This window comes from Lagopus leucura, unplaced genomic scaffold (assembly GCF_019238085.1).
Source record: "Lagopus leucura isolate 7727_CA_CO unplaced genomic scaffold, USGS_WTPT01 Super-Scaffold_100002, whole genome shotgun sequence".
Classification (NCBI taxonomy): Eukaryota; Metazoa; Chordata; class Aves; order Galliformes; family Phasianidae; genus Lagopus; species Lagopus leucura.
The window spans coordinates 33,701,639-33,931,450 of record NW_024962263.1 but is presented as its reverse complement, the minus strand read 5'-3'; the positions used below and the strand labels follow the sequence as shown (position 1 = coordinate 33,931,450).

Here is a 229,812-nt window from a genome sequence, read left to right as displayed (position 1 = left end):
TGCTTGAGGTTTATAACTCAGCAGTTACTATTTAAAGAGAATTCAAATCGGGAAGGGTTGCAAGGAAGGCCTCTTTTATGTTAGCTGTATCGGATTAGCAGGTACATCTCCCAGTGTCTGTGAAAGGCACAGCCATATGCTAAATTTGGGAAGTCAACATAAAGTTTTATGTTAGCAGTCAGAAAGTGTGGTGCACGCTAAGTCACCTATATTATACAAAATTCCCAGTGCTGTAAACAGTTACTTCAAATCTGTAAATTACTCACTGTTTTCTTTGTGGATTTTGGAAATATGTTACTTTTATTTGTTGTTTAAGTCATTGTTTCATCAAAACTACCTAGATGACTAAAGCAATGCTCTGAAAGGTGCCACTTAAATCTATTCATAGCAGAGAAACACTGGAGTAAAGACATAGTCATCTTTTAGACATTCCAAAGACAAGCTCTTTTCTTATTTTTACCTTGTTCTTTTGAATTTTATTTATATGTTACATATATATATAGATATATATGTGTGCTTGTGTGTATATATATATATATATATATATGTATATTTAAAGTTATATGAGCCTCTGTGTGGCTGATCAGTATATTTTGTAAATACTAATCCTGGTTGCAGGAAGTTCATCTTTTCGGTTTGCTGCAAGTACTCCTAGATCAGTAGTGGTTTCACTGTACTATAATACAGAGCTGAATTTTAATTTACATTCTGAAAGATGATTGCTCTCAGATCCAAAAAGCTCTCTTTTGTAAATATTGTCTATACTTTGTCTATGATACCAACTAGTTATTTCAGATTGCTGAAGCAAGAAATTACTGTTTTTTCAATAGGGCATCTCTTGATTCTTTTGTTAACTCTTTTGGCATATGTATATAAGTAATATAGTTGTTGACATGAAAATAACACTTTTGTTATGTGGAATATTTAATTCAAAAACATGTTAAATAATATTACTCTTTTCCTAAACCTGTTTTGTGTATTTTTTTTATTCCATCCTGAATTCTGGGAAACTAAAAGCAGTTTAACAGAAGCACGCCTTTGTTTTATTTAAAGAGCGTATGTGACGGTCTGCCAGCAGTGCCTTCCTTTCCAGACAGCAATAGTGTTTCAGCTATACAAGAAAGATATCTTTTACAGTTGCTTTCTGAAGGCATGCTGACCTCCTTGCATAGCATGCTTTTTATACATAATTGCATAGAATTAGGAGCTGTGTAATCCTGAATCAGTTCGGATGGGCTGTATGGTATATGGCGTGTATAAAACCATTTTGCTCCACTTTCAGAGAATAGCTTGTAAATGCACAGCAGAGTTGATTGGAGCTGGTTTGTTGCATGGGTGATGACAGAAGATGATTTACAGCTGGTCGCAGTTCCATACTTCCTAATGACAGTGTGATTGCTGACTGCGGGGGGGTATTCATCCTGCTCTGGCTGTGATTGCTTTGCCAGCAAGTAACAAATGCTGGTGACTGACACTAAGAGAGCATGTACTAAAAGCAGACTATGTCATGTATAAAGGGGTGCAGTTTTAAAGTGGTCACTTCTCAAAGTGTTTTGGCTTGATTAGGGGCAGTGAGTGTGTGTTCCAAATCCTGGAAGTGACAAACAGACAGCATGAGCTGTGTAATCCCCTGACACTTTTCTTCAGTGCAGTCTGCTTCTCCTTTAGTGTTTGCACTCCTGTCAGTTAGAGTAAACAGACTTTCTAAAACCTGTTTTGTAACATGTTATTTTATTTGCTTCCCTCCCCACCACCCCACCTCTTTGTTGGTGAACTTCAGGAATCCATTCTCAAGTATCTTCATACAGAGATTTTTCATTGTTGAGGCTACTCAGTGAGATTGAATTGGAAGTGTTCCAAGCAGACCTTCAGTATGGAAGCAGACACTAGAACAAACACATTACTAATGCTTTAGAAAACATTGAGTTAGATGCATCCTGTTTAGGAAGCAGAACTCTTATCCAAGGACTCTGTTGAAGAATCAGATTGTGTTGTGCATAAGGGAACAAGGCATAGGAGTGCCTCAGTTCTTTCTGGGTTGTTGCAGTAGTAGATTTGTGCTTCCCCAAGGATTCCGTTTGGTTTTATGTCCCTGCCTTCAGTACAAGAAATAATAAACATCTAGTGCTGGTTCTCTGTTCTCTTTTTTTTTTTTTTTTTTAAACAAGTCATAGAGCCATTTATTGTGCTGTTTGGTTTTGTTTTCATCAAAACTGCTGAAAAATTAAGACTAGATTTCAGTCTGTCTTAGTCTTTCCCTCAAGACTTATGTTGGAAAAATATTGTATTAAATTACCGTACCTTTTCTCCTATACGAAGTAAAATTTCAAGTAGCCATTTCCAGCCTTGGGAAAGGTTAGTGAGGGAAAAGAAGTGTGATGAAGTGGAGGAAGCAGCTTTAGATAATTTTTTACCTTAAATGTTCTTTTCTACTTGTGTAGAGTTCTTTAAAAATCAAGTGGAGTATTACCTACTGGGATTGAGGAAGATACTGTTTGCTATGCTTATTTACAAAGACAGAAATTCATAGGTTGTTTTTTTTTTTTTACTTGCAATGTCCCCCTGGCTGTCCCATGAATTCTGTCATAACGTGGCCCACAAGGCTGATGCTCAGGCACCACCAATGTCACAGGAAGCCTATGAACGTGCAACTGAGGCATTTTCCAGTATCTTCAGCACTGAATAAATAGCAGGAGGAAAAAAGGAGCTTTTTTTTTTTTTGTACACAGCCTACATTACAAAAGACAAAACCGGTTCAAGTTTCATTACATATCGATTACTTTATTTTGATAAATTTTAAAAGCTTTGTTCCTATAAGAACAATATGTCTTCAAATTAAATCCACTATTACGTTGCTGAGTATAAATCTGAATGAAGCTACAATAGAAAAATACACATAGCAAACAACACAGGTAACAGAAGATGTAATACGTGTATATAATTTTGGTGGGTTTGTTTTCCTTAGTCTCTATTTTCTATTCTCCATCTTCCCTTGCTTTGTATTAATGGACACTGAATATAAACCTACAATAGATTTAGATGTGAATTAACATACGTGTGTATAGGTAACTTCTACTGGACACATAGATGCAGTTTCAACTTGGGAAGCATTAACCTCAGTCTACAACGCAGGCTAAAACTAAAAAAGGAAGTAATTAATCAGATGTTTAGAGAAGAGCTTGAAGGAATGGTGAGTTTAAGTAATAAAACAGTGCAATTCAGAAGAGCCTTGTATTTCTCTACGTGTGGCTGGAAATACCATTGCCACACATTCATTTTAGTTATCTGTGAAAAATTAATATCTAAATCTAACTCTGTTATAACTCATTTCTATGAGGCAACTACAGTACAACAGTTAAATGTTCACAGTAGTTTACTATGAGTTTGCTTTGGTGCGCTGCCCTTAACAGGCATTCAGATGTTACTCAGTCAGAAGAAGAGCCAACCAAATACAACACTGCTGCAATACCAAGAGCGAGGTTTGAAGTTCTCTCATGAGATGTGCAGGACTATCTGAGACACCAGTACTGAAGGGCTTTCTTTCAGAAATTAGACTTATTCATGTTTATATGTAATTACTTTACTGCAAAGTTTATGCTGTTGCAGCAGTTTATGTGGAGCAACAGTGACGTCCAGTGGTCACATGTGTGATCTGATGTTTTGTTGCTGGGAATATCCCTTGTTTCTTTGCATTAGTCTAACTCAAATTTGAAATCCTCTTTCTCTCCCTCATCTACTCTTAATTCTAATGGTTTGGATGCGGTGAGCAATTTGTGGTGCGGAAAGCGTTTCCTTATTGCCATTGCTCTGCATCGTATTGATTCTATTACATCTGCCCCCTCCCACATTTCACATACCTTGAACTCGCAATGTTTGGTGAACCTTTCCGTGACTGCCTAATCCTGTTATGAAAATAAATTATTCTGTGAGTGAGAGAAGGAAGATTAAAACAGAAACCAAAATCCCAAATAAATAAATTAAAAAAAAAAGGATTTGGATAAACAGTCCTTACAACTTCTGCACATGATGGGTTTTGTGTTTGTTTTTACAGCAGTGTTTCAAATGCTCATTAATGGCAGTGCTCAGTATCCAAGACATTAACTCTTTATTTGTGATTCTGACCTTCACTAAAATGAAACCATAAGGCTGGAGCTCAGATTAGGAGCCTGGGAGAAATAATGAAGTCCAGCATACAGTTAGGGCACCCTGAAGGAGAATGAGTAAAGTCAGACATCTTGTTACTCTATGTAAAACAGGGAGAACAGCTAGTAAATCTACTTTGTGTGTTCCTTTCATTCAACTGTTGGTCAGGGATTGCCAATAGAAGTTTGTATTATCTACTGCATGCAGAACCTAATTGGCACTAAATAATGGACTGCATCTAACTAGGTAATTCTTGCAGTTGTTATTAATTTTAAGGCAGTTAGATTATGAAGCGGAGTGCGTGAATGATCCTTGAATGGCATTGTAGAGCTTCAGCGCCTCGCAACTGGTGAGCCAGACCGCGATCCAGGCCGGGAGCCAGAGCCTCCCTGGGGAAGGAGGAATGGAGTTAATTAACAACAAGGTACTGTGTGTGTGGGGCTACGTGTTGAAAAATATCAGTCTAATACAAAACCTTACATATCTAAATGAAAATGACTCTGGTATATTGCAAAGTCTTATTTGAATTTTTGTATGAACCAATTGCTTCTCATATACTTTCACATAGGATTCATTTATTCTCATTAAATTTCTCATATGTAGCTAGGCAGGTGTTGGTTGTACATGCATGTTCTTATTCAGGTCTTCCTTATGAAAGCGATGTGTTTGTACATCCAAAAAAAAAAAAAAAAGAAAGAAAGTAGCTCTTGATTATATTTGTAACAATTCATACATTTGAGAAAAGCCCTACGGCTTTTTTAGCAAAGGAGATCAAAGCTGAAGGCTTGGAATTCCTTTTTTTTTATTATTTATTTGAGATTTGGCTAATTTCTTTTCCCATAAAACACACTTTTCATGTGTCTTTTTCCTTTTTCCTTACACAGAAGGTTAAAAAAGGTTGGCCTATGTTCTTCTGTGATGCTCTGGAGTTGCACCAGGCAGAGACTTGCATGGTGAGAAACTTTCTTTTGGAGATTTACACAGGTGAGAGCCAGGCTCAACTCTGAGGGGTTGTTTTGATTCTTAAAGCAAGCAATGGATTGGAGCCCTTCTGAAATACTTGAACTGCGAATGATTTATAAGTGGGCATTTCAGGATAATTGAAGTATTTCACTTCTATTTCTAAAGATTCTATTTATAAAACTGAATTTTCAGTTGCCTTTTTTTATAAAAAACAAACCAAAGAAACCATTTACCTGAAGCCTAATCTCTTGTCAAATGGTTTACCTATTTGTGAGGTGATTTTATAAGGCAATTTCTTTGCGAATGCCTACTTCCTTCAAAGGTTTATGGAAACATGGCAGCTCCTGGAGAGGTTGAGCTGCACTCAGCTTTTCTCTGGGCTCGACTGTTTGCACTTACAGTAAGTTCAATTGTACTTTACCAGTTTAAAGATTTTGGAAAGAGTGCCCTGGCCCTCGTGATAGGATCCCTTGTGTCCCTTGTGAGCAGATTTGTGCTCATAGAATTTTCCACTTCCGTATCCCGGCTTGTGTCCTTCACCACCCTGCAAAGAAAGAGTTTGGTGTATGTTTCAAATCAGCATTGACGTTAAGTGCATATTCATATGGTAATCTTTCGTTGTCATCGCTGAAAAATAGAGAATCTTAGAGGAGACACAATAAAATGATTTTTTAAGTAATAAGCTGGAGTGAAGGCAAGCATTAGGAGGTTTTTTCAGTGTGCTGATACCTGAGGGAAACAATCTGTAAAAGAAGAATTAATAATCAAAAGCGGATGCTGAGAGCATTAACCTGCATGACAAAACTTAAACAAAAAATAAATTCAATTTACAAGTTCTGAGGTGATCATGCATGAAGTAAGTTGGTGTTCTGTTGGCAGTGAAAGAAATGTGTAACAGCTTGAAGGCTGTAGTATTTTTTTTTAGCTTAAAATGTACATGTTCTCGTTACAGAACCAAACCTGCAGCAGAGAAGTAGGATTTAATTAGCTGTGATAACTAGAGGAGGAACTTTTCTAACTTGGGCTGATCTCTTCACAGTGGAAGAGATGGCAAGGAAAGGTGAGACCAAATACTTGAATTAGTGGCAGTGTTAGTTCTATAGGGCTTACTGGGGACACATCCCCACCTGGACACCACCTGCCCTCTTGTCCTTCCCATGAAAAGAAACCTGCAGCAGTGAGTCTCCCATGTTTAAAGGATGACAGCTTTGTCATGCAGTGGATTTTGTTCCCTTCATGCTGAAGCAAAAGAAATGTTTGTTGCGAGGCTGTCAGTGTGCTGAATAAGAGTGAGCGACACGATTACCATCTTAAAGTGCTGTGGGAGGAGGGAGGAAAGAAGAACAAGAAAAGCAAAATAGCTAAACCGAGACAAAACAAAATTATCATGTTGCTGCAGCAGCTTGAGGCAGTGGAGCAAGATATGCTTTGGCCTGGTAAATAATATGGCTGTTTCTGAAAGCACATTCATCACCTACCCAGCTAAATCTGGTGAGGGACAGTCCTCTTCCCTGCACATGAAAGAAACAGAAACAATGGCACAATGGTCACTACAAAACATTGGATCAGAAGGTGTTGAGAATGCAGTGAAAAACAATGTCAAATTGGCCAGATAATGAAGCATCAGTCATTCCATAAAATGAAAAAGGCAAAGTTCTCAGTCAGAATCACAAGAGCCTCCATCACTAGCCGTGTTCATCAGTCATGGGCTGTGGGAGTTGTGTCAGCTTATCAGTGTGAAAACAGTTCCTGGAGCTTGGCTGACAGCTGTACCTATTGTTAGTATTACTATGTGAAGCACCCACAACAAAATTTAGATATAAAGACCCCAACATTTGGCTTCAATTTAGATGTCATGCAGCAAATCAGGAAATGCATGAGGAGAGAAAAATCCTATTCCCAAAGGCAATTCTTGATTTCTATTCAGCATGATCAAAGAAAATAAATGGACTGGTAGTTGAAATGGTATAAATGAGCCCCAAAGACTTTTGGGCACTGTCTGAGCCCTGGCCAGCTCTTACCTTCGCTTGCATTGGAGGAGGAGTACGAGGTGAGACCTAAAAAACAACAGAAAAGTTATAAAGCCAAAGGAACAATAAATGGTGATAATCATTAAGCAGATTCAGAGAATAATAAAATGGTTTGAGTTGAAAGGAACATTCAGAGGTCACTTAGTCCAACTCCCCTGCAATCAGCAGGAGCACCCACAAGCTCCATCAGTTGCTCAGAGCCCTGTCCAGCCTGACCTTTAGTGTCTTCAGGAAACTTTGAATGTCACCAGGAGTTATTAGGCCTTGTGTATTAGTTGTTAATTTTGTTTTTATTGCCGTGTGAACATTTTTTAATTTCTTTTTAAGCAAATACACTGGTTGAAAAGACAGCAGCACAAACCTTGTAAATGGTGAAGCTGCATAATTACGACAACTGCTCTTGAAATGTGACTGATTCCAGGTAAAATTACACTGAATTGCATGGTTAGCTCAAAGGTGTAGAAGAATTTGTTAGTAAAGGGTAATGACTGTGGGGTATTTTATTTGATTATAGGTGGATCTGAAGGAGAGTTATAGTGCATAATGAGAAGTGGAACTTACAATGTTCTTGAAGAAGTGGACTACAGGGTTGTCATCACCAGGCCGGCCGTGCTGAGACCTCTGGGGGATGGAGCCTACATGGCTAGCCCTGGCTGCATGTATATCCTGCAACAACAGCAGAGTCTGGTCAGCAGGGAGAAAGGAGACCAGCAGCTGTTGGGAAAAGCTCACTCTGTGGGAGGGGAAGGAGAGGGGAGTGCCTTGGAAATTTGTAGGGATTGAGTCAGAAAGTTATCAGTGCTGCAAAAGGAACAATTTTTTGATAGAGTGGCAAAGATGCTATTGTGTCAAACGCATACATATGTTGTGCATGTATGTTTGTATAATGGTGTGTGTGTTTGTAACAGCATTACAGCCCAGCATGGAACTAAATCTGGGGCAATTCTGATTAGCAGAAACTTTACAATTTTGCTTCCTTTGAAGTTGGACCATAGGATGCACTTTTAGAGAGAAAACCTGAGAAAACTTAAGCTGGATCATCTTCCATGGGAGAGCAGGAATGGATTGTATCTGATTTTCTCCATTGTCATAGACTGCATAGCACCAATGAATTGCAAGAGCAACTGTGTTTTGGAGTGAAGTAATGAAAGGAGACTGACAATGTTTCTGTTTTCAATGGTGTTCCTGTTGCAGTACAGAAAAGTGCACTTACTGAGGACAAAAGCACACAGATAAAGACATTGTGAAGAGTGAATACTGAGAGCACGAGGCAGTTGTTGCAGTAAAAATAATGTCAAAAACAATTGTGTAGCTATCTCAATGGATGCAGCAGGACTAAGTTTAAAAAAAGAATCTGTACCTATGAGTGACCCAAATAGAAACGTCTGTCCATCATTGCCAATGTCAAGGTACAGTGCTTCTCTCCCAGCTGTGTGCAACAGGGAAGGCAGGAGAGAATGGAAATAACAGTGGCATCTCTGAAAGTACCACATGGGTGATACAGATTTCATTGGCTTCTAAACAGAAATAGAAAGAGTAGTGAGATAAAATAGTGAGAGAACATAAGCTCCTCCAAACAGAATGAACGTTTGACTCTGGAACAGTATGAGCAGTTACTTAGAATACACTTTACTTTTGTTGCATAGAAGAACATGGCTCAGCTTGCTACAGAAGGACTTGATTGTGTTGTTGCAGTGGGACTCCTGGCTCATGAGCAGTGTTGCAATGAGGAGGAGAGCCTGTAAGGCACCAACAAGTGCTCAGAACAAGTTACCTTTGCCATGTTGTCTTTTAAGTCTATGTTTAAGGAGAACATCGATATATGTTTATCATAAACACTCTGATCTGTGTTCTTTTACACTTTTTCAGCAGTGTTGCAGATCACAATGTCTTAACAGCCAGTTGCTATCAATCTTACGTGAAGCCCAATGGAATACACGAGCAGATGTATCTTGCCATCAGGCACAAAAAGGTGGGAATAATTCTGTTCTACAATGTAGTGGAGTCTGAGTTTCTCGATTTTAGCATTCTGGCCCATCATGAGGCATTAATAATTTAGCTCATTGAAAAATGTCACTGTGTGGTGACTACAAAATTTCTCAGATCAGTGGTGCCACGTTTTGGAATAGTCTTTGCTTGGGTCCCCTTTGTAGTGAATCAGCAGTAGCAAATCTGAACCTGTTTTTAAGAATAAGGATGGTCTGTAAGAATTTATGACAGTGTTTCCCACTGTTACAAATCATGGGCTTTTCTTTCATGTGATCAGAAGTTTTATGTGTGGACAGAATCTTCCAGTATTCTAAGTCTAAATTACATGTTTCCCTTTTGTGTATAAGCTGTTGGATTCTCTCTTCCACCTGTAGCGTGTCCTTTCAATTTTTGTAGCCCTAAAGGGGAGAAGGAAAAGCTCAGTGGTTTTTATTTTACTGAGATTGCATACATGCGTGATCTACAAAAGACATTTCCCTCAGAAGAGCAATAACTAATAGCTATAGGTGTTAAAAATTTAAATTTGAGTGTGTTCAGGTAATTGCAGTGTTTTCCTGACTATCAGCTTTTAGAATGTTGCCAGTGGAAAGTAAACTTGGCTATAGATTATGAAACACACTTGCAAAGGATAGTCCTGAATTTAGTGTCATAGAATCCTTAGAGTTGGAAGGGACCTCTGAAGGTCATCTAGTCCAACTCCCCTGTAATGAAACAGGGACATCACAGCTAGATCAAGTTGCCCAAGGCCTGATCCAGTTTTGCCTTGAAAGTCTCCAAGGATGGGGCATCAACTGCAACTCTAGGCAATGTGTTCCAGTGCCTCACCACCCTCTGCAAAAGACTTTTTTCCTTATATGCAACCTAAATCTACTCTCCCTGAGCTTGAAACTATTTCCCCTTGTTCTATCACTACAGACCCTGCTAAAGAGTCTGTCTCCTTTCCTAGAAAAAGATTTAGGCCTCTTGGGTTCTGTTTACAAACACTGAAGCAGAGGTTCTTTTGCACCAGTGCAACTTCTGGGGCAGCAGGATGGTTTGTAGTAAACAGCAATTGGCAGAAATTGGCAGTTGGAACAGAGAGGAATGCTCATCTTTCCAGCACTCTCTGTTAACTTTGTGCTTGACAGCTAAGCCAGCTTGGGTATACATGTGCCAAGAAAAAAAAAGCCACAGGGGAAAGATCCCTCAATCTGAATAATGTTAATAGGCAATTTTGGCCAATGCAGGGTATTTGCTTAGGCTGTGTGTGGGAGATCTGAGGACAAAGACATAGTTTGCAAATCCATTGTGAAATTAAGTTTAAGGATTATTAATGTGAATATGAACGTGTGTATGTCTGTCAAATATCCCAGGTTATTCTGTATTTGGGGCTGATTTGATATGGGAGGCTTTGTGGCTCTTGCTTGTAGTATACTGGGAAGTTGTGTTATTTCCCTGTGCCAATGTGTTATGTGAGCTGGCCACTAAGACACTACAGAAACTTTCAGTATAGTGCAAAGAAAAGCAGCAGGTATTTTAACAGTAGCTGCATGTGGGCATTTCATTCCCTGTGTCATTCCACTGTATTGAAAACCTTGACAGAGCTGTTAGGTGTGTGCTGATTGCCATCTCTCTCACGCTGTCACAAGAATCTACGTGCAGTTCAAGCATGTGTTCCACTTGCACTTCTGTAAGAGTATTACATCTCTGATTGTGGTGAATATCCCTGAATAAATGCTCACTTTTCTGACACAGTAGGCCTGGCCAATTTTCCTGATGTTCTGTGGCACTTTGTAATTGCTAAGTGGTGTTAATGCCCGCACTCTGACCCTGCAGGAGGTGAGAGGGAGAGGCGTTGGGTTGTTTGGTAAATGGAGTAGAGGCCTTTTGCTTCAAACATTTGGATGCTGAGTTTGTTAATCCTGTTTTGTGATATATTCGTCTAACTTGAGAACAGTGAGATTTAGGAGGTAGATTCACTTTCATTTAAAGCAAGTGCAATTAAGTACTCTAAGTGTCCCACTTGATTTTGCCTTCAGATATGATGGTGAGTGTAAAAGTGTGGCTGAGCAGTAGCAGCATTTAGTGACATTGAGATCCTGTGAAGTGCGTCTCTGCTTTTGCTTGGTGTAAGCAATGAGTCTTGCAGCTCTTACTTATTAAGGGAGACTTTGCAGTATGTATTACAAGCTCCAAAGCCTCTTGTTCCCTGTAAGATCACTTATAAATAGAGGCTGCATATACATTTAAAGACAAACTTAGAGCTTCTAATTTCCAAGCAGTAGATGATATGTATTAGTGACAACAACAACGTTGAGGTGTTTTAGCTCAGGAGTACCAAATTTACAGCTTTTCAGATTCCTATTGATATCATTAATATGTAACCTTGCTGCCTGAAAAAATCAAGATGCATATGAAACTGGAAAATAGCTGATTTAAAATCAAACCTTGTATGCATTTTTGACATGTGTAAGAGTGAAAAGCAATTCTTCATGGGTTCAGTGGGTTTCATGGTTTTCAGTGGGTTATCTTCACAGAAGTCACTGTGCATGGATCATAAAAAAATCTGTGCTTTTAAAAAAGATAGAGAGATAAGAAGTACATTCAGATTGCCATATAAAACCGAACTGTTCCACTGTGGGAAATAATGCTTAACCCCATTAAGAAATTTGCAGCAGTGGTGGTAGAAAAAAAATGTCCTTTAAACATTAGGTGTTTCAAAGCAGACTTCCAAGTGGAAATAGAGAGATGTGTCCTTTCAATGGCTGTATACACCATTATACTATATGTAGTTTGAGCAGAGCAATCATGGGAAGAATGACAATTTGTTTCATAATTCAGGGGTATTTTGTATGTAGTGTTTGCCTCAGAGCTTGCCTCACAGGTGTCTCTTCGAGGCTGTCCATGATTTACTGACCTGTTGCAATAAAAGAGGGAAAAGCTGACACATTCTCCCCATGCTGGACCAAAGGAGATCCTATAAGTGATTTATAAGTATTTATCTAACTCAGTGAACTTTTCTAATCACTTCAAAAAGGATGAGCCATGTAGCTTTGTCATGGTACTGTAAATTTCTCACAGACATTAAGACAGAACCAAAACGAGTTGCCCAAAGAAACAGAGCAGATTGGTAGGAGGAAAGATAGAGAGTCTTGGAGATTGTGGCTTTCAGCCCTGTGTGGAATTACAGAGTTATTAAAGTTGGAAAAGACCTCTAAGATCATCTAGCCCAACTGTTCAACTACCACCACTATTGCCCACTTACCACATCCCTCAGTGCTACGTCCACGTGGTTCCTGAGCACCTCCATGGACAGTGACCCCCACCACTTCCCTGGGCAGCCTGTGCCACTGCCGCACCGCTCTTTATGAGAAGTTTTTCCTAATACCCAACCTGAGCCTCTCGTGGCGCAACTTGAACTCAGCATTGCACTCTTTTGCCTTGAAATAGGTGGTGAACAGAAAGAGGAGGAACCAAAGCAAAGATGGGGACAAAACATGCTGGAGGAAAGAACAGAGATGATTGAAAAGAAACCCAAAGATATGGACAGCCTGAAGAAGGAGGCAATGTAATACAGTCCATCAGGAGAGGTAAGTGAGCATCGATGATCCAGAACCATACTTCTTCAAAACCCTTTTACTCCTTAATTCCTTGATTATGGTTCACAAATTAGTAGGTGACAGTAAAAAATTATAGGGGACGGATGAAGAATCTTGGCAGTGCTTCAGGATAATGACCTGTTTTATAGCAGTTTTGAGTGAGAGAACGGTGCTGTCATACTTCTGGGCTTTTCCTCACGTTTATTTTTTTCCAATTTACTTTTCTGCAGCATTTATCTGCTTAGCATTAGTCATTGTATTCAAATGTTTTTCATGATGAGGAGGCTCTTCATCTACTCAGGTATAGACTCTGCTGCATCTTCAGTATTGTTGTCTGCTGCTTTTATCAAGGTGGTGTCATTCAGGCATTGTGAATGGAGTCTTGTGGAAACTACCTCTATAGAAACCCAGCATAAGTTTTCTTTGAGAAGAGTCGTTCCACAGAAGAGGTTGTGGACAGGGATTCTCAGGGTAGTTTCCAGGTAGCTTCTGCCACCAACAAACCTCCCAGCCATAAGGACTTAGATGTGCATTGCCACAACATGAATGGCATCACAGATGAGATGTTTATCACTATTGCTGACAGCCTACATGTTTGGGCAAGGTTACATCAAAAGAATGTAACGCTGTGGTTACAGATATTAGCAAGAAAGCAGAAATGAGAAATGTGAAAACATTAAGGAGGCCCAATGCCTAATATTTGCATGTAATCAAGAAGCAAATGCAATAAAAGATGATAATTTTTTGGAAAACTAAACTACGTAAATACCAAGTGTATGCTATCATCATACAACTGCTGACCAGAAAAACAGTAATGTAGAAGGTTACAGCCCTGAGCTGAGGTAAAAGTGGTGCTGGTTTCATTTCATGAGACACTTCCTCCCTCTAATTGCTAACACCAGCAGAATGCCAACCCCTCAAACCTTACACTGCTTTATCAGTGCTCTTATTTAAAGGCATTGGCCATGTTCTGTTTCTTTTTTGCCTATAATAGGTTAAAAAAAAAAAAAAAAAAGACATGCTAAACTCATATGCAGATTGTTTACATGTATTATTGCTGATGGTAGCTTAAGTTAGGAGAAAAATACAATGGCAAAGAGAGAAAACTATTGCAAAATAATTACACGTGGCATATTTAACAGCATATTTCTTTGAAACAAATACTCTCAGAGGTAAAAATGCCAATGATGTAGTTGCTATAAAATGAGGAGGGAGAAAAAGTGGCCTCCCATCCCTGAGGGTTTGTTAATTGTATGAAATGTCAAAAATGAAAAAGTAAGTAAGTGTATTACAAATGAAAGACCGGTGAGATCCAATAAGAGTATCTTAATAAGAGTAATTAAAAGTGAAGGACTTTGTGTTGCTCGCATGACACCTGGTCACTTTATTGTGCGATGGGTAACCACACAGCTACCTTGACAACATCTCAGGAGCTCCATCAGGTATTTTATATCAGTACATGAAATGAAAGCCACCAACTGTTGCTAATAACATGTGTTGACGGTGGTACAAAATAAGGTCAGCAAAACAGACTATTAACTTTTTTCTCAGTTTTCTATTAGGGAGCGTTTACTTAGTTGCAATCTGAAAATAGCTATGAAGTTCAAAACATCACTGCTTTGGGCATCCCAGGATGGCAAAAGTGCTAAGGATAACAGCTCATGGTTTGTGAAGAATTGAGCTTATATGATAGAAGAAAAACAATGAAATAGATTAAAATATAAAGTGATTGATTTACAAATAATATGGCTCGACTGCAGCAAAAGAAGTAGACATAGTGAGAGAGATGTTATATCGGGTAGCACAAAGCATTATGCTAAACTTTGAACATGTTCACTGGACCTGTGTGTGAGCTGTGGTTCCCTTCCTGCCTTTGTCACTTGTTTAAGCCCAGATAAGGCATGGTTGGGTTTCTAGAGAGCACCATTATCTCCTTTTTAAACAGAGTATTACATGAGCTGATGGGTACAAGTCTCCAGAAACAAGGCAACAGAAACTGAGGTGGAACATACTGTTATAAATGTTGTAAAAAGGGGAAGACTTCTGCTGTAGAATGACCAGAAACAGTGATTTTTATAATGCTTTGGTTGATTTACTGGTATTTGAGTGGATAAAATATTCTAAAAGCTAATTCTAAAAGTGCATAGGTTTTTCCTGCCCATCCAATGGTGATTTCCCCTTCAAATTCTCCTTGAAATCTTTGGCTGCTGCTTTGTCCCATTTCTGACTGCACTTTGTCCCATTCCTGTATTCAGGACATGATACAAAACCAAGACTTTACCAAGAATTACTGCTCACTCTTCTAAGTATCTCATCTGAGCTAATTTGATTTCCATATTCACAGGAATGATGGTTTCAAGATGCAAGAGATAATTGGCTCCAGCGCATGAAATCATGTGTTAAATGTTAAGCACGTATAACAGATATGGGTTATGTGTGTTAAATGAAGATGTTAAACCGTATCTTGTGCAATGTTGGCTTCCGAGCCTTCCACTTGTCAGGTGATATGCAGCACTTACCTGTTAATAATTGCTTCTTTTGTGCAGGTTACTTGTTTTTTTTTAAGCAGACAAATCTAAAGTGCTCAGAAGCCTTACAGACTGAATGAACATCGGTGAAACTGGAAATTCTGACACTAATTCACTGTTAGGTGCTGCATCACCCCTTGCTGTGTGCTGTGAAAATGAGAAGCTGGATTCAGTTCACCCCATGTAGATGTACTGCCTTGGTTTTTGAAAACCTATCATCTCCATCTAAAAGGTAAGCTCTATTCCTTTGTCACATACGCTTCCCACAAATTTAATTACTTTTAATTACTTTGTCTGCCCTCTTGCACTATGAAGTGGTTTGTTGTGTTTCTGTTAATATATTATAAGTATTTAAAAGAAATTAAATCATTAGTACGCCAGTTTTGTCATGTAAACAGTTTAATGAGTATATAAACAAAGCACATAGAAAGCAAAAGATTAAAACCAAATTGTTACAGTCAATCACCACAAGCTATATCCAAAATATTTACACACACGTTGCTTGCACGGCAGGTTTACAAAGCCAGAATCTGGTGAGCAATGCCACTCCCTGAAAATCAAGACTTGCAAGTAAAAGATCACAGTATTGACAGGCAAACTAGCACTGCTGTAACTACTTTTCTCACAGTGCCATACGATACATCAAAGCTTGCGCAAAAGATTAGATTGAGTTCAACGTGCGAAGAGAAAAAGATCAATGGGTGCTCTGACAATCATGTAGGCCTGTGTCATTCTTTGAGACCTTATGCATGTGCATCTTTATCTGCAACATTTTCTTCAGCTCCCCATTACAATCATCCCCACTTCTGCTCACTCTGAGGAGCACAGGAGCTCAGCTACCTCCTAGCCCTAGGGTAGGAAGTCTGTGTCCACCTTCCATACCCTTTGCACCCAAACACACAGAGTGGGTAGGAAATGCAGGTGCAAAGCTTCATACAGGCCACGGTTCACAAGGTTACACAGAAAACTGAAGCAAAATATAGAAGATGACTCAATCCGTTTTTCTCTCACCAAGCCTCTCATTCACTGCCATTCGCCATTTTTTGCTCCATTGCATTTTGTCACAAATTAAGTTTAAAGTTTAGTATGTTAATACATAATGTTAAATTGGGACCAAAGTTTTTGTTTCACAGTCCAACCCTAGCAGAACAACAACAAAAAAATCATAAAGAAAAGAATTACAAAAGCATAACCAACTGATTTAGTCACAGGTGTTCCCATAAAGGAACAAAAGAGCATTCAGCACATACTGAAGCTGAATACACGTTAAAACCTAAGAGACAAGAGAGGTTTGAACTGTAACATAAAGTTGCCCATACACTTCACAGATGTTTAGATAAATATTCCATAAAGATTAGAACGAACATAGTTTATTGTTACACTGCTGTGTTGTGTGCTTCTGGAAATGTCTGCACTGCAGGTTCGTTCTGTCACTTTGTTAACATCTTCTATAATACGACTAAAATTATGCTGTGAGTAACAGTAGCTGTGCTCGGAATATTCTACCTTAATCAAGTTCTGTAAGTTTGAATTCAAGCTGTGCTTTTGATTGAGGATTCTTATCAAAATCTCGATGGGGCTGGGGTGGAGAAAACAATGGCAAATGCACTGCTGCCCTGTAGAGGAGAAAGTATTTCTGTACATTCCAGTACTTCTGTTTTTATTTACTCCCCTGGGATGCCTACAGGCTCTTAATTTAACTTCAGAATTCCATGATAAGGGAGAAATCTGCTCCAAGGGAGAAAAGGAGGCCACACAACAGTTGCTTCTTTGTTCCTACCCCACCTTCCCTTACACAATAGTGAATATTATTCATTTATGTGCTTTCCAGCTATGGCTGAAAGATGAAAATGCCTCCACAAAGAATTTATACTGTGTTTTGCTTGAATGTCAGTCCTAAATTTGTACAAAGAGCGAGTATTGTCTTTGCATTCCAGTGCTTGTTGGTGTGGGCAGTTGAGATGCATGCTCCCACTGGGCACAGCTCGCTTGAGAAAAGATGGGCACAAGGAAGGCAGATGAAGAACTGTTTTTAAAAGGCTTTAAAACTTGACTGCAAGCAAATAAACCATACAGTCCCAGGAACTTCTCTACTTTAAGGTGCTTTTTGGGATAGTATCTTATTTAGCAAAGCCCTGTTTCCTTATCAGAGTTTGGAAAACTGCCAGAAGACATCATTCTTGTTCAGCTCTTCCTTGAACACCTCTGGGGTATATCACTACTCTGACACTCTACAAAATTCAACAAATTGCAGCTACTTAGGTTTTAAGTACAAATAAGATTATTTAGCCATCTCGATGTCCTCTGTGTACATACATATAAATAAATGACACCACAAGCCTTCCTTGATACAAGAAACCAAAAGGCATTGATTCAAAGCCTAAATAAATAATAGTTAAAAAAAAAAAAAAACAAAAATTGTTTGTGGCACTTGTTCAACATCTTCAGCACTGAAACTCTCCTATGGACTAGATTCCCAAGATATGTTTTCATGCATCAATATTATCATTGTGATAAATGGGAATAGAGACGCTTTGGCACTGAAGTCAGTGCTGATGTGACTGGCTTTTGCCAAGATGACAAAGCCTCTCTGTGCTTCCAGCTGAAATATGTAAGCCAGGACTCCAACATTAAATGTAGTCTTTTCTTTCTTAAAGAAATTACTTCTACCGAGCAAAAAAGTGTTAACCATCCATAATTCTGGACTGGTTGTGCAGACATTAAGTGCCTCAAATTAACTTAACTGAATGGTAACAGAGATAAGACAGATGGCACTCTGTTCCCTCACATGATGGATTATGTAGGGATCTGCAGAGAAGCATAGCAATCAAAGTTTACACAAAAGGGTACAATACACAACTCTGTACAACTTGCAGCGATGGTTTAGTCATCGCTACTAAAAAGTGGGGTGGTTGGTTTGTTTTATTGCTAAGCAAGGGTGTACACACACCTCTGTATAGCCTAAGTTTTTGGTAATGTTTTCTTGGCATTAAGAGCATTTAATATCTGATTTGTCATTGAGTAATGCAGTATATGGATAAAAGAGCAAGAGTTGAGCTAGCCAGTGAGATTGCAGAACACAGCATTGTCAGGAACAATTTGTGATATTTGCAGTTTAGAAAAGTGAGAATTTATCGCAGCAACCACTTGTTGAATGTTCTAGTGACAGTCAGATTCATCTACTAAAGATGGAGATGTTCATATTTGTCGTAAGCATTATTGTCATAAGCATGACTGACCCCAGTTTGTAACTATGAGAAACAAGAAGACCAGAATACCCAGCTTGCTTAGTCCTAGTGCCCAAGTTGAGAAGCTTGCTGTAGCTGTGATACCGACATTGTAGAGCATTTTTCATCCAGTGGTCTAACACAGTGCACCAACTCTTTAGGGAAGTGCAAGTACAAGCTGTGCTTCCAAGTCCAGAGCTGAGCAGTGCACTGACAGCCTGCAGGTGTCCCATGATCATTAAAGCACCATGCCCTAATGTAATGGCATCATGATACAACTGGTCTGGGAAAGCTGCATGTAATGACCCGTCCCAGCAAGCACCATGGGGAAGCAGATAGCACAGGTTCTCTAAGGTTACTGAAAAATTTGTGGCTAGCTGGCAAGTAGGAGCATTGCTGTTTGTAACATATACAATTTGAGCAACAGTATTAAACAATACATTTAGCTAAAATGAGGGTTCTGGGAACAGTTTAAATGTTTTTGTAGTGTGTAAATTACACAAACACAAGAGTGCTTATTTTCATTGTACCCACTGCTATGTAATTGATAAAATGAGTTTTGGCTCTCCAGGAACAGTGAACAACATACAGTATCTATCATACTTATCAAAGAATGCCAATGAATCCTAGGAGAGAAAACAGTACAATATCCTTTCATCTATACCTTGATTTTCAAGTCAGAATGCAAAAATGATTTTGTTACACAATTTCTGATATTAAGATGTTAAGTGCTTAAAATATAAGTCTTAACTGGACTTTCTTTGCACAACTGTCAGCCTGTCCCCTCAGCAATGCTATCAACTGACCTTAAAATATGCTCTTATGCAAGCAGGCTGAAAATCTGGCCACCGTTCTTTTTCCACCATACCTTTCCAAGTCTGTCCCACAGTTACTGCCCAACCACCTAGCCATCATCTTGCATTTAGTGCTTTCATCCAGCTCAGTTTTGCAAATACTAAAAACAACACAAAAGCAGGCTCATGTCTCTCTCTAAACAGCACAGCATACAAATGCACATAACGCACCGTATAAAATGCTCATAGAAATTCCACTTGATAATGTTTCTAAAGCCAACTGGATTTCTAATACTCCTTGTCACAACCCAGAAATAGCTCCTTGTGTTTCTCAGATCTATGGATTTTTTTTTGTTATTTTCAGATCAAAGCCAAGCATTAAGTTACGCAACTGCAAGTGCTGTCTTGCTGGCTAAGTCAACTCTTGCATTATCGTTGTTACACCTTCTTTTCAGTCCCACCCTTCCTCTTTAATTGTACTTTTTTTTTTCTGTGGCTGTGCAGTTCTTTATTCCTCAGAGCTCACCTTGCCGAAGCCCCGCCGGGGAACGTGTCTGTCACCTCCAAAGAATCTGCCCAGCGAGTCAAGTAGACCCGAGTCTCTGTGCCTTGGAGATCCATGTCGAGCATGGTCTGTAGTGCTTGCCGATGCCATTTTTGATCCGTGCCGGAAAGAGGAGCGTTTTTGTGAAGCCATCAAATCCGAATTCTCTGAAGCTGCTGCACTGTCCTCTTGGATGGTCTGTAGCTCGTCTGACTCTGAGGGCCGATCTTTGAAGGTGTTGTCTTCTCTCCCTGGGGCATCTCGGGAAAAGAGGCGGATCAAGTGGGGGCGACCGGCCGTGTCAGCTGGGTGGGACTGGGGCCAGGCATTCTTCGGGTCCGCTGTGCCTTTGGAGTCTGTCACCGCTGGGCTCTTCGTGGAGGTCCCATTGTTCTGGTTCACATCTGCCTCTCCTGCAAACAACAAGGATGAGATATGAATACAGGCCTGTGAAAAACAGCCTGGGAACAATGCTGCTTTCTTTCCACTGCCTTGAGTTGGCCATTTAATACAAAACCCGTAATATGTGCAGTTGCAATGCAACTATGTTCCCTAGCAGCCTGCAAGAACATTAAGCTATCTTGGAACTGAAACTGCAGTGATGTCCTCACACAAAATGTGCAGTAGCTCTAGGTGCTTTTTTGTTGGCTTTTTTTTTTTTTTTTTTTAATTGCAAGTATTTGTAAATAGATTAATAACTTGTTAGAAGCATAACTGAAATGAACTAATTTTGTTTATGTGGGAGGCTTAGAGACCCTGAGGCTTTCAGCTATAATGTCTGGACAGTCAGATTTCCAGTACTTTCCATTGAAGACTGGAACTCTAAAGTATGCTTTTTGTATCCTAAACAGGGGAAAGTAGCAGGACTGAGCATTTCCCAGTGCATGTTGCCCCTCTGCGCTATCAGAGCTTCTCCACCTGATGGTTCTGTCCCCACTTTGAATTTCTCACTTTGACTCCTTTAACAATGGAGCAATTCCATTAAATTCATGAACAAAAGCAAAATGTGATGTGAGAGATTTCTTCTTAAATTATCATCTCTTCAAACAAGTAAAGAATACTCAACTGCAAACTCTGCTTTGCCTCTCAGGACGCTTTTTCTTCATATGATGCCTTGGCTATCTGATGCTGAAGGCCATGAGCAAAGCTGTCCTGATTGCACTTACTGTTTATGAGAAGTGATAAAAAGGATCATCATAACCCACTGAGCATTTGTCCAAGAGAGGCTCCAAGACAAATCTCCTTGATGTCAGTTAACATTTGCTGCCTTCTCTACAGCTGGGTTCTAATGCATGCATTGAATTATCTGCAAAAAAAATCAGTTACAGAAGACACAGCCCTTCACACATGCTCTATGTTGACAGAAAACTGAATTTTTTGTTTGCTTGTCTTCCTCTGTTGTAGACTAAAAAATGTAGATGCATACTGCATCTAACGTGCCTTCACAGGAATACAAAACCAAACCAAATCTATTGGTAGATTACTGCTTGAGAAGCAGCCTCAGAGCAAACACTTGTCACAAACACACCCCATGTCACAAATACCAAGTTTTTTTGGAGTTAACGAAACTTTAAATTTCAGAGAGAAGCTCTAGCTAGTCGTGTTTTACTTTTATGGTCTTCTCATTACCTCATTAAATCTCCCTTTGCTTTGGCCTTTGCTGCCATGCAAGGGACAGAATCTGGCAAATACTGTTACGTTTCTTAAGTAGCCAGAGCTTCAGTACTTCAGAGCAATTTTGGACTTGATGTAGTCATTTCATACCACTTTTCCCACCCACAAGGCACTGAAGAAACCTCTTCTCAGGCTGAGAAGAATTCTGAAATAAATTTAAGGGTAACAACACAAGACAGAAATTATGATGTCTACAACAATATACCTAGTACTTACCAGGTGACAATTTGTTGTTATCAGTTAGTCTGCTGCAGTTTTGCACAGCTTCTCATATGAAAATATTTTGTGCAATTTTTATGTGCACCTTTGAAAACTACCCAGACTGTGTTAGGGAAACTTAGACTTTCCTTTGATTAAAACACTTGGAAGTATTTCTCAGGAATATGCTTGTTTAACTACTGCTAATTTTAACTTCAGACCTCATCAGTGGAGAAGAGGAAGATATTTGCTGGCAACTTTGTGATTTTAGTTTTCCTGAGAAGATGTTTTTGGATTTCTTACCAGTAACTAAAACTCAACCATTTTTCCCTAATCAAATGAAAGATAAAGTAGCACCACCAATATGTGACACTTGCTGAAACTGCAAGACATTTTAAATAGCAACCATAACCCTGGAATCTATACCATAATACAAATGCATTCAAGGACAGAAGAAGAAAAATAAACAATAGAGCTATTGTATTTAATTAAATGCATTAACAAGACACCAGAGCATCTGCATACTAATATTTTTTACAACAGTTGTGCTTTGTGTCACTGAATACGTGTATTGGTAAGCAACAAAGAAGGGCATTTGTGCCATAAAAGTTGCTTCTGTGAGCTGTGAAGTATAAATCTTTCTGTATGTTCTATTTCAGTAATGAAAGCATACATTTAAGTAAGTTTTTTTCTAGATTTTGTTCACGTTTAAGTGTTCTTTAAGGTGTAAAAATACATAAATAAAAATATTTGAGCTAACTAAGTGAAGTCTTGAAGTACATTTTGAGAGAGCAACCATCTTTAGGAGACCCAGAAATAATGGCACATGCAAACATTTGCTTATAGGTTCTGTTTGTTTCTCCCTGCAATATGAAGTTCTGCTTTGACAAGGCTGTATAAGACTTAAAACAAGCTAGAATAGCCTTACTGCGACACATCATTTCTACAAGAGAAAGCTGTCAGAGAAGAAAAGGGTTTCATGCATTATTAAAAAAAAAAAAAAAAAAAAAAAAAAAAAAAAAAAAAAAAAAAGTCTTGCAAAATAGGTTAATTTTAAGAGTAAACATAGCACAATGCATTGCCATAGGCATAACTGGAAGACTATTAAATTGTACATTGTTGGTCTGAGTGGACAACCCATCTGTTTCCAAAATGAAGCAATATAGATTAACCAAAAAAAATCCAAACAGTCTGTTAATGAAATAAAATGAATGGAAACTCCAAGGGTGCTTTCAGTGAACCAACATTAAAACTAACCTTCATTGTCTTTAATAGGTGTCAGGACACACCTTGCTATGCTCAAAACCACCATGCCTTAAAGCTCAACTTGGCAACAGTGATTTATCCCATCTCTTGACAATCAAAATAACATCCCTAAATAAGCCTCAGCCCTGTTTGAACAATTGCTTCTGTCAGAACCTGTTTTATACAAAGTGCAGATCACTAACTAGCTAGCAATAGGACTAGAGGGAACAGCCTCAACTTGTGCCAGGGGAGGTTCAGGTTTCTTCTCAGAAAGAGTGGTGAGGCAGTGGAACAGGCTGCCCAGGGAGCTGGTGGAGTGTCACCTTCCCTGGAGGTGTTCATGGAAAGGGTAGATGTAGTATTTAGGGACATGGGTTAGTCAGCAATGTTGGTAGTAGGTAGATGGTTGGACTAAATGATCCTAGTTCCTAGTGGTCTTTTCCAACCTTAATGGTTCTACAATTCGACAAAAGAAAACCAGGCCAATTTAACATTTAATTTCCTTGGAAACAGAATTTAACTACATGGTGCTCAGCAGTCTCAAGTATCAAAGGCAAGTGTGGCAAACACTGTTGAACCAGTTAAATGTGGCTGAAGAAAGGAGTTATCTGGTCAAATTACTTGAAGCTGCAAAGCTTGATTTCTCTTCAGTTTCTATGCTGAGACACTGCAGACAAAAAATGGCTCCCAGCCTAACTTTAAGGATCTGTGCAGAAGGCAGTATGCCATGAGACATTTTACTTCAAGAGCTAATTACTGGGTTTGTCTGATGCTTGTCAAATTGTTGAAAGTCAATTTTGAACAAATATTTGTCTGGAATAGATTGCACACACTACACTAGTTTGAAAAACAGTTGGTCATAGCTCTGAACAAAACCAGAACAGATCTACTGCTGCATTATGTCTTTATACAGATAGTTTCTCCATTTGCTACACTAGCAAAACCAATATAGAGAAATACCAGTGTGTATCATAACATAAATTCTCAGGAGTTCAACTATCGTGGTTAGCTAAGAGACTACTTCCACTACAGGCCACTCTCCTCCTCCCCTCCTTACTTAAACTTATAACTTCTGGGGGAAACACTCCAACCAGAGATAAATGTTCTCTGTATCTTCAATACAATTTCACAGCATAAGATGAATATTTGTCTACATAGGAAACACAACTTTCCCTATCAGCTTGTCAAACTGTAAACCAAACCTCCAGAAAAACGAGAAAACATCTACTAAGCACGACACTTTTGACTCTTCCCTCACTGCATACACTAGACATTACAGAGCACTCCTACCAGACAAGAATAAAAGGTGTTTCCATTCTACTGGTTGGCAAAGTGCACCTCTACCTACCTCACTCATACACAGCAGTTGAATAATGGTATCATGGGGCACAGTTTCACACACACACACACACACACACACACACACACACACACACACAAAAACCAACCAACCAAAAACAAACCACCAAACACAAAAAACAAAAACAATACCCTATTATTCAATATAGAGTAAGAAACGAAAAAGAAGAAACACCCAACACCCGGCCCAATACAGATTTTTAACTAGCTATGTTACCAGCAGTGTTGTATTTACATCTATTGAACAAGATTAAGTAAAAGAGAAAGATTAATTCTGTACTACATCTTGGGATAATAAAGATCATTGGCTAAGCATGTAGAAAAGGATTTTCCTGTTGTTAGTAGAGCATGACAGAGTTTTAGAACTGACACTTAGATTGCATTCCTGTGGCCAGACAAATGAAACTTTCACTTATAATTTCACAAGGTGAGGAGCCTGACAAACATTGCCTTCCACAAACCTCTGGTGACTTACAGAACAGCAGCTCCCAGTCAACCTACACAGGTAGCATTATGCTATCTTGGATCTACTGCCAGACTAAAAACTGATAGATCAAATGCACTGATGGTTAGATTATTGCTAATATCTTGGCATAGCTGCTCCCTGACTGAAGAAACACCTCGTTCTTCCAAGCCCTCCCTGGCCCTTTCCCACTGAAGCAGGGCTCTCACAGAGTAGAATCTGCCCTTGCAGCACAGCTTGCATGAAAACACATAAAGTTTTTGCTGAGGAGAAGGGCAGTGTCAGCTCATATCCAATCATGGAAATACTTGTCTTCACAAACTTAGCAAGAGAAGTGTCTACATCATTTATCCTCACATTTTGAAGGAAATAAGTATTGCACTGCATCAGGTGGAATAGGAAGGGTGGAGGTTATACCCTCTTTTTGTGGGTTTCTTTGTATGAAATGGGAGAAAAATTCAGCTTGCTTAAGAGAGTAACATTCAGCAGTTCTTCCAGTTGCTAATGACTACAATATGAAAAAGTAAGTACAATTCCTCTCACTTCATTTCTGATGCTAAATTGAAACGCGTGACAATTCAGAAGTGGCCGTTTTACCTGGTAAGAGAACAGAAGACTGGTTACATGCACACAACTCTTTGTAAGTAAGTAGTATTGCCCAATTGTGTCAGTTCCTTTAAAAATACAGGACTGACTAGGGGAGAAGACAAAAGCCTCCAATATCCTGTAAAAACAGGCTGTCTGTATGCAGTTGGATACATATTTTGCTGCTCCTGGTCCACTAATACTAATTTCCAATTTGACATTTTGCTGCTTGGGGCACAACAAAGGACTTTCAGATTTTGAGTGCTGGGCCCCATCACTGCAGTGTTCATGCAAGCAGCAGCAGTTTGCAAGGGTTCCACGGAATCTGCTTAAAATAAAGACACTTACATGGCAGCAACCATTCCAAGACCACGCTTATATGGAGGCGTACTATAAAATCACAGGCAACACAAGTAGTAAATTGTGTTGTTTAACAGCAAGGATCACTTGCCTTACCTGCTTTCCTAAGTTTGCCTCCTTCACTTCAGGGGCCCAAAGCTATAAATTTAGATGATGAACACGGAGTAGAGGAGATCTCTGTAGTAAGCAGCTGAAACTGGTGCTGTGTTGTATTGCTGCTGTGGTACCCCATTTGTAGGGTAATTTTTTTCACTGATTTTTTTCAACTTACGAGGAAAAACCAAGATAGAACAAATGACCAGATGAAAACACGTAAGAATGTGTCATTCATCTGGAATGGTGACACTAATAACAATGCCTAATTCTTGCCTTGTGATTAAGCAAACAGTACATAATTTCTGCAGCCCTTGCCGACAATTTTATGGTTTAAGAGAACTGGTTCTATACAACAAATAAAAATACACCATGCATCCATTATAGCTCAGGTTCAGCATTATGGATCCACTGAAGGCAAGTAAGTCCTACAGCATCTCTGTGTAAAAACTAGCAATGCTGTGTCAGAGATTTTGGATATGCCATCATAAGGGGCCCACTTGTGGAAAAATCTTGTCTATCATCAGGCTTTTCCCTAACGGACACGTAACTCCTAGCATCTGCATGTCAGAGATGAGAAAACACTTGTAGTCTGTGCAGCAATAACCCAGCGTTGTAGTCAGTGCCCAGAGTCTGGCTATTAATAGGAAGCACATGTGGTTGCTGTGGGCAGAAATGTGTTGATACCCCACTGCGAGAGGCTGCTCTAGGAGCCAGGTTTTAGACTTGATGGAGAAAAAACAATATCATACTATCCTCAAACTTGTACACCCGGTATTGCTTATACCTTCAAGTATCCTCTTACTATGGAAATTTAGCACTTCATCACACAGATGCTCAATTAAAGCAGCAAAATGAGTTGTGGCAGCAGCTGAAATAGCTTTGTTCATTATGGACATGTCAAAGAAAACAGATCATAGAAAGACAGCACACAATGTTTTTCAAATGGTGCTAGCAGTAGTTGCATAGCAACTATGTCTTCTTCCATTACTGATGATGCTGAAGCTTAAAATCAGAAATATAATAGGTCTTTCTTCTCAAAATTACTCTAAGAGTCACGCACTACCTTCAGATTCAACATACAAGAAGTTAGCAGGGGGCAGGGAGGAAATTGTTATCTGTGGTTGCACTGAGTTTCATTTCCTCCTCTTCCCCTGTTCTAGTTGTTTTGTATATTACAGGATATATATTTCTGCAAAGCAGTGATGCATCATTGTATGAAATTACCAGTTACTCCCAACTTCTGAGCTCTTGCAGAAAGATTTTCATGTACTGCCTTTACATTCAGTGCAGTTAGATGAAGAAAGCTAATGGCGTTGGAGCACATGTAACAAAAAGAAAACTATTCTGGACCTTGTCATCTGCTTCCTGGCTGCATGAAGGTGAGGTATGCTTATGAGCATGCTGAAATGAACAAATTTCACAAGAAAAAAAAAATAAAGCATTCCAAAAAGTTAAAAATATACCCCATGGGAAAGTGGTTTTTTGATCAAGATTGCGATTAACACCCGAGAGCCCTGATCTCTGCCTGTTTCCACCCTGCTAGTTCTCTCTGCCCCTGGCTCACAACGAGGAGTCGGAGCGAAGCCCACACGGTGGCCTACCATTGTAGAGGAATGCAGCAGTGTAGGCCTGGCTTGCAGCCGCTCACTTTTGTTTTCCAGCAACTCTGGCATTGCCTCCATTTGCTGAGGATTACAAAGGAGAGTACAGAAAACAAAAAAGCCTGTGGTTGCAACCAGTGGGACTTGCTATGGCAGAAATTTGGAATCTATGAGAAGCATGTGGCAGCTCTCCATACAACCCGCAGAAGGTTTATTTTTAAAAGAAGAAAAAACAAAACGAAACTTAAAAGAATTTTATCCACCCACCAGTTTCAAAGAGAAATGTCCCTTTGTTATTACTAGAACATACAGGTTTGGTTTAAGGATCATCATCCACTGTGAAAAGAGCTGGAGCATCATTTGTAAGAAACCATTTTGTGTACTCAAAGGAAAAATGAAATCACCTGTCTGATCCATCAGCATGTTATCATAGAATGGTTTGGGTTGGACAGGACCTTTGAGATCATCTAGTCCCAGCCGCCTGCCATATCCTCACAATTTGTACAACTGACCAATATTAAATGAAGGATTGCTTGATTATTTGTTAGTCACCTTGAGTATGAATAAAATTATGCTGCAAAACCTGTACATATAACTCCTTCAAAAGTGAGAGCCCAGCACAATGACTAGCACTTCAATCAGATTGCACAACAACTCATGCTATGGTTTGTATTTTCCACATTGGCCATGTTTTTTTTTTTTTTTTTTTTTTTTTTTTTCTGAGAAATAACCTGTTCCTGTTAGTACAACTGAATAAACAGTATTAGAGTTCTTTCATAATACGACAGTGAACTCAGGGCAGTGACTGAGCCAGCTCGTTCAAAGGCTCAGAGCATGGTAAGCGGCATGCAAAACCAGCTGTACAATATATGCAGTTAAAAGTCATCATGCAGCTGCTTCAAAACAGCACAACAGCACTTGGTTATTCAAAACTCTACTGGATTATCGTTGTGGTTTTTTGTTTGTTTTAAATCAGGGTTATGTGTATGTGAGACAAATTATATTTATGAAGTATACCGTGCAGAATAAAGTACACTTGTAACTAGGTTAACCAAGTATGGTTTAAGAAACATGCTTTGATCATGACCACAGGAAAATCACCTACAGCATAAGCCTATAAAGCCTTCTTCAAATGAACTGCTTTTCAGTTCCAAGAAGTAGAACTGGTTATGGGTACTCAGTTTTTCACACAATGCCAAGTACTTGGTTACTGCGAATTACCTGCAGGATACTGCAATTAATATGCTTTAAATTTCCACACGTACTCCAGGTGTGCAATGCTGTATCACTGCATTCCTCTCTTTTCACTATTAATTTGTTCTGAATTGAAGCTTCCACTAAGAAGTCCACTTGAACTCAGACTCACTATCATTGTAGAATTTGCAGTGAGGGGAGTTACTTTCAGAAGAAAATTTTTAGAAGGTACAGTACAGGGCCATAAAAGACATTCAAATTACTATTTGCTAGTCAGTACACTATTTGCTAATATTTCTAAAAATATTTTAAATAACAGGATACAGATAAGTCTGCAGACCATTTAACATTCTCTCCACTTGAGTTGATTAAAAAAAATACTCAACACCTTCTAAAACCCAAAAAGGGTCCAGAGAGATATTTAAAAGTTATGTGAACTGCAGTTCTCAATGGTCAGAACAATTGCACAGCTGTCAGACACTGTATTAATCCAGCATTATCTTCACTTTGGAATTAATTTTCCCCTGTAGTATAAGGACTGAGGAGTAAAAAGACAGCGGGAGTTTTTTTTCAGCTGTGTAATCACCAGCATTGTACCAGCTATGTCCAATGCATGAATCTCTGGGAGGCAGAGGCCCAGAAGACCCATGTCCTCCCACTCTGCCTGTGACAGGAAAAGAAGCTCAAACCTTCATGGGGACAAAATCCACATAACCAGCCGATTCCACATAGTGCAAGACATAAGTATATCTGTATCTTCTGAGGAAACAGAACCAGGTCACGAGCCGCATCTCCAGTTCAAGATAGTTGGGCTTCATGATCTTGAAAGTCTTTTCCAACCTAGATGATTCTGTAAGATGCTGACAGGGACATACAATCCACTTCCAACATGGAAACACCGCACAGCAGTTATCTGGAACTCCAGCTCTGCCTTTGCTATGGACAGTAAGAAAAGCTCCTTGCATGGCTAGGATACTGAAAGCAGTGCTGGGAACTACAGCAGCCTTTGGTACGCTTACTCTAGACCCAAAACAGTAATCATAAACTCATCTTTGGTAATGTTATCTCAAGGGCCTGTCCACAGGGAATGTCCCAGGCCAATGGCCAAGGGCTTTGGCCAGTCCAGTGCTCATAGCATACAGGACCAGTCACCAACAGAGCAGCCTGATTGCTTTTGTTCCTCTCAGCAAGTGAACTCATGGCCCACATGGCACTGAGCAGACAGAACTCCTCCCCCTGTGGCATCTCAGTTTACCTTCTGGATGAGAACTGACGGCCTGAGTTATCAGCTGGTGGAGGGGGCTTTGAAGGTGGTCAGGGAGATGGCAGAGCTGGTATCAGGCTCAAAGCAAACTCTGGAAACAAGTTTCTGCATAAGACAGGACCATTATGCCTTGTGAGTGGTTGTTTCTCTGGCCAAGCTACCTTTACATTTTCATTCCACCTCAGACTTCCCAAAAAGACTTTCACTACAAATCAAAGGGTTCCTCCATCTCTAACCTCAATGAAAATGTGCTTCTCTCCCTTTCCCGACCTTTCTCACCTCCTGGCCTTTCACTGACTTGTTAGCTGAGAAGCAACCATCCTTGGCAGGGTAACTGGAATAAATCCCTTCAAACACCCTTGTCCTTAAAACTCTCTTTTGCAACAGCAAACATCTCTTCAGCCTTTGGTCCTGGGAAAAAGTGAGCCATGTCTCCAGCTCTGGATAATCAGTTAGTGTAAAATTCAACACAGCTGCTTCCCCATCCCTAATCCCCCACACCCCTGTGCACAACTGCAGTCCTGCTATCTCTAATTTCTCTGCCCAGCTCTTTCAGCAAGGAAACACCACTCTTCTTCACAGCCTGCTGCTCTCCTTCTCTACCTTGTCCCCCACAGGTGTCTATCTGATGATTACAGGTGAACACAAGATGGAAAAAGCAGTAGCTGGGGAGCTATCAAAGTGCAAGCCATTATACCATATTGCATGCAGTGAAGACTAAGAAAAGAAAATATCCAATTTTTATTGGTAACATCTTTCAAGTATCTTATATATTCCCTGGGGAACAAGCCAATGGCTTCTTAAGTTAACAAGACAGTTTGGCATCTGCAGGACTCAAAATGGAAACAAAGATCAAATAAAAAAATAAGCATCTCCAATATTCCACTCACTTCTAACCATTAAATACTTCAGAAGGGATATAAATGAAACATGAAAAAGTTCTCCATCACATATTTAGTCAGCCATCTTCTGCTTTTTTCATGAGAGCTTTATAGATTTTGACTGCACCATTATTCCCACAAATGCAATAAACTATGGAGTCATACCAGGCCAAACTCTTTGAATAAATATTTGAAACATTTTGTCATCAGCATAGTCAAATCTCAGCTACTGCTAAAAAGGGAAAAAAAGTCATTCTGCTTAGAAGATCAGCAGCTAACTGCTCATTTAAAAAAAATACAGTAAGTGCTTAGCCAATATATCATTTTAACATTTCAGATTTGGGGTTTTGGCTGCTTGGCATTTCCTCCGTACAGCTTATTTAAGTTTTTACTCATGTTATGAAGATTCTAGAGGTTCACTATTGAAACTATCACTTTAAACTAAAGAAAATAGGCCCAAATGCCAGGTTACTCAGAGGACAAGTTTGCCATGCCATATCTGAAGTTGCATGCCAAAATTCCCCACACTAAAGCACATTAGTGATGATGCTCCTGAGGCATAGGATCTCAAGGCTGTGTGAGGCTGCTCTCACAGTTTGAAAAGTTCCCTCGTTGCAGGGAACTCAGCTCCTGGGGACTCTGCATCCTGCTGCAAAGGGAGGGAACAGATTTTTGCCACCATACTCTGCCTTGCTTTTCAAAACAGCTTTATATGGAGGCTGCATAATGGACAACATCAGTGCAGATCTAGGAATTGCTGCAGGATAAATATGTAAAGGCTATGAAAATATTCTAAGACAATCCATACAAGAGAAAAGAAGCACTTTGGATCATAACAGTGACAAATTATTCAGAGCCTTCCCAGCATTTTTAATTTACTATAAAAATTTAAGATTTCCTAGTAACACAATTTGGTGTCCAATGAAATATTTTTCAGAAGCAAATTCATGTACCTGAAGAATTGATATCTGATCTGATTAAAATGTCTACCTGTCAGTCAAAAAGACTCCAGAAGGAAATCTTATCCTTGGAATTTATCTTGGGTTTACAGCAGGCTATATCTTCTTCATAACACCCTCAAGTGCAGTCCTAAAGCTAGAATAAAGAATACTTGAAACCAAGAATGAAGTTTCAACAAGATCCAAGTAGGATATTTGAAAGAAAGATATCAGAAAGGAAGAGATGAGTATTTGTTTTGATGACTAACAGGTTAAAGAGAAGGATGAGCTCAAACATTTATAGACAGATATAAATCACAGAACAGCTTAGGTTGGAAGGGCCCTCAAAGCCCACCCAGCCCCACCCTGTGCCATGGGCAGGGCTGCCCCCACCAGCTCAGCTGCCCAAGGCCCCATCCAACCTGGCCTTGAGTGCCTCCAGGGATGGGACACCACAGCTTCTCTGTGTGCCTCACCACACTCTGAGCAAAGAACTGCACCCTTGCCATACTGCTGGAGGCATTAGTAGTCTTCTTCTGGGTCAAATTCACTAATTTCACCAGCAAATTTACCTCTGAAACCTCTGCAGGCTGCAAAACCTACCTGCTCAATAGCAGTCAGAAATGTCAATAGCTAATACAGGAAGAAAATACATACTTTAAAAACAAATAGAAAAGTCAAAAGCTTAAAATGTTACCTCTCCTGATCTGCACTGTTAAACATTTAAAAACTATGTACATTTTAGATACAAGCATTTATTATGAAGTCTTCAAATTCAAAAGGGTCCCCACTTAGAAAATGAATACTGCATAGGTTTTGGCATTTTCTCAAATCTAGAATACTGGCATTTATCTACATTATCTAAGAACTGGCAGTGTTGCTTCACAACACATTTCACAAATGTCTTTCCAGTCATATTCCTTCACTCTGCTAAGGGGACACTTCTGGATTGCCTTCTGACTGGAGCTCTTACCCAACCTGAAGCATTACTAGCTTGCAACCACAGATTGAGCCTTTCAGGAAACTTCATCCATTCTGTACTGAAAAAAGAAACAACTCACTTCTCATCCATCCCAAAGGATGCAAAGGATGCAAAGAATGCAAGCGGCTGTGCTATTAGTGATCATACAGTGATGCTTTCACCACATCCTCATTTCATTTTGCAACAAACCTTTCCTTCTAAGAAAAACATATTTCTATACTAGCTAGCAGAGGGGACAAAATTAGAGGTTTACATGGTAGGCTGGCACCATCTGTGCAGCATGAAATCTCCAGTTTCCAAAAGGTATATTTACAGGGTGCTTTCTAGGCTGAGAGCAAATGTGCCCTGCCTACATCTCAGTTCAAAGTTATCTTGTTCACCATGTACTCTAGGCCAACTGGAGGCTGCGCAGCTTTGCAAAGGCTTGAGGCACAAGTAGCTCCACCTGAAGAGATCCTGGCAAAGAACTAAAGCTTAGCAGGGTGCTAACCTGGTATTCCCCTGCTGGCAAAGAAAGAATGTAGTCAAGCTCCAGTCCCGTTACACACATAAAGTAGTCAGGAGCATAGCACATGCACCTACTGCAGGTTTCTTTTTATGTGGATCAATTTTCAGCGCATCACATGAGCAGTTACTAACTGTACTGTACTAACTGTACTAACTATATTATTTTCCTGGAAAATAGAAGGAAAACCAGGAGATGATCTTAGCACAGAAGCGGTCAGCTTTCATTACTTTTAAACCCTTAAGAGCAGCTTGGCACTTGTCCTTCATTAAAATTATTTGTAAATTTGATGCACGGCTAAAGTTTGCACCGTGAAGTCTATCATTAAGAAGATATTTTTATGACATGCTTTTTATATGCACATTCTGAAAACAAAAATTAAACTTTTCTAATCCTCTCAACTTCCCATTAATTCTGCTTATTTCAAGGTCTGGATGGTAAACACTTTTTAAAGATGTTTTCTGCTGTCGGCTCTGTCAATTAATCTCCTCCAAATTCCTGCATCTCTAGACATTTCCAATTTTTCTTGTTTTGTTTTGTGTTGCTTCATCTTTGACAGAAGCATTTTTTAGGGTCTTAGTCCTATCTTTCTGTACCCCAGATGGCATATTATAGCAACAAATGCCCAGAGGTGCACTGTGGTTTATATGTACATACTGTAACAAATTGAGGCATATTTAATACGGAGAAAAGCAGCAATAGCAGTAAAAAGAAATGATGGCAGCTTCAATTACCATTCCCATCAGTGCAGCCAGAAGCATCTATCACATGAAAACAAAATTTGTCATGGAATCACTGAATATATTCACAGAGAAACAGTTTGCTTATATTAATACCACCTTAAAAGAAAGAAATTAAGTCCCCGGGAAAAAAGAAAAAAAAAAAAAAAAAAAAAAAAAGTCTACAACCCCAAAAAAATAACCCACAACTGAACTTCAGGAACTTCAGATTCTTAGCTGACATGGGCCCCAAAAGTATATCCATCAACCCTGTGGCACTGTTAGAATACCAGCTTCAATAAAAAACACCTAACTGTACACAACTCATCTCTTATCCAAAGAAATGCACCTGGTGTTCAGCTGGATTTTAGCTAAGAGCCTTTAGATACAGTGTGTTCTCAGTCAGACAAAGAAATTCCAGGAAATGATTAGGAAATCCCACAGTTGAAGTAAAAAGTCCAGTAAATCTGGAGATACAATAGAAGTTTATTTCTGCCCCTAAGCTAGCCATCTGGTGGAACAGCATTTTAGATTTCTTCTTTAATATTTTAACATCTAACTTCAGCTATCTGGGGGGTCTTCAGAGACTCCATCCTAATCCATCATTAGAAACTTCATTATTTGCTTTTAAATACATTAATATTAAACATATTATCTAGGCAGGGAGGCTGCATGAGACATATTTTCTATACAGTAACAAATCCCTAACAAAAAAATTATAAATAACAGAGGCTTTTTTTTTATTAATTAAAAACAAAAAACAAAACTGAAAACAAGCACTTTTTTCCCTGCTGAACACTCGTGAGCTGTACCATAGTCCTAAATGTGACTCAATGCTATACGAAGAACAATGGTGACAAACTGTATAAAACCGCAGCAGTGATCGATGGTACTTTGCACAATATCTGCTTTTCAGTAGCAGCATTCTAAGAGTGAAAAACTGCTTGCACAGTACTGAGCCTTGTACCAGTTCGTGGGAGTTACTGCTATTAAAGAAAAAAAAAAAAAAGGAAAAAAAAAAAAAAAAGAATGCACAAACTTTCTACACGCTCAAATAGCAAGATAAAGGCACTTCTTGTGTCCTGAATGAAGCACTCCACTAAAAGCAGTATCAATTCTGAGGACTAAAAAGGATGGTGTGAGAAAGCCACGCGTCTAAAATATTGAAACAGGCAAGAAACGTTATGAACACATTTTTCCAAGTGTAAATTTGGATTGATGATCAAAAAAGATGATAACAAGCCCTTCGGGAATAACTTACAGAGCTATTCACTTGGTCCCACCAGGAGGAAGATAACAGGGCAGTGTATATACACAAAAAAACACATCCCTTGTTACCTTAAAAGCAGATGCAAGCATCCTCCCCTCTTGCTCTGCTCATGCCCCAGGCCAGCACAGGTCATGGCACAGACCTCAGCGCAGTGCTGATGCTGGCTGGGGGCTTGGTGCTGCACTGACTGGGTGTTCACAGCCACCAGCTGACCTGTGCCTGCCTGCAAACCACTGAGCAGTCAGTACTTCCAAGCAATAGCCTGTTTGCACCCATGGGACAGTAGACACGAGTGCCTGTCTGCAAGTCATCATGCTTTTCTGAAACTCAAAGACAAAAACTCTGCCTCAATTTTCTCAGCAGGAAGTTTTTGTTTTTCTGCCTCATATGAAACTGTGCAGACAACTCATGAATGATATAAAATGATCCACAGACAGAAAATAGCTGTGTTTTCTCTGAAAATAAAAGGTCATCTATTTTCCAGGTAAAAGTGGGTACATTTCGGTACTGCATCCTATCTCTGTGTGTCCTTTGGAAATATATAAATAACGCAAACTCTTTATAAAACCCCTGCAATTTGGTTCAATTTTCAGTTTTAGGATGCAATCAACTGTAGTGAATTACAGAATTACAGAATGTTTTGGGTTGGAAAGGCTCTCAAAGCCCACCCAGCCCCCCATGCCATGGGCAGGGCTGCCCCCCACCAGCTCAGCTGCCCAGGACCCCATCCAACCTGGCCTTGAGCACCTCCAGGGATGGGGCACCACAGCTTCTCTGGGCAGCCTGTGCACCACAGCAGGCTCTGCAACCCTATTCCCCCACACATGGGGGAATCTGCCAGTACTTGAGGTCAGCTCTGCTATGGGGTGACTGTCACCTGGGCTCAAACTGCTGGGAAATAGCTCAGAACTCTGCAGGGCTGCCTGGCCTCATGTCACAGTTTTGTGACACCCCCAGTTGCACTACAGCAACATCTGTGCCTCACATCTCACGAAGTTGAGACCTGCCTGGTGCCCAGCCTTGACATCAACCTTGGTCCTGCTCTGCTTGTAGGGGCACTGCTGGGCTGCCCTGCTGCTACCCTGCATCCCATTACCCGCCTTGGGCAGGCCACTCTTGCTGCTCTCTCACAGTCTGGAAGCAAGAAATGCGAATACAGTGGTTTTGAAGTCCTCTTTTATTACCTTTGGCTAAGGAAAGAAAACTAATTGGTATCCAATCTGATAAACGCAAGAATAAAAGATTTTCAAACTGCAATTTTGATTTACGCAGAATTGCTTTCAGTAGATGAGTTACTTAAACACATAAATAAAATGAGACCCTTAGCAGAAGGGTTGAACCCTACAGATATTCCCTCCAGCAGCAGCAATGAATCCCACTAGAAACAGTACTACTTGAGAAAGGAAAGCAATCACATAGCAATTAAAAACCAAGACATTTTTTCATTCAAAATGAAAGCAGTTCAGAATCATGGCAAAAACTTGCAATTGCAAAAGCCCAGAGTTCTGACTCCTTGCCTTTCAGAAAGTGTAATTGAGAGGCACTTAATGAAACAAATTCCCTCCACCCTACCCACATCTCTTCTTGACAACTCTTTTTAAGAACAGGCCCATCAAGCAACAAAGAAATCAGAAGAGACCAAATATTTGGAACAGAAGAACATCCACTCCATTTCTGAATTTAAAATTTTCTATTCTGACAAGCAAAATATTTTCTCTGCTCCTAAAAGGAATAAAATTAATGCCTCTATTCTTTGCAGGAGGCTGACACAAGTTGGTTGAAATCAGTAATTGCCAGACTATCCTGCACTTGTACTGATGGTACAAACAGTGTGTTGTGCTGCATATAGAAAATGAGAAGATGCAGGATAACGTGACTTGTATGTTATCTTGGCATTTATTCCAATATAAACTTAATTTGTGATTTGCTACAGTTTGACAAGATGATTACAATTTGATGTCACGCTGGTTACATGTTTTTCTCTTCGGTGACAGGTTTGCCACACTTCATAAAAGACTTCAAACATTCTGAACGCAATAAAAGTGAACTGGAAAAGAAGCCAACATCTCACTATGCACTGGTTGTGCTGTCCTTTGAAGCAGTAAGGGGCAGACTGAGTGCTAAACATCACCTCCACTATCATCAGCCAGAAGGAAGACTGCTTAACCCTTAGCCACTGTTGAGCTTGTGCTGCAGTATAGATCTGCTAGTTTACTTGAAGACTATTCTCAACATACCCAAGCCATTACAGTCTACTTATTCTAGTGGTGGGATCTTAGACATCACCCCCATTCACAGGCTCTGTAAAAGGACTAGAGAGATATATAAATACTACCACAAATCTCAACTATCCTATGAAGAACAAAAAAGGCACATCTATACAGCACTGACAGTATGGACTGATAGACAACTGAGACATTGTGCACAACAGAACTACTCAATTTTGCACCTAGGAACCTTGTCACCACTAGTGTGCATACACACGTACACAGATCCAGTGTAGTTAGTAATTGCTACCCTACCTCCTGCCTGGATAAAGGCAATTTCCTTAGCAGACAAACTCTAAGCAAATGCATAACTGTTAGCTAAAGGTAAGGGATGGATGGGCTCCAGTACAGCATGGCCCTGATCAGTAAATATGCCAGGTTACCTTCTGCCAATGAAGCTTTTCTAACAGTAACAAAGCATGAGTATTAATAACTCAGGAATACCAGCAGCAGAGGGTTTAGCTAGCTAGCTCCAATATGTCTTGAATGGTAGCCAGAGAACAATTTAAAAAACAGTGTTAAAGAGTCAATGATAGGAAAAAAGGAAATTTTTTGAAGAGTCTGCCTTTTCACATTTTATAACACCATCTGAAAAAGAGCAAGAAGCTCTGCTTTTGAAAAAATGAATACCATTGCACTTGAATGCTGACTGGAGAGATGCCAGTGATGCCAGTGATACCAGAGAAACAGTTACAGCAATGTTTTTCCCTCCTCTACAGACAGACTGTTTGCATTACATGATCTGTGAAGTCTTAAAAACAACAACAAAAAAAATGAAGTGAATCTTTTCTACCTCTGACCAAGCATACAATGTGCCTAGGATGATGTGCTTCACCCACCTGACAGGAGCCACTCAGTACCATGCTTCAGAATGGATTAGATTCATGCCTGGGAATCATCCGTAGTACTTTCCAAGCTTTGCCTTTGATGCATCTACCACACAAACTGTTAACTGCTCAAGGATAGTCACTGTTGCAAATCTCCAAAAAATTAGGAACAGCCTTATCCAGATCCCCAGTGATTTCACTATGGTAAAACAGTGTTTCCTGTTTGCTTATATTTGATGGAGTCAGATTATATAGCTGTGCTGATATGGCATGGAGCAGGAGACAAGCTCTTAAGTTGTGCCACCAGCCTAAACATTAGGGTTTGTGTGACATAGAAACAGGGACATGCATGCTGAAGTGGAGAAAGAAGGGGCTGCATGCACATGAACGTAAGGAGAAGGCAGCCAGCAGACTCAAGAAAAATGTCCTTGGGATCTTGTAGACTAGAGGGATCCTTTGCATCTGGTTATTCCTTCACTTCAACATAAGAGAAAAATGCTTCTTTGTTTTTAGTGGTGCATATATAAAATAAATCACTCACTGAGACAGAATTTTCAAGTGCAGAAATAAATCTTTAGATTCCAGTTATGTGCTTCATCAGCCAACTTTCCTAACCCACTTCAGATGGGAACACTCTGGCATTGTGTCTGTCAGGAACAAGCAGCCAAGCAGGACTGAGCCAAGTACTCAGAGCTTTCCACCCATGGTCACAGACAGTGCAAGAAACACATGTTGTGAATTCCAGACCAAGCTCCAGCTGCAGAAGGAGGCGATGACCCATTTACCTACCATCAGAAATGCACCTTCCACAGCTTCACCATTCTTTTGCTTCCCCTCTCTTCCAGCCCCATGCCTCTTCTTTCAGCATGCAGTACAATACATTCAATTTAAAAGTAGATGGCCTCCAAAAATGGAATTAAGCATTTTTCTAAAAATTGTGTGGTTATTGCCTTAAAATACCTCTCTGTTTGGAGAGGACTTGTGCTAACAAGTCAGCTAGCAAACTTTCAGCTTTGTCACTAGTATCCCACATTGTTTTGGCAGCAAAGTCTAATGGCAATTAAAAGCAAACAAGCCAAATGTCTAATCACCCCACCCTGAAAATAGGCTCTTTGAAATGGATTGTGTAAAGGAGCTGGCAGTAAAGCAACAGCTGTTGAGTTCTGCCATCATCTACCCTAGCTAACTTAACCAGTCCTTCTAATGAGACTACAAAAAAAAAACAGTAGTAGCAGAGCTGCAAATCAGCACTTAGCCAAGGGAAACTGGATGTTACAGACAGCTGCTGCTAGGAGTACAGGTGCTTTTAGCCACTTGGCTTGGCTGTCCCTGGCATTGTTCACACAAAACACCACGCAGCTAGAGGCACTATTATAGTCATACTGAAAATGTTAGTGCTGTCAGTATTTCACCTTTCAGGCTGAACAGTCATTTTGAACTCCAGTCCATCCAAAAAAAAGTCCTGTACTAACTCTCAAATGCCTCAATTATTCTCTGAGTTCTGAGGCTATTGGCACGGTACTCATTACCAACACCTGCAGGATCCAGATTTTTGTAGTCCTTCCCTTCCACTTACAATTTTGTTCTTTCAGACTGAGCTGTGAATGCGGAACTGCTTTCAGTTATTTCTGTAGAGCTCATCTCCCTGCTAGCATTCTTCTTTGTTTACAACACATATGGTTTAGGGCTTTTTTTTTCCAGATCCTTCAAGAACATTAAAAAAAAATATTCATTTGACTATTTCAGAAAATCCACCCACAACATGGAAATTGCTTGCTTAACAATTTTGAATTTTTTTTTTTAATTTTATTTTGTACCAGTTTCGTATTTGAACAGACAGGGTAGTATACTGTCATTTTATCATGCATTTTCATCTGTGCTATTTAGATTTCAAATCTGAAGCAAGATAATAGCACACAAGGCTCAAAAATACTTTAAGAAAAAGGAAAAGAGGTCAGCAGCAGACTAGGCCACTTGTTTGTGCACTAAAGAAGTCTTGTTGAAGAATGCTAAGAAGACTGGCTGAGCTAACTGTCCTCCATGAGAATAAAATCAGCACAGATTTCTCCCTTGGGATAACGGTTATAGAGCATTTTGTTGCCACCTAAAGACTCATTATTTGAGGTGTTCTCTAACAGGAGAAAATAACATTGAGACAAGACAAACACGTGCAGCTTTACTCAGCAAGGAGCATAAAGGCACAGCTTGTGACAGGCTTTGCAGCATGCGATTGCTAAACCCAGCAACAGTGGTGCAAAACGTTCTTCACTGTCACTAAAATGTTCCCAAGTTAAGAACTGATAATTCAGTGTCTAAGACACCTCTGCATAGGCCTGCAAGATGAACAAATAGAGCTGATGGGGAAACAAACAAACAACCTATGAGAACAGAAGACAATGTATAAAGAATATCAAATCAAACATCAAATTGATATGCACCCATTTCCAGACTCTGCACTCCAACAATGCAAAATCTAACAAACTCATTTCCTTGTAGCAAATGGCTCACAGCCAATCATCAATCTCTTTTATTACTAAACTATGCAAGACGCTGCTTTAATAAAACCTAGACTTCTATTTTCATCGGAATGAAAATAAAACAACATGGGGAAGTCACAGCAATTTCTTTTCCAAGAAGAAACGTTTAAATTCTGTACAGTGGAACCAAGCAAGTTCTTGTTAAATCAACCACCTCATTAGGGTGCAGGCTACAAACATCTCCATCTACACAGAGCTCGATTTCAGACCAAAGAATCTGCAGACATACATACATCAGCCTGATTTGGCTGGATTAATTAGCACAGCAGGGTTCTGAATCAGAGCAGGACATAACACTGGTCACACACAGATAACAGCTGAGAGTGGATTTTTCTGGACTAGTAAGAACACAAGGACTGAAGAAAAACGATACTTTTTAAAGTACTAACAGAGTAAAAGATTTTCTCAAATTAGCAACAACAAGACCACCCAATGAGGACAAGATTCAGATATCTTTTAAAACTGAAATTCATTCTCTTTCCTAAAATGTGAACACAACCCTAAAGCGTGGATAAATAGCATGAACATGAAAGTAAAGAGAGACGCTTTCTGTTCTGAAGATGGTAAGCTGGAAACAACAATCTAATGAGCAGGGAGAAATGAAAAGAAAAAAAAGTAATTAACAAACACGAGGGATATCCAAATTCACTTGTAGGCCACTCTTAATCCAGTTCACCTCTCTTTTCTCCCCACCACCCAGCACTCACTGCCAAGAGCCAAAGAATGGTCTATTACATGCTTAGGAGACAGATGGCAAGCCAGCACTGCTTTATTTTTCAGCTTTTCAGGCATGGCATGTATTGCTAAAACCATTTAATAAAAGTTCTGCGGGTAATCATAAAACCTAAATACCTAATTATCTATGAGTAGCTATAGTGGCTCAGTCACAACAGGTTAAGAAGATCTGTGCGCTGTGATGTACAAGAGGTTTGTGGTTTCTGAAACACACTTCAGAATGCAAATACTGAAGCAAATATAGCAAAATATCTTATGCCCCCACTGGCATAGTTTTACTGAAACAACTCTGATTCCCAAGCAATTACAAATAAGAGCACTCTGTCTGACAAGCAGATTAAAGGCACCAGATTAGATTTCAATTTCACTTGAGATTTGGATTTCTTTTATTTGTAGTAAAGCAATATTTGAAATAGTGGGAGGTATGACCAACTTGTAGCAGAACTTACCAACACTTGTACTTAGCATTTATTTTTAAAATTGGAAAGAAGATATGCATTCTCATTCTGTACATCCTAGGCTCAAAATCTGGTGAACAGCTCATAGATTTCACCGGCTTCTATCAGAAAACAATACAATCTGTTGGGATTTCTTTACAGAATATTTTAAAGAGTGCTTCATTCTAGAATAAATCTCAAGTTTTGAGCAGAATTTGTTCTCTCAGCAAAATGTCACAGCAGCACTGAGCAGTGCTGTTAGCCCAAGTCACCTCAACAAAAATTCAAGCGCAGACCATTTGCTGGCATATGGCTTGCAGGATCTCAGAGACAGGATATATCCTATCAGCTTGTTCTCAGTAAAGAAGGGCTTTTGCCTTTTTAAAAATGTTGGAGAAGTGTCTGAGAGCATAAGAAGCACACCATTAGTAGTACAGATTGTTTACACCTGGAGGTTTAAACTCCTGAATGTAAGGCAGGCAGGAAAAAAAATTGATTGGAAGGAACAAGCAGCAGGCAGGTAATGCATTTGTAAAAAAAAAATCTATCTTAACATGTAAAAAATTTTGAACATGTATGCTGCAGCCTATTCCACTAATACTAGGGATACGAGAGCAGACGAGGTTGTATTCCCTGACTGCCAAACTAATTGGATTTGAGATCAGAACAGGAAGGTAATATATAAACTCTGACTTTTCTCCTCTGAAAGAAATTATGGCAACCAGCAATCCCATTGTGCTTTGTTGCTGCATAATTGTTAAAGAAATGCTTTCCAGTGCCCTGTGAGAGGGGGTACTATCTCAAAAGCTCAAAGGGATTGTTCATTTGATCACTAAGCATAGTGTTATTCTAAACACTCATGCACTCAGAGAATGCCTCTATTCTCATGTTCCCCTTGGAGTTGAGATCATCTGAGATATGCCAGCTATCAAACATAAAGGCTGAGGTAGAACTGCTGGCAGAACGGCTTAAGGAAAGGCTCCTCGTAGACCTGGAATCCATACTCTGCATTTTCTGATGACAGATGTGTTCACAGACCAGTGGGCTATCTTAGAAGGCGTATGTGCACAAGTGAGTTCATCGTTATGTATTTCATGTTTGACAGTCTGTTCTTCAAGTCAGGTCTAGTGATGGATTGTAATGCTTTCTGAATTGTTTCATTAAAAATATTGCTATTCACCAGTAATTTCAAAAAGTGTTTGCCACTTATTTATACATACACTACTGAAAAAAAAACAACCAACTGATACCTCTGATTTGCGTCACTTCAACACAAGTAGCATATAGGAAAGAACTCTAATCAGTACTACCATGTACTAAAGTCGACACAGAACTGGCAGTTTATAGTTTATATCCAAGAGAGACAAAGATATTCTCCAAGCATTTTCACTGTGTACATTTTTACCATCTGAATTACACAAAACAGATACAACAATAAATTAAATAGGTGTATCTGCAGTGAGTGAAATGGACATAAACACAGCTTGACAAATTCCACCTAACAGCCCGAGTTCTCCTTTCTTTTTTTCCTTCTTCATCTGTGGAAAACAAGGCTTTCTAACATCATGCTTAATTTTCCTGCAAAAAATATTACCTTTACAATAAATGCACAATTGTAATTTCAGTAAGATCTGAAGGGCTCTGAAAAACTAGATGCAAATACACTACAATTTTCAGAAAGACATGACCTCATGAAAACTTCTGCAGCCAATCATTTTTGGGATATTTCACTCACATGAAAAAGTCCTTATTTATCTTATTTTATAGTTATATTTATTTACTTTATTTATTTATAAATACTTAAGTATTTACCTTGCAGTTGTAAATCCTAACTACGTCAGTATAAGCAAACTAATATGGATGGTGGAGAAAATGTTTCGTTTTTATAGTCCCCTGTGTCAAGCAGTTTATATTCAGTCTGTACAAACGACAACATGAACCTTCTCCTACACTTCATTCCTGATAAAGGAATTATGATATGCTTAAAAACAAGGGGAACTGATTATAAAAACCAGATATCTGTATATGTCAGCACTGATTTATTACAAAGAAGATAGTCAGTCATGATGATTAGTCAAAGCAGTGTGGAATTTTTAACAACGTGCTAATTTAAATGTACTCATGTTTTAAAGAGGGGACAAGCTCTGCATGCTTTCCTTAATTTCTTTTTCTTGGAATCTCAAAAATAACTTGCAAGAACATTCAGAAGTCACATAATAGGCACCTAGACTTCACGCAGAGCCAAAAAGAGCACTTTCACAAGGGATGCAAGAACATTTATTAGGAAGGAACGTATTTTTACTGCAGGAGACATTTGTAGTGAACACATATGTTAAAAAAAAAAAAAAAAAAAAAGAAAACCACATGGGTGGGAAAAATGAAACTAGTAAGGTATTTTTCAACCCTTATAATTATTTGCAATTGAAAGAATAATTACAAATCAATTTTAAAAGATTGTTGATTAGATGAACAGGAAAAAGAAATAATTTAAATGTTTGCCTTTAGGGAAAAATAACTGGCACAACTGTATTGGCACAGGGGTAACAGGGCAGCTGTAAATATGTCCAGGCAGGAATAGCATGTACAGAGGGTGCTATTCGAGCACCTCTGTAATTAGAGTAATTATGCTGCTGGGATTCTGCTACTGAGTTTTCCCAAGCAGCCTTTACCCTGAAGCTGCAACTCCCCTGCAAAACCTGCAGCAATTTGATTCTCGTACTGCAGTTTGTGAGCAGCAGTCTCCTTAGTGAAAAGTAGTTTGACTGGCAGTGGAAGAAGTCACTCTGTGAAACAGAAGTCAGCTGTGATAGCTGCAGAGTGCCTTCCTCATATTCTACCCCATCTGTTTATTGGCTGACAGGAAAAACAAGGTCCTACTCCTCAGCTAGGTGCTTCTGCAGCACTTGGAATAACCAAAATAGTGCTAGAGTGAGTCTGCAGTTGGACATGATGCTTCAGCAATAGAGGAGACAATTGCATACGAAAGGAAGGAAATGGCAAAATCCCAAGCATGCATACAAAAGCCTCACCTCCTCAACATCTTATTTTCCAAAAATCCTGTTTATGAGTTCTGTTCAATTATTCTATGTTATTTTAATTTATGAGTTCAGATTCAACCACTGAATCAGTCAGACTGATTCAATTTACCTCCTGAAACCAGGCCACTACATACAAACTACTACAATCTGGTGAGCAGTGATTTTGAAATTGAAGCTATATTTGCTGTTCCTCTGCTTAGTTTCATCACTCGTCGTTCCTTTATAGGCTGTGCAGTTCACGACAATGCTGGCCAGCCCTGGATCCTTCACAGAAGGGGCAGAGTAATTTAGTGGAGGAACAAGAGCTGAAGTTTCATTTTCTGATGGTTCTTGGGTGAGGGAGTTTTCACCCTGAATACCAAAAGAAATTCGCTTTCAGATCTTGGAATTTTGAAACAGATAAGAAAAGTTATTTCAAGAAATTTTGCCAAATATGCTAAAATACAAGTAAATTTTCAGAACATATATGTAGGGCTCTATAAGGAGACAAGGTGTCATATAGCAAGCCTGATTTCAGTCTGAAGTTTTCCACACTTCTATTTCCTATTCTGAAACTGATTTCTTTGCTGACAATTGCTCAAGGAATATGACCCCAGACCAATACAATCTGGAAACTAAACAAGAGAGTCTTGTGGTCATTTTAAACATGAGCAATTTCTATACAAGATTTACCACAATCAAATCAAATGGAAATCAAAGACAGTGAAAGGTAACAGAATAATGCTATTAATGTCCCACTTGTGCCATAACCTCACCTTTCAAAAATGAAATAATGGAATAGATCTGATGAACAGTCGACACTAAAGACAATATTACCTCGTACCTAGCCCAAATGGACTCAGCAAATAACGAGTCCACTTACAACAATAAACAGAGCAGCAATTGAAACTTAATCTTTAGGAGTTCACCAACACGTTTCTCTACCTAATAGACTGCAGCTTCCCTAATCCACCCAGTGCCAGAGCTACGCTACAGCATGGACCTAAGATCATAGTCTTCTCTGTTAAAACCTCAAACATCAGTGCAGAACTGCTGAAATCAACAGAGACATTGTGCTGAAAAAAAGGAGCTCTTGCAAGTCAAAAAAAAAAACGTCAAAGCAAGTTAAGAGTCACCGTGTTCTGATACTTGCTCAGGGAATCCCACTTAAAGAACAGAAAAGGTTTTCAAATATGAAGTATCTATTTCAGAAACATCAGCACTTTCATCTCCTCTCGCTTCAGTGAAAAGAAGTCTGTTGGCAGTAATGTCACTGTGGTGACTCAGTCAGGTGTCCAACACCTAACACTCTTTTTTCCAGAGGCATTCAATCACTTTTCCCACAGTCAAAGGTTAAGTAGAAAATCTGATAACGGTATTTCAGAACAGAAATCAGAACTCTCATGAATTCCTTTCATTTTCAGCCAATCAACAACCTGATGTAGCTGTAGTGTTCACTGCAAGGGGATTGGACTAGATGACCTTCAGAGGACCCTTCCAACTCTAAGGATTCTGTGATTCTATGAATTTCTGCAGAAGTCACCTCAGATGAGAAGAGATTTAGAAGTACTTTTGCAACAGTGGCCCTACATGTGTTTGTTTAGTCTCTAAAACATCAATTTCTGCTGCAATCTTCCATTACAGAATTACCATGGCTTTCCATGATCAATATCACACACATCAGTAAATCTAAATGCTGCAGCAAGGGGAAAAAAAAAAAAAAATGGAAAAAAAAAAAAAAGAAAACAAAACCCAAACTACTGTAGATGGCAGCTACTAAACCACTCAGACTAATTTAAAGTTCCTGTTGGATGGAGATGCTGCTTTCTAACTGGCAGAAAAAATGTTCCTTCTAATTAAGTAGGAATATTAGAAGGTCAACAGAAAGCCAAGTTTTTATTGGCTTTTTATAGGGGAGGCTTTAGAGAGTGAGCCTGCTATGAACAGCTCTGGAAATAAAGGGCAGCATTATCATGGCTGTTCTCTGCTTGTGAGCAACTGCAGTCTTGTCACCACCAGGATGTTTCTGTGCAAGTACCAGGGTGTGCACACCAGTGTACACTGGTCCTTTTCACTTCTATTTCCCTCACCAAAAACAGACACTCAGATGTGACTTTCTGCTGTGTAGTTCCCTGTCAGTGCTTTCCCTCTCCACTTTCCATACCACCATCAGATTCATTTTCAGACCTGTGGACATAGTTAGAAGTGTCATACATTAGTCTGAAGCATTATGTAGATTAACTCAGCACAGAACTAAAATTATGTTGTCAGGGTCACGAGAGCACAACTTGCAGGGAGTGTTTATAATCTGCTGTTTTATTCTCTGGCACAGTCCTTTCCTGGTGGGCTTACTGCTGCTCAGCTCCCTGTATAATGCTTTCACATCTTGGTTCATTACAAACCAAGTTTGATACTTGTGAGAACTCAGCTCTACTTAAAGCGAAGCTAAAGGAAAGAAGATCTGTGTAGAAAAGCAGGGTCTGTTGTGGAACATGGGGAAATGGTTTCAAACTAAAGAGTGAAAATTTAGATTGGATATGAGGAAGAAGTTGTTTGTTTGTTTGTTTACAACAAGTGGCATAAATATAAATATATACATATTTATATAAATATAAATATATATATATAAAACTTTCTCTTAAAAAAAAAACATCAATCTCGATGTTTCTAGGCTATATATTATATTTTATATATATATTTATATATATTATATCTATATATCCTCAAAATAAGTGGTAGACAAATTCACTCTGGTTTTATTCTAGCCATGACATCAAAAATGAGTCACAGTGTAATTAAACTTTAATGCCAACATCTGTTTCAGCTAAGGAGACAGTGGAGCAGTTGGCCCACGGAGGGTTCTATGGCTTATTATTCTATGGTTTATTTCACTCAAATCAAGATTCAGCTCAGCAAACTGGAAATGGGACAACAGCAACATTCTAACTACTTTCCCCAAAACAATGATCTTTCAGAAGCACTTGTAATTCATTTGCAGCTCAAATCCTGCCTTATCCAAACTGATTGCTACATAAGGACCAGTGATGGAAAACACTAAGGATTCTGCTGCTTCTGTGCAAACAGAAAACTTCCTTAGGCTACAGCCTGCTATCAGGACAAAGGCAGCAAAATGCACTTGGAAAGGAATAACTTGTGTTTATGGTTAGCTAATTAGCAGAAGGCCACAATCACCACAGAGCACCATGTGACACTGGGCAACCCTTCTCCATCCTAACTTTTACAATCAGCCACAATGTGTGCTGGGGATAACAATAGGATGTTGAACGCCTATTGTGCTTCCACCCATCGCTCAGACAGACTCACTCTTACTGAATAAACAAGGGGAAAAAATTCAGCAGATCCTGCTCACTGTATAGCAACCATTAAAATCATGAATAAGTCATTTACTGTGCAGTTATTGTGTTGATAAACTACAGTGAGCGCACACCATTGGGTCAGCACTGCTGAAAGTGCAGCAGGCATCACTTGTCTCCAGTCCCTGCCTATGATAACAAATACAGTAAAAAAATCAGTCTCCATAACAGAGAGAAAAACCCCAGGCCTCTTATAGACATGCAGATTGGGTGTGGTAAAGATCAGAAAAAAAAAACATTGGGATCACATTTGTTAAACAGCCCTATAGCTTGTGCACTAATTGCATGTAAACATCAGAGCCATATTAGAGGCAATCTCGCATGTCTATGTGCTACCACAGAGCAGTGTGGTAATTGTGCTTGCATATTAATTAGTTAGAAACCCAGGAGCTACCACTGCTGTTTGATGCACCAAATGGTTGGAAGAAATAAAACTTGAATATTATTATTAAAAAAATCCATAAAGATGACTGATCACCTAATGAGCCATAACTAACTACAGATATAGCATCAAAATGCAAATCTCTATACTTTAAAAAAAGCTTTAAATCCTAAAATAACAACAAAAAGGTCAACCACCTTCTGGATCCGAAATCCTCTGGGTCTTTTTCCACCTCAACAGTTCTCTAATGCATATGATACAGGACGAGGTTCCCTATACACAGCTAGTAAGAAGTGATCTTGATATACAAGATCTTGCAAGAACGGAATTTCAACCCTTTCCCAAAATAAAAGCTTTAGGTGAGATAAAAACAAACATACAAACAAGAAAAAAACAAACAACCAAACCAAAGGAAAGGATACAAGTAGTGTTCATCAGGCACTTACCACTGCACAGAAAAAGTGACAAGCTATTTTTTGTTAAAATGTAAGTCTCATTTTTTCCAGCTCGGGAAATTATTCCAGTCTTTCTGATGCCAGTTTGATAAAGAAATGCTCTCCAGAAGCAAGCAGGCCAAGACTTGCAAGAAATTGGGAACAGAAAAAAGATGGTGAAGGGAAGTAGAAATATGTGGACAGCTGGTACAACAGTATCATTGCTTAAGCCTTATTATGAAAAACTATGAAAGACTAAATTCACCCATTTGCCTCTCATGCCAGAGGGAATAATTGCACAATGGTTAAAACATACATTTTAGGACAATCTGCTGTCTCACAGGATTGAGTTTTTCATGTCAGCTTGCCATTATTTTGCATTAAAGTCATAGTCTGCATCCTACAATCAATGATGGTTACGACGAGAGAAACTCTCTTGTAAGAAGGTCACTGAACAACAATAACACACAGCTTTTAGCAGGTTCCTATCACTGTCACATCACCTCCTGAGAGAGGGTTTGTGTAGCCAGGAGCTGCTAAATTCTTTCAAGCTCCTCCTTTTGCATTCTGCCCCTTCTCCTTTTAAATGAGATTCTAAAAGCAAAAATGAATGCTAGAAGCAAACATGAAATCCATACAGGTTTTGCACATAAGTATATACATGCCCACCTCCTTATATTCTTATATTCTGTACAGCCACTTGTAAGAGATGAACACTGCCTATTGTTTTCAGGGAATATGCTTTATTTATTGTCATTACATCCCAAACAGAATGGGAAAATGAGAAAGAGAAAGAAAATCCAACCCCAAACCAGAACTTTGTCTTCAATGTCAGCATCCAAAAAAAACCCCAAACTGTTCCAGACGTGGTCATGGTGGGACAGCAGCAGCTGTGGCAACACTTGTACCACATTAAGGCCAACAGCAGCAATGCCTACATCTGTCAAAATATTACAGATGGCAACCCAGTGGAGACAGAAGTTCTTCAACCTGCAAAGGGTTATACAAATACCAACAGGATTTCAATGCGTAGGACACATAAGCGGGTGTCAGCATAAGTAATGAATCAGGGTCAGGCAGGGTTGCTGCGGAATTGTGCTGACTGCACAGTTTTGAGGTATTTCCCTTAGCTCTGCATAGAAAAGTGACCTTGGGACCTAACCCAGAGCTGCAGCTAAAAATGGCAGAACAGACGATGCTCTGCTCGGTGTTGTTTTGCCAAATTCACAGCAAAGTGATCTCCTGATCCATTTCTTTAAATGCACAGGGCTCTACCCAGCCATTTCTTTTCTCTCTGCTATACTGAGTCATTCATGATCCTTTTCTGACTACATACTGGTTGCAACAGCAACAATGTTGACTACGTGCAAGTTTAACAGAAGTTTGGAGCAGCGCAACACTATAGATCGAGAGCACAGATGAATATTCAGTGTAGAACAGACAACAGAAGGGTGTGGGGTGTCACAAGCAAATCCTTTCAATGCACAAACAAAACTAACTCCCGTTAATTCAGAATTTGATATTTGCACATACGATTACCATACAGACTCAATTCCCTTTCTCTTCCATATCCTACACTTAGTCTCCATTTCTTCATTCTGTTTGTGTTAAAAGTTCATCACCTCTGAGAATTAGTTCTCTGAAACACAGCACATTTCTGACGCTCTTCTTTTTTTTTTTAGTAAAACATCTGGTACAATGAGTCTCCATTGTTGCTGAGGACGTTTCAGCTATGTCCCAGTATAACAAAGTAATATCAAAAGGAAAACAAAGAAAAAACTCAAAGCAAACAAAAAATACCTTCCAAAATAATAATCCCTGAGTCCAGCTCATGAAGAAGAACAAAACAAAGATGTTCATGTTCATTCCCAAAAGGCCCTTCCACAGTAGTGGATCGATCTTTACTTGTATTTACAGAGAGCACTACTGGGTCTAGGAGATGTGAAAGAGATATCCACACTCTGTTCTTTATTACCACAGCATTTTCAGTCAATAACACTGTGTTTCCTGACAAAACAGTACTCAAACAATAAGCACTGCAGAAACCATACTTGCTCTAGAAGCAAATACTTCCTTGACAAAAACTCCATATAACAACCTTTAGGAACTGCACATACTGCTGTCTGTAGTACAAAGGTTCCCTTCTGACAGATCATATTTTCTGCTGGCCCAAGACAATACTAACCCAAGAAAGGGAAAAAAAATAGAATGGAGTAAGGTTGCTGCCCCCAGGTGGCTAAGAGCAGAAGGGCAGCCACGAGGACCTCAGGGGTCCTGTATGCTTCTGAACCCCTTGAGATCATGCACAGAATAGAAAATCACAGTGAGAAAGAAGTACAACAGCAATCAAGGCACAAGCATCCCCTTTTCTTAAAGGGACTGCTTCAGACAGAAATGAAATTAATTGATTCCTCCTTTCCTGTAGGAGGTGGCACTGTCCTGGTAAAAGCCACAGATAGTGGCTTTTTGTCCAAAATAAATAAAGCAAGAACAGAAGACAGTGATCCGGGGGGGGGGAGGGGAAGGAATGCTGTGCTGCAGTCTGTCAAAAAGACTGGAGGCTATTTACAATTCCTAGGAAAAGCACTTCTAGGCAAAGAGCTGAAGCTAATTAATAATAAATAAATTAACCTGCTACTGGTGCACACTCATTATAATTAACACCACCAGAGAGAAAGAAAGAAGAAATGAAGGAAGGCTTGAAATGCACCAGGACAGAAGGAGAAACAGGAGAGCAGGGGACAATAAAACAACGAACACCTCACCGAGGGAAAGCTGTCTGAAGCTTATAATCATTTACCCTGTACAAGATGGATCTGAACTCTTAAAAAAAATTGTCCAGAACTGCAGGGTAAGGCAGTTACATACAACAGTGCCATTCTCAGATGCATGAAACTTATATCTGCACACATTTTCTCCCCGACTCTCAGAGAGCCTCACACTAAAGTGAGTGCCTTTGCACCTCCAGCCTACTTTGAATTCTTCACTTAACCAGTTTACAGACTGTTTGGTCCATTTTGCCTCTTCCTTAACAGCTTTCATCTAATTTAGAAAGCAAACCAACTGGACTTCTATTTGTAAAGTGGTAGAAGGATTGACAAAAGATGATGACTCTGTTTTGGATTTGCAAAGAAATTTTCCTCCTTGTGATGCCAAACTAGCCAGCAAGGGTTGAATGCTGGTTTATCTCAGATAAGCAGTTCAGCTTACAGATTTGGAACATGGAAATGTTTAGCAATTTGTTAGTAAATCATTATCGTTAAAGAACATTTAGGAAGCTGACTGCATGTCCACTTTTTTAAATTAGCAAAAGAGTTTATAGTAAGGGTATGTATCACTGTAGAATCATTGTAGAGTGAATTTAAACACAATCTACACACAGGACAGGTCTGTACAATCAAGTACTAGTTTAGTTTGATACAATTTCAGGCCAGCGATCAGTCTAATGTCGGATGCAGAGGCACTGTAAAAGCCTGAGTTTTTGCTGATAGAAAGAAGTAGGCTGATGTCACCCTCTCTACTGTCTCCATTTTCCTCAGAGAAAGAGAGCACTGGAGAGATTCACATTGAGAAAGGGCACAGTTTGGGACAAGCATTATACAGCGCTGTGGGGCCGCATAACCAGTAGAACTGGATCTACTGCAAATGACTGGCAGAGCAGATGTAGAGGAAATGAGATAATACTCTCACCACAAAATTAATGAAGCATAAACCCAGTTCTTACGTCCACTTGTGGATTCTTCAACCACTGGCATTATCTGATCAGTGCTGGAAGCATTCATGCCAGGAATTCAGGCTCATGTGCTAATCACACTGCATTAATTCATGCAGGAAAGCAGATTTTAGCCAAAACCTGCCTAAATGGATATGCGTTGTTTCCACATATAGTAAGAAAGATTTAGTTATTCATGCTCTGCTCCTTCTGTACCTTGAAAGAAGGAAAATATTTCCTTACCGTGTTCATAAATAGTTGAATCATCCAAAATGTTAAGCTAGTCAGCCTTAATAAAATCCATGATTTTTACAGATGTAGTTTGCATGTCAAAACATAATGGAGCTAAATGTTACATTAACTGACAAACCCTTAGCCTTTACAGGAACTTTAGACTACTGCTTTTTTCCTGTGGAGTTCTGTTAGCATAAAATCAATATAAAGTCAGAAAAACAAAAGGTTTGCTCTCACTTTTCCCAATCTTAATGCAGAATAAAGCTACATTTGGCCCCTTCTTATATGGTATGAAAGCTATCAGCAAAACCTATGGGGGGGAAAAAAAAACAACACACATACAGCTAACAAGATGAGGTCATCTAAAATCCGATGACCTCATAGGTCATCAGATAGTCTATCCACTTCTGCCACAAGTGGAACTGTATTGTATCAGTTTACACAGTAACTTATCTAACCTGCTTTTAAAGGCCCGCAGTGATGAATCTCCATCTGCTAAGATGATGAATGCCAATGTCTCGCTATTCGTTTTAGGATTCCCCTACCCAACACAGGACAACTGCCCACAAGTTGAAGAAATCACTGTTTGTTCTACCCATCACGGACAGAGAAAAGTTAACTTTCCCTCTCGCTGCATACCATCCCTAACTTTGTTAAACACTTGCATTTAATCTTTTTTTAGATATATATTTCAGACCTTTGATCCCACCCATTTTCTTCTTGGTCTTTTCCTCAGCCTTTCCACTTCTTTTTGGAACTGTACTGCCCATATCTGGAGGCTATTCACTAACCATCAGTAGTTGACAAGAGTCATTTTTTTTCTGTTTCTCAGAAAAAAAACAAAACAAAACAACAAACCAATACAACAGCATACACACAAAACTAACTGATCAAGTAACATTTTCCAATGGTCTGAATAACTCACCAAATACTTCATTGTCCTCTGAAGACTGTTGTGTTAGTCTTGCTGCTTTCGGACTCTCCTTAGCCGCTTCCTCCACCTTGGTTTCAGCATTCTGTAAAACAAACCACTCCTTCAGATCAGGTCCTCTTTTAAGGTGACTAACCAGAAACATCCTTTGAAATTCTTAATTATGCAGGAATCACATTCTTAAGTGAATACAGAAACATTAACACGAAGCGTTTTTGCCATCTTTATAATTTCATGTGTATGTGTTTTTGCAAAATATTGAGGAAAATCACTCTTAGAAAACAATGGAGGAGGTTGTTGAGTGTTTTAAATGGAACATTCATGTATCTTTTTTTTTTTTTGTCCCTCTACCTTATAGTCATTGTCTCTTAAGCCTCAATAATGAAACAGTAGAGAAAATTCCATGACACAATATCTTCAGTAGTGATTTCCTTGCACTTCAACTTAAACCATCACATTTGATAAGCATGTTGCTCCTCCCATCCATACTTTATTTAGCTGGGATGCTACAAAAGCACTGTCAGAGTACAGCATATAACTTAGATGTGCTTATATGTGTGTGTGGAAGATATATATACTTATATTCAAAACAAAGCTGTGCATCTTTGACACCTTGCTCAGATATTTACCACGTCTGCTTCACCTGTCTATTCACCAAATGCACTGGAGAGAGAATTTAAGTGCACCTCTAATACCAGTGGCAAAATTCTCATTGAAATCAGTTTACCTATGTGCCTACCCATCACTAAAGACCTAGTCTTTGCAAAAATGTTAACAAATAAGATCAAATCCAGTTTCCAAATCCATCTTATTTTAAGTTGGCTGGGAGGAGAGTGGCACAGTGGAAATGGCATTTCTAAACTCTTCAGAACAATTGTATGTAATATGAATTTAGCAAATCCAATTTCTTTTCAAACATTTGATTTGTGGACTTTTAAAGATTTCTGCTTGACATTATTTCAATAAATTTGTCAGAGATAGAAATTTCTGTAAAAACAGCTTCACAATTGTACAGCACTAAGGTCACCCTTCCTACTTTCTCACACACTGAATCTCAGTTAGCAGCAATGAGTACAAAACAGCGATTTACAATTCACCCTCTTATTTTATCCAAACCACCACCCTCTATGTTTGAATAACAGAGTACCAGAGGACATGAGATGTAGGACTATAGAAGACATCTATATTAGAATAAGAGTGAGACCTTAAAAACTACGACAAACTTCAACTTTCCACCTTTCCCTCTCATATTTCACTTTCTTTCTATTGACATTTCCCACTGTTGATGTACTGAACCAAGAACACAGGGCACAAATATTTCTCCTGACAGAGAAAAGGTCAGCCAGATAAAGAGAGGTTCTACTGCGTGGTAGCAGCCATTCCTTTAACCAACTAAATGACCATCTGAAGCACAAGCACTTAATTAGTTCTGAAGCAAATTTGACAATTAGATATCTTTGGACTCAGGTTAATGCTACATAAGTCGTCAGTTTCAGAATTTGATCTGCCAGAATTCAAAGCATTTCATCTCCTAATTAAAAAAGAATGAAAGCTGCAAAAGAAAAAACCTAACTCGTGGAACACTGAGTTTTAAAGTTATATTGCTACTACAGAAAACTCTAAAGACAAAAGAAGCACCTCATGTTTTCAACATGTTTTACTTTGGTACTCTGAAGAAATGCATATGCATGCTTGCAGCAATGCAGCTCATAAACCAGACGGCACTTGAGCGATGAATATGAATTGACTGATGCAATATTAAATATTACTAGGAGTTTAGTATGAGTTGGAGAAGAAAATAAAGCGCATGTGGTATGCCTATGCTTTTGAAACAACAGATACTGCTCTATTCAAGAGCATGCTCATTTATAAGATGTTTTCTGAGGCTTTGAAGAAATTGCCTTTATAAAATTTACAAATTCTGACTTACATTTTGGAACTGCTGCCATATACAGTCCATGAAAAATACTACTTAATGCCTCAGAACTTCAGCACACTTCCAACCTGCATGCAGCATCTTATCTCCCCTCGTTAAAAACTGCACAGAAGAGAGAAGAAAACAGTTCGACTAAGTCTGTCAACCTTCCTACACAAGACAGCAGACAAATTTAGGGCATGAAAACTCAAAGGGATTCTGAAGAAAGACAGCAATCTGTTGGGAAAAAAAAATAATGAACGCAAGACCTAAAAAGCTTATTGGTGGTGTCACAGCAGCAGAAAAGTGTTAGGGAAAAAAAAAAAAACAAAACAGAAAGAAAGGGACAGAATGGAAACTATGCTTCAGAGGAAAAATAATCTGCAGAAGTGTTCTTAAAGTACCAAACTGAACATCCCACACTGAAATCCACTAGTTATGAATCTCACAAAGCTGAGGAGACAGCCAGTTTTAGCATGTGCTCACTTCAGTTTGGTTTAACTGGCGTCTCTCAGGATGACAGCAGCATCCAGTCATAAACCAGCAGTGACTATACAGAAAGAAAACTTGCTCAGAAAACAAGCACTGGAGCCTTCCTCAAAAAAAGTCATGTATTAACCACAGTGTGCAGGCACTGTCTATGCACATGAGATCCATGCCAAGGTCCATGGTGCCCAAACTGCTTTAGAGAACCAGCAGAAGCCACTGAATCACTGAGCCACGTAACAGAGTTAGGTTCTCCATCCTATTTTAGTTGCACTGTAGTAAGCAGCTTAATTACATCATCTTTGTAAGAGATGGAAACCAGCTTTCTACTCTGAAGAAAGCAGAAGAGGATAGCTACTATGGCAGTGAGTCAATTCCAAAGCAAAAAGTCCCTAAAAACTGTGCCATCACTGAAAAGATAAAATTCATACATATAGAGCAAACCAAGTTCGCAGCTCTCCAAGATGAAGAGGACAACTGAAATCCTCATCAGAGCTACTGTTATAGATTGTATAAAGACAGCACTTGTCAGCTCAATTTCAGGAGTATGATACACTAGATGTGATTGGGTAAAGCTGGAGGAAAAGAGTTGCTATTTCGCTTCTTCATGGGAAATGCCTGGGTCATGAACTTGCTACAACAAGTACTCAATAGACAGTGACTACAAATGATTTGTCATACTATGCACTTTCTAGGGAGATGTTAACATCTATTCCTCTAAGCACATGTTTTTAGCATTCTCAGATAAGTCAGAAATACAAGTCCTGGCATATTTTGGGTTGAGCTAAATCACAGTGAAAACTACATGGTAACTCTGGCTCCCTGGATAAGCTGCATTGCTGGTGTTGACAGATGTCAGCTCCCAGATGTCAACAGTAAATTTGCCTCAGAATATAAGTCTAAAATATGACAAGACATGGCAGAATGTTAATCTGTTTGACGTAGCCCCTTAAACAAAATGCTAGCCCTAAAAAAAAAAAAAAAAATGAAGAAAAAAGTCTTTAAAATACTTACTTTGCTTTACTATTTGCACTGAAATTAAAGTGTCATCATTATTGATAAAGCTACTATTTTATAACCAAATATGATACATGAAAAATCACAGCAAAAAATCATTAATGATGCAGATATTCTAAAGAAAATTTCTATTATAAAACAGATATTTAAAAGGCAAGACATACTCACTTGTTTGGTTTTTTTTCTTCCAGTGTGCTAAAAACTTTCAGGTGTCTCAACCGCTCCAAACAATTAACAGAAAAATTCAAAACTTATTCCTTCAGAATGCTTGAGCTGTTCCAGATGGATTCGTTATCTAAAGTTACAAAGTGCTATTGTAGCTTATAAAATAAAGCTCCTTTGTACCAATCATAGTAATTCTATCTAGATCTGACTTTCAGGTAGAGCACTTAATGCACTTTCAGGACAGACTGGTAAAATAAGTTTATTTTATAGAATTACTGGTTATATCTGATTTGGGCCTATAGATCTTTATTTCCTATACCTACATATCTGTATATCTTTATCAGTGATCTGGATGAGGGGATCGAGTTCAGAAAGTTTGCAGACAACACCAAGTTGGGTGGGAGTGTTGATCTGCCAGAGGGTAGAAAGGCACTACAGAGGGATCTGGATAGACTGAATCGATGGGCCAGGTTAAACTGTACGAGTTTCACTAGGGCCAAATGTCGGGTCCCGCATTTTGGCCACAACAACCCAAGGCAACTCTATAGGCTTGGGGAGGAGTGGCCAGGAAGCTGCCTGACAGAAAGGGACCTTTGTGTACTGATGAACAGTCGGCTGAATATGAGCCAGCAGTGTGCCCAGGTGGCCAAGAAAGCCAATGGCATCCTGGCTTGTATCAGCTGTGGTAAGAAGGACTAGGGAAGTCATCCTGCCCCTGTACTCAGCACTGGTGAGGCCTCACCTCAAGTACTGTGTTCAGTTTTGGGCACCTCAGTACAGAAAGGACACTGAGGTGCTGGAGCAGGTCCAAAGAAGGGCAACAAGGCTGCTGAAGGGCTTAGAGGATATGCCCTCCAAGGAGCAACTCTAGGAACTGGGGCTGTTTAGTCTGGGGAAGAGGAGGTTGAGGGAAGACCTTATTTCTCTCTTCAAATACCTGGAAGGTGACAGCAGTGAGAGAGAAGTTGGTTTCTTCTCGGTGGTGACAGGACGAGGGGAAATGGCCTCAAGTTGTGCCAGGGCAAGTGTAGGTTGGATATTAGGAAAAATTTCTTTACAGAAAGGGTTGTTAAGCACTGGAATAGGCTCCCCAGGGAGGTGGTTGAGTCACCATCCCTGATGTGTTTAAAAACTATTTGGATGTGGTGCTTGGGGACATGATTTAGCAGAGGGTTGTTAGTTAGGGTAGTATGGTTGGGTGAGGTTGGTACTTGATGATCTTTAAGGTCTTTGCCAACCTGAGCAATTCCATGATTCAATGATTCTATATTTCAATAAGTTCATAGAAGCTCTCTCTCTCTTCTTCTCTCCAAAGTATCACTACAAAAATTCACTTCAAACTGGAATCCAAGTAAATAGTCCTGAGATCAGACAAACACTTTGCATGTGCTTCACATCAGGGAATTGACAACGATCCCCCAACTCTGCAGCTGCTCTGATATCAGAAGAGAATCTAGAGGACCTATTGGCCCAGTTTCCCACTGTAGCAGACCACTACCTCTTTGTGACTCAGTTTATCTGCTTTCCATCACAGCTGTTGGATCATATTATAGTGAGCAAATGAACACTGCAGTCTCCATGTTACATAAGGTTTAAGAATTTTGATAGGTAAATATAGAAATAACTGGTAGCTATCAAAATATTTGCCACCAACTAATATCATTATCAAAATCACATTTTGGCTATGTATGCATTAGTGCAAGAAGGCCATATTACTATTGTTGTTATTACTATCATTACTTTGTTCCTATCAATGCCTATTTAAAGGATCTTTACTTGAATGGGAAATAACAAATACTGAGTTACAATGAACTGTGCAGTAACAGACCAGGTTAGAAACTACAATAAAGCATATGGCATTCACTGAAGCAGCTTATTTCCTCAAAGAAAACAGGACTCAGAAATGAAGAATTGTACTCTTGAGTGCTTAAGCCAACCTTTAAGCCACCTTGACATTTTTGCATATTAACTAGAAAGGTCTTGCTTCTTTTCCTTTAACCATACAACTGTTACTTAAGGACTTCATCTTGCAAAGGAAAAACATACAGATATGTCAAAACTTCTCATCAGAAGCCAAATAAGTATTCAACAAGAAGGATTAGTGTTATATTCAAAAGAGAACTAAAAAAAATAATAATCCGAAAGTAGAGTTTTATACTATTTATATTAGCGCTCACATTCCCATTCCCGCCTCTTGCAACCAGAGAGTGTGTTAGCTTCATCTCGACGGCAGACATGAAAATAGACTTAAGTTTCCTTTATTTTCAGTACAACACTGACATAAAAAGCTATAACTGCAGAAATAACAAAAAAACAGCACCACAAACTGTGTATGCACAAACAACTGCTTTGGCATCGTATCTATCTGTCCATTCACATCTGTTCTTCATTCATTACTGTCCATAGTAGGTTACCTTTCCTGCACTTTTAGTGGTAAAACGTGATTCCTTCCCTATACTAAATTTACAAAATTATTTTAATATAAACAACTGACACCACCTTAAAAGACAGACAAAAATTTCAAGCAGATGAAAACAGATTTGACTGCCAATAAGCCTCCATTTCAGAAGGATAGAAAAAGCATAAATTGCTGCAGGCAATAATAATCTTAATAATGTAATCTGTAGCCATAGCAGTAAATTGTGCAACTTCAGGCTCAACTGAAGAACTCAGGAAACCATTCCTGATATTTCACTTCTTCAGTGATATTCATCTAATTTCTATAACGTAAGTCTGCCTTCCATTTAATCTTCACATAATGGATGCACATTGGCCAGGTTACAGTACACCCTTAGGACACTGTATATATTGCCTCTTCTCAGCAGACCCAACTGACCTTCTAGAGTTCCAGTGGGGAAGAAAAGCAAATCTTTAAATCATAGCTACAATGTGGCTTCAAATTATGATAACATGATAGAGAGGCATTATCATCATTAGTAAGTCTGACATGCGCAAACATTTTTCTAAATAAAGAATACAGCTGAACTGGGTAGAAGTTGCAGGGCTCCAGTCCCTCTTAACAGGGATAATTTTCTTTGCTACTACGTCATCATGTTCTGCATCCCCAGATTAAGTACTGACACTGGTATTATCATATAAGTCTCATCAGAATGAGTCAGAAAAGTTTCATATTATTTCCTTTTCAAGGACTTCATCAGTACCACACAACTGAACATACTGTGGTCAACCCTGGACAGCAAGAATTCACAGCACGCTGCCTGCCCTCCAAGTAGCCACAGATCTTCTGTATCTGGATTAATAAATGTATTCAAGCACCTTCTTGAAGTCAGTCATTAATTCCTCTTAACTGTAGAGATTCATCATCCATTCCATTAATACAGCAACCTCATACACCTATCTACTGCCATCATGCACAACACAACTATACCAGACAGAAGTTGGACTCACATTATCTCCAGAGCTTAGAGTTCTTGAAAATGTTCCAGGGAACTCTTACATCAGATCCTCCTTCATTCCCCACCAGCCATGAAAATTTCATAATTTTCTCAATCATTTTCAAATAAATAAACTACTTTTTCAAACAGCCAGCTAATCCCAACCATCATCTCCAGTTTTCTAGTAGACCTCATGTTGTCAATTCCGTTTTCATTTCTACAGATTCTTTACATCCCATTTCTGAAATGTAATACTTGAAATATCCTCTATTCAATGACTTCTATATAGCACAATTATTTTTATGTTCCTGCATGTCAAAATATCATCTGAGATGAAAAAGCGACAGAGAGAGATGGATAAAGTCTTCCAAGGACAATTTTCTGTTTCTCTGAAATCTCAGCTTCAGCAATACAGTGCTAGGGCTGCTCTTGTCCCCCACTGGAGAACTTCAAAAGTTTCAAACAGAAAGATCCCATCACTAACCCTCCAGGCAGACAAATGCCTTTTGAAAAAGGGCTTAGATGCCAAATACTTTGAAGGGATGCATCCAGCCTATTTTAAAACTGGATACCAAGGGGTTGCAATAACTACTACTAAGTTTCAACTCAAAGACTCGCTAAATTCCCCATTACCATTTCCATACTGAGTTGCTACGTGATTCCATTTGTGAAGAACATTTGAAAACTGCTTTTGTTCACGGACAAGTTTTCACAAACCAGGTTAATATACAAAACATTTTGCTTTCATAGCAATTGTTTCATTTTGAGAAAAAAGATTCTTTTCCAGAGTTCTTACATTTTCAAACAGACCTAAATCTTTCCAGCACAAAACAGAATACAGCAGATAAAGACAATTTATGGATTCATGGTATGCTGCTAATTTGCCCTTATGGTCCATAATATATTTCTCAGTGCTGAAAAGGGAGGTTCAGACGTATAGGCAGACAATAACTGCTCACATTTCCTGTTTTCAATCAACTGACACAGGATAGCTGCATTTGGAAAGAAGGTGGTAAAATCTTGGAATATCCCAAGTTGGAAGGGACCACAAGCATCATCAAGTCCAACTCCTGGCTGCACTCAGGAATACCCAAAATTCAAACCCTATGCCTGAGAGCGGTCCATCAACTCCATCAGCTCAGTGCAGTGCCCACCGCCCTGTGGTGCAGACCCTTTCCCTGACCCCCAGCTGCCCTCCCCTGACACAGCTCCATGCCATTCCCTGTCGCTGTCACACAGAGCAGAGCTCAGCACTGCCCTCCGCTCCCTGTGAGGAGCTGCAGCTGCCATCAGGCCACCCCTCAGCTCCTCTGCTCTGCGCTGAGCCAACATAGGGACCTCAGCTGCTCCTCATACACATTATCCTCCAAGTCCTACATCATCGTAGTAGCCCTTAGTAGCCTCTCTGCAATAGCAAACAGACTCTTGTATCCTCTGGGGCAGAGGAAGGGGAAAAAGCTACGTCAGTTACAACTCTGTAGGTACTGAGACACTGACAGTACTGGCAATGCTTATAAAGCAGCACAGAATTTGAAAAACAAGTTAAGACAAGACACAAAAATATGTTTCAGATCAATATTTTCAATGCGAAGCAAGAATCCTGTCACGTGTCTTTCACTCTTTGAAACACTCATGCTGAAACCATACACAGGAAACCTGAATGTGAATCATACCCAATGAGGACAAGTACAGACAGAAAAGTGAATTGCTATTTCCCCTCCCAATCTCACCCTTATCAGACAAGGCAAGGTACATCAGCTGTACAATAAGCCCCCTAGTACAGACAATACTAGGCTGTAAAGATCACCATAAGGCTCCAATATTGTTCTTGGAAATATGCTGGCTTTTGATAACCTCCAGAGCACCTGACCCGACCCTAACGTAATTAAAGAGCATATGTTCCTCACTCCAAACCCAAGCATATTTCCTCAAGTGCCACAGTGAATAGTATCTCATGGACACTTAACCTAATGAATCACGGGAGCTGTAACAACCCTTGATGAGCTAAGCCAGAAACAGGAACTTTGGACTCCAAGCACAATAGCAAATCTCTTTCACCAAAGGTGTTTAAGCAGATTTCCAGGGTAGTCTGAAAAACAGTCATCAATACTGATGTTTTCCCAGTCCACTCATCCCCTTTAATCTATGCAGACTTCGTCATTGCCAATTTCATCTCCTTTGAGCATTACTTTTAGCCCGATGTTAAGGAAGCACAAATATTTCACTCCTTTTTTTTTCTTCAATAAAATGATATGGTTTAAGTTAGAAATGCAGTGTTGTGCTACAACCTGAAATCTCTTTGAATTTTTCTTTCACAAACACACTGAACAAGGGCAGTATCGAAACTCAGAGGCCTAGTAATTTTTAAATGCTACCACAAGAGGTCTTTCTGAAGAGCAGTAACAAAGAAAAAGTGCACAAAAACAACTCTATTTCCTCCTGCTAGTGAAACCACCAATATACTTCAACATAAAAATATATATTAAAAAAAAAAAAATACAAATACCCGATACACTAAAAGACAAAAGTCACTTAAGTATCTGAATCCATGCTAAAAGTACAATAGAGATGCAACTAGTGACAGAACAAGGCAGAATACTTAAAGAAAAATTATCTATACTTAAAGAAAAAAACTACGTCCATTGAAAAAGTGCAAACTAAATTCACTAGTCAAGGACAAAGGATTAAAAGTATTTTGTTTTTCCATACAAAATTATCTTTCAGCCCTATACACCAAACTTCTTGTATCATGGGTTTGAGTTTGGCAGCAGTTTTGCAAAACACTTGGCACCGCACAAACTACTTGAGATCCTCAGCCCGGGCTCCATAGTTGAGGTCTACACAAAGGCCTGGCTGTGGCAGGAACTTAAAGGTTTGCCCCTTTTACCCATAGAAAGAGAGAAGCAAGGTAAAGGAGATGGCAGCTCATTGTGCAGAACATGGTGCAGTACAAACCCACTCCAAAGCACTGCTGCAAGGAATTCTTCATAGTAGTCATGTGTGCCTTTCCACAGCAGCACTGAGCAGCAAAGGTACTGAAAATATGTAGCTAAATCAAATTTTCTTCCTCTTTGTTACCTGTAGGGGAAATATATTGCATGGACCTAAAGTACTCAAAAGAACAAAACCTGCCTAGAAATGAAAGTTTCCATGGAGCGTATTTGACATATGCAATGTAGAAGTGTCAGGCCTAAGAAGGGTACAAGACTAATAGAATTAAATCAGTCTGCCACCTTCTCAGTAACAAACCTCTTTTCTGGCCTCCAGCTGTGAAAACCTTCTCACTTTTGCAGTTCTTCAACTGACAGTGGACAGGTATTTTAGATAAAACAAACAAACAAACAAACAAGGCTACACAACTGACATTTTGACTCTGAAACCAGCATTACCATTGTTACGAGAAAATACGTAAGGTTTCACCTGTCAGTGTAAATTTTTAACTCCATGGGCTTCCAAAAGCAAAATGCATGCAACTGCGAGCTACAAAGAGCTGAAGCATAGAAGTGTCAACTAGACACATGCAGAAGAAAACCAGCTCCTGACAACAGTTGAGCTCTGCTCAGCTCCCCCACGCCAGAACAGATTTCAGGCAGGCTACCATTTCACTTGGGAAATTTTATTCTTAATTCATTGCATGCCTGCACTGCATTATTCTTAATGCACTGTATTCTTAAATCATTGTATGGTGTACTAGCACATCAGGGTACAAAATACACATGACAACATATACCTTGAGGTCATCTCTACAAGTAGTTGAAGGTGGACTTTACTGAATAACATGAGTAACCTCTTAGTACTTGGTCTGTGTTAAGAGGGTACCAAAAGGAGCAGACACATTTAAACATTCATAACAGTCACTGTTCTACTTGCAGTGATATATCAGACTAACTCAAATCCACTCTGAGCTTAATATCATAAGCAGAAAAAATGCCTGGAAACAGCTTCCACTAAACACCAATCATGAACCTCTTGAATTTAATTTAATTTTCATTTCCCAAATCTTAGCTCATGAGAAAACTCACAAGCTGCTATGCGATTTTTTTCCTAATGTAATGATGTGGAAGCAAGATCATTCTCACTGCTTTACACCACTTGACAATCCCTAGTCTTACGAAATTTATTTCTAGGCCAAAGTTATTGAATTATTGAAAATTACTCAATAGATTTTATATCTTATTCCAGTTCCAAAATGGCTAGTTACATTTTGTTGTTGTTGATTTTAATTAGGGGTGGGAGAAAAAGACACTTTTGTCTTTTCAAATGACAAAATATTTTAGCCCAGAAAAAACAGCAAAAAGTTTCAGCTCCTTGCTGCCCCATCTACTGCCTTGTCCCATCCCCCATATGCACATTCTCCTTAAGGCCAGGAGAGAAGCTGCCACAAATAAGTCACCAAGTACAGAGCATGAGGCTTTTCTGTGTCCCCATCCATCCTGCTAAAATAGGAAAGGCTGGACTGTATAACTGAATGATGCAAGCTCTTCCTCTCCTCTTATTTGATTTAAATAGCCCTATACATTAAATACAAGATCCTGAAAGAAGCTGACTATTATTTAACAGTGCTCTAACATGGGTCCTCCAAGAAGGGCAAATAAATGCAGACACCAGTTAAAATACATTATTTTCAAATGTCAAGTTTTATGGGAGTTATGTTCACAGAACAATCAAAACACGATTGCTTAATTTCATGTGCAAATAGTTTTTTTCATATATCCATTGTGAAATACAGCTGGCATCACAGTAAGGCTTTGTAGTGGAAGGAAACTGATAAAGGCACAAAATAGACTGCATAACTGTAGCAAACAGTTCAACTCCTACTTAAGAAAACTTACACAAATGCACACAAGTTCTATTCACTTCAAAAGCGTATGGCTTTGTAAGGGTTCCAATAATGAAGCTTAAATCAACACTGGGTTGCAATCAAGCAACGGCAAACTAGGAGGAGGAAAGAAATGGTTTCAGGTAGTCAGTCTGATTTGTCTGTTCTCTTCCCCCTCCAAATTAAATCAGAAAGCTGCAACTCAATTAAAAAAATAAACCAAAATAAAAATTGTTTCATCAATAATGGTTCCTGCAGAGCATTTTTGTTCTTTCATAGCATAAAAGGTTTCTCATTCCTTCAAAAAAACCTAGAAAAAACAGATTCAACTGTATTCCTTTAGCACCATGTTTTAAAATAAAAAATACATTATTTTAAGAAAGAGACTTTGTTCATCAACTATTATCAACTTCAACTTTTGTATGAGACAATTAACAGACAGCAACATAAAGCTTAAACTGAATGCTAAATTTTGATAGTGAAAATCATTTGGCAGGAAGAACTACCTTTTCAGAAAGCTACAGCATCATTCCAGGGATTCAGTCACCCCCAGTTTCATGAAGGGCACAAATCTGGCAGACCTTCCTAGCAGCAGGCCACTGAAAGTCTCAGGTTAACTAAATGTTAAATCATAGCTGTCAGTGATATTTAAATATAACAACTTACTAGAACAGAGGAAAATATACAGTATTTTTTCACGAGTAGTAAAAATCATCCTAGAGCCAATGAACAAGCACTGAGATGTACACTCACCTAATTTTCTGAATGCAATTTAAAAAAAAACAATTTTAGAAAGCTGATTACAATCAATTTACAATTTTTTCTAAGGCATTTTAAGAGAAGAAAAACAAAAAATTTCCTTTTCATATTCCCTGGTTGTCTTATTAATCACAAAATGGAAAATCCAAAGGAAGAATGTTTCAGAAATCAGTTAATCCTATTTGTCTATCATTCTTTGATAAACCATCACAACAGAACTTGATAGACTAAAATAAAATATACAATAAATAAAACAGCACACCTAATTAACACTAAAACACTGTGACAACTCAGGAGAATTTTGTAGAAGTAACCTCAACTAATGCACCCGAACCACTTGAAGAAACTCCACAAGATAGCTCCAAAACAAACAGAAACTTGTGACCACCAGCCACTGCTTTGGTCAAATTCAGCTCTGTAGGAATGGGGGCAGCCTCTTTTATTGTGATGATCATTTCCCTTTCATCACAATGTTCATAAATACTAGGACAACAATGGTTATTATCATTATTCTCAGAGAGGAATGAGCTAGGAAGCTCATTCTTTGGGCGTCCTATATGTACTTTCAGAGCTTTCGAAGAGTTGCCAGGTAGGAACACACAGATCCTTCTTTTCTCGGGAAGCCTGACATAGCACAGAAATTGGTATTTTCTTCTTTAATGGCTTCTTTACGAGCAACTGACCATGAGAATTACAAGTCCTGAGACACCAACAAGAGCAAGTGGCTCTGCGGCACTCATCATTAAAGCCTGTTCATTTTTTCACTAATTGGAATGCCTTCACAGCAAAATTTGTCAACCACCTCAGTATAAACGGCTTACGTCGATTATTCATGTAAAAACCAGTAACTTTTTCATTGATTTTCTGTCTAATTCTGAGATTTTGCTTTCTGAAATCAAAACAAGTGAACAGTGCTTTCCCTCCACGCTCCTAAGCAACACAGGCACCCTCGTAAAAACCACCGTGCAGTTTCAATCGCACCAATATAATTGGAAGAAAAATGGGCCATTGTAATATGTGCTCCAAGCTAACGAGCTGAAATACTGAATTGCACCTCCAATAACTGAACTTTAACATCTCTGAATTCTCAGAGGCGAAACTTGCTAGGGAAAGAAAAACCACAAACAATTGTTTACTGAAAGGTGTCCAGGGAGGTGACATTTTAATTGCTTACTTTCAGGCAACTTTTCAATCAGTTTTTACATGTTTGAAATGATATTTTAATTGCATTGATCCCAGTCTAGCAAACAGCAAGAAAACAAAACAAGAATAACAGAGATTAATGGAAGGGCACACGTCAATTTCATTACTTGCCACACAGTTTGTGCATAAAGGTCCTCTAAAGCAAGAAGCAAGCCACAAGGTAATAGGATGCCTTGATGCCAGCAACAATATCAACACACTTTAATGAGAGCACACTTTAAACTGCACCAGAGCACTTGATCTCACCAGTATTCTAGACATCTTACAGGGTATGTGTGAGAGCCGGAACTCAGCAAGTTCTGGACACTTGGCCACTGAGTAATCTACTGTATCACAGTTCCACTGTCACCTTCAGATACTGGTATCCTCCTCTGGAGCCCATTTACACCCCAACACAGTCCAGACATGCAATTATGAATACTTACATACACAATCTTACTAATGTTTATCCAAATTTCAGTAAAGTCATGTGGCTAGTTCCTTCCACATTTTGGTGATTCGTTATGCAACAGCTGCAGGTAAAATGCTGCATTTTTTCTTTCAGATCAAGAATTCAGCACATTCCTAACTCTCAGTAACAGTTACTTCAACTACTCTTGCTTACTCCAACCAGCCAGTGGTGAAACAAAGCTTGAAGAGCCCAAGGAAATGACTCAGCCAAATATTGCACTTAATGCTTCTTCAGTACCAGGTGACACTTGATTCATCAGCAAATACACACTGCTACTCACCTGGAAACAGGGGAGGTTTGTCTGCAGATTTAATTGCTTCCCTTTATGTACACACACTCACAAAAAAAAGGCATGATCAGAAAGCTTTTTTGAAGACTGTCTTCAAATGTCCAATATGGTAAGATACACGGTCCATAATATAGGCGTTCTGAAAAGCTGTTTCCATACATTTTGACAAGCATGAACATATAATCACTGAATTAGAAATACTCCAACTGTGCTATTCTTCATAAGCATTTTTGTTTTAGTTTGTGTTTTTTAAACACCTTCCCCAAAATAGAGCAATTCACAGAGGCAGTACTGTAGAGTCAAACAAAGACATCAAACCTGAGGAGGACTGGTTAGCAGAAATTTCCATTTGACTGTAAAAATAGAAGTCCATCAATGAACTACCAAGGTACAGAAAGTGGTGACAATGAAAGGCTCATGTTCACATAAGATGGGAGAAATGGTAATACCAGTAATACAGCCACATCTACAAGCAGCCACCTTTTCACTTAGCAAGCCAAAAATCAAACAGCAACCAGATTTTAAGATGATTCAGTTTATCAGAAGTTGATTCCTTAATTTGTTTCTATTAAAAATTCCAAGCACCTTCAGAAGAAAAGTCTCACAGTGGAGTTAGATGGGCACAAAGATATGTCTACTCCATGTGGAAATTCAAGAGCTATATGTCAAAAGAACAAGTTTACTATTTTGTTTGTGCTTTGAGCAAGTATTACATTTGCAGCATTTCTACTAATCAACTGTGCAAGTCACAGGCTCTTTGAGGGAAGTAAGCAGCATTACCAGCAGGCACTACTATTTGCTGCCTGGGTCTGTCTCAAGCTCCAAACAGAAACACTTGTTCTTCTTTCAGCTTCCACCTTTTTTTCTTTAACCAGTGTCTTTCTTGTAACCAGTGTCTATCTCTCCAGCAGGAGTATTTCAAGTAATAAAAGTTCGCCATCCAGCTCAAAGTAAGCTTTATGCCTCTTCTCTCCATTATAAGGATTTGTCTTGGAAAAAAAAAAAAAAAGGACTATATATATGAAAAGCAACTCATCTCCACCTTTTTTGTGTTGCAATTGATCCCTAAGCACAGTACTTTATTGTACTCTAACAGTCCTTTATAGTCATTCTATCCTCAGCAGAACATCTGCATTTACAGTGAAAGGGAAACAATGCACTGGTAAAGCAAAAGGCATACCTAAAATATAGTATTTCAAATGTTTGGCTCTTCTTATTTTTTTTGTTAAAAGCTGATGACAGAACAGTCTGAACAGTAGCTATCTTCCACAGATAAAGAAGGTGAGTACGACAGCCTATTTGGTTATGCCATGTGCACACAGGGTCTGATCTACCAGGCTGTCTCCCACGATGACATTGCATCCTTCACAGAACCAGACATGTCATATGCCCCGCAGCCTCCCACAGTCTGCTGCTTTATTCATACTGTCAAATGGAAGATAAGGTTCAGGTGGGTGGAATGCCAGAGGTAGATAACTGGTTTCACCACTGAGCTCAGAGTTCTGTGATCAAAAACACCAATTCCAACTGGCCAGCAGTCAGTAGCTGCATCTCTCAGGGATCAGTGTTACAGCCAATACCACTTGGTGTCTTTCATAGAGATCCAGATTATAAAAATGGCAAGGCAGTATTTCAGCATACTGAAAGGTAGAACTGCTACTCAGAGAGACATTGACAGGGTACAGAAGCAGACTAGCAAGACTCTCTTGAAGTTCAGTAAATATAAACCCCATTCACCAGTACAGGCTGGGAGCCAGCTGGCCAGAATGTAGCTGTGAAGGCCATGTTTATGTTTTTCACCCATTTAAGTTACATGACTGTAGATGATTGTATTACAGATGCTTGGAACTGAAGAGCAGCTCTCAAAGTACATGGCAAAGTAAGGAACTGTTACCAAGAAAATTTAACCTGTTTTCCTTAACTTGGTAATTTGAAAGAAGGGACCCTTATCAGTCCCCACACAGCGAGAAAGAGAGGGGAATGGAAGAACAGATGTCAACTTAGAGTTATGCTGCAATTTCTTTTTACTTTGTTCTGCTTTTCTACTTCTACAGATTTTAAAGATACTTTGCTTGGAGCCAATATTGTTACCAGAGATGACAGCCTCCCATGGAATAAAGCTCTGCATGGCTAACAAGTTTAAAACCACTTGAACAGTCATGGCTGCTCACAGAGGTACAGAAAAACAGCAGCCTGACTTGAGCAATCAAGAACTTAGGGCTGATTTCTCCCCAGAAGGAAAGGTACGTGGCCTCAAAATCAAAATGGGAAGACTGGACGAGAGATTACAAAAGAGCTGAAATGTTGCACGGTCACAATCGCAGACAAAAAAATGCAAACAGTATGTAAGAATTATAATGCATCAAAAACAACAAGAGTATTATGCCAAGCACAAAAATAAAAAATAAAATAAAAATCAATGTACCCAGCTTCTAAAGCAATGACGTTATGAGGATTTTTGTTTACTTGGTTGTGACTTTTTTTGTTTGGTTGTGGGGTTTTTTTTGGTAAGTCATCCATAGCAAAACAAACAAAGAAACAAACCCAATAAATTACCATGAGAGAATAAATAAAATGTATTTTTCAAAGTCTGCAAGTTACCATACTATTCACACAAGAGTGACAAATGTTATTTACCAAGGACAACATTTTGTCGTATCCCAGCTATAATGCAGTTCTCAGTGATTAGCAAATAACATACTTGGATTCAGCTAAAACGATACCAAAAAAAAAAATCTATGAATTTAGTGACTATACTGATACTTACATTGCTTTATAAAAGGACTGTGGCAGTAGCTATGTACATATATTTACTTTTACATATCTTTTATGTACACTAACAATATGATCTAGACAGTCTGGAGAGTGGGCCCAGGTGAACCTCATGAGGTTCAATAAAGTCAAGTACAAAGTCTTGCATCTGAGTCACAGCAATCTCCACTATCAGCACAAGGTGGGGAATACAAGAATAGAGCGCAGCCCTGCCAAAAAAAGACTTGGGGACACTGGCAGATAGCAAGCTGGACGTGAACCAGCAATGTACCCTCATAGCTCTGAAAGCCAGCTGTATTCTGGGCTGCATCAAAAGAAGTGTGGTCAGCAGGGTGAGGGAAGTGATCCTGCCCTTCTGCTCTGTGCTGATGAGATTTCAGCTGGAGTACTGCATCCTCAGTCCTCAGTACAGGAGAGGTATGGACCTGTTGGAGCACATCCAGAGGAGGACCATAAAAATAATCCAAGGGCTGGAACAGCTCTCCTATGAGGTCGGGCTGAAAGAGCCGAGCTGTTCAGCATGGAGAAGGCAGGCTTTCAGTATCTAAAGGGGGCTATAAAAAGGAAGGGGACAGGCTCTTTAGTGAGGTCTGTTGTAACAAGGCAAGGGAAAATGGTTTCAAACCAAAAGAGGGGAGATTTAGATTTGGACAGAAGGAAGAAGCTTTTACAATAAGGGTAGTGAAGCACTGGCACAGGTTGTCCAGAGAGGTGGTAGATGCCCCCCTGGAAACATCCAAGGTCAGGCTGGACAGGGCTCTGAGCAACTTGATATAGCTGTAGGTGACCCTGTTCACTGCAGGGAAATTAGACTAGATGATCTTTAAAGGTCCCTTACAATTCAAACGATATAATTAATACAAAAATTTCCCTGAAATTAAGTTCTATGTGATACACAAAACATACAGCTAATGTTATCTTTACACTGTAACAATTATGTACACATAAAAGGGAAGTAGTAGCTTTATAATGGAGAAATGAGTTAAAAGCTGTAAAAACTAATGACAGACCAACAAAACATTTTCATCATTATACCAAGACCTCCAGCTCTAGCCTAGTGTAAGTTATACTGGACTTGGTTGAATGCAAAGATTGTTCGCTTTAGTTGGAATTCAATAGATAAGATTCAGCTTATCTACCAGCCTAGACACGTGACTTCTTGAGGTAAAGTTCTTTGAAAATAAATCCAGAGAAAAAAACAAAAGTTCTGATAACACCTGTGCAATATTAGAGGTAAACACAGTTACCACAGCTCAAGGCAAACTTCTCCTTGCATTTTCAACACCCAGACTATGGCTGAGTCACAATAGGCTTTTAGATTGCTTTCTGCTCAACATTTCTACACTTGAAGAAACGTACAAATGCAAAACATACAGATTAAACCTTTATAGCTGTATCTGTGCGCAGATAAAGATACAAACACGCAGGTATATCAATCTGTAAGTATTGTGTTTCATAGAAAGGAGGAAAAAGGGGAAAATTGGGTTTCACTTCTTATTCATAAAACCAGGCTGCAGACAGACTCCAACTACATTGCTGCTGGTTTTTCCAAAGGTTATGCTTGCACATAGCCCACAGCAAATCACATTACATTAATGTGCAAAATCTATGTTAATGCATTATTTGGCTGGCTGTTTCAAGTGCACAGACGTCACGTAGTTAAAAGACTGCATTTCCCTCAGCAACTGTTACTTAGTAACCCCCTGCACATAAATAGAACTTTACATGACTGCATGTGTGTTGGGAAGGCTAAAATTTATGCTTCAATTCTACAGGCGAGCCAGAACCAAAAAAATAATGCAGGGAACTGTAAATCAAACTCTCACTGGCTATGTTCAGTTGCCTCTCCAGGCAGGAAGTTTAAAGGGAGAGAGAAAACCTGTGCATTAGCAGAGATACTTCTGCTGCTATACTCCTTCTGGTATATCATCACAGAATAGGAACAGAGACAATTTCAAAGAAGGTAGATCTCAGACATATTTTTCTGGTATTGCTCATCAACAGTGCAGTGCAAACTTCAGACACAAGCCAAAAAGAGACTATGGAAAGATCATGACTTTCTCCCCTAGAGGTAGTATAGTCTACTAGCTATATAATTTCCGGGTAGGTCTGGTAGTATAAAATCCACAGTCAAAACAAAACACTAATAAATAAATAAATAAATAAATAAATAAAAGAGAAAAAATAAAAAAGAGACAAGAATTCATCAACTCTAAATATAAAGACACCAATAGATCAATAGTTACTTTGTATTAATTTATATATTTGAACCACATGCATTCTACTTGTGAATTGACTGACGAGCATCCAAACTAGCAACACCAGACTTCAGTGTTTTTGGATCAAGAGACAGTCTTTTCAGCAGACCAGATAGACTGCTGGAAATACCTAGGAATCATTTTTATTCAATTCCTCATCACTGCAGTCCACCTCCTTGCCTCTAGCACCCAAAAGTTTCATTCTTCCACAATGTTTCTTTTCTTAAAAATAAAAATTAAAAAAAATTGTCTTGACTTCTAAGTATTTGACTGAGTTACACATATTGCATTTCACAAATATATTCACACGGAGAGGTTACACATATAATTGCAGCGTTACATTCAGTATAAGCATACTGATAAGCAAATACTTGTCACTTACATTTCTGTTAGCAGGCTTATAACCCATTACAAGAAGTCTGGCCCATTCTTTCAACTACAGCATTCAAATAAGCATCTCCTATTCCACCCAAAGAATTAAAAGTCTCAGGATTTTTAATAGATCCTCAAAAGAAATTCTAGAAACACTAGCCAAACAAAGTACTGTCCTCTCTGGAGCTCCTCCTGCAGTTTTCTGCTGTAACAGGTAACTCAATAGATACAAATTCTCATGGCAAAATCGAGAAGAATCAATGCTTCAAAACATGGGTTGCTACTTAGAAATTTTGCTGTTGCAATTGTACCTCAGCACTAATAGATTCACAACAAGCAAGATGCCTTCTATCAAGAAGTATCTTGTCCTGCTAGGCACCAGGCACCTTTTCTTTCAAGAACAACAACAACACCCACAAAAGTATAAAAAATTAAAACTCACCAACCAACTAAACAACAGCAATAAAAAACAAAAATTAACCCCACTGAAGACTGACTATGAGAGCTCCTGCAGATATCATTTTCTTAAAGCGCTGAGACCCAGTTTGGCAGCACACCAGCTGAACTGAGATCTGCACAGGAGACTTGGCCAAGTCTCATTTGGTGATTGGGGCAATTAGCTGGCCATCTGGCTCTCTGCATGGAAGAAAGCAGCTCCACACCTGCTCCATCAGCCTATAGTCTGTAGCCTAATTGATTCAAGCACGCTGATCAGGGCAAAACTAGAACAACTCATCTACTGCTGAGACCACTGCTCAGAAGCTGGGATTGAAGCCAAACCCTGCTCCTGGTGCAGCCATCTCCTTCATGGGCTCCATGTTCAGAACATCTCTAGTTTCAACATACAGCAAGCAGCAAGACTGAATTGTGAAGCGACCAAATACACAAAATTGATTTGAAGTATGTTTTAAGCGCTGTAAGCTTCCAAATTACCACACATCTTTTATTCTCCCACAATCGGGTGACTCAAGAGCTGCAACACTGTTACAAAGTAACTACATTCTACTATCACATCATAAGCTCCCCCTGCACAATCCCAGAACAGAATTTGATGCCTGAAAAACCTCAGCATCCCTCCTCAAAAGCAATGATAGCACTTGTTTCCATGGCTGGTCAAGCACTTGCTGTTGAACGTGACTACCAGGACACCTATACAACCTCTTAGGAGGGTACAAGAGCCCAGAGCTCCCCAAACTCCCAGGGCATCCTCTGGTAGGGACCTTTTAGCCTCCTTTCCCTCAAGCTCCATAAGACTTTCATTTTCAGATATTCTATCTATCTTTGTAAGGCCTATATAACACAGAATAATAGAATGATCATAAAATAATAATAAGTAACAGAAAAAAAATGCCAGAGAAAATAAGGTTTTAACAGACAGCAAAGTGCACTGAAGAAATTCCAGAATGTAGTTATGTTCCCTCTCCTTCCAGGAGGGCTGCAGGAAAGGATAACAAAATGCATTAAGATTAAAAGAAGAGGAAAAAGTGTTAAAGTTTAATTTTAAATAAATATTTCACCTATTTTCTCTAGTTACAAGTACCTTTATTCATAAGAAATTATCTGAAGGAAATATAAAGAATTACATGTTTTGAAATATTGAATTTGCAAGAATCCTAAAGCTAAATGTTACAATTCCATGTTTTCAGTACCTACAAATCAATGTAGCTTCATTTAAGTCACATCTAAATAAAATAGATTACTCTGATTCAGATCTATCTCAACTAAAATACATTAAATACATTTTCTGATTACATATTTGCTTTTGAAAGAAGCTGCAGATTAGCACTATATCATAGGAGAGGACCTCTTCCTACCAGAATATATACTACTGTAGCACAAAGCAAATTATTTCTTTCAGCAGAAACAAACCTGAGTTTTAGTCTTCATTATGCACAGCTTTTGACCTAGAATCTTATCCCATGTGACTGAGCTCCAGAAATAACATCAATCCTCCTAAACATGCTGAGTTTTAGGCATAGCGTTGGACACAAGACAAAGCAACTGTTATTTTATGTAGTGAGTCTCACCTATTGTGAACTCTGAAGCCTTTAACTGAATACTAAAATATACTGATGAATTCTATTATTACCTATGTAAGATACTAAATATATTGCTAAATATTTAACAAGTAGATATCAGTAGCAAATATTGAAACATGTTTTATGAGATATTAACTTTCCTCACTCCTTACAGTCCTTAAAATGAGGTTCTGATTCAGTCCCATATTCATCATCCTTCATCCACCAAGCCTCATAAAAACAAATGGGATTTCAAATGGATAAAAAAGGAAAAAGAAAGCAATTATATAGGCTTTCTCACTATGCACGATAGGGCAAATTTCTTCAGCAGTTGGAAGCTCTGGATCAGCATTAAGAGAAAATGTAGCCTGTAGTTCAGAAGGAAGATCAGAACAGGGAGAAAACTCCCTTGGACTAAGCCTGCTCATCTCATCTCTTCAAGCTATGGCAATGATCATGCTGCCTATATCCCTAAGTGGCTGCAAAGTATATATATTCAAATAGACTCACTGTTTTTTGGCTGGAAGATGACTGTTCAAGTGTATAGGTATTGTTCAAGAAGTGCAAATTTTCTCTTCCATGGTGTTCCCACCTTCCAGTAAGGCTGCCTGTCTGTTGGCTGCTTTTTCCACTGTTTCTGAGTGTGCTACCACACTGTTAATGATTAACTACTATTTGTAATGCGACAGAAAATCAAAACATGGATCTGAATTTAGACTGTGTCAGAGATGGAGATGCTAGCAGGAAATAGCGTGCTAAAAGTAAAGTGGGTGTAAGGAGTAGGCAGATGGAGAAGCTAGAGAGGGAAGAAAGGAGGTGAAAGACTAGGAAAATGTGCTAGACATTTAGTAAGTCAGTTATGACCACAAAACCATAAATCACTCAGATTTCAACATAACAGACTCAGATGGTATCTTCTAACCAAGATGTTGCCAGCATGTTGGGATTTCCATGACTCAAGTGATAACCTCAGCACTACCAGACAGTGAATCCAGTCCTGAAGCTCTTACACAGAATGGTATTAACTTAGGACCCAAAAATCGTGTCATTTTTTTCCTTTCTTCTTTTTTGATAATAAGTATCTTGTTTAAATCTCACTGGTGATTGACTTTCTACAGTTTCTTGCCCTGGGTTCTTTTCCACATATTTTGAGCTGCGTGGAGTTCACAAGTGAGCTAAGTGCTTCTATGCCTCCCTATATTCAGCACTATTTAAACATACTCTGTGATTCTATTTACAGGTGAATTCAGCAACACCAACTTGAATGTCACCCTGTAATACTGTGGGGAAAAAAGAAAAGCTATGTAATTTCCATTACTGTCTTTTCTTGATTGTAACAGATGTTCAGAAGGCCCCCCTAATTATCCAATGTAAATGGTATGTACCTTGTGGCTTTTAGCTCGTGCAAATGTTCATGTTGTTACGGCCACATCCACGGGATGCTGCACTGAAAGATCAGATTGTTTTTCAAGTTACCTTATCTCATTAATCAAGAACGAAGCCATATTACTTAAAGCTTTTTCAATTTCCTCTTGCAAAATACTTTTTCCTCCAGCAAATACTAATAAACTGTTTCTGTCATCTTAGAGCTGAGGACGTAGGAAAGTTATCTAAAACAAACAAAAAAAACATTCCATGAGACCTTTATTCAAAGTGGAAAATAAGCTTTTGAACTGTAACTGCAGACAAGTTATATTTATTTAGTGTATGAGCAATTGCAATTGCATTAGAAATTGCTGTTTCTCATTCATCTTCAGCTTCTGAAGTGAAAAGAGAAGGTATTATTAAAGTGACACTTCGTAATGATCACCTTGTATTTTCTTCCTTCTGATGTCCGTTTCATGTCTGCTAATTTTACATGTAAAGGCACCTTCCCTTAGCAATGCAGAGTTCCTCTTTTCTCATGGCAGAATATTTAGCATCAGATTTTAGCAGCACTTTGGTTTTGACTTTGTACTGATGCATGGTGTAAAACTGTATCTATTGACAAGTTTCACTGACTCAACTTCACAGACAACTACACTATCAGAAATACCAGCTGGTATGAAAAAGAGAAGCCAGACAAAACATGGTTCCAACACACTTCTTTCCAGCTGATGTCCAGGAGCATCAGAGAACAGGAGTTCCATTAGGGGAATAAGATGAGGACAGATTTCAGAACACACTTTTATTGGGGTTTAATACTTCAACAGGCACCAACTTGCTTAACGACTATTTACAGGGTGGATAGTGATAGGAGAAGTGGGAATGGTTTTAAAGTGAGACAGGGGAGGTTTAGGTTAGATATTAGGAGGAAGTTTTTCACTCAGAGGGTGGTGACACACTGGAACAGGTTGCCCAAGGAGGTTGTGGATGCCCCATCCCTGGAGGCATTCCAGGCCAAGCTGGATGTGGCTCTGGGCAGCCTGGTCTGCTGATTGGTGACCCTGCACATAGCAGGGGGGCTGAAACTCGATGATCATTGTGGTGCTTTTCAACCCAGGTCATTCTATGATTCTGTGTGCTGGTCACTGTCCCAGAGATAGGAGATTCTGCTGTGGTTTGGCTCCACAGGTGAAGCTCAGCAACTCTCCTCTAACAGAAGAATGCTCTCTACCTGATGTTACAGACATAACTGTATTTGAAGGTAATATATTACTGCACAGCATATATGTATTTAATATACAATCTTATCATATATAACTACTGGAAATGCTAATTTGTGTCTTTGACCTATCTCACCCAGTTTCAGAAAAGATGATAAAACTTCTTGCCACATGATAGCACAAACCACCTAGCAGCAGAAACGCACTTCAGGCTTTCTCAAGATTATAAACAAGTTCATCTTCATTTTTCTGGTGTGAAGTTGCAAGAGCAATGAACACCACCTTATCAGGCTGCTTTAAAGGCTGACTCTAACCACAGAAGCCAGTTCAACAACCAGGTCAGCTCACAGGGAGGTCACAAAGAACAGGAGGGCATCACACCTCCACCCCTACAGGTCCTTGCTAATTTAAGGGCTGCTATCGTTACACTCATCTGACAAGACATTTACGTAGTTCTGTATCAAAGTTAGCAAGAAACAGACATGAAGGAAACTGTAGGAAAATATACCACAGCAATATGGCATATGACACACAACACTTCCACCTTCTGCTAGTCAGTTCTGTAGGCTGGGTGGGAAAATAAAGCCTAAGATCCTTGCTCCTCCCCAGCCAAAATCACAGTGACAGTACCTCTTCCTTTTACACCCATGCAAGTTCAAACAGCTCCAGACCTAAATCAAGAAACATTAGTGCTTAGCAGTTGTGTACACAACAGAAACACATGCTCACAATGTACTTGATATAATTGTACCTACATATTTACTATTTTACTGTAAGGAAGATCTAGGGAAAATGTTTCAAAGATCACAATTCATTCAAATCCTTCAATACTTTCAATAGGTGCTGCAGCATTGACCAGAGCTTGTTGTTTACTTACATCTGCTATGCCTGTGTGGCATACAGGCTTTTGCTTTTTGCTCCTAAAAACACATGGCTAATGGTGGTGACTATGTTGAAAGACAGTGTTCTGTGGCTGAGAATTTGCTCTATCAAACAGTGTTATTGTACTTTTTGTATGTGTTGTATGGAAATACACAGGAGGCATTAGTTTTGGAGCAACCTACATATTTAAACACATGACTTCAATTTGGACACATAAATTGGTCCTTCTACAGTAGAGCTCCTTGCCTGTTTAAACATTGAATGGGAATTGATACCATACTGAATGATGGTCTTAAGGTTAATGTCTGATGAAAGATGTCATAGCCTGGCATTCCCAGAGGCTTCAAACAGCACCATCCTTTCAATACCTCCGTGATATCATCTTACTGTCTAAAATACACCAGTGCCTGAAGGCCCACTCAAGGTCTCAAAGCACTGCTATTAATACAGAACGACACTGCATCCATCCCAGCAAGCAGTCTAGTTAGTCAGTATGAAGGTTAAGAAATGAAACAGGAGGATAAAGCCTGCACAAAGGAATTTGCTCAAGGCCAAATCTCAGTCAGTGAGAGAATGTGAAGAAAACAGACATCCGTCAAGTTGAATTGGTCTGGTTTAACCCAACTTTATAGAACTGTCCTTCACTCTAAGGAAGGGCACTACCTCTTCTTAGAGCAATATTTCCTTGTACCAGACACTAGTTTGACCAGATTCTGGTGATTCAAGAGAATTCTGCAGCGTGCAACTTGTAAAACTGGTTGGTGAAAATACTAATTTCTCTCACTCTTTCTCTATTCTTCCTTTACCTTCAGAAATATATTGACTTCAGAGGGAGTATTTGAATATACACATCAAATTACAAAGAAGAATATACCACTAGAGCTCGTGTTCTCTTTGTTTTACAGCAGAAGGTAAAACTGAGGGAAAAAAAAATAAATAAATGAGGAAAATAAGAATAGCATAGTCCTATACAGTGTAAAGTATAAAGTGGCTAAATTTTTTTTGTACCTGGAGTAAAAAAACCCAAAGCAAATAATAATAAAAAACAACCCACAAGTATCCTTCGATGCATGGTGTAGGTCTTCAAGCATTCTTAGCAATCCGAGGTAAGGCATCAGAGGAGCTCAGTGTGAAAACCTTTTTGCTTGCTGATTGTACAGCGTCTACGAGGTGAAATATATAACTACTGTACTGAGCCAGCCTGCATCAGAACTTCACCTATCTCTTATCAGGGAGAGACAGAAAGCTTTCTGTCAATGTTATGAGGAGTAAGGCTGCAGAGGGTAGAAAATCTCTCAACCTTAGCAAGGCAAACAGCAGAAAGAGGAAACAGAATCTGTTCTGAATCAGAGTAGAAACAATTTGACTTACAATACTTGCTCATCATAAATGTAACAATTTAGCTTGAATACTTGAGCTGAGTTTGACTTAAATACTGGGAACCAGTTAGTTTATGACAATGATCAAATGAATCACTTCAAAACACAGTACAGAAACAAACTAACTTGGCAGTCTAACTTCGCAACACAGAAAGACTTGGTCACTGTTGACAGATGGCCTTGTAGCTTCAACAAAGAATTAGCTGTAGGCTGAGTGCTATGTCATCACTACATCTGTTTTCAGTTTCAGTCTGTGAAAAAGCAGTATACTGCAGCTAATTTTGCCAGAGTTCCCCAGAGCTTGACACACAGACAGCAATTGGTTTTGGTTCCTTGGTGTTATTTACAGCACATCAAGGACATGAAGCTGGTAGATGATCCAGCATTTCCAGCAATCTAACATGTTCCAGGTGTACACAGTCCTGAGCAATCTATTTACATGGCAGGGCAGCAGCTTTTAGTCCTTCATTACAGGTCATTAGCTTACTTTCCAGCAGTCCATTGTACTATGTGGCACACAGTACAGAGAAACCATGCTCTGTGGTCTTGCTCATTAGGATAGCTGTTATTGACAATGACCAAAAAACTTCTTATCATGGGTCTAAACAATCAGCATTGAAGGTAGAGCCTGTTCTGATGGGTACCAAAAAGGTTCAGATATTTAGGGATGGTCATGTATGTGCTGAACAGAATTTTCTAAGTGAGACAGACAAAATAAGCAGTGGCAGGGAAGCGTTCTAATGCAATACTTAAAGGCAGGTTTGGTCATTAAGAAAGAACACAGGGCTCTTTGTAGTTTAAGTGTACCAAATTAATACGCATCAATTACAACTCAGAACAAAGATCAATGAAATTCTGGTCACTTACTCTTCTAATTCTATATTTAGCTCTCAGAGAATTAAAAGAAATGTAGGGCAGAGATGACAGAACACTATTTTTTGTTTTGTTGTTCCCAGATATATTTCTGTAAATTTAAACCAAATATTATCACTAAGAACAAAGTTGAACAATATCTATATTTACACATTTGGCAATGCACTCAGTAGGCCACAAAGTCTAAAACCATCTGAGGTAGAAGAAATGAGACAAACTGCTGGGTTCATTAAATAGTTTTATGTCTCTTACAAAAACTATTAAAAATCTGTGAAACACAAAACAAAAATCTGACAGAAATGAGGTGAACTATATTGTTGCTTCAGATCAAATATACTAATTTTCAAAGTATTCAATTAATTTCACATTCTTCTCCATGATAAGGATATACTTATTGCCTGGCATTTTTATAATTCAAGTGAATAACAATGCTTTGAAAGGATAATCACAACACGGGAAGCCATTTAGTTGAGTTTTGCAAATTTACCCATTTGAGAACATCAAAGTTTTGTTATAGAAATTTGATGAAATAACTGCTTTCTGATTCTCCATTTTGATTTTGTCATCAAATACCTACATTTGCTGAAACAAAGCTTGATGCCAACTCAAACAAACAACAACACCACATCAAAACCACAGCAATTGCTGTGGCCATTTAATGTACAACCACGAGTTACAGTTCAGTAGCAATGTCTTTAATGTCTCTAAACATTAAATAGCCATCTAGGGAACTGGACAAGCTGCTGAGGAGCCAGTACAGTGTTTGTGCAGCAAATCTGATTTATCACGGGTTCAAATCAGCTGCCTAAGGTGATACTCTTTGGCACTGCATTTTGGGGCATGAAAACTGCTTAAAGTTACAAGTGATTAATTTTACAAAGAGCTTTCATGAGCTGCTGGCCTTCTGCATTGAAGTTCTACTGCTACGAGCAGAGAGAGGCAGATCAGTGTTTCTACTGCGGCCTCCAGTAATTGTCTTCCATGTGACACCACAAGACTGGTGGGAAAACAGTTCTAATTTGCAGCTATGTTGAACAAAGACAAAAGAGAGACTTCAGCTCAGAAGGAAAAATAAAACAAAAAAAAGGTATGGTACATACAGTTATTACTGTTGGTAAGAACTTCACGGACTGAATCAAAATTGATTGGCTATATGGAATACCTAATAGCTGCTTAGCCATATATTTACTGATTTAAAATATGTGGCTTTATCATTTCCTGCAACATTACTGCTGTCTTCCGTGAGTAAAGGGAGATACTGATCAGGCATTATTCATTTTAATTTTTAGGGGGCTGTTTCATTTTTGAAGACTAAAAGGATGAGTGATGGGCAGAAGATATTACCACAGAATTAAGTTTCCCTTCAAAACATTTCTGGTAAATGAATGTTATTTTCATTTCAGAATCAATTTCTGTGCATGGCCTCATAAGGAAAAAGAAGATGTGTAAGATGCATGACCCCAAAGTGGAACAAATGCTTTGATGTATTTTTCTGACCAGATTTTGTACTCAAAGAGCCAATCAGAGGCACACAGAGCGTAATGAGCAATTATGTGCCATGCATTAGGATGTGTACCTGCCACGTCACACCTGCACATTTGGTCAGAAAGAATAAAAATATTTAGTTAAATACATCTGTTAGGTCCATATGACATTGCTGGAGCTGCACAAGTCTATTTTGTAGATGGGAAGTAACAAAAAACATTTGGAAGTAGAACACTACTTGAGAGTCATAGTATTTGTACTGAAACCGAAACTATTTTGTAAAATACTGCATAAATATGAAACAAAAATGTATGTCACCAGTTGTCCTCTCTTCCTGCTGTAATCCCTCCAGTGTCCTTATGTAAAAGATGTCAGGGAACTAGCAACTCTATAAATTCTAGTCTGCATGTATCATTTAGGGATAGCTGCTTATCTGTGCCACGGCAATTATCTGTCCAACACAAAGGGCAACTACTTTACACACAGAGATCGAACCATTATTTTTGGGTGGGAACAGGTGGAGAGAAGTTAGCAATAGCATTTTTTTATGCTTTTTTTTTTTTTTTTTTTTTAAGATATGTTCTGCTCTTGCACAGTGCAGAAACACAAATAAGATATTATCACAAGACAAACAGAATACCACATAACATGTAAAATACAGAGTGCCAACAGAGGCCTAGAAAGCAAATGCTAGCTTTAATGAATATTTTGATGGTCCTCATCATTCTACTGGGGAGATTTTTAAAGCTGTACATACTGAGACTGACAACCTTTTTCCATTAGAATTCCCTTATTTTACATGTTTCTATACAGTTTCCTTCTCATGGATAAAGCAAATGACTCCCAGAATGGAAAGATGTCAACAAGCAAAACATTAATCATCTCATTTGCTCTTCAAAAATTTCTCCAATTTCCTGCTTTTCAGGCTCAATTTATTCATTTCCACCATGATGAGAAGCGCTTTATGGATCTGAAGCACAAAAACATGGCATTCCTCATTAAATCTTCTGCAGCAAAACCCTGGTTTGGCTATATTTCATAGGACCTCTTGAAAAAACATAGTCATTATTTACGATGACAATTACAAAATTGTAATGGTTAAATCTGGAAAATTCATTAAGGTATGAAATATTCATTTCATAGCATAAATCATAACATATTGAAGCCATGGCACAGGTTGCCTAGAGAGGTGGTGGAAGCCTCGTCCCTGGAGACATTCAAGATCAGGCTGGACCAGGGACTGAGCAACCTGATGTAGCTGTAGGTGCCTCTGTTCATTGCGGTGGAGTTAGACTAGGTGACTTTCAAAGGTCCTTTTCAACTCCACTGACTATGATTCTACATTTCTGAGATGGTCTTGCCCCTTTTTTTTTCTGCTCTTACCTTGGCTGACTTGTCAGCGCTATGTTCTCGTTTTCCTACATGGTTCCCCATGACAGATTACCAGAACTTCAAATTCTGAAACAGAATAAAAACAAAACAGAGATTTTAGAATCAATACATTCGTTATGAAATACAAATTCATTTTTCATCTGATCAAACAAAGAAAGAAACAGCTCTCATACAATAAACAGCAATACTAGAAAGCTTTCCCTGCTCTTTAAAGACACAAAGGAGGAAAAACTAAGCATTTGATTCACATATAAGCCAGGACTACTAGCATTTAGGCAGAAGCCCTACTGTTATCAATTAATCTCCAATTGAAAATCTTCATAAGAGATCAGGTAAGTTCTTTAGAATTCACATTTGCCATTACATAAACTGCAGTTGCAAACAACAACAACAAAACCACAAAACCCACCATACTAAACTGCTAACAATTTGCTGTAGAGGTAGAACGGATATGTTCTTTATAGAATGCATTTTCATGGCAAGCACACAAAAAAAGTAACGCCAGCTCCTCTCTGAATTTTCGGGCTCACCACGGTGTATCTCAGCTCTAACAGGGCTTATGCAGGTTAAACCACAACACTCAAATTTCAGCTTTTAGTTTAACACCTGTGGTTACACTACATATTTCTTCCCGTAGAGGCATGTGTTTATTTAGAGTAACTTGCACAGCTGCTTCCTTCAGACAGTTTAAAGCAGTGCAAGGTATCATGTAAAGCCCTTAAACATAAAACTAAATGTATAAGAAGTTTCAAACGAACATTTCTCCCTCAGAATAATGAACTTTCACTCATGAAGTTCAGCTTAATGGTACTAGTCATAATATTTGTTACTCTGCAATAAATAGAATGCCGTGCACTCCTCTGGAGATTGGAAGGCTCTGGGAAGACCTCAGTGTGGTCTTCCAGTACTAAAGAGAGTTTATAAGCAGGAGAGGGACTGACTTTTTACATGATCTGATAGTGACAGGGCAAGGGGGAATGCCTTTAAACTGAAAGAGAGGAGATTTAGGTTGGAAGTCAGGAGAAAGGTTTTCACAGAGAGGGTGGAGAGGTGCTGGAACAGGTTTTCAAGAGAAGCTGTGGATGCCCCATCTCTGGAGGTGTTCAAGACCAAACTGGATCGGGCCCTGGTAAGGCCTCCAAGGTGGGGGAACTGGAACTGGATGAGATCTTTAATATCTCTCCTAACTCAAACCATTCTCTGATTGCAGAATAAACAGAGTACAACAGAGCCCCAGTCCCAGACTGCCAAGGTAGAAAAAGATACCAGGCACTGACGAACCACAATTGGTACCATGGTGTGAACTTAAATCAGATAAATGTTTAAAATAATTTGCTGGCCAGTGAAAAGAATAACATTTCCATGCCACCACAACCTGTGAATGATAAGAAAAGCTTTACTCTCAAGTGTCTGCACAAACAAAGCAAACAAGGTGGAAAAACCAGCAAAGAGACAAAGCATATGAAGTGGCACACAGAAGGCAAACTGTTTGCCAATGCATTCCCAATTCCAGTCTGAATAAATCCATCAGAAAGATGCTAAACATTGCACACGAGAAGGAATTAAATACAAAGCCAATAAATAGGCTTGGAGAGATGGAAATGCAAAACGCTACTCAGACTTCAGGAATAGGAACTGAGAGTACACCTATGTCTGTGCCCAGCATCAGGTTTCTCTACAGGATCTGGTTCAAATTCCTTCTGTAAGGATAAATCTACTTCCCCGCCAAGGAGACAAAAGCCAGTTTGAAAAAACACCTTAAAATTGACAGAATTCTTCACGCTACCTTATAAATGGAGAAATCTGTAATTAATCCTTCAGGGAAAAATGCTCAACAATTTCACTCTGATGTGAATATGAAGCAGAAATGTACAGTGCAAATTGTTCAGTAGATACATGTGTAGGAAACAAAAACATGAATTTTGAGGGGACACAATGCAGATATGCAATGATCAGAGAACAGCATCAGTACCCACAAGCTGGGCAACACTAGAATGATTTACAGTGACAGAAAAACCCAATTTTTCATTTTACACTTGAGCAGAAGTCTAGCTTACTTGATTAAAACCTGAGAATACAGGTCATTTTCACTTCAGAATGCAAGCGCAGGCTGCTGTTAAGACTTAAATAGCAATTATTTGATTCTTGCTGCTCTGAGGAAGCCCCACTGCACAGTTTCTGTGTCTGCTGATCTTTATGCAATGAGTTGAGTCACTGACTTCAATGGGATTACTCACTGTGCAATCCTTGTAGGAACCTGCAGCCAAGTATTCAAAGAATCCGAGGTAAAAGATTTGTATTTTCTTTTAGTCACTTTCATAACATTCAGGTTGCCAGACTACAGAGCTCCGTACATAGCAAAGCAGCAGTTATTAACAAGCATTAACCCATCCACAGCCTTGTTTGCAAGGGAGTCCTTACATGCTTTAGCACTGATAAACTGTCACGGGAACAGTCATGAAGCTCGCAAAACAACGTGAAAACACAACTATTATAGAAATACAGGAATCCTCATTGAATCAAACATGAATCAGACATTACAGTGAGTTTCTAAAATAGGCCTGAGCACGAGATCAAGCTCATGACCACAACAGCATGAGCCCTCCCACCTTCCTGGCGAAACCCATCGAGTTTCATAATTCCAGTGAGATGAAAGATTTGGCACATGACCATAAGTCACAGAGCACAAGGAGACTCCCCCGGTGCAGACTGGAAGCGATCGGAGTGTAGCAGCAGCTCCCCAGGAAGCTGAGGAAAGGCATTGCAAAGTGCCATAGTTCTGCCCAGCCCAGAAACCAGCTGGATGGCCTCTGCTGCCAAAAACCAGCATTGCCCAAATGCAGGAATTAATCCAGATATCCAGGCTGCTTCCAGTAACTCTAGGAAAGAGCCCAGGGATTCCTCCTGAGGAAATCAACTCAACTGCCTTCCCCCATCGAGTCACCTTCCTTGGAAAGCCAGGCTAGCAGGTAACCTGATGGCCAAGCCTTCCTTTCTGCTTTCTTCAGGATAGGAAGCTGTATTCCAGCTACCAACACCAGAAACACCACTGCCTCACAGAAGAAGGAAATCCTCCTTACTATTTGCTAAATGAATATTTGTAGTTTAAAAAAAGAGGGTTCCAATCATCTTTCCGTACACATATAGTGTCCTATAGAGAGGTTTAAATTGTGATTCAGAATTTTCACTGAAAGACAAAACTTTGCTCCTTGAAACTTTCTGAATATATCAAGAAACACACTGGTATCAGATTTTTGCACGTTATGCTGTTTTGACTGCATACAAGCATACATTGACAGGAGCCTGAGAAAAGTCCACTCCTAATCATCACTCTAAAGCTGTCTTTCTCATCATCACTTTTCTATACTCTAAATAAAATCAATATACTTCAGCCCAGGAGCTAGCTTACAGTAACAACTAAAAAGTGATACCAGTTCAGGAGTTACACAGGGGTATAAGTCAATGCTTGTTCAATTCAAGTGCACTCTATTGAATATTAATGGTGATTTAGTTTTGAAACACATATACTACCTAATGTAAATCGCAGGATGCTGAAAATGGATTGTTAAATACTATCTTTGAAGAGTAACTTAGTTATGTAAAATAAGGGTTCAGTCCAACCTCTTCCCACGCACTTAAGTGTGACTCAACAGAACTACACAGAATAGTAGAGGTATGCAAGTACTTACATATTTACAAGTACCAGATCATAATTATTACTTTGCACTACCTTGTCTAGGAATACATATTCACCACAGCCTAATACTGGTGAGTAATGGTGCAGAGCTACACTGCTAGATACGTCTCCCAAGTGCTTACTCACATATGGGAAGAGTCAGCAGGGAATATAAAAATATATCAGGAATTTACTTTAAACTTCTTGCTAAATTAATGAATATTATTTTCTTTTTTTCTACTACATTCAAATCACATTAATCAAAATAAAACAGTTTAATTACCTTGAAAAAATGAGCAAATTCTGTCTCATTTTGGAAGCCCTCTAATGCAGACACTTGGTGATGAACTTACCCAGCAGTGACACACAAAACATTTGTTTTCCAGTGTCAGGCCCATGTTATGCTGCTGACGTACTGCCCAGTACTTCCAAGAAGCTAGTTGGAAATGCTGGAATAGTTTTAACGCTCTCAGTGTGGCATACATCTTTAGAAAGAAGCCCTTCAGCCTTTGTCTCAAAACAGATTGAGGTACTGGGCAAACCTAACCTGCTTCCTCAGTATTCTCTCCCCATGGTAATTTAGGACTCTGATGTATCAAGAAAGAAAACCCTGGCAGTCTCAGGTGAGTGACCTGTAGCTAATTGCATCAGCAGTCACAGCCAGAGATAGATGCAAGCAACCCCATCATAAAAGTAATTCACCTCAGGGGCAAACTGCTTCCTAGAACTTCCTCCCTCTTGAAATTCTAGTGTTAAATTACCTTATGAAGCATAGTGCTTCATATCCCTTTCAAGTGTCATCATTATTTAATTTTTCATTAAACATGAAAGTGCGCAGTCCCTGCTAGTCCAAGCCTTATTTCACTTTTGACTTCCGCCACGGTATGTCTCTGAGGAACCCTTCCTGAAGGAAACGCACATTATTCTACATACATTTATCCATCATGAATGATCAAGCCCAAGATTTTAGTGGCATTCATAATATACAGAGCAGAGAAGTTACCAGTAGTAAGCACCGACTTTACCAAGTGTATTTTAAATTATGTTCATACAGAACCTTGCATAGCAGAATTTTGGCCTTCCGGGCCTATCAAAACATTACAGTCACTTTCATGCTTATTGGTAAACATGTGCTCCTTGGTGAGAATCTTAGACCTAAAACAGCAGCTCTCAAAGAGAAGGGTCGAATTCTGAAACACTGCTGATCTACGAAAGTGCTCCCTCATGCCCACACAGCATCTCAGGAGTTTACGTACACTTCGTATACCATCACAAAATACACCAAAATATTTGAGATGTCTGTACATTTCTTCTTATTATTTTACCTTTTCTGACTGCTTTGATTACAGTTTTCCCTCTATCCTATAAGGACATCATCTTGCCTTTTATTTGTTGCATTTACTTATTTCCTGTAGTTTACACTTCTCACTTTTCTTCCTTTCTTCAGCTAGTGCCAGCCTAGAGAATAGAGAGGATCACATATATGCCTAATATATTCATTCCTTGAGTCTGATCCAAAAAAAGAAATGTTGCCCCACCGTGCAATTAGGACTCTGATGCATCTATTCCTATTTCATTCATTAACACTAAAAATTTCATTTCATTTGTTACGTACTGGCTTTACCAATACATCTTCACTTCTCATCCCTTTGGATAGCTCACTGAAAAACAGAACAATAACAAAGAAAACCCAATATTTTTCCCCATACTGCAGGACCTTTTAGGTCTGCACGGCATACAAAACTGAGGAGCAAGCATCAACTCGTCACAACCCTCTGAAAAGGCTCAGAGGCACGATGGCAGAATCACTGGTGTTTTCTTCCCCAGCACTCATGCACTCAAGGGACAAAATATTTTGACACTGAAGTTTAATAAATAACGAAGGGGAAAAAAAGACAGTAAAATGGAGAGAGTAGAAGAAAGAACGGACACACCATAATCTCGTTCATTCTGTATACAGTACAGACAGCAAGTGCAGTATGCTCTTAAGACAGCATGTTTCACTATCAGAACTTCTGCAGTCCCTTAAAGGTTTACATCCCTCGGGATGTCCCCCTCAAGAGTGTATTTCATCAGCAGGGGACTTAACCTCTTGACCTCAATGAATAACACCTGTCCTAAATGCTGAAGTATTCAAAGAGAGAGAAATTAGTGAGCAAATTAACATAACATAAATGTGGCATTAACCAGGAAAAAAGAAAACAAGGAAAACGGAATTCAGTTTCACACAATAATTGCAGGTCACAACCATGATCTTCCTAGTAACACTGGTGGAAAAGGCAAGGAGCAATCAAGAAGTCATACAACAAGAATTGTTATTTGTTACTTGGAGACTTCCAAGTTTTGAGCTTACAGTACTCTGCAACCAGAGAAGATCTATCACCTGTTTGCACATAAAAATAGAGATACCATGAAAATCAAAACAAGATACATTTGAAGACTCACATTTTTCTGTGTCTTCACTTAGTAAAACAAGTAGTCTTCTCCCAGTGATGAGCAGTATATTTTCTCTTTATAAGCAAGACAGGTCACCGAGGTTCCCCAGCAACACAGCCACTTTGATGATCAGTGTTGCACTAACACACCAGAGACTGATGTCAAAACGCACACCTGCAGCTCTGAATGCTCATGATTCAAAGGCACCATATGCTGGCTCTTATCTTCTCATATTCAAGTGACTGACAGGACAAGAAGATGATTCATCTTCTCCAGACACCGTTAACATTACTGTCAGAAAACAATGAACCACTATATCTTTCTCATTTAAATAACAACAACCCAAAAAAAACCTCTCTCTGCCCCACCTTTCTCTCTGTTCTGACTTCAAATATAATCTCTCCATACTGTAAACATGCCCGACCTAGAGTTGGGTTTCCTGTAAATGCTCCTCTATTACGTTTGGCATAAATATAGACATTACGAAAGACTGACTTTTCACCTTACTCCTAGCTGACTCTCTCTTGGCTCAGCCTACCACTTTAAAGCCGCCTCTCACTCCCCGTAAACATACTGCCAAGGAGGCACAAAACTGAATCTGGTTTTCCAGACATGAAAGAATGCATCCTTAGGCTCCTCAGTATTCATGTGTTAAGTTTCTCTTCTTTTTGCCTTCTCTTTTCCTAGCCTGATTGCCTGAGTGTTCACACATGAAACCATGCTTTGAAAGTAATTTTTTTAAATTTGAAGTAACTTCATGAAAACTTAGCCCCCAGGTTTTTAATTTGTGCTTAAGGCCTATACTAAGATTCAAGGATCTTGTGACAACCTCCCAGTAGGTCACTATTATCCACAGTTCATTAACACAAGCACAAATGAGACAGTCCAGCACAAAGCCATTTGTTCTGCAAACTGCAAATGACTGAAGTGTCAGCAGGTATGTGCAAACTGCCTCTGAATCAATAAGCTAATTCCAAGAGCAAAGTAGCTTACAGGGATACAGAGAAGCAAATTTTTTAACTGTGGCAACTATGGATACTGTGACACTGTTTTGGGATTTTCATAGAACCACAGAATGGTTTGAGATAGAATGGCCCTTCAAAGGTCACCTAGCCCAACTTCCCTGCAATGAACAGGGACACCTTTCAACCCAAATATTTCCATGATCTACAGCTAGATCAGGTTGCTCAGAGCCTGGTCTAACCTGACTTCGATTTTGGATTTTGTCTGTCAATGATACAGTGGCTTGCTTTCTCTTCTGAACTAAGAAAGCAAAAAGACCCTTTGCTGAGGACGACCATATACCTGAGAAATCAACAGATTTGTCTCCTTTCCAAATGGAATTTTATGCTGGGTACTTTGGCCCTTATTCACTTGAGGTCAGAGGCTCAGCAGGTTACAGTCACTCAGCTGTGAGTTGTTGCACCTGGAATTTTAAATTATTTATGATTAACAGCAGCAAGCCTGTCACTGAAATTTGCATGAGAAAGCACTTAGGTCTGTACATTGCCCTGATACCAGTACTGCAGCTGTGTACCTCAACAAATATGCTTTAAAGTGTGTTGTTTTGCATCACACTCAGACACTGCTTCACTTCAATCTTGAATTTCATGTACTAAATGTAGTACTCTCAGCTCTTCTACAGGCTATGTACAAAGAAAATAGAAATAACCATTACTGAATTAGTACTGAAGAGAACAAAAGATCCAGAAAAAAATATAATTCTATTTGAACACAATGTAAAAAAAAAAAAAAACACACAAGACAATTATTTTCCCTTCTTTCATTAAAAAGGTGTGCTAACAGAGTGCTTCATGTTAAAAGGAAGACAAAAATGTGCCAGGCCAAACACCCCTTTCTTCAACTTTTATGATTCTATGATTCAGTTCAGCACTTACATCAAACACATATTTTATTCAGTGTAAAATAAATAAGTAAATCTTGCAACGTGTCAAAGTAACAGAGTAAGAAACTCATGTTTTAATACGATTAACAGCAGTGTATTCATTTTCAAAGATGATTACCAAGATGCACCTCAAATCCTCTACATGATTAAAAGCTAAGTATTCTTAAAAGGTATTCACAGCGCCCATCACAATATCCTTGAATAAGTTTCCCTCGTGAGGTCTGAGGACACAAAGTATTCTATTTTAATTGCTAACTGAATGTTTCTAGAATAATGAAGGAAATGTTTCAATTATAATAACTGTGACAGGGTTCACAGCTGTGAAACCAAGTCTTATGATGCCAGACAGCACCAGAAGACAGACAGAAAGAACATTCCTTCCCTAAAGGTCTGACAACTCAAGGGCACAAAACACATGAGCAGAAGGCAAACCTTTCTGCCATATCACAGATATAGAACACAGAGAAAGACAGCAAGAAAAATGATTTACAGCCTAGCAGACATTAGAAACTTAAATCCAGAGCTGTAATTCAGGAGGCCCTTTTCAGCTACCACATTCTTCTGATTCTGCAATCAGCTACAACCAATGTCTCCTCTCCTGTTTAAAAAGCTCTTTGAGGACTTCAAGTTCTGACAGCCACGATGACATGGTGAAGCAGCATCACAGCATTCTGCACCGAGACCCCATGAGAATACAACAAGGTATTCTGCCACACACAGTCTTATTTCTGTAGACTTCCCCAGCATGCATTATGCTAACCATTAGGCTCAGGCTTATCACAAGGCAGAACAGCAACCACAGTACCATCCCCGGCCTGCCTTTTATAAACGGCTCCAGCGCTAAATAATGAGCTTGTGATTAGCATACTCACACAGGATGTGGGAAACCAGCCATCATTTTAGAAGGTACCAAGGGGAAAGATCAGCCTAGGAGGTGATCATAGGATAACCGTGAGTCACACACGTGATTTGGCAGGGGAAAAAAAAAAAAAAAAGATTTACATTAGTCAAGGGGGGGAAATCCCAATTCAAGGCAGGGAAGAACTGATGTCACCACACAACCCACAAGCACAACTGCAGGTGGATGCAAGGTACAGGGCTGTTCAGCCCCGTGTAGCAGTGTGAACTTTTTACTAGAAGAGATGCCAGGATGATGAAAGCAACGGGAGCTCATTATACAGGGATAAGACAAAACCCATGACACGTCAATCTTAAGAAAAACAAGGTTAAAATACAGCGTTGGAAGAGAAGAAAATATATACTGTCCAGGTATAAATCTAAGATGAATGTCAGAATGTTTCTAAACAGGAAAAGAGCAAGGTTCAGGAAGAACCAAAGGAGAACAGAAAACCTTGCTGCCTTTCAGACAAAAGATAGGAGTGTGATCACTATTTCAGAGACTGCATGAATATCAGGGCCCTGGCACAGCCAGAAAGCAGCCCCAGGATCAGGGAATCCTTCTGCCTGAGGACGTTCATCTCTTGACAGCACACATGGGGCAAGGCAGGGCAGGGGAGGGCCAGGATCAGCTTTTGATTGAATCTGTTCACCTACTGACATCTGACCCTGTGAAAACCTCCAGCAACAGCCATCATAAGCTTGCAACAATAATAAGGGTTCCTCTGCCTTTGTAGAAGACTGAAGAAAGAAGATTGAAGAAAGACTTTCAGAAAACAGATACCAAGGTGCTCCTTTGGATAAATTCCTTCTTTCTTGCCCCGAACAGTAACTCCATCTAACGTGCTCCTTTCAGACCTTAGTTCACCCACAGCACTCTCAAGAAACAACAGCTTTTAACACTTAAAGGGAAGTCAAGAATTCAAGTTACTTTCTTAAGTACAAATCCTACGATACTTGAATCAAGAAGCTCTGTCACTTAATGCTTTCATGAATTATTTATCAGAGAAAACAATGGGTCTTTTATCAAATGTAGTATCTTGCTTAAAACAGCTCTCATTGAAATCTGTAAGAGGTCACTTTGCAAGCAATATTACACCGAGGTTTAGCTGCTTTATAACTTTTTTTTTCTTCTTTAACCGGAAATCTGGCAATTCTAAGTCAGTGCTTATGGTTAATGAGAATGTTGCAGCTGGAGCTTTCCCTCCTGAACAGCTGCTGACTACCTGTGTGCACAGAACCAGTCCCATCTTTATGTCAGCACTGCCCATCTGTGGTCCCAAATACTTAATATGTGATATTCTAAAACTTACAGTAATTCTGGATGGTCAAGCCTGCCATTACTATGTTAATGTTACAGTTGTAACAGTCTTATTTTGGTACATCCAATGAGCTTAATGGATTGCTACGTGGAAATATTTATTAATAAATCCATTCCATGTGTGAGGTTTAAACACCTGTGAAATGCTAACATCAAAAACAAAACATTGCTAAGACAAGAAAGAAAAAACATGTCCCCACTTTTTACTTGAAGCATGCCATATTCACTCAAACAGAAAAAAACTCAAACCACAGCACTGTCCCCCTCCCAAACCACAGGCTTCTTAACATCTGCTAAGTGTGTCTGAAAACATACTCTAACAGCACTGCTTAACATGAAAAACATACAAAGACTGCAAAGTGGAAAGTGATTTCTATCGTAACTGGTTTCTGTTTGTGTGTTTGTTTTTAAACCAAGCTGCACGCAAACATTTCCTCTGTTTGGGCACATCAGAATTCACTTAAATTCACCCCCAAATTCAATTAGTAATGGACATGAGTTTCCCCTCACTTTGCCAACTACATCATATGAATGTCCATAAACATTGTAATGCCACCACACATTAGTTATCTGCTACAGGGGAGGAGTGCTGCAGATAATTTCATGCGCGTTCTCTCAGATGCCACACAGTGAAGAACTACAGGCAGCTAATGATGGAGGCAGCCACTTCACACTAAGTAGGACTGTGATGCATGTGGGCTGGCACAAAAATGGTGTCACACACTCACACTGAGCAGAAGCCTGGGCACACAATCATTTTGGTATCAATTATTATTTTACTCACTTAAGTCCTAACACTCCTGCCATACCAACAGCTTGCTCAGTGTTTGCTCTCCCTCTGGATGCTTGCCCACAGCCAGGATGCACCATTCTGCACAACTGAGACAGCTTCATTATGCTTCTCCTCCCACCACAATTGCCTGATCTTACACTGCAAGCATAGTACTGCAAAAGTCTTATCCTTTACAACAGAGGCTCAACTAAGAGAATGTAACTGTATTTTTTAATTTTATCTAATGATAGCTTACAGGAACTTGAGTGATACTACGCTATTTAAATCTGGGTTTCTGTGTAGAGTTAGACCATTCGATCATAGATCATCCCTGTAAAAATGAGTGTCAATTTCAGTTACAACAAAGATAAAAATCTGTTCAAATACCTTTCAAGCACACAGTTCCCAGTAATAAACAATTAAGAATAAGTCCAGGTTGGATGAGATACTGGACAATCTGGTCTAGTACTTGATCTAGTGGCTGGCAGCCTTATCTGTGGGAGAGGGATTAGAATGTGATGATTCTTGAGGTACCTTCCAATCCAAGCCGTTCTATGATTCTATGAACTGAAGAAATCTTTGAAACATTGAGTATATTAAAATGTCTAAAAGAGTAAATGACAGCCAACTGATTCAACTGACACTACAAGAGAAATTTTTATATAGAGAATGCAATTATACACTGGAATTGAGTCAACATGCTCAAGTGCCTCTCTCAATCAATAAAAGAAATTGCAAGATGATTCAATACCACAAAAAGACACATACAGAATAAGCTATCTGTTATGTATTTAAAAAAACGGTGTGAAAACAAACACTGTCATAAAGCCTTCTTGCATATAGACAGCACATTCAGTGAGATATATGAGATCAGACTTACCATAAAATCATTTGGCTGTTCTCAGCTGAGTGGTCTTTTCTCACACAAGCAAACCCACAGAAGATTACAATGTCATTTTGCACCAGGAATACACTACAAAACCGGCTTTCATGCTTATGTGTGCCAATAGTCTTTGTTGTAATGTATGTGTGATTGTGAAACTACTTAAGTGTTCTCTTGCCAAAGCTCTGGTTATTCTTCCCAGGTTAAAGTAGAGAATCAATTGATTGTGAAACACCTTCAATTATTTGGCCATCTTCAAATGTAATACTGTGCCAAGGTTTTATTTGCATGTTAATCTTTTATTCATTTACTAAACTGGGCAGAAAAAATGTGAACTTACACTTCACAAATAATTAAAGCCTGAAAAACAGATTCCTAAAGCATAAGATCCATAGATACAGAAGTTCCTGAAATCTATTACGCATGTACTACTTACTATTAAATATCTGCCTTTTTTTTTTCCCTCCCATATACACATTTTCAGTTTACAAATGTTAATTGTATAATAAAATAAATTACATAAGATTTTGGAATACATGTAAAATAGAGTTAAAATACTTCAGATTACTTGCAATCTGCCATGACTTTTTTCCAAAGTATTAAAGTCTTACTGAAACTAAGCACTATTAGAAGCATTAAAATTGTGAGCTAATTATACAAGCCATTCTGATGACTTTATTGCTGATAGTATTGTTACTAGAACATTTCTAATAATAAAACATAACTACTGTTACATTCAGTTCAGCTGCTGGCTCTACAGAAAAGTTTCATTAAGCACATTTATAACCTTACTCCCAAGAGGTTTTTGAGATCCTAAACAATAACACAATTAATAAAAATGAATATACAAAACATAGCACTTAACTTCATATAGCATAAAACTAGAGGCAACCATCATTATATGATGAAACTATTTTGATACACGATGGACTACACAAAGTAACCACTGTTCACCAGTGCAAAGGCCAGAACCAGAAGGGTTCACATGGTGCCAATGATAAGATCTGAAGAATACTAAGTTCCCCAATACGTTCTTGTGAACTTCTGAAGTACCACATCATCAGGCTAAATTTGTTCATTTCCTGCTAGATTCAAATGAAGTCTTGCTACATGTGAGATTGGTTTGTGTTTTCCAAAAGCCATTCAACAATGTGTGAGTAGTAAGGGAATATCAAAATGGTGAGTAAAAGAAAAAAAAAGCACCACAGGACTGATGAAGTTTTAAACGCCAATTAGAATGCAAATAAAGACTTCCTCTCGCAGACACATGCATCTATGTTTCCTGTTATTATCAACCTAATGGCAACACTATAGAATTAAACCAGTACAAAAGAGAATCCAAGATAAAGCTTACTGACTATAAGCAGTGCAAACCAATGTAATTATTAAACTTACTGTCACTTCTGCTGCCACCCCCCTTTCTTGCAAATGACATACACAAGCAATAAGAACCACTCTAGCAGCAACATCCTGTTCCTAACAAGTGTGTTTCCTCAAGCCATATGAAGTCCCAATGGATTCATCACCACTTTCCCAAGATTCAGGTGCCCCATCCTGTGACAAGTGACTCAGTACCTACAGCTGGACAACAACTATCCAGAAAAGGAGTGCAGGAAGAGCATTGTGCACAGGTTACCAATTCTGAAGGGTCATTGGGAAAGAAAGCATCACAATCCAGAACACTTTCACTGGTAGTCAGTGTCTCAGGTTCTCCCTGCATTATGTTCAGATCTAAGTCCATCTGAATGCCATCTCTAGGCCTAAGAAGTGGGTGATTGGAAATAGTCAGCACGGATCTAGCAAAATTATATTATGCCTGACCACTATAATTTCTCTCTATGATAAAATCACAGGATTTGTGTATGAGAGGAAAGCAGTGGTGTCACCGAGCTTGCTTTCAGCAAGACTGTCAACACCATCTGTCTCCTCAGCATATTCGTATCTAAGCTGATCTAGGTTGCAGTCTAGATGGACTGACGACTAGGCAATATGAAAAACTCTATCATTAGGCTCAAATAGTAGTCATCAATGGTTCACACTCCACCCATAATCTGGTTACAAGCAGATAGGGTTCCCTGACCCATCTTCAAAATATTTAGCAGCAACCCAGCAGAGGCTAAAGAACACATCCTCAGCAAGTCTGGGGAAAATATGTACTGAGGGGTGCAGCTGATGCACTGAAGGACAGGGCTGCCTTTCAGAATGGCTTAGGCTTGAGCAAGGGGCTGACAAAAACCCCTTGAAAGCACCGGCTGAAAACTGACTTGCTACTGAGCAGCTCTGTTGAAAAGGATGCAGGAATCCTGGAACACAGAAGGTGAGACATGAGTGAGCAGCCCAACTGGCAGCAATGGGGGCTCTGCACCTGGAGTAGGGTGTCTGCTTCCAAAGGCCCTACCTGAAGCATCAGCCAACTGAAGCAAGGTCAGTGAAAGGCCATAAGGACTATGAGGAAAGGCTGAAGACGCAGGGTATCGTTCAGCTTGGAGAAGGTTTTGAAGCACTTAATAGCAACTTTCCAATATCGAGGAGTAGATTATTGAAAAGGTAGAGCCCAAAGATAGAGTCCTCCATAGATGGAGAACAATGTAAGCTATAGCTAGGTAGATACTTGCTATACGTTTATCAGATAAAATGAAAAAAAAAAAAAAAAATCACGTGAGGATGATCAAGCATTGGAGGAGATGGCCCTGAAACACAGTGGAATCTCTGTCCTTGGAGCTTTCCATGCCCAAGCTCAACATGTCGTCAGTAACTTGACTTGATCTTGTATATGTGACCCTGCTTCAGGCAGGAAGGTGGGCCAAGATCACTCGAGGTCTCTTCTAAAATAAATTGTCCTGTGAATCAATGCTGGAATTATGTAAATACGCTATACACAGCATGCACATTTATGCACAACACATCCAAGCAGACAAGAGAAATTTCAAGCATCCACAGTAGATGCATTACAAACAATCCACATACAAGCAGTATAATTCAAAAACCTTCACTGTTCTGAGTTTTATTCACTTACACAGATGACAAAAACTGCCCATGCATGTATTTATTTAACTGGAATAAGTCCTTCAAAACCTCTGTAACGCTTCTTGGTTCACTGCATCAGTAAAACTGAACACAACCCAAAAAAATCACTCAGCAGCTCCGCAGTTATAAAAGGAAAAAAGAAAGCTAAAATCAAAAGCTAATTATAAAGAAGAGACTACAGGTACACTATATGCTTCATGGCGGCTACAAAAGTCCTTTATGGTACAGTGAAAAATGCAGTTAAGAACTCTTAATATGCTGATACTCAGCATGGCACCAGATAACTGCATTAAGGCAAAGAACATACTTTTGTTGTTGCTGTATTTTGTTGTATGCTATTTGTAGGAGGCGTGTATCAGCCTTCCCACTAAAGCTCATTAGTAGGACAAAATATTACTCACAAAGAGATGAAATTTACAAGCTGTTAACAATAAAAGGCCAATTACAAGTAATGAAGAGTATTTCCCAACCCTCTGCACACTTTCCAGGGGTACAGAGAATTATTACTTGTGGCTACAGCCTTTATTTAGAACCCAGTTTCTCACCATACTAAAGAAGGCTGTGGGATTCAGTCGTTAGAATGTTTTTGTTTTTTTTTAAATAAGCATAATATCTCCATATATATAAAGCTTTTTTTTTAACCACTAGATGAGAAGAAAAGAACATTTCACAATCCACTCATCTACTCTAGCAGTCAACCAAGATTTCAGACAAACTTTTCTATATCAACAATCCTGTATTCAGCTGAAAAGCACCTATTAAAATACCTTTTAAAAAACCCAATAACTACAACAACTTTCCCATGTGATCCTATTACAGGCTCTTTTCCATTGGACAAGAAAGATTTTCTGAAGAACAAAACAAAGCCAAATTATTGCTTGCCCTCCAGGCAAACAGTGCTGATTCAGACTATGCTGGTGAAAGCTATGTAAAATCTTATACTTCTTCAGAAACAAGTCAAGGCAAAGTAATAGCAAAGGTAAAAAATGACAAAAAACAAGCCAGGGAGTTAATGTTTTTACAGATTACACACTTTGTCTACCAAGAAGACCCTTGATACACTTAATTTCTACCATCTGGGGAGAGAGTCCAAGAGTAAAAGGCACAACAAGAGCCAAAGTAAATGATAAGTATGTTTCCCTCCAAGTCTGTTCCAACTACTTCAGCAAATATTGCAAGCCAAGAAATAATCACAAATAAAACATTACTCTTTTCTTTTTGCTTTCAGAAAAGTAAAAGGACAGTTCACACCCATGCTGACTTCAGAAATGTGAAGAGGTTCTTCCCATCTTCAATATTACCATTTTTTCTCATTTACAGAGTGTTTCCTGTACCTATCATAATCAAGAAACTGCTTCCACAATAGTTCACCATCTTTTGGTCTGCCTTTCATGCTGTGGACTTAACTTTGATCCCAGAAGCTGATGAGTCTCTTCTTAGGTTGGCTAAGTTTAGGTTATGCAGGGAATTTGTCACAAACTCCATGAGCACTTTCTTGGAGTGGGTGCCATGGAAAGCCACCCAAAATTCTAAATAAACTAGTCAGAAGAAAATGAAAGTGAATCAGAGGTATATGGATGACACTCATCTTTATGTGCAGATTTTGAGGCTGGAGTACAATAGTGGCTGTCGCTGGGATCTACAGAATTGCAGCATTAAAAAATATATATATATACATAAATATATATAAATATATATATATAAATATATATATATATTAAAAATATATATATATATACATATAAAATATATATATATATATATACAGACTGTATGACACTAACCCAAGCTATACAAAGGCTGAGAAATGAATTAGATCGGTCACTTGTAGCAGACAAGAGGCAGGTGATACTGATAGATAGGTAATGAAGAAAATTGGAGGATAAAGATCACCTCCATTACTCAATCAGAAATAACCAATCTAAATTTATACTTCAGCAATGTGCCTGGAGTATCAGGTGCCAATTTGGCCAAGACAATATTTAATAATTTGCATCTGGCTAGGTAAGAGCAATTGCTGTTATAGATGTGAATCTTCCTACGTGGTGACAGAAATCTGAACTTAAATTACTTCAAAATATCATAGGAAGATGAAAATAAAGACCTTACATCAGTACAAGAAATCTTACTAACGGAGAAAAGTATGCACACGAGTACTAAGTAGAAAGCACAGGAGAACTTCAGGCTGAAGTTATTACACTGGAAACTATGATTTTACTGTGATGTGTTTACAAGTAAAACATTTTATGTCCCAAGGTGAACTTACCTCCATGCTGCTTCCTACCGCCACACTGCACATAGGCAACATGTTTCCAGAAAAAGCTGACAGTAAATCTTTAGACAGCAGGAGCAACTACACACTGTCCTCTGAAAGGCCTTTGGATATAAAGCAATGACTTCTAATCTGAAAAAGCCCTAACCTTCATGGTCCAATTTAGAACTGAAGAAGTTGTCTGGTCCCTGTCCACTATGTAGCAGATGTTTTTCAGGGCTTTTTAAATCTTTGGAACGCATATGTTTTCCAGTAAGGGTGCTGATGCAATATACAAGTGCTCAACCTAAGCTAGTCCAATGCAGATAGGCATTATTTTTCATGGTCTTGTCTCTATTCACAAAACTATGATCAAGAAAACAAACTGAAAAATGTAGCCAAGTGCCAAGAACATTTGTATTTTTGACAACGTTCCCTCTCCTTTATTCTTAAAGAAATGCTTCCAGACAGTCAAGGATTAAAAGCAAACATTAAGACCAAGTACAAAGGTTAGAAACAATACATAGGCAGAACTTAAAAGAACATAAGAGCTTTATGTGTGCCTATTAATACTGATCTTTCTCACTGCCAAGACTTTTTTTCAAGTTACTGAATTCCAAAGACAGCTATAACTCGTCCAGCTGCATTGCACTACCTGAATTTTGACTTCTAAAGAACACTAAGAACAAAAACATCTTCATGTTGCACATGTGACCCAAAGATTTCAACACTAAGCAGAAGCTGAAGATAACGCACTAGGTAAAAATATTAAAACATATATATACTACAAGTCCAAGTTAGTTTTAGGAATATCTGTTGCTGTGTATTTGCTTTGTTTTCCTCTCATTTTCAAAACATAATAGTTAGCTGTTAATGTTTCCAATCTGCAGTAGAAAGGATTGAAGTTCAGCATTTCCAGATGTTTACGCTTCCCTGAAATGTTTAAGAAATGACACATTAAGGATTAGAACAATACACTAAGAAATTTTGCAAATGTTGGAGCAAAATTTAAAAGAAAGAGTCCTTCATTCCAATGCACAAAGAAAAATTATTACAGCTGATACATTGATTGGAGACAGTAAAAAACAAAACAGAAAAACCACTATTGCTCCTTCAGTGCAGTCCTAGCATACTTCAGAGAGGGAAAGACTGATTTGAGCAATCTTTTCAGATTTATTACTTTACTTACTTCTCCCTTTTGGAAGACTTCACTAAAATTTAGGGGAAAAAAATCGATAGTGAAATAAAGATACAGAAAACTAACTTCTCTACTGAGTTATTTCAAAATCATTTCAGAACAGAAGAAAGAAAATAGCTGGAAATTTCCACGTTATTTCTTGTTTTTCTCTCACTTGCCCTTTGTGTGGGCTTTCCTGGGACTTGTCCAAGATTTATAGCTATTCCAAGCAGCAGAGCTGGGATCTCACTTCAACTGATGCAAGAAGCCTCAAAAAAAAAAAAAAAAAAAATTTCTGCTTTATTAACCAAAAATTTCTCCCACTATTTTTAAATGAGCATTTCAAGAAGCATAAATTTTTTTCTTTATTTTCTGAATATAAGAAACACGGAATGTTTAAATCCAAATACTATGGTCTGGAACTGTTTAAGTATAAGTTACTTAGAAATGCTTCAGCCACAAATGATTGTTCTCAATAGACTACGAATCTTTTAAAGCAAACAGCAGAAGGTTGTATATTGACTCCTAAAGAAAAGTTAAACTCATTATGATCAACTTTTCACAGGTCAGTCCCTGCGAACCTCTCGAAGAAGATGGGGTGTAGTTAGCAAAAATGAGAGTTACTGCTATTTTCAGGAATTCAAGGGTAAAAAAGAACAGACAAAACAAAACTAAGAAAACAGCTGGGAGAGCAAGAAAACATGAGCACAATTTGTTCTTCAGAAAAGCTAATGAAATTGCTATGCATTATCTATGTAACAGACATGAGAATTGTTCACTCCGCAAAAGCCCACACGTGGGTTCAACAGGGATTATGCTCGGTATTTGAATGGTGATTAGAGGGCTGGACAGAGAAATTGTTTTGCATGTTCTAATGCATGAAAATAACTAGAGAAATAAACAGAGAAAAAAAAAAGAATGATGTGTATGAGACAACTAAGTTAAAAACAAAAACAAAAACAAGCAACTAAAACGGTGTGATGGACCCTTTATTTAAGAGTCATCGAGTACAGAAGATCAGACGCTATCATTGTCTCACCGTGGGAGGGATGTCAGTTAAGTTTCATGCAATCCCTTTCAACCATAGCTAATCCTACAGTGCTTAGTATAATTAAGAACATCTTGTCTAAATTCTTGGGTGGGCGAAACCCCTGGAGAACTAGATTTCTATTCTGCCATTTTAATTTACTGCCTGATAAGGATCCCTATATTGGGCTCACTTAGTCCAAATGAAGCATTCACTTGATCCTTAGGGAAGGAGCAATCTTCCTGTGGAACAATTAGCACAAGACCCAGAACCATGACCAAAGGGTACAGTAATACAGTTATAATGTAAACTCTGCTGAAGCCAGTTACTGCCTCGGGCATCAGGAGCAACTGGATTAGTCTCTCAGAGACTAACTTGATTATTTTACACTCAATATCTAATTAGATTCAAATTAAGCAGTTTATGCAGAAGGCTGGGTGCCCCTGAAAATGGCTATTAATAGAAGTAATAAGCAAATACAGTACCGGATTCCAGAGTTATCTGTCTGAAACTCCAGATATTTGAGCAGTGAAGCACTAGAGCACGTATCCTTTTTCTGATCCTTCTTCCGTTGGTTGTTACTTCTACTTTATACATTTAAATAAATAAATACATAAATAAATTCAGGCTTCTTCAAAAATGAAGGCATTCTGCTGGCTTTTTGTTTTGTTGGGTTTTTTGGGTTTTTATTTTTTTTCTTTATTTTTTTTTTTTTTTGGTAGCACCTAGCAAATCTGGAGCACTGAATCAGCTTTTACACTTGCCATCTTCATCATAGTATTTTAAAGAAAGCAGGGAAACTCCTGTTTCATACAGTGGTATCAGTAGGCTGTATCAAAACTGCATCTAAACATTGTTGACCTACTGCTGCCAGCAGTGTTTAGGTAACATCACCATGGGACTGGGCACCTCACCAGAAAACTGTGCTATCCTTTAATCTGTGATAGACTTTACACTTTAAACCTCTATGCAAGATTGGAGTCTTGGATTGCAAACGTTCTAGACTCCTCCCTTGTCAAACACAGGCTGCCAGTGCCTATGGCAAGGAACACCAGGTTTCACCCACATAAATTCTGAGTATGTTTTGCTGACTATTTAAATTTCTTGTATTCATCAAGATTAACTCAGTTTAGTTTTGGTTAGTAAAAATTTGAATCAAATTGCTCAACTTTCTGATATCTATTTCACATCACTGCCTTCTGGCAGGGAAGAAGTAAACAGAAAATGGGCAGTGTATCATCTGAATACTTACAACTTTTGCTATTTATGCTGCAAGCAAGTACAAGATGGGGGTTTCAGTTTAACCTGTATTCTCTCAACATTTTATAATGAAAGTGTTTCTTTAGTCATAACAATCATTTAGCAGAAAAATTAGAGCCTAAACTATAATGATATGTCCTATTTGATGGAATAAATAACTGAAGTGGCTATTTCAATCTTACGAATAATTTATACGTAATACTGAATAAAAACATCACAAAAAGAACAAACGGGAAATTTGTGCATATGCAGCAATACTGAGACTCAAGCATCAATTTTCCACATTGTGTTTCTCCCAGCAGTGCTCACAGAGCTCAATGGCATTCCCCTAGGCCAAGCTGCTCTTCTGCCTACCACTATTCCATGCATGCTCATTTCTAATCCAGTGCCCCACTAACACTCATCTTCTCCAACTCTCAGAGCTAGAAAGCAGCGAAAGCTGGAAAGCAGCGGAAGTATGCCCTAGTTCTACTATTGATTTGTGAGGTGATCAGTGATAAGCCCTGGTTGCTGCCATGCCTTGAAAGCAGACACTATTCTTCTCTGTATGTTCAGGATATCTTGAGTCTGGTATTGTACTTCTGACAGGTTTGTCTTCCAAGAGGATGGAAGGCCTCAGCTGACCAGAAATCTAGATGTTGTATGAGAACAAGTTAATGAAGAGTAAAGCTCAACGCAAGAACAAGATTGTCAATAAAGTTTTCATGAATGCACAAAATTATGTGACTAAAAACATAAAATCATTTTTAAGTTCCTAAAATTCCTATTATAAAGGTCTGTGGTGGACCAAAGTTTATCACTATGATAATGACCAGACACATTATAAGTACCCACTATCTCACTCATAGTTATTATCATCAGAACTGGGACTTGAAAAGTTTGTGTACCTTTTTTGTTGTTAATGTACAATACAGTTTTAAAATGATGTAAATGCTCAAGTTCTGCTTTTAATTGTCTAGTTAGTATAAACCCAGTAAAGATAACACAACTTTGAATTTATCCTCTGCTCAGTGAGAACAAACTTGAATTCATTGCATTATAATGCACTGTAAGAGCATAACACTACTTTTTATTGTTGTTTACTATAAATACCAAAATTTATCTTAAATGGATAATCTCATAGCCCAGTGTGTGAACATTCTTCAGTAAGTTAACATGCATTAATATAACTCCTATGCACTGGATTTTACTAACCAGAAATTGACTTTCAACTGTCCCATTTGATCTGTAACATTTGTAATACTGCTTACTTCCTCATAGGAATAGGTACTTCCCTATTTTCTTACTAGAAGCTTAAATGGGTTCAAACCTCCCACAGAAAGACAAAGATTTGTCCAATACAAAGGCAACAACTCTTCACCTAAGGGACTTTCAGAGCCACAAGTGCCTGGTCAGAGGTCCCTGTGAGCCTTCCCCTAGCATGGCCTTCCCCTGGCATCTGCTCTTGCCTGCTCCAGAAGGCTGTTGTATATCCTGCTATAGTGTTTTTTTAGTAATTCACAGTGCATATAGGCAGAGCCAATGTAAAAAAATCCATGATGCTCGAGAGCTATGATAGGCTCACACCAGTCATCATCGACTGCTCCAAGTCCATCAAAGTCTATTTCCTGCTCAGCTGCCAGCAGTAATCAACAAATTATTAACACAAACCTTAAGACAGCTCTCCTGCTCTGTTATTATTCACCATGAATGACAGCAAGCACTTTGTCATCCTTCCAGACAACAGTTTAGACACCATCACCTTGCAATTTATGGTTTAAGTCTATCTGCCTGGGAACTAGCGAGGCTCCAGTTGTGTATTAGGAGAGTGTACTAGGAAAGGTTGGATACTAGGAAAAAATTCTTCTCATAAAGAGCCATGAAGCAGTGGCACAGGCTGCCCAGGGAGGCGGGGAGTCACCATCCCTGGAAGTGTTGAAGCACCATGTGGATGTGGCACTGAGGAACGTGGTCAGTGGGCATGGTAGAGGTGGCTGAGGTCTTTTCCAACCTGAATCATTCTACGATTCCACAGACACAGCCTTATACTTCGCAATGTCAGCATTTTAAAAACAACTAAACAACACACAGCAAAAACAAAAAAGTGTTATACACACTCTGTTAGCCCCACCCATTTGAGACCCAGTTCTGGTCCAAATAAGAAGAGGGAAAATATCAGTTCCTCAACAAGAATGCTTCCAGCATTTTCAAATGCTGTAATTTCATCATACCATTTCATCGCTTCCTCGTTCTTTTACAAAAACCAAACGCAGACCGAATGCAGCCCCAGTACTCTGAGGGATCAATATGATGCTCACAAGAAATACTGCCGTGAATAACCTATTCCAAACTACAAAGACAAGCGTTTACATTCCTTCCAGGATAAACCACGGAGCGATTTTCCACCAGTCCCCACGTACATACTAACAGAACAAAACACCCCAAAACCGCAGTCTGGTAACCCAGCAGCCGGCAGCACCACAAACACGCTGATAACACTTACTCTAAACACTGCCAAACCCTACGTAGAAATTGCACGGCCTCAGCACACCAAGGGTACGGCAGCTTAAAAAAAATATACATACATATAACGATCATTTAAAAGACACCGGGCCAGAAGGGCGAGAGACGTGAGCACCGGCCCCACGGCCAGCACCTGCCCAGCTCCTCAACCCGCCGCCGGCGCCTGCCGAGCAGCTCGCCTTTGAGGGGTTAACGTTAAAAAGCAGAAGTTCGCTGTCAAGCTGCAGAACTCCGGGCACGGCCGCGATGTGAAACCGGAAGCCCACGGAGCCGAGCGAGGGCCTCCCACTGCCGGCCGGGACGCGTTCCCCCCTCCCCGGGGTGGTTGTGTAACGCACGGCCCCCGCATGGGGAGCAGCCCCACGCCCGGGGAGCAGCCCCGCGCCGCGCCCGGCGGCCATCCCCGCGTACCTGTCCCGCGGGCGGGCAGCCCGGAGCCACCTGCTGTGCCGGAGCCACCTGCGCTGCGCTACACCCCGGGTGTCCCGCGGCACCGCCCGCCCCTCCTGCACTCAGCCGGGCTCGCGGTGAACAGCAGCAAGTCAAAACGCTGCTCAAACCGCCCCGGGGGAGCCGCTCGGTCCGCTCCCCGCAGCGCACCACCTCCCGCAACTCCCCGCCGGAAGGAAAAGCAATAATAAACCTAAGCGAAGCAGTAAACGGGAACGCACCGGCGTCTCCTTCTGGCTTGAGGCGCTCCGGGGGCTGCGCGCTGCATCCGCTGCGGGCGGGGGCAGATGGGGTGCGGGCGGGCAGCCACTCTCTCCTGGCGGCAGGGGGAAGGCTGGCGGCCGAGAGAAGTGATCCGCGCCGCGCTCCGCAGCGTGCGGCTCCCTTCCGTCCGAAGCGACTCCTCCCGCTCGCTGCTGGCGCTCCGGTGTCGTGCCTGCGGGTCACCGTCTCGCCGCCTCCTTGCCCCGCGCCCTCCCTCCCTTCCCTCGCTCAGCTCTGTTCTCCGGCCGCAGCCCCCGCTACCTGTGCCGGAGGTGCGTCCCGGCGGCTGCAGCGCCGCTCCCTGCCGCGTACGGCAGTCTCCGACCAGGAAGAGGCAGCGGGAGGGGGCACCGCCGTGCCCCGCAGCTCGCTCCGTCGGGAGGAGCCGGGGCGGATGAGCCCCTTCAGCCCCGCGGGGAAGCACGGAGTTGCCCCTAGGGCTCCGACTTTCCCCTGGGGTGTGGGAGTTCCTGTCTCAGGATGCGGGAGGCTAATAGCGGCCGCCTGCCAGCTTGCTGCCCTTTGCGGTGTGACAGCCCTGGGTACCCCTCGCTCACGGCAGTTAGCCTCACGGAGAAAAATCAAAGTCGTGTGCCAGCGAATGTAACTCCGTGCTGTGCCTGGTCGAACAGACCGTTGGCGTAACTTTCTGCCTCACCAGGCCTCACCTCCCAGTAGTAAAACCCGCCTGGCCCGTGGCTTGGTGTCACAGTCAAACTTAGGGCATGTTTATGGGGAGAGGTTTGAAAGCATGAACCCTCAGGGTGCTCGGTATCCTAGAAGAAAGAGAAACTACCCTTTTAATTTCACCTGAATTTGGGAGGGAAGTTCACATCAATGAGTGTCTTGGACAAGTCACGTTTGTTTCCATCCTGTGCAAGTGTTAAATATATATATATATATATACTTCATATTACAGATTACTTCTGCAAAAATAGGAAGTAAATTTATACATAGGGCTTTTTTTGCCATTTAAATTTTTTTTTTTTTTACTTTTATTTTTTTAAACAAGTCTTTGTTGGGGGGGGCTCATTGTGATTTCTCTGTTTATCTATTGCACCTGTCAAGTGCATCATGTTTAAGTCTCAGCAGACGGAGAGTTATTATGTTAACTACCCACTAATTCCTCCATATGCAAATCTTTTTTGGCTTGCTTCTCATCTATGAAGATGGAGGAGGTTTTAGACAATATTTTTGGCCACTTTATAAACTGTAGGCTCTTACAGATGAGCAGTCATTTAGATAAATATTTTCACTGTATGAAGGGAACTTCCTACAAGCAATGCCTCACAGTGAGAAGTTTGCAGTGTGTGCCTTTATTACTGTAAATATGAAGGCTACCAAATTGAATGCTATATTCTTAGAACACTGAAGTACGAGGTTAAAAAAAATAATCATAGGTATAAGGAAGGATTGCAGATGAAAAGTATAGATGGAATATCAGCAGTATGCATGCTCAAAAGTCTGGGAATTCCATATTTAAAGGATGGGCAACACTACTTTGAGTTGCTCTCTTTCCCCACACTCCTTCAGTTGTGAAGAATATCACTTTCTTCTCATGGAAATTTGAGGGGCATGTTAAAGGAGTTGGATAGTTAGGCTTTATGCATAGTTTTAAAGGATAACTGTTCATATTTGTCACATCTTTAAACAGACGTTTATCAACTTTGAAAGGCAATGCTGAATTTCAGTCCCCAAATAAACACCTCTGCCCTTATTATATAAAATCTGAATGTAAAATTAAATCCAAATTCTCATTTGACAGCACTCTAAGACAATAAAGTATAAAGTCATAGCAAAGAGCCTACGCAGTTATGCACATTTACTTTATTGAGGCCTAAAGGTGGGAGGAGGGCTGCAGTTGCAGAGTGTTGTGGGTTGTCGTATCACATGTGGAAAGAAAAAATATTTTTTTGAAAAATCCTTGCCTTTTTACAGCTGTGATATGGCATGCCTGCACCAGCTCTCTTAATACGTTGAACATCACACTACTTTTCAGATTGCAGCTTCCCTTATTTCTCTTGGAATTCGTGGCATGTAGGCAGAAGTATACACACTTATTAAAGTTATACTTCTGCAAGAACACTAGAGTCATTGGGCTGCATTTGTAGCTACAGCTTTAGACATCCTGATTTTTCCCTTATGATTCTGCTACTAATGAGTATCAGCTCCTGAAAAGTTCATGAAGAAAGCATGTGTGTATGCATACTCAGCAGCAGTACTTATACGTCCATGCCCACAAAGTCAGTGCCATTTATTCTGTTTATTTCCTATTGCATGAAGAATAGAAAAATATCACATTTTAAAAAATATTTCCCCACATTATTTCACCTCTGTTCTATGAGGTGCTTGTCCTCTATTGAGAGCTCTACCTGAATAAACGGAAGTGGTAAAGATGGGTGAGACAGGGAAATTAATCTTTTTTGTTAGTGAAATCCCATAGAGATTAGTCTGGTAAAAATTGCTTGAGTCAAGTTTCCTTTACACAAGTGAAGAAGTGGGAATGGAATGAAAGCAGAATTTGCATAACATTTATTTATGTTTTTGTACTTGAATTAGCCATTTATTACTACTAATGAGGAACAATTGACCTGGTTGGCCAACATATTAGACTTCACAGGGAAACTATAGTTCGAGTATGAAAGCCTGATAATGAGTAATGAGATCACTATTGGATAAACTCAAAGAATGATTTAATTAAAATTCTAGAATGTTATTTAATTAAGATGAAGAATGGCTATTCAAAAACTGAAAATAGCAAATGGAAAAATGTTATAAGGAGGAACCAGCTATCAGTGAGACAAAGGTGATTGCCGATGCAAGATTCACCACACCAAGCATTAAGTGTGGAGGAAATACATCTGTATCCAATTATGATCTCAAGTAAAATTTTTCATGAATGAAACGTCAGTGAACTCTGGGTGATAACTTCTTCATTTAAGTCTTATAATTGAATATTAGTTCTGAAGACCTGCAAGGTCGCTGTATTTCATAAATCCACTTTGTATTTGAAACAAAATTTGATACAAAAACAGATTTGAAACAGTTTGAAAATAGTAACACAATGCTAAGAATACTTCTATAAGCTGAACTAGAATGAGTTTTTGCAAGCAAATTTCAGTATAAAAATGTCAGCTCTGTGATGGCCTATTTGAGTAATCTCCAACAGAACACCTATATACAGAAGCAGAGTTCTGTCACTGACTGGGAGCTATGCTTTAGTCATTGTCAAATCCCAAAATTGGTTGCTGAGAATTTCTGTATGGCTGTGGTGGCCATTAAGAGATCTCTACCAAATAGGCAGAAAAAAATTTCAGAATATGTCCTTCTTCAACAAATACCTGTGGAAGGGCCAGTGGAAAAGCCCAAGTTTCTGAAGCTAATCTTGAGAATCAATGAAATGTCCTGCAGTCATAAGTGGATAATCCCTCTTCAGAACTCTTGTCAGAATTCGTAGTATTTACTACTCATGGATAAGGCAGGTGGCCTTCCATATGCACTGGAATGAAAATCTTCCTCCTGATAAATTGTGATTCCCTACTGGATGAAGACAGCAGTGAAATGATGATTTAGTAGATACTGGAAGTCCCTGCAAATAACATGTTGTATTATGCCTGAATGAGGAAAAAAAAGTAATCATTTACAGAAATAGTTATTAACAGATCTATGATATTGCATTGTAGAGCACGAATAACCTAAGAATGAATATACATGAGTTTTTGTTCAGAAATATTTACCTAAATATTTTATCTTCAAATTACAAAGCATTTTTCAAGAAATAAACTTCATTTTTATGACACCAACAATACTCTGTTTTCTGAAAAGAATCAAAAGGCAGCTTTGGAAACACAGGTCTGTGAAGCAGAATATGGTGGACTTTCAAACTCATTTTCTCCATTTTGTAGTTCTTTGTCTTCATCTAATTGTTGCCTCTGATAACCCCATTTTCTGTAAAACTGATCATCTGACAGGATATTTCAAACAGATCTCATATGCTGCTGCAGTCTTGGTCAAACAAAGTCTATTTCTATGATAAAAGCCATATTTACTCTTTTGTTTGATCTAGCACAAACATTCCAGCTATTGGAGAAGTCAATCAGAAATGTTTGATGTGTTCGAGTGCTATTAAGCATGTTACCACATTTCTGTTTTTCACCAGCACTTAATTCATAAAGAAAATATGCCTGATGTGTGCAGTTAATTTGCTAATGAACAGAAAGCAAGCCTGTGTGTAAATTCCTCTTCTCCAAATTAATGTCTGCATTCTCACTAAATACTTGTAAGTGCACACACACACATACATACATCTGTATTATAGATGTGTGTCTTGTTTTTCTGAAACTACATGTACTAAAGGTTTCCATGCACTAGCAGAAAGCTGACTTTTAGAGGTGCATACAGTACTCTATCTCCTTTGAAGTGCTGCTCATTTTCCCTTTCCACTTCTTACACCTTTGCTTCTGTATAGCTTGTTCTTCAGAACAGGAATTTCTCTGTGAGAGCCCATAGAATGCATTTCAGCATACGTATTTCTAAATGGGCAGGCTGATGTGTTCTCTTCCGAGATCCATTCTCACAGATCAAGCAGCAGTGTGCCGAAGTGCTTCTTCATTTCTAATGCAGGTCTGATGGAAGCCATTAAGAGAAATAAGCTTTATTTCTGAAAGCTCAAGCCTCCCGTCCGTCTCACTGAATTGGGAAATGCTGTATGCAAAGATGTCCAATTGGGAGTCCTTTTTCCTTTTCCTCATGACAAAAAAAAAAAAAAAAAAAAAAAAAAAAAAAAGAAGGAAGAATGTGTTTTGCTCAGTTTAAAAAGTGATTTGCAGCTCCCCAGGTGAAAGATTGCCATAAGAGTAATTGGATGTAGAATATAAAAATGCATTTAAAGTAATTACCAGCAATTGCCTGATGCCCACGATGTATTAACTTTTAAAGGATTTTTCAGGTAATCATAAGATTCTGCTATTTGAAATCTGCTAATTAGTTTTTATAAGGAAGACAGAAGATACATTAAAGTATATGGTATATAATGACAGTATACTTTTTCTAGAAACTGTGATTCTGGAACTGAAAATCCACAACAGCTAGTATGTGTGCTGTGTGAGATTTTGAATCACCCAGTTTCTAAATTCAATGCATTTGGAAACTTAAACACAGCATGCAGAGGAAATATATTTATTTCCAGAAAAAATGTCATGTGTGCTTAGATTGGTTTCATGCTAAGTAATACATACTCTGTAAATCTGAAACATGATAGCCATCATTACACTTTCTCCTACTGCTAAAGAGAGAAAAAGCTGTAGTCACTGTGTGGGCAGACATCTACAAAGTGCTGCTTTATTGCTATTCAGAGCATTTCCAATGGGAGGAAGCCAACCAGTCTCAGAAATAAAATGTACTCCAGAATGCCTGAACACAGCTGCTGCTGAATCAGCATAGAAAAAACAGCAAAAACGTCTAATAGTTGAGCTGAGGCCTTCCAGTTTCTACTGTCTCCTCTTCTAGTACAAAAAAAATGACAAGTTGCAGCTGGGCTTCAGTTTCACAAAATGGAAAATCATTCCATTTTCCTGATTTCCTATTGCATCATCTAGAGGGATTTCAAAACAAAAAGCACTTTTCAATATAAATCCATGCAAAATGCATGATTACAGGACACATATCTGCTTGACCTACCTTCTTGTTCCTCACTACATTTTTCTTTTCATACATGGCTACATACTAATTACTCTTATCTCTTCTTTCAGTCTGAGCAGGTTAAGCAGCTAGCACAATGTAAATAAGGAATTCTGTCAACCACATCTGTTAAATAATATATGTTAATGAAGTGCACATAACTTTGTTCTGCTACTGACTTTAGCTGGATTTGGCAGTGTGCAATGTTCCTTCCCTCAAAGTCTATATCTTCAAAGTCAGGGTGAACAAGAAGAGGAAGCCATTTCCACCTGCTTTTAAAAACGAGGATATAACACCCTTGCAGGGTGTTGCATCACCAGCAGGTCCAGAAAACATAGATGTCAGCAGTATCTTTAAAGATGAGACTGACAGTATCACAATTTTTAAGAGTATCACGGTTCATGAGAGGCTGACTCTACCTCAATAAAACGTCCTGTCAAGTAATTGTAGAAAGCAATTAAAGTCTCCCCTGAGCCTCCTCTTCTCCAGAATGAACAATCCTGGCTTTCTCAGCTGCTCCTCATAGGACTTGTTCTCCAATTTTGCTGCCCTTCTCATCAAATCTCTTCCTAACCTTCAAGTAGACTGACCTCTGTATCTTTTACTGTAAAACATACATTTGAGACCTCAAATCAGCTTCGTAACCCTTTCTTCAGCTGTATTTCAACATGTGACATGAGAAGTGGATAACCTTTATTGGACAATGATCCTGCAAGCTGTTAATCTACATAGGCCTCTCTTTACTGAATGCATAATCTTTTTGGTAGTCCAGAATATCCCTACGAGGACAAAGCAGGAGTGATAATGCTTACTGAGGTAAGGAATGCAGCCATGGCACCAGACCACAACTGATGTTACTTACAGAGACAACATAAAGTGGCCCAAATAGCAGCCAAAGGATTAAATACTATATATTGACAAGAAATCTTTTTGTTAAATGTCATACAGAAGTCTAGGAGAGTGTTGTAGTAATGCTAGCTGAAAGAGCTGATTATCATGGTGTAATCTTTCTTGCCTTTTTTTTTTTTTTTTTTTTTTTTTTTTTTTTTTTTTTTCCTGAATAGAAATGATTTTTGAGGGTTTGTTTTCTTAAATCTGGATATCAAAATTAGGGGAAGGCTAAACATCGGAAGAAAAATACTGCGTACAAATACGGTATCTCTGCTCCACTTCTGCTTGTAGATGAAATAAGGATGTTGGTTTTTGTACGGAAATGAAACTTAAGACATTAGGATATTGGCATGCTATACCCTTCCATGTTACAGGCAAGGATTGCCAGTAAAGAGACGGGTAACAACAGTGTTGAGAGGCAGAACTAGCTATTTAAATAATTCATAAAATAGTAGCTGTGTGCTATCTTTGATTAGTGTGATGAAGCATGCAGTGTTCAGCGTTTTGGAAGAATGCCCTTTTTCTCAAACAAAGAAATAGCAAAGTTTACTCCATTGTTGTACAGCTTACACAGCTTTAGAAATACTGAGATCTGCTCATCACCAGGACAGATGATATAAACTGGAAACTTGACGTTTCAAGGGAAAAAACCACTTAGAATGGAAAACAGGGATATTTGTGATTTGTCTGTGCAACACTGAATTTCCAAGAAGAAACATAAAAAATGGGAATCAAACTGATCAAGTTATTTTTGTGATAACTTATTTTAAAGTGGCATCAGCACCTCCCTTAGGGAATGGCCAAATTCAATGAGTCACTGAACTTAAAAATGCTGTGAATATGTTAATAAAATGTAATGTATTTTATAATTCCATAAACATAGTCAAATCTTAAAGTTTCAACTCCAACTTTCTGAATCAATAAAACCCATGGAGGCCAATATTTATAGCTGCAGGTTGTAATTATACAGTGATAAATGTAAATTATTGGAAAAATGAACCTCAGCTGAAAAACTGCCAATGGCAAAAACTACTCGTGTGAAAATACCAGTGTAAGAATTTTTATTTTAGACCACAATTTTCTGCAGTTCAGACTTAGGCCAAGGAAATACTTTCCTGAAAGGAGCACTGTTTGAGCCATCCTTAATGAGTTAGTACTGTATGTACTGACTATTAGTTTGCATAGTATTTCCTTCACGTTTCATAAACCTTTGATTTTCGTTGCATTAAATTTCAGTTTTGATAGAAAAGTGAACTTAGTCCATGGCTATGTTTATCTTCTACAATTTTTTATCAAGTTCATGAAAACCTGAATAAAATCAGAAAGTCTTTTATACATACACAGTATCAAAATTCAGATACATGTAATTAGAAGAGTTAGATAAACAATTTAAAAATAGTTGTTTTAAGGTAAACAAGCAAAAATATATTTTATTCAGTACACTTGGAAATAGCCATGATTTACTGTTCTGTTTTAGACTTTGTTCAGAGTGAATTTTTATGAAGGTATTATTGTAAATTAACATGTATTGGAGCTACCAACTTGTCCAGAACAGGAGAAGATAGTTGTATTTTTTTATTAGTAATGTAGCTGGTGCATAATTTTTACATCAAATGTCAGGATCTCACACTATGAAAAAATGATATTTTCAGAAAGGACATACTACAGAATAAAGAATACTAAAGTGTTCTACTGTAGAAAGACTATTACAGTAAAATATTATTTGCTGGCAGTAGTAACCTATCAATCCAAGTTAAATCAGGTACATATTTAATGCCACAAGACCCTTAAACAGGGTGCCTCTTGGCATTAAAATCTTTGGTTTTATAGGTGACGTACAACCCACCACCTCCAGCAAAGTTTCATGCAATTAAAGTTCTCTGATATCACAATTAAGGAGGGAGTATATTAGGAAACAGGATAGTCTGAAGCCATTTATTTGCTTATTGAATGCATAAAAGTGACACAAATCCTTAGAGAGTAAAGTAGCAATGACACTGTGGGATTATCTGTGCCCTTGATTCTCCCTGTCAGTATCTACAGAGCTATTTCATTATCCCGCTTCAAGTTGCTTTAATACCTTCAATTGCAATAATGCTTACATTTAAAGCAAACTGAAAAATAAAAAAATAAAACAGGCCACAAAAAACACTCAGTCAGCCATGCCCTAAATAATTACACCCACCCAAAGCACGACTATAGTTAAGCTCTTGGTGCACTGAGACAACTGCCAGGCAAACTGATGGACAGTATTTGTGACCTGTCTCTTTATACTCCTTCCCATCTGCTTGTGTCCATCTGCTGTCTTGTCTAACATTTAAAGTCTTTGTAATAGTAACCAGCTTTTACTTTCATGTTGCAAAAAGCATTTAGTACAAAGTTACTTTGGGTTCATCCTGACATTAAGAAACATTATTACAGCTAGTACACTTTTTTTTTTTTTTTTTCTTACTTTCTTTTGACTACATCAGTTTCTCATGCTGTGGGATTGTAGTTCACAAAAATCTTTAAGAATTCTGTGCTTCTACATTTTTAATGAAAATGCCTACCTCCTGCTGGTTTGGCACAAACAAAGGGCTCCAATACAATTTACTTTTCAGACAGATGGAAAAAAAAAAAACAACAAAACAACCAAGCAACATATTTTAACAATGAGCAAACACATTTAGTTCACGGCTGTTGGTTGGTTTCTGTTTTTCCTATAAAAAGGGAGAGAATTTACCTAAATCACTGTTACCAAATCATATGCGTGCCTTTAAAAAAAAAAAAATCAATAAACATAAGCAATAATAGATTCCTAGGATAAGTTTCTGCTGTTGTTCCATTGAAACTAAACTGCAAAAAAAAAATTAAAGGACGCCTTTCAGAATCAGGTCTCTTCTGTTGCTCCTGATGGCTGAACAAGCTGAGCAGCATCTCTTCCACCTCATCTTGTATCTTCCTCTGTATGTGCTGAATGCAGAGCATGGCACCAAAGCATTCTACTTTTTTCATTTGAAAGCATCTTTTTGAGTGGAGGAAAAAGTGCTTCCAGTAGATATTCCACTTGCAAGAAGCTTGCTGAATGTCATCTTGTGCTTAGATTCACTGAAACTGCCCACTCAAAGCAGTATGTGACTATGATCCTGAAGTCAGAACTGGAACCGACGTAATCAGCCCCCTTCTCTTAAGTTAATGAGCAAATCTTCATTGATTTTGATGGGAGCTAAATCAGACCTTAAGCTCTTCAGGGAGAGGAATTGAATTTTCTGTCATGTGCAGCATTCAGTCCGCTGTCAGGGATTTAATTTAGGACAATGGTAGTAGTTATGAACTGGAAATCCTTTTATTAAGAGAATTTTTGCAATAACCTCTGTCAGAAGGCTGCTGTTTAAGTGAAATACTAGCTGAAAATGAAGCATATCAAGCATAAACAAATACTTATAGATACTGCACATGTCTCATTCAGCACTGTTTATTAATTAAGTTTTTCTCCATTAAAAGAATAATACTTTCTAATTTCACAAAACACTACACTGGGAAAAAAAATTATTTTTGTGTGGTCAATCTCTCTCTCTCTCTCTCCCACCATACATTAAGTTTTAGATCAAAAAGAAAATAAGTATTTCTACTCCATCCAATAGTAGTGAGAATTACTGACACAGTGCACCTTTATCTCACGCCTGCACTTGGAAAAAGCTTCCTTTATGGTTGGATCTTGCAACTTCTCACTGTGGTAAGAAGTACTTTTCCCAGAAATGCTCCCATTAAAAACAATGACATTAATTGCAACTTTTTACTATATGAGGCATCAGGATAGATGAAATTGCCTTTGTACATGGATCTGTCTTAGTAAGAGTCTCTTGTAAGTGCATGAACTGTTCAAGAAGTGTTGAACTAATAGGTCTGGGAGAGTGCTGCTGCCTGATTGCCTGATTATAAGACTATTTAATATAGCACTGCCACCTGCCTTTTTCTGCAGAAACTGTTGCAGTCATTCCACTTGAAGGCTGTGAGTTACGTCCTTAGCTTCTAACGCCCAATTCAATGTCCAGCTTCCACTGAGACTGAAAATTAACTTTTCAGCTATAATGGCAGGCTTCAGATTGAACTACTCTGAAAAGAGATAAAAATAGTGTATCTTAGACTTTTCTGGGGCAAGTGATGAAAGATTTTCTTGTCATTTGACGTATTCTGGACTTTTTTTGTTATTAAGAAAAGGTGTAATTTACCTTCTGAAAAGCAGTCTCATCGATGAAAAGGTCCAAATGCCTTCCTTTATTTCTCCTGTCCTTAAAAGAAGAGAAATACACTGTAGTTGAGAAATAAATGTAGATGATTCAGGAGACACAAGAGAAAAAAGGAATGTTTTGGTTTAGAAAAAACTTAATTTTAGAGTTATTTATAGCCTTCAGAAAAATAACTTTTTTTTTCTATTATTCTTTCTAAAAATAGTTTTTCCATTACAGAAACTGACAACATTTTCTAAGCCAGGGTTCTTTTGATGATTCAACTGCAAGGAAAACAATCAAATACCAGGCAGACAGATACTTTATTGCTAGCACTACCTCAATCAATTTCTGCTCCAGAAAAAGACATTTAGAAAGAAAGCAGTATGATGCCCCTCACAGAGTTAATGTGAAACTATTAGCACCTGACATGCCCATCGGCTGTTTTGATGCACAAAACTATTTTTATTGATCATGAAACTGTTTACCCTCCCCCAAATCCACTGTAAAATTTGTTCTTTTTACAGAATAACACAAAAATTTAACAGTAAAGTTGTGTAAATGTTGGCAATGCTTTTTGACTGCAATAAAAAAATGATACAGCAACAATTCTTTTTTTTTTTTTTCCTTATTTCTCCATTTTTATTTTGAGATCTTATGAAAAAGTCTCTGGTTGAGGCTTCCTGTCACAAGTGTTTGGGATAAGTATCTCAAGTTGTCAAGAAAACTGAACAGAAATTCTCATACAATTATTCACTTTTGAGATAATGAACATATCAGATGAGACATCTTTCATGTAATAAAATAGTGGGCTCTTGTCAGAGCCCTGGCACAGAGGCAATTAACAAACCTAGCCATTGATCAAAACTTTCTTCATTAGCGGGAAGGCTCATGCGTATACATTGAATTACACAGCAGCAACAATAAAAAATTCAAATTTGCATTAAGCCACTTACATTGTAAGGAGCTTAATTCTTCCAGGTATTGTGGTTCAAAGTAGGTGACTTATGCTGCTCTCAAAGAAAACCCCAAGGACCGTTTAGAAGACAGCATCATCACAATCCCTGGTATCGATTTTTCTTTCAGCTTCTTTCAGCATTGGTCTGAAAACCAATGTCTTCCTATTCTATGCAGTTTTTCAACATTGCTGGCTTTATTTCAGAGCAAATCTGCTACTTGCACTTTCGAAATACAATGCTGAATTACATCCATCCAGCATGGTTTTGATTTTACTCTTTATAATGCATTTTTCAATATTTGTATTTAACCTGATCGGAAGTCATCATATTATTGTCATTATTAGAACAACTTAGCCTTACACCTCTCCTAATACACTATTATTTTAAGGGTTTTTTGTTTGTTTGTTTGTTCATTTTTAAAAACAACAAAGCTTTGCTATCCTAAGACCATTGGTATGTACAATTGTATGCTTTGGAGTAGGAAGTCAGAGGGCAGTCACCAAAATGCATTATCAATCCAAGCAGGCCGTCAGCCTTCACCAACAATGATATGCAGGTGTATTAGTTATGGTCTTAGTATACAAACTGATATAGAATGTAACCTGTTGTGTATGTACATTCCACACCAAAATATGACAAGCAGTCCCTAAAGAAAGGTAAAAGAAATTTTACTCAAGGAAAGTACTGTCTGCTGGCTAGATATAAACAGGCTGCAACCGCTTGGCTAACAAAGCTGTATATACATATTGAGGGAGGGGAACAGTTCTGATCTTCATTAAGAAGAATAGTCCGAACATACTCCACATAAGACTGGATTAATAGAAGTTTTAAAGGAAAAGGTCTGTCTGAATGTCCTTGAAGGGTTGGAAGAGAGGAGAGCTAACGTGGGTGGGAAGGGGAGGAGGCTGAGTTGTGAGCACACCTGCAGGTGCTCTGTGAAGGCATTTCACTCATAGAAGATGAATGAAGATGTAATCAGCAAGGTTTCAGGTGGAAGCTGCTGAGAAGGAGGAACTTGAGACATGAGGTAAAAACCCAAGCCCTAAACAGTAACTTCTCAAAACAGACATAGTATTATGAAAATAAGGGAGAGGGACTTTTGTATAACCTTAAGTACAGCAGACAAAGTTTTACCTCATTTCTGCATGTATACCATTTTATAAGGATGTGATACTGTGCTGGTTTTGATGTTATGAGTAAATACTTGGACTTGCATTTTACATCAACAATATCATTTACACACTATATGTAAATTTACGTATTATATCGGCAATAATTGAGCTTGAGCATGATTTAATTTAGCTATGGAAAAGCATCACATTGCTTACCTAAGAAAATCTATATACTGGGTTTCTTCAGTAAAATCCTTTCTCCTTAGTACATACATCCATAGTCAGAGGGTAACAGAAAACACAGTGTTTCAGTCATGCAAGTTAGGTGGAGGACTAGTGCCATGGACATCAGGGAACAGTCAGTTAAATTTCAGATTTGCAAGGAAAACATCACATTATTGTTACTCGTTTTCACATCATTGAACTAATGTTTAAAAAAAATAGAACAAAACCACACGCTCCACAAGCTGCTCAATGACTTTGGAGGGAAAACTGAATAGCAGATAAAGCATAAATATTTCACGACCAAGTCTACAGCGTCATCAACCAGTGCAGCAGACCATTTCCAAAAGCTTTGTAATGCATTGTCCTTGCTTCCTCCTGGTATCTTCTCCTTTTTAAGCTGTGGAATGATGCAAATCCCGGAGGCAGGAGACTTTCTGAAGTAAGAGATAAGAAGGTTGCATTTCATTCAAAAAATGGGGAAATCTCTATATTCAGCTGTCATTTAAACTTTATACTTATGTATTTTCTCCATTTGATATTTATCCCATTCAGTATTTATCTATATTCCTGATTCTGTAATATCATCAGAATCCATACTCTGGATCTGTACTTCTGTCCCCCTGGCCTTTACCTCTGTACTTGTTTGGAAGCACAGGCTTTAGTGTATGTCTTTGCTGCTATGAAACAAAAAACAAGAAACTTTTTCCTTCTGTGTTCTCTATCATTTGCTAAAATGAAGTAATCATTAAGTTAATGTTTAGTCTCCAAGATTGTATCGGTTATTATATTTTTAAATTACTGTTGCTTGCAAGAAACTGTCAGAATTATATTTGCCTGTTATAATGGCAGAGTCAAAGACCACAGTAATAACCATCATGCAAGATGAAAAATAGCCTCAGTGAACAAGACAAGATAAGAGACAACTGGAATTTATCTGTGACTGTGGCTAAAGAAAACTCACAACTTACTGAAACTAACTTGTCATACCTATTTTTGAATAAAGTTTGGGCACACATCTGAATTTGCAGTTAAACTCATCCAAACTGTACAAATCAAAGTCCTACACAAAATGTATTTGGGGGCAAAATTAAAACAACGAAACAACCCATGCTCATATCTTCTGTTTTATTTAACTACTGCTTTTTTCAATTCTTCCCTTGAGCTTGCTGATATCATCCCCAGATCTTGAAAAACTGTAGTGTTCTGTGCAGAAATGAACTTACAAATAGAAAAATATAATGAATCAGATGACTCTTTATAATCAAATTTTCCCTGGAACACATGGTCAATGGCAAAGAGAAAGCATCATGCACTACATAATCCTTAACTACTGGCTGAGGGCTCAAATTAGGAGAAAGATATTGTAGCACACAGTGGCTAAGCGGTAATGAAAAACATGCACAAACCTGTGTGGGCAGGGAACATGAGCCACTCTTCAAAAAATACAGAAAAATTAATTCAGACAATTGCAAGATTTCCCATATGCCATTTGAAACTTTTGAAGGAACAAATTCTTAGGTAGAAATCCCTGCACAGCACTTAGCATAAGGTGCATATTGCTGAGTACTTTGTGTGAACAAAGATGATGAAATCCAACAAGGTTCCCAGCTTAATTTTGAGTGCTGTGCAATGGGGGGCAGAGAAAAGACGCATTTCAGAATAAAGCAGTCAAAACCAAGGATCTTTGTTTTAGTACGTGGCTTGCTCATTTATGAAGATGAAGGAGTACAAGTCAGAGAGCTGCCATTAATAATATAATAGCTCAGTTTATTCTTTCCCATTTATGAACTGGAAAATACAGTATAATGCATTTCTGAATGCTTATTATATGAAGAACTCTAGTATCCTAATTGTCATGGTTCTATGTTTTTTTTTGACAACAGTTATTAGAAAATGTTACATGTTTTTTCTTCAATATCTAATACCATTTTTACACGATTGTGAGTGAAAGGTAAAAATAAATGACAGACAAGGTCCGTTACAATTTTGCTTTTTTTTAAGGAAAGAGAAGGGAGGGGAAGGGAGAAGATGGGAGGTAAGAACAGGGGAGGAAAATGGAGAAGAGAGGAAAAAGGAATTTATTTTCACACAACATAAAATGTACACTGTTTACTATCTGGCACAAAATATTTTGTTCTAGTCTTCCAAAGAGATCAACAGGGAAAAAATGAATTGTAGGCTAATAATAATTAGGTGGATTTTTTTTTTTAAATTATTTCTATGGTCAATATACTACTATTACTACATTCAGTGATATACAACTGTGGCAGGTTGATAAGGCTGTATCCAGCCCTTCTGGGTAAGATTTGGGAAAAAATTGGCACTCTGACGTTCTACTTTTGGATGTTTTCCCAACAAGTAGTTCTGAAGTATGTGGTGATTGTATCAGGAGTCAGGATCTGCTCTGGTGACTAATTAATTCCTCTTAGTTTTGAGAAAACTGGTTCATCCTTCACATTTAGGATCATAGTAACAGTAAAATATTGGAAATCCATAAAATTACCTTATTAATTGCATTACAAGCAATACAGAAATGCATGTTATGGAATATGGAAGAGGCAGGGATAAAGAACGCTCAGTCAGGTTACAGTGTCTTTTCTGTTGTAACCTATAATATAGAGCAACTGGTATGCAACCAAACACTGGAAACAGTCATGATTCAGTGGACTGCTATCACCTAGCAGGCTCTTCTGCATAATGGAAAGAGATGGCACCATTCTACTACATGCCTTAATGTCAACACTCTGCAACATTTGCATGGAAGCGTGTAAAGCCATTTCCTCACTAAGGTTATTTATAGTTGAATATCTTCAGCAATTTAAATAGTTTCCTGGTTCATGTTTACACACACAGTATTTTTCTCTTCGTGGGAAAGAAGCTGAAACTATCAATTTGTTTCTAACTGCAATGTCATGGTCCAATGTCATGAGGCACGAGCAGCCCTGGTGGTCCCTGATCATTCCCAGGGTTCTCTCATAGCCCAGACCCTCATATCAGTTCTGGGGAAGCCAGACTCTGCTCCAGCAAGGCCACGAAAGGGCCGGGCTCCAGATTGCCACAGCCAGGCCCTACTACAGGCCCACATCCAGTCCGGGCTTTGACCTTATCTCAGGGAGATGCCCACTGCCTGGGGATGGGGCTATCCCTGTGCCCTGTCTGCAGCTGTGGGATGGACTCTGCCTGCCAGGCCCTGCCCTGGTGGACCCAATGGGGAACCCCCAATGATCTTGACCCCCAAGATGCCTGGATACCAGCAGGGAGGAAATAAATAGACTACTGAAGAACTTTCAGGATAACTTGAGCTGCTATTGCTGAATAGAAGAAAGGGGATGCATTTTCTAAGACTCTTGGTTCAACATAAATACAGAAAATAGGTCAGTTTGAAACCCAGTTTTTCTCATCTGAAATGTATCCACAACAATTTAGACCTCCAGGTTTATTCCTGTCCATTTTTTTTTACACCTTATTTGCTTCAGGTAGGCAGGAATATTGAAGGAGAAGGATGGAGAGAGAAAACACTAACTGTAATGGACAGCAGGTGAAGGAAAGATCCCAAGTGAGGCACTATTGCACAAAATGTTCTGCGCCTCCTGCCTCTAATAAGAAAAGCAAAATCCCTTTTGAATGCATGTAATTAAATGAACAACATCCAGGTACATCAGCTTTCCTTTCCTTAGATAAAATAATATTACTCAGCAGAGGACATTTAATTCTTTCTCTAATGTTTTTTCAGTTAGCCAAGCACACTCCTGGTTCTCATTAATTATATGCCTCTCAGAATAGTTAGTGGTAGTCACAGTCACTCAGAGATGAGCAATATGAGAGCAGAATATTAATAACTGTGGAATATGCAGCTCTTGCCAAAGACCATTTAAATTAATGGATGTAAGAAATGATTTAGTTTCTAATGAGAGTCAATGAATATGAGATTGTGTTTTAGCAACATCTGGACAGTAGTAAAAAACTGTCAATTGTTTCAGAACCTAAGAAGTAACTCTCCAAGGTGAAGAAAAATCCTGTAGGGAAACAATCTTAAATGTAGTTTAATGAATATTTTACAAACAGTTTAAAATTAAAGGTAAAACCAATAAAGCATTCTTGTCTTGAGATTACCAGTCAAAATATGATTAAAGAGAACCAAATATATTCTAGCGAAAATGATAAAGTGAATGTATGAAAAACTATGACTATGCCAGAGGGAGCTTATGAACTAGAGAGGTAATAGAGAGGCAGAAAAGGAAGTATATAAGCAAGCAAACAAAAAGAGGTCAGTGGTATGCACAAGGATTTTCTGTGAGAAAGTTCCACAGTTCAAGAAGTATGCATCCTCATGCACGTGAGTTTTTAATGCTTTAAAGATTAGCAGTAAGGAGGCAAATACTGTAGTACAGCTGTGAAGCCAAGAGCTGCAAAACTTTCTCACTAGCGTACGCATCAAGTTTAGAGGGCCACAAAATAAAGAAAAGAAGACTTTCCTAAACTAAGGCAGTCACTATAAATGGAATATTTCCATTTTTCAGTGTTTTGGTAATCCTATTACAAGAATATAGAATGTAATACCATCTCACTTTCACTTTTGAATTGCACTGATGTCACTGGAGTCATGACAATAATCTACAGTGATGAACATGTCAATATTTCTAAGGATGAGTATCAGCTATTAGTGTGGAACTTAATAGAAATTAAATTTATTCAAATGAGAGTGTGAAAAGTCTTCTAATGGAACGAATTCTGTCGATATCTTGAAGAACACTTGTGTAAGATATTGCAGCAGAAACCAGATCCAGAAATCCTGACTGTCATTTTCTAATATACTAATTAATACATTGTTCTTTCCTTCTGATCCCATAATGAAACCCAGCTTCTCCCACCCGTACAGAAGGAATATATTTATTACGACTTAATGGCTAACAGAAGTTTCAGTCAGTACATTCATTATCCATAATGTCACTCATTCACCCAGAGCAGGAAACTACCAGAAAAGCAGCAAAAAGGAGAAGCCTCTGGGCAGAAGAATCCAGAGAAACATGTCTTTTATCCAACAGCTGATTTAGGCATGATTTATGAAGGCTGATCAGATAAAACATGTCACAGCTAATGCCCTAAAAGACAGTACTGTTTTGCTACAATAATCTTTAACAATGTTTTGTGTCCACACTGCACTTTAGGGTGGCGGTAGGTGCTCTCCCAGCCATCTATATTCCATTAGCAGCTGTAACTTCTGCCTTGCTATGCATTTCTGTTCTCCTACCTCTCTGTGCCACCAACCTAAATAAGCATCTCTGCCATCTAGTGCTAGTGTGCCTTTTCTGGGCTTGGCCTTCCATCCAACACCCACTGAAACCTTTCTCTTAAGGTTTAACTCTTTCTTTTATCAACTCTGAGCCCTTTCTCTTATGATATTTGTTTTTGTATGTGACAAAAGAGATGTCAGCTCTGTGAAACATTAAAATACTTTTTCATTGGTGATAGGTGGACGGTTGGACTGGATGATCTTGTAGATCTTTTCCCTCCTTGGTGATTCTATGATTCTATACTTACTTGCCTGAGATGCAACTGAACTTAATGCTAGTGTTGGTATTGTCCTTCTTTAGTAAAACAAAGAAAACTAGTGTTCTGTACAATTATTACTGAACCCTATTCTTCCTAAATTCTTTTCAATTTTGCACTGATGCACATGTGCTGCCCTTGTCGTGCCATTTTATGGTCAGGGAATCTGACTTCTCCGTGGCAACTCATCACCGCCATGCAGATGGCATGCGTTCAGCTACAAACTGTGCAAAGCATGGAAATCTGCTACACACTGCTAATATATTAGTCTTACAGGACAGTCTAATTACATGTTAGATGATGACCTTTAGCAAATATGACATAAATTTATACAAAGTTAAGTAATTACTTATTAGCTTTAAACAATTTCAAGTAACTGAATATTCATGCAACCCTACAGCTTTTTCCTTTACTCTTTGTGTTGAATGAATCTGCTATTTTTTATGAACTATTACAACACAGAAATGAGGGGCTTTGTCTACAGACTGATGACAAATGTTCACAATGTTGCCAGGTTGTCAATCACAAGCTTCTTAGTTTTGATCTCTGTGTAGCTCACAACAGCTATTGTTGTCACATCTGAAAGGGGAAGTACAGTATTGAAACTGAAAGTAGAAAATAGCTTAGAAACTTGACAAAACTGAATTAAGGAGACACTACTGAATTCTTAGGCTGTGAGAAATTTTGAAAAGAATATTACAAATTTGTGTCAGAATTCAGGTAACAATTCAGCTCTGAGAACAATACTTGCAGTCTTTTCTGAATGCAAGTAGGAAAATGTTGGATCATATTATTACAAGTAGCATTTATAATGCACTTCTGCATGTTTGCTACTGATTTTACCTTAAATATTTATTCTGCATTTGATTTTTATTTCAGGCATGTAATTATTTTTCCAGCAATTCCTGCAATACTTTAGTACTGAATTTGACACAAATTTAGCAAGTTAACAATGAAAGCCATCCTTCTAAGTATGAGTACAGTGTATCTTTTTTTTCCCCACAGTTTTCCTCATAATTCTCTTTTTGTTCTCGTTGGTGAAATTCTTGCACCTTTGAGAACATATTACATAGCAAAAGCCAGAATTCCGAACTTGCAAACCACTTTCTGCAAGTTCATTATATTTTTATTATGGTACCTAAATATATTTTCAGTGGTAACATTCCTAAAATACAGGTAACAACATACGACTGGATGGATATGAAAGCAATGTTAACAGGAAGAAGGAACAGGGAGAAAAATTGAAGGAATGGTGTAACACTACAAAGCTATTACATTTTCCAGTAACATATGTGTATGTTCCTCTGCCTCTTCCTTTAAGAGTATCATTAGGTGATACGAACGAAGGCATTATTTTAAGAATGCCGTGTAAGGAAATGAGAACACTATCTTGATTGTTATTTACTGTGTTACAAGATCTTCAGTATTCCTTGAATACTTAATGCTTCCAAAATCTATTACACAAAGAATGGAGAGGTATTAACTCGGTATCTAATTAAGGAATATAAGGATGAGGGCTATCACTCTCATAACAATGAAATCTTCCATCAGAACCCACGCCTTGTTCAGCAAACAGACTGGACAGCGTTCTAGAAATAGAGAACTATTCACTGTTTTGGCTGGTTTTACCCACTCTTTACTAAAGGGCAGGTAATGCCTATTATGTCTTATTTATCACATCTACGATATGGTGTTCTAAAAGCAGAATTTTTTATCTCCTCATGAATATTTATGCTGCTTGTAAATGCAGCTTGTAAAGGATGTTTCTCAAACTCTTATAGGATACAAAGACAGAAACAAATCTGTAATTATTTTTCACAGCATGAAGCATAAAGCCAGAAGCCAGAAGCCAGAAATTTCAATTAATTTAGATACCCAGTCTGAAATGTCGACATCTCCAGTGTCACATTTTGAATGTAGAAAGGACAGGTCTCTTTGACTTAGCTTGTGCTTGTACAACTGAGAACAGAAGGATTCAATTTAGCCCATAGGGTTTCACAATCTCACTTAGTGAAACTACGCTTCCGTGAACAAATATAGTGTGGTTATATAAACTATCATCCCACGTAACCGGCACACTGTATGCCCACAAGAAAAGCAGTCAAGATTACAAGACTGACAGTGATAACTACAAGATTTTCTCATGGCCAGAGGTAACAATTTCCTGCACAAACAGAGGTTGCTGCTGCTTCTTCTGTCACCCTACCCTACAGAGAAGCACAGTGCTTTCTGCAGCATGGCGTTATTCTGAGAGGACATGACTGAAAACTACTCTCCTAGAATCTTTCTCAGTTTATTTATGAGCATTAGCAAGAAACTTCCATATTGTCCCTATTTCAGTCTCAAACAGCACATCTGGTCTATCTCAAATCTAATAAAAACCTGCTGCAAAAATAAGGAAAGTGAGATCACAATTTGAATGTCATGCATTTCTAAAAATGAGAAAGAACTGTAATAACTCTCGTAGATAGACCTAAAAGGACAAGTGGCAGTGCTTTCTCATTTCCATTTTGGTATTGCAATGACAGTTCTAACTTGCTTGTGTGTTACTGCGGATGAATTTAGAATTACCTTTTTCATTCTTCTAATGGAGATTTTCTAAGCTTGGTGATATGAACCATGCAACTTCATGCATGGTTTTACTGCATCATCAAGTCTGCTGTGCAGCACTTACATTTAAACCTTGACTATCCAGCCTGTTGGCTTGCTTTGGCCGCACTCAATGAAGAGGAATTGTCTTGGGCGGCATATAAAATATATAATATTTTTATATATATAAGTAATAAAATTTATTTTATTTTTTATATTTTAATAAAAACATTTTAAAAAGGAGAGAAACAAAACATAGAGCTAGGAGGATAGCTGACCTTGTATTATGGAAGTAATGTATCAACCTGGTTCAATGGAAGTGGTTGCAATTCTTAGTGAATTCACAGGATGTTTGTCAGAGATTTCTGATGAAATTTGTGCTCCATCCTTGAAAACAATTGTTCACAAATGCGTGTACTGCCAAAAGTGATGACATGAATAAGGTGTGGTTGTGAAACAAAGATTATTTTTCTCTAGTAAGATATGTCTATATAAGTCTGATACAGAGACATAATCAGATTTTTGAGTTAAATATCTGATAGCAACTGTATATATTCCATCTGAAAATGTGCAGGCCATTTATATCAATGGAAAATGGAATCTCAACTAAAGCAAAATATTGATGAGTTTTTTCAGCAGTCTTGGAAGTTATTCTCACATCAAAACAGAAAGCAAGGCTACCTATTTTTCACTATTCACAGAACAGTGTTTAGCCAGTGTATCAAAATGCATACAATTATTTGCATCACTTGAGTCAGCATAGCAAGCACTGCCCTCGTTGTGCCCTGGTTTCAGGCCAGACAGTGTTAATAACACACCGATATTTGGATATTGCTGTGCAATGGGTGCTCAGTGAGGCAGAGACAGTGCCATGGAGGTATGGGGAAGAGGGTGGCCACAGGTTGGGCTGTGTTGAGTCACATGTGGCCCATGGGCAGCAGGTTGGACATGCCTGGTTTAAGCAAAAAGTTCTGCTAAGAAGTCCTTTAAAAGTTTGATTCTGTCCTCATAGCAGTTTGTTTTGATGGGTTTGACATTTACAAAGATCTGAGGTTGTGTCAGAAGGAGCCGTCGACAAGATAAGGAATAAGGTAACCAGAGAGATTCCAGCACCAGATGCAAGAATGTCATCCACTCAGGGATTTTGATAGTGAAGATGCATAAAATTAAGCTCTATTAGGATGCAAGGTGTAGCCATCGCTGTGCAGCTCCGCAAGTTGGGAAAGGACTGCTTCTTACACTGTGACCTGAATTAAATTTAGATTAAAACTTTCAGCCTTGATGTAGAATGAAACTGTGACACCCACTGTAACCACTTTGTCTGTATGTTGATGGACTCTCAGATTTTCGAAATAATTGCATTTGCATTGATGTGTGATTGTGGAAAAAAAAGTCCTTATTCCACAAGGCTGTTTAATACTACTGACATGGGAGATGAGATTACTGTAACTGCAGTCATGCACATCCGGGACGGTGGCTACAAACTGGCTTTTGCGACTCATATGGCAGTTACAGTTTGACCTATATTAATGATGCATTCAGTCTGTAGCACAAAATTTTCAGGATTTTTCATTATAACACAGTATGAAATCAGGCAAATACAATTCACTTTCTCATACAAGTGAAGAAGCAAAGGCCTTTTTTGTTCAGTCTGAATTTTTACTTCTGTCAAAAATCACTGAACAGTTATCTAACGCATGGAGGCCAAATGATGTTACCTCAGAATGGTATGTTCACATTTTATAACAAGCACTGTACTATCTCACATTTATTATCTGCAACTGACATCCTCTGGAATTAGGCAAAAGACCTGTCTACCCATGATTATATTTGAATATACAGAATAAGATTTGTAGAACGAATCTAATCAAGCATCCAGACGTGGTATATTTTATAATTGCATTTCAAATAAATCAAAACGTTCTTCTACCGTTACAACCATAGAAGATAGATGAACTTCATTTTAAATTGGCAGAAATTGAACACATAGAATCATGGAATATCCCAAATTGGATGACATTTTCACTGTTTTTTAAAGATGAGTTTATCTATCTCATGTTTTTATCTTATGTTCTGAAACTTTAGCAGCTACTTCTAACTGGAAAAACATATCCTCACTGATCCATTAGTTTAAAGAGATAACCAAAAGAATGAGGAGATAGCTTTGCTTCCCATATTTGTTACTCACTGAATATAGAAAAAGCTCCATTTGCAAGATGTAAGACAAAAACCTCGGTGTTCTGAAATTCTCTTTGCTTTTAACTGAGGAAAATCTCTTTTTCCCTGGAACTTTGAAAAACAGTGGCTTGAACAGCATTGATTTTAGACACGAGGGAATACTGCATGAGCAGTTGCCATGTTTTATAAGGGTTGAAATCACAGAATCAATCAGGTTGGAAAAGACCTCTAACATCATTTAATCCAAGCACCAGCCCAGTCCCACCATGCCCACTGACCACATCCCTCAGTGCCACATCCACATGGCTCTTGAACACCTCCAGGGACGGTGACTCCACCACCTCCCTGGGCAGCCTGTGCCACTGCCGCACCACTCTTTCTGGGAAGTATTTCCTGTTATCCAACCTGAACCTCCACTGGCCCAGCTTAGGGCCATTTCCTCTTGTCCTATCACTAAAGTACCAGAATGAGCATTTCTTTATACTACACAGGATGGTGGCTGCTGCTGTGCTACCAAGCTTCAGAATATTTGAACTACTTTGAACTAAAACTGGCTTTCATCATGCAGCAGTTTTATTCAAATTCAGTTTTCCTTCAATTTGCTGAAAATGTTCAGCATGCATCCATTTAAATTCCTCCAGTATCAGTCCATGAAAAGGATACAGTTTCAGATAGTTAAGCATATGAAACCTTTAAAACTTCATTAATTGCTTCATTTACTAACTCCTCTTTGTTAACAGAATGCTTTCTGTTAACAGAATGTTTTTTGAACCCTTCAGACTCATTCATACTTTGTTAGGGTCAGTGTTAGCAAAGAGATGTTCTGTTGCCTTCCTTTCTGTACACAGGAAGAATCTCATACTAACATCAAGTTACTAGCTTATTGCAAAGGAAAGGATGCTGAGTTTGAGAGTACAAAATAATATTGCATCTATTGCAGTAGAAAAGTAAACCAAGAGACCAAGAAGTTTTCCATCAACCCAGGGAAAGTAGGCTGATCCACATTTTATTTTATTATTTATTTATTTTGCAAGCAGCTGAAACAAGTGAATTCCACAGTCACAAAAGGCCCTTCGTGCCATGCACCGACTGTACTTGCAGAATGGACCCAGGTAAACTTTTCTGTGGGAAGATGTGATTATTTTTTTTAATATTTAGTTTAAGATTCTCCTATCCATTGCTCATGCTAGTTCCCATAGGAAGTCAGTGAGGTTCAGAAAGCTTTGTAGAAGCCAAAGATCTTCCTTGCATCTCCTGAATAGATATAAATATGATACCATTCTGAAAGGGTGATCAGATTTATTTTTAATTTGGATAGGCAGTATGCATTTTCTTGTTCTCAAAAGTAGCTGAACCATCTGGGCTGAGATTTCTCTCCTCCAAACTTCTGTGCTTGAAACAGAAACTTGAATGAAGAAGTTTAGCTTTAATAACTGCTTATTAGCAAAATCGCATATTATTTGTAAAATCTAGCCTCTTATGATGCCTGATAATTTTGGTAAAAGGTGCTAATACTAGGTCAGAACATAAGCACATTATCTATATGTGACATTGTCTCTCTTTGTGTATCCTAATGGCTAAGAGACAGACAGCTGAGGGAAAGAGTAGGACCAAAAGTGTTAAGTGCCCATGTGTAGAAAGTCAACAGAAGATCAGACCTGGCCTCTGGGAACATTTTTTAATCTTCAGAAAAGATAAGAAATGGTGGATATCTTATATTCACTGCATGTTGGGCTGTTTCAGTCTATCCTTCTTTCTCTTTCATTCTGCAGCTGGTTATTGAGAAGTCAGCTTGCTGAATTCCAGTCTCCCACTGACTGAAGGACACCATATAAGCCAGTTAAAGTCAACCATTATTCTTCTAAGAGTAATGACCACAGTCCACTGAAAACATATATGTCAGAATGCTGGACCTATCACCTTTTCTGGGATTTTGGTAGATGAAAAGCTGGACACGAGCCATCAGTGTGCGTTTGCAGCCCAGAAGGCCAACTGTGTTCTGGGCTGCATTAAAAAAGTGGTGGCCAGAAGGGAGAGGGAGGTGATTGTCCCCCTCTACTCAGCTCTTGTGAGGTCCCATCTGGAGTAGCATGTCTAGGCCTGACTTCCCCTGTATAGGAAGGACACGGAGCTCTTGGAGCGGGTCCAGAGGAGGACCACTAAGATGATCAGAGGGCTGGATCACCTCTCCTGTGGTGAAAGGTTGAGGGAGCTGGGCTTGTTTAGCTTGGAGAAGAGAAGGCTTTAGGGAGACCTGAAGAGTGGTCTTCCAGTATTGGAAGAGAGTGTATAAACAGGAGGAACAACTCTTAATGAGGGTGGATAGTGATAGGAGAAAGGGAATGGTTTTAAAGTGAGACAGGGGAGGTTTAGGTTAGATATTAGGAGGAAGTTTTTCACACAGAGGGTGGTGACACACTGGAACAGGTTGCCCAAGGAGGTTGTGGATGCCCCATCCCTGGAGGCATTCAAGGCCAGGCTGGATGTGGCTCTGGGCAACCTCATCTGGTGGTTGGCAACCCCGCACGTAGAAGGGGGGTGGAAACTCGATGATCATTGTGATCCTTTTCAACCCAGGCCATTCTATGATTCTGTGATTATATGATTCTATCATTCTGCTCTTCTCATTGCTTCTTATAGTTGCTAGACAAGTAGGTGGTGGTGATGAACAAGGGCCATGTGTCTTTATCACTGACAGGCATTACCAACTCTGGAAGAGTAATCTTACGAGCACGTGTCTTGTCTTAGACTATCAGTGTTTTCCCTGCCTGTTTGAAGTTTCCTTCATCATGTGACACAGTCCTAGAGCTTGAGCAACCATCCTTCTATAACATGTGGAGCCAGATAAAAGCCTTTCTCTCTAGTGGTATAGGTTATTTTAAACAAAGCTAAAATAATCCTCTTATACCTTAAATGATTTTAGTAAAACATGACATACGTGAGAACCTGAATAAAATTATGTGGGTTATCTTCATTATACTTTTAATAGAGTTTCCCCTCCAAAGAAATACTTTGTGTTTTATCTTCTGTTCCAGGCAGTAGAGGCACATTAAACAGAGAACATGTTGTTCACTATAATGATGTACTCTGAAAATAGATGTTAGCCTTTGTGCTTATGGAAAGTGTGAATACACTTGGTTTCCTTCAAACGAAGCTCAGTATGATGGAAAACTCTTGGCATCTGTGCTTCCAAATGGTTTAAACTCCAATAGCAACTTTCGGTCATCTTTGCATCATGCTCTCAGACAAATAAAAGACAAATAGAAATACGCTTTAGAAAAAGGTGCCTAAGAGGAAAAAAATAAAGAGTTTGCCATTATAAATGATAACACTTACTGTGCACTTGGCTAGTAAGAGGGGTAAGTGTCTGCACCAATCAGATTTCTAGGGCCCTGCTGTGCTCTGTATCTGAGGAGCTGCAACACCCACTCACCTAAGCAGCAGCTGTGAGAGCAGTGGGCAGACCTTCAATCTCCACTGAAAATTATACACAGTGATCATGCTGGTCACCTTAAAGACATTTTTGGTTGCATTTAATTTAGGCCTTTTTTCACAAAAAGGGAAAAAAAAAAAAAAAAAAAAAAAAAGCAGTATGGGCAAAAACTCCCACAAATAACAACCAAAAAATTACAAATGGAACTTCATTGAATATTTGTTTTGGAAAACTTGAGAAATTATATCAAAACAGATTTAGTTTCATTTTTACATAAACACACAGCATGGTAGAACAACACAACATGATATAATTTTTATGAAGGGGTTTGTAGAAGCAGTTAGTAATATGGTACAGTACGAAGTATTTTAATAAAAGCAGTACATGGTAGGTGTAATGTTAATTTTAAAAATTTAATTCATTAATTTTAATTAAATTATGGAGGTGAAAGTATGTCATGCTTTCTGCAAGAAAAATAGTTTTGGCTTTGTTTCTATCTACAGAGGAATTGAGACCGTAAAAACTTTTCGTGAAATGAAAATTCTGCTTTGACTAATTTTAATACCATTAATCCTTTGAGAAAACAAACAAACAAACAAACAAACAAACAAAGGAAGAAAAAATACGTTAATGAATGGATATATTTGGAGGCTTTATATGAAGGCCAACTAAACTCCACTGTATTCTTTTAACAATATTATCCTTATTTGAATGGAAAAGAAGGTAAGAAAAACGAAGTTTTAAAAATTATTTTATTCTACAAATATGAGCAATCTTGAAAAGTAGAAGAAATTAGGTACAAATGGCTCAGTTTTGAAGTCCCCAGGTGATACATAGCATGTGACTGGCTTATGATTCTGTAGCCACTGCACCATCTGATGCTTTACTTGTAAGAGTACATTTCTACTATTAGTTACTCTTCTTAAAGAAAAAATTATTGTTCTTGAAGATACAGTCCACTTGTGTGTGTGAACACAAAAGACATTTATAATCTGTTTGTATGAAAACAGTTCTATTAGAACATTTTTTAAAAAGCTGTCAGTGAGAAGAATGGTTTCCATTTTATTTTCCTACTGTTCATGACATTTTCTTTAAATGACCCCTAATGTATATTCTTGGACATCCTTATCTCTGAAGCTACTATTTATTTTGCAGTGATACCTATAGGGACACCATGGATAATGTTTTTGTTATAGGCACTTGTACGAGTGCATACATCAAGCTTTGAACAAACCTTCTGGCTGTTTTCAAAATGTTATATTCAATGAACTAAGGAAAAACGAGACAAAGATGTAAAAGTCTGTGGTGACAAATCAAGTCATTGTACACATTCCAAGTTATAAATGAGATTATAATAAGGGTTGTAAATTATATGAGATTATTCCAATTTTGAAAGAGAACAGTGCTTTTCCTTATAAAGTTGTTTCCTCTACTAAAGTTAATTTATTTCCTTGAGTATTTGCAGAAGACAGTATAATCACTGCATGCTTTGCATCGCAAGCACTTTTCAACTGACATATTGTTGCAATCAACTCAAAATTTTAATTGCATATTGTAAAGTTTTCTCAAATAATTTTCTTATTAAAAAATTACAGCCATCAAAGGCAAGCAGCAGCCAATGTTCTCAAAGAAATAGCTGCTGTGTTTAATCTGTTAAACATGCTGGGGGACTTTTTCTTGCTGATGTGATCTGCAGTAGGTGGAACACACCAAGAGAAATGATGAAAAATGTATCAGGGATGTGATTTAGGGATTACTTCACAGTCTTGGATTCAAGATGGAGAATATGGATAAGGGAAAAAAATATTCAGAATCAGGTAAACTGGCATTAAGTAGCAATGAGTCTATGGATAAGTTTCAGTACAAGAACGAGAGACCTTGAGCAATACTTCCACTATTTCTCGTCTCTCTGAAAGTACAATTCATTTGCCCCTGCCTTCAGTGCTTTAAGGACAACAGGTGGAGTGCTGGCTGTGATACTCACACATCCGCAAAAGCAGCCATCAGCAAACTATGAAAGCTTGTGCTGTGCCATCTGTCATCTCTCATGTCTGGTTGTTCAGGAGGTTGCATGATCTATTTTTCCATCGGCACTGTACAGCACAGTCCACCCAACACTCGTACTCATGTAGTTTCAAAGCAAAGAATGGCATTGTCCTTACACATTTTATTTTCATTTTAAAGAAATACAAACAAAATTGTTCCCTGGAAAACATACAACGCTTTACTAAATTTTACAGAATTGATTTGTAGAGTGAATTTCCAGTTTCTACCTCAAATCTTTAAAAGTTTTCTTCCAAGCAACTTGAATGCAATGATTTGCTAAGATGCACAACTTGGTTTTGTCTGTGGCCTCATTAACTCCTCCATAAACTTGCAACTTTTCTATATCATTACTTTCTTATCTTCATTTATATTTATTTCAGCAACCCCTGAAATATGGCTGTTGGTAAAAGAAAGCAAGCAGGAGAGATCTCATCCATCTTTGACAATGACACAACAAACTGTTAACAGCTGAAACACAACTCAGATACTTATCCAGAAAGAAACAGCTATCTTGAGACCTAATTGAATAAAGTTTGAAGAATCTGACATAGAAGATTCTGACATAGATGAGTTGAGATTCAAAAATGTCATAGAAGAAACAGAAGGAGGAAGTACAGCATGGCACTTTCATTACAAAGTCTTTTGGAGTCTCAGGCAGTATCTTCAGATATACAAGGAACCTATTTATCCATCAGTCAGGCTCATAACTGTTCCTATTGACCTTCAGTGAGACACTTGAGACAGATCTATTTCAAGAGAAAATAAAGCAGGCATAGGACACTGGGCATTTTGGGATGTAAACTACAGTTAACCCCCAAAATGGATCAAATTGCAGAACAATACATCTATAACAAGATACATCCAAAATTAATGGCTGAAGAGTAAACAGAAATGGAGGTGGTTTGGGGACATTTCGTGATAAACGTTCATAAAATTTGAAAAATTTAGGTTTTGCAATGCTGATAAATTATTTTTGTCAGGAAGTATGCGAAAATCATACTATGTATGCTTAACTGCCTCATTTGTTTCAAAGGCTTAAAGCATGAAAAGTTCAAAAGTAGGACTATCATATGAGTTTCTAAACCTGACAATTGCAGTTGTTGGAATTAAACTCCTTTTGAATAGTTCTGCCAAATGAAGACTATCAGTAATGAACTATTTCCCTGAACTCTTGAAGACAAGCTACTTCAAAGTCAGGAAGGACACTGCTACTTTCATTTAGGACATTCAATTCTCATCCTTTGAAAGAGAGAATCACTACCACCTCTGATAGGATTTTCCCATTTCTCTACTCCCTGCTAGGAATACCTCTGCTGTTCCCAAAGCAGCTTTTAGAAAGATTCACCTGGAAAATCAATAATAGATTCACCTCTGTCTCTAGAAGCCAGGCTATGTCTGCCTAGGAAGAGACACCATTTTTACTCTACTTTTTAGCATAGTTCTCCTTTGCACTTAGAATCATAGAATCGTTAAGGCTGGAAAGGGCCACTAAGACCATTTAGTCCAACCACTGACCCATAACCATACTACTAAACTGTGTCCCTCAGTGCCACATCCACTCATTCCTTGAACATCTCCAAGGGTCATGACTCCACCATCTCCCTGGGCAGCCTTTGCCACGTCCTCACCGCTCTTTCTGAAACTTTTTTCCTAATTTCCAATCAGAACCTCCCATTGTGCAGCTTACGGCTATTACCTCTTGTCCCATCACTAGTTATCTGGGAGATAATTTCTCTCCAAGTATGATGAATGTTTGCATTGTCAGTTAACAAAAGGCCCCAAATCTAATTTTATGGGAAAGAATTTATGCTAATTTCAAAAATAGGCTCTTTTTTTTACTGTCCCAAAACCCAGAGAGACTAAATACTGCATTGGCAAACACAGAAAAATATCTTTGTTCCACTCCTGTGTATAACAATAGAAGTTCACTGGGAACTGGTAGGATATTAGGCCAGATACTTCTCAGAATAAGTTGAGTCAGTATATTTTATCATGTAAAACATATAAAACATGTTTTTCAGTTAGAATAGAGGATGAGAGTTGTTCCAGAGACCTTTCTAAACTGAATAACGCAAAAGCTCTTCCTAACACCGTGGAGTTTTAGAGTGCATGGATAATTAATAAAGAAGAAATTCACTAGCAATACTTTTTTTGTGCAGGTAATTATAAAGATTGTGATCTTATCTCCTATGAATAACTTACACAAAACTCCTTCAAAAATATTGCACTTTTTTTTTAATGCGGTCAAGGACATTCAATGAGGTAAATTAAAAAAATGCCCTTATCATGTCTCTTTTTCAGAAGAATTCTAAAAAACTGTGATAAGAAGAGACATCAGCTGTATATTTTTTAACTCTTATCATTCTAGACAAAATAAATATATAAGAGATCCACAAAGAAATTCCATAGAATGAATCACTGTATGCAGTATCAAAACTCAAAAAATGTAGGCAAAAATGGTCATTTATAGTACGTTTTATCACCCCGATTAGAAAACATTTAATATAATGAGCGCATCTTTAATAGCAATAACTTAACAGGTAATTAAAGTGGTGGTCTTTCTGCCACACTTTGTCTTTTCCACTGGGAGTTTGGGAGTGGAGGTCAGAATGAGGGCTCACAGTGATCTATTTAAATACAGCAGACTGAACACTGTAGCTGGACCCTATAATTCTACTTCCCCAGGGAGGTGGTAGAATCACCATCCCAGGAGATGTTCAAGAGCTATATGGATGTGACACAAAGGGACATGACTAGTGGGCATGGTGGGGTTGGGTTGACAGTTGTACTCGAAGCCCTTAGTGGTCTTTTCCAACCCTATTCTATGACTGTGATTCTATAAGCTCTCTCCACAACCCACCTCAAAAATAGTAAAAAAAAACAGCAAAAAAACAACCCATAACCTTTGCATAAGTTATTAGTTGAGTTTAAATAACAAAGACAAATCTTTCGGCAGAACAAACAAATTGCCTTGAGCACATGCTGTCTGGGGAGGAAGCTGAGAACACTTCCTGCTGCTGCAGCTTCTCTAAGGAATTGACTCCCTAGTAGCTCACATTTATGAAACTGCCATAAAAGACTAGCTGGGTTAGAATGCGTGTTGTACTTGAATTTCAAATAAGTAATTCCTCTTTTTCAGTCTGAGGGGAATATGTTGATTTTAAGATCAACCTTGTTTGAGGAAAGAAGGCTGCCTACTAAGCAGTACAAGAGATCAGCATAAGCATATTAATAATGCAATTATTGTAAGTCAATAAACAAGACAAAAGTAAAAAAGTGAGTAAAATAATTGTAAAGATGAGAACAAGATGAAATTTGGTATTTCACAGCGATAACTGCCACAGGCGCTCTTCATATTCATTAAAAATGCTGTCAAAAAAAAAAACAAAAACAAAACTGTAGTTTTGTTAGTAGTTTGTTTGGTAATTTAGTTATGGAAAGAGAAAGCCATGTGGTGAGGAAGAATGTTGTGAAAATTTCAACCTCAGTCCAACTTTGCTCTCAGGTAGGTGAAAGAGCACTGAAAGCTGCTGAAAGGTAGCAGGAAGGCCAGTGACTTCTGCAGATTGCTACTGAACCATCTCAGCCCTCAGGCAGCGATCACTCAGGGTCAGCTCTTACCACACTAAATACGGTGTCAGGCATACACAGGGCAATGTTTACACACATTAAAATGTTCTGATGAAATAAAATTCAAAATGCTTAATAATACTTAATTGTTTTCATTCTACTGCCAGCAATTGTAAAGAAGGGAGACTTTACAACGTTTCAACAGCTTTCAACTCTGCAAGGTTAAGGCTGAGACAGATGGAAGCAGTCCTTTAATTTTACTTTCTGCTTGAAGAAATCTCAGGAGAACTTCTCTTTAAAAAATAAGTAGCTTCAATAAATTATAAATCTTGCTTTCCTGTGTTTTATACTTCATCCTTTTTATTTTTTAATCTCGAAAAAGTAAAATTATGCATCATATTCAACAGGTACACATTGTATAGCTAAGCTAAGCTATGCAGCAAATCTTGAGAATAAAATTGCTAGAACTGTTAAAAAAGGAGAGATATGAAGTTATCCAGGTTAAAACAGCACTTGAAGTTATAGCAGAGGCTATATCTGCACTACAAATGCAAGTTTGTACTTCTGACAATAAGATGAAAACTATCCAAAGTTTCTCTTTCCAAGGAAGTACCAGCAAGTTATAGAACCAAAGAACTACAGAATCATAGAATCACCAAGTTCAGAAAAGATCTGCAAGATCATCCAGTCCAACTGCCCACCTATTACCAGTATTTCCCACTAAACCATGTCCCTCAGTACAGTATCTAAACCTTTCTTGAACACCTCCAGAGTCAGTGACTCCACCACCTCCCTGGTCAGCCCATTCCAGTGCCTGATTACTCTTGGAGAAGAAGTATTTCCTAATGTCCAACCTGAATCTCCCTTGGCATAACTCAAGGCTATTCCCTCTTGTCCTATTGCTACTTACATGGGAGAAGAGGCTGACCCCCACCTCACCACGATATCCCTTCAGATGCAGTCTCACCAGGGCTGAGTACAAAGGAATGATCACCTCCCTGCTCCTGATGACAATGCTATTTCTGATACAAGACAGGATCAGGGAGGGAGCATCTACAAGCTAACTGGGCAACCTGTTTCAATGTCTTACCATCCTCAGAGTAAAGAATTTCTTCCTGATATCTAGTCTAAATCTACCCTCCTCAAGTTTAAATCTATTTCCCCTTGTCTTGTTGCTACATGCCCTTATAAAAAGTCCCTCCCTAGCTTTCCTGTAGGCCCCTTCAGTTACTGGAAGGCTGTTATAAGGTCTCTTTGGTGCCTTCTCTTCTCCAGGCTGAAGTTCTCCACCTCTCTTTGCCTGTCCACCCAGGGGAGGTGCTCCAGCCCTCTGATCATCTTTGTGGCCCTCCTATGGACCTGCTCCAACAACTCTATGTCCTTCTTGTGTTGGGGTCTCAGAACTGAACGCAGTACTCCAGGTGGGGTTTCACAGGAGCAGAGTAGAGGTGTAGAATCATCTCCCTCGACCTGCTCATCATATTTCTCTTGATGCAATCTGAGGTATATGTGGCTAGCCTGCACAATTTACAGAGTCAGATGCAAATCCAAAGAAAAAGCAAAACAGGGAAGACCATTTAGGTAAATTTGTATTTTTTTCCTATAGAAAAATATTTATTAGATTTATTGAATTTGTCAGAAAAACTCAGAATTAAAAATGAAATTTAATCATAAAGCTTGGTCTTAAGTTTTCAACATTTTTGAAACTTTGGAACAAGATTCACACTCTCTTTAGTGGGTAGTCATTTTATCACCAGCAGAACATTCATCCTGAGGTCAAACACACAGAAAACAGATGAAGGCCTTAGAATCATAGAATCATGGAATCATTAAGTTTGGAAAAGACCACAAAGATCATAGTTCAACCATCAGCCCACTCCCCCACGCCCACTGACCATGTCCCTCAGTGCCACATCCACATGACTCCTGAACACCTCCATGGACAGTGACCCCACCGCCTCCCTGGGCAGCCTGGGAGCTCTTTATGAGAAAAAATTCTCATTATGAGAAGAAATTCTAGCATCGATGGAGTCCTCCATGTGAGACCTACCTCCACTTTCTAATTTAAAAAAGCTTCCTCATGGGCACTCTGTCAGAAACAAATTATTTTATTTGCTTATTTCTGACAGGAATCCAGCTGACATAAGCAGTTTTCAATGCTAAGAGTAAGGGTTGTTTCTTCTGCACTTTCACATCAGTAGTACAGAGACATTTTTTGCCACTTCAGCTGTGCCACACACAAGCCAGATTCTTTACAGAATATACATGAAGACTGCTGCTAACATGTTGACATCTATGGGAAAAAAAAAAAAAAAAAGTTAACATGGAGTTTGAGAAGCTTGTTTTGTGTGCTTAAACTGAAAGTGATTGACTAACAGCTTTTGTAATATGTTCTGGAGCAAAAAGTTTGTAACATATCATTGAAGCAGAAAGCAAAATTACACTGCAGCTGACTGTCACGTGGATTTGAACAAGCCCAAATTTTTTGGCTTCAGATGGTGAAATATTGGCTCTTCTGTGGGCTCGGCATAGTATAGCACTTTTAACAGAACTGCACAGGATCTGAAGACAGAACTGTCTCTTCTTACCAGAAAGATTCCTGACTCCCGCACAATTGCACATCACCCAGAATGAACTTTCCCCCAGCCATTCCTGATCTATCTTTGCAAAGAGCTGCTCTGAGAAGGGCAACCCAGGTCACACACGGCTCTTCAAAGGGATATGGCCCAGTGTAGCCACAGTGGATAAAGAGAACATCAGTATATGCACTTCAAACCTAGGAGATTGTAGCTGAATGAAATCCAGTATCCATTAGAAAAGAATAATTCTTGGGCGGAATGAAAATGAAAGTATTTTGTATAAACCAAAAGTTTTTTATTGGTTAAAATGTCAGATTCCTCGGGATGGCATAGAGACAAAAGGATACATAAAATAGATTTAAAAAAAAAAAAAAAGAAAAAAGGCTAAGTACAAATTTTCTGGGAGGAAGTTTTACCTGGTTTAGAAATGCTCCAACAACTTTAGAAATTTTGTAAAATATCTTTCATATGTTTTATTATAGTTTTAGTACGACTGAATGAAAATCTGAAAAGACAAATATTATAGTATAAATATTGGCAGCAGATAACAGTTCTTGTAGTTATAACAATGAATCATTATTTCATTTTGTTATTTGGTAGTTACCCTCCAGAAATAAATTCAGCTGGCAAATCATTAAAATGGCTCATATCAAAGATGACTGTGTTAATTTTCAGACATCACATTGCATGAGATGAGGAAAGTAAACTGTAATCTCCTGATATAACACACTGTCATTACAACTTGCATATGATCTTTCTCATAGATGAATGTTTAATTTATTTTAACTATGTTTTAACTTCTCAATATGGTTCGTACCATCATTTGCTGTAGTCTACTTTCCACTGGTATTCAGTAGAATGACCACCTAAACTCATCTCTTAATTGAATGAGAAGGAATGGCCTCAATTTGCATCAGGGGAGATTCAGGTTGGACGTTAGGAAAAATTTCTTCTTCAGAAGTGTAGTCAGGCTTTAGAATGGGCTGCCCAGGGAGACAGTTGAGTCACTGACCCTGGAGGTGTTCAAGAAATATTTATATGCACTAAGGTTTCTATGATTCTATCTCTGCTACACAGGAAGCTTAAGATTCCCATGTGCAGATACATATTTTAGGTTGTTCCAAGCATTAAAAAAATTCCCACCCCATTAAAATTTTAAAAGTGTGTATATTGACCTCATAAGTGCAGATCTTGGTCAGAATTTTCTTTTAATCTTTTTCTGCCAAGTCGAGCAAGACAGCAAATGGTTTTAAGCAGCTTAACCAGTCACCATATTTTTAAGGGCTTATTTACATAAAATGAATTGAATGAGTGACAATACATAGCTTTGGATATATAAACGTATTTATCAGAATGTCCTCATTAGTATAAATTACTGGGAAGCTCTTTTAAATATGTCTTGAAAATACTTGCTTTTCTAACCCATTTTACCTGTTAGAATTTTTGCAGTGAGCAACGATGTGATGTGCAAAGAATGGGATCTTTTGCTGCTGATTATGCTTTTCTCTAGATTCAAAACAAATCCATCATGTGTCAGTATTCAATTTAATAAATGAAAGCCAACTTGATATCAGAAATTTTGATAATAATATGAAATAAAACTTGTAAATACCAGACTGTATGCCTCAACTTATCAAATTCTGGTTTAGTGAGTCTTATTCCTAAAAGTAAAGCCATAAAAATGCAAAGTTGCTTGATCAATTAATAGGAAAATTACATAGATGATATCTAACTACATGAGTAGCTGACTAAAATTTGTACTCAGAGATTGAATTCTGGGTGCGAGTCTTGGCAATGCAGACATACCTCTGTAGTTGTTGATGCCTCCAATTTCTTTTTGAAAGTTTATTTTCACATGCATTGGTGGTTGTTTTTTTTGTTTGTTTGTTTGTTTGTTTGCTTGTTTTGTTTCGTTTTTTTACTGTCCAGAGTCTTAAATGTATTAATGTTTTTCTGTGATTGTGATTAATGTGATCTGAAACATTTCAATTTCCTGGACTGCAGCATAAACATGTTGTCTGCCCTTACTCACACACAGAGGTCTTCATTCCCAAGATGCTAGCAAGAAGATTAACTACATAAAACCTGACGTTTCAAAGTTTAGGTAGGGAACCAAAAACAGATTTTGTGCATCGTTTTAGATTCTTTAAGTGTTCTCTAAAGGCCTTTGCTGTTGCTGTTGTTTTCAGGCAACATTTGCTAAGGACCAGGGCTTTGGAGAAAGGAAATGAGTAAAATGGATATTTTTGAAGAAGCCATACTTCAATAATAATGATGAAATTGCTGATGCTCCTTGATAATGAAAGAGGAACATACGTTATCTTTCTGCAGTGATTGCCTGCAATGCATTTGACCTGGAGGTATTTTCCAGACCTGAATTACTCTAGATAACTGACAAATAAATTAATTTGAATCACTTTCATTTCTTTGTTTCTCGGCATCTTTACAGCAGGTGTATTATGCATCTGAAGAAGGAAAGTATTCGGCATTTTAAAAAGAAGATTCATAGCTGCTGCTAATTATTAATTTTCTATCAAGAGCAAAGCTTATTGTAAGCTATTATGCGTTTACAGTAAGTAGTATTTGGGCTTATTGCTACATCCCTATTTTATGCAATTAATAAAGTTTGATATGAACAGTCCTGACTTTTAATAACTCATTAAGTGATTCTAGCAATGCAAGAAGCTCAACTTCATTATTTCCCACTGAGATATATTTCTTTAATACAGAATCTTAAGCGGGGAATCTTTCAGCAGGGATGATTAATAGGCTTACTCAGGCAAGCACCGCTCAAATCTGTTTTTCTTATGAATTTTCTACTAAACAACACTAAATCTCTAAGATTAGCCTTATGGAAATGCTTTTGTTCTGGAAGACAAGAATGAGAGAAGATAACTAATTATTTTTCACATGCCAAACGATAGCATCAGCAGCTGAATAAAATGCAAGTTATAAACTATTGGTGCAAATGCTTCTTTGTTTTTCAAATTTTGTTTTATTATTCTTCATTACTGTCAGTGAATGAGATACAGGGGCAGATCCTGACTGTCACACACATAACCTCAAGCAGACCCATTCAGGAAGGACACACAGGCTAATGACTTCATACTTGTTCTCAGAAACAAAAACTGCTGTAAGTATTCTACTTGGTATAAAATCTGTTTAACCTAAGGCAACAAACTGACGTTCAAACTAAACAAATCACTTCCCCTGTGCATCAGACTAACTACTGCTCTATGATTTTTATCCCACCTTCGGGCAAGAGCTGGATGGTAGCTGTGTTGTGGTGCCACTTAGTATAGCACAAGGGGAACCTGTCTGTCAAACCCAACAAGTTCATCTACCAATCAACAGATCAGCAACCTTAAATTAAATCTATAATGTAGCCATGCTCTAAGTGAACCCCTGGGTTTCCCTGCAGAAAGCTTTAATTTATTTGATTTCTATAACCTTCACTACTGCCTTTGGTAAGAACTTAGGCAAGAATTACTGTGAATAAATCTCCAGTGCCTAATTTATGCAGGCTTATATCCGTAGCAGGTTTGGGATTGTAGATATAAGGCGAGTAACCTTACCCAAAGGTATTTGGATAAATGACATTGATCTGCCACAGCAATTTTTCTTTGGTCACAATTCTTTAACAAGCTTCCTATTTCAATGAAACTCACTGGAGGGCTCTTCCAACTGTTTAGCTCCTAGTTGTTATTCACTAGGCTACATAGATCACATACCAGACTTTAAAATAAATACGGACCTTGTTGTGCAGATATTTTGAGAGTATGATCTGTATTGACCTGTATTTGATCTGTATTGATAATTCTGCTCAAGCTAATGAGTTCACTGTCTAGCACACTGAAATTTTTTTTTTTTTTTTTTTTTTTTTTTTTTTTGTGAAAGAGAAATGTAACAAGATATCTCAAAGCAAAATAGAGTTCGGCACTATGTCCAGTATGGAAAGAAGGCAATGCCTAGAGCTTCAAAAATACATTTAACTGTAGGAGAAAGCATTCAGTGATTGCCATTGCATTTATGTGAAGAATGTCAGACCTTCTCTATACTGACAAACAGTAGTTAATCAAGCAGTGATATTTTATGCTTCAAATATTTTTGCACCGGCCTGAACCTTAGGTTGAATATCAGGTGGAAATTCTTTACAAAAAGAGTGGTGTGGCACTGGAACAGGCTGCCCAGAGAGGTTGTGGATGCCCCATCTGTTTAGGTGTTCAAGGCCAGGTTGGATGGGGACCTGGGCAGCCTGGTCTAGTGTTAAATGTGGAGGTTAGCAGCCCTGCCTGTGACAGAGGGGTTGGAGCTTTGTGATCCTTGAGGTCCCATCCAACCTGGGCCATTCTATGATTCTGTGGTATAGAATCACAGACACAGCATGGCTGAGGTGAGCCACCTGGGCTCATCAAGTCCCAACCCAGCGCCAGCAGGGTGCCCAGGCCCATGGCCAGGTGCATTCTGGAGAACTCTGAGGAGGAGACTCCACAGCCCCTGGGCACCCTGTACCAGTGCTTGGTCATCCACACAGCACAGAACTTCTGCCTGGCGTCTAGGCAGAACCTCCTCTCTTCCAGTTTGTGCTCATTGCCTCTAATCCTGGCACTGGGCACCACTCAAAAGAGACTGATTTCATCTCTACTCTCTCCCTTCAGGTATTTGTAGACTTTGATGAGATCCCCTAAGCCTCTTTTTCTCCAAGCTGAACAGTCCCAACTCCCTGACTTTCCCCACAGGAGAGGTGCTCCAATTTGCTGATCATCTCACTAGCACTTCTCTGGACTCCTTCCAGTACGTCCACGTCTCTCTTGCACTGGGGTCAGCAGAACTGGATACAGTGCTCCAGCTGCAGCCTCAGTAATTTTGAGCAGAGAGGAAGGATCACCTCTTCTGGCCTGCTGGAGATACTTTACCTAATGTGACCAAGAATTCTGTCAGCCTTCTCAGTGGCAAGGGCACATTGCTTATTATTATTTGTTTGTTATTTATACAGGTGAAACAAAGCCATACAGAGACAGATATTTTCAAGAATATTATCCTAAAAATAGTGATTTCTGAGGAAATTACGTCTCATTACAAAAGGTAATCAGCATGTCCTGAGTTTGATCATAAAGAATGGCAGTATTAGAATCAGTCACTACAAACATATACCAGTTTAACCAGCCCTACAAACTATCATCCTTGTCTAGCATAATTTTGATTTTATTTGCAGAAAATATGGAAACCGTTACAAACCAAATGGCAACAGTTTGACATTTGATTTTTCTTTCCAAGCACCTTGATGGAAAATACTCCCTTTGACTTCAGTGCTGCAGAATCAAATAAATTTTCTCTTTTTGCTGTACTGAGGATTTACTTATTTAGGTATTATCTCCTGTATAGATCTTAGAAAACATGTTCAAGGCAATTGCTAAATTGAAGGTTGCTCCATTAAATGTAATTCTGCTTGTTTTCCATGACACTGGATTTGGGATGCAATTTCTTTCCTTACTGGTGTATTCTAGATAAATTATGGTCTGTAGGTTAAATTTAAATGAAATTCATTTTACTGACATTTCATGTCCATGATGGAGGATTGTTTTTACCAGACTGCCTGATTGAAGGAATTTGTACTGCAGCAAATATCTCAACTGACCCTGAAGTTTCCCTGTGTTGAAAGACAGTGAGTGCACAATTGCAGTCAATGAGATATCCTATGATCCCTCCCGTTTCTTGTCATATTTCTATATTCTGTTTTTTTTATTATTATTCTTACTACCACTTTTTTTTTCTGACAGGCTGTAATGTCAAATGCAGTGCAGACAACTAATGCTCACTTCTGTAAGAACTGAACTCAGCCTTATCTTCATCTGTGATGCGGGCCATAACGCTTTTGCTATTCCAATCATGAAAGGCAACAAGTGCTGTTTTATAAATCTTCCTGAGTGGGCAATAGCTCCGCTTCCTGAGGTTTGACTGTTGTTAGTGATAAGAGTACTGATTGAAGAGATTTTTTTTTTTTTTTAATAGCAATACCATGCTATTTATGCTATTTTAGATGGACAAATAAGGAGAAATGAAAATTAAAACATTTTGCATGGTTATTCAGCTTTATACCTGTGAATACTATATCAAAATATCTTCCAAGGATTTGATGGTGCTAACACTGGAGCACACGATTAGCTATCCTATCAGTTCTACTGAAATCAGTGAGATATCCCACCATGTTCCTATCTACAGAAGCTATGTAACTTTCTACATGTCCTGGCATTTGCTGCATGCATTTGCATGCAACTGAATATTCTCATTTCCTTTAAGTGTGTGAAGTAATTAGATACTGTTTGATCACAGACACTTGTCAAAACGGTAGGAATTTAACAATTGGAAGATACTGCCTTTTTAGAACAAATGAAAGCCAGAAGAGTTTTTAGAATTGATCAAAAGAGGGAATTGCTTAGAACGATCAAACAGCTGCATGTTTGAATGATACTGCAATTTCAGATTGGAGCACAGGGTTACTATTCCTGTTATTAATCAGCTCCTTTTCACTTCGTAGGAATTGAAGAGGGAACTATTCTTTTACCTGTTGTTTTGGAGAGGAAAAATAACACAACAATACAAGCAGGGAACTGAAGCACAGTTCATTTCACCTGTTGCCATTGGGTCTAGAAGAAAAAATATTTACTGTTTTCTACAAGCGGCATTTGTTTGTCTCTGAGGTGAGCAGTTTATCTGAGCATCTGAAGAACTCCCTGGAACTTTACTAAAGGCAAGGGAGAAAAACACAGATTCTGATCAGTTTCTCAGCATTGCACAAAAAACAACAAAACAAAACAAAACAAAAAAACTGCTATGGAAAGAATTGAGTTTATGTCTCTTAGAATAAGTCTTTCAGCCTTAAGCCTTTTCCCAGGCATAGCAGTTTTCTTCTATGATTTACAAATACAACTCATCAAAGCTGAAAAACCCACCCTGCCCTTTTTGACTTAAGTAGTCAAAAGAAAAAAAGAAAAAAAAAAAAAAAAATCTCACCATATGACATATGAGACAAACAAAGAGAACTCTTATATTTTCCCTTATTTCTTACCAACAGTGCAGGAACTCTAATCATAGAGAAACTTTTGTTCTCTTCTGTTCTCATGAATTTTGTCACATTGTGGAGCAATTTGTTAATCAGAGAGACCGTACCATAGCACAAGGAACATAAGGTTTCACAAACAGAAGCTCTATTTCTGTTCTGGAGTATTGAAGGCTTGGTTCAGTGCATTACTGTTCATTCCATACATACCACCACTCAGAGAAACCGCTGGAGGGAAACTATTGCACACAGAATGGAATATTGTACCTTTACTGTGCTGTGTAGACAAGGTATAAACATTCAATCTGATGTTGGGAACTGAAGATGTGGTATTGAATAAAAATCAATTTCTAGCTCTGAGAGAAATTGTTCTGATAAATCACACTCATATTCCTTGTACCATGCAATCATTATGAATTTTATGAAGTCCGTCTACAGAGTGGAAGTCAAAATGTCGACATATACACTCATAAATCACTGAAGCTTTTTCTGGGATATTTTCACTGGCTTAGCTACAACTGCAACTAAAGTAGTACTTCACCTGATGTTAAGTAGGATTATATTCAAATTCCTATAGTAATTATCTTAAATACCAGTTTTATACAATGATCTAACATGCAATTAAAAGATTATGTTATGCTACATTGACTGCTATCCTAAGTGATTGAAACAAACATATTTTTGTACAAATTCATAGCAACATAGAATGCATCATAGAATGCCTTGGGTTGAAAAGGACCACAATGATCATCGAGTTTCAACCCCCCTGCTGTTTGTAGGGTCACCAACCACCAGACCAGGCTGCCCAGAGCCACATCCATCCTGGCCTTGAATGCCTCCAGGGATGGGGCATCCATAGCCTCCTTGGGCAACCTGTTCCAGTGTGTCACCACCTTCTGTGTGAAAAACTTCCTCCTAATATCTAACCTAAATCTCCTCTGTCTCAGTTTAAAGCCATTTTCCCTTCTCCTATCGCTATCCACCCTCATAAACAGCCATTCCCCCTCCTGTTTATATGCTCCCTTCAAGTACTGGAACACCACAATGAGGTCTCCGCAGATCCTTCCCTTCTCCAAGCTAAACAAGCCCAGTTACCTCACCTTTCCCCACAGGAGAGGTGCTCCAGCCCTCTGATCATCTTAGTGGTCCTCCTCTGGACCCGTTCCAAGAGCTTCATGTCCTTCCTGTACTGGGGACTCCAGGCCTGGATGCAGTACTACAGATAAATTCTGTAATTACTGTCAATACAGTAAGAAGGTGGAAGAATTCTCATTTGTCTTATACGTGTATTTGAAGTAGACATCTATAAGCTATAAGACTTTCAATAATGAACTTTCCTATCATTGTATTTTCATCAGTTCATAAAGCACAAAGTAACTTATTTTAGCCAAGATTTTCAGAAGACAGATTTATTCATTTATTCTAATATGTATTTGGTTTTTCATAATCATATCATGTTGTTTATTCATTGTCTGTCTATCTACAGTGACCCCTAGATCGTTTTCCTACAGCACTGTTTCCTCACCTGTTACTCCTCACCTGCATTGGCTCAGATACCATTCTACCACAAAGTGATATTGGTGTTCAGCTTATTTCAGATCTTTTTGTATTTCAAGCCTACTCTTCAATGTAATGATAACAAAGCTGTCTGCAAATTTACCAACAGCACTATTTATTCTGCAATTTAGATAACTTCTGAAATTATTAAAAAGGACATTACTAAAGTAAAACTTTTGGCTGCTATTCCATTATGTACATTACTTGATTCTGACATTGAACATTTGGTAAACCAGGAAACTGTATCTAGGATGTTTTCAACACCATATGTAATAATTTCATTAATATAGCTATGCTACCTTAGTTTTACTAGTTATGATTCTACTATAAGAGGGGTATTACTAGAATCAAACGAAGAGAGCACTTGTGAGTTTTCAGAATGAAGTCCTTTAATTTGCTCTCTATACTAAATTAAAGATAGCCCTTATGAGTTATCGGTTTTTAAAAGGAAGCTACTGTTTATACAATGCATCATCAATTAAAGAAAAGTCTGTGTTTGTGGTTTAAATAAAAGAAGGTGCATCATTTAATATTCATTGCCATCTTGCAGAATTTCACTCAGGACACTGGTCAGACATTCAGATTTCATTACAAAAGATGGAAACATCAGCTGGTGCAGAAAATTCTTAAGCTTCTTGTACAGGAAAATCATAGAATCATAGAGTAACAGGATGGCTTGTGTTGGAAGGGACTTCAAAGCCTACCCAGCCCAATCCCGTGCCATGGGCAGGGCTGCCCCCACCAGCTCAGCTGCCCAGGGTCCCATCCAACCTGGCCTTGAGTGTGGGATGGGGCACCACAGCTTCTCTGGGCAGCCTGTTTTAATGCCTCATCACCTTCTGAGTAAAAAATTTCTTTCTAATATCTAGCCTAAATCTCCCCTCTTTTAGTTTAAAGCCATTCCCCTTCATTCTATAACTATCTACCCATATAAAATTCAGTCCCAAAAGAAAGATTCGTTTTCATTTTTTTCTTTTTTCTTATTTTTTTTCTTTTTTTTCTTTTTCTTTTCTTTTTTCTTTTCAAGAAAAAAAACAAGCCCATTTTTTTCTCCTCAGTTTTTGTTTTTTTCCCTATACAGGTTCACCTGGCTCCCTCTGGTGGTTACCTAAGAAAAATATATCTTAGCTTAGGGCCACGTCTTCCCCAAACCCACAAATTACATACTGTGAATTCATTAGGAATTTTTTCCTTAATAATAATTAAGACAAGATAAATTCATCAGAGTATGAGGCTGTGTGTAGCCTGCCATTCTTTCATCTAGACCATAATCCTTTATTTCCTGGACTAAAACATTCTAAAAATCCACTTTTTTGTTGTTGTTTTGTTTCCTTTATATCAAATCCTTTTGGGATTTGGAAAATGAGAACTAAAAAATACAATTAACCAGTAGGTTAATATCCCTAATATCTTTCTTAATGATCCAAATTGAACAACTAAAGCTATAATTTCAGCCAAGTAACTTTTAATATCTGCAAGTATCCAGGCAAAATTCTCTTGTACACTGGGAGTGCCAGACTTTCTCTCAGCTGCTGGTAAATGCTGTTTACCTGGAGAGTGGATGTCTGGGGTACTGCAAACGAGAATGAGAGAATCTGGAGCTGGATTTTACAAAGGTTTTTGAAAATCTTTCCTTGAATGACATCGTGAAAATTCACTTCCAAAGACACAAGAAAAAAAGCAAAACTGCATTTTGATTTTCAGATGACAGTATTATTTAGTTTTCTATTGGTCACGCTTTTCACTGAATCAGAATATGAAAAAATACGTAGAGTTTTCCAGAGGTCAGACACAGATGATGGATCACATACTTTACAAAGTCTACTCTGTCTGCATCACCTTTACAGATGAACAGAAATAAAACTAAAAATTTGGGGACAAGGTCAAGCTTCTGACTCTGTTGCAGAAGACTATACGTAACATCTGATTCAGGTAGAACACAAATCTACCTGAAATCTTTCTGATTTAGAGATGATTATAAATACAAAAGCAAGTAAATAAACAACAAAAAGCAACCTATTATTTCTATGATTAAGTCACTGAGTGCAGTAATGACTTAATTTGGCACTGGTTGATACAAGTTGGTCTATATTAATTATATTAATATAATCTTATATCACCTGGTGTAGGGAACCTGCTTTGGCAGGGGGGTTGGGCTCGATGATCTCTGGAGGTCCCTTCCAACCCCTACAATTCTGTGATTCTGTGATTAAGATGTTCATATTTTCAAAAATTCAATTAACAGAGAGAAATCTGAATTTAATAATTTCCTTTCAATTAAAAAAAAAGAAAGAAAGAAAAAAAAAAAGGAACAAAACCTCAAGCATTTATATTTTTCCTTCAGAATTCTTACAAGGAAATTAGTAATACAGGAGTATTACAGGATCTTTATCCTAAGATAGTAGGATAAATCTCTTTGAGTCATACATTTTTCCATAGTGCTGCAAAGAACTTCTTATGATTGCAAATTTCTTACGCTTAGAAGAGATGACAAATAATAGGACATAGAAGTAATTTTGTGAAGCCATGTCCTTGAAGTATTTTAACTTCCTAAGCAACAATTTGGATAAGCTCTGCTGAGGATTTCAGCAACAGTAGAGATTTTTTTGTTGTTTATTTTTTCCTGTGTTGAAAAAAGTCAAAAGAGTTAATGCTGTCTCCAGAAATCAGTAGCAAAAGAATATCCTTTCTGTCTCCAAAAGAGCATATTTCATGAATAAAATCATACTTTTGCTATGGAAATAGTTTAACAAGCATCAATGTGTTGTCATACGGATTGAAGGAACTATAGCTACACTATGCAAATTTTGCATATTTTTCTTTTGAATGTCTTCAGTACGAATGCACAAAAAAAAAAAAGAAAAAAGAAAAATGAGATAGAAGTCAGTGACAATTGTTCTTGCTGCTTTGTTTCTGTATCCATACATTTCCTTCTCAGTGTTTAGATTTTTCTTTTAGAAAAGTCTTACCATAACAAAACTGAAAATCTTGCATTTTAACTACTACTATTCAATCACTATTATTTAATTGCTACTTAAGTCTAAAATGAATACATAAACAAAGACTTTTGTTAGTTGCTTAGTTGCTTTCATAAATGAATTCTTACAAAATTTATGAATCAGGTACAAAATTGGTATCTCATCTGAGCCAAATTATATTAGTAGCAGATTTCAATCTTAGAAACTAACAGTCAAATCTTGCTGTACATATAAAGGGGTTCACAAAGTTACATAAATTATACAATCTATAGACCTGATAGTGTGATCTGTTAAAGCATACCTGGACATGGCTTACCTCATGGGACAGCATTGGAATAATTTTCTTCAGGAAAATCTGAGATAAGAGCGACTCAAAAGATTTTCAGATTTTCATGAAATTGCACTACTGCTGTTAATAAAATTCTTTCAAAGCACTGGACTTTCAAAATATTGTACAATTTATCCATTATGGAGAAAGATGCATTAGATTGGTTTAACAGACATATATACTCTGTAATAGGAAAAGAGTGGAACTTTGTTTCTCACACCAACTCCTGCATCCTTCTTTGCTGTATACGCTCAACCAGCGCTAAGCTTGAAACTGCCCTGGTTGTGTGCTGATTTTCATAGGTGATGGGTGAATCTCCACAGTGAAATACGTAAAAAATAATGGAAGGGGAAAGGCCACAGCTTCCCTTGTTCCATGCTGGGGCCAGTGACACAGGAGTGAGAGGAGCAGTGGGACACGTACATAAAGTACCCACACTTTTCCCTTGTACCTACTTTCAAAGCTTCTTTAGGATAGCTTATACTATCCTCTGAATTTCATAAAAATGATCTGTTCTTATCAAAGTGCCTTGCTGCTATAAAGGTGTTGCAGTTTCCAGAAAGACAAGCACAGGCTGCCTTTGTGCTTTGGATCTGTCTCCTTTCCTCAAATCTCTCTTTCAGGTGAACACCTCTGCCTCTGAACTCTAAGATGAACTGTCTTCAGATACTCAAAAGTGCATGCAAAAGGAAGGAGAAAAAACTATTTCCCATGTTCACATAGCAGAACAGAGTACATGAATTGCAGCACTGGAAATGTGAGACGATAGCAAATAGCTGTCTGACTGTAAATAATGGCTGAGTACTAAAACAGTTTCTGCAGAGGTGGTAGGGTTTCCATCAATGGGGCTTCTAAGTGTAAATAGACAGGTACTTGTCTGAAGTACTGAGATTAGTGATACGTAACTTGGATCTCCTTTATCTTATTTCTCTGTTCCCTCTGCACGGCAGGAATTCTTCCAGCAGAACTCTCTTTCACAGTGCTCTTCTCAGTGAGCTTTGTGAGATGAAGGAAAGGAAGGCCAGAGGGAATGGTTTCAAGTTACGGCAGGGGAGATTCAGGCTGGACATTAGGAAGTATTACTTTTCAGAAAGGGTGGTCAGGCACTGGAATGGACTGCCCAGGGAGGTGGTGGAGTCACCGAGCCTGGGGGTGTTCAAGGAAAGGCTGGATGTTGTGTTGAGGGACATGGTTTAGTGGGAGCTATTGGGAATAGGTGAACGGTTGGACTGGATGATCTTTTAGGTCTTTTCCAACCTTGGTGATTCTATGATTCTATGATTCTAAGGCAACCTTTGCAAGATTTACAGAGAACTTCAACTAAACTATGAGTAATAACATCTCTATCTCAGAACAATGAAAAACAGAATCTGTCTAATAATATGAACAAATTCCCATCCCAGAACAAATTAAAATACCGTACAGCTGTGCCTGAATCAATAAGCACCAACTCGAATAGTTACTATAATCAATAAAGAAGAAAAGTCTGGCTCAAACAAAATCAAGTGTAAGATGCCTCCATCTACTGTAATAAAAAGTCTCGTTAATTACCTGAAAATAAAAACAGTTTCTCTTCCATCAGAACAATGATGAGAACTGGAAAAAGGAATTGCAAAAATTTGCCGACAGCAGCCTGACACCTGGCTTCTGTGAGCCAAACTAAAGCTAAGTTCTAAGGCAACCTTGTGTTTTTCTATGTTTACCTTTTCACAGTGGTCTCTGTATTTCAATGCCTTTTTCTTAAATTCTGAAATAGACGAAGTCATAAATGCAGTGGGGTGATAAGCAGCATAAAATCCTCTGAAAGAAAACAACCTTCTAGATATCCCTAAGACTTCACAACTGAAATTAGTTTTAATTAACTAGAATCATAGAATCACAGAATCGGCAAGATTATAAAAGACCTCTAAGATCATCCAGTCCAACCGTCAGCCCACCCCCACCCCACTGACCACGTCCCTCAGTGCCACATCCACACAATTCCTCAACACCTCCAGGGACGGCAATCCCATCACTCCATGGGCAGCCTGTGCCACTGCCTCACTGCTATTTCAGAGAAGCTTTCCTAATATCCAACGTGAACCTTCTGTGGTAAACTTAAGGCCATTTTCTCTCATTCTACTGCTGTTACCCAGGAGAAGAGGCTGATCCCCACTTCATGACAATCTCCTTTCAGGTCTTCATAGAGAGCAATACAGTCTCCCCCCACCCTTCTCTTCTCCAAACTGAACAATCACATTTTTCTCAGCTGCTCCCCATAAGACTTGTGTTCCAGACCTTTCACAACTTCACTGCCCTTCTCTGGACACGCTCTAGGACCCCAATGTCTTTCTTGTAGCGAGGAGCCCAAAACTGAACACAGCACTGAAGTGCAGACTCACCAGTGCTGAGTACAGAGGGATGATCACTTCCCTGCTCCTGCTGGCTGCACTATTTTTCATACAAGCTAGGATGTCAACGCCATTGGCATTGTCTTATAAAGCATTCAGAATCTGTTTGTGATAGTAATTTTAATGGAGACCATTAAAAAGCCTTAAGGCTTTCTGTTCCTGCCTCACTGTTCATATGATCACAGTCTGCTGTAAAAGAAACAGTGAAGACTAGCAGATTTTGGCTACAAAAAAGCCTGCTCTTCCCTGCTGCACCTGCACAAGACCCTTCCATAGCCAGAGAAGAATAGTTGCACCATTTTATGGAAACCATAATGCTCTGCTTATATAGGTATCCATATAACAAGTTTTCAATATCCCAAGAACAATCAGAATCACACAGTTTACATATTTGGTGACGCTGTGTCTGCATGATGCCTATTATTTTTCTTGCAGACTTGTACTTGCAGCTACCTCCAGGCTCTTCAGCAATGCTAGCAAATTGGATTTTGCTTCTCTTGAGCATAAGCCAGGGGTGATGGCAAGGCCAGGCTGCAGCTGACACCAGAGCTCTTTCTGAGGCTCACCCTCTCTCTCTCAGTTAATGTACTTCTACGTGCCAGTTTTCTCTCTTTGCCCAAAGCGCAGATGTGCTGTCCAAGATCCCCTGGGGTCCTGCTCTTTTTACTAGCATCTTTGCCCTGAACTGACCCTGTGCAAAGCAGCCTGCAGTCCTTTGGTTGCTCTACCAGCAGAACACTGCTGCTGCTGCAGCAGCCTTACTTTCCAAGTGATTTCTTTCCACTACTATCTCCTTAAATATAGTTAGCTTCGGTGTTTTCCATACGACTGAAGTATCTTTTCTAACCTGTATTTCCTACATGAGGACATGAAGTTGATTTTGCAGAACTTAGCATTGTTTATTCTTCCTCTGTTACTTCAAACCTGTCAGGTGTCCATCTTAAGCAGCTGCTTGAAGGGTCCACTGAAATGACTCTTGTATATGCTCTGCCCATGGCCAGGGTGCCTGCTGCACTCCTCCAAGTCTGCAGTACTTGCTCTGTTGTGCTCTGTTACAAGTGCTCATCAAAGTACACTGTTACTTCAAGAGAAACTAGGTATTGATCCTCTCTGTTTTAGATGAAACACAGTTGTGTATTTACACCCAACCAAGTCACTTTGGCACTTGGGCTTCCTATATTAGGAAGCATCCCATGGAGCAATTGTCACAAATCAAGCAAAATGAAGCAAGGAACTGTCTTCATCAGCTACAAAAAGAGAGCATGTGGCTGGAATATGCTGCTTAGTACTCATCATTTTTACAGAAAAACAAACAAACAAACAAACAAACAAAAAAAAACCACTGGATAAATATTTAATTTTTAAATAGAATATTTCGAATACTTATTTTAAAACTAAAGGGTTTTAGAAATTATCATTTCAAAGTTAATTCCCTGATTTTGAATGTCTATACTCTAAAGGCTCTTTGAGAACAATTTAAGAACTAGAAGAGAGAACCAGGAGAAAACAATTCAGCACAAATTCTGTGATAGAACAGCAATATCTCAGATGAATAGGGACAGATGTTTGCTACCTTCTAAATGTCAGGAGCAATAAACTTCAGTTTATTACTGACACATCTCCACTACGGAAATTCAAATGTACTGACATCTGTGACCTCAGGGTTACATTGTTCCCAAGAATACATAGAGAAGGCAAGTTAATGCCAGTAAGTACTTGAATTTTCTGTATAACTGGTGAGTCAAAGGTGACTTTTGAATCATGAACTTTTAGCTCAGCTTTGGAATGATATTTAAAGTTCATTTCTGCTGAATTTCTACTCCAGGAACTGTAGTAAACAGAAGTAATGGGGTACGATTGGGGTGATTACTGTTTCTGAGTTTGTTTCAGAATTTGAAAAAAAAAAAGTCAGTCTTGAAAATCAGCCTTTTTTCAGCTTTGTGTTCTATAAACAAATCATGGAGCAGAGTACAGTAGAGTGGAATGCAAACAATATCGACACTGCTGTGCAGTTTAGAGGCTTGAAGCTTAACTCCAGCTCAACTCCAGGCAAATTTAAAAAAAAAAAAAAATAATTATATGGAAGTGAATAGATTTTACTGAAACACATTTTCTGACAAAAGGTTGTATGCTCTATTATTTACATCGTATTCTATGATACACAATATAAAAACAGAAAATTGTGTATCAGTAAGAATAATCAGCTTCCCATTTTTGCACCTCACTTACTCATTGTGTCCTAAAATGGACAAGCTGGAATGTAACTAAAACCCAGCAGGAAATGTGTGTTAACTACTTATTCTTTCTATGCTAACTAAACATTTAAGAGGTGCTAGCTAAATATTCATTCTCAAATATAAATGGACTTTAGTGACATTACTGTGATTATATGTTCTATGTATGTAGTTTTCGTAGTGATGTAGACTATAGCAGTAATGAATGTTTTAAATCCGTTTGTTGGATTGTTAAATCATGAGTTCTCTTTTCTGGCATAAAAATTTACCAATGTAATTCAAATATTTTTATTATCAGAGCCATATGAAAAACCACGTTTCCAAACCAATCACTAAAGTGAGTGAAAGGAAGACATTTTTGTGATGTTTCCTATCAGTATTACCTTCCTGATTATACATTAAGGAGTAAACATGTAAGCCTGGACTTCAAGAGGTACTTAAGTTCCCGTCCCCCTTATAGATTCCTTGCATTATTTTTACTACTAATTACTATGAAAAACTGGGGAGCTGACAAAGAATACCGAAGATGCTGTCCACAGGCATGAGAAAATTGCATTTAATTTCCTGTTATCTACCCAAAGCATCAAGCTTTGCTCTTTCTGAAGTTCATAAGCTAGTCTATTTTTTACAAAATGAGATCTTTTTGTGTTCAGGATTAGATTCAATAAAACTAGAATCAAGGAAATGCATGAATGACATGCTTAAGAGATCTCCATTGTAAAGAGATGGGAATTATTTTCCTGTAGTGTGATGTACGTTTTGTACCAATTTTTTCTTCTCCCACTTGCCCAAATAGTTTTTAAATTTGATTATAAAATTATTTGTACTGGCTTCATAAGAACTTTCCCTTTAGAACTTTCTGTTCTTTTGGCTGTTTACTCCATCTAGATAATAACGATGGATTGAAATGTCAACACCTGCTTGTTTCCATCAGTTTTAACAGGAGTCATGGGTTCTGTCAACACGTGAACTTTACTGATATAAAAGCCTATGAGTCTATCAACTTCTTTCCTATGAAAGAAAAGCTACAACATGGTTGTGCTCTCTGTTGTTTGGCTTGCTGTTTTTTTCTTTTTCCTCATGTTCAGCTGAGGCCTTATAATACTGTGTATGTTTCTATATGTGTTATACAGGCATAAAAGTAAAGCAGAGCTCGAGCTGCAAAAATGACAATAAAACATCTCAGGAAACTAGTAGAGCCAACACTCCAGTCCAGCCCACTAATGCAATTTTCAGGTTGCTTTCTTTTAAAACTGATTTTATTTCTGTATCCATTTTCCCTGCTCATTTGTCCAACACCACAATCTGATATACTTTGGTCATCATTCAGACAATACCATTCAAAGGAAAATATTTCCTGAGAAATAGAAGAAAGCCTGAGCAATGAGGACTAATAACACATTTCAGATGGAGAGTTACAATTAATGCAATATTAGCACTGGCTTCAGCAAGGCTAAGGTTTCACTCCTGATATCCTAGAAAAGGTTGATGTCTGGCAACACGACATGATTAAACCGAGGGAATGGCATGGAGCTGTGTCAGGGAAGGGGAAGCTGGGGCTGCACCAGATGGTGGTGGGCATGGAACAGGCTGCCCAGGGCTGGGCACAGCCCCAAGTTGCTGGAGTTCAAAGAGAGTTTGGACACTGCTCTCAGGCATACGGTTTGAATTTTGTTTGATTCACATGGAGCCAGAAGATGGACTCCATGACACTTGTAGATGTCTTCCAACTCAGGATATTCTGTGATTCAAAAGCAAAACATCAGCTTCTTGTATCTCAAATAACGGAATTTATAGCAATAAACATAGATGTCAGTAACCCTAAAGGAATTTGTGTATGCTTCAATCTTTTTATCACATACTTGGAGTATTTCTGAAAAGTCCACTGTATCTGGTATATTCTAAAAATGTTTAACACCTGTTCTCAAATCCCTTACAGAAGTACACAGTAGTAGGACCAAGCAGTAACTGAACATGTCAATATAGTGGTAAGGTATGCACACTATAAACAAAACAACAACAAAAAACAACAACAAAGGAACCCTCAAATCTCTTAGGAATCTCCAGTGGTTTATTTTTAGTTATCTGTAACTTCGAAACTGAGTCATGATGAATACAGGAAGCAGTTCAATCTAAATCCATTGAAATCCATAGAAACTGAATTGTGCTCTCCCATAATGTTATGCTTTGGACATAATGCACCAGATGATAAGTAGGATTAATTCCCATCTAGATCTGCAGAAGTCAATGGCTCTACAGTCAGCTGATGCACAGCTAACAAAAGGTTGTCTTAATACAAGCAGCAAAAGGAAAGGTGAGGAAAAAAAAAAAAAAACAACCAACACATTAAATTGTGGAACACAGAGAAGCAAACAAAAGCTTGTGTCCTAAGGAAACACATCTGAACAACTAGTTCTCTTTGTCCCCACTGCTCCCTGAGTGAAAGGTGCTGCAAATTGGCACTGAGCTCTCAAGTACATAGGACATGGAAAAGAGCTATCTGAAGAAACACATGGCTCTCCCAGCCCTTACCTCCACACGGGTGGAGGGGATTTGCAACAATTCGCAGTTTCATCCCTTGAGAAGAGAGACGAAGCAATGCTATCATCAGATGTAGCGCACAGATAGAAAACGTTTCAAGAACTCTCCAGCAATCCTGCTTTATTGGCAAGGCACACGTGTGTGAGAGTATTTACGTGAACTCATACACACAGCCTGCAGGAGGCTCTGAGTTCTGTCCAGCTCTGAGAAGAACCACTGTTTAGACGCTCTAATTTTGGTCCTTGGAAGAGCTCCCTGCTGCTGCCCGACTGAGCTCATCGCTGACTAACAGGGCACAGAGCAGAGCAACGGGGAGCTTTGGGAACGCGTTCTTCATGATTGGTACGTGAAAGGTGGTCTTTTATTTGCTTGTATGAAGTAACAGCGCCTGCCACTTTTTGCCCTGCGAGCTACAGCCCATGACGGAACATTTAATAGCGAGGGAGGTGAAAACAGAGAGACCGGGCTCTGAGTAATCCGTCCGAGCTTCCACTGCCCTTCACTTGTTCGAGTTCGATGCAGCGCTCCCACAGTCCTGCCAGCCGCCGCTCCAGCCGGCACAAGAGGCAGAAAGAAGTTCTCCCAGGTGGTTGCCCTGCGAAGCCGATTACCGGTTAAATCGGGAAAAAAAGAAACCCTTCTGCTCCCCTCTTTCCCGATCTGCCGGCGCAACGGGAGCCGGAGTGAGCCTGACGGAGGCGGAGCGGAGCGGAGCGGAGGGAGCGCGCAGCTTGCCCGGGGCTGCCGAGCCTCCTCCACACCCGGCTGCTCACGTTGGGTGGCTGCGGTGCCTTCCTCCTCCTCCTCTTTCTCCTCCTCCTCTTCCACCCCTCTAACCATCCACCCTGCCCGGCGCTGGCAGGGGCGGCCACCACCTATCGCGGGGCTTTGCCTCCGCCTTCCACCCGCGGAAACTTTGCTTGGCGTCAACGGGAGAGGATGGAGCCAGGGGAGCCCCTCAACCGGTCCCAGGAGGGGGCAGAGGTGCCCCGCGGGGAGTTCAACGCTTCCGGGCTCCCTGACGCTGAGGGGAAGCCCCTCTTTGGCATCGGCATCGAGAACTTCATCACCCTGATCGTCTTCGGCTTGATCTTCACCCTGGGGGTGCTGGGCAACTCGCTGGTGATTACGGTGCTGGCTCGCAGCAAGCCAGGCAAGCGTCGCAGCACCACCAACATCTTCATCCTCAACCTGAGTATCGCCGACCTGGCCTACCTGCTCTTCTGCATCCCCTTCCAATCCACGGTCTATGTGCTGCCTACCTGGGTGCTGGGCGCCTTCATCTGCAAGTTCATCCATTACTTCTTCACCGTCTCCATGTTGGTGAGCATCTTCACACTCTCGGCCATGTCTGTGGACCGCTATGTGGCCATCGTGCACTCGCGGCGCTCCTCCACCCTGCGCGTCCCCCGCAATGCGCTGCTGGGCGTTGGGCTCATCTGGGCTCTCTCCTTTGCCATGGCCTCACCAGTGGCTCATCACCAGCACCTCTTCCACCGCAACGGCAGCGACCAGACCTTCTGCTGGGAGCACTGGCCCAATCCACGCCACAAGAAGGTGTACGTGGTCTGCACGTTTGTCTTCGGTTATCTGCTCCCCCTGCTGCTCATCTCTTTCTGCTATGCCAAGGTGGGGCAGGGCAGGTGCTGGGGAAGGGAATGTAAAAAGCGATGGTGACTGTGGTGGTGGGTGTCTGTGAGCTGGATTTGGACATGTCCAGTACACAGATAGACACGGCATTGTTAGGAACCAGCAGCGTTAGGAGGTGAGGGGGCAAGAGTGAGTTTGTGGGGATGGGTTTTATAGTGGAGGGATGGCTGGGGACGTGTGTGTGTGGTGCAGACAGGTCAAGTGTTGCATGGAGTTGCTGGGGGTGTTGTGTGTTCTTCATACACTTACAGGTCCCCTCTCCTTACAAAGTGTCAGGAAGCCCCAGAGCTCTGCTGCTTCCTTTGTGACCACAACTCTCTCATTTCCTTGCAGTGCTGTATGAGGAGTTTAACTCGAATGAAGTGCAACCAAGCAACAAGTTGTTCAGGCTTCCAACAAAGCAGTGTAGCAAGAGTGTTGAAAACAAAACAGCAAAACCCTACAAATTTGTTCTGATCCAATTAACATGTTAGGAGCAAAAGGAATATGGTGTTGCCTGGTCATTGTGAACCTCACCCTGCTCTGCAGAGGGACATTTACCTCAGAATTCAGAAAGATCAGATGCTAGGAGGCAACAAGTGAGAACCTGGGTAGGAAACAGAAATTAGTACTGTTGTCTGAATGGGTGTACTTAAGGGCTTTCTGCTCAGGCAAACAGTCACGTTTTTCTGCAGATGTTAATTGCAGCCTTTGATGTAGTATCAAGAGGAACCAGAGCACAGGCTGTGACCCACTGAGCTGCACAGAAATCCTTCCAGTCTGTGTCAGCAACCTCCAGTCGCAGGATTTTTCCTTAGGCAGTAATTTGGGTTCAAGAGGATAGGACAGCCCTTGCAGATAGGGACTGCTTAGATGTCACGAAGTCACATCTTTAATTAGCACATTAAATAGGTATAGTTAACATGTTTATACACAATTTTATGCTCAGTTGTATGTATTATGTATATAATGTTAGTTTAATTGTGGAAATTCTGGTTGGAACAGCATCCAACTCTATTAAACTTTGAGTTATGCAAAACTCAAAGGATGATGTTTTTAAACTATTGCTGGTAGTGAAACAAGTCCAGCCTCACAAATGGAGAAAAAAAAAGTTTTTCTATGTAAACTGCATTCCGGTTTCCCTGGGTAAATACACTGGCACCTCTTCTATGTGGTGAATGTAACAGCTGTGAGAGGAAAGAAACTTACTGTAGCCTTGTATTGTTAGAGTTTTAAGAACATAGTGAATATTACAGGTAGAATTTCAGCTGTTATGAATTCTTTCTTATATTTGTAAAAGCCAAACTATTCTCAATTTCAGCTTAATTACTGGCCTTAAATATATAATTTTTATATATATATAAATATATAAATAAATATGACAGAAAACTGAAAGCAAGTCTTGAAAACTTATGACAGATCTGCATAGTATACAATAAAGGGCATTTTTAAGACTGCAAGTGTAATAAACGGAACATGCTATATTGCAAAGCCCTCATATTATAGTAGATACCTCAATGTAAATATGAATATCTGTATTTAGAAAACAACAACCCTGTGTGAAGTACATGCCCAGAACAAGTCAATGAAAGCAAATCCACTCCAAGTTACAGCTAAAATCTCATGCTCACATTGCTGCCAGGCTTGAGCCTCAGCCCAAGCAGAGGCTTGTTTTGAACCTGTATGTACAACCCTGCATGCTGCAGAGTTAAGCTGAAGAATGAATTCCAGGAGACATGTTGTATTCCCACTGGTGTCAATAAAGCTGAAAAATGTCATGGCTCATAGAAAGCTATTGGAGATGGTTGAGCCCTGCAGCACAAAGGCTTGTTCCTGCCCTCATTAAGAGCCATGAGCACATCTCTGACTGCAATTCTGCGACATATGGGTTACAGTGAGGGAGAAATTAAGAACAATAGAAGTTGAAAATTAGAGCTGAAGTTTTGTCACAGCCACTGCTACTCTCCTGAGTCTCCACTGAAGTGGGTCGCAATAGGCTCTTATTGATGTCCCTAAAATGGTGTAATGTACAACAGATATTTTGGCTTCTCAATGCATGCAGGGTTAAAAGAGAACTGCTCTGTAATAGCATCAGAAGTATTACAAAGATAAACACATTAGTTTCTTATGGACTTTGCTGGTTTTCATGAACTGTGGATCAGCTAAATAACACAATTTTCTGATGCAGTAAATTGAGATGAAGGAGACACATTTCTCTATTTGAATATACTGTCTTTTCCAGGCTCCTTTAAGGCATTTCTGTTGTTTCCTTTTAAAGCAAATGGCAATTGAACTTTCAGTTTTGAAAGTCTCATTTTTTAGATGCTCTAACAGGGGACTGAGTTCTTTCCCTTTCTCTGTTGCTCTTAAATTATGTTAGGAGAGATTCATTTTCATGGGGTTCTGTCCCCAGTGGACAGCAATATTGTTACGAACCACAGATAGTGCTGAAATAATGGCATATGCCATAGAACTAGAACTGGAAATCTCAAATAATCTGCTCTTAAGACAGAGCTCATGCTCTGCTGTGTGCTTTGAGCTCTCCGTTTCCTCTTTCCCACAGATAACTTTGGGTCAGTTTTAACTAAATATGGCATAGGAGTAAAAACATGAGAAGTCGTGATATTTCCTTAGTTTTGTGAAAACAGGAGCCAGTGTAGAAGACAAAGAGTCTCAGTCTTCTCTGTTCTTTAAAGAGTCAGAGTGCACCCAGCTGCTGAACACCAGAAATACCACATGGGAAAGAGGTTTTGTGAAGTGCCTGCTCACAGAGGAGGTCATCTTCTTGAGAACTTGTGGTCAAGAAATCACAAATCCTCAGAAAGTCAGCCTTCGTTGGCCCCGGAGAGCCTTCAGAGCTGCTCTTTAAAGGAGCTCACAACTTCAGGCAGAGCAGTGATCATGATATGGTTGTTAGTTGAGTTACAGCACTGCACGTAGACAGTCTGTATTCTTACCTTTATAGTTTATCATATTTTACTTGCTGTATTTTTTTTGTTCCTTCAAGTACGGGTTTCATAAATTGATACATTTACATACTAATATGTTATTAAGGGGCAAGGTAATACATGCACATTGGGCTTCTACCAGTTCGTACTTGTCCAGGCAGCGGAGTGTGACAATGGGTTTTGGGTACCCCTGCTGTTGAGAACCCAATTATGAGGCTTGAACTCTTTCAAACATCTAGGCTGGACACCTAAAATCATTAGCAAACTTTTCCTTTTATAGATGTATAATGTTAAAAGCTATTTTTTAATTTATTCCTTGCCTGAAGAATGTTTCCATTATTATCTATCATTCTGAACATTCTGAATTCAAGGAAGTCATGTATGATTTATAAGGTTGGTTAAAAATAAGCTATACAAAAAAAAAAAAAAAAAAAAAGAGCAACATTACAGCACGTTTACATGGTTCTTAGCGACAGATATTGTATCTTAAATTTACTGAGCAGAGAGGGAAAACTTTATTGGAGAAGACTGAACTTCACTGAAAAGAAAAACAAAAAGTTATGACACATTAGTGACACTATTAAATGAAAGAGGGTGAAAGATCTGTTGCGACAATAAAAGTAGCTGCACTGCTTTAAAAATGGATTGCAGGTAAAGGCACTTGAATTTAAATAAGGTTAATAATACAAAATGTGGTTCATTATGTAGTGGTCACATTATGGCTCTGTTAAACAAACAGTTCACTTTTATTAGATAATGACCTTGGGCAGGCTTTCCTGCTGTATGGTTTTAAATGGATAAAGTAACAAATAATGAAGGTGTAGTCAGTTGAACAGTTATGTACAGACAGACAGGAAATACGCTTTGAAGCAGTGCAGATTTCAAACTTTTGTATTATTTGGTAGGCTTATATGAGTAGGTGCAGATAGCTTAAGCTATTTTTCCCCTCCCTTTTTGAAAAATCCATTTTTCAAATTCTTTTGGTTATAGTGTCTCAGTCTGTGCTACAAAGCCATCTGAAGGTACTTTCTGAAACAGCCACAAGCAAAATGTGATAGTCTATAGGCAAAAGCAAGCTTCCCATCCAAATGCTCTCAGTGATAATTTTGGCTGTACAGATTGGACTAGCCTGGAATTTTTGTACTTTTGTCATCCTTCAAGTCTCCTTACACCCTATGTCACAGAAGCATAGCTGCCATCTTGCATAAACCCATCTCCAGAGCACAGAAAGGATATTCTTTCTCAAGAGCCATAAATGAACTCTCATCAACAGGTACATGAAAGCCAGTTAGCAATTTCATGTGAAAAGCTAATTTTTCCACAGACCTGAACTTGTTTAAAAATGTAACCTTTAATAAAAGCAACAGGTTATGACTTTTTTTATCAAGGCTTATATTTTATTACCTGAGTTAAATATGCATGTAAATGTATTAGTGGATATTGTGAGAGATTTTCTTTAGAATAGCCTGAGACAAAATGAGAGGAATAGGCAGAATTAATATTCATTCAGGTGAAGTGGCTGTTAGAGGAACAATTAATTATTTCTTGGCCCAGAGAAGAGATAATTCAAACAGGGTGGTAAGGAGAGGTGACTTTGATTTGCTTTGTAGTGTTCGTGCATAAACATGGCCCTTAATATCCCTCTGCATCTCTCTGTGTAGGTCTCTGAGTACTGTTCCACAGCTGTTGATCAGTAATTCAATTCTGCCTGCTTCTTGCCGCTGGTTTGCATACCATCTGGTAGAATGCCATGCAGAGCCAGCATGTTTTCACTGCAGAGGCTGCACATCCTTATTCCATAACACATGTGCACAATCTGAAAGAGAGAGAGTTGAGAAAGATTAATTGGAAGATTATCATCTAAATCTTCAACTCACACAGAATTTTTAGTAATAGATTTGTCTACTCCATCTCTCTTTGGACTGGAGAAAGTTACAATGCAAAATAGCTGCGTCAAAAGTTTCAGAATGAGAGAGCTGATGTTTATAATTTTAAGAGTAGATTTTTCAGTTCTGAATTTTTGGAAGAGTGCATCTAACTTTAACATTGAAAATCACAGTTTAGTACAGGTTCAGGGTGGCAGGAGACAGGATCTGCAAAGGTCTGGTGGAAAAAGCCTATCTACTTAAGTTACACGAATCACAGAAACATAGAAAGCCCAAATTGGAAGGGACTCACAAGGATCATTGAGTCCTATTTCTGGCTGCTAACAGTACCACCCAAAAAGAGACCCTATGTCTGAGAGTGTTATCCAAATGCTTCTGGAGCTCCAGCAGCTTTGGGCAGTGACCACTGCCCAGGGAAGTCGGTTTCAGTGAAGAGGGAGGATAAATGAAAAAGAAGCGATGAGAAGTGAACAGCATTTCTCCCATGATCTTCTATTTTCACACCCATGGATTAACCAATTCAGCACTGTTGTACATGGTGAATAAAGGATGTGTGAACCAGAGGGGCATCTCCTTGCATTTCAGAGGTTCTTCTGTATTTTCCATCTGGTCTACTTCATCCTGGAGTAGGAATAATGGCTGACATCCAGCCAAAGCTGGATCTTCTCAGAGAAAACATATTTGTTTTCCTGTCCTGTCTTTCCTGGGTTCAGATTGTCCCGGTGGCAGCCAGGCTGGTATTTCAGATGTTATTATGCTGGTATTTCAGCATATATTTGTTCCTTCAAAAGAAGATTTTTTAATGCATATTTATTTTAATTCTGGATCATCTTACCAATTTAATAGTTGTCAGTTCACCTTGGAGGTATGTAAAGTGTAACTGTGACATCACAGCCATCTAACTGAAGACTCTGCATTCTGACTTTTTAATAATTCTTAATATAAATAGAATATATTTATTATACATTATATATTATTATATATTATTATTATATTATATATTTATTAACTAATAACTATTTATATATAAAATATAAATAGTTTTAATAAATAGATAAACACATTCTTACCATATTATAATTAAATCCTTGAATATACTTAAGTACTTCCATTTTTTAATTTGGTATGATTTATCATGTTAAACACATTCAGCTGAAGAACATATACCCTGCTTCCCTGTATACCCACAAATCACACTATATGAATATTTTACATTCAGTTAATAATGACTGAAGATAAAGTAGGGATGTTCCTCTATGCACCCACTGTCCAAACTCTTACGTGAAAATCTGCTCTCACTTGATGAATCATTTTGAAGTATATTAAAAAACTACTTATGAAAGCTACATGGCAAGTATCATCAAATTGTACATAAAGGTCATGTCTCATGGGAGATACATCTTAGTATAAATTCTCTGTAAGAGCCAAAGCATCTTTCAAAGATCACATAGTGCCAACATCCTGATTATATTAACTAAACATCCATCTGAAGAAAGCAAATTATGCAGGTGACTCAGAAAAGCTCTGACTCAAAACATACACTTATGTTACATGCAGTAAAGGTCATTCTAAATTAACAAGCATTGACATTTTTATAAAGAATAATGGCTAATTCTAGCTGTAGGGAAGGTTTCAATTTATTGGCTCATTTGATTGTAGTATGTATTTGTTATATAATGCAACTGTATTTTGATAGAAGAATTCAATTGTGATATGTAATTCCTATTTGCTGGTTAACTACAGATATAGATATGTAATTCCTTTGGATTTTATAATATGAATTTCTAAAATGTTTAAATGGATCATTAATGTTTGTAAGCAACTCATGCAGTCCTGGAGATCGTACTCTAACAAAATGGTTTTGAATTTTAGAAAATGGTGAAATACAAGTTGCAAATTGATCTTTTCAGGTTCTTAATCATCTGCATAAAAAGCTGAGAAATATATCAAAGAAGTCAGAAGCATCAAAGAAAAAGGTAGATTGCTTTCATTACCAATTCCTATTTGTTTATATTGTAGTTTTATGGGTAAGATGATTTGCTATTCTGTTGCTTGTTGCCAAAGACGTAATGGAGAAAAATATTTGAAATGGAGTATTTGATGACATATTCAGTGCCTCTGCAGGATAAGAGTCTTCCCTGATCAGGATTTTCCATCACAGTGGTCAAGCCATTACTTGAAATCCCCATATTTTGAACACTGGAGCATGTGAAATTCAGTCGTGGAGAGACTACCTCTCTCTAATGTAAATGTTTCTTTTCCCTCACTAGAATTTTTTTCTCTAAATTGTACATCTCTCTCTCTCTTTCTTTCTCTCTCTCTCTCTCTTTTTTTCTTTTCTAACTAACTAACTGAATATTTTTAGCAGTTTATGAAGGATTCCTAGGTTACATGACAAGACTTCCAAATGAGATTCATTACAATTCCTGATAGTAGTCTAAAAAGAGACTTTTGTGATTTTATGATTTTCCATAAAATATTTTTTCTTCTATGTTCAAGACTTCAGTTATATACTGCCTACAAGTGGAATTGTGAAGGGTCTTTGAAGCACAATATTAGCTTTGCAATTTAGAGCAATATTTGAAAGATGTGTTTATGTAGATATTTTGTAAGATAATATAATATGGTTCTGATTTTTGAGCAGATTTGACCACAGTAATAATTTGACTAACTTCTCAGTTTACGAATGTGGAGTCAGAAACAAGCCTTAGGCTATAGCTCTTTGTTTGATCTGATTGCTATTACCATATGGGCATGCAGACTGTCTGCAATGTAAATGAGATATACATGGGCACAACGGGGAATAAATAATCTATTACTTATGCATTCTCTATTTAAAAAATATATATATCTTAGTCATCAGATCTCAATTTCTAAATTAAAAGCATTATGTCTTTGATGCAGTAAAATACTTAACATAAATAATTTGCGCTTAATCTCATCAAGGCCAAAGGTGTTGTTTCAAAAGGCATTCTCTATGTTGCCATCCCTGCTTTTATGTATGTTATTTTCAAACTAGAAATATCTGCATCTCGTCTAGGTACAAGCCCTTTATGCAAATAAAAATCATATCTAGCTATGAACTTGCTTTCTTAGTTTCAGGGGAAAGCATTATATGTATGTTCAAGACTATTCAGGTGTCTCAGGGTTTAGTAATGGAAAGGCAAACAAAATGAAGTGCAAAATTTTTTGACTTAGAACTTTCTGATCCCAAGGCCTTACTTAGCTCATGATTTCAAAACAATGCTGTTTTCATTAGTATTTATCTTTCTGGTTACTGTTTCTCTTTTCCTTGCAGTTTTGTTAAGAATAATGCGTTTAAGGCCAAGTTCTACAGCTTTATTCAGAGCTTTATAAAATTTTAGTATCACAGAATCACAGAATCATATGGGTAGGAAGGGACCTTTGGGGACTCCACAACCTCTCTGGGCAGCCTGTTCCATGCTCTGTCACTCTCCGAGTAAAGAAGTTTTACCTCATGTTCTTATGGAATTTCCAGAGTTTCAATTTGTGCCCATTGCCCCTTCTCCTATTGCTGGGCACCACTGAAAAGAACCTGGCCCCATCCGCTTGGCTTCTATCCATTAGATTTTTATAAGCATTGATAAGATCCCTCCTTAGTCTTCTCTCCTCCAGGCTGAACAGACCCAGCTCTCTTAGCCCTTCCTCAAATGGGAAATGTTCCAGGCCCCTAATAGTTTTTGCAGCCCTCTGCAAGGCTCTCTCTAGAAGTTCCCACTTTTCTTGAACTGGAGAGCCCAGAACTTGACACAGCAGTCCAGATGTGTCCTCACTAAGGTAGGGTATAAGGGGAGTATCACCTTCCTCGTCTGGCTAGCTATGCTCTTTTTAAAGCACCCAGGATACCATTCTCCTCCTTGGCCACAAGGGCACACTGCTGGCTCATGGCCAACCTGTTGCCCACCAAGACACTCAAGTCCTTCTCCACAGAGTTTCTTCCCAGCAGGTCAGCCTCTAACCTATACTGATGCAGGAGGTTATTCCTCCCCACATTTAGGACTCTACACTTGCCCTTGTTGAACCTTATCTGGTTTCCATCCTGTCCAGGTTTCACTGAATGGCAGCACAGCTTTCTGGTGAGTCAGTCACACCTCACAGCTTTGTATTACCAGCAAACTTGATGAGGATGCACTCTTTCTCTTCATCCAGGTCACTCATAAAAATGTTGAACAAGACCAGACCCAGTACTAACCCCTGGAAAACATCACTATCTACAGGCCTCCAATTAGACTCTGTACTGCTGATCACAACCCTCTAAGCTCTGCCTGTCAGCCAGTTCTCAATTCACCTCACCATCTACTTGACTGCCCCACACTTTCTGAGTTTACCTATGAAGATGTTACAGGAGGCAGTGTCAAACGCCTTGCTGAAGTCAAGGTACACAACGTGCACTGCTATCCCCACACCTATCCAGTCAGTCATGAAGTTCTTAGAGGCTACCAGATCAGTCTAGCATGATTTTCACTTGGTGAATCCATGCTGGTTAATCCTTATAACCTTTTTCTCTTCCTTTTTTTTGGAGAAGACATCCAGAAGAAGATGTTCCATCATCTTCCTGGGGACAGAGTTGAGGTTGACTGGCCTATAATTTTCTGGGTCCTCCATCAAGCCCTTTTTGAAACCTGCAGTGACATTGGGTTTTCTTGTAGTCCTCAAAAACCTCTCTCATTCTCCATCATCTTTCAAAGATCATAGAGAGCAGCTTGGCAATCACTTCTGCCAGGCCCCTGAGTTCTTGTAGGTATATCCCTTCAAAGCCCATGGATATCGCTCAGTCAAGTTTGCTTAAACCTACAAAATTGATTCTTAGTAGCAGAATCTTAATTTATAATGTGTGAATTTAAAAAGTGAATTTGAAATATAAATGTGCCTAAATGCTGTTCTTTATGCTTTTTGGCCAGGAAACATCAACATGCATTTCAAGTTTTTTTTATTTGCTGATGAAAAACCCTAGGCGTGATACCATTACGTAAAAAAGAGCTGCCCTTTAGTGTTACCTTGGTTGCAAATTATAGTGATGATACTGGAAAGGTAAGCTCTGAAGTGAGTCTTAGGATGAATAATGGGATAAAACAGATGCTGTGAGGACCGTTACGAAAAATTACTTACTTTGTAGATATGAAATACCTTAGTATAATAGTTACAAGAGATACATGGTCAACCTCAGCTTTCAGTTGCATTTATACAGTCTATTGAAAGTCAATGATTTTCCTGGTGTCAATTAAAAAAAAAAAAAAAAAAAAAAAAAAAAAGGACAAACTCAGGTAGCACATCTTTTAAGAATTAACCATGCATGTAATAACCAGACAGCACGTTTGCAGCTGGAATATTAATGCACTAAAGGAATCAGAGAATCAATTGTTCTTTATTTATGCTTCCTTGTTAGCACGAGGAAGACAGCTTTCCTGATGAGAGCTGAAAGAGGAAAAATCTGTCTCGCTGCTTTAGCATCAACTGAATTAATCTTAATAGGGTTAAATAGAAAAAAAGGCTTGTGAATAAATTTGAACCCTTGGGACTGAAAAAATTATATTTACTAGAAATTTTGGTAGCCAGAAACAACATTTGTCATAAGTTATTTCAGGCTATTGCTGCAGAAATTAAACTTTTCCCTGCAAGTTTCTACAAATTAAGGCACATGAAAATTAACCAAGTTAGTGAATTATTACTGAGCATCAATCAATTCAAGAAAGTATGAACCAGGATCAATAAATCAGCAAAAAGTCTGCGCTGCAGCATATATCACTCCATCAGTTAGTTCTGCCTGTGAGTAAGAGCTAAAATTATCTGAAGAATTATGTTGTAAAGTGTTAATAGAGTAATTATAATGGTCCATAACATAATATGCATTGGAATTACTGCTAGGCTCTCAATGGAAAAGTGGCACTTGCTAGAGAAATGCATTTTGTTCAGTGTCTGCAAAGCAGTAATTGCAGTTTTGGAAGAAAGTGAAAACTAAAGAAAACATTGTCAGAAAAACTCCACTGTGCCTGGAAAAATACCTGCAGTAACCGAAAGGTGATTGATCTGGTGACTGATACTCCAACTCTCAGAGGGGATCTAACAAACTTAATGGCCCTTTCTTGTGAGAATACTGAAAGTGGAGTCAGGAGGTAGAACGAAGGTCATTTCACTCCTTACATTCAATGTATAGTTACCAGAAATCTTGTTCTTTTTCTTTTTCTTTTTCTTTTTTTCCTAGTTGTATACCAGAATATTGTTGGATGATTCCAAAGGACGTTTTATGCTTAAAGAGTAGACTTTAAAAAATACAGCAACTTCTGCTCCTGCCTTTAGACTCTTGAGCAAAGGGTTAATCTCATTGCTCTTATCTCTTTCACTACATGCCTCCATGTAGAATAGATCTCCCTTGAAATCTGGTCAGAAATCCTGTGTACTGTATTAAAACATGATTCATTAGATCTGGATGAGATTTCCCAGAAACCTATGTTATTAATTTATTGCATCAGTCCTGAGTCCCAGAAGAGGTTAGCACTTTGTTTAGGGAGTGAGGAACATCATTCTTTGCCTTTGAGAAAAGAGTAGAAGAGTTCCTCTTCTACTGTGGAAGCTCATGTTCTTCTTGCAATACTACAGAACAAAGTCCACGTAGGTAATGAATTAAAATATTAATAAATATTCAGAAGTGTATTCTATCTGTCTACTTTTTATCATTATTATTATTATTATTATTATTATTATTACTGATAATGATATAATAAGCTTGTTTTTAATACTCATAAGACATCTGTGTTTTCCTTTCCCTGTCTCAGACAGCACAGACTGTGTTGGTGGTGGTAGTGGTTTTTGGCATCTCCTGGCTTCCGCATCATGTGATTCATCTCTGGGCTGAATTTGGAGTTTTCCCACTGACTCAAGCCTCATTTCTCTTCAGGGTAGCTGCACACTGCCTGGCTTACAGCAATTCTTCTGTAAACCCAATTATATATGCATTTCTCTCTGAAAATTTTAGAAAGGCCTACAAACAAGTTTTCAAATGCCAGATAGGTAACGAATCACCTCTGAATGATGCTAAAGAAAATAAGAGTCGGATAGATACACCACCATCTACCAACAGTACACATGTGTGAACTTTAGAAAGTCCTGTTTGCTGGCTCTTCAGCTGTATGAAATGAACGAAACTTCTGGAAAACAAAGCACAATGAGCTTTATCACAGCTTTTTCTTGATAAAGCTAATAGGTATTTAAGGTAATGAAGTTGCATTTGTAGCAAACATTCATGAAACTGGTATGAAGGAAAACCAGGCTGGTCCTTTGTATTGTACCTTTGCCAAATGAAGCTCCTGACCTTTGAAAGATAATTCAGAAACAAAACAATGGTGATGATTTGTGTGTGTTCCTATTCATTAAGCATCATGTGTATAAGCATTCAAATATAATATACAAGAAGTATTCGTTGATATGGATAAAACACTGAACTTTCTCACGTCTTACTCCATAGAAGCAAAGAGATGGCTAAATTTTCTGACTTACAGATAATAAACACTGTGGTGGTACTACAATTTCAGAGAGGAAAAGTTTCATTCTCTGTTCAGGTTGTTTTGACAATGTCTTTTGCCTTTATAAAGCAAAGATGGGATCTGACTTGGAGTTGAAATAACCCACGTACAATTTGAGACAATTGCTTTAGAGAGGCAACACTGATTTTATCTGTTCAGCTATCTTTTTAATGTAACGTGGTGAATGATGATGTACTTTTTACTGCTTTGTATGCCTGCCTTACTGCACACACAGAACTTTTGTGTACACTATATAAGGTTTTGTTTATGGCCTGTGTGAAGTTCTATCAAAATGAAAATTTGTCTGAGGAAAGCTTTTCTTTAGCTGCTGCATGTGTGTTATGTGTGTGTGTGTGTTTTGTTAACTTTGTTGAGTCTGAGATGGAAATACAGTTTTAAATGTACAATATCAATATATATTTTAAAATCTTATGTTCCATAAAGAAAATCCAAGCAACGCATAAGTACTTAAAACAGCAATCCTTTAAAAGTTCTAATGGAGGTTTGATACAATGTAACTCTAAAATGGTAAATCTCAGAGGGATACATTTATATCAGTACAAAGTGTGTAATACAAATCACAAAAAAAAAGTGGGAGGGCCTCAGCACTTTGAGGACATATTGTTAGCGGAAGTATGATATGCTTTTACCATTTACATTCATGACCCATAGAGTCATAGAGCAAATTAAGTTGAAGAAAAATCTTGGGATCCTCTCAAGGCAGGGTGTATCGCTTCTTGTCTAGGTATGTTTTGAGATTTCCAAGGACACAGTTCAGCAGCTCATCAGTCATAGCTGGGATTTCCCTTGATGTAGCTTGCAACCATTTCCCTTTGTCCTCTCACCAACCCTTAAGAAGACTCTTCACTCTAACCAAACATGCATAATTGTAGATGACAAATTAGAGTTTCTCCCTGTCTTCTCCAAGCTGAAAAAATAAGGCGCAAAGTCCCTGGTCTTCCACTGGACTTGCTCCAGCTTGGCCATCCCTCTCATGCACTGGGATGTTCCAAACTGGACAGCATGTTTCAAGTGCTTTCCCATGAGTATTGAGTAGAGGGGACAAATCACCTTCCTTTACCCCATCTTTTTCTACAGAATTGCATTCAGCTCGATTTTGGTTGTGCCTTTGTTGAAATTTATTAATTTGATAACTGTTGTCCATTCTCTGGCTCACCAGGTTCTTCCAAAAGAAAACTCAGCACTCCAAAGTATCTGCTATCCCCCCAGGTTTGACGTCATCTGTGGCTTGCATTCTGCACCCTTGGTTTGGTCTTTGCTGAAGATCATGTAGGCATAGAATGGGTTAGGCTGGAAGAGTCCTTATAGGTCATCTAGTTCCAACCCCCTGATGTGGGCAGGGCCATTCCCCACCAGAGCAAGCCACCCAGAGCCCCATAACACCTGGCCTTGAACACCTCCAAGTATGGGGCATCCACAGGGTTGACCTGGGCAACACGTTCCAATGCCTCACCACTCTCAAACTTTCTTCATAGGAGAGGTGCTCCAGCTCTGTAATCATCTTCACTGGACCCACTCCAAGAGCTCCACATCCTTCCTGTGCTGGGTGCCACAGGCCTGGACTCAGTAATCCAGATGGGGCCTCGTAAGGGGAGAGTGGATGGGGGATAATCACCTCCCTCACCCTGCTGGCCACCCCTCTGTGGATGCAGCTCTGGATGCAGTTGGCCTTCCAGACTGCAAGAGCACACTGCTGGCTCCTGTCCAGCTTTTCAAAGATGTTAAATACTGTTGGACAGATGCTCTGTCAGACGCCTTTTTTTCCACAGACTTACTGATCAGTTATGGAGGGTTAGATCACATGAAAATGTCTGTTTACATGTCAGTGCTCTCTACGTGGAATCAGTAAAATAATATCGAAGACATGCTGGTGCACACATGAGATTTGTGTCCAGTCATTCATATGAAGAAGCAGTTTGAAGTTACTGTCAGGATCGCAGAATATACAAGAAAAAAAAAAATGGAAAAGAGTTTATCCATAGCACATCCTTTTCTGGGTTTGATTTGATATTAGAAAAACACTCTAGCACAATGTTACTGTTATACCTAGCTTTCAGGTTTTTTGTTTTTTTCTTTTCCAGATTCCAATCACTCAAGTTATTAAGTCACTATCAGACCACACTTGAGTTTGTAACGTATTCAGTGATCTTGAAGCTACAAAAATTATGTTTCTCCTTTTTAAAAATTGCTTTCTAAAAATTATTTGAATAAAAAATTACAATGTAAATACAAGTTTATACAAGTAAAAAGTTAACATGGTGAAATTATGATTTCATGAGAAAATTGCATTTTTTCTTAACTGTAAATAATTTTAAACCTAGTGACATGATAGCCAGTAATAGGACTTCATCGGTTTGAAATTGTAAGGATAAAGGAGTGGGGAAGGCCTGTAGTAAGAACATGTTTATAATGCCCTGTCTGATTTCTGAGTGTGTCAGTAAAAATTGTGTCTCAGAAATGTGTTAAAATCATTGGCCACTCCAAAATTCAGTTTCCTGGCTAAAACATACCCCTTTTAGTCAGTGTCTCTACCATGGCTTTGATGTATCCACTGTAAGCTAGAGGATGTTACATGTAAAAACTGTTAAATAATGTGAACTGTGCCTAACCCTTGAGGAGATGGAGAGTTGTGCAGGGATTTGTGCCAGAAACATGGCTAATTTGGGCAGAAAAACAGGGAGCAGGCACTGATTCCCTTGACAACAAAATGCCTGACTACAAGGTCTGAGTTTGCTGACAGGTTATTGTTTATTTTGGAAGGCAAAGAAAAAGTTTCATCAGACTTGTTTTTTTTAATACTCTTTGTGACACATCTGTAACCAAAAACACTAATTTCAGTGTACACTGAAGCCAAAAAAAAAAAAAAAAAAAAGATTATTTCTCTGGCTGACGCTGAATTTTCCACTCCAATAATTCCACTGAATTCGACTCTATTGTATTAATAAGGCAATACTATTCCATACAAAAAAAAAAAAAAAAAAAAAAAAATAGGCAACAGGATGATGTAATTCCTCTCAAACTAAAGCACTGTACATACATGCTGTTAAACAATTACTTAAATATATGCAAATCTCTCAAGTTATATATTTCAAAGCATTGTGAGAATTAGAGATCCCCAAAAGAAACAGCTACTCACATATTTATTTATAAATGCCCTGAATTGTTATTGCACATACTGTGTCAAAATGCTACCTCTTTGCTCTGTTTCAAAAGTATCTCCTGAAATTAAAAACATGCTATACATTTAAGACTGATGATAGTAGTAGTATATCCCACCAGAACAAGCAGTAAGAGTTGTTTAGTCCTTAAAAATGTATCTTAGTAGAGAAACACAGAAGAAGTTTAATGTCTCATTTCTTGCACATTTCTTAGCAGTAGGACATTTCAGCAGGTTTCCAGTCAATTTTGCATTTCATATTTTAGAATTTCAGGTTTTTAGTTGCTTTTTTTAATTTTTATTTTTAAACCAGTTTTGTTTTTAAAATATCTGAAAATTTCAATGAAACACTGTGTCAGTGGAACTTTGAAACTGTGAAGATTAATGTTTAAAAGAAACTAGGAAATGGCTCCATCAGGGTTCTTCATGCAGTGTTAGCCCTACCTAACTGGGGTAAGCATTTCAGGGATGGTAAAAGCTGTTAGATGAACAAAAAATTACAGCAGTGCTCTTCTTCAGCTAATACAGTCTAAAATATATTTTGTGTCCTTCAAGATCTGTGTGAACCCATATGCACACTGTGGAGCACTATAATTACACTACATTTTGAATCCATATATAAAATGGAGACAAAAATTCAGCACTTAAGAAGCATACTATGCTTATGAAGGAGATAATAACTTCCTTTCAGAGTGAAGATAAAACTGAATGACTACTTCTGTGTGAGCTATAAAATTACGCAGAACTTTCACTCAGAAGTATGCATTAAACATCTACGGTATAGTAGAAACATTCAGAATTTTGTAAAAATTGTTTCATATTAAAAATGAATGTAGAAGCTCCTTGCATTTTTTTTTTTTTATGCTAAGGTGGATAGCAAAATCATATGTTAGAGTAAACAATAAATACGTGACGAGGCTGTTTGAAATCCTATGTAAGAAATTATGATGATTGTATAAGGAGCAAACTTCAATTTTGTAGCCAGGTGTTCCCAACTGCAGCCATAACATCCCGTGAGTATTTATTATGATGAAATTAATTGTACCAGTGATTATTTACAACTTATTCTGAAGTCTTTTGCTATATTTAAACACTGGGGAAAAAATACATATTACTTAATTTTTCACAATATTTTTCACAATAAGGCAGTGTAATGATATCTTACAATCCTTTGAGCTTTTTATTCACTTTGTACATGTTTTCTTTCTTAAATGCTAATACTATTCTAATCATAATCTATTATATATGCCATGGTTTTATGATTTTTTGTTATCAGTATTCCACATCATAACATCATGCCAAGCACTGGGAGTTCATTAATTAAAATGAATTAAAAATAAAATTAATTAATAACTGGGAGTTATTAATTATATAACTATCTCCAAGAGATAATCACTAAGCTTTGTATATTTATTGTCATGGTGAAACCAGTGTATCTTTAAACCCCATGTTGTAGGGAAAGTGAGGGATCTTTACAGAAAACAATGTTGGAAATGCATTATTTTAGACATCTTATCTTCATGGCTGCTTTATAGCATGATGTGTCACATTGTACCTAATGACATTTGTTATATTTTGGGAAAGGAACATATCAGAGAAAAGATCAGCTTCTACCTTACAAAGCTTGAGCTTGTGTTATTTATTCAGTATACATACAAATGTTGAAGATGAAGAAATTAAAATTGTGTTTGTTTCAGTATATAATGAATGTAAAGTAACACAGTTGTTCTAAGATATACTGTACTTCGCATGATTTTTCAAATGTTTTTTTTCCAATACATTTGTATTCTGTTTCTCTATATAATATGAAATACTAGCTCACTTTCTTCCACAATATTTGTAGTGTATTTGAAAACAAGCAGTGCCCTCTGGAAAACTCCCAGAAAAAGTAGAGTATGTGATACTCAATAGAGTTTCATGGCTAGATATTGTTATAGATTGAAAATACCCTTAAGAAAATTTAATTGATATAAAATACACTCTCATTTTCAAGTGCCTAAATGCAGGAGGTATGATCTTTCATTTAGGTTGGTAAAAGTCAATTGAAAGCAATGGAACTTATCGAAATTTCTTATTCGACTACAATTTCAATCTCTGCGATTCATGTGTTGCTTAAGAGACAAACAGAGCCAGATCCGTGTATTTGAATATGAAAAGAAACAAAATACTTCAATGATCTGAAATCTAAACTTTTTTATTAGATGAATGCCTCTAAGAGGATCCACTTTTGGAAGGAGGCAGTCAAATTGATGTCTATTTGTGTGCAGGTTTTCATTAACATAAAGCAGTGGCCGTTTAAAACAGTAAAATATCTACATGAATATGAAAGCAGAATATGATCGGTTCCACACCTAATGAAATGTATTTTGTAAAAGCAAATTAAATGTTACAGCGTATTTAAAATGATGTGAACTTTAATCTATGATTCTAATCTATCAATTTTAGCTACACAAATATCTTCTGCAATTCTTGAATGTGTATACATATGTACTTGACGTTAGTACATGCACGGGAGCACCCTGGCTCGGTATAGTTACTGAACTAAGTCTGAAGTCTCATTTTATAAAGACATTCCTTAAGTATAGCATGCTCCCCTTGAAAATGTTTGTTCTGTTTCCATGTGCCTCTCCATAATTATTCAGTTCTCCGCTAAACATGTAACTATCTTTACAATTTAGCACAAGAAAACTAGTAGTTTTAATATAGTACAACAAAAAATATCATTTTACTTAAGAATGAATAAAATGAGGCAAACTTTAAGAATCAATTATTACACTGAAAAATGGTGATCTTGAAATTGTCAGCTATTTTAACATAACCTCTGACTCTGCAACTGAACTTGCAAAGCCCCTGCAATTGTGAGTTCAGAACATAGAAATACCTTAGATTTTGTCACTGGAAACACTGCTGCAGAGTGGCTGTCACATAGAAGTTTCTCAAAGTGCTAAAAACAACAACTATGAAAGGTAGGAAACGTCGGCAATTCAGCATAGAGAGATATGATTAGTAAGTAGCCCAGTTACATCACATACCTCTGTACCAGTAGAATCATAGAATCATTCAGCTTGGAAAAGACCACTAAGACCATCTGGTCCACCATCAGCCCACCCCCCCGACCATGTCCCTCAGTGCCACATTCACTTGGTTTTTGAGCACCTCCAGGCATGGTGACACCACCACCTCCTTAGCAGCCTGTGCCATTGCCTCACTGCTCTTTATGAGATGAAATACTCCATAATATCCAACCTGAACCTCCCCTGGTGCAATCTGAGGCCATTCCCTCTCGTTCTATCGCTGTTAATTGGGTGAAGAGGTCAATCCCACCTCTTTACAGCCTTCTTTCAGGTTCCATGCCAGTCCCTCTGGCCTGTCGCTGTCACGCAGAGCAGAGCTCAGCGCTACCCCTCCATTCCCTGTGAGGAGCTGCAGCCATCATGAGGCCTTTCCTCAGCTTCTCTGCTCTGTGCTGAGCCAACAAGGGGACCTCAACTGCTCCTCACACATCTGTTAGAGAAAGAAGTTAAACGATGCTATATGCTGTTCTCATTTTGCTTAATTACTTTTTGCTATAATCACTTCAAATGTGATCACTTTGCATAAGTTTTGCACAGCAAGTTACAGTTCTCATGAGAACCATGATCTGACAATTGCCAGCACATCTTAAGCACCTGGCAATAAGCATGCTTCAGGCCTTCTGTCAAAGCTAAGCTTTCTACCAGCCTGTTGTGAAGCGGTGTTGGAAACATTAGCAAGCTAGAAGCTCCCATGATCATGTTTACATTTCAGTTCTACTTACATGGAACTTGTGAAAACTAGTGGTTTCATGAACACATATGAAACAGCTCTGATAGAGGGGTCAGCATTTTGGGGAGTTTTATTCAAGTTGGCTGGTTACATAAACCTGACCCACTCTGTGTCCTGAGTGAGTTAAGAGCTTCAATATCTCTCTGGTACTGAATTCTGCTCACTTGCAGGAGCTGTACAGTGCTCTAATCATGGCCCCCCTGTCCCTTGGAAGGAGTTTTCCTTAGTCTGCTGTCAGCAGTTAGACACATACGTATGTGCTACATGCACTTCTTCCACAATGAACCTCTGCTTCCCTACTTATCCTTCTTCCATGCTAGCTTCCTATGGGGTTAAAAGGTGGGAAAACATGCAAAAGTCACTTATGCTGTTTCCAAGCCTTCTGGAGACTATTAAAGACCTCAGTGCTACAGGAGAGCATTGTTTTGTCTATGGTAAGTAAACTGTTAACAGTTAGATTAGGGATATTGAGCAAGGAAATTACTTTTCTACTTTCAGCCCTGAAATGTGTAATTCTTCGGTATCACAGCAATCTCAGGGAATGTCTTTTCTCATTCCTCCCCATCTGTTGCCATCTGCCACCTTAGGTGAAATTTGTCTTACTCTGTATATTCAAATAAACGAATCCTGCAGTTCTTTGTCAAGACAAAATGTTCTGCTGTAGATACAAGGATATCCTGATAACATGGCCTGATGCAGAAGTTGAAAATAATACATATTTATTAACATCGGAGGAGGAAAAGAAAGGATAAGAGGTGAAGGAAGTGTTGAAGAACGTCACTGTTAATAAAAGGAATGTATTTAGAGCTTCAACTTTCAACTTCTACATTGACAATACTTTCTCTGTAGCTTGTATGTAGTTCATCAATATAACAAATGAGAAGAATCTTCTGGAGTTTGATTGTCATTTTTACACAGTTATTTCTCAGTGTTGAATAAGCGTTGCAGAATCATGTTTCTATTTCCTTGTCCCTTGTTGCACGAAAAAGTTGTCCTGATATGTGTTTTCAATTGCTCTTCTGTTCGCATGATGAAGATTTAAATATTCTCTTTAAGTCCTTCAGTGTTTTTGAAATAAAAAGGTTCATTTTACCTCCAGGTCTGCAGATTCTTCAAGGCACTATTTATGTATAAATCACAGGTAAGCATACAGGGAAATAAGCCAGCATCACTTGAAATGCTTCTTAGAGGGAAAATGAAGCACAGCAATCAGGTCCAAGTCTGGACTTACAATTTTCATCTAAAGTATACAGCAGATGTTCATTTGTGCAACTTGTTTGGAAATAATGCTTATACTATAACCTCATGCTAGAAAAATGCTAAGGCTAAAAGTAATGCAGAACTGTATCATAAATATGGATAGAAACTACTGTTCAGATTAATGAGAACACAAGGATGGTCATGCAAATCATTCGACACTGTACCTCATGACATACTGGTCACCAAATGGGAGAAAAATGGATTTGATAGACAGACCACCCACTAGATAGGGAATTGGCTGAATGGCTACACTAAGGGAGTTGCAGTTAATGGCTCTGTCAGTGTACAAGTAGAGACCTGTGATGAATGACATTCCTCAGGGATTGGTGCTGAGACTGGTGTTACCTAACATCTTTGTGGGTGACATGGACAGTGGGATCGAGTACACTCTGAGCAAGTCTGCAGATGACATCAAGCTGAGTGGTGCAGAGGGAAGGCATGACATCCAGAAGGACCTGGACAGGCTGGAGAGGGGGGACCACGTCAACCCCATAAAATTCAGCAAGGCCACATGCAAGATCCTGCACCTGGGTCAGGACAATTCCAAGCACAGGTACAGGTTGGGTGGAGAATGGCTTAAGAGCAGTTCTTAGGATTATGAGCCAGCATTGTGTACTTGCAGCCCTGAAGGCCAAGCATATCCTGGGTTGCATCAAGAGAAGCACAACAGGCAAGTCAAGGGAGGTGATTCTGCCCCTCATTAATCTGATTTTATTGTTTTCCTAATTTTACAAAATCCAAAAGCCTTCTATGCCAAATGAGACAGCATACTGTATATACATTAGTTATTCAATAGTTGCCATTAATAAGTAAAGATCAGTGTTTGTTCCTCTTTATATAAAACAGCATTAATGGCTTAGTTCAGTACAAATGCAAGTAAATGGACTTTCCCACTTTTGATCTGAATTTTACAGTATTTATCAGTCCTTAAGTGTGCTATTCAGTGGTGTTTCTACTCTTCATTGTGAAATACAGACTTTCATACAATATTAAATGAAACACTTCCATCAGTATAGGAGAACATATTGATTAAACAGCTGTTTCATATCTGATATAAAGGAAATGATTAAACAGCAGCTATGATGCAAATATTTTATTTTTAACATCTGAATTTGAATTTGAATTGTAATCATTTCTTCTTATATGAAAGATATTTGTAATATTTAATTCTTCCTGGCTGGAAAGATGGAAACTGAATGTAATATATGTTTGATGATACAGATTTCTAAAAAAACATGCATTGATCAAATTAAAATTCACAGAACTGAATGCCTATGCATGTCCTGCTTTTCTAATCTGTAAAAAAAAACAGCAATACTCTTACTGAAAAATCTTTTTTTAAATTACTTTTATCCTACCAAAAAATAACTGCCTCTAAGAAAGAAGAGGGAAAAAACTTTCAAGGCTATATTTCTAAAACTGAGAAATGTATTCTATTTCGTTCAAAAAGGCAAGAGAATAAAATAACCAAGTGCAAATAGGGGTAAAACTAATCTATTACTGCTGCATGTTTGCGTAGGTGACTAAGTCAAAGTCATCCCTCATTTTCATTAAAAGAAACAATGAAAACTCTTCCTGACAAATGAACTCTATTCTATTACAGTTATAGTTGTATTGATAACTTCTAATGTACTTCAGTTAAGCAGCATAAAAGTTATTCTTAAGTTAATTGTACAGACATTACTGAAGGAAAGTAAAAGATAACATCATGAATATATGAAAGTCAAAGGTATTTAAAGAAAAAGTGGGATTCCAGGTTTATGGATGTATGGATTTATGAAACAACTAGACGGTGCTTGAGCATTCCATAACATCATTTAGTACCAAGTGAATATAAATGTAGTTACTTCTAAAAAAAAACAGGTTAAATGACTGCTAAAAAAATTAATTTGCATGATACCAATGGTAATTCAGTTAAGGAACTAGAAAATAGTCTCTTAGAGTATCAGTCAACATATATTAATTAATATTTTTAGTCCAGTTTTACAAACTGGAGAAAATTTATTCTTTCTGTTCCCTGAATTTTACCTTAGCTTTGCTTCAGGTTTTATTTTATGCTTTCTGCTTACATACCTTTTTTTTTTTTGTAGGCCATGTTTTTACTTATTAAAAAAAAAACCAACAGATCATAGCTGTTCAGAACTAGTTATTTACATCTGATATGTTTATATGGTGTTTGAAGTGCATGCAGTACTAGTAGTAAATGAGCCACATTTGACTGCACCTATCTCTAAGCTGGTTACTAGTTCTAATCCTATGATACCCCTGAGAAATCGAGAGAAATTTTAGGTTTATCCAATGGAAGTGACCAACCTAAGTTTCACAGAGATACCAAACAGATGTCAGTAGAACATCTCATTCTGTGAGCATTATCATCTGATTAGGAGCTCTGAGAATTCTGTTCCATTAAACTGGGAACAGGCAGACTGGAGGTGTCTATAAAACATTATGCATCTCTACGTGTCTGTTCACTGTGCTTAATCTTCACTCCTTCTAACAAGGTTTTCAGTGAGGTTAATTGTGTTACAAGACTTTACCTCTAAGAGTTCTGTAACTGCAGCTGCAAGACAACCTCAGTGAGATCACTGAAAGCAGATATCTGCTATATTTTGAAAGCTCATTTTGGTATAGTTTTCTTCAGAATTTCTTCCTATCTATTGTTTTGTATCCTAAGTGCTTATTTGTCAAAAAGTGCTTTTATTGATGTTAAAGGTAGCATTTCTATCACTTTCAGTAGAAGAAAATCCCAAGGAAGTGGTAGTATAACTAATACAATGAACCAGCTGGATGTTCTAGGCAATGATGTGTCCCCCTGACAACATCTCCTGCTAGATGTAACTGTGATGCTAGGTTACTGTTCTCTAAAACCCCATGAGAACTGTCTTCCAGTGGCTGAGCTCTGGCAATACAGATCATTACTGAAACCTAGGCAATCTCTCCCATCAGGAGGTGGAATGGCAGCCTGAAGCATAACAGCTGTGTTAGTGACTGATCACTCACAGCTGCATGGTGCAGGCCAGTACTTTCTCCTTCCCATCATTTTTGGTATGCCTTAAAAACCTGGGGGTGATTTTTTTTTTTTTTTTTTCCATAGAAATTTAGCCTATAGTACATCTTAAACACTGAATCTAATACACTTTTTTTTTTTTTTTTTTTTTTTTTTTCTGGAGTAGTAGTCCTGAAACCTAGAAGAGGGTTTCCACAGTCTTTAAGCTATATTTCACAGTTAAAACATCATATTCTCTCAAACAGTGATGTCAAGGATAAAAAAAGATGTGGTTAGGAATAACAGAGACAACAGCACAACTACTACTTCATATCCCAGCAACGCATTTTGTATGTTACATTGATTGACCAGGTTAAAGGTTTGTATTTATCATCTCAGAAGGTAAGTGGCAGAGTTTCAGATGCTGACTAAAAATATGTTTTGGAGGCAAATACTTTGAAGAATGGTAGGGAGAAAACAGAAAATGAGATAAGAATACAGGTTCAAATTCTGATATTTGAAGAAGCGTGTTTATGTTGTGATAAACTGAAAAAAAGAAGTATGTTCCTTTCACAGAGTTGTCTACTAAATATGCACTTGTGCAGCATGTCATACTGTTTTTTAAAAAAATGCATATTTTTAACTTGAGATTGGTGAGTTAAAAGGCATAGTCTTGGTGAATGTATGTACATGCTGAGGAATTTATTATGGTGACTACTTGACCTTCTTATAAACAAGAGTACACTGGAATGAATGAGAAACTTTCTCAGTAGCATAGAAGTGATGACAGGTGATAATTTACTTGTCCTGTAGATTTACAGGAGTACAGACTTATAATTTACCAGCACACCTTGTTTCTAGTTATCAAACTCTAGGCAGTACACATATATTTTCTCTGTTCTTTTCCCCTTTTCCCTTTACTCAACATTGTTTCTCCCTGAACCCTGCAGGTAAAGACACTCTGAAAAATCTGTATACCTGAGTTTTTCTAGTTGCTCTTTTCTTTTCCCACCAACTCTCACCCACTTTCCTTTGCTGCATACAAAGAACCTTCACCTCACTTCTGCACAAAGGCAAAAATGGAAAGTGGTAACAAGATTACTAGCAGAGCCTTTATTTGGTACATCTCAGTACATACTTCTTTGCCTGATAATATAATCTGCAGAATTTGACTCTTATTTAGAAGAAATAAGCCTTGGTACTTGATCTGTAAAAACTCAGCCAGTTGTACCATCCAAAAATAGATAAATGTATATTACGGATGTCTGTTATCCCTAACTAGTTAATGTAATGCCAAATTTGGTTTTATGGGCAATAGCTCAAGAATACTATTTTAGAAAGTCACCACGATTGCTCTCTGCCATTCTGAGCATTGGAGTAGAACCAATAATCTGGTAGATGAAAGAGTGCAATGTTATAAGCTTGAATAAAACTCGCTACTTATCTTTTTGAATGGATTTTGTCAGCTGAGGAGTAGAGGAGATAGTCACGCGTGATAGTCTTAAAGGTATCCAAGAAATGTGCAATGTCTTGTGCTAAAGACATCAGCAACTGACATAAAACATTCACCAGGCTATCTGTGAGCTCATCATTTGAATTAAAAAGTCACATCTTGCTGGGTTGACGGCTGATGGCCCCAGGCTATATAGGAGCCCAGGGGTGAGCAGGAACAGCCAGGGATGGCAGTGCCTCAAGGTCCTTAAATAAATAATTTGCTTTTTACAAACTCATCAACACTTTAATCATAAGATGAAGCCCATAATTGACTTGTACTAATGGCACAGAGATAGCTAGGCAACTCCGAAGAAGTGTCGTACAAACCCTCTGAAGAAGTGACAGCAATTCTGAAGGAGTTGAATACATAAAACAAGACTGTATTCTCGCAACTACAGAGTGTAGTGAACAAATAAAATATACAGTATTTTACAAGGTAATAAATATTTCACGTGTATTGTGTAAATGTGAAGATACTGTAAAAAGATGTCTGTTTTTTGGCAAAATGTACCCTGCTATATTACTATCCATTAGATCAGCTTAAGGTTTTTTACTTGTATTTGCTTAATCATCTTTGCAATGCCTTTGTTTCCTAGCAGAAGCATAGGAAGCAATGAAAGTTAATGTTAATAGGAGAGGATTAGGGATTACTCAATTTTAATCAGTTTGAGTGAGAAATCACAAGTTTATTAATAGAGTTAGACCTCTAGAGAGCCAATGGGTTTTTATGAGTCTAATTTTTTCTACTATGGTGCAGATAGAAAGTGTTTGGAATTCATAATGTTATAGTTTATCTGAGATGATGACTTACATGTAACTTGAGAGCACATTTTTCTGTTGCTCTCTTGTACAGCATCAGTTTGTATTTCTATTGCTCTGCATACACATTTTAATTCAAGCATTTTAGTTGCAACTGGACTGAGATATTTGTAACATTGCTTATTACTGTAAACATTAAAAGAGATAAAAACAAGCTAGCTGGTGAGGTAGTCATGGGCATTTGATGACAAACTCTGATATCAAGCTCAGTCCAAGATCAGAACTTCCCCAGCCTCACAATACAAAGTGGTGATAAAAACTCATTTTCTTGATTTTGTTTCAGAAGTTGTTAGGCAGGTTAGCTTAGTAAGTCTTATGCTATGTAACATCCTGCAAAAAACCTGTTATATACTGACATAAACTCCATACTGTGTGCTCTAGTATTTCAACACAAATGCTATCACATGTTCACATCTAACAGGGATCAGATTTGCATTGCTGAGTTATTGAATAGTACCCAGAGGAAAATGTTAACAACTAAGAAGACAGAATGGTGGTAACAGTGATAAGACAGAAATTTTTTCCTCTTAAACCAGAAAAGCTCAGGTTTCAAAAACCTTAGCAAGTTGTATAGGCATTGGCAAATTAAGACAACAAGTTCTAATACAAAGGCTGCCCCAAAAGCAATGTCTGGAGACAGCAACGTGAAGGACAAGCCACATTCCAGATGGCCATGCAAAGCTCTCACACTACAAAATGAAGAGCATCTTGATCAGCTCATCCACACAAATTGGTGGATTATGACCAGGGAACTGCATACAGAGCTAGATAACATCTTTAATGCATTTGAAACAATTGTGGCAACATTGGGATATTGCAAAATTTGTTCCAAATGGGTCTCACAAATGCTCCACAGGAACAGAACACTGACTGCAAGTTTATCAGGATCTTTTGAACCAATGCAAAGATGAATGTGACAATTTCCTGGATAACATCACTACTGATGATGAAACTTAGTGTCATTGCTATGAGATGGAATCAAAAGGGCAGTTCATGGAGTGGCAGCATGTGAATTCCCCATCAGAGGAAAAAGTTCAAGCCCTCAGCACCTAAAGTGCTGTGCACTCTCTCTTGTGATGGGAAAGGGGTGATTCTTCTGGATTTCCTCAAAACTGGGCACACCAGCAAGTGAACTCTGACTAAGCTGAAGGCTCAAACTTCCAGAGTCAGGCCAGAGCAGAAGACAGCCTTTCATTTGCAACATGATTGTGCCAGGCTTCATACCAGTTTGAAGAAGGTGGAGCACACTCCCTGGCTGACCTGTCCTACCACACCCACTGTGTAGTCTGGATTTGGCTCCTTCTGACTTCCATCTGTTCAGGTCATCATAGCAGCTGTGAAACTGTGGACCACCTCCATGGTGCAGATCAGTATGAGTGCAGAATGTAGGCTCTTATTCATCACTAGGAAAAATGCATACCTAGTAGTCATGACTGTTGAAAAGCAACATTTTGTAGCTGAGAATTTGCTTTATCAAATAGTGTTATTGTGCTCTTTGTGTCCGTATTCGTAGTTTCCATGGAAATAAATAGCTGCTATTACTTTCAGGGTGACCTACATAAAAACCCTTAAACTTCGTATCTTTTGCACAACAAGCATCTGTACTGAAGCTTTGTCCTCCTTATTGACAAGATGACAATTCACAGAAATAAATAAATAAATAAACCAAACAACGTGACAGTCAAATCTTCTATAAATTGTTCAGTAAAGGCTGTTATTTTTTTGCATTGAATGTTTGCATGCTTTTCTCCAGCTGCTGCAGAGAGATTACCTTGCCAAACTACACAATAATAAAACACATCACTACAGAACAAATTTTAAAAAGAATAGCAAATTCTAATTAGACAAGTCAGGTTCTGAAATTCGTTTACTGAAAATTCTCTGGGTATGTGGTTCATTCCCAAGACAAAGCTTTGATATTTGAAACTATTTACTTTGATAGATCTCCATTTTTTCACCCTTTTCCTTGCTGAGATACCGTTAGAATCAAACTTTCTTAATTATTCTATTTATTCTGTGATACTGGGAGGTTTTTCGAAAGAAATGAACAGCTTTGTTTACTACTAGACTGTTAACACCAATCTGCAGTTCTTAATAGGAAGGAGTGTTCCAGCATTTTAATCATGACTAAAGTAGTGCATTTGATATTAGATGCAGCATATAGCATAATTTTGATTGAATGTAATATTTGTTACTGTGCACAGTTAGAAAAGTTAATGATAATTACAAATGGATACATTTTAAGATAGGAGGGGAACTGTCATTTTCTTTTGACAGATCTCCTTTATGACATCTGTTGTAGTTTTTGATCCAGCTTCAGCACAGATTTCTCAAGGAAAGGCCAGAATGGGAGAAGGGCAGAAAGTTTTCATGTTAGACCTGGTGGATATAGTTATACTTCTCACTGATATGAGGTAATTGCAACTGTCTGCTGTTCATTTTAATTGGGCTTGCATCTGCATATTGTTCTGTTGAGGTCAATAATTTTGTCTTTGAGTAAAATTGATCTTCAAGAAAGGGCATTCAGCCTGATATGAAGAAATTGAATCAAAGGACCAAACTTTGTCTGAAGAAATCAAGATGCACTGGCCAACTCCTCCTTTCCAGTCTGTATATTTCTAATCTAATAGCATTTGGTGTCTGCCTTCTCCTTTTTTTTTTTTTCTCCATTCTCTGCCAGTTGAAGGTCTGCTATGAATCCTGGGAACCAGCGGAGGCATAGGTTAGATATTAGGAGAAAGTTTTTCACACAGAGGATGGTGACACACTGGCACAGGTTGCCCAGTGAGGTCGTGGATGCCCCATCCCTGGAGGCATTCAAGGCCAGGCTGGATGTGACTGTGAGCAGCCTGGTCTGGTAATTGGAGACCCTGCACATAACAAGAGGTTGAAACTAGATGGATCATTGTGGTCCTTTTCAACCCAGGCCATTCTATGATTCTATGATCCTCACTCCAAAGCTTGTGGATGCTTTTGTCTACAAACAAGCATTCTTGGAATGTCAGATAGAGAATAGGTAAAAGCAACTGCTGCTGTTTGGAAAGTTGTTTTAGCAGTTCTAAAATAGAACTATATCACATTCTACGTCAAATATACATAGTGATAATGAGACAGGCTCACAACTGCTGTAAATCTGCCAATTACCATTGATGCTGAGAGCACCTCTGCAGCTTGTACTTGTACATCTTCTCTGGAGATTATTTGTCTGAACAAAGACAGTGAGAAAACAGGAAAGAAAAAAGCCAACACCATAAATAGACTTTACCAGGAAAAGATGTTAAGTTAATAGAATGTACATCACAGAATATATCTTGCACTACCTATGAAATTTAAAACTTTTTTGAAAAGATTTTTCTCATACCTATCTCTTTATTTTTTAATTGCAAATGTTGGCAACTGAGGAAGCATGTGTGATGTGTACACAGAGATGTACCAACCACATAAGAGAATAAAAAATTAGCTTTTCAGACAAGAACAGATGGATTAACAGCCACACCAAAACAATGTAAATGTGCACTTCCTTATGATCACTAACATATGTGCAGAAAAGGATTTTTTTCATAATTTATAAGACATATATGCATTTTGTTTCTATACTTGCTGTCCAGATTCTACTCCCACTTTGTCAAAACTGTAAAATGAGTTTTGTCACCACCTGAAGCTGGCATAATCTTAATGAGGTTTAGTATATATCTAAATGAATGGTACTTGTGTCACTCCCAGTTTTTACTGGCTTTAGACAGAGAGAACACTTGCAGGGAGGAAAGAGACTGACAGCAGAACCTGCTTTATATCACTGTAAAGTGGCTGTGAAATTACGGGATTTTATTAGATGTCAGAGGTCTTAGAAATGTTCACTAGAAGGGCAGTGATTAACAGTACATCTTCCTAGCCCCTGACAGCTTTTTCTTACCTTCTTTGTCTGTGCTAGCTACAACACGTCTCTCATTTGTCCCAAGGGACAGTTTTTCTTCTATTCCTAAACCCTAAAAATTCCTGAAAGAAAGAAAATATCTCATCTCATCCCCATTTAACTTTAGCAATAATCACACCTGTGCTATCTCACTTCTCTGTCTTCTGTGCTGCAGAAAGAGCAATTTCCATCCATTTCCAATCCAGTTCCATCTGAGAAATTCAGTGTCTTCTCCTAAACTCAGAGCAGGGATTCCTTAGCATTCAGCAACAGCATCTCCAGACTGTTTTTACATGCATTTGTATGTGCAAAATGATGTAAGGACCTCCCATAACCTTTTGTCTTGCTTGGGAGCAAGTTGTCTGTACATCAATTATTATAGTCCATAGTTTGGTTTGTCTGGTTATTCTGACTGCAATACCTAGCTCCTATGTAAGACAAGGAAAAACTGCTGTCATCAAGTGTACTAAAAATGCAATAACTAGTTTGTTGTTTACACTGGTATTTGAAGTCAATCACAGGTGATGGAAGATGCTTCATGCAGGGTTTTGGTTTTTTTTTTCTGATAATAGACATATTGCATTTGCCCATTATGTTTTATTCTGTTAGAAAAGGTCTTATTTTCCTTCTCCTTTCTGCCTGCTGTTCATTTAGGCTTTGAACAACAAAGTAACCTAGCTATTGACATAATTGTCTAGTAGAAGTACTAACTTTGGCAAACATGAACAAAACCGCAAAACATTTTTACTGTTGTCTTCAAAGAGCCTAGATTTAAATGTGTTTTGAGTTTATCAGAAAACCAATCTGCACCAGTATTCCCATTGATGTGAGAATGAAAAAAGAAGCTGAGGGTGAAGCAGGGCCATTACAAAGACGGGAGGAAGAGAAGTCAGAACTCATAATGCAAACAACAACCATCCAACCCTTAACTATATGCAAGTTGCAAGATATGCAAAAAGACTGCAGCCACATCCAAGTAAGCATATTGTCACCTGGGTGCTCCAGTGTTGGGATAATGAGGCCAGTAGCCTTGACTTAGTGAGCATTGAAGCCAGGCAGTTAGGAACCCTTTCTAGGGAAGATGGCATTGATAAACAAATTGAAAAAGAAACACAAGCTTTTATCCTATGGAGCCTAATTTGACAATATGAAGAAAATTTCTCATCCTGCCTATGGGCCTGTGTCCTGGCTGTAGTGAAACTGTTCTGGGAGTTCTAGCAATTCAAAGACAGTATGTCCTACTTCTCACATGTATGGACCAGTGTCTGAGCTATTAGAGGTAACTGTTCCTCTGTTCAAGGGAGGAGGTATAGCGGGTACACACCACATGCCACCCTGGGGTTTTACCTGTATGATCATGGATTGTGTGGATTCAATGGCCTGGCACATCAGAACCACAGGAGTATAAGCCCTACTGGACACCGACATAGTGTACTCTAAAGCCAGCAAGTTATAAATGGGCAGAACACATCCATATTTCTAAAGTGACAGGGGGATCTCAAGCGCTAACTGTTGGAAGCTGAAGTCAGTCTAGCTGGGAATGAGCAGCAAAAACACTTCATTGTGATGGGCCCAGAGTCTCCATGCATCCTTGGTAATGATTACCTCAGGAGAGAGTACTTTAAGGACACAAAATGGTACTGGTAGATTTTTAGTATAGCTGTCCTGGATATGGAAGACATTGAGTATCTGCCTACCTTGCCCAGTTTCTCAGAGATCCCCCTGTTGTGGAGCTGCTAAGAACAGCAGCTTCTGATTGCTATCATAGCAGTGCACTGGAGGAATTATCCCACCAACCGAGATTCTCTAATTTGCATCCTTTAGAAGTGAACTATTATCATCTGAATGAAGTCATGAGGCTGCTGAGTGCTGCAGTGCCAGACATGCTAGCCAAGCCGTTAAAGCCTCTCTGGTATGGGAGACAATGGCTGAAATATAAATGTGGGGAGGTCTGGAAAGTTGATCATATCACAGTCCCACAAAGCGACAATAGCGAGTACTGTGTTCTTTCGATGGTGGAAGCAATCACCAGCTGGCTGGAAACATGTACTGTGCCACATGCCACCACCAGAAATAGTATCCTGGGCTTGAAAAGGAGTCTTATAACAACACAGTAGCCCAGAAAGAATTGAATCAGGAAATGGGACTCATTTCCAAAATAACTTCATAAACACCTGGGCCAAGGAGCATGGCATCCCCTATCATGCACTACCCTCTGGTAAAGTCAAATATACAATGGATGTTAAAGACTACATTGATAGCAATGGATGCTGGGACTTTCAAACGCTGGGACACACATTTAGCAAAAGCCTCCTAGATAGTCAACAGTCAGGGATCTACCAATCGAGGTTGCTCTGCCCTACAGAAAGATAAAGTCCCTGTAGCACACATAAAAAACACGCTGGGTGAGACAGTCTTGGTTATCTCTGCCTTGGGCAACGGCAAGCCCATCTGTGGAATTGCTTTTGCTCAAGGACCTGGGTGTATTTGGTGCATAAGGATGGGGAATTCTGATGTGTACCTCAAGGTGGCTGGATGTTGGGTGAGAATAGCCAATAAACAATGCTATTACAGTAAGAATCACCCAGATTAAAGAAAAAACTGGACCTTTTCTTCCAAACCAGAACTGGCTCTACCATGCAACAATAAAGCATCATGCATCATCTATCCTGCTCTGAAGGAGAGATGACATATAAGTCATATTTTCATATGTCGTATTTTCAAAATATGTCATTTTTTCATGACATATGGAACTCAAGTCACAGAATAAATTAACTCCATAGACAATTTAGAAGGATGGTATCTGGTTAATTAATCAAGATGTTCGGGAAAGCGCAGGACCTGAGCATGATGTAAATGGTATGCAATAAGGGATGGATATTGTCCTGATTTCAGCTGAAAAAATGTTAATAACACATCCATATTTTGATTATTGCTGAGTGATCAGAACACATCTAAAGCTGGCCAGGGCACTTGATAGAGAAGGGCCACTGTCTTCATGGCACTGGGCAGGGGTCAGGACAGTTGGCACTAATTAGGCCAAGGGTTATTCCATACCACATGACATCGTGCAGAAGGCCATTAGACTGTGGAGGCAGCCACTGCTCAGGGGTTGTCAGGCACTTTTCAGCAAGTGGTCAGATGCAGTGCTGCTGATGGGCTGCCAGCTTGTGTGTAGTTGCAGTGTTAGCTGGGCTTTGGTTGGCAGGTGGTGAGTAATTGCACTGTGGTATATATCAGAGATATATAGTTATCATTGCATTTTTTTTTGTTCCTGTTTTCCTTTTTTGTCTTAATAAATAGTTTTTCATCTCAACCTGCAAGTTCTGTTTTCTTTCGATTTCACTCCCTTTTCTGACTTGGGGACAGTGACTGAAGGGCTATGCGGTGCTGAGGTGCTGCCATGTTAAACCACAATATCTTACAATAGAAATAAAAGAATTAATTTACACTGGAATGTTTTAAACTGTGTTTTTATAGCCTAACAAAATGTTAAACTGAAACAACACTTTACTTATCCTTAAGAGTTTCACAATTAAGTTGAAATAAGTAGAATTTTTAAGTTATGTCTTAACAATAAGTTACTTTACACTAAAGCTTTAATGAGAGCCTAACTTCTGAAATGGAGTCTGTCTCTGCTTAGAGTGCTGAGACCAAACTGTACTGAACTTATAAAGTATAGAACTAGAAGCCTATGTTTTCTGTTAAAAAAGGAGATGTGCAGTGCCTTCTTGTCTACTTCTAGCCTGCAATCTTTTCCCTTGTACTGTTTTTCCACAGGCTCTTTCTTTCTCTCTCTTTTTTTTTTTTTTCCTCCCAGTCCTCTCTCACGCTATTTTGCTTGTTTGCATAATCCGAAAGGATTTTTTTTATCCACTGCAATTTCATTTCTGAAAAGCTTTTCTGTAGCTGGCCATGTGTTCAGCTAGTTTAATCTTTTTTGCTTCTTTTAAAAATTCTCTTTTAATTTCATTGTGTTTCAAGCATAATATAAGCATCTTGGGGCATGTTAGATATGAAGTTAATAAATAAGCATCTATATTGATGCATTTTAAACATAGAGAGTTATGATACATTTTCTTGTTTATCTGTCCACCCAAAGTTATTGAAGATGTGTTAAATTAGATTATTAAGCATTCAGAGATGGCTGAAGTGGCACAGTAGTTGCAAAAGTGGTGCAAGAAGCAAAGGGATCCTCAAAGTAGTTAACAAACACTCAAGGCCAATACATTGTAATGATCACGATTTACTGTTTTCTGGGTTTCAAAAGCAACTGGGAATAAATAAATTACGTAAATGTATTCAGGAGCACAAATCCTCCAGAGTAAATGTCATTGCAATCGTAAACCACAGACTCTTTAAAATTAACAGCTAGTATAAGACAGCATGTGTCTGACTCCTGGAAGACAAGTCGATTACTTTTCAGAGATGGATTTGAAGGAAGGAAGTGAGTCCTTGAATGACGCTCAGGGAAGGAAATGTCAGGAAGGGGAACTGAGAAAAGTCACACGTGAAGTACAAGACATCTTCATTCCGAGATCATGATAGATGTGCTTTTGATGAAGATTGGCTGTGAAAAATACAGATGGCATTGCTATTTTAGTAGTACAAGACAATGAAATGCAATTAACTTGCAAGTAACTGCATTTCTTATCTAAGAGAATAAATTGATCTTGCCTAGTTGCATTCATGATTATATATGTAAAGGCAGTAATTTTAACTGGCTCCTGTGGAATACAATCAAAAATAAATCTGAAACTTAATCTTGCAAATTTGCTGATGTTAAGTCCCTGCTCAAGATGCATTTAGCAGGAGTTAAGTGTGCATGTTGTTGCACACTGACAGAGCTATGTCAATATACAAGCAGAGCATGTATTCACTATACATTGCAAAGTTCTCAGAATGAGTTTCAAATGAGATAGTCCAAGAAAATGGAGTCAGCATAGTCGGATGGGATGCTTAAATGGCTTGGCTAAGTCTGAGGGTCCTGCAAGTACTGAGTCCTGCACTTCGGCCACAAGAACCCCAGGCAACGCTAACAGCTTGAAGTAGATGGCTGGAAGACTGTATAGAAGAAACAGACATGAGGGTATTGGTCAACACTCAGCTGAACATGAGCCAGCGGTGTGTCTAGGTAGCCAAGAAAGCCAGTGGCATCCTTGCATGTATCAGAAATAGTGTTGACAGCAGGAGCAGGGAAGAGATCATCCCTATGTACTCAGCCCTGGTGAGGATAATATTAAGTACTGTGTTCAGTTTTGTGCCCTTCACTACAAGAAAGAACACTGGGGCACTGGACTGTGATCAGATCAGGACAATGAAGATGTGAGGAGTCTGGAGCACAAGTCTTATGAGGAGCTGCTGAGGGAGTTGGGATTCTTCATTCTGAAGAAGAAGAGGCTTAGAGCAGACCTTATCATTCTCTAAAACCACCAAAAGGGTGGTTGTGGTGAGGTGGAGGTCAGCTTCTTCTCCCATGTAACTAGCAATATGATGAGAGGGCACGGCCTCAAATTGTGCCAGTAGAGATTCAGGTTGGATGTTAGGGAAATACTTTTCCGAGAGAGTGGTCTGAGAAGGTGTTGGAATGAGTAGCCCTGGGAGACTGAACAGATGAAGTATCCTGATCATGCATGTGAAATTATTTTGGAGCTGTTTCTGCCTCTGTGACTCAAGTCCCAGCAGCTAATGTGAGGCTGGAAGATTTGGTGAACCCAAAAGGCCACATTAGGCTAGCATCTTATTTTTGATGGTGGCAGAAGATGAATGTTTGATAAATAATACTGGGCAAGTTATACAGTAATTCCTTCAGATAGGTTCCTATCCTCTCTGTTTTCAACTCAGGGACTTCAGAGTTGAAGGTGATTTCCATGTATTTGTTATATGCAATTAATTGGCTACTGAATCATCAGTTCAATTTTTAGTCTTCTAGAGATAGCAGACAACCAGGAACAGAAAGAGTAAAACATTAAAGGAAGCAAAAACCTTGACATGTACCACAGTAGAGAAGACTGGTTGATAAAGTTCACAGTCTCATCTGGTGACAGCCCCACTCCAGCAGGGCCACCCAGAGCAGAGTGCCCAGGCCCATGGCCAAGCAGAGGCTGGAGATCTCCGAGGAGACTCCACAGCCTCTGGGCAGCCTGTGACAGCTCTTGGTCATTTCTTTCTTCCTTGTTAAATAATACAGAATATGGACAGGGCTGGAAAATAAAGCAGGAGGCCTTTGGTTTAGTTTAGCTTAAAGATGCCCTCCCAGCAGCCACTGTTAGTGAGTCCTGAAGTGAAGAGAATTGGTGGGAAGAAATATTCCTCTTGTTATGTCACAGGTCTGTGGAATAGGAGCCACTTGTAAATGTTGTACTGTGCCAAAGGAAAAGACAATGACCTTTGCTGCAAAACACCTTACAAAATGGGCTGCTTAAGGTCCCTCACATCTTCCCCTGGGTCCCTGCCTTTTCTGCACACTACTGAATCATAATAAATGTTGCTTTGTTATGTAAAAATGTCGAGGCGCCAGATTGTTAATCTTTCTAGCCTTGACATTTCCCCCAAGCTCTTTCCTTTCCTGAGTCATTTGCCATTGCCTGCCGCTCCATACTTCCCAAACATCTTTTCTTTGCAGTGTTTTCCATCCACTCCACTGCTACCTAAGTCACAGAGAGGTTTTTAACAGTTTTCTGCTAAAAGACTGGCTCAAGCACAGTTCCGGCTGAAATAAGAAAAAGTACATTTGTTAATTGTTCTGTTTCCATGGCACCAAAGTCTTCAGGCTTTTTATCTCTTGTTTTGACAAGCTGTCTTTGTACTGAAAGACCATAAAGATCATACGCGGGTTTTATGCTGAATGCTTTTGTGCTATCAGCTCCTTTGTGATCTGCAAATGGCAAAAATACAGGCAGCAGGACTGCCAGACATAAGGAGCTGCTAGTCTGTCACTTTCCTTCATGCCACAGAAATGAGATGAGAAACGGGCTGTATGAATGACAGGGAGGTGCAGGGCAGAGGCTGAAGGTAGGCTGGCAGATTCTCTGAGTTTTTCCCTTGAAGAAGCTGTTTATCTCTGTGACCTGGAGGCAAGTGCATGTTTAATAATGATAATAAAGTGCTGCCGAGTAATCCTTTATGTTATTCATTAGATTCAATGTTGTGTATGTAGAAACATGCTAGGTGAAAAAGGCACCTCTACTAAATATGAATTATTTTACTTCTCCTAGCAAGGTACATGAAAAAGCTACCGTGTGTTTTGATAGACCAAAGAGTTCTCAGCACTGGCACTGCCCACTTTCTTCTCCCATCTTACTGTCTGTCTGTCTGCATTGTCCTGTGCATCTAAAAATTCTATTTACTGCTGAGAAGTGATAGTTTTGAGGGAGTTCTTTGTAATACTTTTGTTTATTCCATTACCAAATGTTATAGAATATACAATGCTGAATCCACTTCACAGCATTACATATTATGTGATTACTCTAATGGAAACATGCTCAAGCTCAGACAAGAGATTTAGGTGATATCTCTTGCCGCAATACTTTTTACTTGAATCTTGTGCAAACTAACGCAACTTAGCTCTTTTGAAGAGCCAGTGGCCTTCCTAGGATGCCTTTGTGAAGGATTGTGAAGAAGGTGGAAGTAGAAGAGGAAACTCTTGTGGTTGGTGACAAATCTATCAGTCGTCAGTCTATCAAACTGTACATCCATTCATCCTACCCAATACAAAAAGGGGATGGAGTTGTCATTTATAAGTGGCAACAAGACAGACAGAATTAGCTGTCAAGGAGGAAAGACATGATTTTTTTCACTGTAACCGTGAGTGAGTTCTCCTTTTCCCACTCCTCTTGTGCTTACTGCTTCAAGGGGAGCTGGATGGAATCCTGGAGCTTACATCTGACTGATGCAGAAGCACTCAGTAGGCACTGAAGAGATGTCTACTGCTGCGTTTAGTGCGGCTGTGAGTAATATCAAGTGTTGCAAACTGAAGCACAGATCACATCTCCTCCATTTGGCAGACTGTCAAGTGCAGCTCAGTTTCTGTCTTTCACTCTGGGAGCAGTTTCATTGTTTCCCTCACAAACTGCATAGAATGGCATGGGTTGAAAGGAGCCTCAAGGATCACTTACTTCCAACCCTGTGCCATGGGCAGGGCTGCCCCCCAACAGCTCAGCTGCCCAGGGCCACATCCAACCTGGCTTAAGTGCCTCCAGGGATGGGGCACCACAGCTTCTCTGGGCAGCTGTGCCCAGATTTTGAAAAGGAAAACTCAATTTAATGGAGTACTTTCTTGTCTGAAACGGAACTTTGTCACCACTAATGACCAAGGATATCATCGCCTTGGGAATTTTTTATTGTATTTGTAGATATATTTAGGTATTAATGTGTGTATCTTCTCATCTATAAATATATTTCCTCTTAACCAAATAATAAAGCGCTTTAGCAGGGAAAGAGGCTTGTTTGTCTCTATCTCTCTGAGCATTCTGATATCACATTTTATTTCCTAGACTGGTTGTATAAAGCCTAAAAATAAAGTTTGGAGTGTTATTTTTTTAATTTGCACTCTGTTTTATTGTTGGTTGGTTGTATGAATTTTATTTATTTTTTCCTGGTCTTGCTGCTGATCTTGGATATGAAAATGAAAAAGTTAAGAAGGAAAATTGTAAGACAGCCCTCTTTTTCATCTCCATGACCAGTTTGAAGTTTCTAAATCCACCCCAGTGAATTTCAGAACTGCTCTTGTGGTGGTTTCCAGTTTCATTCTTTCTTGGAATTATATTCAAATCCAATCTGAGTGACTGGGAACTGACCTTAGTTGTAAGCATTGTATATAGAAATGGATTTCACTGAATGCTGATTTATGTGGTTATTTGAGATATTAATGTACATATTAATGGTGAACAGTTAACATGATGTTTGATACCCTTTATGTATTGCAACAACCTGTTACTGCTCTAGGGTTAAATTATAGTAAAATAGGAGCCAGCCTCTTTTCCAGAGCTAGAATACTTTTCCAGTACTGGATCTTATCTAAAGTTTAGTGCTGCACACACAGTCTCCCTTTTGGATGAGAACTTGGTAAAACTCAGTGATGAAATGATTATATTATGACAGTGGTTACAGAACAATTATGACAAATATGACTGTTTTCCAATCTGGAACAATGGGAAGAGGCTAGGAAGTTCAGTTACTAAAGTGCTCCTGGGAATGCTTCGTGGTTGCCCATGATGCTATCCCTGAGACACCATGATTCTACCACATCACAACTACAGAATTTTGCTTATGTTGGCACAATTAATTTGCGTTTCCTCCTTTCCTATGTAAAAAACTGTGGATTTCTGGCAAAAGTCTACTGGACTCAAAGTCTTGACGGGAAAAAGAAAATGAGAAGAGAAAAAGTTGTGGAGAGGAAGTTACTTCATTTAATTCTAAGGGGAGTAATCTGGTACGTTTCCATTTCAGCATGCTCATCAAAACCTGTGGAGAATCTTCATTATGTGTTAAACAGCTTCTCACTGCTCTGTAAAACCAGGCTGTATTCCCTGCAGCGCAGGAGGAAAAGAGTCCCAATATCAATAATCTGCAGAAGCACTTGTACCAGATACCTCTGTCTTCAGGAAAAATTCCATTTGTCTAGTACTTCTGGTTAGTGTAGCTATGAGTTAATATATCTTTTTTACCTTTAAAAAAAAAAAAAATTGATCAAGGCCAATCTCAGTAATATACGTCTAAGTGTTTTATAGGTTTTGACTAGGTAGCTTCTTCTTCATCCTTCCTAGAAATATTATCCATACAAATTTCCTAATCTGTGTTTTTGCATCTATATATCTATAGCTACCTATGTACTTGATTTATCTCTGTATTAGTATAGCAGCATTTGATCTATAGGATCAAACACTGGGACATACTTTATGGTAACAATAAAATATACAGATTTTGGGATTCATGCCTTTTTATTGAAACTGTATTCCCTTTTTATTCCTATATATTTAAAAAGTCAGTTTAAGAAGACTTCTGTTGCTCCAGTAGTAATGTAAAACACCACATACATCAAAGACACGTGTAGTTATGCAGAATGGATTTCACTCCTTTTTCTTCCAGTCATACAAATAGATGATAAAAACCAGTATGAAGACAGTTCACTGCATGCTAATACTAGTGAAAATAGGAACCTTGGAAACTCATGAATCTTGAGACAGTGAAAAAACTACATTTTGAAAGTATAACAAAAAATGCTACTGATATAGTAGGGTATCACTGCATAACTGAAGGTAGAAACTTCAGGTTTGGAGTGCAGAGACATTATTTGCTCTTTGCTGACTTTTAGAGAAACATTTCCCTCCCTATTGAATACAACCCTACTTTGGCAGGTACTCAGCTTTTGTTGAAAAGCCACTGATGATCCCAAAAGATACCGAAGCTATGTTATACAGACATAAACTTCTTAGACTGGGACATTTTCTCTTCCAAGGGTTGTGTGCTCTAAACATGTTTATCTTAGAAGCTAGCTGATTTCAGGTACCCATCTTTGACATTCTCGGGCTTATTTAGCAACAGAGAAAAGATTAGGGTTCATCAGTGATGAAGTTTGGAAGTTGTGGCTGCACTAAAGAGTTCCTCTCCATACCTTGCTTTCCCAACCATAGATGTTTTGTGGTTTTTGTTGTTGTTGTTTTGCTTTGGGGGAAGAAAAACATAAGAGAGGTGATTTTGCTGAAGATAACTATGGCTCTCCTGAGTTATTCAGAAGGCAGGCACCTAACATCCAAAGTAATGAATGGTAATGAGTAATGAATTTACTCCTAAGATAAAGTATGACAATATTTTCAGAGTTTTCCTCTTCTCCATTATCATGGCTGTTTCAGTCAGTATGTTATTTAGTCGGCCTCTTTAGGTGCATGTTCATTAGATTGTGTCCTATTCCTCAGTGCCCCTCAAAGTGTGTGCGCGGCATCTTTCAAACTGTAAGTTTAATAGGCTTATGAAAGTTCTACTACACACAAATGTCTTGCAGCAGGTACAATGTTTCAACAACGTGGTGCAGTTCAATGTCTAGGCTACAGCATCACACAAGTGATGAAAACACTCAATGAATACCCTGAAGTGTTTTCTGTTACGTGTTCTCTTCCTGGATGAGTAGTAGCATTTATCTAATTCTTCCTCACAGAGTGAAAAATACTATTCAGAACATTAAGAACTTCTTCAGACTCTGTTAATTTGTCATTTGTTTTTTGTCTGAGCTGCTTCACTAGAAAAGATGGAAACTATTTTTATCACTGTGTTTTATCATCTGGGATGCATGACGTTCCCTCTTTTGTGCTGTATAGCTGAAATTAGGCCTCAAAAATAAGCTTCCTGAAAAAAGGAACAGAGATAAGATCCTATACACTATATGCTTCACTCAAATCTATGAATTTTCAGACCTCTGTTTAAGCACCATCTCAATCATCTCCTGCTTATTTATTGAAATATTTATCTTCTGAAGAGAATGTTTGATGTGAATAATTAGTAAGTAGAGACTTGTTTTGGTGCGTTTACTCAAAAGGCTTGAATCTGTTATCAGCTGTTTGTATTTATTTATTTATTTATTTATGTATTATATTTTACAATAATACGAAATGCATTTCCAGTTAGTTCGATTTGTTGCACTACTTAGATTACATGGGACCTTAAGATAACTCAATTTTGATGACTAGAAAGCCGTTTCTAAAACTTACCAAGAATAAATGCATATAGATTTTTCAGGCATGAAACTTCAATAGAGTGACCTTTGCAATAGTATTTGAATGACAAGAACACAAAAGCATCATTGGAAACCTGGCATTTGTTTTCAGATATTGGTTTATCTGTTAGTCGATTTTAGTTGTTGTTTGTTTGTTTACTTTCTCTCAGGTTTGTTATTTAAAATTTGTTTTCCTGTTAGACCTTCTTTACAATTTTTAAACTTGTTTGCTTAGGTAAGCAAATGGAATTTCTGACGAAAGCTAGCCCATGAACCTGGTAATAAAGTATGTGACTGCCTGCACAGGCAGGAATACTGAGTTTGTAATTTTTTTATTCTTCACAGCCAAACTGATTTGTGTTAATTTGTTCAGTATCTTTTTAATATCATCTCTTGAAGAAAATGGAAGAACAATCCAGCTACTCACACTGTGAAAAGAATGATGTGGACTGTATTTTACGATATTCAGTAACCCAAGAGACCTTGAAGTTTCCCTGTTCACATATGACTACATGGGCTTATCTTCCTAATGGGTTCACTAGAGTGTTTGTCTTAACATGTACTGAGGAAGGGCTTTTTCTTTTATCCATTCAAGGATTAGTCCAAACACTGACAATTTGAACTGGGGGAGTTTTCATGCTGGTATTTCTGATTTAGCTTACAGGCTATGTTTTTAACAATATTGATTTTTTTAATACACAAAGTTGTACAATTTTAGTTAAATAAATCAATAACTTTGTGGAAAGATTTTTCCCCAGAGCAGCTCAGAACTTTTTTCAGACCTGACTGGTGACTCCCACACCAGACGTGCTGAAGGCATTTCTGGTCTTGAAGTCAGGATGGAGAGCAAAGAATTAGTCTTGGGTAAATGTCTAAACGTCCTAGGGGCTCTGCTTGAGAAACCAGCCCTTAATGCATCAAATTAACAGTGATATCTCAACATTTGTTCTGTGATAGGTGATTGGCAACACTGAAAATATTGGGCAATAACACTATGAAATGTACTGGTATTGTTTCCTGTTGAATACTAGCTGCTGATAAGTTGATCTTATCTACATATATAGACTAGTTGTGTCAGTTATTAGTTATTTCAGAAAGGATTTTTTAATATCTTTTTTTGTGTGTTTTTTTTCTGATGTTAAAAGAAATAATAGGTATTGCTGGAGCTGGTCAAAGTGTTTTTGCAACACAAAGATGAATTTTAACACTGTGATTAGAGAAGGCCTTAATTATTTGCATATTACACAAGTACTTAAAAATGAAATCATGAAATCTTGACTGTGTAAAAGATGTGTGCCTTAACTGGCTTCTGCTTGTGGAATGGAATAACTAATATATTACCTACAATATTTTATATGTGATTGTTACTTTTTTTTCTAAAAAGTCTGGAATACGTACCTTAGAAAATGCTATTGGGAAAATGAATAATCAAACTTACTGTGTTCTAACAAGCAGTAAAAATATAAGCAAGTGTGGAAATAAGTGAAAAGAGAGTATGTCTTCTCAAAAAAGAAAAAAAATAAAATGCTATTAGCAAATCAGAAATGATAAGCAAGGTCAATCTTGCTTAGTAAAATTCTTGATAATTTTAACAGTCGGTGGATAGTTCATTGTGCATTTTTTTTCAATCCCAATTATTTAAAATGAATTAGAAAACTGAGAAAATCCCATAAGATTTATTCTCTTAAATATAATATACTTACAAGTGAATGACAATTTTCTCTTGTAGTATTACAAGTAGTTCAGCACCTCAAAGTCACTGCAGAGCAACATGCTTTGTTTTGATACGCTACAATCAAGTGAGTATTTAGACATAAAAACATGGTTGGAAAACTTACTTTAGACAGCTGACCTTTAAAGGGAGAAAAATACTGCATCTTCATTTCTTCACCATGTTTTTCCCCTAGATTAAATGCTGTCAACTTGTTAGATCTGTAATCAGCAAATGACTCAGCAAACAGCACTTTTTACTTTGAATTACAAACATCTTTCAGCTCCTGGGTTTCATGGAGATCTCTTTAGTTATCATTTGCTTGACCCCATATTTTGGGGAAAAAATATATATATATGTATATTTATATGCTTAATTTCAGTCCAGTTTATGAGATCACTTGGTGATTCATGTAATGAAGAAGAAACAGATTTCAGATCTTTGCTGAAAATTAATTTTTTATTGTTACTGTGGACAACATTTTCCCTTCCCTATGAAAATGTTTCTTACATGCTTTGTCTTACTCAAGAGATGCATGTTATCTAGCGTGGGAGCTGTCTCTACCTCTGCGTATACACAGCATAATGATATTGTGGTTTCTTTTTGAAGCCTTTAAGCCTTACATTATTAGTACTACGTTAAACTAGTGGTGAACTAGAGAACAGCAGAAGACAAAGGTAAACAATATGAACGGCGGATGCAGACTGCCAGTATTATTCACGCAGAAATAAAATCCCCAAAGAAATTCAAGTTTGGAAAACAGGGTGACGAGTTTCTAGAAAAAAAACCCTTCAGATGATTAAATGAAATAATGGACTGCAGGAGAAAGCCTTCTCTGCTGGAAATAACAGTATAGAATATGGTGCTTTAAGACTGCAAGAAAAGTAAAGCAATAGCAATATCATGGCCAGGCCACGCATATTGTCACAAATTTTGAAAACTGGGATGAATTAAATGTGTATCTTGATGGGCATCCTAGCTGAGGAGGATAGTATTACTAGTGCCTCTACCTCAAGTACTAATGGATACCTTAAGTTTTATTTTGCAAGTACATAACTTTTGTAGATATACCTTTTTCTTAAACCTGTAAGGCATTTTTCTAAATAAATACTTAGTTAATCTTATTCTAAATTAAATTGAGTTGTTGGTGGAAATAAGATTCAGTAATGTTCTGATTTTTATGAATAATTTTGCAGGCTGGATTATTGCAACTAATTATAACAAAGATACTGAAAAAAACACATTCTTTTGAGAAAGAACAAAGTTTTCATGTACGCTTTGCTATAGATCAAAGATGTCCTGTGATTATGTCCTGACATTATAAATATACAAGTATTTGGAAATTTAACTTTCACAGTATTGAAATGAATTAATAAAATGTTTTATCTGTATTGTACATTGTGAATATGCTGCTGGCCAATATATGTTCCATTCAAAGTAATTTGAATAAAACTTTTTAAGTATGAAAATGCATTGTAACATTTCATTCTATTACCTGATTGTGCTATCCCCTTTTATCTATTATTCTGTTTTAGTCTTTTGTCTTCACATTAGTTTGCTCTTTGGGCTTTAGCTAAAATTTAATTAAGTATCATTTTGTATTCACTTTTCCACCTTTGTTCCAATTTTTGCTCAATATGCTTAGTAATAAGCAAAATCTTTCAAATCACTGAAATAGAGTTGTTTTTCAAATATTTTTGAAGCATTTCATCTTTTTATACGTCTATTAATTAACATAAGGACTCTGTGTGAAAAAAGAAAATATAGTCCATGGAATATACTTCCGTTACAATTTATTTGAAATTTCTAGTAGGTATTCATGAGACTGGAAGCAGCCAAAAGTACTTACTGCAGTTGTACCAAAGATTTCCTCCATCAAAAATTTATTTGTAAATAAAACATCTGTCAATTAAAAAAAAAAAATTAAAATTATATCCTTAACACATTTTTTAGACAGTTTGTACAAAAAGTATATATATATTAAGCTCCCTGAAATTTTCAGGCCATCAAGATTTATCATAGAACCATAGAATGGCCTGGGTTGAGGAAGACTACAGTGATCATCTAGTTCCAACTCCCCTGCAATGTCCATGGTCACCAACCAGCAGACCAGGCTGCCCAAAGCCACATCCAGCCTGGCCTTGAATGCCTCCAGGGATGGGGCATCCACAGCCTCCTTGGGCAACCTGTTCCAGTGTGTCACCACCCTCTGTGTGAAAAACCTCCTTGTGATATCTAACTTAAATCTCCCTTGTCTTAGGGAGTATTAGGGATGTCTCATTCTCCCTTGTCCTATCACTATCCAACCGTACGGATCAAATTTAGAGAGATTTTAATTGAATAGCTTCATTATATTTTTTATTCGAACTTTCAAATTCTCATGTGACATTTCATTCAAAGCTATCTTCAAAATCCCCTCAGGTGGAAATAAGGCTTTCTTGGTATGATTAATGTCTTCCACAAGCTAAGACTTACATCTCAAGGATCTGTATCATACATCACTGATCGATTCCAAACTTTAATAGGATAGCACTCGACAGTACAAATTCCTTACCATTCTATCCATAGTCTCACAGATACTAGTCCTGGCATATTTCTTTTTAACATCTTAAATATATTTTTCTTGTCTGTAATCAACTTCTTTTGTTAAAAAGCTTTAATTGAAGACAAATTCTTTTTAGCTGAAGTCTGTTATTCATACCAGAGTGTCGATATGACATAGCACCAGTGCAAAATTTACTAATTGCCCTCTGAAACTATTCATCACATGGTGACATTTCAGGATGCTGGTGGGGAGTGTATTCAGCTGGGGTTAGGGATTTTGTTCCAAGTATTTTGTCTTTTATTGGTCACTGTGAAAAATATTGCAAGGTAAAAGAATTCAGACCAAGTCTCTTTTACTTACCAAGAACTGGAAAATGTTACCGTCATTGGCATTATCATTGCTAAATATTAATTGAATCAAGGAGATGATAATATTCAAATATGAAATACTAGAAATACTAGAAAATATTTTCACAATAATAGGTGTAAAGAATGGTTTTATTCAACAGAAATATTATTCACAATAACTGGAATAGCTTTTTTTTTTTTTTAGTCTATGTCTTTTCAAAACAATGTAATTAAGCATGTAGTAAAAAAATCTTTTTTTCCACCTAAAAATGTTAATAAAAATATTTTTTTCCACCCAAAGTGTTAATTAATTGTTTCTGAAAAGCAGTTTAGTACCTGATTTAAAATTTTCTTCCCCCAAATTACACAGAAATCTACACTAATTAAAATACCAGTATATATAATATACTATATATTTATATACTATATATATATCCTACTTTCTGTAAGTTTGGTCTCTCAACACTCCCAAATTTGGAGATATAAGGTCATTTCTAGCATAATTGTAAGAAGCATGTTATGGAAGCAGCATAGTTCCCAGTTAATTAAACTGGGTAGAGTACTTGATTTTATATCAGATTCACTCACACAAGCACACGTAGGTCAGAAGAATATTTCTTGTAAATACTCTCTATGAGCCACTGTATGAAATAGCGGTATGTAAAAAAAAAAAGGACCCCTATGACAAAGTGGGAAACCATGAGAGAAGTTAACCCCTACTTTACCATCGACATTTTTCTTGCAAGTCTAAAGTAAAAAAACCACTTCAAAATAAAATAAACCCACCCATTCTAAATACTTTCTTTCCTGCTGGTATGTTTGAGAGTTTCCCATGAAAAAGCAATATATAACTTAGGATTTTATGAGCTTTCAGTTATTTGGGAACACGACAGAATAAATCAAGTGCTGAGTTTTTTGGCTTAGCTTTCATGAGACTTCACATTAATGTTTCTAAGCCCAGCATTACTGCTGAGAAGCTTTTTGGGCATGCTGAGAATCGTTGCTCTAAAATATCACAGGAATATGTTGTATTCTCAGATGCTGTCATATCATGGTTGCCCCTCGAGAAGACAAAAACGAGGAAGAACTGCAGCCCCTAAGAGTAAGAGTGGCTTCACACTGACTAACCCTCTCTTAAATCCAGATGTTCTTAGTGATCTCACATTTTTACTTGCGCGCCATGACCTATGGCAGCATTCATCTGCAGCCTTTCCGCTGTGTAGTGAAAGTTCATCTCTGATGCCCACAGTAGTTAATTCTCATAAAACATGTCAGAAAATCTGGTTACTCAGATCCAGGGTTAAAAGGGTGGCAGTGACACTCTTCTAGAAACACCACTGCTAGTCTGCCTTTGTAAAAAGGAATAGCCCTCTGGATTGAGGATATTGAGGCAGGAAGGGGATTTTGGAAAAAAAACAGTGGTATCAGGAACCATTTTATAACCATTTCATTGCACTATTTATAGTTCCTGGGAATGATGATAGGGTTCAGAACAGAAAATCCATATTATTTTGATTATCCAGGCAGAGTTATGAGTGTTTTTATATCTCACTGTGTAATTTTATTTTGAGCTCCATTTTTCATGCAGAATTCTTCCTTGGTCCTAAACAAGGTATTTATCTGTGAATAAAATAAATTTGCCAGTCTCTTCATGCAGTTGTTTCATCAGCTGATTACTAGCATTCTGAATCAACTAATATACTGGAAATGCAAACTTTGTGGTGAGTCAATGAAACCAAGCTAAGAAAAAAAGCAAATAAACAGTTTGATCAAAAAGAAGGAAATACGTAATTGCTATTTCAAAACCTTTTCTTGCTCTGTGGCTAATCAGACTTCCCTCACAGGTTCTGTAATGTCTTTTAATAAGAATGGTCAAGCATTCTAAACCACAGTCTCTGGAAATTATTCTTATATCATGCTAAACAGATGGTACAACTATCCTGTAGCTTTATCTGACTTTAGACATTCAGGATTTCTAGAACTTCCTGTAAAGACAGCAGATGAAGGTTCATTCCATCCTCTTTCTCCTGGGAAAAAAATCATTTTGATTATTCAGTCACAGAGAAAATTTATCAGTCCTTTCATACAACAATACATTATATTTGCACCCAATCAGAGGTAGTGGTAGGGTTTTATATTTGTTTGATTGTTGTATGTTTTGTTGTTCTGTTTTGTTTTGTTTGCAATGTTTGTTTTGCTTTGTCTTTTAAAATATAAAAAGATGTAAGGGCCACGTATTTTCTTGTTGCTGTTGTAGCACAAAGAAGAAATTTTGGAGTTTTTTCAGAATATGAAGCAATCTACTTGCAGCAAGTTGTTTGGTTTTACTGGGTTGTGTTTCTGAAACTTCCATCCATTCCTTAACTATTTCATTTTTAAACAGCTGAAAAGCTTAGAACTTAGACAACTGTATTTTAGTGAAAATGTAGGACTTCATTTTTTAAGATATTGCAGTGAAAAATTACAATAATTAACACCTATGCAATCTTAAGTAATACATTAAGAATTCAATTTCTGAACACGGTTCAATTATTCTGCTACGCATTCTGCCTGCATTTCAGACACTTAGGTATATAAACGTGCGTAAAATTGGCTTTGCAATTTTGTTGGCAGAAACCTAAGCCTAGGTACATGTAGGTCCTATTTTGTCCCTTTTTGTAATTATGGGCTTTGTCTCATTTTGTCAGTTTATGTAGTGTAGCAGACATTTGCAAGTATTCTCAATTATTTTTAACAAGTACTCATTGTACAGTGCATGAGACTGTTACTGTTGGTAAGGTAATATTGATCTAAATGCAGAAAACATTCTGCTTTGATTCAGTTTCCATTGATGTATGTCGGTGTGTTGAGAATAACATAATTAGGAGGAGGATATTCCCATCCTTTGCCAGAAGGTATCCAAGAGCATTATTTTGTGCAACATAGCTATGTCAGTCCCATATCCTTTTTGAGAGCTCCTTTCCTTTATATGAAGCTTACTAACTTGGTTAGCTCAAAGAAGTCTGCTGGGAATGTCCTCGGGATTCAAATGCTTTATCAACCAAGATTTGCTACAAGAAATTGCCAGATGCAGAAAAACTGTACCCCAGCGGTCCTGACTTGTAGCTGCTTTATTTTGTAACTACTTGTATCCTTGGTAACCAACTACATGGAAGAAAAATGCTAGAATCACCTGAGTAACCATGGAAACACAAACACTTAGGAGTAATTGGATAATCTGACCTTACCTACACAACACAGGAGATGCTTTCTGTTTAATACCTGGACATAACACCTTGGAGTTAGTCTTTTGGAACAAGTAATGGTTTACCAGTGTAAAGTGAGAAACAAAACACATATACAAAACAGTGGAAAATAAGATTCTCTGTGTGCTTTTCCTTTCTGATTACATTTAAATTAAAGAAACAAAATTCTGTTGTCTTCTATGTCTATCAGCTAATAGTAGAGCACGTGTGTATTCCTGTACAAAAGCTTATACTGCCAGTACAATGCAAGGAATGGGGGTACGTCCCTGAAACATGCCACGTACAGCATCATGTAGGTACTGGAGCAAATGCAACCCATAACTATATATCTGGAAGATAAAAGAACTGTGCATTATGGGGATACTCTTTAGTCTGAATGTGTTCTAGATATATCCACATCGTGGTTGAAAAGGGCAGTGTACTGCTCGGCATGTCATGGCAAAATATCCAAACTAGATCAGTTTGTACTGGATGAACATGTGTACATCTTATATACATATGTATTCTGTGATTTCCCACAGTAAACTTTTCTGCCCCACAGCACTGGTTTTGTTGCTGCCCAAAAAACCACAGCTTCCTACACAGTGAAAATGGAAAAAGTTTTGAGGTCATATAATGTTTGATTCTATACTTTGACAGTTAAATAGATATGCAAGATGTCACAAAGAAGCCAAAGCATCTCTACTGCACATTATGTAAATTACCCACTTTCTTGACCATCTCTAAGATCTAAGTGCCTCAGAAGCATTCTGGTTTGCCAAGATAAAAAGAATTGATTTTTTATTGATCTGGGAGAATTCTTCATTCTGTTCATTGGTAGGCAGAGAGATTTCCCTTGAGTAGATGGGGTGAGCTGAAGTATCCTTAATGTTTTGTATTACCAATATTTGGTCACCCTATTGAGCAGCTGGAAACGAAATAGAGCTTTTCAGCTGCAAGTAAAACCATTCACAATACTGACATTTAAAAATGCAACTTTGTGACTGTATATTCCTTCCTTCCTTTTCCCCAAACTCTTTGGTCTTTGCTGCTAGCGACCCACTTCCATTGCTCCACCGAAGCACTGTGCCTGTAGATCAGACTATGAGGTTTAAATCTTTGTTTGAACTGCCAGTGGAGATTTCAGATTTGTTAAGGTTCTCCTACAGTGTGCTCTGACAAAAATACTTTCTCTTTGCTGCGCTATGGGATATCGCGCATCTCTGTAATCCCACAGTTCCTGCATTTCCTGTGTCTGTACTTGTTGCTTGTCAATCTGGGAGAGTTCTTTGTACAGATGAGGAAAAAGTAGAGGGTGATCCTCTCCCTCTGCTCTGCACTGGTGAGGCCACATCTGGAGTTCTGTGTGCAGTTCTGGGCTCTGTAGTTCTAGAAAGACAGAGAACTTCTAGAGAGAGTCCAGTGGAGGGCTGCAAAGATGATTAAGTGCCTGAAGCATTTCCCCTTTGTAGAAAGGCTGAGTGAGCTGGGACTGTTCAGCCTGGAGAAGACAGAGAGAGAATGTTATCAATGCTTCGAAATATCTTAACGGTGGGTGCCAGGTGAGTGGGTCCAGGCTGTTTTCAGTGGTGTCCGGTGACAGGACAAGGGGCAACAGGTACAAATTAGAAATCAGGAAGTTGCATACAAACATACAGAAAAGCTTATTTATTTTGAAGGTGGCAAAGCACTGGTACAGGCTGCCCAGAGAGTCTGTGATGTTTTCCCTAGAGATACTAAAAACGCACCTGGATGCTTTCCTCTGCAACCTCCTGTAGGGAACCTGTTTTAGCAGGGAGTTGGACTAGATGGTCTCCAGAAGTCTCTTCCAGCCCCTACCATTTTGTGATTCTGTGATTCTTCACCTTTAATTCTTATGCTGCATCTTTTGTATGGAACTGGAATCCTTCTGCTGACCCTGGTGGGAGGACACGACATGGACCAAGAAGAGCATTCTAAGGTTATCGCAGTGAACTTGCAATTAAGTTTTAGGTAAAACTTCCTTTGTCTTATGGTGGACAGACCATATGAAGCTGATGTAAGAGTATGGTGCATAAACAACATAGTATTTGGAAAGCATGAATGTAAACAGATACTCTGTGGTAAGGGTTTGTGTGTCGCCTTATAATTTGTGGAAAATTTAAGGTGCATCAGCTGTCCTTTCTTGGAGCCTTCTTTAATTTAGATCTATGATAAACTGCACCAAAGGTTGTTTGGTGAAACATTCAACTGCTATTTCTTAGAGGCAGTCTGTGAGATTTTCTAGTTTAATGCTCTGAAGCACCAAGGAGACCATAAAGTAAACAAAAATACTACAAGAGTGAAAGTTATCTTCCAGTAAGAATGAAAAGTAACAATCTAGACCAATTGCTAAATTTTACCTGTGATTGCCAAAATACCCTTTAGATTTTTTTTAATACACTGTAGAAACATCTATGGATGTATGGACTTGCTTTACTTTTATAGGAAACACCTTTTAAAACTGGTGATCACTCTTGACTTTAAGACTTTGTGATTTTGGCAGATTTTGAACTTTTGATCTTTCAGAGCTAAGTTATGCTTTAAAAATATTTTAAAATAGGTCAACAGCTCCTAAGACTCTTGAGTCTTTCATTGTTTTAAATGAAATTTGGAAGATTAACTAACCTCCCTCATTAGCTCCCCCAGTTATCACCTCCCAAGTGCTGTCAGCTGTAAATCTCTGGAGAAAAAAAAAGTGTTTAGCAGCCAGATTCCCTGGTGAGTTAATTCTTTGTACTTTCATGGACTTTTTCACTGACTTCACAGTGGCACGTCTGAACTACAACAGACTGTTGCATTTCAAATACTTTATCTGAGAATGATTTTGATTTATTTGTATCCTATGGAGACTCAATCTGGAATATGATACCGACCAATCCCAGATAGAGAAATAGGAGGCTGTGAATTGTCACATAACATGGGGTAAGTGAATACTGGACATAAATATTCACTGTTCTTGTACCTGTTTGGTGCTTGTGCTTAAAAAAAGGACCTCCTGCCAAGCTTGAATCTATCTCTGTCTCTAATGGATTGTAAAATACTGGCATTGTAACAATTAAAAACTTATAGTAGCCAAATTAGCACCTTGTTCTCTGAACGATCATACTCTGGCACAGGGAGCAGGAAAAGCCAGCCAACTGGCTAGCAAGGTACATGTGAGTAGAAGAATCACGTTTTGCTGTGTTTGGGTGGACATAATTATGACTAATCGAGCAGAAAACTCTGAAATGCTGGTGATGGTATCTGTGGTATTAAAAATGAGAGATTTTAAAATGGATGTTAGTGAGGTTGGAAGAAGGTTGTTCACTACATCTTTGTTGAAAGATATTTGTTATTCTGCTATTCCCTTTCATCATTAAAGAAGAAAATATTGATGTGTTTGACAAAGACCACTCCTTTTTCCTGCAATTGCCTTTCTATAGATAATTGAAATAAATAACTCAAAAACTGGAAATGTAATGCATTAACTGGTCTAAATGATCAAAATACTATATGCAACTTATTTGTTTATATTAAAATCAGGATTATATCACTAGGAATAATTAACTATAAGAAGAAGGAAAATAAGTTTTCTCATTATAAATGCCCTCTCCGTTTTCTGTGTGTTTCCCTCAAGCACTGCTTAAAGGCTTACAGAGAATATACAAAGATAAAGAGAAATACAAAGATTCAGATATAATATGTGAGAAAAGTAACGTAGTCTAAATCAGTAATTTGCACTCATCAAGAGCAAATGCTTGTGACAGGCAAAACAGGAACAGGAAGGACTCTCTTCTGCAGCTTCTCTGATGTTTGTAATAAATACAGCAGTAAACTTTTCAGAGATGTCCTTAAAGATAAAAGAAAGCTATTGTAGAGGAAAAACAGTGAGAAACTGCTTTGGTTCTGACTGAGACATCTTGATGCATTCCAGCATTTAAAGCATAGACCAGGTATTTTTTGCCCATTTTTCCCATCTGTGTCCTCTGTTACTCATAGATTCTTCATCTCCTTTAGCATACTTTGTCAAACACACTTTAAAAAAAGAACTGCTGAGGATGAGAAACTAGGAGGATGAGAGTAATAATAACATGAATTAGCAAATATCCCACATCTAACAAAGGGTGAAAGGACCAGAAAATAATTATTTTATGTGTGGAACTGCATATCTGGAGAAGAGGAGATTCAGGGGAGATCTTTATCTCTACAACTAACTGAATGGAGGTTGTAGTGAGGTGGGAGATAGCCTCTTCTCCCACGTAACTAGCAATACGATGAGAGGGAATGGCCTCAAGTTGCACCAGGGGAGGTCCAGGTTGGATGTTAGGAAATATTTTTTCTCCAAAGGAGAATGTCAGGTGCTAGCAAAGGCTGCTCAAGGGAGGTGGTGGAGTCAAGAAACAGTTAGGTGTTGTACTGAGGGACATGGTTTAGTGGGAAATACTGGTAACAGGCAGGTGGTTGGACTGGATGATCTTAGAGTCTTTTCCAATCTTGGTGATTCTATGATATCACTTTTTTTTTTTTTTTATTTTTTTCAACTCATTGGGTTACATAATTTTAGTAGCAGAGCTGGGCAATATTATTCCATTTCTGTGAAACGACAGAATGTAGAATCAGTGTATGCATCTTCCACTTAAAAGCATTTATATTTGCATTCAGAGCATGAAGATAACAAAAAAATACACTTCTGAAAATTTGGCCCAGACTTAAATATGCCTTAAATATGAATTATTCACACAATAGCTTTGCATTTTTTATGCTAATTTTTAAAAGTAGTGCCAAAAGAACAATTTTCTGTCTAAAATCCTGTGTCTTTTCCTATTTTTATAGACAAATCTTGAAATCTGCGTGCATCGTTACCTGAAAATTTTAACCTTAGGCCCTCACTTGTCCTCAATCTGAAAAAGTAACAGAATATATTGATTTATTTGACATATTTATTTGACATTTATTTGGCTTTTTTATTTGACATGTACTATACAGTATTGTATAGGGCTGTAGAATCATGGTCTGAACCTCTGAGGCGAGCAATGAGTCAGCAACGGGAGCACAGGTGAAGGCAATTCACCTGTGCTGCTGGAAGGGGTGGAGCCTGGCTGCACCTCTCCTAGACCCATTTAAGAGCTGACTACGAGTGGGAAAGGATCTCTTTTGGAGATCCACTCCACTGGAGTTTACCATGCAGACCCAGGATAGGGTGAGTGTCCTTTTCTGTTCTAGTACAATAATTATATAAGCAAAGCTTTTGAATATACTATATCATCTGTATATTCATTGGTTGTACAAGTATAGTAAATTTGTTTTCTTAAAATCAACCTGAAAGTTACGTTTTGGCACTGCAATATTTCTTAACTCTACTAACAAGCTATTTTTAAGAAATAAACTTTAAAAAAAAGTACTTCTCAAGAAGAGGAATGAGGCAGTGGCAGAGGTTGCCCAGGAAGATGGTGGAGTCACCATCCCTGGAGGTGTTGAAGCACTGTGTGGAAGTGGCACTGAGGGATGTGGTTGGTGGGCATGGTGGGGTTGGGCTGACTGTTGGACCAGATGGTCTCAAAGGTCTCTTCCAACCAGAATGATTCCATGATTCTGTCCTGTGCAGCATCACTTCTATAATTCTATAATAGCCAGAAGTATATTTATCCCACAACTGGCAAATCAAACAAGTGTACTTTTTTTTTTTGCTGTGGGGTTGAAGTGTAAAATAAAAAAAAAAAAAAAAAAAAAGTCACTGCTGTATTGTGGATGAAAGAGGCATTCTGCACAAGCTGAGAAAGCTGTATGAGCACATAGAATTTGCTTAGCAGGCAGTCAGTCGCACTAGATATGTTGTCAATAATCCACCACTGTATCTAAGATCTGGGCAATGTGGAAAATTGCTCCAAATCATTGGGTAACATATTTCTTCCATAGCTATCTCTCATAGCAGTCTGAGGTAGCTTCATGCCTCTGGTAGAAAGTTCTCTGAGCTCCTCAGTTAATCCTGAGAATCGTGCAGCTGGCTGTGATGTGCTTTTTTCAGCATCCTGACTTGCACAAGGCAGGCTGATGGCTCTCACTCCCACCTCTCTCTATACTGACTCCACAAGATGTCCTTTATGAGAAGATATTGTGGGTAATTTTCCAGCAGAGAATTGCTGTTCCTGGAAGGCAGGCAGTTTGTAGGGTTTGGTGATAGTTGTTGTTGTTCGTTTTGTTTTCCAAAAGTAGTTGAAAAAATTATCTTGAATTAAATATGTCTATTATTTCCATTGCCAAAATTATTCTATCTTTTCTTGCTGGATATGCTGCAAGTCACAGGAAGACAGGCAGATGATCAGGAGGCTGAAACTGATAAAATATTTTGGGATGTTTCAGTATGAGAAGCTCTACACAAATGCATAGTAACAATAATAATATAGACATTTCCAGTCTGCTCAAATTTAAGGACAAATTATCATTAGAGTAAAAAATGAAATTCAGATAAAATCTATTTCTCAGGCCAGCGTTAATCAAGTAAATGATCTATGGCCAAAATTATGCTCTATCATCCTGTGCAAAATAGATTAAAATAGGGAAACTTAATTTATTGCTGCTTTACCATAAATATTTAATTACTGATTTGGGTACTGAGAAACAAAGAAGGCAAATATTTTATTCTGTTTTTGTCACAGGCAGCCCTGTCTCTCCTTATATAGGAGCCCTACAGCTCTTGCTGTCAGTACCTGGAAACTCGCGCATCTATTTGGTTTCCTAAACTGATTTTGTTATGCTGAGTTTATTATTATTCTACATGTGAAATTCAGCATTAGCTTTTTCCTAGCACTTATTATTTTTCAGTTCAGTTACCAGCCGGGTGGACTACATGCTTCAGATCTCTGAACATTTCTTTAGAACTTATTTCCACAGGCAGTGCTCTGTGTTATAGCAAAAGCAAGTGGCATTTTAAACCTAAAACAAAATGGATCTCCTAATATTTTAGTAGTAGCAGTATTTTGCTAATGGTGTCTTTAAACTTTAAAATGAGGTTTTCAAAAAGGGGTCTCACCCTGTTTTTACTTGAGTGCTTTTGCAATTTTGGCAGTGCAGCTATAAAATTCATTTGCTACAAGAAGTCTCTTGCTCTTCTATTTTCCAATACTTCGATAAGGTCTACAATTCTTTATTCAGATGTTTGTTCTGATATCATCTGTCAGAGATTTTCCAAATGTAACTTGTACTGGCAAAATGAGGTGAATCTATATAAATTAAAATCTATAGTAAATTCTGTACTCTCAGTCAAGAAAAGGAAGCAAACACATTTTCCAAAAAGAGAACAGTGGGAATAATCAGCTTGTTGTGTTAGGCAAACAGTATTTATGAGTAACTTTGCAGAAGAGAAGCTGTTAGCAGGACTGAATATTCTGATTGTAGTTCTGTGGATATTCTAATGAAGTATACATAAAATTCCTAAACATTATACGTAAAAAAAGCTTCTAGAATATGACATAAGGTTGGTTCTATGAGAGCAATCATAAACTGTACAAAGGCAAATCCACTTCAAAAACATATGTAAAAGTCAAGATGTTTGGAAGCCTTTCCTTTAAATAAAACCAACTGCAATTGCTGAAGAAGTGTCTAAGTACTGTGTGTGTCCTATTTTGGTTATGCTTCTCTTTACTTTTACGTAGAAGTCTGGAAGAAAGGCAAGTGCTTTCTGAATTTTGTGCAATTTTCCAGAATAAATGTTATTTTGAAAGATTGATTGCCCAAATATTAAATCTGGAAGTGAATTTAAAGGTATCCAGACAAGACCTAAATAAAAAAAAAAAAAAAAAAATCTAACTTTCACAGTAAATAAATTAATTGGTTTAGATGTAAGTAAGGATGTGGAGGGTTTGGAGGTGAAGAAGTGGGTTATAGTCCTCACAGTAACATCAAGTAGAGAAAGAAAAGTATGTAAAATCTGCTGTTTTGTCCTGCTGGTGGGAAAGAAAATGCTTCAGTTTACATTTCTCGCTTGCTTTATATGTGATTTTGTTTCTTGGAGTACTGCTCTTCTTCCTTTCTTTTCCTTTTCCACCTGACAATGTCCAGAAGTGTTTGGGTCTCGAGTACCCCCTCAGAGTAGATGAGCCATTTGATGTTGTTTGGCTCCTGAACAGTTTACATAGAGTATAGTTTGTTCCAGCAGTATAGCAATTAATCTCTCTTGCTCTTCTTGTAGAGTGTTCTAACTGGGATATTTTACTCCTTCATGCTTAAAAAAATAACTTGAAACTCTCTTGGTAATCACATAAATTGTGTTGTGTGCATTATGCAGGATTTTCAGAGGGCATGAATTTCCAGCAATTCACTGCTTTCTGAAGTATTGACCAACATTTTCCTTAGAAACGGGTTATTTTTATATGAAATTTATATTTTTTTGACTATCAAAATATTTGGACACTTCAGTAATTATAGTGACTTTTGAAAAGGACAAAATGCTGTTTTGTTTCGAGACTTAGTCTTGATAAAATGCCTGAAATGACAGTGCCAAAACTTGCTGGAGATGTTTTCTGGGTGCAGATACCAAAGCTGGTGTCATATCCTTCTGCCATTATAGCAGTGAAAACATATAAGCAACTTGAAATACCATAGGCAACAATAAGTTTACAATTATAGCATTTTTTTTATAAATTCTGGCTTTCTCAAATTCAGGCTTATTTTAGGTTTGTATGGATTTATATACAGAACCCACTTGCCATTTTCTGTCACTCTATCTGTCCCAGCTTTCAACACAATTGGTGTCTTTGGCATGAACTGTAGAGATGCACTCACTTTAAGGATCCTTAGATAAACTAGACAGTAGTATAAAGAACATTTTGCTTCAAATTCAATCCATTTAAAAATTCCAATACTGAAATATTGATGTGTGGTTCTTCTTTCTAAAGGATGTGTACGTAGACAAATCCATGGGTTGGCTCAACCCAGAGCAGAGGAGCTGAGGGGAGGCCTGATGTCAGCTGCAGCTCCTCACAAGGAATGGAGTGGCAGCGCTGAGCTCTGCTCTGTGTGACAGCGACAGGGCTGTTAATTTGGTATCTATGGTTTCCCTTCCTAATGATATGACTGAGACTACTTTGGAGGTGCTCTTTGGTCTGGAATCGTGAAAAATATTCATTTAGCAAGAAACTGTTGAAGTCATTCTGTTTTTCACATCATCAAATAATTTCTTGCAGATCTGAGTGACAGTTACATATATCAGCCACAGCAGAGGATGACTTATTTTTTAATCATTTTAGTACCAAAATCACAATCATTTTAACACAAAATGTGGATTAAATTCAAATTTTTACTTGCAGCTTGTCCAGTCACTAGAAGGTTACTCAGTGATGAGTAAACCATTAGATTGATTTCCTTCTTTCCCTTTAGAAGTGGCTGCTATTGGCAGTGGTATCACACCCACGGAAAGGAGCTGGTCATATTTGCAGCAGGAAGTAACACTTCTCTCACCTGATGGGTGCAGCCTTACCCTACAGATACCTCAGAGCCCAAAGTATTTGTTTTCACTATGCAATGTAATGTTCAGTTTTCTAGTACAGGGCATACTAAACTAAATAATAGAAAGAATTCAGTCTTCAGAGTTGTATTTTTCTCCTCTTTTCTCTTTTTTTTTTTTTTTTTAATTTCTTTTATGCTTTTACATTAGATTTATTGGCATGTAGCTTTCTGCTAGCACATTTTAGAGCATATGTTTCTTACATAAATTGTGCTATTTAGTTTGAAAATATTGCATTGTCACGCACCAGTAACATTATTTTATAGGAAAAACTAATGTGACGATGAACTGTGGAAGATATTTATGAGGAAGATACTATGAGCCAATACTTAGACCAAAGTTTTACTTTGAGAGCTGTATGTAGTTAGGGACTGAAGCACAATTTTTCCTCAAACTTGTATCTCCTTCGTGAAATACTGAAGTTCTCCACTTCCAACTAAAAAGTTTGCTGTATGAAAACAGAATATAACCTTTTTCTTGTAGATCTACTGTCTGCAGTTTCTTCCCTGGCAGGTGACCAGAGGTAACTCATGGATTCAGCACTCTTCATTCTCACAAATGTAGCAGTAGGACTCTCATTTCCCAGAAATGAAAGAAAAACTAGCCCCAAAAGTATGTGGTTCCAAAGATATCCATCCCACCTGCAGCCTTACTTGTTCTTGAGGAGACCATGATGCTCCACAAGCAAGAACTGATTATTTTGTTCTGTAGTCAGAAATGCATTGTAGCATTGGTAGCATTTCTGAGCACAGACGAAAGTGGCTGTGAGATCAAGCTCTGGGTATTCTCTAGGGGCTAAAATGATCCCTTTAAGGTTCTTTGCTTTCTTAGAATTCTAAATGATGCTCTGTTTCTAAGCATTCTCTTAATTAAGCACTGTCTGCAGCCCTGATCAATGCATTGTTAATGATTTCTAAATCACTTACCTAACAACCCTTTAACGTACACTCTCTGAAGATGTGAAAGTACTTTCTCCTATTAGTGACTTCAGCCCATTAATCATTATAGTGAATAGTACAGTCAAACATTAAAAAAAAAAAAAAGCAGTATCTGTCAACCTTTTATTTTATTTACTTGGATTTTCTACTCCTTCATTAAAAGACAGGCCAGGGTGGTGGGATTAGATAGAAAATTGTTGTTCTTCACTGTTGCTAGGGCATAATGTTCCGTCCTCATCCAACCTGTGATGAAATCAGGTTACTTACGTTTTTTCCAAGGCTTACACTAGTTCAGCAATAATTCTGCAAGCTTATAGGCTTTTACTATTGTCTTCTGCACGCTGTATTTATTTGACTTCTTTTTAGTTTCTCTTCAATTTTTCCATCAGTTTCAAATGCCAGATCTTCATACACTCTGGAAAAATCAAATTATATAATTTTGTAAAACTTTCTAAATAGTTTAATGTAAACTAAGAGTATACAGCTGTATCTTGCATAGTTCCCTGTGCTTCTTCCATATTGGTTCCACAGTGCCTTTCAAAACTTATTCCTCCGTTCAGCAATGGATATTAATTATTGTCATCTTTTTCATTTTTCATATTTCTCATGTGTCCCTTGCAAGGCAAATTGAATAAACAACAAGAAAATATACTAGTAGCATTCTTCTAATTTTTTTTCATACAATAGCTTCTGTCGCAATGTATTGAAAACTTAAAACCATAAATCCCTTTAGAAGTAAAAAATATTAAGGCTGTGCAAGCCTTTATATTCTTATGTCTGTTTAAATCAGCAGGGTGGTCTGGACTCTAAACTAAACTTGAATGCAAAGGAAAACTTAGGGTGTCAACTACAGAGCTGACAATAGAGAGAATAAATGCCTGAGAAAAGTCCTGAGGAGAGCTGTGAACAAGTGCTACCCTATCATTTTCAGAACCATAATTATTTCTGAGACCCAGAATGCATACAAAAAAGAGGGTTTCGACATGTACAGATATGATATTTTATTTCAGTTGATCATCTTTATGTGGAAACAGAGTTAAAGCATTGAGAATATCATAGCATTTTTTCATTAATATACTATAAACATTGTGCAATCCAATTGCTTTCCAGTAGAACAGTTTTGTATAAAACTCTCTGCTAATACTGCTGTAACTAATTCCTAGGTCTGTATAGATATTTTGATAGCAGAATTCCATGAAATAAAATAAAATGTTTTAGAGAGTCACTGCTGACACTCTTGCAATCTTTATAATCCCCAAATGCTAAACTAAATATGATAATATATGCTGTGGATTTGTCTTAATTTTGTTAATGCTATTCCCTTTCATTTGCCTTATTATATTTAAAATACCTGTAAGTATAATTTTTGGGAAGTGCTGTGAGAAGAGACCTTATAAGGGTCCTGAGACATAGATGTCACTGCATATTGTTTCCTTGAACTGATAGCAGTAATTGTTAGTCAGTAATTGTGGGTTGTGGTTCTTCACTCTTTGGTCTTCGGACTTGATACTCATAGCTCCATCCTACTTTGTCACTGTGGAGTAGCTGCTCTGCAGGCAGTGCTCCTGGCAGACCCTGCTTTGTGAAGAGAGGTGTAGAGGCAGAAGCAGTGTGGGTGCAATGCAGTGATGTGTGGGGGCTATTTGTAAACAGGCATGGGACTTGTGCTGCCCTTGTGGTGAGGCACTGGTAGTGTGAACATCCCAGGATTTTGGAAGTACCTGCGTGTAGAGCTGTAATATTGCCATGGGTTCTAGTACTCATATTTTCTGGCATAATGTATGACCACTAAAAGGAGCTGCCATACATCTGCAAACTCTTCAGCACTGTCATTGCTTGTTGCAACATGCAACACTGATTTATTTATTTATTTATTTTTTCATTCAAGAGTTATAACCAGTAAAAAAATTAAAGCCTATGACTTACTCAAATTACTTGTGGACAATCCGAGTCTTATTGTAAAGGTGCCAAAAAATACCAGAATGCCATTAAGTATTGCAATGATGGTGACGTTTTAGGAAAAGCATGAGTGACATTTTGGAGAGTACTTCAAGGAAGCAGAGATGCAACTTCTTGCATGCATTATTATCTGTTGTTAATCATACACCACTATTGAAAGAAGGAACATTCATTGCCAGAGCAATGAATGATGATAAAAAATGGTAGGGAAAAAGGTCAAGGAGGATCGGCCAACTATTACTGATGTGCCTTTGGAAATAAACCTCTCCAAACTAAATTAACATAATGCAGCATGTAGTGGACATAAGTGTAGCTTTCCAGTTCTAAGTGTATTTTGTCAGTGTGGCTTTATATTACTTTTATCACAGTTACTCAGGATGAGACAATAAACAAAGAGGAGAAAAATATATCAAAGTTGGAAGCTATCTAGAAGTGAATTTTGATGAGTGGAAAATGGAAAAGTGGTTGCATGCCTCACAGACTGAAGGAGAACCAAAACACAAAGGCAGCTTGCAGGCAAGGATTATAAATTAGATATGGGAAAAAATAAAGATATTTTGACAGTGGTAGGTTTGTTCATCTTGACAATGTTCACTGTCTGCTTAAATGTCAAATTTGTACTTGTTGTGCAAGAGGGTCACAGTCACACCAAGTGCATTGTGAGAAGAACCACTTGATGGGACTTAAATGCCACCTTGTTCATTCCTTCTGGGCTGCTGACCAAGAAAGTCAGTGCATTGTATTAATATCAGTAAGCAATATTATAAGAGTCACAGAGCATTTTCCTTTACCTGAATTGTCAGTACTACTAAATAAATAAATAAATAAAAATAAAAGGCACAACAAAACTGAGATTGGATTTTCTTTTAGAAGAAGTCCAAGCAATGATCTGGAGTGGTTTGACTCCAGACTGAAAATGCCAGAGAGACCTTAAAGGCTGAGCAGTGTCACCTGGATGCATTCATACCATGCAGGGGGAAGTAACACATTTTAAAAATTCAGAAATATTTCAAAATTTAATTCCAAGCTCCTGATCTTTTTTTCTTTTTTTTTTTTTTTTTTTTTTTTTTTTTTTTAATGGAATTTAATGTTCTTTCCCAACTTTGGGGGACATTTTCTACAAGTTTGAATGCTAGAGCCAAAGTTAATATCTTTCACTGTAGTGCTGCAAGGTAAATCAGCAGTAGCTGAACCATGGAAATAGAATGTATTTGCTGAATGTGGCTGCTTTTGTTCCCCTCCTCACATTTGCCACAGATTATAGTCTTTCTTTCTCATTTGATGTAATTTCCCTTATACATGTGATGGGAGTGCAAAGTGCAAGCTAATTTGGTGTGAGTTTGGCAACCCTGATTAATGATATTTATGTAATGTCATATATTATGGTATGATATATAAATCACAGCTCATTTGTAGTCATCAGCTACAAATTATAAAAGGAAAGTTCAGTGCAACAGTTTGTCACAAAAGAAAACAAAGAAAGGAAGGATAAAGGGAAAAGGAAGGAGAAATGGAAGGGCGAAGGGAAGGGGGAAGAGAAAGGGGCCACCCAAAACACCTCTTGTAAGGCTGTGGTTGCTGCTTGCAGCAAAAATGACTACTTATATGTCTGAGGCATTACAACTCCTCAACAATAATTAGATGTGAATGTACAGCTAGAATAGTCTGACCTAGCTGCTTAGAGTTTGTACTTAACAGTAGGCTGTTTAACGATGGGCATATAGATTGAACAACAGTTTTCCCTGCAAATATTTTAGAATATGGAGGCGCGCTGCTCAGTCCTGGTGACTAGCTTGACCTACTCAAATTCTCTGGTACTTTGGATTCCAGGAACCTCTTACACTTAAATGGATCTGTTCTTTTCCAGATTCACACTCTATGAGTCGCCTCCTTATAGCATCTACACATTATTAAACTTTAGCCCCCTGAAAGCCTCAGAAAGATGCCCAGGAATTACTTTCACTCTCAGTCATCTGGTGACACTGATATTCCTGTGATATTTTTGTGAAGGCTTTCCGGTGAAGCATATCACATTTTTCAATATACTCTTCAATCCAGTACATGCTGAGAAAGTTCAGTGGGCTGCTTTGTCCCTGGGAGACCTCTGGGTATGTCCAGCAATGCTTTACAGCACTCAGGACTATAGACAGCTTTTTCAAAAACAGTCTGTTTTATCATCTAATAGGTTACTGTGGGAATAATGAAGCACATGCAACAACTTCTTTCAGCACCAAACAATTATTTTTAGGTCTTGTAACTTAAAAAAACAAAACAAAAAAAAACTTCAGTAGGTTGTTTATTGCTGATTTGATTTTTATTGGTTAAAAAACTGGAAAATTTGTATCAAGAACCAGACACTGTTCTTTACATCAACATGCATAAGCAGAGATTTCTGTTAATATAATGTGTTGAGAGACTCTGACAAAGGAGAAATTAAAATCTCTAACTATAGAAAAGCTCACTTTATTCAGGTAAATTTTGTCCTTGGTTTCTGTATGTGGCTTTGGAAGGATCTCATTCAGACAGAAAGCTTGGTTTCATGGGAACTGACCAGTAGCATCGCTGGAGGCAGTCGGTTTGACACCACCTTAGCACAGGCAGAGCTATAGCACATGCAAATGGAACTTCTGTAGCTTCAAGAAAATTCATATGTGTGCAGGGTAAGAGGTTTCTCAGGCATCTTGGATTCTTGCCACGGTGGTAGGCGAAAAGCAGAGAAAACTCATAAGGAGCATACTCTTTGGCTTGATTAGATAGTTTTCCTCTCAGTGAGGTTTTTGGCTGCTTTGACATAATTGAATAGCAGTAACATGCATAAAAAAAAACACTTTTTAACATATTATGTTGAAAATCTGTTCGTGATGTCAAGTCGTGTTGATATCCCAAAAGGAAACATTTGTTTGTCTTGATCTTTCATAATCTATTAGCGTAATTTTACATATATAAATATATTCAAGACACACAGCAACTGCATATCCTCTTATAGTGAATCCCGCTCCAGCCTACTCTGAGAACTGAATGGACACCAGACACAAAGAACATAAAGCATTTCTGTTCAAATAAAATAAAGCCCAGAAAAATACAATTAAAGCCCAAACCCTGTTTGACAACAAACTACCCACAGCTAATTGAGGATGTACTTCGTAATATAATTACCGTGGGTACAGTTCACATCCCTGTAGTCAATTTGCATCAGTTTTATTTGGGGTTTTGGTGGGTGATCATCTTTAGACACAAATTCAGCCATTCAGATTTGCTGTGAGCTGACTCACAGTACACCATCTAGTGCCAATTGTACTTTTTTTCCCTGCGTCAATAATCAGCGCTTCCATTTCTCCAAGGTATTGTGTTATGTGATTGAGGCATATGTTAAACAATTTAATTTGCAGCTGATCTGGAAAGAACCAACCTTTCCAGAATTGTTAATTAGAGTGTAACAGCAGAGTAGTAAGCAAGTGGGCTGAGATTGCATGAACAAGGTCTTGAAAAGCATCTCACTTTCAGAGTCACAGCCATTAATGCTCATGACAAAAGACAAATGTTTGCTGCTTGCTTGCTTGCTCCAGATAATACATCTCTGCCACCCCAGGAAAAGACAGGTGTGTAACTGAGCAAGTAATAGGTGGGCAGGGACTAGCCTCTTTACCCTTCTAGGTAGAAGAAGTGACAAGAAGGGAGAAGCAGCAGCAAGTATTTCAGCGTGGGTTACATCAAGTATGCATCTGGATCCTCAGGTTTGTGTACTGTTGAAATCCCATTCATCTGGGTCCTTGTCTCATGGCTACCCAGACATGCTGGGGGAGAGCTCTGAGGGGGTGGACAATACGCCCACATCTGCACTAAACACATCTTCTGCTGTCATCAGATGCAAACTAGATTCAGTTAACAGTTCAAGCTGCAACACGAATGCAAACAGAAAGTCCCTGTCTG

At 38.3% G+C, this 229,812-nt stretch overlaps 2 protein-coding genes across 2 annotated transcripts; one reads left to right on the top strand and one right to left on the bottom strand.

The window, feature by feature from the left end:
- Nucleotides 1-2,760: 2,760 nt before the first annotated feature.
- LOC122178910 (myelin basic protein) lies at nucleotides 2,761-108,357 on the bottom strand. The gene is made up of 9 exons (XM_042869464.1): nucleotides 108,339-108,357; nucleotides 84,524-84,598; nucleotides 54,012-54,102; nucleotides 19,779-20,209; nucleotides 7,698-7,802; nucleotides 7,128-7,163; nucleotides 6,585-6,617; nucleotides 5,528-5,650; nucleotides 2,761-4,532 (listed from the first exon to the last, which is right to left on the bottom strand). Exons 2-9 carry the CDS (start codon nucleotides 84,572-84,574, stop codon nucleotides 4,476-4,478), a joined length of 927 nt encoding a protein of 308 aa, XP_042725398.1. The 5' UTR covers nucleotides 84,575-84,598; nucleotides 108,339-108,357; the 3' UTR covers nucleotides 2,761-4,475.
- A 54,880-nt stretch (nucleotides 108,358-163,237) lies between these two features.
- GALR1 (galanin receptor 1) lies at nucleotides 163,238-176,443 on the top strand. Its single transcript, XM_042869778.1, has 3 exons — nucleotides 163,238-164,117; nucleotides 170,862-170,927; nucleotides 175,746-176,443. The coding sequence occupies exons 1-3, from the start codon at nucleotides 163,428-163,430 to the stop codon at nucleotides 176,061-176,063; spliced, it is 1,074 nt and encodes a 357-aa protein (XP_042725712.1). The 5' UTR covers nucleotides 163,238-163,427; the 3' UTR covers nucleotides 176,064-176,443.
- The last annotated feature ends 53,369 nt before the right edge of the window (nucleotides 176,444-229,812 follow it).

Coding starts and splice junctions, on each gene's coding strand:
- LOC122178910 (XM_042869464.1), bottom strand. CDS start 84,574: ATGGGGAACCATGTAGGAAAACGAGAACATAGCGCTGACAAGTCAGCC. Junction 54,103..84,523: donor GCGCTGACAAGTCAGCCAAG/GTAAGAGCAGAA, acceptor TTTGTTTTACAG/AATGCTGAAACCAAGGTGGA. Junction 5,651..6,584: donor CCCTCACCAGATTTAGCTGG/GTAGGTGATGAA, acceptor CTTTCTTTGCAG/GGTGGTGAAGGACACAAGCC.
- GALR1 (XM_042869778.1), top strand. CDS start 163,428: ATGGAGCCAGGGGAGCCCCTCAACCGGTCCCAGGAGGGGGCAGAGGTG. Junction 164,118..170,861: donor TCTCTTTCTGCTATGCCAAG/GTGGGGCAGGGC, acceptor TGATCTTTTCAG/GTTCTTAATCATCTGCATAA. Junction 170,928..175,745: donor CAGAAGCATCAAAGAAAAAG/GTAGATTGCTTT, acceptor TCCCTGTCTCAG/ACAGCACAGACTGTGTTGGT.